This window comes from Vanrija pseudolonga, chromosome 1 (assembly GCF_020906515.1).
Source record: "Vanrija pseudolonga chromosome 1, complete sequence".
Classification (NCBI taxonomy): domain Eukaryota; kingdom Fungi; phylum Basidiomycota; class Tremellomycetes; order Trichosporonales; family Trichosporonaceae; genus Vanrija; species Vanrija pseudolonga.
Genome location: NC_085849.1, coordinates 4,235,801 through 4,442,312, shown reverse-complemented (window position 1 = coordinate 4,442,312; position 206,512 = coordinate 4,235,801). Strand labels below are relative to the sequence as shown.

Here is a 206,512-nt window from a genome sequence, read left to right as displayed (position 1 = left end):
AGCGTCGCCATCGCCGCGTGCTTGCTTGTCATGGCGGCGTGAGTGGGCGACGAACACTTGGTCGTGATTATGCGTACCTGTCGTACGTGCGGCTACTTCCGTGCGTGAGCACGTTTGATCATTGCCGGTGGTGCTGCTCGCCGAGCCGGCTGCGTCAGCACCGACATGGTGTCTGGTCTGATCTCTCGCAACTCTCGACACTGTTCTCATCCTCTCCAACACCCGTGTCAGCTTGGACTTGGCTTTCTCCCCCGCTCACTCTGGGCAAAGGGCAGGAATGGGCACCCTGTTGGTATGACCCTAGTCAGGCAAGCCGACGTCTCAATCCTCTTCCCGGCAAGCCGATACCCCTGGGTCACCCCAGCTGCATCATCGCACAACACGGCATCACTAAGCCATCTTGGCATCATAAGGGTACAACGCTCGCGACCGCACAGCGGTCCAGTCTAGTCTATACTATCCACTACCACCCGCCAAGGCCGGACAGGCCAGAGCGCGCGGCGAGGCCGGTCCGGCGGAAGCTCCCGACGCCCAAGCCGAGCGCGGCGCGCGGCAGCGCAGGCGGAGGTGCGGGGTACTCTGCACCGGCGAGTGTCGCGCGCGCGCGCTTCGGGTCGGCAGCGGGGCGCGGTGGCCAGATGGACGTCGTCGGCTCGAAGAGTGCGCGCGCGTGCGCCGCCTCGTCCGGCTGTCCGCCTGCCAGGGTGGCAATGTCGCTCGCCTCCTCGGCCGACACGGCGTCGGCGCCAACCTTCGCAATGAGGCGCGAGAGGAAGACGCTCTGCGCGGCCGGGAGATGGTCAGGCGTCATGGCCGCGCGGGCGAGCACGTCGCTTGCGCGCCTAGCAAGCGCGAGCACGGCCGCCTTGTTCTCGCTGTCCCGTCCCCCCAAGGCGACGCTGTGCACGAGCGACACGGCGGCATAAGTCAGCACCGTGAACACCGTGTCTGGCGCGCCGCGGAGGTGCGAGCTGCTGAGGTCGATGTCGAACAGCTCGATCAGGCGAATCGCCGACGCCTGGAACTCGGCAAGGCCCTCGCCCCTGCGGCGGAGGAAGAGCGCCCTCTCGAGCACGTACGCGTCGAGCACGAGAGAAGCGTAGCCCTCGTACAGGCGCGCGAGGGCGATGACCAGCCCCGCGTGCTCCGCCGAATCGGGGTACTGCTCGTGTAGTGCCTCGACTCTGCGCTCCGCGCGCTCGCGCCACGCCACAAAGCGCACGCGGTGCGTGGCGACAATATCGGGCATCGCGGCGGCGTACACGCCCGCCGCGGGCGAGGTGTTGGTCGACCAGGTGGCTGCCTGCGCGCGCAGGCTGTCGACGGCGCGCGTGAGCGCGTGCGCCCACTCGGAGAAGATGGACACGAGGAGGTCGTCGACGCCGCCGCCGTCGAGCTGCGCGGCCCAGGACGACACGTCGCGCACGAGCACGGGCTTGCCGAGCTCCAGCGCGAGCGTCGCGTCGGCAGCGTACAGCAGGAGCGACGTGCGCGCGATGCTCCGCTTCGCCCAGGACGGCAGCGGGCTGGCAATCGCGGCAGGCAGGTCAATGTCCTCTGCGAGCCGCTTGGCGAGCCCGAAGCGCACGTACGCCGCGTCGGCGCCGTCTTCCGTCGGCAGGTTCCACGTAGCGTACACCATCTGCGCCTGCACGGCCTCGAACGACCGGTCGAGCACGAGGCGCGACGCCTCGCCCGCGGCGAAAGCCTTCAGCCGGTCCCAAAGGACCACGTTGAACGCTCTCGCGGACACGCAGCACACGGCGTTGAAGAGCGCGATAGACCGCCGCGCGACGTGGATCGCGACACCGCCTTGTGGGGTACTCGTGTCGAGCACGGGCAGGTGCGGGTTCAAGTAGCGCACGTAGAGGTTGAAGAGGTTTTCGGCCCTGCGTCGGGGGTTAGCTGCGTGCCCGAAGAAAGAAATGTGGTTGGACTCACTCATGGGCGTTGACGAAGCCGAGGAGGTGCTTGGCCTCACACGCGTCGGAGACCGGCGCGACCTCGGGCCGGGGGGACCACTCGCGCCGGCGCTCGCCGCGCTCCCGCTCGCGGAGGTCGCCGCTGCGCACGTCGCGCACCCGCTCGACGGGGCTGATGGCGCTCGCCTCGGCGAGGATGCTGAGCGCGTCGCCCCCGCTGGTGGGTGGCAGGGGTGTGAGGCGCTGAACCGGCGTCAGGGTCGGCGGCTGGCGGGAACGCGGAGAGTGCGCCGAGTGCGCCGAGTGGACCGAGTGGGCCGAGTTTGCGCGCGAGCGCTGCCGGCGCTCGTGCTCGCGGTCGTGTTCGGCTGCGCGGTCGCGCGCGTCACGTTCCCGCTCAGCGACGTAGTATGCCTGCTCGCGCTCGCGCTGCTCGCGGTCCCGGTCGCGGTGGTCGCGTTCGGCGCGCTCCCGCTCGCTGTTGCTGCCGCTGGCGCCATTGCTGCCCCACGCGCCGACGCCGTTGCGCGCCAAAGCATGCCAGCGCGCATACTCGTACTCGTACTCGCGGGCAAAGCCCTCGAGCGAGCGCCGGCGCTTGCTGCCCGCCAGGTGCGGCTCAGAGGGGGACGTGACCCCGCTGCTGCCATTGGCGCTTGTGGCCGCCGTCGTTCCCACGGCGCCGGGCGCCGGAACTGGGACACCGCCAACCGCGCTCACCGCGCCCTTCTTTTTCCGCGTCTTGCCGCGCAGAGAGGGGAGGTACTCGCACACCTTTGCCTGCCCGAGGCCGATGCACCGCCCGCACGGGTTCTGCCCGTCGCAGCGGAGCTTTTGCCGGTTGCAGCTGCTGCAGGCGCGGGACGCGCGTAGCTTGGGCTTGACGATGGGCACGGCGGCGGTAGGGGTTGTAGTAGTAGTGCTCAGGGCTGGGGGCGAGGTGGTCGTGGGCGAAGTCGCTGTGGTACCCGGGCGGGAGGGCGAGCCGGCACTGTTTGACGCCGGGGCGGCGTTGTCGTCGAGCACCTCGTCGTGCTCCTCGTCGTGATGGGAAGAGGCAGCAGCGGACGGCGCAGAGGGCGCAGAGGGTGCTGCTGATGTTGTTGCTGGCTTCTCGTCGCCGCGCTCGCTGTCGCCGTTGCTCTGGGTGGCGCTGGTGAGCGGAGGGGTGGGATATGGCGGCTGCTGCGCTGGCGGCGGCGACCGCGCAGGCAGTGGCGACGTGCTCGTCGAGTGCGATGGCGTAGTAGTGTAGTTTGTCGTGCTGGGTTTCGTGCTTGGGCCAACACGCCACATAGCCGAAGTCGCCGCCGGGCTGTCTGCCGTAGTTGCTGTCGCTGTCGGCGTGGCCGTCGCCCACGCTGGCGAGCGCGCGGCCCGTGCTGTATCTGTTGTCGTCGTGGTGGTGCTGCTACTGCCGCTGCTGCTCATCGTGTAGTTGTGGATAGTACCATGTCAAGAGCGTGTTGCTAGGTATGGCTGCTATCGGGTGTAGAGAGGTAACACTGGTCGTCGTCGTGATCAGTCAGGATCTTGGCGTGAGCTGCTGCCATCGTGCCGGCTTTGACAATGGCCAAGGGGCCCAAGGGGGGGCTAGGCGAGGCGAGCCAGAGCATGACGGCCCGCGTCGAGGCGTGCCTGCGTGCGTGAGTGAGGTGTCAGTGGTCAGCAAGGCAGCAGCAGTGAGGCAGCCCTCGTCCTCGTCGCCACTTGCCAAAAAAAAGCGACAAAAGTGATCACGACTTCAATGCTAATCGCCGAGGGTCATGACGAGGAAGGTTGAATTTTGCTTCCGCCACCTTCCTTCATAGCCACTCATAGCCGTCAAAGGCGAGCAAAATCGTTATATTAAAGTGCACAATACGTAGTAAACGACGACGACGCATGCATGGATACTGTAGAAGGCAGGCAGTCTGCAGCGGCGACTCCGCGACACGAGCTACATGGACGACAGTGACACCGTTACGATGTATCTGTATCTAATCCTCGCGCCGGCTAGCTCAGTCAAACCCCCCACACGCGACACGTGCCGGAACCCAGGCGGACAAGCAGCCGCAGCAGAGCAGCCAGCGCACGTCATACCCGGCGCCTATACGAACGCTTCGTGCGGCCCTATTGCGACAATCCGACACCGGCCGGCTTGGCGGCGGCTGGCTCGGTTGCGGCGAGGAGTGCACCGAGGCGCGTCCACTGCTTGCACTGCCTGCCTGGCTGCTCCGAAACGAGCCTGGGTGGAATCTGGGATGCTGAGTACCCCATCTCAGGGCAGTGGATGCCCTTTGATCCTTGCCGGTAGCCGGTGCGCCGGTGCTCAGCGAGGTTGCCTTCGGAGACAGCCGCCAAGCTGGAGCCACGTGCACGCCACGCACAGGGTGGAGTGCTGCGCGCCGGCATGCCGGTGCTCGAGGTCGTGTGGTCAAAAGCTCTTGTGCATGTGGATCGCGCAGAAGGGAGTGTCAGCGCGGCTTACATATTGCGATATTGCTCGCAGCGGTGGGTGGGCAAAGTACTGTAATAGTGCCCATCCTTTGCCCTTCGCTGCACAGCCCACCAGGCAAGACTGATCCGCCCCGAGTGTACCCCGGTACCAATGCATCGGGCCGTTCGACAATCACCTTCGCCACGTCGTGTGCGTCAGGGCTGTCGCAATCATTCGAAAGGCATCACCACAACAAAGGTGCGCGCTAGTTCATTTCCATTCGGCGACTTAGTGCGCCAGTTGGGTTTGCGCCAGACCAGGCCAACGAAGAAACCGAAGTCCGGGGCGACGGCGTGAGCATGCCTACGGCACTGCGAGACACGCAAACCTAGGCATGCATACTGTCCTGCGCACCTTCACTCCCTTCTCCGCGCATAGATTTCCAACCGGACAAGCGCCCAAGCACTGTTTGACCACCCCGCGACCGTGTGGCAAATGCAGGTCACGAGTTGGACCACAGTCCCCGTAGTAACCGACACACCCGAGATCCCGAGAGCCCCACCACTCCGAATGAGCTCTGCCCACCCTGGAGGATGTTATGCCACTGACGTCTTTGTATTCCGAACCACCACTTGCCACCCACGCACCCACGTATCTCGGGATCTCTCACTACTACGAAGCGCTGCGCGCATCATTAGGAGTGGCGGGGCGGCACGCGGCGTGACTCGACTTGGTCTTGCGCATTATTTCTCCATCGTCCCGGCGCGTTATAACTCGGCTTGTCATGTCCTGCACTGCGTGATAAAAGCCCACACTGCACACCGAGACCACTCGGTCTCTAACGAACGACTATACGACACGCGCGTGCGACAACACGACGACGACGACACCATGACATCCCCCTCTCCCGCCTCGGAGCGGACCATCCCCCTGCCGACGACACCAGTCATCAGCGGCCCAGTAACTGCCGCGCTGACCTCGGACTCGACCATCGCCCCGAGCACGGCGCCGCTGCGCTCGTCGAACGGCTCGTCCACCACCCCGCCGCCCAAAGCGCCCCCAGCCTCCCCACGCCGGGGCCTCCGCCAGGCCATCCTCCACGCCGTCCTTCACACCCCGCCTAGCTTCTATGCCATCACGATGGGCACAGGTATCACGTCCATCCTGCTGCACAACTACCCGTACCAGGGCCACTGGCTGCAGTACCTCGGCGTGATCGTCTTCGTGCTCAACATCATCATCTTCTCGATCCTCACCATCTCAAATATCCTCCGGTACACCATCTACCACGGGCTGTTCTGCACCGTCGCAAAGCACAACGTCGCGAGCATGTTCTGGGGCTGCATGCCGATGGGCTTCAGCACGATTGTTGTGAGTGCGCCGCCGCCCCACGGGCGACTCCGACTCGGAGTGTCTCCAAGCCACCCCGCTGACCACCGCAGAACATGGTATGTTTCGTCTGCGTCGAAGCATGGGGCGAGCGATGGGCATACGCCGCGTTCGGCCTGTGGTGGGTCAACGTCCTGCTCGCCGTGCTCGTCAACTTTGGCATGATCTTTGTTCTGTGAGTGTCTGGTGGTGGTTGTTTTTGCTGTGGACGGCCAACTCCGAATATGGACGAGGCAGGATTTCCAAGAAGATTATGGCAGGCGGCTGTTTCGGCAACTATTGGCACATTGCAGCGGCTAACACCCGCCCTCCCCCAACAGCTTCACGCGCCAAAGCCAGACACCAGCATCCCTCGCTCCGACCTGGCTACTGCCCATCGTCGGCACAGTCGTCGTGGCTGCGTCAGGCGCAGTCGTGGCGCAGTCCCTCGCGCCGTACAACGCCGGCCTGGCGCGCTCCACCATCCTCTGCTCCTTCGTCATCTGGGGCACTGGTGTCCCGCCCGCACTCATGATCATCACGCTGTGGATCTACCGCGCGGCGATGCAGGGCCCGCCTGCACCCGCCGCTCTGGCCTCCGTGTTCCTCCCCCTCGGGCCCTGCGGCCAGGGCGCGTTCGGCATCATCTCCATGGGCGTCGGCGTCCGCACGCTCGCGTACAAGTACTCCTTCCCCATCATCCCTGGACTCACTGAGGCCGAGGGCGCGCAGAGGATTGCCGACGCCATCTACGCCGGGTGCGTGCTCACCGGCCTCGTGCTCTGGGGCCTCGCGCTCCTGTGGTACACTATCGCCGTGGCGCTCTTCCTCGACCAGTGGCGCAAGGACTGGCGCCTCCTCGGCCCTGGCAAGTTTTCCGTCGGCCTCTGGGCCCTCACTTTCCCGATCGGCGTGTTCGCTACCTCGACGATCGTGCTCGCTGCCGAGCTCCGCTCGCCTGCGTTCAAAGTCATCGCAGCGTTCCTGTCGGCCCAGGTCATCCTCCACTTCCTGTATGTCGGCGGCGCAACGCTGTGGATCACGATCACCGGCGCGATCTACAACGCGCCAGAGATCGCCGGCGCCGACGTGTACACCCGCAAGGAGTGGAGCCGGCGTGTCGCCGACGACATTGAGGCGGGGTGCGGGGACGAGCCAGCGGCGGCCGCAGTGGAGAAGGCAACAAGGTAGAAAGGCAGGACTGGAACTGTTCAACTGTAGGCATTATAGATCATGTAGAATTAGAAGCAACCATGTCATCGCATTATAAGGGATAAAACAGATTAGATTAAAGAGCTTCTTGAGAAGGTTGAAGTGGCGCAGGACATGGATTTGTCACGGCGATTAAGCAGACGCCTGCTCGTGCACCGTCGCCTCGGACAGGCGCGGCGGGTTGGGAGTCGTGGCAGTCGTGGCAGTCGTGGCCGTCGGGGCCGCGGCTACGGGCACCGGTTCAGAAATGGGCGCGTCGTGCGCGCCGCGGCGAGGGAGGACCTTCTTGAAGTGGGGCATGCGGAGTGCCTTCTCGTTGTGCTCGTGCACGGTGGAGGACGGGAACGCAGCCTCGCCGCCGTCGAGGGTGTACTTGCCGGCGTTGAGCTTGAGGACGTGGGTGTCGATGTCGGCGATCTGGTAGAGGAAGAGCAAGAGGAACACGGGGCGATAGAGGATGTCGAGGACGGCGTAGAACACCATCTCGGAGGTGACGGAGATGACGTTGCCGCCCTCCGCGAGCGCCCAGGCGATAGGGTACAGGATGCCGAGGAAGAAGGCCGCGACGCCGGCGAAAGTGGTCGCCAGGCGGGCAAAGTCGCCGCCGAGGCTCGCGGCACCGCGACGGATCGGGACGAAGAGGTACGCCAGGAGAGCCCAGCTAGAGAACAGGCTCATGGTGAAGAAGCCCCACTTGTACGTGCTGGGCGTGAGCGCGCCGACCAGGCGCAGGGTGAAGGTCAGCACCGCCCAGAAGAGGGTCGCGAGCGTGTCGGACAGGTTGAGCGGCGAGGCGAGGGTGGCGGGGAGGATCAGGAAGATGACCGAGAGGATCCAGTCGACGTACTGGGTGTGTGTGTTAGCAGATGCGGCGCGGGCGAGGTGATTGTGTGTTGGGAGAGTACTGTACATAAGGGACCGTCCATAGGACGGCTTTCGCGGCACACTTACTCGGACCCAGAACACCTGGCGCTCAAGACCCTTGCCCTGGTAGTGGCCGAACTCGGAGCGCACGATCGTCCAGCCGAGGTTTGACGCCATGGAGAAGTATGCGACGGTCATGATAGTGAGGTTGATCTGGGCAAGGGTCAGCGAGCACGACCGGTAGCGAGTGCGATCGCGCGCGGCATGAAGGGCCGGCAGCGAGGGAGAAGACGACACTCACCACAACGAGATGGTGCCACACCCTCGCGCCGCGCGCCACGCGGGTAGTCCAGAACATGATACCCAAGAGGAACACAGCCACGAGGGCAAAAATGGCCCAGAGGAAGCTGCTCCCGTTGGTCGTGAGGCGGATGTCGGCCCCCGTAGAAGGGTTGGACTGGAGCGCGTCGTTGCCGCGCGCGGCGAGGTAGCTGAAGACTGGGGACATGGCGTGTGTGCGTGTCTGGGCAGGCAGGCTTAGTTCAGTGCGTGTCGTTCGTTGCCAGGTCAGCGCTGCTGGGCGTTGTCATGGATCTATCAGTGGGACGGGGGACGTCTTATACCGGTCATCTCATGGACTGTCGCCACTCCCCATCGACACACTACCGCGACAGACAGACGTCAGTCCCCCTCCTTCCGGTTGCTCCGAACCGGTGACAAGACAAGGGCTCCAAGGCTCTAGTCGGAGCACGGGAGGTTGCCAGAGCCCAAGAGCAGCTCCAGCATCGTCACACCGTCAGAGTGGTCAGTCCTCGCCATGGACGCCATGGATCTGCTGAGTAAGAAGATACTATCCACGAGCGGACCAGAGCGCCATGCCAAGCCAAGCCAGCCAGCCAGACCACGTCTGCCTCGGAGGTACGCCGCTCGCTGCTGGGGTCGCTCGCTCGTGCGCTCGTGCTCGTGGACAGATCCACGCGCAGCTGACTGGCACATTCAGTCACCGGAGCCAGAGGCCACGGTGTGGTGGAGCGTCGAGTGAGTGGCGGATTACTCGACAAGTGACCCCCAGCAGGCAGCTGACATTGGTCCGTTTGCTCGCCGTGCCAGGGGAGGATGACTATCCTCTGCGCGATGGGCTGGATGTAAGGCTCACCGACGCAGCGGCATACCGCACGCTGGCTCGGTGGTCTCGGCACTCGCTCCATCCATTCTCCGACCATAGAGCGAGGCGACGAGTGCCCCGGTGTGCGCCGAGCTGGCTGTAGCCGCAGTTACTTTCGGCCGGAGCGGACGACCAGCCTCCTCTACGGTGCTTGAACCGCTCTTGTCGGCGGCCGACGGCGCACTTGCTCTCCTATGCTGCGCCGAGGTGGGAGCCGAACTACCGCCACCCACAAAGTCAGCTGCGCCTACAGCACCACCCGACCAGGTCGGCGGCGACGTAGCTCTGCTCCCGGAGCCCCGGTGTGACACCGCTGAGAGGGGGGAAGTGATAACGAGCGAGCGACAACGGGGGGGGAAGTGATAGACCTTGCACTGACATCTACGAGCCACTATTAAAAGCCGCACCCCGTACTACCCCGCATTCCAAACGACAACATATGTGCACGCTCGCTTAAGCTCAAGGTGTGCGGAACGCTCCAAGTGGCGCACGTCACGCCGATGCCGGAGCAGGTGTGTCCGGCACGCGGGGTGATCGCGATCAGCAAGCAGAGAGGCTCGTGGACTCGCTGTGGATCGATCACTGTGTGCTGTGCACGCGCGCGTGCGGCTCGATACCAAAAAAAAAAAACTGGGGTGGTATGGTTTGCGGCGTTCTGTAGGGTGCGTGAGGCGTCGGGCGTCGGGCAACGACGACGACGACAGCCGAGGAGCGTTACATGCGGCGTTCGTTGACACAGTCAAGAAAGGAGCAGGCAGCAGTCATGTGGTCTGTCGAGGCGCTAATACTTGCTTGCTAGCTCGCGAGCCTCCGCTTCATCCGGGGCCCAGTGGGGTTTGGCCAACCAGCGTGGCACTAGCGCGCGGGGCGGAATGCGACGTCATGAGTTTCCAGGTGTCTTAGTGAGTTCAGTTCGGCTCACTGCCCATCCCCGATCAACGTTCCATGCGAGAGAAAGCAGCCAAAGCAGGCAGGCAGGTGACTTGTGCCTGCTTGCTCGCCCAGCTTGCCCACTCGTAGACGAGCGTGCCGTTGAAAGCGACACGCTATGAATCGAATCTTGGGTCGATGCCGTACACCTTCGAGGCGTTGGTTGTGCCGCGGCGTGTGGGAACACTGCGCGGACTATTGGCCCATGGCCTATCTATTGATCGGGGAGGTGCAGTGGGGTAGCAGCGAAGGAAGGTCGGGGATGGGTCGAGGTGCGGGGTGCGGGGTGCGGAGGAGTGAGTCGGACTCGTGAGGGGGTCTCTCGACGTGTCTCACTCGTGTGTCTCTTTCCCCTCCCGTCCCTCTTCTGTTCACTCTGCTCGAACCACCCCGTAGCCACCACTCCGCGATGCACCGCATGCTCACTACTCACGCTGCACTGCCCACCAACCTTCCTATGTATAACGACGCTGACGGTGACACCCTCATGACGAACCCAGGGCCCCCACGTTGGGTGCAATCGGTCGTGTGCGGTGCCTGGCACCAATCCCGTATACATAGCCGACACTGATTATGTGGTTGCCGACAGGCACTGCGCTGCTGTTCGTACTGGGTGCGGTGTGCTCCTGGTGACCGTCCCCAAAAGGTACGCAAGATGGTTGTTCGCGAGCGTGCACACACACGCGTGCACGCGCAGCATGCCGTTGCTCCGCGCCGCGCACTGCACGCACGCGGTGGCTGGTCGTCGATGTCGACGACGACGCTGCTCGATCGGTCGGCACAAAAATTCTGGGTGATGAAAATTCGTGGCACACTCATGCCGATGTCAGCATCGGTGTCCTTCGACGTCTGCGCGGAGAGCAAGAGCAGAGCAGCGCGCTGATCGAGCAAGTACGACGGGAGGAACGAGATCGAGCAGAACAACAGACCCAGGACCTTATTCAGCGACATGCATGACCCAGTTTTCTCCTATCGCGAGCCTCCGACCTCGCCGTGATTGTGGCACTGTCGACACGACCAGGCTAGCAATCACCGACCGAGCTGATACACTCTGACCGAACGTAGTGGCGTGCTGCTACTCCATTCACGGTCCAAGATAACTATGAATGCAGCGAAGTGCACCGTAGATAACTTCGGTCGGTCGATGTGCGGTCCGCGGTCGGTGGTCGGCACGCTCAGACGGCGTGGAGCAACCCGTCGCCCCAACGCGCCGCTTGGCCATTGAGCAGCACGCGCGTCCCGTCGGCGCTCAGGCTGACCCGCATCCCCCCGCCGCGCTGGGATACCTGCCGCGCGGTGATGGTCGCGGATGGCAAGTCGCCCGCTAACAAGGTTGACGCGTGGCGCGCGCCCAGGCCAGCGAGGTAGTATGGCCCGAGGACTGTGTGCGCTGCGCCCGTCTATGTACATGCAGTCAGCTCGGCTCGGCTCAGCTCGAATAGGAGCACTACGCACCACCGGGTCCTCGGGCACACCCCAGTACGGGCAAAAGATGCGCGAGTTGATCTTGAGCCCCGCGCTGTCGGCGCCAACGAGCTGCGTGACGATAGCTTGGCCGGTCGCCGCCGAGTTGAACTGCTCGAGGTTGACGGGCAGCTTCTCCAAGTCGACCGAGGCGGCGAGCTCGTACACGACGCGATCGCCGTCTCCAAAGTCGGTGAGGCGGCCGACGCGCAGGAGATCTCCCGGCGACAAAGAAGGCGCAGCAGCGAGCATGGTCGCGCGTAGCGCCTTGTCTGTACCTTCGTCGGGCTGGGCGGCAACGTGCGCCGGCATATCGAGCACCACGCCTCCCGTGTCAGAGCGCACACAGCGCACCAGGCCGTGGTGGGTATCGAATACGATCGCCTCCGCGTCCGGGTGCACTGCGTACAAGGTAGTGTAGGCGGAAGCGAGCGTCGCGTGCCCGCACAGCGGCACCTCGACCGCCGGCGTCCAGAAGCGAATACGATACCGCGGCTCCGTTGGCTCGCCTGCAATGGGGACGAGGAAGGCAGTCTCGCTGAAGTGGAAGTCGTGCGCCGTCAGCCGGAAGAAGGTGTCGTTTATCCTCTCGTCCGTGTCGTTGGGATAGATGACTACGGCGGCTTGGTTACCGCTGTGCGGCGTGGTGGGGGAGACGAAGGCGTTGACTAGGTGGTACGGGAGGGAAGGGGCGGGCATTGTGCGTGTGTGTGCTTGCTGCGTGCGTGCGTGTCGTCGAGTATTGCGTGCATCATGATATATGTGCTGTCGTCGCTCGCGGTTGATGGATATCCAGACCACCACGCCGGCGACGTCCGACCGCCGCGATCCCGCGTCGCCGCCACGCCGTTCGCGGCCCGCCCGCCGACCGACTCGCCGACCTCGCTACGGGCGAGCACACCATCGCGCATGCTCCATACCTTGTGTGATGAATGTTCCGACAGAGTCGAGGGGAAGACGGATGTGCGGCGCCGTCGTCTCACAGACCCCTGTCAGCGAGCATTGCTTGCAACAAGGATATCATATCCCTCGCACACAGCGAAGCCGTCGACTACCGCCCCGCCCGGCATCCCGCGGACACCTCTTCGCTTCAAGCTCCGCGATCTCCGCGCGGAGCATGCAGCATGGGTGCATGGTTCCAGTTGCCCCAGAAAACTCGACTCGAGTGAGACAGCCAGAATTGAAGTGTCAGAAATTCTCGCAACGAGTGTCTTTCGAGACGCGCCACTCCCGAAATCTCACACTGCTAGCGTCATGCCGCCGCTGCCGCTCCGCTCTGCCGCGCCCACCTCCGCTTAAACTCCTCGCCCACCTCGACCTGCGTGCCCACTACGCCGACACAGGCTGTCTTCGTTGGCCACGACAAAGGGGTTGTATACTTGTTTCGGATGCATCTACGCAGCATGGCGAGTGATAAACAATGTGGGCCAGGCTGTGGCTGTGGCTGCGTGGATATGTGCCCACCAACTAACTCAACACCTGTCTGTCTGGCTCTCTGTCCAGATCAGATCTAGCTCGTCTCGTCACCGTCTCTACTAGTGGCCAGTGGCCAGGAAGGGCACTACGGCCGCAAGGGCCGTCCACCACCAACCGCGGTAGAACGTCTGCCAGCCCTCTTCGTCGTTGATCTTGTGGGCAGCGTCCACAAGCGACGTGTAGGCCTCCGTTGTCGGCCGTAAGCCGATCACATCCTCATCCGTGCCGGCAAACCGCAAACCCTCGGGAGTGGCCTCATCAATCTCTTCGGCTGATGAAACAGCCACTTCACCGCCAAGGTTTGGTTGAACCGAAAGTTTGGTGATGATGACGTCGAGCGGCGTGATCCAAAGCGTCGAGATGGCGAGGAACAAGACGTACAGAATCGTACGCCAAGCTGCCGCCTGGCCAATCTTCTGGCCGCCGAGAATGGCAGCGTGCAGCCCGCGCACCACGAGGAGGTGCAGCAGGCCGCGAATGAACACGGCAGGGAGGAGGCCGGGCGTAGCGTACAGGCTGAGCGGGCGCGCACGCTCGTGGTTGGAGAGCAGGATGTCGAGCGAGCCGCGCAGGTCGTTGGGCAGGCGGTACGGCGTGATGATGGCACGGTTCTCAAGGATGGCCATGGGGAGGGCGATTGCCGCCGTGACGAATGGCAAGAGGAACAGACCGAACGAGGCCTTGCGCTCAGCCACATTCTTGTAGCCCGCCGCGCCGATGAAGATGATTGTGAACGCCGAGATGAGCACGACGTGGGCAAAGGACGCGAATGCGCCTGGAGTGTCAGAGGTGACGTAGAACAAGCAGTTACCCACCCTTGTACAGGCCATACCAGCCCTCAAGACGTTTTGTGCGCTTCAGCGTGCCCCACAGGCCGGTAAGGCGCGGGCCGACACTGAGGTGTTAGCGGGTGTTGTTGTTGTTGTTGTTGTTGTTGTTATCGGCCTCCACCAGGCGGGCGTCGCCTCCAGATCTCCGGCTTGTCCACATGCCTCCACCCCTCCCATCCGCCCTCGAGCAGGCTCTCGCTACTCATCTCGCCCACCCACCCACCCTGCTGGCGCGAGCGATACTTTGCCCGCCCACCCACCCCTACGCGCTGCGCGCGAGAGATGTTTGCCACCACCCACCCCTCCACCGCTCCACCTCCCCCCACCGCTCACCGCGACTTACGTGTTCTCTGTACCCGCAAAGCCAACCGCCTTGGGGTTGTAATTTGCTCGCAGCCTTACTAGCGCTCCTAGGAAGGGCATAAACGCCGCAATCGAAACCGCCGCGCTCATCGACATGATGATGATGGCCAGGACCGAGATGAAGAACTTTGAGAAGAAGCCCATCTTGTCGAGGTCGCCGAGGGGATCCTTTTCTGGTGCGCGCGCAAAGAGCATCGTAATGTGGGTGATGGTGGCAAGGATGTGTGGACAATGACTTGCTGTTATGTCGCGTCGGGGCGGTGCGGTGCTGCGCGCTTGCGTCTGCGTGAGGGAAGCGGAGCCGTGCGCAGTGTGTCGTCACTGGGGCGGAAGTTGGGGAGTACGCGTCGGGGTCAAGCTACCGTCTCGTCGCTGTCGTTGTCGTCGTCGTCGTCTATGTGTATGCGCTAGATGTAGTGAGCAAGAGGAGGATGAGGATGAGGAGGGGAGTTGATTGATGCAAAGATGTCAATGTGGTGGTGGTTGTTGTCGAGCGAACACGACACGACAGCCCGCGGCACGCGCGTCATCGGGGCGGAACAATGACGGGAGTATAGTCGCGTGGGAGACACGCGAATGACACATGGCAGGGGGCACTCTCCCACGGTGGTTTTCCTAGCGCATGCCCGAACTCGGCCATGGACCAACCCCCCCCCCCCCTCTATAGTGGGTGGGTGGCATGAGCCGCGCCGCCGTGCCCCTCCATTAAGTTCATCTCATCATGGGGTTTCGCTCTCCGAGACAAGGGAGTGCTCGCCAAGCGGCACGCCAGCACGCAGCGGGGGCCGGCGGCGACCTCGTTCGGCCCGCCAGACTCCCAACGTGAACCACTGACCCGTCCAATGGCCTCGGCCTGGCCTCGGGAGTGGCCCTCTTTCTTGCTCACCACTGTCCTGGTCGCCTCGGCATCACGAATGGCAAACAGAGAGAGAGAGACACCGCCTCCCCCTGCTGTAGGAGAGGAATCCTATCCTCTTTGCACCCGAGGACCCCGAGGCCGGGGGGAGAGGGGGGGGGGGCAACGAGTGGAGACGCCGAAACCCTAGTCATCGTCACTGCTCCTTGATGTGTATATAATGCCCAACCTAACCGATAATAGGCCAGGAAAGGAAACCGACAGGTGTCTGCGCGTCTGGCGTCTGCGCGTTTGAGCGACAACAACACGTGAGCTGTCGATATCTCCTACGCGGGCACCCGCTTGTCGTCATCCCATCACCCAAGAGCCCATGCCCGAACATGGTCTGAAGTTGGGCCTCTGCGCTTCCGCCGGAACGATCACCAACAACAATCAACATTGGTTGATGAAACTAACTGTGGCGGCTGCGGCTCTTGGTACAACCTCGCCGCATGGGCCGGCGGCGTCGACGGAATATTGACCGCCGCGGCAGACGCTATGGCCACTACCGTCGGCAGGGCCCCGCAGCATTCTCCAGCACTAAGATGGCTGCTATTCTTTGCAGCGACACACCTCCCCGTGCCATCGTTTACGGGGCGAGATTGTTTGATGGCTGGGAGGGACGAGGACGAAAAGCCCGGGCGGGGGAGGCACTCCCAACGGGATGATGTTGTTGGACCTCGCGACCGCGTTCGGGTGTCTGCATTCGTTTCACATGCAAAAAAGCATGTCTGTTACAGCAGCAGTCGCAGCAGCAACAGCAAATGGGACCTGTGTAACTGGGCCGTTGGTCCCTGCTGCAGTTGCTTGTCATGGAAGTGGCGTGGATGATGGGGGCCCAAGACGAGATTAAGGCGTGGTATGTGGGGTGCCATGGGGGCTCTGCCGCAATGTGCCGCACAAGCCGCACGCTACGTCGTTGGTCCAAGATAGGACTCGTGACACTATCCCGAGAAGCAAGCGACGCGAGGTGTCCCAGTCCGAACTGGACCTGTCAGATGTCGTGACCCGTCGCCGAGTAGGACCTGTTGCGCGTTTGGGCCTTGCTGCTGCTTGCTATGCATCTTTGTGATCTCTGTGGAGGGAGGGCCCCTCATTTTGGCGTAGATCCAAGCTACTCCAAGCTGTCACCTGCTGCTTGGTCTAACCTGGGTTTAGGATACTTTCCGGTGAAGCCGTTGATCCCAATACACTACTGGCCGTCCATCTCCATCAGCATCCCCACAAATCCAGTCGCCGAATAGTGAGATGGTGGTGCGGGGCTCGAGACGGCCGAGCGCGGGGGCCAACGCTAGCGGCACCGCCAAAGATGCGGCTGCGGCATGGTGGACACCAACGTTGCCGCGACCAGCGCCTGCGCCTGCAGGCACGCACGCGACCCAACACAAGTGCCCTGCTAGCACTGTCTCGTCCCGTATCATTTGGCATTGGGTCATCTTGTTTCGAGATGGGCTTCCTTTTGCATCCTCTTCAGGAGTCGCCCTCAGGAATGCTCACTCGCTGCGTTCCCTCTGCCGCGAGAGAGAGCGAGCGAGCGCCATGAGAGCCCCTTTCCCTTTTTTCCGGGCCGCAATGTTGACTGACGCATTCTGCAGTGCTCCTCGCGCCGCGCCGTGGCTGCCGTCATCAGTTGCATATGCGAGAGAGTGGGCTGGTGCGCCACATGTATCGGACCTGCCGAGCACGCATGGATGAGGCATGGAGGTGTACGACGGTTGCGTTGCTGCGTGCGTGCGTGCGTGCACTCGCTCGACGCGAACCTTGATAATGGGGGTTGAGGACAGGCACAAGGGCGGCACGCTGCACCACACTTGGGAAGGCAATTCAATTTAGCAGCCGAGAAAGTGTCGCCGCGGGGCAGGGCAAGGGCAGCGAAACAGCAGGACAAAAGGCGGGGCGGATGCGTCCAAGCCAGCCAAGGCAGGGAGAGGCAGGGCCCCACGCGGGTCTCATGCCCACTTGACCCCACATTCTGTGACACCATCGTCACCGTCGCAACGACGATGAGGTTGATCAGTTCAATCAAAATCAATCATTGCACCGCACAAAGGTGACAATGTAGCAGCCACCACATGACGGGGAATGTGTTTGGTCAATCAGGTAGCCGCATGCCTCATCTGCGTCTCTGTCACCTCATGGAGACTGGTAGCAGCACCGACAAACTGACAGAAGAGCAGGTCGTATGTCTGCCTGCTTGCGCTCGTCGCCAGACTGATCACAGTCGTATGCATATGTGGGCCTGCTAGTGTCTCATCTGTGCCATCCCTCATGCCTCGACTAGCAATGTCCCACCTCTTCGTTCGGGATCCCGGGCGGTCGCGGCAGGGGACCCGCAAGACGGGCAAGGAAAAACGGCTTTCGGGGGACGTCTCAGGTGGGCAGCGCCGCCGCCGCCGCCGCCGCATATGTCATGGGTCCAATGTTGAATCAGCCGGGTGGGTCGTAAGAGGAGGGCCAAAACACGTCGTCGTGGTCGTGCTCCTGGCGCTGGCCGTGCACTCCTGTGGGTTGCCGTTAGCGCCATTTGGCTATTTTTCCTCTGCGGCTCGTACAGACGACCTTGTCTCTCGTGTCTCGTGTTCTCGCGTTCTGCGGGGATTTTCTGGAATACTACCAAAGTAGTACTAGTCTGCAAAAATCCCAAGGAACGAGACAGCCGAGCGACCTCGCAAAAGATGCACTACAGCGGGTCGCCGCGGCTGCCGCCGTTGGTGTGACGACGGCGGACCGGTCGCGCGCCCTCTCGCGCCGATGCACAGGCACAAGGCAAGAGCCAATCTATCTCGAGCGCAACAAAGTGAGCAAGAAGAAAAAAAAAAACACTCATCCGTGATCCTGTCGGGTCCAAGTCGTTTAACGCACGCAGCACCTGCACCAAGAGTATCGGGCTTCTAAGGGTCCTGTGCATGACACACCCTCGAGTCGTCGACGACGACGACCGACTTGGCCGAGTTTGGCTCTCGTGCTCGGATTTCCTCTCTTGTCGCTCTTGTCTCAGCTCTCAGTGGACCTTGCTGCCTGCCTTGCTGCTGCCCCGCACCTGTAGTGCTCGAGCCCCCGCCCCCCCCGCCTTGTGACACCCTACATTCCCAGATTGTCGACCACTTCGCCCTCGGCCGCATTGTGTCCTAGCGACCCTGCACGACGCCGGCAACGGCGCCGCCCCCTGATCTCTTGTTATATTATCTTGCGGCCACCATTGGTCCACACACATTTCCCGCGCCCCCTCCCACTCCTATCTCATCTTGCACCACCACCCAACTGCCTCGAGTAGTAGTAGTAGTACAGTTGCTCGCTACCCCAGTGCTTGTCCATACCGTCAACATCTTGTCGACACACACACCCTGGTCCTTTGAACCAAACAACCATCCCGCCGATCGTGCCTCCCTCCCCTGCGCACGCCACGAACCCTCACTGCCCCCGGCCCCCGCCAGGATCTGCCTCCGCCTGCCTACCTGCCTGCCTACCTGCCTGCCTACCTACCTCGACGCCGCCAACGCCGCCGTCTGCCCGTCATCCTTGGTGCATCCTTGGACCTTGATCACCTTTGGTCTTACCCAATCCCCCACATCGTCAAGCTGTTTTCTTCACCCCCCCGTGTCCACTCGACGACTCCTCCAACCATGGGCGAGGAATCTACCGACCCGCACCGCGTCCTCGCACGTAACGCAGCCTGCCACCAGTGCAGGAAGAGGAAGCTGGTGAGTGCAAGAAGAGCGCGACTTTTACCCTTCGCCATCCTCCCCGCCCAGTGGTACGCCCAGAGCACACTACTGGTGCTAGCTGGCTGTACCGACACTCCTACACGCCGCCCACTGCAGCCCAAGCCTCCCCTATACCACCCACCATCAAACGCTTAACGGCGTCCCCTACCCCTCCCCAACACATGCATGTGCCCCCTCAATACCGAGAACACCGTCGCTGACGCTTGCCACCCGTGGCTCCACAGAAATGTGACGCGCTCCGACCAACCTGCGGCAACTGCCAGAAGCCCCGCCAGCGTGGACCCATCAAGTATGAGCCCCCCGAGCCATGCACCTGGGACGAGGTCCGCGACCCCAGCGCCCGTACTCTCCGCAAGCGCGAAAACAAGGCTGCCATGCAGCGCAGGCAGCAGGCCGAGGCTGGCCTCGTTACCTCGGGACTGCCCTCTGGAGCACCCCTCACTTCGCCCACTCTGATGGAGAACGGTGTCGCCATCAAGCGAGCCCGCGTCGACAACGAGAACGGAGAGCTCCCATGTGAGTAGTCGACCTCAACAACCGCTTTGTTGGGGCAAAGTCGGCCTGGCCTTGGGCTAGGCCAGCCGCGCTCCGAGACTGAAACCGCCGTGCGACCTGACACTGATACCTCTTGCCCACTCAGTCCACATCAACCCTGAGCAGCTTAGCATGCACAGCGGGTCCAGCGCCAACGCCAACGACTTGTACCAGCCGACTGGCGACGCCGCCCTCCCCGAGGCTTGGTTCTCAACGGCCCCCAACCTCGTCAACAAGTGGGTGTCGAGCGTTCCCACCCTCCTCGCGCAGCCCCCACGAGATGCGCCGGTCCCCGAGGCGACCGCCCAGGCCGGCCATGGCCACCAGCACCGCAACAGCATCAGCAGCGTCACTGGCCTCGAGCTCGTGTGGCCCGACTGGCCCGTCGACCTCCCCTCGCAGGATGTTGTCGAGCATGTCATGCACGTCTTCTGGGACCGTGTTCCCACCCTCCCCAAGATGTTCCACCGCGCAACCCTCTTCAGCAACCTCCAGCTGCCGCCAAGCCACCCCAAGTTCCCGGCGACATCACTGCTCCATGCCATCCTCGCCGTCACGGCCTCCTACCTCTCCCCCGACGCCATTGCCTCGCGTGCCTACTTCCCTGTCGGCGCCAGCGCAACCGACATTCACCACCCCAACTTTGACTTTACGCCTGGCACATCTGGTCTCCACCCAGCCTTTTCGTTTAGCTCCAACACAAACGCCTCTGACGAGTCGCCGCTCAACCGCTTCCAGATGTGGCACCGTCGCAAGTCGTTTGAGGCCATGTGCCAGCATGTCAAGACGGGTCAGAAGGTGCTCCAGGGTATCCAAGGTAAGCCACCACAAGCAGACCCTTTGCACCACCCGGTTGTTTTGTTTGAGCCAAAAATGACTAACTCTCCGAAGCTTTCACCCTTGTCCTCTGGGTGGATGTCATGAATGCTTGGTGGACAGACCTCTGGATGGAGTCTGGCCAGGCTGTGCGCATCGCGGTTCCTATGAACCTGAACGTGTCGTCCAGTAAGTCTTACCGTGAAACAGGGTGGCCACTGGCCAGTCTGTTGGAATTGCAGGGCGGGGCTGACAAGTCGCCACCTCCTAGACATCCACTGCAACTCGTTGCTACGTAATCCCATGGACCTCGCGGGCCCGGCGCAGAGCGCGATCGAGCAGGCGGAACGGGACCGCACCTGGTGGTGAGTTCAGAGTCACGGGGACTAGTGCCTGAGAGCCACATCCGACTGACTCGCGGCGTCTTCCAGGATGATTTACATGACGGAGCGTGTCTCTATCAGTGGCACTGCATGGCCGTCCGCCATTGACGACAGCGAGATTACGGTCGAGCTGCCCACCATGCAGCACATCTTTGACGCTGGCGGCGATGGCATGGGCAGCCTGACGGGAGTGCAGAACCTCCAGTGAGTGAAACGCCCCAAAACCTGGTTCCGACAAACAACGGGGAGGATTTTGGGAATGGTGTGCCTCAACCGCCTCAACCCCCCTACCCCTCCCCCGGCGCGGCGCCCGGCAGCTCCCTCCCCCCTGCCTCTTCCCCTGCAACCCCACTCCTCCTCGCCTCCTCGCCTCCTAGCGCCCAGCCCAGGACTGACGTCAATTCTCCAGTGCCCCTGACCTCTATTCAAATCACCTGCCGCAGCACATGGAGGTAAGCATCAGCTGAGCATGCAGCTGCGCGGCGTTTGGCACTGCATGCTGCAGCCCAGTAGTGGCTGAACTGGCCCGCTAACGTGATGCACAGAGCTTCTCCTTCCTGATCAAGGCGATCAAGCTATTCACGGAGACAAACACCTTTATCCGTCGCTATTCGCGAGGCGAGCACACCTACGCGAGGTACCTCGCGGACCCGGGACTGCGCAAGTGCCTCTCGGACATCAACACGTTCAGGCTCAGCTACCCCGAGTCGATGCGCCGACCGATCCGCCAGCTTCCCGATGGCGGAGAAGTCATTGACGGCGAGCTCTTCACCTCGTTGACATTGACGCATTCCGCGGTCATCAACCTTGGCGAGCCCCTCATCACGTACCAGACCTGGTCAGATGATGCTGCCAAGATGACCCTGTCGGCGGTGCGCGCCATGCTGTCGCTCATCTACGACGTCAATGCGACCACCTACGACTGTGAGTAATACGGGAGGGTGGGATGACCATTCAAACTAATGCCCCGCAGTGACCCTGCTGCCGGCAAGCAACTCGTACCACTGGTGCCTCGCCGCACGATGCCTGTTGCGCTTTATCGCCGCTGCCCGTCTCTCGAACGATCCCGTTTCTGCTCAGGTCTTCGAGGCCGAGGTCCAGGTGTTCGTCTTTGCGCTCAAGACGTTTGGCGAGCGCCACCCTGTCGGCCTGAGGCATCTCAAGCTCCTCGACATCATCAAGGAGACGGCCATGCAGCAGATGACTGGCCTGGTCGCGAGCCTGTCGTGCACCAAGGACCAGGTGTTTGACACCGAGTTCTCCAACGAGAAGCCCCGCAAGACTGCCACGGCCAGCTCGTATGCTTCGCCATCATCGTACACGTCGGGCCTGACGCCGACTGCGACGACGGCGACCACCAACACGGGCTTGGCGACCCCTTTGATGCCGTCCAACACGACCGTGCCAGGCACGTTCTCTTCGCCGGGCAACAACAACTCGGCCGTGCCTGCTCTTCCGACCGTCGCAGGGCCTGGCCCTGGAGGACCCGTACCCGGACAACTCGGTCTGTCCGGAATGGGCCTCTCTCCAACCAACACCATGGCTCCGCAGTCCATGAACACGACAACGGGAGCGAACTCCGCCGCCGCCCCGCCGACTGCTCCTGCTCCTGCTATTCCCACCCTGCAGCAGGTCAACCAGGAGGCCCTGAGCTCGATGGCACACTTTGGTGTGGCTGCCGTAAGCGACGTCCAGGTGCAGATGCCCTCTTGGATGAAGGGCTTTGACGCCTTTGACATCCACTCGTACGCTTTCGACGTCGAGGCCATGGCCAACTATGTGTCGCTCACGGACCCCAACGCCACGTTCAACGGTGCCGACTTTGTCTTCCCGACCGCGTAGTCAAGGCAACTGCGAAACTGAACTGTAAAAAACGCAAAAAAAAACACCCAACAAACAAACACACGGACACAATTTGTATCCAACGACCTGCTTGACGAGCACTCGACACGGCAGCAACCTCGGGGCAGGCGACGCACGCTCCCCCGCAGCGTTGTGTATTTTTACTGGCCTCTACCTGGCGCAGGAGAGGATATATTTTTTGGGTTGTATCGGTAGTGGAGGAGAGGGGGAAGCAGTTATATTAGGAAGGCAGAAGGAAGTAACAAAGAAGTGTATGCAGTTCTTAAGAACAACTATGGTGCAGTGGTGTGCATAGAATGCAGAAGTGTAGTAGCGGATGGACGCTTGAGATTGGGATGGGATGGATGAGCAGAAGGAATGAGTCGAGAGGCATGCGGAGCGGACAGGGGAAAGTGTCCAAACAAGTTGCTTCACACTTGGTCCACCTCTTAAAAAATTATCAACCACACCAAGCCTCATATCTTCTATCAGCTACTAAAAAGCGCCTAGATAACACCAGGACATGGTCGCGACGCGAGCGAGCACCAGCAGTCCGGGCGATAACGTAGCGCAAGTGAGGTGACTGACTCTTTGACTCTGACTAGGCTTGGGCGCTACTCGCTGCCGACAGCGCGACTCACCTCTCGACGACGATCAGCGCCTAGTCTGAGCACCTAAAACCTGCTAACTAAAGCAGCAAGTATCGACCGAGATGGGCGAGGTGTCACGAGACGTCGGTCGGGGTGGGGGTTGTGGTGGTGGGCGACAAGTCGGGGGCCGAGGAGAGTACTCGGGTGGTGGTGGTGGTGGTGCTCCCTCGCAAGCGAGATCTGCAGCTGGATCTCATCTGGGCCATCCTTGGTACAGAATACGGGGTACGATATGCGAGGAGGTTTGTTCGCTTGCCGAAGAGCTTGACAGATACTGAGTGAAGACTGACTATCTGACCTGCTACTGACTGCGCGACTCCCACGACCGACACGCACGTTCCCCCTCCCCCTCTCACCGGCGACCGTGCCCCGGCCGACGCCCAGATCTGCTGAAACACGACACACATCGCACGCTCACCGACAACGACACCCTCTAGCGCGTCCCCGTCGCCATCGAACACGTCGGGCCTAACTCGTGTCGGCGGTGGTGCGATGGCGCGACATTGCTCGGGGCCGGACAGCGGTGCTCCACACTGACTGACGTCGGCGGTGGCGTACGTGGTTGTCTGTGTGGGAGTGTACGGGTTGTAGTACTTAATGCACTCTTGCATCTGGGTGAGAATGGCGTATTTTGATTCTGGTGGTTCGTGCAGATGGGTGTTTGGTGAGTGTGGACTGGGAGCCAGGAGGGTGTGGGTGGTGGCGAGCGGTGGCAGACGGCCGTGAGTTGGAGTGGTGTCCCTCGCCGCCCAACCTCGGAGACTCGTCCTCCCTTGCACAAAATATCATCTTCCCCTGCCCAGAGCCCTGCTCTACAATCTTCTCGTCATTTCGAGTGGCGACGTTGCTGGGGACAGCTGGACACTGCTTCGAAGTCGTCGAGGAGGATGCCACCCCGCCAACCAACCAACAACGGTCCGCGACTGACGCCACGCAGCAATGCCACCTCGTCCTCCCATAATTCGATTCACCCCCTCCCCCCTCGCAAGCATGCTGACGAAATGAGCCAACTATTCGGCACATGCAGCAGGTTCACCCATCACCACCCAGCTCGAACCAGCTCGAGAGAGCAAGCCGCCACAAACGACGATGCCTCCAATCCCGACCGCCGCAAGCGTATTCCAGCACCCCGCGCTAGGCCAGCATGCGGCATCTGCCTCATCAGGTGCGTGCTGGAACGCCGCTGCCTCTCCTCCCCATTCCACGCGTCCCGCGCGGAGGATTGCGCGCATTCACTCTGAATCAGTCGGGCCAAACCGCTAGTGCTCCGCTGGAGGGCTTGGGCTCGAGTCAATCAATTCAACTCGTCCTCGCGCTCGCGTCGCTCTGCGCCACAGATCTGCGTGCGTGACCAAGGAGCTCGTGTGCGCCGCCATGCCGCGCTGAGGCGGCTCGTAATTACTTGGGTGATGTCGCTCGAACGAACGACCTTGCACCTGCGGAAAGTGCCACGCAGCCGGCATTGTCCACCAGCAGCAGATCACACAGCTACCACGCGGCACCACCCACCCTCCACGCTGCCACCCTCCCACGCTGCCTGCCACAACCCTACGCTCGCCCACGGACGTCTACACGACGCTTCTGCAGGGTTGGGCCATTCGTAAAGTGCTGCGCAGCACTGTGCCAATCACACAGCGCTCCAATTGTGGCAGGCAATGCGGTGGCCATGTCGTCGCGGCCAATTTCCCAACATCTGCAGGGACAGACAATCCCCCCAACCTTGCTTTGCTCGCCGCCGCCGTCCCCTTCCCTCCCGAGTTTTCTTCCTGCCACCCACTGCGTCCAGGCCCAAACCTTGCCGCGGTACATGTCGATCTGCTCGCTCGGCACAGAGTTTTCATGCACGCCGTCATCAAAAATTCGAGGAACTCCAGGACCTGTACGTGTTGTCTTGTTGCCTCGACCCACCTAGGCCCGCCCCGTGAGTTGGTCGACCCATCCCCGAGCAAGACATCGTCCCGACATCTCCAGCAATATCCATCTTGCGTCACCTGTCTCTGACTCGTAAGCACCGCCCCGCCCCAAGATTCTGGACGCCAACTGTGGTCGGAGCCAAAAGCTTGCCTGCCCAAAGGAGATATCTCGGGAGGTGGGTGGGTTGCTGGGTGGGTGGGTCGGTGGGTGGGTGGGTGGAGGGGTGGGTGGAGCAGCTTGCCTCGTGACATCGACACGAGAGCTGCGTGCGCGTGCCCGAACCTGGCTGGCAGGCCCCCGAACAACAGAAGGAGGGGGCCCGTTTCGGCTTGTCTCAACGTCACTCACGGCCCCGGCTCTGATCACTCACGACGCCATGTTTGTGCACGCATGGCAACCACACCTGCATGCAGCAATGCCGACAGTGGCAGTTGTGACTTGCTGATTGCAACAACAGCAACAACAACAACGCAACCCCAGAAGCATTAGGCTCGCAGGAACAGCCGGGGCCGATTCCGTGTTCCTCGCATGCCCGTGCCCCCTCGTCAGTGTACGTACTGACAGTGTTCCCGCGCAACCGGGACCTGGGGATCTCCGTGCCGTTCGGTTCGTTCCTTTACTCGCGTCCCTGTGGGTGGTGGCCGCGGCTGGAACGTGGCTGGCTGGCGAACGACAGAGAGTGCGACTGAGACATCAATGCGATGGCTGGTGCGGGGCCACGACGGGGAGGACTAGGTTTCGCCGGCGGCAAGGCATCTCGAACAACAACAACAATAACAACAACAGCAAATGGCAACGGCAACGCCAGTGACAGCTGTGCATCCACCTCCCTCCCGCGGGCTGAAACACTACTGAATGGAGGCCGCCAAACGACCTGAAACAAGATGATAGCGAGGTCAGTTGACGTGAGGACCGCAGCAGGCGGCGACTTGTTCTGGTGTGCGGGTGGGTGTGGCCAGCTGGCAGGCATCACCATGGTCCTTGCTGCCTGCCGTGCTTGGCCTGTGGCTGCTCGTTGTGGCCTTGCCCCTTCTGTGACCCGCCCGGCCTGCCGGTGGACCCGCCCGCCCCGTGCCAACGGAGTGCAGTAACACCGCATGGTACAGTGGCTGCCTCTGATGGCGAAGCGACGTGAATCGGCGGCTGTGAGGGGAAGAGCACTCCCAAGCGAGTGTGCGTGCGCGCGCTGTGTTGCGATGCCCACGCGACGGCGGGATCCATGATCCGAGGAAGTCACCTCTTTCCGTCGGTACCTATCAGCAGCACTCACGTCACAGTCGGCGATGCCCACCTCTACCCCCTCGGCATTCACCCATCGCCGAATCTGTGGGGAGGCGAGCTTGAGGTCCGACGGGTTGATCGGAGACGGATGCGGGTCTGTTCGTTGCTGGGATCTGACGTCGTGACTTGGGGGTGAAGGTAAAGCGGTAGGGGTGGGTGGCGAGTGTCGTCTCGACTCGATGGGTGGGTGTCGACAGTTGCCTGGCTTGAGGTGGGTGTGGCATCGTTGGCAGGCCACCTGGGACGTATCCCCACCCCCTCTCTCAGAGTTGGGCACAGCCAAAGCCTCGCAGCGAGGCATCCACACCCACAGCAGCAATGAGAAAGCCCCCAAGTCCTATCTATCTCTGATACTCACCCCCTCCGACGCCGTCCACGGCACGCACGCCGAGCACCTTCACAATCTACATAGGAGCCCCAAGATGCATAAATATGCGGTGTCCTCCACGCCTCCTGAGAGCGATTAGGCACAGGCGATCTACACGGAAGACGCCGCAGGGCGATGGGAGCCCCACGCGTGGGTCGGTCGAGATAGGCTCGTCGCCGAGGTCGGGTGTTGTGTCACACGTCTGACATGAGCACTCACTGACGTTGATGCCTTGCGAATGCGCGGCATCCTCGTCCTTGTGGTAGTACACAGTCTTGTGCACTGAGATCACTGATATGAGTAAAGAGGAGGCTGATAGCGTCCATGGAGGTCGAGGTGCTGAGATGCGGCAGAGGGGTGTGTCTCAGTCCACTCCCACCGCCCACGGGTCCTCGTCAAGTCAACAACGACCACCTCGGGCGTGTCTGCCTGCGGTTCCCCGCCGTGGCGCTCATGCTAGAATACACAGGCGGGAGCCGTGGCCATCGGCGTGATGTGTCCTGCGATTTCACGCGTACGAGTCGAGTCGAGCTGCCACAGTTGCATCTTGGATATATAGGGGGCAGCCCAGTGTTGTGAGCACGTCCGACACAGGGCATGTCGAGTTTGTCTGAGGGACACGGCAGCGCTTGCCTCTGAGGACAGGAGGGCAACCCGTGGCCCCGGGACGCTACGCCCAGCAGCGTGCGCGTGCGCGTGCCGACCCCGCGGTGGCCCATGGAGCCCGCGAGTGGCCGCTCTACATGGCTGCTTCGCAGGCAGGGTGCCTCTTTGTTGCCTGGTCTGCCTGTCATCCGTCATCATCTGGTGCAGTGCCGACGCTATCACTGCTGCCACCGCCGCTACTGCTGCCGGGGTGGTGTATCCTCCCTCCAACGTATGCCTGGCGGTCTTGCTCGCTTGACCGTCTCCTCTCCTCTCCTCTCATCTCGTCTCGCCTTGGGTCATGTCGTCCCGGGCCGTCCCCGGGCAGGCGGGACACCGCTGCCCCCCCCCCCCCCCCCTCCGCAGCCTTTGAAGGGCCTTGGCCCGTGGCGCACGATATCGCAACCATGCATTGCGTTCCTTGCCTTCTCTACCTTCTAGCCTTCTTCCACCTTGTACTTCCTCCCGCCCGCCCGGCGGACGCGTCCGAGTCCGAGGCCTGGTCCGCCCGCCTACAGCTTGGCCGGACGCCACGCCTTGACATGCGTGCCGGACGCGATACGCTTGCCTGTGTCCCACTCGACGATCTGGACGGTCAGTGTCTGTTGTCTCGGCACAATTGTCCTCCCTCCTCCTCCCCCACTCACATCTGCGTGCGAGTTGCTCAGCGTGGGGCTTATCCTGTCGATCTCGCACACGATCTTGATCTTCTTCCCGCTAGGTGTGGTGTCAGCTCGAGGCCACCCAGGCTAGCAAGCCCGTCCCACTCACAGCAAGCCCGGGTGGAAGTACTGCATGTCGAGCGTGACCGACACGCCTGACAGCATCGGGATGCCCCAGAACGTCGGGGTCGAGTGCACTGCGATCGCGGCGGACGTCATGATGTCCACAATGGTGGCCGAGCAGCCGCCGTGCATGTTCTGCAGGGGGTTGCACATGCCTGGGCGCGGGGTTAGCGCTGCTTGCTCCTGCCGCTAGCTCGAGCGCGAGCACTCCGCTCCGCTCCCAAGCTCTCGCCCGCCCACATCCCGACCTACCCTCATTGATCACAGCCGAGAAAACACACCGCCAGCCCTCATAATCCACCCCGCCCTTGGCGTTGATCGGAGGCTCCGGGTCGCAGTACTCTGGCTTGATGTTGTCGCGGAAGTCTGGCCCGCCCCAGGGCGCCGAGCCGAAGAAGTAGGTCGCTCTGCCGGCCTCTTCCTCCGTGAAGGGGCGCATGCCGGCCGGAATGGGGCCTGGGGCTAGGAGGGACATGGCTGCGGGTGTTGGGGGGTGATGTGGTGAGTATGACAAGAGGTATAAGAGGTGTGATGGAGATGTCGAGGTCGAGATGTCGCCGGCAAACAAGTCCCCGCCTGGCCGGGACTGTCATTGCCGAGGCCGAGCCACGTGGCTGACATAAGTGCCCAAACGTCAGCCTCTTCACCGTCGACGTCGACCACCTCGGTCAATGCTAGTCGGCGGCGACTTGGCCGCAATGCACCGATGTACTCGTCAACGCGCGGCGTGTAGAGCTTGGTGGCCGCAGAGAAGTGCGGAGTCGGCAGGGGGGCCGGCGCGCAGAAGGGGGCCGGGGGATACACTGGATCTGATCTGATCGGGGCGGGCGGGCGGGCGACGCCTCCTCGTCTACAACTCTACGACTCCTCCCTCCCACGCAGGTCTGGCCGCTGGACAGCGAGGCCTCGCCAGACCCAGGCCAGAAGATAACACTCGCCAGACCCGACATGCAGTGCATGTCAGACATGGCATTCCGCAGTCTAGGCGCTGGAGTGTGCATGCTTGATCTCTATCTGCATCTTATCACACCGCCTTCAGGGGGAGATGTACAAGCGTGGTGAGGTGCGTGTGGCGAATGTTCGTGCCCGCCGCCATCATGTCCTCGCCGGTGACTCCCCCGCCATCACCTCGCCTCGGCCCAATGCCATCTCAACCCCGCGTGCACTGCACCCCCAGGTAATGAAACTCAAGTATGCATGATTAAATTATAAGATGTGGTTCACAAAAAGTGATAAATCGTGCTGTCCTGAAGGCGGGCCATTGCTGATCGCTCAGACTAGTTCACCTCGGCGCTGGCGGCTGCTCCACGCCAATCGCTCCTCACGCCTACCTACGCCCACACCTTACGCCTCCTCCTCGTCGTGCTTCTTGGGCTCGGGGGCGACGTACTCGATGTAGACGTGGTTGCGCTTCGAGACACACGAGTACTTGTCCTGGAGCATGAAGAAGAAGCCGAGGACGGAGAGGGCGAAGAGGGCCCACGCGAGGCCGACGGTGGCGGTCACCTTGCGGCAGTCGTGGTAGAAGGGCTGGTACTTGGGAGGGAACGACTCAACGGGGTTCTTGCACTGGAGGCCGTGGCCAAAGGGTGTCGAGGTGAGGATACCGGCCACGGTGCCGAAGAAGACGCCCGACGCGAAGAAGGTGAGCGTGAGGAGGAGGTGGCCGAGCGCCCAGTGGAAGATGGTGAACAGCAGCGTGAAGATGGTCGTGAACAGTCCGAGGCCGAGAGCGTGGTAGTACATGCCGTCGGGGTAGTTTGTCCACGTGTTGCCGTGCTTGTGCAGGTTCCACGACACGAGGCCGAGGAGCGCGACGTCGAGGATGCCGTAGAAGACGTAGTAGGAGAAGATGAAGCGCTGGCGGCCCGTCCAGAAGATGGCCTGGAGCTGCGAGGTGGGTGCCTCGACTGGGAAGAAGGGTCAGCGAGCCGAACCAAGGCGAGCTGGGGTCGAGCTCGAGGCACTCTGGCCCCTCGCCACACTCACCCTCCTGCTGTCCGTGGTTCTTGGCGACCATTGTATTAAAGATGCTTTACTCGATGCGTGAAAATGCGGTGGATGCGGGTGATGCGGGATTGATGCTTGGTGGGTGAGAACGATGCGCACAACACCAGCGAGCTTTATACGTAGGCTAGTGAGTGGTGCAGCGGGGGCCAGAGGTCAGTTTTTACTGCTGCTGGCATCGCGACGGTCTAACTCGCTGAGGTCAGCCTGCGTCATCAGTCAGCAAGCAGCAGGCAGGCAGGCTGTAGGCGGCTCAGAGGGGGGTGGTAGTGGGCTGTAGTCAGGCGGGTGCTCACCACCCGCGGCCGGCCGACGCGGTGGGCGGGGGCGTGAGGGCGAGCACCAAGCCCAGCAAGCAGCACAAAGCCAGTAGTCAGTCACCTGCACCCCCTGCACCACCTGCGCGGCCGCCCGCGCGGCACACCACCACAAGCAGCAACAAAGCACTGAATAGAATGCCGAGGGCGGGGGCTACGTCGCTGCTCAAGGAAGGCTGATAACGCTCGTCTCTGCGCTGGTGCCGTCGACTTGCTCGCCCTAAGCCCAAAGGCGACGTGGGTTAACGTCATCATTCCGTGTGCCGTCGGGCGTGCGGGCTGCGAGGTATGCTGGCTGGGGCTTTGGTGCTGCTGCTGGGGTGGTGCAGCTGCATACAAGTAAGTACTTATTGTAGTGCTTGTTTCAGCTACGCTCGACGCTCGAGTGCGTTACATGCATGAAGGAGCACCAAGCTTGCAACAAACACGACCAGGCAGCCGTTCAAGGCAAACGAGGTCAACGAGGGCCGATTCGCCACCCGCCCAACTTTTTTTCAGTGCAGTTGTTGTTGTTATTGTCAGCCGACCCCATTTGACCCGGTCCACTCTACTAACCCTTGCCTGCCGCTGCTGGCCCTACAATCCTAACCTAGGCAACCTAACCTGACAGCAGCCCTGCTCCACTCGGCAACGATGCGAGCACGGCCGCGCGAATTAACGCAACCACTTGCGAGTGGACGCTGGGGCGAGGCGACGCAGGCCAGGCGCCGGGCGGGGGATCGGAGTACCCGATGACGTCTGCCTCGGTGGTTGCTGTTGCTCGATAAAGCCTGCCCCCTGCTCTAGCTCGCCTGCAGCTCCTACTACCCTCGGCGATAGATTATCTCGACCCAACTAACACCTCCTCCGCTGCTGCGGTCGGGTTGTGCCCGGTCGTCCCTCGGTCTGGTCTGGCCGGCCGGCGCCGAGCGCGCCATGCGCACGCAACGCACCTCGCGCACCTCGTGTTGCAAGCGAAGGCTGTCGAGTGGAGCACGCACACACGCACATACGACGACGGTCCGCTGCCCCCGCTCCTCAGCAACGAGGTCCTCGCCGCGCAGGCCGTAACTCGCCGACCGACTCTCCCTCCTCCCCTATCCCACTTCCCCTCCCTCTCCCTCGTCACCCCCGACCCCCGACCCCCGACCCCTTACACTAATCTAGTATGCATGATGGGCAGCACCTGTCGGTCGGTGCGCAGTGATGTGTGTGTTTGGTTATGACTATGCAGGGTGGTGATGAGTTGCGATCGGCTCTGTGCCGCCAATACAAATGGAAAGGAGGAGTCTTTTTACAATGTAGGGGGGTTTGTTACACGCCCGGCCCGTCGTCATGGCGTTGGCTGAGGCGTGGCCGACAGCAATTGCTGTTCGGCAGGCGTGCCGATACGCGTGATGGATGCCGACGTCGCCTGAGACCCGCGTCGGACCTCGTAGACTTGAGCTAAGATCTCACCCAGACGCGGGATGTCGACAGGCTTGGTGAGCACGCCAAAAAAGCCAGCGTCGATGCAACGCGATTGGGTGGCCTACACTCGTGTCAGTGACGGCGCCGCGCACTCCGCTCCCACCCACCTTGTCAACATTCGCAGACAATGACACGCAACAGGGCTCGCCGGCCAGCGGACTTGTTTGGATTCGCTGAAGCGCCCCAAAGCCATCGAGCACGGGCATTTGCAGATCCAGCAGGATCAGGTCGTAGCGCTTCCTCTCGGCAGCCTCAACAGCCTGCAGGCCGTCGGCGGCAGAGTCGACATTGTTGTAGCCCCACAGCTCGAGGATGCGGCAGCAGACGGCAATGTTGGTCGCCGAGTCGTCCACCACCAGCACCTCGAGTGGCTTTTCCTTGCCCAGGTTCTTGTTAAACTTCTTGCGCGTCAACTTGGCGGCCTTGGTACGACCGTCAGCTGGCGCGGGCAGGATCGTCTCGTAGATCGACTTAAACTTGAGGGGTCTGGCAAGGATGTGGTCGCGCTTGAAGACGTCAACTGTGGCCTTTGGCATGGTGGGGCATGGTGTACTTACCGGAATCTGCAGCTTCTCCATGTCAGACGATATTTGAGTCGCACGGGACACATAGAAGAACTGGGGGGTGGTGGTCAGCCGCAATGGTCAAGGTCACGGAAGTCGCGACGGTCGCGACCATGCCGTCATAGATCGTCACGGCGAGGCGTACCTGGGCATTCGGCTGGAGCTTGTGCATCTGGGCCAGAATATCGCGATCGAGCACCGTCGTGTCAAGCAGCAGGAGGTCGTAAAACTGGCCGGAATTGAGTCCGTTGGCCGTGCCTTTCTGCAGCGCGAGCTGCACATCGTCGGTAAAGCGCGTTGGGTCGCAGTTGAACTCCTTCAAGTCTTCCTCGAGCAGCACGCCCCAGACCATATCTTTCGCCGAGAGGATCCAGCACCTTTGCTCTGTGGGGAATTTTCTCAGCGGCATCGGCTTCCAGGCGGGGTCCCGCATGGCGATGAAGGTGAACGTAAAGGTGGAGCCCTTGCCAAACTCGGACTCGACGGTACAGTCGCCGCCCAACAACCTGGCGAGATCGCGTGAGATGACCAGGCCCAAGCCGCTGCCGCCGTACGACCTCGTGATCGATTCGTCAACTTGCGAAAAGCTCTTGAATAGCTTGTGCAACTTGGATGGGGGGATGCCGACGCCCTGGTGGGGTTAGAGTCGTACGCTTGACACTGCACTCACAGTGTCCGTAATCGTCAGTCTGATCTTGATGCGGGCCTTGTCGAGTGGGGCCCAGGACCGCTCCACAGTGACACGGGCAGTCTTCCTGTTCTTGCCACCAGGGGGTGTAAACTTGACGGCATTGGACAGCAAGTTGAGGAGTACCTGCTTGACTCTGAAGGGGTCGCCGATGAGGCCCGGAGGATCATTCTTGAACATGCTAAGCGGGGTGAGCTCGACCGTCTTGGACTGGGCGACGGGCGCAATCGTGTCCAGCGCCGACTCGACAACGTCACGGACGTTGAACGCAATATGCTCGAGGAGAACCGAGTTGGACTCGAGCTTGGAGTGGTCGAGAATGTTGCTGATGAGCGACAAGAGGTCCTGGCCACTAGCAAGGATCGTCTGAAGGTGCTCGCGCTGGATTGTCGACAAGCCCGGGCTGGCTTCGAGCACAGACGTCAAGCCCATGATGGCCGCGAGCGGGCTGCGGAGCTCGTGACTGCACTGCGACAAGAAGTGCGTCTTGGCTTGCAGTGCAGCTGTCAGCTCTCTCGTTCGCTGCGTCACTTCAGCCTTGAGTCTGCGGGCGAACGCGTGGTGCAGGTGGATGATGTACGCAAAGGTCGCCAGGGTGCTGACAACCTCGCGTGCCTGCTCCGACTGGAGTGCAGCACTAGCCGACGTCATAGACAGCAAGAGAATGACACCGGATTGCACGCCCTGGTTGATGATGGGCAGGCATAACAGCGCGCGTGGCTGGCGTTCATTGTAGAACGGATCGCTTCTAAGACGTGACACCTTTGCGGGTTTGGTGATTGGCTGCGGGGGTGAGCAACAAGCACCACTGACGCGCTACTCACAATACCCGTGCGTGCAACGTGCAGCATAATGGTAGCCGGACACACAGCCTGTGAGGCGTCGTCGCTGATGTCGAGGTCGTACGCCACGATTCGCTGGAACGGACCAGCAGCCTTGAGTCGGAGGATGGACCTGTCCTCCTCGTCGCAGAGGCCAATCGCAGCATAGTCGCAGCGCGCAAACTGGCACAGGATTCGGAGCAGCGTACCGAGCAGCACCAGACTGTCCTTCTCCTGCGCAAGGGCGAGGGACGAGCGCATAAGACTACCTGTCAGTAATGTCACAAATCAGAGAGTACTCACGTAAGCGTGTCCAGGTTGTCGTTGGACATGACCGTCTCCGAGGCTCTCGTATCCTCTGTCGGCTTGGACGACTGGTGTGCCTCGCTCACCCCGGAGAGCGACGGTCTATGGAGCGGAGGCATGATGTTGTCGGTGGAGAACGCCTCGGCCGGCCCGCGGCGCGGCAGGGTCATGTCGGGAGTGTTGCTGGGCCACCTGTCCTGGATCATCTGGCACAGACCCCACGCCTCGTGCTTGTGGTATGCTTCAAAGGAAGCACGGATAAACCCTTCGGCGAGCTTGGGCGATTGGAATCGACGTACAATCTCGTCCGACATCCAATAGTTGAGCCACCCGGAGAGCATGTTGTTACCGCGGGCGTCGAACGCCTGCACAGTCGCCTCGAAGGGCTCCAGCACTTGGTGCATCGTCTCGGCCTTGAGTAGCGGCAAGGCCTTGAGGAACGAGATGCGATCTTGAACATCCTCGGTGTATTGCGCGTAGCGGTTGAAGAACTCTGTCACCTTGGAGACCCAGTGATCGGGGAGATCGAGGCGGATCTCGGCGACCGCGAGGAGGAACAGACCTTCGTGGCCAAAGATGAGTCCCTCCATCGACTCGACCGTCTGTTCGAGCAACTTGAAGCTGGCTCTGATTTCAGCCTCGGGTGCGTTGTACATGAGCTTGAGGCGCAACGTAAAGGTGTGGAACACGCCCTGGTGAAGTGCGAGGCCGCTGATGGCCTCGAGCTCGCTGACACCAAAGAAGGACCCCTCGAGGTCCCATGGCTGGCCAAACTTGTTGATGCGCGACAAGCATTCGCCGTACTGCAGCGGGATGTTGACGAGGCCACGGTGCGACAGGGTCGAGTAGGCCTTGACGAGTTCGTATCGTCTCGACACAATGTCCCAGGCGACAGGAGTGACGTCAAACAGCCTCGCGGCGAGGTCGAGTGCTCCAACATAGCAGGCAATCTCGTAGTCGCCGAGCGTGAATGACGACTCGAACGCCTGCTCCATCGCTTCACCGACCTGGGCCAGGGGCATGAAGCGATGCGACTGAGACGCGTTCGCGATGAGCGCGGCGCTGGTGAGGAATCTGTTGGGGCGAAGGCGAGCGACACGCTTGCTCAAGATCATGAGCGCATACTGGACCGGGGCGTCGTGGTTGGTGATCGAGTGCACCGACAGAATGTAGCCTGAGCCCTCGTGGATCTTTCCATGTGCCTTGATGACCGACAGGCCGAGGATGAACAGGTTGTGCCTGCGCTCGGGCAAGGTTATGTAGATTGTGGGACCGGCGTACGCAATCAGCGACATGATGAGCGTGAGCTCAGTCTCCTCGCCGTCAGGTTCGTCGACAAGCTCGTCGCTGAGCTGTTCAACATCTGCTGCCGTCATCGGCCTCCACAGCTTGACAGAAGTAGGGTTCTCGGGATTGTAGCCGAACTCGTCGAGAGTTTCAAGCAGGCGTTCCACCGCAACATGATGCTTGTTCGCAGCGATGAGTTGCCTCACCAGCAGCGTCGCAGTGCTGATCTTCTCCAACGACGTCTCGCAATAGGGCTTGATTTGTTCCAGCTAGCTTTGTCAGCACCTGTCATTCCCCATAGTACCCACCAGGTCGAACGCAACAGCGTGCTCGTGAAAGACGCTGGAAATCTCGGTTTCCAGGCGCACGTAGCGAAAGTACATTGTGCGGTGCGAGTTGATCCACCCGTCGATACCGCCAGTCTCCTCGACGATGCGTGTGGCATGGTCGACGTAGTGCTTTGCCGACGTGAAGCTGGCCGACGAAGCGGCTCTCTGCGCGGCGTCGAGGAGCAAGCGCAGGATGACGTGCGTTTCGGCGACGGCCGTCCCGAGATCTCTGGCGGTCAAGGCGTGCTCGACAGCGTCAAAGACATAGTCGCCGAGCAGGTCGGGCAGCGACAGGAACTTGAACAAGCGCTGGTGCATCGTACCAGCCTCGGCCAGGGGGATGAGGCGGTACGCGGCCATCTGGTCGTGTCAGCACGGATGTCAAAAGCTCACAACCCACCTTCTGTCTATCGTGCGTGAATCTTACAGTGCCGTTGCGCACTGTGAGTGCACCGGCGGACACGGCGAGCTGGGCAATGTTGTCGGTCTCTGCTGGTGTCTTGTCCAGAGCCATAGCAAGCAGGCGGAGTGGGAAGCCAGCAGAGGGGAGGCGAGAGAGCAACTGGTTGTCAGCGGACGCACACCTTTGAGTGACTTACAATGAGGAGCTGCTGTACATCGGCTGGCAGTCGCCGCATTACACCCTCGAGGTAGGCGTCGAAGCCAGTATCCGAGAGGTGTGACTGCAGGGAGACAAGGTCAAAACGCCACTGCAGGCTGTCATAGTCGAACGCCACCACGCCCTCCTTTACGAGCGTAGTCATGAGGGTGCGGAGGAAGAGCGGGCTGCCACCCGTTTCGCCGTACAGGAAGCTGACAATGGCCTCGCTTGAGGTCGAGACGCGGCCGTTGAGACATGTGCCGATGAACTGGGCCACGCCGTCTTCGGATAGTCTCTTGACCTCGATGGTGGTTGAGCTGATGGAGAGGAGGTTTGAGGGGGCGGGGGGTTCATTCGTGCGCAATAGTGAGATTACGAGGACGTGGTTGAGAGGCTGGGATCCGTCGATGATGTGGCGCCAGCTTGGTTGTCAGCGCCAGGCTCTGGCACGGCCACCACTCACATCTCCACCTCGTCCGCCGCGAGCCACTGTGAGTCGTCGATGACGAGGATGAGGGGCCGCTCTCGGGTGGCGAAGAGCTGGAGCAGTCTCCGGGACCAAGACCGAAACGCGACGAGGAAGTTTTCCCACTTTGCCATCGTCAGCGCTGCCCAAATTGCTGCTCACTCACGTCTATGCTCCGTGCCCTTGCTTGGGTATCGTCGCCAATCAGCCGGCGCGCATCCTGCGACAAGAGCCCGGCAAAGAACATCCACTGGGACCCAAGCGCCGCCTTCATCTTGCGCAGCCACTCCTTTGCGTCCTCGCGCGGGTCTGTGAGCACTCTGTCGAGGAGGGACTGGAAGATCTGGACAAAGCTCGCGAGCGGCTTCTTCACGTGCTCGTCTGGTCTCGCGCGGCCGACGAGACACTTGCGGCCGCGGTTGGCCTCCTCGAGCACGCTGGCCCAGTCCTCGACGAGGCGCGTCTTGCCGGTACCGCTTTGTCCCCATACGCACACAATGCTGCTCTGCGACGAGTCTTGCTGGAGGACGTCGAATGCCGCGTCCAGCGCGTCGCGGTGCGGCTGACGCTCAATCGTGGTCCGGGGCAGGCTGAAGCGCGACATTCTGTCTACCTCGCCGACGGTAAACTTTGACAGGTCGCCGTTCGCGCGGACGATTTGGGACAACTTGCGCAGATCGTACGCGAGCCCGTCGAGGCGGTGATACCGGTCCTCTGGGTCCTTTGCCAATGCGCGCATAATGATGTCGGACAGCTGCTTTGGCGGCATATCAAGCGCCGTGTCGCGGCCGCCCATGCCGACCATGCGCTCGAGGTACTCTGCGGGCGGGGTGACCTCGTTCGTGACGTGTCTGTGCACGTCGGCGAGCAGATCGACCTCATGGAGATCAGGCGTATCAGGCCCGCCGTCAATCGTATCTCCCGTCAGCAGCTCGTAGGCCAGCACGCCCCAGCCGTAAATGTCGTTGCTGTGGGACACGCGCCTGGAGATGGCGGCCTCGGGGGCGAGGTAGCGGAGGTGGCGGAAGACAAACTCTTCGGTCAGGTTGGACGAGCTGTGGTCGAGCGGCTCGCGCGTGAACAGCGTCGACGCTGCCAGCGCCGGCGAAAGATAGTGCGGCAGCGAGAAGCCCGGCATGGCTGTAATGTGCCAGAAGCGGTTGACGACCACGCGGCCGTTGATGACGGCGAAACACTTTGGATGGCACCAGTTGAGCGAGATGTGCCGGTCGTGCAGCGCCTGGAGGCACGCAACACATTGATAAAGGAGGTCACAGGCGTCTGCCCAGCAGATTGGCCCAAGTTTGGGCGACTCGAACGGTGCTCCTCCTCCATTCGTCACAGAGCCGCCGACGCTGCCCCCATAGCCGACGGGGTGGTCGAGAGGCACGAACGCCAATGGGTTTGTCGTGACTGTCGCGCGCGGCGTGTCGATATCCGGCGCCGAAGAGCCGCTGCCGCCGCCGACGCTGCCGCCGTTCACCCTTGTCTCGTAAGGCTGCGGCCAAGAGTGACCAACGACGTCGCCCCACGCGCCGCTCAGCATCTCGAGGGTGTGCACTTCCTCCGCTTGGAGAATGACCCAGAGGCCCAGGTCGTCCTCCCACCAGGCGAGGAAGCGCAGGTGGACCTGGTAGCGGCGGTATGTCGTCGTCGTCGCCGTCTCGGAGAGGGGCGGCGACGACTCTGGTATTGGCACGTCGTCGTCGGCCTGGCTGTTGTCGACGCTCATGGCCGCCCATGGCCGCTCGCCAATATCGCTGACGGTATCGAGCGCCTTGACCTGGCATGTGCGGCGAAAGTATGCTGCGGCTAAGGAAGAGTTAGTAAGCGACCGATGCGAGGTGGTGACTGCCTGCCTGCCGGCTTGTGCTGCTTACATTGCGAGTCTCCATGGGGGCAAAAGCTGAAGCAATGTTAGCACTGACCAGCAACAGACTTGGCTCTGTACGCACTGGAAGCGGACACGCGACCCCGCCTGGGCCGAGATTGATGTCCTCCGAAACGCCGACTTCTTACTTGGACCAGCCGAGCTCGAGTCGTCAATCGACGACATGGACGCAGAGTGGACCGTGGCCATTTCTGCCGAGCAGGGCGGGTACGGGCTGACGGCGACGGCGAGCGAGCCGACGCTCGAGTGCTTGTCGCCTGCTGTCGTCGAGTGCTTGTCGTGGTCCTTGTCCTTGTCTTCGATGAGCGGGTAAGCCGGGGTGGGGACGAGGCGTGCAAAGCCCGACAGCCAGGCGCCCGTCGGCGGGTCGCACAGCCCCGTGTCTGGGTCCAGCTCGACGTTGTACAGGCCGTGGGCCTTGTAGTCGTCTGCTGAGGGCAGCATGGTGGTGAGTGTGTGGTGGCAAAGATGTAATGTTGCAAGTCTGTTGACGGGTCGGAGGAGTGTCGGGGTCGCCGCGGCGGGGGGGGGCGGGAGGGGAGGGAGGGAGGTGGTGGGTGGTGGGTGGGTGCTGCTGCCGCGGGGAGGAGGAGCAGTTGAAAATGACGTCGTACTCGTAAGACTTGTCACAAGAAATCTCCAGTGGCGCGTCAAGCACGCAGCATGGTGCACAAAGCGGACGAGGAGGAGGAGGACGAGGAGGAGGAGGAGGAGATGGCCACTTGGGATGCAAAGATGATGATGATGATGATGATGGTGTGTGTGTTGTTGTTTAAAGTGGGGCCGAAGGATGGATGACCAGCACCACGCAACCCCAGCCACCACCTACCTCCCTCGTGATCCTCTCTTGCTGCTGCTCCCTGTCGATCTCTTGTCGCATCTCAAACTCTGTTTTTTTTTGTCTCCTTCCTTCTCTCTCGGCGGCGACTGACAAGCGAGCCAAGCTAATGAATGCTTCGACCCAGCCACTAACCAACTAACAACTGACACACTTCAGCCCCGCTCCACGGACGGTCAATCACCGCTCTCCTGCCCTGTCTCCTTCTGCCCTACTGCCCTCGTCCCCCCGCCCCCCCCCAGGCCTGCCCGCCTCGATACTCACCAGCATCGGCATCGGCGGCATGACGTCCGTCCCTCGTCCCTGACACACCTCATGATCACAACACCCACAGCGGAGATGCAGCGGACATGGTCGTACTGTACACTGTTATTGTTCCTCGTTGCCGTCGACACTCACTCACATGCTCTCACTCTCAGCGTTCCCAACGACAACGACAGCCATATCCCCGTCCCAACGCCGCCGCGCTCCGCTGCGCATTTTCCGCCCCCCTCGGCCTCAGCCAATGGGGAGCACAACAAACCACACTTTGAATTGAGCCCCGCGCCATGCCGCCGCCTCGGACGCGCCACGAGTCGCACGAGGCATGTGATTGAGCGAGCGCGAGCGTGAGCCATTGATTGTGCATGCATCGGCGAGCCCCGAGCATGGCGTGGCATGCAATACAATCCGGAATGTCGCGACAGCTTGGGGTCCCCACACAGACGACCTCGACAAGTCACCTCCCCACCACACTCCGCGGCGCACGCTACGCCTTGAACTCGTCTGGCGTGTCGGGCTGGTGTCGCCAGTCGGCGCTCACAAACTCCGGCAGTGCAGAGACGCGAGTGAACACGCCATGTGCGACGGGGTAGTCTTCCAAGCGGACGCCGAAGCTGCGCCGTGGGTGAGCTCGTGTCCTTCCCGCCGGTACGCCCCACCCACCGGATACACGAGTTCATCTGCGGCGCGAGCGCGACGTCGGCAAGCGTCAAGCTGTCGCCGTACGCGTACGTCCCTGCCGTCTTGCTCAGAATCGCCTCGAGGGCTGCGCGCGTCAGCTCCCCCCTCCCCCTCCCTCCCCCGACAACCCACCCTTCATCCCCGCCTCGCACCACTCCTTGGCCCACGGCATCGCCGCCTCGTCGCCCGCGAGCGCCTTGACCCTCGTCAACACCTTGAGGTTGGCAAGCGGCTGCATGTCGCACACGAGGATATCGACTATGCTGCGGACGAGCGCGCGCCCGCGGGCGTCCTTCGGCATGAGGCTTCCGCGTGGAGACGCCGCGCCGAACACCTCGTCGACGTACTCCATGATCGCGGCGGATTGCGTCAGGTCCCATCCTCCGCTGCCGTCGGTGACATGCAGCGCGGGCACCGCGGCGCTCGGGTTGTGTTGCAGGTACGCTGGCGTGCGTTGCTCGCCCTTGAGCAGGTGGATGAAGACTTGCTCGTGCGGCACGCCGTGCAGTGCCAGCACGGTGCGCACGCGCGTCGCGGCGCTGCTGCGGAAGTAGGTGTAGAGCGTGAGCTTGGGCTGTGGGGTGGTCATGGTGAGTGAGGAGCAACTGCAACAACTGCAACAGCATGCATGAGTGAGCTCGCTCGACGATGAATGACAGACCGACAGACACCCGACGTGAGTGGGGGAGGAGGCACAACCGGGTAAAGCACCTTTATCCGCCCGCGGGACACACCCGTGTCGCGTGGCTCCCTCGGCGTCACCGGCGTTGGCGCTGTCGCTTCGCCGCGCCTCGACGCCTCAGACGGCGGATAGGCGGTAGGCGAGTGGGGACGACGACATGTCCGCGGACGGGCGCGGCGGGCGGCGGGTTGACGGTGAATGGTGGCAGGGGCGGGGGGGCGGCGACGACCCGACGGCCACTAGCCACAACGAGGCCACCGGAGCTTGCTAGCGCTGTTCTGAGCATCCTCCTCGGCTCCTCCTGATCAATGCCCCGGCCGCCTCTGCCTCGGCACTGCGCGTCCTCTTCCACTTGTGCATCGATGGAATCATGTACAACGCTGGTGATGTTGCTGCTACTGGTCTGTCTGTCTTGATGGCTCGTCTCCAACGCCCGCCCGCCCACCGCCGCCCACCGCCGCCACCCCCTCCTCCCCAGCCTACAAATCACTCTGCTTCTCCAAGCCCTGCCACACCTTCCAGTAATCCTGCTGGAGCTTATCGCTCTCCTCGATGGCCCACTTTGTCGTGGCGAGCTGGTACGCCGACTCGAACATGAACGCCATGGAGCCGTCCCCGACCTTCTGGGGGCGCAGCTCCGCGGCACTCGCCTTGTTGAACGTGTCCGCGTCGGGTCCGTGCGCCGAGTTCATATTGTGCAGGCTCGCGCCGCCGGGCAGGAAGCCGGTCGCTTTGGCATCGTACGTGCCGGCAATGTTGCCCATGAACTCGGCCATGCAGTTGCGGTGGAAGTACGGCGGGCGGAACGTGTCCTCGGCCACGAGCCAGCGCGGCGCAAAGATGACAAAGTCGCACACTGCTGTGCCCGGGCTGTCGGTGGGGCAGGTGAGAACCGTGAAGATGGAGGGATCCGGGTGGTCGTACGAGATCGACCCGATCACGTTGAACTTGAGCAGGTCGTACCGGTACGGCACGTAGTTGCCAGAGTACGCGACGACGTCGTACGGGCTGTGGCGCTGCTCGTACGCAAACAGCTCGCCCATAAACTTGTTGACCACGACCCAGTCGTCGCTCGTGTCCTCGTAGCTCGCGACGGGCGACTCGAAATCCTTGGCGTTCGCCAACCCGTTCGCGCCGATCGGGCCAAGGTCAGGCAGCTCAAAGTGGCCCTTGTACGTCTCGCAGATGAACCCGCGCGCGATGCCGCCCGGCGCGCGCTCGCGGTTCACAATGTCCACGGAGAACTTGAGCCCACGCTGGATGACCGCGATGTGCTGCGGCGGCACGTGCAGCTTGCCGAACTCGGTCGTGATGAGGAGCTCGCCGGTGACGGGGACTAAGGGAGGGGTCAGCACGCAGAGCGAAGCGACGCGGGCGAGCAGTACCCGCCGAACCGGCCATCCTGCCACGCCGCACTCACCGATCAGGAAGTCGCCGTCAGAGTTGTAGAAGCTCTTGCGCCCCATATCCCTCCCAAACCCATAAAAGTGGATCGCGAGCCCGTCCTTCGTCTGGCTATCGCCCGCGCCGGCGAGCGTAGCGAGGCCGTCGACGAAATCCGCCTCGCGCTCGTCCTTCTCCCCGAGCGAGAGGGGGTCCCACCGGAGCTGCTGTGGCGTGGCCTTGATGCCTGGGCTGAAGGCGTGGAAAGAGGATACGAGGCGGGGTGTCGTGCTCGCTGCACTCGCGTACGGGCGGAAAGGCGAGTGCTGCACGCTCGGACGAAGCCTGTACACCCACGACCGCTGGTTCTTGGCCCGCGGCACCGTGAACGCCGTGCCGCTGATCTGCTCCGCATACAGCCCGTGTGCTACGCGCTGCGGCGCATTCCCGAGCTTTGGCAGGGTGCCGGGGACCGCTTCCGACTCGAAGTGGTTGCCGAAGCCGTCTGCGTGTGTGAGCCGCTGAGCGGCGCGAGGCGGTGGGAAGTGCCATGGGCGGCCTACTCACTCAGGTAGGCTAGGTCTGTCGCGTCTGTCGCCTTTGCTGCTGGCATTGTCGTAGTGGTGGTGGTGAACTTGTCAAAGTCACGATGTCGAGGTTATATCTACGTCAGTGAGATGGATGTGCCGAGTGGCGTGGCTTGGCGAGTCGCCGACTTCACGAAGGTTGCTCATCACGCCCGTTTCGGGCCACGGATCTCGAAGCCGTCGGGTCGAGCGGGGGAGGTATGCATGCGCTACAACCTGTCAAGGTGTGCACCATGCATGCATGCACACGACAACGACGCAGCGACATATCCGCCCGACGCGTCGACCTCGTCGCCTCGCTTTACCCGCACCCACGGGGCCTTGGAGGTTTACCCGGTATCTGTGGGGCGGCGGGTGGACGGGTGGCGGTATACCCACAACCTTGTTGCTCGTCTTGTCAACAGTATCACGCGACAGCAGCGAGAGAGAGTGTGTATCCGAGAGAGGGCACGGGTGGAGCAGAGCAGCGGCGACTCACTCACTTCTCACGACGGCCGGAGCCAACCACGACCAGGATATAACAAGGCGCAGGTGACTGACGAGGTCTCTCAACACCCATCCCCCCACACAATGTCCGAATCAGTCATCCTCGACCGCCTGCACGAGCTCAGCCTCGGCCTGAACGCGCACACGGTGGCCATTATCGCCGTCGCGCTCGTCGCCGTTGCCGTGGTCCACTACGCGCGCTATGCCAAGGGCAAGATCCACCTGCCCGGCCCGACGCCGCTGCCGATTGTGGGCAACCTGCTGCACTTGGGCAAGGTGAGTTTGTCATCCTCGGACACGGAAGTGGGCTCCGGCGGTGTCGTCGATGACCGTTTGGCCACCCGCCCATCCCCACCTGCCCGCCCTACCACCCCACGCCGCTGACGCTCGGCGCAGGACCCAGCGATGACATACCACGAATGGTCCAAGACCTACGGCGACGTCTTCAAGATCACGCTCGGCGAGCGCGAGGTGGTCGTCGTCAACTCGGCCAAGGCGGCCAAGGACCTCTTCCTCGACCAAGGCAGCGTGTACATCTCCCGCCCCATGTTCCACAACTTCCACAAGGTCATCTCGTCCTCGGCCGGCTTCACGATCGGCACGTCGCCGTGGGACGAGAGCTGCAAGCGCAAGCGCCGTGCCGCGGCGACCGCACTCAACAAGGTCGCAGTCCAGACCTACGTCCCCATCATCGACCGCGAAACCCTCGCGCTCATCGAGGACCTGTACACCGGCTCCGAGGCGGGCAAGGTCCAGATCAACCCCTTCGCGTACGTCCAGCGCCTTGCGCTCAACGTGTCCCTTGTGGCCAACTACGGCTGTCGCCTCGACGGCGTCGGCGACGACATGCTCCGCGAGATTGTCGACGTCGAGACCAACGTGGCCAACTTCCGCTCGGTCAACAACTCGTGGCGCGACTACATCCCCCTCCTGCGTCTGGTGCCGTCGTCCGCCGGCGCCGCCGAGGCAAAGCTCATGGCCGAGACCCGTGTGCGCCGCGACAAGTACATGAACTTCCTGCTCGACGACCTCAAGGACCGCGTCAAGGCCGGCAAGGACATCCCCTGCATCACGGGCAACATCCTCAAGGACCCCGAGGCGAAGCTCACCGACGAGGAGCTGTCGTCCATCTGCCTGTCCATGGTCTCCGCCGGCCTCGACACCCTCGCCAACACGCTCTTCTGGTCGATCGGGTACCTCGCCAAGCACCCCGAGATCCAGGAGCGCGCCTACCAGGCCATCTACGACGTGTACCAGGGCGCGATTCCCGACTCGAACGAGGAGACGGTCGAGTACATCACCGCGCTGGGCAAGGAGTGCTCGCGCTACTTTTCTGTTCTCAAGCTCGCGCTCCCGCGCGCGACCCTCGGCGACAGCGAGTACCGCGGCGTGCACATCCCGGACGGCACGACCGTCTTCCTCAACGCGTGGGGCATCCACCACGACGAGGAGCGGTACGGCGACGTCGAGAACTTCCGCGTCGAGCGTTTCCTCGACGAGAGCGAGGCCAGTCGCCAGGCGCACTACAGCTACGGTGCCGGCCGCCGCATGTGCGCTGGCGTGCACCTCGCCAACCGCGAGATGTACATTGCCTTCTGCAAGCTCATCTACTTCTTCAAGATCGAGATGGGCGACAAGGACTACGACATCGACCCCGCGACGGCGTGCGCCAACCCGCTCGGCCTGGCGTCCACGCCACACCCGTTCAAGGTCCGCTTCGTGCCCCGCGACGCGTCGACCATCGAGGGCTGGATCGAGGACGAGAAGAGCAGGGCCGAGCTCAAGCTCGCCAAGAGCATTGGTATGAAGGCGTAGGCGGGCGAGCGAGCGAGCACGAGCACGAGCGCAGCGAGTGTGAGTGCGAGTGGTGGGGAGCGGCAAGGCGGAGCAGCGGCCAGCCGACGGAGTGGACGAGAGCAAGTAGTCATGTCATAGCAGAGAGAGAGCCAGAAGCACAATGTACAACCTTCATCTCAACGGGGACAAGGCGCGTGGGCTCGACTCGACTAACACGACTAACTGGTCAGCTTACCAGCTTACTTTCCAGGTTAGGCAGCTACAGTATGCAATAGGCAGCAGCAGCGCGGCTCGGCACACCGGCAGCCGTGCCGCCGCAGGCGAGCGGACGTCCTAGCCCGGAGAGGAGGCGTCGTCCCCAGACATGCTGTACGTGTTGGATGGATGGTGAACGGGCCGTCCACCAATCCGCCGACTCGCCGCGGGCGGACACTCCCCCGCTCGCTGGGGACACACCACTGCGGCAGGCAACTGACAACTGGCAACTGGCATCGTCCCTCCTGCCCCTCGTCCTCGCAACGCATTATGAGCTCAGCCCAGCCCAGCCGCTCCCCAGCTCCGTTCCGTGATAGCCGTGCTCCGTCCGACCCAGCGGCGACTACCGTCCGCTAGCGCCTCAGATCCGGCCCACAGCAGCCACATATTGCAAATGCTCGTCGTGGACAGTGACGCGTGGGAGCTGACACCCACCGGCGCAGCGCAGATGCATGCCAATGGCGCGATGCAGCCCCGCGTCCGCTGTTTCGAATCGCGCTGCATAGCCTGGCCTGGCCAAGCCAAATGCCGGAGCTGAGGCTTATCTACGGGGCTGGGGTGGCATGATGGCACGGGTCTCCGCCGGCGGAACTCCGCGGGTCGGTCGCTGGTGCTGCGTCAGTGGCACACCAGTGGCAGTAGTGTGGGAGACTTGTGGCTTTGGCTTTGGTTTGCGGCGTGCAGGCTGCAGGCGTGCGTTGACTCGTGTCAGTCGCTCTGTATAAGGCCGGGGCTACTGCCCTCGTTCCCATGCATACCCCACCGCATACCCCCTCCCAGAAGCAACATGGTCGAAACCTCCTTCAAGTCCTCCATCGCATTCAAGCGCACCGAGCCGGCGCCAGCCATCGCGCGGCCCATCTCCCCGCCGCTCTCAAAGGCCGAGACGGCGTCCAACGCCTCGGATGCTGTTGAGGCCAAGTATGCCAGCCGTACCCCCACGGAGGACTGGGACGGCGCCTACACCTTCGCGCCGATCAAGGAGTGGCAGGTGTCTCGCGCCATGACGAAGCGCTACGGCGACGACCTGTACCGTACCGCGGTCAGTGACGTGGTCATCGTCGGCGCCGGCTCGGCAGGCTTGACCTGCGCATGGGCGCTCGCGACTGCGCGCCCAGAGCTCAGCATCACGATCATCGAGGCGGGCGTCGCGCCCGGCGGCGGCGCGTGGCTCGGCGGGCAGCTCATGAGCGCCATGGTTGTGCGCAAGCCTGCCGATCGCATTCTCGAGGAGATTGGCGTGCCGTTCGAGGACGAGGGGGACTTTGTGGTCGTCAAGCATGCTGCGCTGTTCACTAGCACCGTGTTGAGCAAGGTGCTCCAGTTCCCCAATGTCAAGCGTGCGTGCGGTGCAGGATCCAACGAGTGGTGGTTCGCTCACACCCCACCCCAGTCTACAACGCCACCGCCGTCGAGGACCTCATCACCCGCCCCGACCCGCTCGGCAGCGGTGGCCTGCGCGTCGCGGGCGTCGTGTCCAACTGGTAGGGCCAGCCTTGACTCGCACCCCGCCTTGTGGCTACTGACCCCACCCAGGACCCTCGTCACCCTCGCCCACGGCCTCCAGAGCTGTAAGTCCCTGTTCGGGTTGGTGGAACGTCACGCGCTAACGCGCGCTCGCAGGCATGGACCCGCAGACCATCACCGCCCCCCTCGTCTGCTCGTTCGCGGGCCACGATGGACCCTTCGGCGCGTTCAGCGTCAAGCGCCTCGTTGCTACGGGCATGGTTGAGCAGCTGAAGAACATGCGTGCGGTGAGTAATATGCAGGCGCAGCCCGCCGGTCGTGGCTGCTAGGACCTCTCGCCGACCTCTGCGGCTCCCTCCTCTGCCCCGCACTCGCTGACGATCACGCTCCCCCAGCTCAACATGACCTCGGCCGAAGACTACATCATCAACAACACGCGCGAGGTCGTGCCGGGCCTCATCACGGGCGGCATGGAGCTGTCCGAGCTCGACGGCGCGAACCGCATGGGCGCGACGTTTGGCGGTATGCTCGCGAGTGGAGTCAAGGTGAGTGACGGGGAGCGGCGGAGCCGCGACCTTTCTGTCTCTTCCATGGGGGGTCAGCATATGGCGCGCGGCCCAGCAGGTAAGAAGTCAGCTCACGCCCCCTCGTAGGCCGCCAAGGAGGCCATCAAGATCCTCGACGCGCAGAAGATTGTCGACGGCGAGGTTGTGGGCCGTAAGGTGTCGGCGTAGGTGTGAGCAGGGAGAAGAAAAGCCAGAAGCGAGGCAGGGCAGAAGCACAAAGCAGAAAGCAGAAAGAATGATCAGAATGAATCAGTTGCTTGCCCATCGTCTTCGTCAAGTGCCACACCCCGTCGTCCCCCACTCACTCCCCCACGGACCGTCGTCTCCCTCGCCAGCAGCAACATCTCCCCCGCGCATCCCCGCGGGCGGACCGAGATATCCCCTTTGCGTGGTGACAAAGAGCAGGGCTGGGGACGGATCATATCCCCGCCGCGCCGGCACAACCGCCCAGCCGGGCCGTCATCACAGCGAGTGGTTTACCCGGCCGCGACCTCCCCTCCCCCACCCACCTCCTCATTAACCATCTTACTCGTCGTCACGTTGCCCATCACCTCACCACACCCACTGCCATGGCCTCCTTCGTCCAGTACCCCGCCGACCACCCGTTCCCGATCCAGAACTTGCCCTACGGCGTCTTTTCGACCGACGGCGTGGCGTCCACCCGGCCGGGCGTGGCGATTGGCGACTTTATCCTTGATCTCGACGCCGTCAGCCGGAGCGAGTGGTTCGTCGATGCCGGCGTCGAGGCTGAGGTGTTCCAGAAGGTAAGCACGCCGGAGCGGAGCGACGGCGGCGGTGACGTCGCGAGGCCGACACCGCTGTGGTGGTGATGGCGACGAGCCGAGCTGACCTCACGCCTAGGGCACTCTCGACCCCCTCGTCGCGTCCTCGCCCGAGTCTTGGCCCCTCGTGCGCGCCTTCATCACCCGCCTCCTCTCCCCCACCTCCCCGCTCAAGGCCAACGCCCGCGCGTACCTCGTCCCGCGCGAGACGGCGACCATGCACCTGCCCATCACGATCGGCGACTACACAGACTACTATGCGTCGTACGAGCACGCGTACAACTGCGGCGTGCTGATCCGGGGGCCGGAGAACGCGATTCAGCCGAACTGGAAGCATCTGCCTGTTGCGTACCATGGACGCGCTAGCTCCGTCGTCGTGTCCGGCACGCCGTTCCACCGCCCAACGGGGCAGATCCTCGACAAGGTCGGCGACAAGCAGCCTATCTTTGCGCCGTGCCGTCGTTTGGACTACGAGCTCGAGCTGGCCTTCGTGAGTGGGGCGTGTGCAGACGTGGGGTGGGTCGCTCGCTGACGCTCGCTCGTGCAGATCTACGGCGGTGCCCCCACCAAGCTTGGCTCGCGCCTCTCCCCCTCCGAAGCCCGCAAGCACATCTTCGGGTACACGCTCATGAACGACTGGTCGGCGCGCGACATCCAGACGTGGGAGTATGTGCCCCTCGGCCCGTTCTTGTCCAAGAACTTCTGCACAACCATCTCGCCGTGGATTGTTTCCCCCGAGGCACTGGAGCCGTTCAAGACCAAGCAGTACGATCATGACCCCAAGCTGCTGCCGTACCTCGACGATCCGGAGGGGTTCGGGTTCGACGTGCCGCTGACTATTGAGATTAAGAGTGAGTAGCGAGCAGCGGCGTAGCCGCTTCGAGGGGACCTCTACGGCCGGCCTTCTCGTTCTCTTCGGCTCGCTAACGCTCGCCGCAGCCCCCGAGTCCGGAGCCTACGCCCACGTCTCGACCAGCAACACCCAGCACACATACTACACCTTTGCGCAGATGCTCGCGCACCACTCGGCGACGGGCTGCCCGCTCCGCCCGTCCGACATGCTGGGCAGCGGCACGCTCTCTGCGCCCAGGCCTGACGGGCTCGGCTCGCTGCTGGAGCGCAGCAAGATGGGCCGGGAGCCGTTCGAGCTTGATGCGAGCCGCAAGGACATGACTTTCCTCCGGGACGGGGACAGCGTCAAGTTCTCGGCGGTCGTCAAGGCGCCTGGTGGGTGGAGTGTCGGCTTTGGCGAGTGTGAGGGGACTGTGCTGCCTGCTGTTCCTTTTGAGGGTTAGAAGTTTGTTGAAGCATGGATGATATGATAGAGTGGCGAGGGGGGCTCCATGGTGGGGCGGTGGGCAGGGCGGGGCTGGCCGATGCTGGACTCTGGGCGCGGCGCTGTGCCGTTGCGGCAGCTAGATCCCGCAGGACGCTGTTATCTACCTGGGCTATGCACACATGCACAGTCGCTCTGCGTTGTGCACGTCCGACGGACATGAACAAGTGGGCAAACGAGAGAGAGAGATCAGGCATCGCCGCGTGTCGCGGTTGCTGTCGGCGTTGGCTGCCTGACTTTGGCTTCGGCTATTCCTCCCGGCGTGACTCCGCGCAATCGCCGTGGGGTGCCGCGGGGCAACTCGACCGACGACGACTTGACATCCACTCAAAGTCATCAAGTTACTCATCTCTCTTATCGTGTGCACTGTTGTCGCTGCTTGTTGCTGCTGCAGCTGCTGCTCCTCTTCGCATCAACACGCAAGCAAGCCTCGTAAAAGCGACACATCGCATCGCATCGCAGAACGAAGGAGCACCCAGCCCCACCTTCCCCTCCCCACCGCCCCAACAACCCCGACACCCCCACCACCCCTCACCCCATCCATGCCCTCCGCCCCGCGCGAGCGGGTCCGCACGCTGCGCGCGTGCACGGCCTGCTCGTCCCGCAAAGTCAAGTGTGACGGCAACGACACGTGCGCGAGCTGCGTCAAGCTCGGCGTTGCGTGCGTGTATGTGTCTTCGGGGAAGAAGCGGGGCCCGCCAAAGGGTGCGCCGGCGCGTGGGGGAAGGAAGAAGCAGGTAAGTGGGGTTGTTGGCGCCTGGCGATGGAGGAGGTGGTGGTGGGGATGAGGCTGGGGCAGCGGGGACGGAGCATTGAGCGGCGGCGACGGCGGCGGCGGCGGTGAGGCCGGCTAGCTAGGCCGACGGCCTCGGTGGTCGGCTGCGCCGATTCAGTGCACACCCATCTCCCACTCCACATTTGAGGAAGACGTGTTTGCCTCTCGCCTCCACTGCACGCTGCCCCACACTCTTGGTGTCGCCGTGGCCACCACGTCCGGCGGCACTTGGCCGTTTCACGCGACGCCCCACGCCGCTAGTAGCCGCGGCTAAGGCGTTTTACCACGGCGCCAGAAGGCGAAGACCTAGTTCAAACCGCTGACAACACAGGTTCCCGACAGCTCCCCGCCGACGGCGGCAGAGAGCGAGGACCGTAAAGTCGACACTGGCAGCAGCGACTTCTCCTCGGCGTGGTCAGCGTCGGCAGCTGCTGCGGACCCGGCCCCGCCGTCGGCCATCACGCCGTCCTACTCGTCGCTTTTGGCCAACATGCCCCCGAGTATGGAGTTTGACACGGGCGACATGATGTCTGATCTGCTACTGCGCTCCGAGGCGTCGCTCGCCGTGTCGCCTGCGACCTCCAAGCCGGCCAACTCGCCCCACACGGCACGCACGCCGCGGATACCCACGCTGAGCAACCACAACAGCTACCGCGCTGCCGCGTCGCCCTCGATGCGGAGCGTATCGTGCGACACTGGCCTGTCGGAGGAGGCGATCGACGGGCTGCTGCTCATCTACGAGACATTCATCCACCCGCACTGGCCGGTCATCTACCTTCCTGCGCTGCGCTCCCTACGCGCACTGGAGACACAGGCGCCGATTCTGTTTGACGCCATCCTCGCCATCTCCTCGGCCAACAGCGACTTAACCCAGAGCCCCGCACCCGTGGCGCTCGGGGAACGCATCACGCGCGGGCCGCTGTCGTCATTGTCCGAGACGATTCTCGAGTCCGTGCGCCACCGTATCCTGGCGAGTCTCTATTCCAATCGCAGCGACCTTGCGACCGTGCAGGCGTTGGTGATCGTGTCCCTGCAAGACTTGGGGTACGGCCGCACGTCGCTCGCGTACCAGATGGGCGGGATTGCGAGCCGCATGGCGATCGATTTGGGATTACACAACGTCGGTCCGACGACTGCCGGCGGAGGCGGAGGTGGCGGGGAGCGCGATGGCCGACGGAAGCAGGAGCAGTGCCGAACGCTGTGGGCGTGTTTCCTGCTCGACAAGATCCTGGCCGCTGCGCTCCAGCGCCCGTCGATGCTCCGCCTCGCCGACCTCGACACGTTGCGGCCGAGCGTGATGGAGCGGGATGAGCTCGACCTCTGGCTTTCGGGCGGCGGGCAACACTTTCTCCAGCCGCAGGCGGCGCAGGCGATGGAGTGTGTCAAGTCACATGCGCTGTCTAGCTTCAACTCGTGGTGCGATATCGGGATCATTGTCGAGACGGTCCTTGACCAGGTTTACCGGCCCGCAGCGCGGCGTGCGCGTGCTGAGGGCGTCTACTCGCAGCAGGCCGATGAAGCGACCATGCAGATTGACGCCGAGCTGCGGCGGTGGCGGTCTAACCTCCCCGAGCACCTGCAATGGCGCGACGAGGACGGCGTGTCGGCGCACGTCAATGTCGGCCCGCACATCCTCACCCTGCGTGGATGGTACTATACTTGCCTGCTGCTACTGCATCGGCCCCGCGTGCCCTACCTCCAGGAGACGTACGAGAACGACCACGACCTGGATGCGATCCACGCATTGCAGAGATTACAGCAGCCCGACCCCAGCTCGTCGCTATCCGACCCGTTCCACCGGTTACCCAAGGGTGTCGATGCGAGCAGAGCAGCAGCCAACGGCATCTGCAGCATCATGGAGGCGTACGAGACGACGTTTAGGATCCGCAAGTTTCCAAGTTCGTGGGTCTACCTCGTGTTCCAGGCGGCCACGGTGCACGCCGGTCTGGCATCACACGCTGGCCGGACCCGCGGTAACGATCTCAACGTGCACTCGCTGTCGCCACTGCGCGTCGAGTCGATCCAGCGGCTGGAGCAGTGTATCCGCTGGCTCGACGACATGTCAGTGACGTGGGCGAGTGCGTCGTCGCACGTCAACATTCTGCGCAACCTCAGCGCGGTGGGAGCAAAGACACGGCCGCCAAGTCCGCAGCCAGAAACCGGCTCATTCGACACGGGACAACACCTGCTCAACACTGGTCGTATGCTGCCCCCGCCCCCACCAGACATGTCAGGTACGGCGGCCGAGATCATCGACGACTGGACGTTGTTTTGGGCACTCATGCCCGCGAGCGACGACGCGGGGCTGTGGCACTCGTTTAACGACATGTTCACGAGTTAGGGCACTAGTTTATGTTGTAATCTTGTACATTGTACTATGCAGTTGCACCGGGCACGAGCACGTGCTGGAGGGTATACCGCGCGATGCCGCGTCCAGCGCCAGTAGTGAACGGGACCGTGACGTACCCTGCGTCGATCCAGCCGTCGCGCATCATGTAGCCGGCGGCGAGGAAGAAGCCGACGGCCCAGACGCGGCCAGGCCAGCCGCGGACCTTGCGGCCGGTGATGGCGCGGAACGCGGCCTCGAGCCCGGCGCTGACGCCAGAGAGCGTGAAGAAGGCCGCGACGGACAGGAGCGCGCGAGGGCCGATAGCAGCGGGCTGGAAGGCGGCATGGTACGCCGCGCTGAAGACAAACACGAGCGGCAGCGCCGCCCGCTGCGGGAGGCGCAAGAGCCGCACCGTGCCAGTTGACAAGAGCGTGAAGTCGCGCCGGAAGTTCTGGTGCCACCTGCGTCCCCAAAAGTCGAGCAACGAGGTCGACGCGAACGGGTTGGAGAACAGATCCGGGTCGAACGCGTCGGGCTCGTAGATGCCAGTCGCGATCGATACCGTGGCAAGCGCGTGATAAGGCCACGAGAGGACGAGCGACGTCCCCGCGCCAATGGCCGCCGCGATCGCTGCTTGTAAGACCACGTGGGGGAGGGCCACGGGCGGGAGGACGGCGGGGAGGAGGTACAGCTGTGTGCCCAGCAAGTCGTCGATGCGTCCGCGTGGCGTGGGGAAGGGAGAGCCGATCGTGCCCGGCGCCAGGGCGAGGAAGAGGGCCTGGATCGTGTCCATTATCACGAACTGGGTGGCGGCGATGCGCGCGTGGTGTGCCACGGCGGCGATGCGTGACCTCGCAGCCTTCGGAGGGGTGTGGGACTTGGCGGTGCGCGGCTTGAGATAGCCTGTGGCTGGTGCGCCTGCGATGCGTATGTTGCGCCAGCGCAAGTTGATCACTGTGTCGAGGGCGGAGAATGCGCGGGCTCGGGGATAGCTGTCGGACAGGGAGGGGAGGAGGGCGAGCTGGACGTGCTTGAGGGCCATGTGCGGGTACTGGGTGCTCATTGCCGCTGTGAGCATGTTTCGGCGGAGGTCTGTCGCGCGAGCGAGCGTCAGCGAGCGCCCGAGTGGGCGAGCCGGCTCTCGTAGAACGAAGGGGACGTACTCTGGCTGGACCACCATCGGAACGCGGACGTGAACACCACCCCGCCGAGCACGCCGAGCACGCACCGCGCGACTCGGTTCGGCGTGGTCCTTGAGTTGGGGGAGAAGGCGAGGTACGACTGCAGGACTAGTGGGGCCAACGAGGCGAAGAGGACGACGATGATTAGGTCCGGCGCGGGGTCGGGGTCGGGTGGGGGCATGGTATTAACGAGTGTGGGAGGTCGGGAGGAGGCCATGCGGGGTGAGGTGAGTAGTGAGGGAGGTGTAAGTGGAGGAGTGAGAGCGAGTGAGCGAGTAAAGTATCACGGTGCTCCGCTTGGCCCCGGGACGAGATACCCGGCCGGCCCCAGTGAAGAGCTTGATTGATGGACGTGCATCCAAGCGAGAGCAAGTGGCACGGTCAGTCAGAGTCTGTGTACGCGACCCGGTGGTGGGTCGGGATGCCGCGGGGTAAGCGTGCGAATGGTGGCGCCGTGGCGCTGGATCGGCGGCGCGGCGGGGTCCGCTGCGAGTGTTGCCAAGAGGCGTGGCGTGGAGGAGCAGTGGGGTCAAGCAAGTTGCGAGTGGGATACATGTGATCAGGTTGGTGGTCGAGTGACTGGCGTGTGTGATCACAGTGCTCGTTCGCATCGTCGTCGAGTGGGAAATCGCCACACTCACCTCACCTCGCGGCCGGGGTTCTCGTAGCTTGTGGCCGGGGTCCAGGCCGCACCCGTCCACCGTCAACGCCAATCCCGCGCCACGCCCTCGGCCTGACGGCCGAGTGCGCGAGTGCGCGCGTCTTTTGCACCGAATGCATCTCCACACTCAGCACACCATTGTCCCAATTGATAAAACGACGACACTACTCGTGACACAACTCGGGTATCTTGGCCACGGCGCGTCGTCCTCGCCCGGCCCTCGCCTATGCTAATGCAACCATCTTGGTAGATCCTGCTCTCGTTTTTTAGATGCGCGTGTGCGTCGTGGTCGTGGATGACACGACGGTCGCGCCGACGCCGACTCATCGTCCCTACGCTTGCGCTTACGCCCGCAGCGCCTTGGGCAGGCTCTGCACCCGCTTGGCGGCCTGCTCGGGGCTGACCATGCCAAACTGGCTCGAGCAGTCGAGGAGGATGCGCAGACCGTTGCGCGCGCGGATGCGCGAGATGTCGGTGTGCGACGCGCGCGTGGGGCGAGTGGCGCCAGCAACGACGTGAGCCTCGGGGGCCCAGGGGTAAGGGAACTGCTTGTGGAGCACCTCGTAGACGGCAAGGGTGACACCGAACTGGGGCGACGAACGGATGACACGGGCAATACCACCCTTGTAGAGCGCCTTGACACCCTCCTCCTGGAGAATCTTGCGGAAGCCGTCAAAGAAGCCCTTGTAGACAGTCTGGCCAGCACGAGCCTGCGACTGGAGACGCGTCTTGATGACGTCGGCGGGGGTGGTGAGGTAGGCGGCTGGCAAAGTCAGTGGGTGGTCATTACACCGGGGGGTTGCTACTCACCGGGCATACCGGCGATACCGGCAGCGAGGAGGAGCTCGCCGAACGAGAGCTGCTTGCCGCGGTGGCCCTCGGCAAAGATGTCCTTCTTCAGGTGGGCGTAGGCAGTGAAGTAGATCATCGAGAAGGGAACGTCACGCCAGAGACACGCGACGGCACCCTTGTAGAGACCAAAGATACCGAGCTGCTTGATGACATGGAGCGCACCACGGGGAGCAGCGTTTCCGGGGTCGGCGCGAGCCATCTCACCGGCCATCTGCAGACGAATCTTGACAATCTCAAGAGGGTTGGTGACGGACTGGGTGTTGGGTGAGCGGGAAGCCTCTTGCTGCGAGCCAAATCAACCTACCACCTGACATCCACCAGCGGCACCACCAGCAATCAGCTCCCAGCCGAGAGAGATGCGACCAGTCTCGGGGTCGGTGGCCTTTTTCCTGACGAGCTCGTTGACGGTAATCTTGATGGCCTTCTCGGGGGCGACACCAACAAGCTGGGGAAGGACACCACGGTAGAAGGCACGGATACCACCCTCGTTCGCGTAGACCTTCTTGACGCAGTCAAGCCAGTTGCGGTAGAGAACCTCGCCGACAACGTTGGAACGCTGGTTCTGGAGACGAGTCTTGACCAGGTCAATGGGGTAGACGGTAAAGGCACCGATACCACCGGCAATACCACCCTGGATGAAGCTCCAAGTCGACTGACCGAGCTGCGCGACAAAGCCGGCCTTCTCGGCCGCCTCGATGGGCGACGTAGAAGGCGGCTGCCACTTGGCGTCGAGGAGCGACTGGAAGTCGTTGAGGGTGAGACGCTGGCCAGCACCGTGGCCAGCCTCGCCGCGCGAGGCAAAGTGCCAAATGATGTTGGCCTCCATGGGGGTGAACTGCGAGTAGCGCATGCTCGACGCGGCCTCGTTGAGGAAGTCTGAGACGTCGATACGGCCGTCCTTGGACTTGCGCACGGCGCGGGTGATGAGGGCCTCGACAGTGTCCATGTCACGAATAATGTTGTGGAAGGCAATGACCTCGGAGTACGAGATCTTGCGACCGGGGTTCATGGTCGTGAGCGTGGGGAGACGCTGGAGGACCGAGTCGGAGAGCTTGTGGCCCGCGAGCTCGATGATGATGCGCTGGAACTCATCGGGGTTGATGTATCCGTCGCCGTCCTTGTCAAAGTAGTGGAACGACTGGCGGAGACGCTCGCCCTGGAAGCCCTTGATGAGCTGCGTGAACTCGGAGTCTAGAGCAGGTTAGTGATGCCAACAAAGATGTTGTAGCCCACTCACAGCCAAGAACATGCTTGGTGCCACGCTTGCCGAGGTAGAGCTTGATCCAGTCGCAGTCAAAGTTGAAGGCTGTTGTCGGCTGATGTCAGCAGAAGCACGTCGACAACAATATTTTGGGGCAGCACGCACGGATACCACTGCTGGCAATGTTCTCCTGCAGCACCGACTTGAACTCCTCAAAGTCGATCGCTCCGGAGTCATCGCTGGGGGGTCAGCCTGCGCCGCACGCGCCGCCGCATGGCCGACGCCACACGTACACGTCAAAGACGGAGAAGGCGAGCTGGTAGTCTGCGTCGGGCTGTAAGGGTTCGCGTCAGACCGATTCACTCCGGCGTGTCAACATCGGGTCAAGCTTACCCGTTTCAGGACTGTCGGGCGTTAGTTACAAATACGGGTCGCGTGCATGCAGCAAATAACTCACGGGTCTCAAAAACGACAAAGTCTTCGAACGACACGAGGTTGGTCTGACGCGAGGCGGCGACGCGGAAGACTGTAGAGGGTAGAGATCAGCCTGCTGTTGGCAGGTAGTTTTTCCGAGCCGAGTGACGGCCGGGGCGATGGGACCTGAGCGCGGCTCGCGCGGTACGCGGCGGCAGTGCAACCAACCGACCACCAACCCCAGTGTGCCATGCCGTCGCGCGCTGTGCCATCCATGTCCCTCCCCGGCGCACCACACACCGCATACACTCACGGACACCGTACTGCTCGCGGTTGATGCGGTTGAAGCCCTCGTCGGTGGGGGCGATGGCGTCGATGAACTCGCTCTCGTTGAGGTACCTGTCGGGGGAGATCGGATCAGCCACGATATCTCGGGTGCAGTGTGGATGGGTTCCCGCAAATCACGCCAAGCGCGATCAAATCCCGCCGACGTCTTCAGCCCTCCCCCACCGAAAATCGCGCGCGCGCCATTGAACGCGGCGAGCTCACCGGCGAGCGGTTTGTGCTCGCCGGCGTGTGTGCATTGGTTGTCGGGCGGGATCGCTCGTCCGACAAGCGCGGTTGGGTCTGGCGCGTCGGAAAGCGCGCACTCAGGGAAGTCACCAGCGCCGAACCCCGGTTTGTAACCAGCCGGCTGCAGTTGCAAGAGTCGCGGCCGACGCCGACGGCGGGGAAGGGATGTGCTCTCTCGGCAGGACCGAGCTGGAGCTGGAGCTGGTTCGGCGCGGCGGCCCAGGCCGCTCGCCCCCCGCTCCAGCCTCCTTCCCCACACCTCCCCGCCCGCTCTAGCTCCTCGTGCTGGGGAGGGTGCGCGCGGGGGGTGTGCTGGAGGGGTGTGCGGCAGGGAGGTAGCAGTGGGTGGTAGCGCGACGACGTCGGCGGTGACGGGGGCGAACGTGGCCTCGTGGGGAAGGCGGCCCGAGGAAGGCGGCGCAAGCAAAGTGACGTGTCGCGTCGCCGTCGCCGAGGTCGCCGAGGATACCCGCTGGGTCTTCCTCGCCTTCCCTGCCTTCCTCGCCTTCCTCATCTTCCTCTAGCCAGCAGACGGTGGCCCATGGCCCACACCCTGCCCTCGAGTAAGGTCACCCACCCACCCACTCCCGGGCAGGCTCACGCGAGGGAGGTCACCCCCGCCCGCCCTCGAGCTCCGCTCGCTACTCGTGTCCCCACCCACCCACCCTGCTGGCGCGAGCGATACTTTGCCCGCCCGCCCACCCCTACGCGCGAAGCGCGAGAAGATGGCCCACCCACCCACCCCTATGATCGCAAAGCGATCAAGAAGTATGCCACCACCCACCCCTCCACCGCTCCTCCTCCCCGAGGTTTGCACCCACCCCTCCACCCGCTCCGCTGCCCCTTCGTTCCACTCACTTTTTACCGCCGTCCTCGGTCGTCGCAAACTTGTCAAAGGTCCTCCTCCAGCGCTGGAGCTCGGTCTCTCCTGGCTTGACGAGCGCATCGGCCGTCGACTTGATTGACGAAAGGGTCGTCGCGGGGGTCGAGTCGGCAGGCATCGTGAAGAGTGGGGGGTGGGGGGTGTAAGAGTGGTGAGGGGGGAGAGAGGGAGAGAAGAGAAGGAGAGAGGAATGTGACTGCGAGAGAGAGACGACTTTGCTTCGACTAGGAGAAAGAGGAACAACAAGAGGATGATGGAGCCCCCGGGTTTTGTTGATTCGTCTGGCGTGCTGGATTGGACGGTGCAAGTGCAAGTGAGGGGTCGGAGCGGCGTGTCGAGTCGGAGTGAGCAGTGACTGCAGTGACTGCAAGCACAACACGTCTCGCTCGGGGTGAAATATCAGGGCAACGCGCTCCAGTCCCAACCGGCGCTTCGGGCCTGCGCTCCGGAAGGCTTTACACGCTTTCCAGTTTCCGACACGGCGGCGGCGTCGGCGGGCGGCGTGTGCGGCAGTCACCCTGGCTGGGCTCTGGCTGGGGCAAGGCCGCCGGCCGCCTCCCTTTGCCTGCCGGTACTCGTCGGCTGCATACAGCACAGCCATTTTACATGCATATGGCTTCCACCTCCTCTAGTCATTTGGTATAGACATCTTTCCTGAACATCTTTCCGACCACCCGGCTCCCGCTAAGCGATGCCAAAAAGGAATCTTATCACATTTGATAACACCGGGGAGATGAATGACACGTGTAAAGTCAAGCCGGGTTGATGGATGATGAGCACAATGTTGACAGTGATGGCGTTGACTTCATCCACACCACACACGATGGACGACCTCGGCCTCCCAATAGCATTCGGCAAGCAAAAGCAAGAACGCGAAACCCACGCGCTGCCTGATCGCCCGGCGCAGGCGGAGCGCGGCGAGGGCTCGTCCCGCGGGCCGCGCGGCAGTGTGGGCCGCGGGAAACGATCGCGCCGAGGAGGAAGGGGTGGTGGGGGGAGGGAAGGTGGCAGGGAAGGGGTGGACGATGGTGGCGAGGGCGGCGAGACTCGCAGTGGCGTCAAGGTGAGTCGTGTGGTGACTCTTGATCGCGCGATCGCGACGCGATCAGGGGGTTGGTGGGTGGGTGGGCGACTTGCTCGGGTGACGGGCGGGCACATCGAGCGAGCATGTGCCCGCCCACGTAGTAGCGGTAGGTGGGTCACCTTCCTTCCTTGCGTAGGTGGGTGGGTCACCTTCCTCGCGAGGGGTGGGGTGTTGTTGTTGTCGTTGGGGATCAACAAGAGGCCCACGCGGCGCGATCGGTGCGCGCCGCCAACGCCGCCGCCGGCAGCGTAACGCATACACCCTCCCGCGCCGCTCGCTCGAGCGTATCGTGCGACCAGCGACCAGCGCCATTGGCCCGGGTGACACGTTGGCGGTGGCTTGTGCTCGAGCTCGCCGGCGGCACGTCGCGGCCAGAGCACGGCGCCGGGGGCCGAGCTCGAGCTCGAGCGACCCAACCGCCAGCCAGCCGGCTGCCAAGCGCGCTCGCTCACCGAGGGATCGAGCGCAGAGGTTACTCGAGACCGAGCGAGCGTGCAACGTACCTGTGCCCGCCTCGTGCACCGCCGAGACGACCCGATTCGCCGTCGGCGCAGAGTGAACCAAACAACCCGAACCAAACAGACGAGAGCTGAGCTGACGACCAGCGGCCCCACTCGCCCCAGCCGACCGAGCAGCGCCCGCCCCCGTCGTTCGTCTCGGGCGCGAACCGCGCAAACTTTGGCGCGCGCGGCGGCAGTGCGCGCGGAGGAGGAGGCGGTGGTGGTGGACATCGCGGCCGTGGAGAGCGCGGTGGCCATGGTGGTGGTGGGCACGGCGGCGGCGGTAGCGGCGGCGGACTGTGGAAGGAGAGCTATGTCGAGGATCCTTGGCGCGGGCTCACGCCCCGGCTTGCGCACACTGCTGGGGTGTAGCGTGTCCAACAAGTGCGCCCTCTGGCCTTATCGCCCGACTTGCTCGACGCGCTCGGCTGCTTCGATAAGCCCTCCACCACCTCGTGACCTCGACGCGCGCGTCGTCATCGCACGTCGCGTCGTAGCCCTCCTCCCGACTGTTATTTCGAGACGCAATCCCCACGGGCCCCATCTCGGCGGCCGCGCCTCGGCGACCTCGCATCCACCTCGGCATCGCCCACAGCGGCACAACCCTCAACAGCCACCTCGACACGCTCCGCTCCGCATTGCTTCGGCATGCAATTATACATGTGCAATATGTAGTCTATTAAAATGCAAGTGGTGTATGTGGTGGGATGCGATGGAGACGGCCTCTCGCCGGGTCCTCGTGTCGCTTAGGGCGAACGAGGCGACATGCTGCGGGCGAGCTGCGTCGTGTTGCTCGTGGCGTGGTAGAGCTCGGTGGGGCGAGTCTGGGGGCTGCCGAGCTCCTCCTCCATCGACATGGTGCGCTCGAGGTCGAACATCTCGGGGTTGGCGTAGCCCTCCTCCTCGGTCTCGGAGGCGGCGATGCCGGCGGTCTTCTCGGGGTCGGTAGCGCCGCCAGCGAGCGCGGCCGCACGGGCGGCCATGATCTGGGCAAAGACGGCGGCGGCCTCGGAGGCGTACTTGCACCTGGCGCGGATGGTCTTGCCGTACTTGTAGAACAGGAAGGGAGCGGGGAGACACGCGAAAGCGAGGAAGCCGGGGAGAGCAGCAGCCCAGTGGATGCCGAGCTTGTCGTACATGTCGTGGGTGAACATGGGGAAGGCGGCACCGAAGAGCGAACGGAGGACCGAGTTGGCAGCAAGGACCGAGGCGGCGTAGATGGTGTACGTGTCGACGAGGTAGCCCATGACAGCGAGGAAGAGGATGACCATGCCCATGCCGAAGGGGACACCAAAGATGATGGGCGCGATCCAGTGGACCTTGGGGCCATCAGTGGCGGCGAAGCCGGCGAGACCGATCACGATGGCGATACCACCCCACATGGCTGGGGGGAGACGGTCCTCAGGCTCGGGGTGGCCGCGCTCCTTGACGCGGCGGAGGTACTGAGGGTTGGAGACAAAGATGGTGATGATGACGGAAAGGATCGCGCCGACCATGATACCGAGGAAGGCGAGGCCCTCGATGCCGGTGCTCCAGCCACGGCCGCCGACCGCCTTGGGGGTCGAGAAGACGATGGGGTAGGCGGCAAAGTTGAGGTAGAGGATACCGTAGATGATGGCAATGTAGATGGAGAAGATGAGGACGATGGGCTCGAGGAAGAGGAACTTCCAGGGACGGGCGAGCGAGGCGATGAAGAGGGCCTTGACGTCGAGCGGCTTGGCGGCGTCGGCGCGGAAGCGGTAGACCTTGCCGGTGGCCTTGGAGAGGGTGGTCGCGCGCTGACGGAGTAGCAGGGGCGTGTAAGTCTCGGCGGCGGTGAACGTGATGGCGAGGAGGACGACGAAGCAGAAGATGGTGAGGAGGCCAAAGACCCACTTCCATCCCGCGGCCTGGCCGAGGAAGCCGCCAGCGATGGGGCCGAGCGCGGGGCCGAGGAAGGGCGCGACGGAGAAGAGGGCCATGCCGAGGCCCATCTGCTTGGAACTCAGAATGTCCGAGATGGTGCCGCCGGCGTTGGCGAGGGGCGACGAGCCGAAGAAGCCCGCGAGGCCGCGGAAGACGAGGATCGAGCCGCGGTTAGGCGACGCAATGGCCACACCCTGCCAGAGCGTGAGGAAGATGTAGGAGATGATGTAGATGATGCGGCGGCCCCAGACCTCGGAGGTGGGTGCCCAGATGAGCGGGCCGAAGGCAAAGCCGAGAACGAAGAGCGAGACGCCGCCAGTCCAGAAACGCAGCGAGCCGCCAAAGTCGTGCAGGAGGGACGGGATACCGCCGGTGTATGCTGACGAGGAGAGCGCGACGGCGAGCGTCGCGAACGACGCAAGCACGATCTGGCTCCACTTGTAGACGTCAGGCCAGCGCTGAGGGTCCTCGGGGTCGACGGGGAGCCAGTCGATGATGTAGGGGTCCTCCTCGGTGCCGCTGCCCTTGTAGGGGTGGTTGAGGATGGTCTCGAACGGCGTCACGTAGGGGCGCCACGGGAGCTTCTTGAGCGTGTACTTTGATGCTGGCTCGCCGTTGGGGAGCACGACGGCGCCTTGGGCCGTCTCGGAGGACGCGGTCGACATCTGCGCGGTGTCAGTGGGTGCGCAGTGGGGAGTGGCCAGTCGGGTGCCACGAGGAGGGTGGATGCCACGAGGCCCGTGTCCACTCACTTGGGCGGTGACGGGCGACACTTTGGCTGATGTGTATGGGGGGTCGAGCGAGGGTGAGTGACTGCTACTGCTAGCCTTTGGTGTAGGCGCTGCTTGTTGATAATGAATGGGGAGAAAGTCTGCCTGCCCAGCCATCGCATCGTTATATACCTACCCCTCCTCCCCGACCGCCCGAGACGACGGGCGCCGCTGAGATTTTGTTTGCGCATTGCGGCAGGCGGGGGCGGCGGGGGCGGCGGCTGCAGCAGCGGCGAGAGCAGGCATCGCGCCACTTGAGTAAACTGACCCGCTGCAGCCTGGGTGCCTCAGGGGGCCCGGCGGCAAGGCAAGGCAGGCGACCAGCAGTGGAATGGAGGGCGATTCAACTCGCCGCATGCCCGAACCCTGGGCGAGCTGACTTTGGGTGCCGAGGCGCTGCCCCCGCGGTCAGCCCTGGCGGCGGCAGCCAGCAATTTTTGTCTGCCTGCAGTGCCTTCGCACATGTCCGCGTTGACGTCACACCATTTTGCTCGCTCGCTTGAGCGTCCGCCTCGGTGGAGGACCTCGGCAGCGAGGGTTTGAGTCAGCAGGAGGCGAGGCGAGCTGGCGATTGAGCTCGCGAGCTGTCAGCGGCGTTTCGAGGGCTATTGTAGGCTGGCGGTGGGCCGCCGCCGTCCGTTGAGCGGCTGCCCCAGTGGTGCCGAAGCTGCTGCCAGGGTTTTGGCGAGGGGTGCGCGAGGGGAGTCGTGCAACACGTGCAATGAGGCACGCTGTCGGGCGGAGAGGGGGATAAGAGAGTCCGATGAGGTCGTGAGTGGTGAGTGAGTGCTGTCTGCGGCATCGATCGATCAGTCGGTCGGTGGGTGGATGCATGCATGCATTTGCAGCAAGCGCACGGGCGGAGCTGGCACGACCCACGTAGCAGCAACGGGCGGCAAGCAGGCGGGCAGCAGCGCAGCCGACTGACTCATACCATTCCTCGGTGGGACGACATTCCTCGCCAGCAACAGCAACGAGCACACCACGGCGCAGAACCCCCGTCCCCGATGCCCCCGATGATGAACTGGAAATGACCGACGACAGAGGTGACTGCTGCGGCGCGGTGCTGGAATAGCACCTGGCCGAGGTTGTCTCAGGACGTCGCCGAGGGTGCGGGTCGTGGGCAGTTCTGTGGCTTGGCGTCCACCCTAGCCTTGGGGGGGGGGGGGGTTGTGATGACGATTTTTTGTTGACACTCGGCGTCTTTGCTCCGACGGCCGCCCTGACGCTGGGTGGGTCGGTGGGTCGGCCAACACTCCGCATAACTTGATCTATAAGCAGGCGATTTGTGCGATAGCGGAGCTTGCGGGGGTTGCGATATCGATATGCTTGCTAGACGCGTGAGCGACGTCACTCAGTAATGCAGGTCAGTTTCTCGATGGTCAGTACCAAGTCGTCGCGCTCGATGCGTGGCCCTCGCCACTGGCAGTGAGTACAACACCAGTATGGTCATGCCGGTGTCTCGCACGACGACAACGTCGACGACAACTCGAGTTGGATGACCTACTAGCTAGTGAGCACTACGCCACCACCACCTGGCCAGAATCCCATGCACAACTCACCCCACTCACACCTCGTACATACGCCCCACGCCTCGTGCCGCGCCGCGCCGCCTCGCCTCGCCTGACGAGTGTTTCAGCCCGTGGCTTGGAGTAGCTGCAGCGTGGTGGCGCCGAGGCGTCGCGTGCAGCTGCAGCGTGTCATGTGGGGCGATGCGCGAGGCGAGGAGTGAACAAGTGAGCAAAGCAGCACGGCGGTATGCTTGCCCCGCGAACAGGCTGATCTCTGCACTGACCTGTACGTGTCTGTCTGACGTCGACGTCGAGGGTTGAGAGAAGATCCGAGGTGGACAAGGTTGGGCGATGCGAGAGTTTGGACGTCGCGACGATGTGCATTGTTGCACCGCGAGCTGCACTGTGCTGATCCTGTATTGACGCGTCCGACGTGTTCTTTGCTCTTCCTGCCCTTGTTGTATGCACCCTTGTCACTGTTGTTGCAGTCGTCGTCGCCATCGCCGTCGCGCGTCTCGTCGCCCGCTCGCCTCGCTCGCTCGGTCGGCACTGTGCAAGTTGACGCACACACACGCGACACACACACACTCGAGCACACTCGAGCCCCCCTCGTCGGCGCCCTTGTCATCCTCCTTCTTCTTCTTCTTCTTCCTTCAACATTGTCTCTCTTCACTCGTCGTCGTCGCTCCTCCTCAACTCAACTCACACATTCACTCAACTCCCTCTCGCTCCCCTCTCTTCCTCTTAAACCACCCCTCTTCCTCTCTCCCAACAACTCACACTCCCTCTCCTCTCTTTCTCTCAACGCACAGCCCTCTCTCCAACCCCCACCCTGCCGCCGCACCGCACGGATATCATGAACGGCGACAGTGACGCTCGAAAACGACCAGACGGTGACTCCTCCTCTACTACTACAAGCACAAAGACCGCACTGCGCCATGGTGCACAGAGACTGATTCTAGGTACGTCTTGCTCTGTCGCTACGCTGCACCTCTGGCCTGGCGTCTAGTCACTCGCCACCGAGCCCCCCACCGCGCACCGCCGCCGCCCACCTCACCCCACACGACCCACACCGCACAGACGTCGTCGGGCTTCTGCACCGCTGTGTCGGCCTTTTGCTCACCCCTATCCTCACAGACGCTCTCCCACTCGTGTTCAACGCGCAGCCAGACACCGCACGCCAGTTTCTCCGAGTCCCCAACCATGCCGTGTTCGCCATCGCCGCGCCCGCGGCGTACAAGGAACTCGCAGTGGAGATCAGCATCCCCGGAACAGTCGGGCACGGCGAGTTTGTGTCCAAGGCGCTCAAGGGCGACAAGCCGCGTGACTGCTGCAAAGCCGACGGCATGAAGAGCAAGCTCGTCGCCATCTGCAGGTGGGCTTTCGGCCTCTCGCGACGCTGACCCCAAGATACCCAAAGTATGCGCGGCACGTCCGCGTCGTCCACTTCCGCCACCCGTGCCACGCGCACACCCGGACCGAGATCAACGCCGGAACGCGCTCAGCCGACCGCTTCGAGGCATGGGAGTTTGCCAGCTCGGTCATTGACTCTGTGGCGGGCGTCGAGGAGCTCGTGTGGCAGACGGGTCTGGGCATCGGCGGCCGGCTGTGGAAGGTGCGTCGAGTGGAGAACTCGCTGACGCCTAGTCGATTGCCTCACTTCACAGCCTCAGGAGGCTGTACATCCACACCCCAGAAGACCACCCTTCACACACGACCGAGGCGCCGACGTACCCGCGCCTCACGCCCGACCTCCAGCAGGCGGCACCACCGGGCATTGCGTTCCCCCAGATCGGCGACGCGCCCGAGACTACCAAGCTGCGCGCCAAGGCCATCGGTTTCAATGGGCTGGCGCTAGGTGTCGGGTGGGAGAACTTGGAGGTGCTTCAGATCGAGGGACTCAGCTCACAGGGGGTGAGTTAGGATGGTCAGTTCCACAAAACTCACACTCCAGGCCCGGACCATCGCGAGCCACCTCCAGATCCTCTCGAACCTGCCACCGAGCTACCATCCCAAGCTCCACAGTCTTTCCATCTCGACGCACTTTACCGACCTCCGGCTCTGCGAGGCGATCGGGCAGTTCGGCGCGCTTCGAACCATCAAGCATCTCGCACTCGGTACCACAGGCACCAAGCTCAACGCCGAGTGCCTCAAAACTATCATTGAAAACTCGCCGGCTCTCGAGAGCTTGAAGCTCGACGATGTTGAGGGTGAGTTGTGGCGTGGAAGGGGTTGGCTGACGCCAGGCCGGCTTGACAAGAACACCTGGGCCCAGATTGAATCATGGCCTGCTGGCTTCAAGAACCTGGAAATTGCAATTGCAGAGTCTGGCGCGCATCATTCGTGAGTTAGCAAGAAGAGCATGATGCTAACTCCCCAGTTGGGTCTTGAAGCACCTTGCATCGCTGCACCACGTCCCGATGGCGCAGCTCACGCGCTTTGCTGTCGTGCGCGTCATCCACCCCGTTGCAGAACTGCCCTGGCCACCACTTACCATTGTGGTGCCCCCGACGCAGCCAGGCCACCAGTCCGAGGCTATCCCTCGAGAGCTCCTACAGGTGGTTACGACCCAGGGCCGCCACCTCCAAGACCTATGCCTCGACTGGTGGGAACTTGAGCTGTCCGACCTCGAGGCGATCCTGTACGCCTGCCCCAAGATGCGTAAGCTCCAGGTGGCTGTCAAATCTAGCGTTCTCGACATTGTCTCCATGTCGGCGCCATTCGGCAATGTCCCATCGCTGGTGGAGCTCGCGGTCACGTCCAAGACACCATTCCAAAACAGCGCTGCCAAGGTCAAAGGCGCAAAGGGAAAGAAAGACGCTGATGTCGACCTCCCTCCGTTCCTGGCTGAGCGCGTGGCCGAAGGCGACACCACGCTGGTCGAGGTGCGCGACCTTCGCAAGTTTGTCCGCCGGCTTCCCAACTTCCGGCTGCTTCGCTGGATCGGTCGCCATGGCAAGGGCGAGTGGCGGTTCCCAGCTGTCCGCAAGACCACGCTCGTGCCAGTCGACTTTATCCACTCTGCTCAGCTCACCCTTGGAGTGTGGGAGGAGTGCCAGCGTGATCCGCCTTCATTCAAGTTTGAAGACGACCCAGTGACGTACCAGACGATGGCGTTGGAGCCGCCGGCTTCGCCCACGACGCCCGACGTGCCGCCTCTGACCCGCTCAACGACGTGGAGCAGCGCGGCGTCGCTGGCCTCGGCTTCGACAACTACATCCCAGGTGCCACCGCGCCAGAGGCGCCCTTCAAGTGCCAATGGATCGTCTGGCTCGACCTCGGTTCTCGGGCTCGAGTGGGAGGCTCTGCCCAGCTCTATTCCGCCTGTGCCGCCGCTGCCGCCAGTGCAGACGGTTCCGCGCCTCAGCATGCCACCGCTTCCGCTATCTCTGTCGACGCCCAAGAAGCCTGAAACGAATGGCCACTCGCGCGTTCGTAGCCAGTCGAGCGCCAAGGGGCAGCAGACGCCTCTGCCCGTGTCGGCTGGCCGAGCTCCGCGAGAGCGCAAGTCGACCAAGCCTGGCAAGGCGCTGGCATACACTCCAGGCTCGACAATGAACGACGTGACGCAGAAGCATGTTCCGGGGGCTGCAGCTCGCAAGAGTGCGGCCCCGGCATTGGTCATTGGTCGTGGGGGTGCGACACCGACCCCGCCGGGGCGTGATGAGGCGCCGACGCCGAGCGATTCGGGCAGCGATGGGTGGACGGTTGTGCGTGGGGTTGATGGACGGGGCAAGGCGCGCAAGTAGTGCGCGAGTGCGCGGGCTGCGTCAGACTGGTCTCTCGTAAACGTGTGCATCCCACCGCTCCCCACCGCTCCTGTGAAGCAAAGCAGTCGTAAGAAGTAGTCAAGTAGCAGCTCAAATGCAATTATGAAGTATGTGCCGTTGAATTGTATCGCGTTTCAGATGCCGCCAACCATGTGCGGGCAGTCGGTCAGGCACAACAACAAGGTCACAGTGTCACCTCGGACATCCGAGTTCGACTCTACACTTCACATCTCCCACACCACAATGACACTAGTCTACAGCGGCACGCCGCGGACATACCCAGAACAAGGCGGCGGGGGGTTGCTGGCAGCAGTGCGCTTCAGCACGCCAGTGAGGCTGGCGAGCGTGCGCGTGGTTCCGGCTGGTGTCGTCTACCCGGGCGGCGTGGGGTAAGTCGACCTGCCCCCCTCTCCCTCCCCTCTCACTCTCGCAAGCTGACACCCCGCGCAGCTCGACAACGCCAGACCCGTTCCCAGTAGACGTGTACCTAAACCTCTCCCCCAGCGACCCGATCAACGCGCTCGCGCGCACCTCGCTGTCGATCGAGCCAGGCGCGCACGCGCTCGACTTTGCGCTCGACATGCCAGAGGGCGTGAGTCGCCCCAGCCCTCCGCGTCCGCCTTTGAGGCTCGCTGACTCGCCGCAGACGACGACACGGCTCGTCGTTGTCAGGTTACATGCCCCAGGCCGCGAGATCACGCTCAGCCTGTACGCGCACGCTGGTGAGCCCGACGTCGTCGTCGCCGAGGACGAGGTCGCCGTGTCCGAGGCGACAGACCTCCCAATACCCCCCACCGCCTTGCTGCTCTCCGCGCTGCTGAGCCCATCAACACAAGCGCTCGCGACGGCGCAAGTCGCGGCGCGTACAGCGGCCCTATCCCTCGCCGACGTCCTCCCGCGGCCAGACGTGCTGGCCGCGCTCGTCTCCACCCCAGCCGCAGAAGGCGCAGTGACCTCGCTCCTCGGCCTCGAGTCGCACCCCGACGCGCGCGGCGCGCTGGCTGCTCTAGCGCGGCTGAGCGACCCGAATACCGCAGCGTACCCACACACTTCGGCCCCGCTGCCCGCCGTACTTGCCCTCGCTCGCGCGCAGCGCGACAGCGCGCACCCACAAGCCGGCGCTGCGCTCGCCACGGTCCTCTCGCATCTCTCTGCGCTGCTCGACACCGCGTCCAAGCCTGTCGCGAGCACGCTCGCCGCCGCCCTCCCGCAACTCGCAGCACACGCCCTCGCGCGCGGCGCCGACATCACCCTCCCGCGCAGCCTCGACCCGCGCAGCACGCTCGCTGCGCTCGTGCCCCTCCTCGCAGGCGTCACGTCCACGGGGCTCTCTACCGCCCCGGCCGCGGCACAGCTCGCGCGCCCGTTCGTCGGCCAGCTCGAACCGACCGACCCGCTGCGCCTCGCGTGGTCCAGCTCCACGCCCAGTCCGGCGCTCGCTGCCCCCAGCTCGGAAGCGGTGCGGCTCGCGCGCGCGCTGGACGCGCCGGCTGCCTCCTCATCGGTGCACTTCGCGCCGACTGCGGCCGAGCTCGTCGGCCTGCTCGCGCCAGTGTACGCTGCTACGCTCGGATACGCGCGTGAACCCCCCCTCGGTATCCCCAGTACCCTCCCCCACGTCGTCGCGTCCGGCGCCGCGGCCAGCGCGTCAGACTACGCCGGCAAGGTCTACTCTGCCCACGAGTTCCGCCGCGAGCGCGAGACGGTCAGCGGGCTCGGCGTCGGCGCTAGCGGCGTCGGGCGCAAGGCTTCCCGCCACGTCGACGAGTTTGGGCGGTGAGACAGGCAGGCAGGTAGCACAGGCAGCAGCATAACCCAGTTGTATCTTCGCATGCATACGCGGTATAATCCCAGATCCCAAAAGACACAAGTGACACAAGTGGACCACAAACTAAAACACGTCGTCGGCCATGGGGCATTCGGCCGTGTCGTGCGCAGACGACTCGCAGTCTGCACACCACTTCTTAGACTTGACGGCCAGCGGCGACGACTTGTCGCTGCCATCGAGCGTGCTGCCAGAGAACACGGGGCATGCGTCGAGGTCGTGCGGCCCTTCGCACAGCTCGCAGCGCGTGTCGGTGCTGCCGTGGCCGTTTCCGTTGGTGCCGTTGGCAGCGTGCGACTTGGCGCCGCCGAGGTCGATGGAGACGGGTCGCGAGTTGGGTGCAGACGACGCCGCGGCCGCGGTCGCTTCCAGCGCCTTGACTCTGGCCTTGTAGTTGTCACGCTCTTGGTTGGCCTTGTGAAGGTGCGTCTCGAGCTCGTCCTCGCGGTAGATCTTGGACTCGACGAGAGATTCGAGCTCGGAGACTTCGCGCTCGAGCTGGGGGTTAGCGCAGCTGAAATGAGTAACCCACCTCCTTGATCGTCTCCTGCAGGCGAGCAATCTCGGCGAGAGCGGCGGCCAGTTCCTTCTGGGCAGGGTTAGCGAAAGGCCGCGAGCTCGGTTGCGTGCGCTGTCGCGCACGCCACCTTGCACTCACACTCGACGCCGAGCTCGCCGGCGCATCCGACTCGTTGATGTCCTGCAGCAGCTTGATCTCCTCCTTGAGCATGACAATCTCCTCCTCAAGGTCCGAATGCCTGCTCTTCAACAGGGCATTCTCAGAGGTCATCTCCTGCACAATGTGGCGGTAGCCGCGGATCGACTTCTCTGCCTCCTCAATCGTGCCCGTCGACGTGCGTGGGCGGCGCGACATGGAGCGGTTGAGACTGCCTTCAGGGCTGCCAGGGCTCATCGGCGAGTCGTCGACCGTCTTGGTGTTGTGGCTCTTGAGCTGACGGGTTAGCGCTAAGCAGCCTACGGCACCCACCTTGGCAATCTCGCTGACCAGCGACGACATCTTGTTCTCGAGGTCGCGCGCTCTGACTTCGTGTCCAGACAGCTGGACAACCTTGGCCTGCAGCTCGCTAATCTTGTTCTCCTGCTGGGCAGAGATGCGCAGCGACTCCGCCTCGGTAGCCTCGCCGCGTAACGCCTCAATGTCGGCCCGCGCAGCCTCGAGAGCCGACTGGTTCTCCTTGACGGCACCCTGGAGCTCGGCGATGCGCGCAGTGGCACCCTCAGCCTCCTTGTTCAGCCTCGCGACTTCGGCCTTGGACGCAGCGAGGTCGTCGGCGCCCGAACGCTCATTGTCGCGCGTCTTGTTGTACTTTGCCTGCCAAGCGCTCGAGTCGGATTCAGCCTGGCTGCGGGCCTCGTCGATCTGTTCCTCGAGCGACACGATGCGGTTCTGGAGGTGCTTGACCTGGGCAGTGAGGGTCTCGTTGTCGATCTCGGCGGCAGTCGCAGCACGAGGAGAAGAGGGCTTGTCGGCGGAAGCCGCCGCATCGGCCTTCTTGAGCGTCTCAATCTCCTCGTCCTTCCTTGAGAGGCTCTCCTGGAGGTCACGGATCTGGCACTCGAACGTGAACTGCTTGCTCTCGTTGAGCTCGATGATTTGCTGGGCGTCAGCTCGGCCCTCCCACACACACACTTACGTTACCCGCGAGGGTCAACTCATCCACTAAACGTTTCATCTCAGCAGCCTCAAATTCGGCAGCCTCGGCACGCTCCTCGACCTTGCGCACCTCGACACGCTTAGCCTCGATACCGGCCTCGAGCTCGCCAGAGGCGCGCTCGGCAGCCAGCTGCATCTCACGCTGCACCTCGGTGAGCTCCTTGATCTTGGCCTCGAGTTCTTCCTTGAGCTTGTCGCCGCTCTGGTTGAGCTCGTCGGCACGCTGGCGGTGTTCGGTGGCAGACGAGTTGGTGGTCGCAAGCTGCACCTCGAGAGCCTCGGCCTCGCCTCGAACGCGCTCCAGGTCGAGGCGGAGCTCCTCGGCGTCCTGGCGCTGCGCCTCGGCAAGGGCATCGGCATTGCCCAGCTGCTCCTCGAGCTCGGCGTTCTTCCGACGGAGCTCGTCGAGTTCTCGCTCCAGCTCGGCCGCAGCGTGGCTCTGCTGCTTCGCCTGGGGGCTGGGAGGCGGTGGCATCATTTCCGTCGCAGAGCTCATCCTCGGAGCGCGGGGCTTCGGGGTAGTTAAACCGCCAATGCTAGGCCGTCCACGCGCAGGCGTGACACCACCGATGCCAATTTTGGACGCTCGTGGTGTCGTCGTGCTAGCCGTCAGGCTCTTGGCCGGGGTAGCTGCCGCTGGCGGAACGCCTGTTCGCGCCTCTAATTGCTTGGCCGTCATGCCCAAGTACTTGCTTGCCCTCGATCCCGCGGTGATCTTGGCCTCGGCACGCGCCGCATTCGACACGGTGCTGTTGCCCAGTGGCTGGGTTCGGCGCTCGGCCGTCGGCGTCAAGCTCGGGTCGTCGTCCGTCTTTGGCCGCCCAGACACTGAACGCGAGCCAAAACTGGGCGTGACTGCCCTCCTTCCGGCTGGTGTGACACGCCCCGATGCAGAATACGACGACGTGAGGGAACGCTGCGATGCAACAGACGCGGGTCTGGACGGAGCGGCGCGCTCCGATGTCGGCGGTGAGAGCTTGTCTGCGAGTGCAAAGATACCACACATCGGCGCGCACTCAAAGTACTTGACGCTTTTGCAATGTCAGCGATAATCAGGCCGCGCGTCACGTCACGCCCACATACCCGTCCACAGAGCCATCGTTGCGCCCCTTGCCTTGGAACCCGCCTTCCAGCTCGACACCAGCCCAGATGCCGTCTCGGATATGGGTGGGACCGAGATACCGCAGGGTCCCTTCGTAGCCGTGCGAGGGAAGCCGGACGCGATCGCCCACCTGGGGCGACCATTTGGGTTCCGCCGTGATGCTGGCGCGCGACTCGGGCCGCCTGAACGGGGTGGCTACGGCCGATGTCGTCGAGGTCGACATGGACGAGCGGCGCGATGGCGTCGATGTCGAGCCAATCAGCGAGGCGCGAGGCGCGGCAAGTGACGGGCGTGACCCTGGTCTTGACGCTGCCGTCGGTGTCGCCATGGCGGCCGAGGGTGTCCGTGGCCTAAAGGCCGGTGTCCGTGGGGCCTGCAGTGATCGTCCGGGGGTCGTGTACTCGGCGGCGGTAGAGGCGGCAGAGGAAGGCTGGGTCGGCGTGTCGGGGTCGTCTGAGCGTCCCAAGCTTGAGGGTGGACGGCGTCGGAGGACGTCTTTGAGTGCCTGGTCCATTTCTGCTGCATCTGGCTTTGCGGCGACGGGTGCCCCTGGTCCGAGGGAAGATCGCGGTCGGCGCATTGAAGGCGTGGGGATGCCAGACCCGGCTGGGGTCCCGCCTGGCGATGTCTGCAGCGGGCGTCCTGGTGTGGACAGCTGTGGGAGGCGGGACATGGCGTTGTGTGTGTGTGTGGGGGGGGGAGTGTTGTGTGATGTCTATGTATTATTATATATATTGATGAGTAGAATGATGAGATGGCGAGTTTACACGACGAGGGAAGGTGTAGTAGTGTTGTTGCGGCGGCGCGATGTGGGTTTAGCTAGGGGGAATGTCACGCTGCGGCTTGCTTGCTCCTCACAGGTCCATGCGGGGGGGGGAAGGGGGGGTTTGTTTGGGCGTGTGGTTTAACTTGGTCAGAGTGATGGGGGGGGGGGGGGGGGTGTCGTCTGTCAGCGTCGGCCCTTGTTCGTCACTGGTCGTCGTCGGTGTCGTCGGCGTTGCTGCTGCTCGTCGCCGTCGTTCCTCTGGTTCTACTCGTTGTCCAATCGAGGCTCACAAGACCAAGAGCGGAAGGCAGGTAGTGTATGGATTACTTTGTTAGGATGCGATCCGGTCCTTTGTTGACGGCAACTTTGACGACACTAACGACCCAACAAGGGGGAATGTCAGGGGCCGGGGGGGCTGGAAGGCGTGCTTGTAGGCGTGACTGGTAGGCGTGCGCAATTCATTGACCACGTGGCAGTCACCATACACCCTTCTAAAGTTAGGCGCGCTGTAGATACGCGTAGAGTCCTAGCAGTAGTGTAGTGCCTGGCTGGTGTTTCGTCGTCGTCGGCGGTCCTCGCTCGCAGCTCGCCGCCGCCGCCGCCGCCATCCATCGCCTCCGCCGTCGCCGCCGTCGCCATTCGCCGTCCCTTGTCATGTACCTCCCTCTCCCTTTCCTTGGCCACTTCCTCGACGAGACACCTCGCTCTCTCTCTCTTTGACTTTTATCACCTCACTCTCCTCTCCTCTCTCCTAGACAGCACCTGGTCCCCCCTGCATAAGCCTTTGACGACACAGACACGCTCCTCATAAGCCCCGCCCTTCCCCTCACCCCCCCTCACCCCACGGCTACGTAATTGCACAGAGCACGCACACTCCTCTTCTCGCACGTCAGCACCGACCTGCACACACCCCTTTGCAACTCTCGACTCTTCCATCACCACAACTTCTACTTCTACTACAACCTCTACACCCCCACACACAATGGACGACGACATGTACGACGACTCGTCCTCTGGCTACTCTGCCTACTCGTCCTACTATGCAGCTTACCCTCCCCGCTCCCCCCCACCAACGCCACCCAGGCCCGAGCCAGTCGTAAACTACAATGTGAGGTACATTGAGAGCGACGGACTGCGCATGCGCAAGTGCATGTAAGTGACCCGCAACGCAACGCGACGCGCGACTTGCAACGTGTCGACTGACACACCCACCCCACAGCGACCTCGTCTTTGTCCTCGACTGCACAGGCTCCATGCAGCGCTACATCAACTCCGTCCGTGACCACATTTTTGCCATTTGCGATTTAATCCGCGGCGAAGAGGGCCTCAACGGCGCCGACGACCTGCGCGTTGCTGTGAGTTTTGTGGAGCAGGAGCGCCGACCGTGACGGCGGGACAACGCCCTAGAGCGGGGCGCTGACACAGACCACGCTAGATTGTCAACTACCGCGACCACAAGCCACAGGACAACACCTACGTCTACAAGTTCCACCCGTTCACCTCGAACATTGTCGATGTCCAGGGCTACCTCCGCGGACTGACTGGTGGGTTACTCGCGGCCGACTCGAGCTGACGTGCCAAGCTGCTGGTGGTGGCGACGGCCCAGAAGCGGTCACCGCGGCCATGGCCGCGTGCCTTACCGAGCTCGAATGGCGTCGCGAAGCCGCGCGCATGGTCGTCCTCATCGCCGACGCGCCCCCCCATGGTGAGTCGAGGTGGCGAGTGGACTGGGCTGACCTACTAGGCATTGGCGAGAGCGGAGATCGTGAGTCTGGCCCCGCCGTACCCTGCAACTACTAACGCCCTTGGAAGAGATCAAGCAGGGTGACCCCGATGGTTCGTGCAAAGAGCTCGTTTAGTCCTTGCTGACATTCCAGGACACGACCCTCTCGTTATCGCTCGGACAATGGCCCAGCATGGTATCACTTTCGTGAGTTGAGATAACTCTGTACTATTCAGCTCGCCTAACCTCCCAGTTCATGGTGGCTTGCGAAGACACATTGTCCAACTACTCGGTACGTTGCGGCGCCGACACCTCTCGGTGCTTCTGAGCTGACGTCACAGCGCGCTGTCGACTTCTTCACGGCCATCTGCAACATGACGTCGGGTGTCATGATGCCCTTGACGACGGCTGACCTGCTGGCCATGACGATTGTGGGCAGTGTGCTGGAGAACATGGACATGGAGCGTCTCATTTCTGGTGAGCTAAGGCTACGAGCTGGAGTTGACACCGCAGAAATCGGTCGCGAGGTCGCCGAGCGCATCAAGGAGAAGGGTGAGAACCTGCAAAGCGTCGAGGAGGTTGCCCAGTGAGTGTAGTTATGGGGACTCCCCCTAACACCCCAGGGAGCTCCACGAGCGTCTCCTTCTCCGCAACGAGCAGACCAAGCAGGTCCAACTGCAGGACGTCTACATCCAGTCGGACAGCTCGAGAAAGAACGTCTCCATGTGGATGAATGCGCAGTACATTCACGAGGTTGCGCCACTTATCCTTCCGGTGGGTTGATCGATCATGGCCAAGCTAACCCTCAGGTCTCTGGACGGCGCCTGACAGACAAGTTCCGCAAGAACAACTACAACTCTGGGTTCAAGTACACCCCTGGAGGTCGTCTCCCTCCGCGCCGTACGTCGGCCACGGCCGGTGTTGCCCCACCAACCCCGGGCACCCCGCCAACCGATTTGGCTGTTGGCTCGCCTCCCCGGCTCGGCACCTCGCCGTCCTCGCCCCCGCGAAAGATTGTCTCCGACTTCAAGGTATTCGGAGCTGCGCCTGCGGCAGGATCAGCTCCCAGTCTCTCGGTGTTTGGCGCTCCTATGCTAGCCACTGGGCCCGGTGGTGGCATGTTTGGCGCAACGGCCCGCACGCCTGCGTCCAATACTGCCATGCGTGGCTTCAGAGGCGGCGAGGACGACGACGACGATGACGACGAGGACAGCGGTACCCAGTTCCGCCAAGCTGCCATCTCGCTCGACCAGGCGCGTCGTATCGCCACTCAGTCCGTGTTCCGCGCTGGTCGCCTCCCGATCTAACCGGGGTCTTCTCCACCTTTTCACTCTTTTCTGCATACATTCAACTAGCAACAACATCAACGCCGCCGCCCGCCTCATGTCAGACGAAAAAAGGATACCCAGAGAGGAGATAGACGATATAGTGTCTTGTATGTCAGCGAGGGGGTTTGTGTCCATTCATGCATAACATGTGAAGCAACGCGAGCAGGCGGCTGGCAGCTCAATCCAGGTGGGCGACCTCCACTTTGGCAGATGGGATAAATAACCAAAAACTCTCCTCTAAATATTCCACGTTGTGACTCTCCAACTGTTTGCTCCTCTCTTGACCGCTTCGAGTGATCGAGTTCAACAAAGCGACATCCATCACACCTACAACCACACCGCGGGCACGCACAGCATGGCCGACCTCGCCCCATCCGCAGGACCGAGCCGCGTCGCCGACGCCCCAGCCGCCACGACAGTGCCAGCAGAGAACGGCGCTTTGAACGGCACGACACATGGCAGCGCAGACGACGACGACGACGAGGACCAGCTCGGCCCGGACGGGCTGCCGAAGAACGCGAGCGAGACGCTGTACCTGCACAACCTGAACGAGAAGGTCCGGATACCTGGTAGGTAGCGAGGTGCCCGCCTGCGCAGGCGGGTGCCGAGTGGGCTGGCGCCTGAAGAGCTGCTGCGGTCGCGCCAGCACAGTCTGGCCCTGCCTTGCTCGCCCGCTAACCCACGGCAGTCCTCACCCAAACCCTCGCATCGCTGTTCAAGCCGTACCGCCCCCTCCAGCCCGTGGTGGCGCACCGTAATGCCCGGATGCGCGGGCAGGCGTTCATCAGCTTTGCGGACAAGGCGACGGCTGATCTGGCAAGGCGGGATGTGAACGAGTTTCCGCTGTATGGGAAGCCTGTGGTGAGTCGGGCGAGCGCCGAGCACCGCAGGCGCGAGGCAGAGCGGCGGGGCAGTGATGGGGGACTGGCTGTATCCAGCGCCCCACTGCCGCCCCGCTGCCGCCCCGCTGCCGCTCGCGACACGCTGCGCGTGCCCTTCTTGCCGCGTACTGACAACCCAGATCATCGCCTTCGCGCGCACACAATCCGACGTTGTCCATAAGCGGCAGGACGGGGAGGAGGGGCTCGAGGAGTGGAAGAAGGTCCGGTTGGCAGACAAGAGTGAGTAGACAAGCGAGGCCAGGCGGAGCCTGGCCGACCTCGTCGCCGAGGCTTCGGCCGCGTGCGCTGCCCCGCTCCGCTCACTGACACCTCGCAGAGCTCAAACGCAAGGACAACCCCTTCCGCCGAAAACAGATTGCCAAGCACAAGGCCGGCGCGGACGACACGGCCGGCCCCAGCGCAGCCAAGAAGCCGCGCCTGCAAATGCCAGACGAGTACCTGCCGCCCAACCCGGTGCTGTTCATCCAGAACCTGCCCGACGGCACGACGCAAGAGGACCTGCGCGAGGTGTTTGAACAGTACCCTGGCCTCGTAGAGATCCGTACCATTGCCGCCAAGAAGGACATTGCGTTCGTCGAGTTTGAGGGCGAGGACTCGGCGACGGTCGCCAAGGACGCGCTGCACAACTTCAAGATTGACGGCGAGACGAAGATGAAGGTGCGTTTTTGCGGGGAAGGTGGTGCTGACGGCTCAGGTGACGTATGCGCGCAAGTAGATGGATGCAGGCATTGTATGTTGAACACGGGTAACGCGGCGGCGCGACGGCGCGACTCGGCGCGACGAGTGACACGGACGAGGTCGTTGGGAGGAGCAGCCCATGGGCGTGTGGTGCAGGCCGCAAAAGGTATTATGCCCCGCACGAGCCTCACCTGGCCGTGCAGCCATTGTCCAGCACTGACCCGACGACGACTAACCACGACATTAACGTTGATCTGTCGTCCATCCATCCACCACCAACCAACATGACGACCACAGCACCCGACCCCCGCGCGCTCGTCCTCAACGTCCCACACATCGTCGACGAAATCCTCGCCTCCGTCGACCGCAGCACGCTCGTGCCCTGCCTGCGGATCAAGGCACTGCACGACAGCGCCGGCAAGCGGCTGTACCACACTGTCCGCGTCGACTCGGGGACCATGGCGTCCTTTTTCCGCAGCGCGCAGCTCCCGTCCAGCCTGCGCACCTTCCTCTGGCCAGGCTACGCGCTCACCACCCGCCCAACAAGCAGCGACTTCAAGACGCCGCTCCTCGCCCATGTCCGCGTCCTTTCGCTCGGCTCGCACGCTCCCTTCCCCGGCGTGTGCAGCCCGGGCCCGGCAGGCCTCCTGCCAAACCTGCACACGCTGCGTATCGTCCGCTCGCCGGACACCACTGGCCTCCGCCTGCTCCCACTCTGCGGACACTCGACGTACTGCCGCCTCGTGGGCAAGCTCGCGCCGCGCAAGCTCGTCATTCGTAACCTCGACGAACGCGAAGACTACCTCCCCTCGCGCTGGCCTGCGCGCGCACCGCACGAGATCGTGTGGGTCCTCCCGACGGACGGGCGACGTTCCCGCCGCCAACCGACGAACAACGACGGCGAGCTCGCGCTCCTGCCCACTGCCAAGGCCAAGTTCATCTACCACGAGACCTGGGAAGTGTCAGGCACACATGTGTCCTTCCTCACCTATGGCGTCCCGCGGACCGTCATTTCGCAGTACATCGACATGGTCCTCGAGTTGGCCCAGAACATGGCCGCCAACTTTCTCGCCCTACGTTCGGACCTGCCGATGGACGAAGTTGATACCCACATAAACACCGACGACTTGGCCCGCTGGCGTCGCTTCATCCCTGGCGGGCAGGCCCTCACTCCAGACAAGATAGTTGCCGTGTTCAACAACGCCTTGAGCCGCACCGAGAGAGAGCTGTTGGCGCACAACACGTTTCACATGTGGCACTATGCCGCGCTCGATGAGGCCGAGCGCGCGTACGAGCTCGACGACGGGAGCATGGGAGTGTAGGGCTGGGCGCAGCTGGGCGTGTGGAGATGCATGTGCTGAGGTCACGCTTCGATGCCGCAGTGAGTGGTGCCCGGCGGATCGGCACTGCGCCCACGCAACACTACGGCTGCCTCGTGAACGATAAACATCGCTTTGCCCACTCACTCGCTCATCACCACTCACTTCCCGACTATCACAATGGTACGTTCTCCCCCGTCGTCCCCTCTAACCAGCCAGAGCAACCCCAATCACCCGCCCAGCACGTCGCCGGCCCACCACCTCCTCGAGATCCCGCGCGTCGTCGACAGACTCCTCGCCGACGTCGACAAGCGCACCCTGGTCGCATGTCTGTATGTGAAGCCACTCCACGCCGCGGCCCGCACGGAGCTCCGCCTCACCACGAAGGCCGCTACCGCCGGGAGCATCATCGCCAACTCGCAGCACATCGTGGACGCGATCCTCGCCCACGCGGACCGCCTGACACTCGTCACCGCGCTGCGCGTCAACGCGACGTGGCTTGACGCGGCGGGCAAGGTGCTCTACCACACTGTCCGGGTGGACCGTTTCAACATCACCTCCTTCTTCCGCGGGGCGCTGGTCGGTACCGATACCAATGAGGATACGGGGTGCGCGGGGGCCAGCTGCGCGCGGTTTGGCGAGAAGGTCGGCGTGCCCGCGCAGTCTCCGGGAAAGACGCGCGGGCAGAAGAAGAACGCGCGTAAGGCCAAAATGAAGAAGAGCGCGTCCGTCACCAACTTCAAGGCGTCACTCCTCGCCCGTGTCCACGTCCTCTCCCTCGGCGCGCACCACGGCTGCGTGTGTACCCTTTACGGACCGCACATGCCTTCCCTCCTCCGTCACCTCGACACGCTGCGCATAGTGCCCGCCCCGGCATCAACGCACACCCTCCAGCCGCTGTGCGACGCGCGCGAGTGCGCGCTCTTCGCCTGCGCAACGCCGCGCCGCGTCGTGCTGCGTAACCTCGACGGCGGGTCGGGACCCAGCTGGCCCCAGTACCTCCCGTTTGACGGCGACGCGCCGTTCGCCGAGGTGGTGTGGGTGCTCCCGACCAAGGGCGAGCGGTACGGCGACGACGGCGGGCTGATCGGCGCGGGGCAATTCGGGCGCGCAGCGACAACGTACGTCTTTGCCGACTGGGAGCTATGGCGCGCCCCGGCGGGCTCGAGCCTCGCCAACTTCTTCGACGTGGTCAACAACAAGCGCTTCCCCGTCTTACCGTCGGACGTGATCTACGTCGTGGGCAGCCCGTCGTTCGGGCCGCCGCCGACGGTCGTCGGGCTCGAGAGGCTCCAGTTCACCGCCCGCGGCGCCGACGACGTCGTCGGCACGTTTAAGCACCACTTCCCGCATGTACACCTCGACAACGACCGCCTCCTCCGCATGGTGCGCGACGAGCTGCGTACCCAGGCCCTGCAGTGTGCGCTCCTCACGGGCCAGTACGACCCCGCCGACTGCCCGGAGTGGATCACGTACCACACCCTGGACGAGTACGCCGCCCTGCCGGAGAGCCACGGCGTGCTGCACGACGGCATGCGCGAGGCGCTGGAGATGGCGGAACGTGATGGCGTCGAGCTGGGCGTGGAGTTTGTGCCGCAGCACAATGGCATGTTCGACCTCAAGACGTCTTTCAGTGGGTTTTAGGATCACAGGAAGAGTCCGCCACATTGGTTTGCCATAGCGTAGGCGGGCGTGTTGTACATTCACCGTTGACACCCAGCAAGACGACACTGGTTGAAAGCAGGATGCTATGCAAGATGACACTGTGTAGACACGGTGAAGTGTTGAACCAGGCAATGTGAAAGCGATGGCGCAGGAAAGGGCGGTGCAAGTGCTTCGACTGCCACCAGTCAGCTGCCACTCGCCACCCGCCACCCTGCATCATTCTCCGAACTCAACTAACTCACTCCTAACTCTTACACACCAACAACGTCGCATCACAATGTCGCATCATCCCCCCTACTCCTCTAACACCAAGGCCACGCAGCCCCCACCCTCACTCACACCAGCGCACATCCTCCTCCAAATCCCGCACATCGTCGAAGCGATCCTCGCCCCCCTCGACCGGCGCACCCTGCTGTCCTGCCTGCGCGTACACCTCCTCCACGACAGCGCAGGCAAGCTCCTCTACCGCACTGTCCGCGTCCATCGGTCCAACCTAGCCACCTTCTTCCTCGGCGCGCTAGTCGGCACGCGCACCGAGGAGACGGGGTGCTCGGGGGCGGGATGTACCCGGTTCACGCACGAGACGGTCATGTACCTCTCGCGCGGGAAGCTCCAGCGTCAACTGGAGCAGGAGGAGGAGGAAGCCAAGACGGTCGACAGCGGCGCGAACACGACAAACTTCAAGGCCCCCCTCCTCGCCTACGTCCGCGTCCTCTCGCTGTCGTCGCACCACGTGTGCGCTTGCCGTCTCTACGCGCCGCACCTCGCCACCATCTTGCCCAACCTCCGCACGCTGCGTATTGTGCCTGCCCCAGCGTCCGACCACACTCTCGAGCGACTATGCGACGCGCGCGAGTGTGCGGTCTTCGCCAGCGCGGTGGCACGGCGGCTTGTCCTATGCAACCTCGATGCCCACGCCGGCGCGCTCTCCGGCTGGCCCCTGCGCGCGCGGTACGACGAGCGGCCGCCGTTCAAGCACGTCGTGTGGGTCCTCCCTACCTCTGGGGCGGGGTACGCCGGCCGGGGGATCAAGTTTTCCCGGGGCTTCTTCGGACCTACGCCCCACACCTACGTCTTCGCCGACTGGGAGGTATGGGTGCCGCCCGCAGGGTGGGATCTTCGCCGCCGTAGGCTCCCGCCGGTCAACCCTTCGGACGTGGTCCATGCCATTGGCGGCGCTGGGGACACCTGTCGCTCGCCCTCGCCCACTGTTGTCGGCCTGGAGCGCGTCGCGCTCCGCGACTATGGGGACGAGATAGGCCGCATGTTCGCCCACTCCGCTCACCTGCGCTGCGATAGCGCCCACTTGCGCCAGTTGGTACACGACAAGCTCGACGCCTCCGCTCGCGACAGCAACAACGACGGCATCACCGAACCCGCGCCTGTCGTGTTCCACACCCTTGAAGAATACGCACTGGACCCCGAGAGCCGCGGCGTGCTCGACGACGGAATGCGCGACGACCCGCCCGAGCCTCCCAAGCCGACACCGACACCGACACAGGCACCCCCGACACCGACACCCGTTCCCGCCCCGCCGGCGCCCACTGGGAGGCGCGGAGAGCCATACGTGCTCCACCCCAACTGCCGCGAGCCTCTCAAGACGGCCATCCACGTCTTCTGCAACATCATGTAGTGCCGCACACGTAGCCAACAAAACGTCACCGATAACAGGATGCATTATTGTGTCGAGACTGAAGAGGAGGGAAAGCGCGCGAGCTCGAGAGAAGCGCCCACGACGCGTCGACGTCGAGTCGCCACCGACGCGTTGCACCCAGATCGATCGCCAATTTCGTTCTGCCTTTTATTCTCGACAACACTCAACACTTCTTCCTTCTTCAACATCATCCATTCAACACATTATCATGGTAAGCCCCCTACCCAGCATGCCTCAGCTGATCAACCAGGCCGATATAACCGCCGCAAGCATCATCTGCAACTCGCCGCACCTCGTCGACGCGATCATGCGGCACGCCACGGATCCAACGCTGGCTGTGTGTCTCCGCGTCAACGAGGCGTTCCACGCCGCCGCGGGGAAGGCACTGTACCATACCGTGCGAGTCGACGGGGTCAACATGTTTGACGTCTTCCGCGGAGCCCTCGTCGGGAAGGATTGGAGCGATGACACGGAGGAGCAGGACTGGGAGGTTGTTCGGGCGAGGAAGGCGATCATGGATTCGATGAAATCGCCGCCCCCACACCGCAACTTCAAGGCACCACTGCTCAACTACACGCGCGTCCTCTCACTTGGGTCGCACGAATACGCCGACTGTTGCGGATACGACCCTCACATTGCCAGCCTCCTGCCCAACGTCCACACGCTGCGCATTGTCCCCAGAATGGACTACCTCGATCGTCCCCTCTGGAAGCTGGACTGGCTATGCGATGCCGGGGGGGCGACATACGTCATCTTCTGGAACCTTGCACCGCGCAAGATTGTCCTCCGAAACATGAATGAGAGGAGCTGGCATCGACTCGGCTGGCCGGGCGCGTGCTTTGACGACTGGAACACCGAGCAACTAGAAGAGGTGGTCTGGGTCATGCACTCCAGTGGGGACCACTACAACTCTGGAGATATCCCTGAACTGCTAGACGAGGGACCGGAGGGGTATTTCAACAACGACAAGGTGGCCAGAGTCAAGGTTACCTTCCATGACGAATGGGAGACGTGGGATCCCCCGCGTGTCAACAAAAACGAGAAGAACGAGAAGCCCGCCAAGGAGCGTGGGCACCACTTTGCAGACAACATCATCTTCACTGTTGGCGACCTGTGCTGGAACTCCGACATCCACAACACGGTCTACGGCCTCGAGGATCTTCAGTTTAAGCCCGGGGCGGACTGGCTGGAGGCCCACTTCACAACCTTCTTTCCCCACGTGCGCCTCACTAGCGACCGCCTCCGTGAACTTGTGCGCGACGAACTGCGCTCCGGCGCCCTGCGCGCCACGGTCAACACCGACAGGTACGAGGACAACGGCAAGCCGGAGTGCATCGAGTACAAGACGCTCGCTGAGTACCACGCTCAACCGGAGTCGGCGCGCCTGTACGAGCTCGACGACGGACTCGAGTGGTACTCGGTGTAGAGCGTCGAGGGGCGTGGGGAGTGGGCGCGGTGGCGTGAGGTTTACAGCAGCGATCGAGTAGAAGACCGTGGCGATGTCAAAACTGCAGCGATGCACCAGATTATCGCTCATTGACTCGGATAGTGTGCGAGGTGGACGGTCCGAGCTGGGTCAACCGCCCGCCGCGACGTCACGAGCTCGACAGAGGTGCGCGAGATGGCGCTTTGCTCTCAAGACTGAAGCCGATGACGATGAATGAATGTCGTGCATGTATTCCTGACAAAGAGAAAGACAATGCGGATGGGTTCCATGTTGCCGAGTGAGCAAAGTGCATACAGCCACGCGCGTGGTCGCCACGCCGCCACTCATGCCCCACACTGTTTGCACAGACTTTCTGTCCTTTGTCCTGTCCTTCTCGACAACACACAAACATTTCTTCTTTCAACATCACCCAGTACTCGACACAACAATGGTAAGCGTCCCCTCGCGCAGTACAACGCTGACCCACCCAGGCGACAACCATCACCGCAGCGAGCATCCTGCTCAACTCGCCGCACATCGTCGACATGATCGTGTCCCACGCGACACGTCCCGACCTCGTGTCGTATATGCGCGTGAGCCAGCTCCACGCTGCAGCCGGCAGGTTGCTGTACCACACCGTGCGCGTGATCAAGGGCAACCTCGCGTCCTTCTTCCGCGGTGCGCTCGTCAGCACAGGGGTGAGCGAGGAGTCTCAGTGCAAGCGCGCCGCCGAGGCCGCGGACAATGACCAGCCGCGCGCACACCGTAATTTCAAGGCACCGCTGCTCGCGCACACACGCGTCCTGTCCCTCGGCTCGCACCACACGTGCGTGTGCGACCTGTACGGGCCGCACGCCGCGTCTCTCCTGCGCAACCTCGACACGCTGCGCATCGTCCCGACCTCCGTCTCCCGGCGCAAGCTCGAGCCGCTGTGCGACTACGAGGCGATATGCGCGCTGTTCCACCACCTCACGCCGCGCAAGCTCGTCCTCCGCAATATCGACGGCACGATGTGGCACCGGTACTCGTGGCCCCTGGGCGACTGGAACGCCGCGCGCCTGCAAGAGGTGGTCTGGGTCCTGCCCTCCAACGGGCGCGTGTACCCCGACGGAGAGCTGATGGACAGCGGGGAGCGCTTCGCCACGCCAGGCGTGACTCGCGTCAAGGTCATCTTTCATAATGGCTGGGAGGTGTGGCCGGCGGGAGAGCGCCAGCGGCGGTTGACCAAGCACGCTAGCACGCTCGTCATTCCCGAGGACGTAGTATACCCCCTGGCCGAGATTTGTAAGCGGACCGACATCCACACGACAGTCTACGGCCTCGAGACGTTCACTTTCCACGCCGGCGACAGCGAGATGGCGGAAGACTTCGAGGAGAGGTTTCCCGGCGAACCCCTCGACAACGAGTTGCTGCGCGAGCTCGTGCGCGCCGAGCTCCGGGTGGGTGCGGCACGCGATTTAATCGAGACGGATGAGTACGACGGAGACGACGAGGACGAGGAGGAGGAGGACGACGACGATGAAGACGAAGACGAGGGCAACGATAACGAAGACGAGGACAACGATAACGACGACGACGACGATGACGGCTGCAATGACGACTTCTTCTTAAAGGACATAGAAGAGCATATCGAGTACCACACGGCGGCGGAGTACGCTGCACTGCCGGAACACGAGCGCCTGTACGAGCTCCACGATGGGCTGGTGCAACACTCGGCGGCGTAGAAAGTCGACATGGCGTGGTGTGTGGCGATTGAGGACTATAGTAGATAGGCCTTGACGGTGCCCGAAAGCGGCGAAGGATGAAGCTAAGGCTCGTGGAGTCACATGTGTCGTAGGAGGCAAGATGGATGATTCGCGGTGAAACATCCGCCACTCGTGACCGTGGCGGTGACAGACGCTTGCGGCGGATTGTTGCTCACGTTTTAACGGCATCACCTCTGACGACTACTCACCCCAATTATTTGATCCTACAACGTCTTGGACGTCTCTGACTACACACAACCCAAGCGGAACGCGCCCAAGCAGACATGGTAAGTGTCTCCAGGCTGCCTGCCATTGTCCAGCCGCCCAAGTCTGACGCCGTAAGTCGCCGACACCCACCCCCTCCGCCACCGCCCTCACCCCAGAGCGTATTGTCATCAACACCCCGCACATTGTGGACAATATCCTCCGGCACGCGAGCGCGGCAACACTGGCATCATGTCTCCGTGTCAACGCCCAGCTGCACGACGCCGGTGGCAAGTTTCTCTACCACACCGTCCGGGTCGACAGCTCCAACCTCGCCAGCTTCCTCCTCGGCGCCCTGGTGGGGCTGTGTACGGAAAGTAGCTGCTTTGCTGACGGCTGCCTGCACGGGACATGGAGTACCATTGAAAAGACGCTCGCATCGAGGAGGCAGCCGCTCCCTCGCCGCAACTTCAAGCTGCGGCTGCTCGCCCACGTTCGCGTCCTGTCTCTCGGCTCGCACGAGGCGTGCCTCTGCGTCAAGTACAGCTGGCACGCGCGTTCGTTGTTTGCCCAGCTCGACACGCTTCGTATCGTCCCCGCACCCAAGGCGGCCCACCACCTCCGCCAGGTCTGCGACTACACCCACGGCTCGTGCCCCCTGTTTGAGCGCCTCGCGCCGCGCAAGCTCGTGTTCCGCAACCTCGAGGACAGCACCCGCATCCTGTGCGACTGGCCGGTCAACAGCAGGTGGCGCTTTAACCGCCTTGAGGAGCTTGTGTACGTCATGCCGACGAATGGGAAGAGGTACAGCGCTGCGTGTCACCTCGCGAACGACGGGGGCAAGTTCTTCAAGACTCCGCCTTCGGCGGCCGTCAAGGTCATCTACTACAACGAGTGGGAGGCGTGGCACCCGTACCCGAAAGAGCAAACTGCGCCGCGCCCCGACGCCGACGAGGACGAGGAAGCCCCGGAACGCCGCCGCGAATGGCTCCTCCCAGCCGAGGTCGTCGAGGTCGTCCGTATCTGGTCCGGCACATCGGCATCCGCAACACGGTGTACGGCCTCGAGAAGGTGGCGTTCCAGACTGGTCACCGCGCCCCGGAGCCCAACTACGACTACGACTTTCTCGCGATGACCTTCAGCCAGCAATTCCCGCATGTTCCCCTCGATGGCGACGGCCTCGTGCAGCTCATGAAAGACGAGCTCCATACCAATACGCTGACGGTCGCTATGTGCGGGGGCAGCTATGAAGATCCCCGCGAACACGAGGGTATCGAGTATAGGACGTTCGACGAGTACGTTGCCATCCCGGAGTCTGAGCGCCTGGGCGAGCTCGATGATGGGCTCGAGGTGTTGCTCTGAGTGAATATGTTTGAACAAGGCAAGAGAGGGAGAGGGGGTGGTGATGATGTTCGTAGACAACACATGTACTGCACGTCATTGTCAAAGCATTGGTTGGTGAGTCCACACTCAACAAGTCAGTGGGGCACCGCCACCCGCCGGTGCCTCGTAAATTGCCTCGTGCTCGTGCGCTTCACACATCAACTATACTTCAACCATTACACACCACTTCAGCGACGTATCGTCACTATCTCAAATCGCTGGCACTGAGAGACCATGGTAAGCAGAACAACAACCACGGCCGTGTCTAACCTCCAGGACCAGACCAGTAGTGCCGCTTCCCTCGTCCCAGTCCACCCCGCGCACATTGTTCTCAACCAGCCGCACCTAGTCGACTCGATCATAGGCCATTTGGACCACGCGACACTTGTGACGCTACTCCGTGTCAGCAAGCAGCTCCAACGCCCGGCCGCCAAGGTGGTGTACCACACCGTGCGTCTCGACGAGCACAACCTCGCCGCCTGATTTCGCGGGGCGCTGGTCGGCGTCGCGTCGGAGGACATGGCGTGTTCTGGCAAGGGCGACACCTGCACGCGTTTCAACGAGGCGGAGAAGCCGGCAGGCTCTCCCTCACAGGCTGCTTCAACTACGAAGTACAAGCGGAACAAGAACAACGCCCACACCATCAAAAACTTCAAAGCCCGACTGCTTGCCCATGTCCGAGTCCTCTCACTGGGCTCGCACCACAGCTGTGTGTGTCACACATACGACAGGCGCATCGGCGACCTCCTCTGCAACGTTGACACGCTGCGCATAGTACCACAACCCGCGTCGGGGTACCAGCTGAAGCCTCTGTGCGACGGCGGCGACGCTTGTCTCCTTTTCAAGCACCTCAAGCCACGCAAGCTTGTCCTGCGCAATCTGGACAGCTCGCCCTACCACATCAACTCCTGGCCCGGCAACCTCTGGAACCTGGGCTGTCTCGAAGAGGTGGTCGTGGTCATCCCCACCAACGGAGCGATGAGCAGCAGCGGCGCACCGAGCCTTACTGGCACATACTTTGCCGCAGCGGACCGCGTCAGCTTCATCTTCAGTAACAAGTGGGAGGTGTGGCACCATCCTGCCGCCGTCGGCCCTCGCCAAAAATCAACGCGCCCCACCTTCCGCCCCTCCCTCATCGTTGAGATTGTCGGCTCTTGGGCGAAGCACCCGCTCAAGACGTACACAATGTTCGGGCTGGAGCGTGTGGTCTTCGTGGCCGATATCCTCGTGAACAGCTTTCTGAAATACCACCCCCACCTGCTCCACCTCAGTCGCATCCGCCAGCTTGTCAAGAATCAGATTCGGAGCTGTTTCATCGAGACTGCCATTGCTAGGGGTGGAAAAAGGAGTGTCATCTGGAAGTCGTATATCAAGTACAAGACCGTCGACCAGTACGCCGCCCTTCCAGAAGTCGAGCGCCGCCACGAGCTCGACGACGGCCTGTCGTTACCTTCCCCTGCCGAGGGCCAGCCGTTGGCGACGGCCTCATATGGATGGCTCCCGTGAGTTTATGGCGGGCACAATGGACATGCGGTGAATGAGTTGGCTTGGAGAGAACACTTTACAAGCAGATAGACATGTTGAATGAGATATCTGGACGCACAAGACACGCTGGGCCGCTGGGGCGTGATGCGAAATGACGATTAACGCCCCGCTGATCCTCACTTTCTGTTTTGCACCTTTCACCTCGGCCACGTTCAGACAATCCTGCATTCAAGTCCACCAGTGGACCCTCATCTCATCAACACATCCAATTCACATTCAGACATCATGGTGGGTCCATTGCTCGCTCGGTGCTAACCAGCCCCCAAGAGCCACTCGGAGGCGCGCGAGCCGGCGACCAACCTCCCCGCGGCGGACGTCATCCTCAACTCACCCCACCTTGTCGACTCGATCATGAGCCACGCCACCCAAGATGCACTCGTGTCACTGCTCCGCGTCAGCAAGTACATGCACGAGGCCGCTGGTCGGGCGCTCTACCATACCGTCCGGGTTGACAAGAACAATCTTGCGGGCTTCTTCCTCGGCGCACTTGTTGGCACCAGGCCTGAGGACTCCGAGTGCAAGGGGGGGAAGTGCAAGCGCTTCGCCGACCGCATAAAGCCCGTCGCCAAGGTTCACGAGATCTCGAGCGGAGTCAAGAAGATCTCCCAGAAGAGCAAGGTCGCCAACTTCAAGGCACCACTGCTCCTGCACGTCCGTGTGCTCTCTCTGGGCTCCCACCATACCTGCGTTTGTCACCTGTACGGCGAGCACGTTTCCGCGCTCCTTACCAATGTCGACACTCTTCGTATTGTCCCTGCGCCCAAGTCGGCCTACAAGCTCAAGCCCCTCTGTGATGACTCCGACGCGTGTCTACTTTTCGAGCACCTCGCTCCCCGCAAGCTCGTCCTCCGGAACCTCGACGACACGGACAGCTACGAGTCCTGCTGGCCGTACAACGACAAGTGGAACAGCAGCCGCCTCAAGGAGGTTGTCTGGGTCATGCCGATGGAGGGGAAGGTGTACGGCGATTGTGGACTCATGGGGACGGGCGAGTACTTCACCAGCGCCGCCAACGTCAAGATCCTCTGCAACGACCATTGGGAGGTGTGGCACCCGCCGGCCAACGCCGCCGGGCTCAACCCACGCAAGACGAGCACATGCACCCCGGTCACCCCTCACCAAGTTGTCGCCCCAATCAGACTCTGGGCGACATTCACCAATGTCAACTATACCCTCTTCGGCCTCGAGGCGGTGCAATTCAAGACCGGGGTCGACGACCTCGTGCGCACGTTTAAGCGCCACTTTCCCACCGTCAAGCTCGACAGCAACAGGCTCCGCCAACTCGTGAAGGACGAACTCCGGACCAGCGCCCTTGAGGTGGCCCTTATGGAGGGTGTGTACGAGGACCCCGGTTACCCGGACAGTATTGTGTACAAGACTTTGGAGGAGTATGCTGCCCTTCCCGAGTCGGGGCGCCAGTACGAGCTCGACGACGGCCTTATGGCGCGCTTCCCATAGTGCTCCGACCAGATGTGGCAGATACAGTAGCCCTGCGGCCGTCCCTTCGCGTTCCTGTTTACAAGCCAGTTGTTACTGGTGCCGAATTGTGTAGACATGATAAAGAATGAATGCGTTAGACGTGTTGTATGCTGGGTGGGTGGACACTGCAGGACATTAAGGGCACTACTGACTCACTCAACGCCCGCCAATCGTCACCTTCTCTTTCTCACTGTCCACCTCAACCCACCGCCCGCCATTGTTATCAACCAACAACGTCGTCTCACACCATCACCTCACATCATCAGTGCAAGGACGTCATGGTAGGCCTCGCTAGAGCATTCCCACAGCTCACCACCTTGTCTCAGTCGACCTCCGCCCCCGCGGACACGGTCCCGCCAGCGCTCATCATCCTCAACTCGCCACACATAGTCGACGGGATAATGCAGTACGCCGCCACCCGCACGACCCTCGTCTCATGCCTCCGCGTGAGCAAGCAGCTCCACGACGCCGCTGGAAAGGTACTCTACCACACCGTCCGGGTCGACCGATACAACCTCGACGGTTTCTTCCTCGGCGCGCTAGTCGGCTCGGGCTTCGCTGAGGAGAGCGGCTGTCACGGCGACGCGTGTCGGCGCTTCACGGAAAGGGACAAGGACAAGGACAAGGACATCAACAAGACGACTGTCGAGAATGCCCTTCCAACGGGCCAGGGGAAGACGCGCGGCCAGAAGAAGAATGCCCAGAAGCGCAAGAGGAAGGCCGCGGGCCGCACCACCAACTTCAAGGCCCCGCTCCTCGCCCACGTTCAGGTCCTCTCCCTGGGCTCGCACCACACTTGCGTCTGTCATCTGTATGGTGAACACGTCGGCTCTCTTCTCCCCAACCTCGACACACTGCGCATCGTGCCGGCGCCCGACACGACATACAAGCTCAAGCCGCTCTGTGACGACGCCAATACCTGCCTCATCTTCCAGAACGTGGCCCCTGCCAAACTCGTGCTGCGCAACTTGGACGACGGCGACTCCCACTTCACCACCTGGCCCGAGGGCGACCATTGGAATGAAGGAGGCCTCTTGGAGGTCGTCTGGGTCGTCCCCATTGATGGGCGCCGTCACGGGAACGGTGGCCTCATCAGTACTGCAGAGTACTTTTTCGCAACGGCCGAAGTCAAGGTCATCTTTCATGACGACTGGGAGGTGTGGCGGCTGCCCCCCGGCTCGCAAGTGGACCGAATTTTCAAGGCCATGCATCTGTCCAAGGCGCCGCTTACGCCCTCCGACATTGTCTACCCTGCCAGCCACTGGTGCATGTACACCGATCCCCGGAACACGATTTGCGGCCTCGAGACTGTCGAGTTTGTCCCTGAACATGACGACCTCGTGAGCACTTTCGAACACTTCTTCCCCGACGTACACCTCGACAGTGACCGTCTCCGCCAACTGGTCCGCGACGAGCTTCGGACCGGATCCCTCCAGGCGGCCTTTGACCAGGACGAGTATGAAGACAACGACTTTCCCAAGTCCATCGAGTACAAGACTCTGGAAGAGTACGCCGCGCTGCCCGAGCTCGAGCGCCTGTATGATCTCGACGACGACCTTCCTCCGTGGCTCGAGATGACCGAGTCCAAGACCAAGGTCACGAGCTCTAGGTACATCGCCGCCGAGGACAGCAATTTCATGTACGAGACCAAGATCAATGGCCTTTGATAAGGGCTTCCAAACCACTCCAACCGCGCACAGTGCACACACCGACCGCTTCCTACACACGAGGCGGTACGGACCATCTCGACGAGAAGATGCTATGGAGACGGATACGCAGGACAATACGACAAAGGACAGTGTTTGTAGATCGGAATGCATACTGTACAGATGTTTACAGTACAGCAGTGCCTTGGGCGAATTGGCAGTTGAGAAACCCGTTCTTGAGGGCCAAATGCAGTTGAGGACCGCAGGTGGGAGCCCGAGTGGACCGCCTCGGGTGCATCAAAAGGTCAAAATCAGTCGTGTCCCGCCATCCGCCGCCACGCAACCTTGCCCCCGAACGGCGTCGTCTCACCGCCTCTGGTACGCGTCCACCACACACACACAACAATGCACGCTTTCACACTTTTCACTTCACCTCATTACTATTGTCATCACTACATATCCGCAGCTACAATGGTAAGCACTCACCCCAGCTTTTGTCTGACCTCAGGCGGGCCTAGGCCACGACACCGCGATCGAATGGTCCGCAGCGAGCATAATTTTCGGCTTGCCCCACCTCGTCGACTCGATCCTGGACCACGCCACCCGCGTGACGTTGGTCACATTCATGCGCGTCAACGAGGACTTGCACAACGAGGCAGGGAAGAGGCTCTACCACACCGTGCGCATCGATGGGCACAACATGGCCGGTTTCTTCCGCGGCGCCATCGAACCGGACGACGTCGACAGTCATTGTGTAGTCAGCGCTTCCGACGACTGCAAGCGCGCACCAGATGAGGACTACTTCGACACGCTTTACCCACCTGTCGAGCTCGCGAAGCATGGGGCAGAGAGGGGCAAGTTCAAGGCCGCTCTGCTCGCTCGCGTGCGCGTTCTGTCCATCGGGAGGCACCACACTTGCGTGTGCAACTACTACAGCACGTACGCCAAGAATCTGCTTTGCAACCTCGACACGCTTCGCTTGGTACCAGCCATCGATGCAACGCCCCAACCCTCCACTTGGTGCGACGACACTGAGTACTATGACGACCACTGTCGCCTGCTTATGTGCCTCGAACCGCGCAAGATCGTTTGGCGCAATCTCGGCGCCAACCCTATGATTTTCTTCGACGCCTGGCCTGACGATCACTTGTTTAATGCAACCAACCTCAAGGAGGTCGTTGTCGCGTGCTATGCCGACTTTGCCGATCAGTTCCTCATCGAGGACGTGGAGCTCGGTCCCGGCACGAAGGTCAAGGTCATCTTCAACTGCCAGTGGGAGGAGTGGGCGCCTCGGCCCAGCAGGTTGTATGACTCCGACTCCGACATAGGAACTGAGTTCCGCCCTCCCAACCCTCAAAACATCGTCAATTCGATGATCTACTGGTCTAGCTGTTACGAGCTCCCCTTGGCCGTCGTCGGCCTCGAAACCGTCTCTTTCATAGGCAGAGGCGGCCTTGTCACTCCACCCGCGACCATGTCGTCCGCCGAGCAGGTCAAAAATGCCGGTCATCAACAGTTCGTCAAGAATGCGCTCATCGCGGGGTATCGCAACAAAGCCCAGGTTCAGAGGGAGGAGGGGAACAAAGCGCCTGACTTCGAGGGCAGCGTGCTGTTCCAGACTCTCGACGAGTACGCCGCCCTCCCCGAGTCGGAGCGCTGCTACGAGCTGCACGACGGCCTGCCGCCACGCCTCGAGTGATCACCTTGTTCTCAACCCCAAGTGATACCCCAGCCCGTGAGCCTTCTGAGACGAACATGCAGTTGTGTGTGAGTACAAGACTGAAGTGAGGCTGGGCGACGAGCTTACCGCAGCTTGCAGACATGATACGGACATGAAAACCTGAGTAGGAATGGACATGGCGGCAACTCGGCATGCGTAAGATGGTGCATGCATGTGATGTCACGATACAGAGTGGCTGTGAAAGCTACAGTGGCTTGCTGAATTGTCTGTGGTTGAGTCGCGTGCAGCAAAGTCAAAATCAGGCGCGTCCCGCCACCAACACTTTTGCCTCCCCCTGCGCCCGACGCGCCCTCTTCTCACCACCTTGCACTCACCCACTCACAACCAACAACACCAACCTTCCTTTGCACTTCACATCATCACTCTTCTTCACTCCTTCCACCTTTATCCACAATGGCAAGTACACATCATCCGGCACTACTGACCCGCAGCCGCCGCCACCTGGCACACATGCGCAGTATCTGGCCGCGAGCATCATCGTCAACTCGCCCCACCTCATGGCCACCATCCTCCACTACGCCGCCCGTTCCTCCCTTGCCACCTGTCTCCGGGTCAGCAAGCAGTTCCACGAGGAGGCCGGCAAGGTGCTCCACCATACAGTGCGGATCGACGGGTCCAACATTGCTGGATTCTTTTGCGGCGCGCTAGCTGGAACGAGCGTGAGCGAGGATAGCCCGTGTCCCGCCAGCACCCTGGACAATTGCGAATGCTATCCCTTGTACGACAGCGATGACAACTTGATTCGTGAGGCAACGGCCACTGCGAGCCCGAATGCGACCAGGCAGCGGGTTCCGGATTTCACCGCGCCAAACTTCAAGGGAAGCCTCCTGGCCCACGTTCAAGTACTGTCCGTCGGGACACACCACACCTGCGCCTGCTACCACTACGGCGAGCACGTCGCGCCCCTCCTCTACAACCTTCACACACTTTGTGCTGTTCCCTGCCTCAATTCTGACGGCGAGCTTGGCACTCTGTGCGACGAATCGTGTATCGACATCGAATGTCGCCTTTTCACGAACCTTGCTCCCCGCAAACTGGTGCTGCGCAACCTCGATGACAACAGGCAGTTCCTGTTCACCTGGCCCTACGACCACTTCAATCAATGCAAATACCGCGACGTCGGGGAGATAACAGTGGTTCTACCCCCGGCTGCATACTTTTACTTGAGGAGCCGCGTATCCATCACGGAAGAGATGTACAGCTGGGGTCAATTGATCCGGTGTCTCATCTTCAGCGACTGGGAAGAGTGGCGGAAAACACCCCCCTCCCATGCCAACGCACTCACTAGGCCTCTGGGTCACCCCTCTCCAGAAGATGTCATCACAACCCTGCGCGGCGCCCGCGAAGCATGCACGGTCGTCGGGCTCGAAACCGTTCGGTTCCCGTCCGTCAACCTCGACAGTGGCCGCCTTCGACAGCTCGTCAAGGATGAGCTTCTCACCGGTGCTCTCCAGGGGGAACAGTCAGAAGACAGCGGCGACGACTTCAGCCACGACATGATGTTTCAGACCCTCGACGAGTATTACGCCCTCCCCGAGTCAGAGCGCCTCTACGAGCTCCACGACCGGCTTCCGTCATGGCGTGAATGACCAGCTCGGATGCTCTAAACCTCAATTGATACGCCCAAACCTGCCGGACCTGTAAGCGTGCGTGAATACAAGGCTAGAGGGCGGTGCCCGAGCTTAACTACATAACAGCAACGATGCCTCACCGACACGAGGTGTAGAGACGTGGCGGCCACTCGCCAAGCGAGATGATACATGTGGGGGGAGACAAGACGCATACTATGCAGCAAGGTGAATTGTGTGGCTGTCTAACATGCGCCGCTCAAGCCGAGGCAGTGTTTTGGATCGGATCTGGTTGAATCGATGCGCCTCATCTCGCACTGATCGCACTGATCCCACCCTTTATATTCATGCCTTCTCGTGCCCACCCATCCTTCCATCAACTCTTCCACATACCACTGTCAACTCCAACCCTCTATATCACTACATACTGCACTCCTCCAGGAGTCCACCCACTGTGTAATGGTGAGCCGGCTGAGCACCTTCAGCAATGGAACCAACTCTGACCCCACCAGGTAACAGGCGCCTCCCCTGACGTGGGGCCCTCCGCCGCCGACCTCATCCTCCAACCGCACATCCTTCATGCCATCCTCCAGTCGTCCGACCGTGCGACACTCGCGACATGTCTGCGCGTCAACCAGCTCTTCCTCGCGCAGGCCGGCCCGCTGCTCTACCACACTGTCCGCGTCGACCAGAGCAACATCCAGGCCTTCTTCCGCGGCGTGTACGTCGGCACCGAAGGCACCGAGGAGATCAGGATGTGCAACTTGCTCGATGGGCGGAGCAGCTGCGACCGGTTCTCGGACCGCCCCGAATCAGCAGCATGGGAAGGACCGTCGTTGTATGCCCACGCCCGTCGGACGGAGCCTCTGGAGCAGATCCCTGGAGCTCCGACGAACTTCAAGGCGGAGCTTCTTGCTCATGTCCGCGTGCTGTCGCTTGGCTCACACCACGCCTGCATGTGCCACGTCTTTGGCCAGTGCATTGGTCCTCTCCTTAAGCGCCTAGACACTCTTCGCATCGTCCATACCCCTGCAACGCCAATAACCGTCAACGTCATCTGCGACAATGGGTACTATTGCCCCCTGTTCGATAGCATGCGGCCCAGGAAGCTGGTCTTCCGCAACGTCGGGCAGGAACCCCTCTTCTGCTGCCAAGGATGGAACCACGAGTGGAAGCAAGACACTCTGGAAGAACTAGTGCATGTCCTCCCCACCGACGGAGCCGTGTACAGGAACCACATTGGACGTAGCCTGGTTGCTATGGCAAAGTTCAATCATCACGCCAAGGTCATCTTCGACAGTCAGTGGGAGGTGTGGACCGACCCAGTCCGCCCCGACACGATCACCTCGGGCATTGGTCGCCCTGCGCATCCTATCGATGTGATTGATTGCCTGGTCGACCTCGAATCGAGCTCCATCTACGGTCTGGATGGTGTCCACTTCACCAAGGGCATTTCATCCGACATTGATCAGTGTGAATTGGTCACCGAGTTCCAGCTTGCGTATCCCCACGAGTCGACCACCTCGGAGCGGCTTCGCCAGCTCGTTAAGGACGAGATAAAGCGGCCCGTGTACTGGGCCGGCCTCATCGGCGAAGAGGTGCTAGACCAGTTAAAGCCCTTCGAGTTCCACACTCTAGCCGAGTACGCTCTTCTGCCCGTCGAGGAGCGCAGGTTCGAGCTGGACGACGGCCTCGACGACACACTCCGAGTCGCGTCGTTGGAGAGCCAGGCAATGTTCAAGCCGGTCTCGCCAAGGTCGCTTTTGGAGGTCGCTAACGAGAAATGGGCCGAACGTGGTTGTGAAGACTTTGATGCGTCGCTCCTTGCTGGACACGATGGGCTCGTTTCATTCACGACTGCCACGGCGCGTCATTTGTGGAGGAACGCCGAGGTGGACGAGTAGCGCAGCATGTATCGTCGACGAGAGTGTAGTATGAATCGTTGAACCTGTGCAGTGTGTGTGCGGTGGGGGCGAGGGCGAGGGCGTGTGTGTGCTGAGTGTGTGTTGAGTGTCGGTGTCGCCCCTCGTCACTTCAACTTCTCTCTTCTTCAATTTCTCTCATCCCACTCATCCTTTGACTTTACTCTCTACCTCTTCACTCACCACAAACCAACCCACCCAACTCAAGACTTCAAGCACCGTCTATCAGTCTTTGCCCCTCCAGCAATGGTGCGTCCGCTCACATAGCCCGTGTGTTGCACAAGAGCTGACGCGACAGGACGAGCCCCACCCCAGCGACACTGGGATACCACCCGCCCACCTCGTCCTCCAACCCCACATCCTCGATGCTATCCTGCTCACCTCCGACCGCGACACCCTAGCCATGTGTCTCCGTGTCAACAAGACCTTCCACAAGATCGCCGGTCCCATCCTGTACCACACCGTTCGGGTCGACCGTCACAACATGAAGAAGTTCTTCCTCGGGGCCTTTGTCGGCACCAACATCGACGAGGAGGAGCTTGAATGCGGCCTGATGCAGGGGAAGGAGTGCACGCCACCCACCAACGAGCGATGGGATGCCGAAGTCGGACCCAAGCTCCTTCCCACGCCTCCTCAGGAGAAGCAAGTCGAGGGCGCAGCCTCCGACCGCCCCAACGTCACAAACTTCAAGGCAGCTCTTCTCGGTCACGTTCGAGTCCTCTCCCTCGGCTCGCACCATTGCTGCGTCTGTCACTTCTATGGCACGAATATCGGCCCCCTCCTCAAGAACCTCGATACGCTTCGTGTCGTGCCCGCTCCCCTAACGCCCTTCACTGTCGACACTGTCTGTGATAATCGAATCTACTGTCCCTTCTTTGACAGTCTCAGGCCACGCAAACTTGTCTTCCGCAACGTTGGAGGACGGCCGGTGTTCCTCACCCGGGAGCATCATAACATCTGGAACCCGTCAAGGCTGGAGGAGGTAGTCTACATTCTCCCCACCGATGGAAGGGTGTACCGAAACGAGACAGTCAAGGCACTTGACGAATTGATCCGTTTTGATGTCCCCTGCAAGGTCGTCTTCTGCCGCGGGTGGGAGGTGTGGGGCGCTTTAGGGGACCATGCCCTCAGCCTTGTCACTGTCAACTCCGCCGTTCAACATGTTCCTGTTCGCCCCGTCGACTTTATCGCCGCGTTCCTCAATACCGTGGAGGGAACGGCCTTCGGTCTCGAATCTGTCGATTTCCACATTGGCGGTCCACTCACGGGAGGCGAGTGTCAGATCACGAGAGCGTTTCAACTTGAAAACCCGGACGAGCCGATCACGTCCGAACGACTGCGACAACTCGTCAAAGACGAACTTTCCAGTCGTGCAATGGAAGCACTGTGCGAGGACGAACCCCTTGATTACAAGAGTCTTTCCCAATATCACCAGCTTTCTGCTGAAGTGCGGCGGTTTGAGTTGGACGACAGTCTTGACTCGCATCTGATGGTGGCAAGCCTCCAGAGCCAGGAATTTTTCAACGTCTCTGCCCTCCCAAACGAGGGGTACAAGGAAATGAAGAACCTTGTGAAGACTCTGGGTGACACTGGCCTTCTTGATCCCTCCGTCATCGAGGAGTTCCATTCTCGCATCCCCTTCACCGCCAGCACCTGCCGTTGGGTTATATGTCGGCTGGCCCACCACCTGGAGGCCCGTTTGCAACCCCCCTCGGACTCAGAATCCGACTGATTGAGCGTCGTCTCCCGCAGATTGAATAACATAGTATTATTAAAGAGTGTTTTACTGGCGTCTACGCGCTGGGGGAGAGAACGGTCCGACTAGCCACTGACGTCAAATCCGCCACACTCGACAACGAGACACTCAACATGCGCCACCCAACCTGATCGTCGTCTTTCGTTTTCATTCTTCCCACTCACTCTCAACAAACATCAACTCAACAACAACCCTCGTCTCACCCCAGTATCCCACAACAATGGTGCGCATGCTACTCTGCGCCGTGCATACGAGCTGACACGCACATCAGGCCGCGTCGCCCACCACCCGCCCGGGGCTCACACCCGCCGACCTAGTCCTCCAACCGCACATTCTCCGCACCATCCTACAATCCGCCCACCGAGAAACGCTTGCAACGTGTCTCCGCGTCAACAGCACCTTCTTCCATGAGGCTGGGGCGATCCTCTACCATACCGTGCGGGTCGACAATGCCAACTGGCAAGCCTTCTTCCTCGGCGCGTTTGTCAACGACTGGCATAGCGAGATTATCTACTGCCAGTGCTTTGACGACGAAATGGACGACGACGACGACACCATCACCACGACGCTTTACCCGGAACTGGAGGACTACTGGCCCACCGAACGCAATTTCAAGGTTCCGCTGCTGGGATACGTGCGCGTCCTATCACTTGGCTCTCACCACGACTGCCTGTGTGATTTCTACGGCAAAGACATTGGCCCGCTTCTCCACCAACTCGACACACTTCGTCTCGTGGCTACTCCCAAGAATCCCTTCGGTTGCCACGACTTGTGCGACTTGGCCTCCAAGGTAGAAACGTGGGAGGCTGCCATATGCCCCCTCGTTGAAAGCACCACACCGAACAAACTGGTTCTTCGCAACCAAGGATTCGACATGGGGTACTATGCCATCAGCGACTCATGGAATACTGTGAAGCTGAAAGAGGCAGTTTACATCGTCCCAGTGAATCAGGATGCCCTCAATAGCAACGGCTCCATCGAGCATGTCCCGTATCTCCTCCGAGCTCCGTTCGAGACCATCGTCTTCCGTGACCCTTTGGAGGAATGGCACCCACGCAACTGGGGTGCGCACCCCGCTCCGAAGTCCGATCCACTCGACGTAGGCCTTATCACCGAGACTCTCGACGACTACACTACCGAAGGCACCCAAGCCACACTGGTTGGACTCGAATCCGTGGAGTTTTGGATTCCGCCCCGACTTCTCGGGCGCGTCTCGGCCGAGCAAGCATCCTCTCCTGCGATCCTGACTCCACAATGGACGCGCGACGTGGCCATGGACATGATTCGTCGCGGTTGTCGTGAGGCCGAAGAATTGGCTACCCCCAACACCTTTACGTTCAAGACCTTCAATGAGCACTACGCCCAGGAGTACCACAAGCGCAGGTTTGAGATCGACGACGACATGGACCCGGTGCTTCAGGTTGCGAGCCTCGAGAGTCAGCTGCTCAAGCTCGATGTGTAGCGTCATCCCGCGCGCGCGTGTCTGGTTAACTTTGGCGCCAGCCCAGTGAGTCGCTCATCTGGCGGCCCAGTCGCTTCAGGACGACGTCGCTGACGGCCCAGCCTGTGTACCAGTCCGCATCGCTCCGTCTTCAAGGTCTACGCCGCCATCCACTCATCTGTCCAAGACCGCCACATCATCCGCACCCGTCGACGGTGTGCATAGTTCCACCCGAGCCTCCCTGTTCCCCCCACACATCAGTGTCAGTCGCATGCATCAGTGTGAACAAAGTTAAGCTCTGAAACGGACAATGCCGGCGGCGAGCGCCACGGGGCTCGGCGACCGACAGGTGAGCTCGGTCCGCGCCGTCGCGAAGAGAACAACAGCAGCGGCGCGCGAATCCTTTCGTCATTGTCCTTCTTCTTCGCAGTCGCCGCGCAGCTCGCAGCTCGCAGTTCGCAGCCATGAAGTTCAGCCTATCGCAGCTGTTCCGGTGTGCCAAGCCGCTCAAGGTGAGCTGACCGAGGATCACCGCGTGGAGGCTGATCACCTGGGCAGGACGCGATCGCCGAGGGGCTCCTCGGGTGCCCGCACACCATCGCCATGGTGCTATCCTACGCCGACACGGCGACGCTCGTCACCTGCCTGCGCGTGAGCCGCGAGTTCCACCACATGGCCGGCAAGAGCCTGTACCACACCATCACGGTACGCGCGGGGCAAGAGCACCGGCTGCTGTGCGGCGTCGAGAGAGCCGTGACGACAAACTTCAAGACCCGCCTGCTCGCCAATGTGCGGGTGCTGACCCTTGTCGGGTTCCCGTCGATGTGCGAGCCGCACTGTATGCGGAGACACACGCCCTTTTTCCCCAACCTCGACACCCTGCGCATCGTCCACCTCCCGTCATGGCACCCTCCGAACCATCGCTGCAGCCTGCTGCAAGGGGTCGCGCCGCGCAAGGCAGTCATACGCAACATGGACGGGCTGCACATGAACCTCCGGGTACACGAGACGCGGTGGAGCACAGCGAGGCTCGACACGCTCGTCATCATGCTCCCGACGCATGGCTGGCTCCTGCAGAGCCCCGGGAGACTGCTCACCGGCTTTGAGAAGGTGCCGCGGGTCAAGGTCGTCTTCTGGCCGCTGTGGGAAGGGGCTCGACGGCGCCAGCGTGCGCCCGGCCGAGGTCATGCCGACGACGGTCAACCCTGCGCTGAGTAGGTCGCGATGCGAGATGGGCAAGCTGACGCAAGTGATACCGAGCCTGCGCGACCTGGTTATCGGACGCCCGGATATGCAAGTGACGCTGTACGGCCTCGAGACGCTGCTCCTTGGCGAAGGCAGCCGCTTTGCAGCCGCCGTGCGGCAGGCGTACCCGCCCAACACGGTGCTCACGCAGGCGCTGCTCCAAGAACATGTGCAAGCTGAGATATCCGCCGCGTGCGACGGGGACGGAGTCGCCGCCGTCCGCTTTCGCACCAGGGACGAGTATGTTGCTGATGTGGACGCGCGCGGGGGCGAGCTCAAGGCGGAGGACTGGGCGAGGCGTTAGAGGGAGAGAGATGATGTGCAGATCGAGATCGCTTGGATGCTTGGATGGATGATCAAGATTGACATGAAGCGAGGTGGACGGCGGAGTGGACGTGGAGAGCCAAGCAAACCTTGTTGTGATGTGTGACGTAGGCGGTTTACCCGGCGACCGTGCTACCATGTCTCTCGGCTACAAGAAGCCCACACCACGATGCGGGTAGCCGACTCACCCACTCACTGACTCCCACGACTACCATGAGCACCAGCCCCCGCAAAGGCTCCTGCCTGTGCCGTGCGTGCTTGCTTGCTCGAGCACGGCGCCGCTGACCGCGACGCAGGCGCGATCGAGTTCGAGCTCCACGACGCGAGCACGGCAGGCGTGCTGTGCTACTGCACAAACTGCCGCAAGACGACGTCTGACCGGTGCGTGGGTCTGGCCCTATGTTCCTGCTGACCAGCTTAAGGTCATACAACATCGCGACCAAGCCCGACGCGGTAGTGGTGACGAAGGGCTCGCCGTCCGTGTACCACGACACGACAACCAAGTCTGGTGAGGGCGCTGGGCGGATGGATGGAAAGCAGGCGCGTCGCTGAACCCCGCGCAGCCCTGCCCATGGCGCGGTACTTCTGCGGGAGCTGCGGCTCGCCGCTGTGGTCGGACCCGCAATCGGCCCCAGGCGCGAGATACGTCAAGGTCGGCGCGCTCGACGACGCGCCCGAGGTCAAGCTCGCGGCCGAGGTGTTTGTCGATTACGCGCTGGCGCATGAGCCGATGTGGGTGTGATGCGGGCGGTGCACGGTGTGGTGTGCTGACGATAACTTAGTCCGAAGGAACAGTTTGGGCAGAGGCACTTTGATAGTGAGTCCCGATGACTGCGTGTGCTGGCTTGCTTGGCGCGGCGCGGCGTTTGCGGCGAGCATGGCGGCGTCGGCGCCGCCGCTGCGGCGTCCCATTCTGACGCCTCCGCAGGTAACAAGAACGCCGTGTGAGCCAGCCAGTCACTTATCAGCGCTTTAGGGTTTAGTGCGGCGAACTCGTAGTCGATGGAGTGGACGCGATGGACGCGACTGATGCAGACTATCAGCTTGGGGGTAGTCACCGCTTGCGCGCGTTGGCCTGCTTACAACAGCTGCATGAGTTCACAAAAGTCTATGTCTAAATGGATGTCGAATACCACGACAATGTTTTGGGTTGGTTTGATTTATAGGAGCACCCCGGCGTGATCCCCTTCGGCCGGCCCGGCCGGCGGTCTCGGCACAGCCCGTGTATGCTGTGCTCGCTCGCCACCCACCCGGCGGAGGCCGCTAGCGCCGGGGATTGTTGATTGTTGCTTGATAATGCTGATAAACGTGGCTGCGAGGCCAGTGCGCCGTACCAGACGAGCCTGAATAGATAGAGTTGCTGTCTTTGATGGATGATTCGCTGCCCAGCCGCCGTGCTATGCGAACGAGAAGCGTGTCCCCCGTGTCCCGTTGGAGCTATTTGTGCGCGAGCTCGCGTTGCTGCTGCTCGTGGATCCGCGCGACGGCGTGAGCGACAGGCGGGCGCCGAGCGCGCCCATGGGATGCGAACGGGCAAAGTCCTCGGAGCTAAAGTCCCGTGCGTCAAGCAGGGCGACGGCGAGCGCGTCGCCAAGCGCAAGCTGCGCGGTGGTGCTGGTCGTCGGCGCGAGGTTGAGGGGGCAAGCCTCGCGGTGTACGCTCGAGTTGAGGACGACGTCGGCGTGCTTCGCGAGCGTGGAGTGCAGGCCGCCAGTCACGGCGATAAGGGGCACGTCGAGGTGCTTGATAAGCGGGAGGAGGATGGTGAGCTCGGAGCTCTCGCCCGAGTTGGAGATGGCGAGGATGAGGTCGCCATAGGTCACCATGCCCATGTCGCCGTGGCCCGCCTCGGCGGGGTGCACGAAGAACGCCGGCGTGCCCGTCGACGCGAACGTCGCTGCGATCTTGCGCCCGATATGCCCGCTCTTGCCCATGCCCATGACGATAACGCGGCCCGTCGTGGCGAGGATGAGCGCGACGGCCTCGGCAAACGACTCGTCTACGCGCTCGGCGAGGGCCAGCAGCGCCTCGGCCTCCGTCTTGAACGTGTCGCGCGCGAGCTGCTGCGCACGCTTGGCGTCAAAGGATGCTGACGCTGATGCAAGCGTTGTTGTCATGGCGGCGAGGCGGGGGCGAGGGCGAGTCTCGGCTATGTTGATCAGTGTGTGATGGGGAGAGCTGTGTACGAGGTACTCACCACTTGTCTGTGTCCAAGTTTTGGGCGGCGAGGCGAAGCAATTGATGAGGAGGAGCGATGTGTAAAATGAATGTGGATGCTATCGCTCGCTCTCGCTACCTGCTTGTGCTTGGTCTTGGCTGTGCTGTGGCAGCAACTTCGAGGGGTGGACGCGCGATTGTACACAAACGTTTCTGACTATGACAGCACGCAATGTGTGCGCAAGTCCAAGTGGTCATTTTTGCTCCCGTCGACACGGAACTGGCCGAAAGTTGCCTAAAAAGTGGGTGCAAAAAGGTGACTGGACTGAGACGAGCATCCCGAGTCGGGGGGAAGGCAGGGAAGGCGGCGTGGAAATGCCTGAATCGTGTCACTGAGGTGTAGTAAGACGATGGTGGGTCGAGACGTCGTTCAACATGATGGCGAGGAGGAGAGTTGAAGTGAAAGAGACAACAGCAACGACAACGATGGTAGCAGTCACATGCACAGTCTGTCTGGCTCGACGACCGGCTGTGCCTGCCGATGCCGACACGGCTGTGGGCTGTGGGCGCGGGGGCGAGGAGGCGAGGAGGCGTAGCGAAGGGGGCCATAGGGCGGATGCTGCCGATATATCGGGACACTGCTGCACTTCCGAGCGGGGCAGGCAGGCAGGCAGCCAGTCGGCAGTCCAAGCTCGCTGGCCGAGTCGGAGAGGGTGGAGGAGGTGCCGATGCTGTCGCGTGGTCAGAGGTGAGGTGAATGGTGGAGGAGCTTCGTTGACTGTCGAGAGAGACACCGGCGATGGGCTGGCTGGCTGGGCGGTGCGCTGCGCCCGTGCCCGTTGTCGTTGAGCCCAGTCATCCGTGCTGCCCTCTTTGCTCTTCGCTTTGCTTCGTCTGCCTTGCTCAACACCGTTTTGCTCTCCACCTCGGAGCTCCATGCTGCCCAACGCTTTCTTCCACTGGGACGATGGACGCGACCGGGAGCAGAGCTCGGCGGGTGAGATGCCGCCGCGGCCACGACTTGGGAAGAAGCGTTGACACAACGGCCACATCGGCCGTCTGCACTGTGCTCGCTCCGCTCCCTCTGCTGCCCAGCTTCTGCCAAGGACACAAGGCAACAGTCTGGCGAGCAAGCACAGCGAGCACACATGTGTGTTGTTTATCCACGGCCAAGATGTCCTCGCCGCCAGCCGACTTCGGCCGGCCAGTGTCCGTCTCGTCCACTTGGCGCGTGCAAACAAACACCACGGCCCAGCCTCCACAGCCTCAACCCACCTGCTCACCAAGCACAGCCGGTTCCTTATCAACTCTCCGAGACGATCACACACTCCCAACTGACGCGTGCTGGTGCCACACGCGCAGCTGCGGTGTCTTGCAGGCGTCTTCCCCACACCACCGCTGGCGCTAGCCCCCGGATCCCGGACCCAACAGCTTAACCTTCGGGAGGAGCTGTGGGATGGAGCGAGCCGCGAGAATAAGCTTTGGCGGTGACAGCGCGTCGTAGTCTCCCTCCCCGTTCTCCGTGCGTGCATGCGCACGCGCACGGCGAGGTCACGGCATGGCGGGCACGCTCCAACATCTACCCCCGGCCGGCTCCAGAGTTGGACAGACCGACGCGCCTGCCTGTGCCTGCATCTACTGACGCGTTGAGCCGAGATCGAGACTCACTCACTGAACAGCACGGCACGGCGCCAGAGGAACGGCATGTTGCCGAGGCACGAGACGGAGAAGTGACGGCCATTTTGGCGGTCATCGCGGCCACCCGAAACGAGGCCCCTCGCAGACAGGCGGAGGTGGCTCTTGGCGGCATGCTGTGGCAGCAAACACTTAAAGGTTGCGTGCATGCACACAGCATACACGCCCCAACACTGCATCTCCGTTCACGCATCCTACCCACCCACACTCGTTTACCAGCATGCTCGTCAAGGTTCTCTTCGCTATCGCCGCGCTCGCCGCCACGGCCTCGGCCACCCCCCGCCCTCTCAGCGTCCCTCGCGTCAAGCGCCAGAACGGGTGCGAGCTCGTCTGTACTGGCACCAGAATTTGCGTTGATCCCGGATGGACGTGCTGCTTGAGTATGTGGTTCACCCGAGCCCGCTGACCGAAAGACAAAGCTGGGACCATAGCCGACGGGACCTGCCCCCCCGGTACGAGGTGCTGGTTCGTGGGTAACACCCCCGGCTGCTGCCCCGATGGCATCGACTGCAGTACGTCGCTCTTATGGAACTGGATTGCACTGACAGGCAGACGCCGGCGGCGGTATCAGCCACAGCTGGATCCCCGGCGGCACGATCACCGACGTCTCGACCATCATCGAGTCGACTTCGTCGACGACGACGACCACCACCACTCAGTCGACGACGACGACGTCGTCGGCCGAGTCGACCACCACCACCACGACTTCGTCCGCCGAGTCGACCACCACCACGACCACGCCCGCCCCCGAGTCGACCTCCACCACGACCACGACGCAGTCGCCCACCGCCGCCCCCGTCGAGCCGTCCTCGTCTACCACCACCGCCGCGCCGAGCAGCAAGACGTGCAAGCCCAAGCACAAGAAGAACTACCGCAAGCGCGACTTCTAAGCGCCGCCTCGAAGCGCCGCCTGGATCCCAATGACAGCCACTTCCGCTGGCCGGACGTTTACCTTCGACTTTCGTAGATCTCCTTCTGATCATCAGTTCCAGACCATCTGGACCAATGTACCCTTGTCCTTTTTGTTTGCGGTGTGCGCGTGTTTGGAAGAATAGTGGGACGAGTGGGACGACGGACAAGTGCTTGTCTTTGAGCGGGCACAGCGGCCAGGGGATCAGGGACGTTGTGACAGCGCGGGGCTCCGCCTCCACCGGGCCAAAACCTCCACTTTTTGTGTCCACCGAGGTTAGGCTGGGTAGTGTCACTTGGACTGCTGACTTCATGCGATGCATCTACGCCATGGGACAACACTTATCTCACTACAGATGAGGCTTACATTACGGATGAACTTGAACTCTGCACTGCTGCATAGGCGCTGTCTTCTCGGTCACCCTAACGGCGGTATTCGTCATCGAGGTCGAACCTCGCGTCGTCGGCATCGAGTGCGGCGTACTCGGCAAGCGTCTTGAACGCGTACGGGCTGTTGGACGAATCTGCACCAATGACATTGGTCACTGGCTTCATGAACTCGTCCACAGCCAGTTTGCGCAGATCATCGGACTCGAGGGGTCCGTAAGGGAAAGAACTGCGATAGTGTTGCACCAGTGGGTCGGAAGGATGCGCGACAAACTTGACCCTCTCGAGGCCATAGACCGGCACGTCGTGTGGCTCGACCAAGCGCTTGATCGCGTTTAACAGGCGGTTGATGTGGACCGGCGATACGAAGAAGCGCACAGCTTGAGAACCCTTGCTTGATGACCTGGTCTTCGGACCCTTCTTGTGATGCCACGTCTCGAAGCCCCTGTGAAAGAGCATGCGGACGTTGGGAGCTTGCGTCCCACAGTCCCCGAGGTCTGTGACGTATCCTTGGCTCGTGTCCTCGCTCTCTCGGTTGGTGGGAAGCACCCAAACGACGTTGGCGAGGGACGCCCGGGGCCAGTAACCGCTGAAGTCGCAGACGGCCGAGGCGGAGACGTTGCGGATGACGACCTTTGAAGGGGAGAGCTCGGGCAGTATCTCGCAGCGGTCGTTTCGTCCACAGCAGAGGAAGCCTAGGCCGCTGCCCTTGGGGGTGAGGACCACTCGGACCGTATGGACACCCCGCAAGAGAGCCTTGAGGAGTTCGCCGAGGTTCTCAATTGGACTGACTTGTTCCTCGCACAGATGGTACGAGTGCGACCCGATCGGGAGGACGCGGACGTGCTCCAGCAGTCGATTCTTGAACATGTTTTCGCGTGGGGTGGGGTTGAACAGCGCACCTTCGTCGCCACCCTCGTCTTCCCCGTCTTCCTCCGAGCCCTCCATGAGGTGGTCCTCCCACTCCACGCCATCGAATAAGCCGTGCGCGTTCCGCCCGTGGATCCGAACGGTATGGTATAGCTCCTTGCCTGCTGCATTGTGGAGAAGACGGTTAACGCGCAGGCAGGAAACGAGGGTAGAGCGAGCGGCGTGCTGCATGATGATATCGACGAGGTGGGGCGAGTACATTATGATCGTTGCGGAAGCGAGGAGTGCGTTGGCCGGGGAGCGCTTGGGCGTTTGGCGCTTGCGAGGCTGGGAGATGTCAGGCTTGATGACTGATGTGGGCGCTTACCATTGTGTGTGAGGATGTTGTTTGAGGTGAAGTGAGTTGTTGAAAGGAAGATAGATGTGGTTTCGGTGAGAAGAGGGAAATATCGCCGGCAATTCGAGTGGTGGCATTTTTTTACCTCGGTCCTTGCCACCAACAGGGGCGTGCTCGACATGCGAACGTGATACATCTGTGCTTCATACATATGGGACATGCCCCTATCAGGGGAGACTGAGGCTGTGGAACTTTTAAGAGTATTATAACAGAGGGGACGTATGTCCAGGGTTTTCGGAGACTCTAAAAGCGGCAGTCGTCGCACAACACGTAACGCCTAACTGCGGTATCGAGCGCGGTGAAGTCGGCGAGCGTCTTGAAGGTGTAAGCGGTGCTTGGCCAGTTGCCAGACCCAGGGACTGGCACCCCATTTTGGACGAAGTGAATCACCAGCTTCTGCAAGGAAGCGGACGTGAGGTGGTTCTGGTGAAGGGGGAAGCTCTCGAGATACTTCTTGACAGCAGCATCGTCGTGGCGCTCGAGAAGGTCTACCGTTTCGAGACCGTATACGGTTGTAACGTGATCCTCTGAGAAGCTCTCGGCCTCGTGAAAGAACCTAATGAACGGCTCGGCACTGAAGGGTTTGCCGGTCGTCATGGTCGTCCTCCTCGACGTCGTTGTCACTTGAGAAGAGTTCTTGGTCCACTTCTCAAACTTGTCATGGAAGACCATACTGTTGGGTTGGACAGAAGTGTTGTACTCGGCATTGGCGAGCCGCGGGATCTCGAGGTCGCCTCTCTTGCTTCTGTGGCTTGGGAGGACCCAGAAGACGTGTGATTGAGGAGGAAGAGGCCAGTCAAACACGGGATTGGAGAGGATGAGCCCACAGACGTTTCGCACCAAGACCACTTTCGGGTGGAGGAGGTGGAGGAAGCCACATGTGGAAGTTCCCCCTTGGCAGAGGTCTCCTAAGTGGGCCTTTTTCTGGGGAAGGACAATCCTCACAGTGCGTACACCACTCAAGAGGCGTTTGATAGCGTCCCTCAATGAATGGTCCTGCGCGTTGAGCCGCTTGTTGTCGGTGGTGCACAGCCTCCATCGGTGGTTGCCCATTGAGAGGACGCGAGTGCGAGAGAGAAGGCTGTTCTTGAAGCAGGGCATGACGGGCGACTCGGGGAGAGTAGGGCCTTCCCCTTCCTTGACGCTCACGCCCATGAGCAGACCATCGAGTTTCTTGGCGTTGATGCGTATGGTGTGGTAGAGAACCTTGCCTGCCACGTCGTGCAGGTCGCGGTTGACGCGCAGACAGGCGACGAGCGTCGCCCGGGTGGCGTGGTTCATGATTTCGTCGACGATGTGGGGCGAGTTGAGGATGATGCGTGCGGCGGTAAGGTGCGGCAGGGCCGTAGCGTGTTCGAGCTGGAGATGCTTGGACTGCTGTTAGACGAGCTGAATGGGTGGCGTACGTACCATTGTCGTTGGAGGAAGGGGTGAGAGGTGAAGTGAGTTGTTGAAAGGAAGATAGTGCGTCATCAGTTAGTGGGGGAAATATCAAAGGAAATTCAGTGGCCTTGTCAAACCCCTCTAACGTGGCTCCTGCCATCCCCACCGCGGTCCACCAAGGCCATGCAGAGGCTGCATACCGTTGCATATGCAGGAGGCCCTGCAACGTCGCCCTGATGACTGATTGATATGCAGAGGAAATGGTCGATCACAGGTTGCTACCTAGGGTCCGAATGTTATACGAGGCCCACTAACCTAGTGGTGATACTCGTCGTCGAGCTCATAGCGCGTTTCGGCCGCGCTCAGTGCCTCATAGGCGTCTCGGGGCAACTTGATGATGTATGGCTTGTCAAGCGACTCCATCACCAGTTGGCGCAAGTCCTCCACGGTGGGGTTCCACGACCACGAGTCAAAGCGGTCCGGGAACCAGGTGAGTAATTCACTTTGGACGAAACTGCTGAGCTCAACCGTATGAACTCCATACAGCACAAAAATGTGCGGCTTGGTGATCTTCTCAAGATAATAGCAGAACTTGAAGAGCTCCAGGGGAGAGTGGAAGCGGTCTAAGTGGACGCCGTCCTCAGCATCGTGCGAGGAGGCAACAGGGGTGGGTGTGGAGGGAAAAACCTCCCACTCGGAGTGGAAGACGACGCGGACAAACGGGACCTGGCACGGAACATGGGTGCGGTGGCTAGATGTGGGCAGGATAGGGCGGTCGGAGGTCCCGCAGTCGGTGGGGACGATCCACACCAGCGTCGTGATTTCGGGGTCCGGCCAGTACCTTGCCAGCTCGCAGAACGTGGGACCATTGGCGTTGCGGAGGACGACCTTGCGGGGCGACAAGAGCGGCAGAAAGTCGCAGTGTGTCGTCTCCTTGTTGCAGCCGAGTCCGCTGTACGCCTGCATACCCCAGTCCCTGATGGGGAGCACAATGCGTACGGTGTGCACGTTGCGCAGGAGGATACGAAGTGTGGCCCGGAGCTTGAGGCGCTCGGCCTTGTTACCCTCGTGCTTGCACGGGCCCGGAGGGTGCCATCCGACCAATAAGACGCGAATACGAGTGAGGAGGCGGTTCTTGAAGCCACTGAGCGCTGGGGTGCGTGATGAGCGGGTGGCGTGCTGGAGGCCTTCTTCCCACTCGGCGCCGAGGAGGAGGCCGCGGAGCTTGTGTTGGCCGTAGACGCGGACAGTGCGGTAGAGTCGGTGACCGGCAGCGTCGTGAAGCTGGGGGTTGACGCGCAGACAGCTGATAAGGGTCGAGCGCGTCGCGTGCTGCATGATCGTGTCCATGATGTATGGCGTGTTGACGAGTATGCTGTGGGGCGTGACGGGCGGGGCGTCCTTCGCCGTGGTCTGGGCATTGGGTATATGCGTAGTCTGGGGTCAGACGAGCCGCTGGGTGGTGAGCTTACCATTGTGTCTGGTGATGAGTCGACAAGAGGAGAAGAGTGTTGAAAGAGAGTGTGTCTAATTGTAGTTAATATTGTCAATTCGTCCATCCGGGGCGGCCAGCGTCGGTCAGTTTGGCGCCCGTCACCGTGTCACCCGTCGACACACACCCTCCACGCCTCCCGCACGTGGATTGGATTGAAGTCTCATCACCTATCACCTCTATTCTACATCTGAAATATGTGCACTGCACAGTAAGCATTTGGGCCAAACTTGGCGGCGGTGCTCACCTCACACTGCTGCCACCTCCTCATCCGAGACCTCGTCGTGATCGTATCCGCGCACTTCACAGGCCCAGTGTCGTGTGTGGTGCTGGGTAAGACACAATGGTATTCCACTACAGGATATATACAGAAGGGTCGACTCGCAACACTTGCGCAGGGCGACCACCCCTAACCTAGCTGCGGTACTCGTCGTCGAGCTCGAACCGCGTGTCGGCTGGGTCGAGCGCCGCGTAGTCGGCGAGGGTCTTGAACACGTACGCGTGGTTCATGATCCTGGAGCTGTGATGACACTCGGATCCTGGCAGTCCCATAATCTGATCCTTGACCACCTGGCACAGCCCGCCCGGCGTGAGCGGCTGCGAGGGGAAGCGGTTCTTGAAGTGGCGGAGGACGCGGTCATTCTGGGTGGCACTGAAGTGGACAGTCTCGAGCCCGTACACCACAGTGTCGTACTCCTTCGCGGTGGGCCAGTGTCCGTGGCTCCAGGTGTAGTGACAAAATTCGGTGACATCGGTTGGAGCGTAGGGCCCAAGGGGGCGACGGGGAATCGGGCCACTCGCCATCGGCAGCGCAGTCCAGCTCTCCCACTCGTCGTGGAAGATCATCTTGGCACTAGGGGAGGCGGCAACGGTTGATCCAATGTAGTAGGACGGGTCCACACTTGCCTCCGCGTCACCGCGGCGCTCGGGAGGAAGGATCCAGGTGACCTCGGGCAGATTGACGTGGTACCAGTAGTTGCTGATCTCGCAGAAGGCGGGAATGGAGACATTGCGAATGACGAGCTTGCGGGGGGAGAGGAGCGGTAGGAATCCGCACTTGTGGGCTGAGCGCTGGCACAGGCTACCGAGGCCGGAGCCGCGGGGAGGGAGGACGATGCGCACGACTTGCACATGGCGGAACAGGAGCCAGATGAAGAATTTGAATTTGTCGAGCATGTGAGGATCAACTTCGTGTTCACACAGCTCCCACTCGTGCTCCCCGATCGACAGGACGCGGATGCGGGCGAGAAGACGATTCTTGAGGACGGTGAGCGGGGCCTGTGCCTCGCCAGGCGGGTTTGTGTAGAGGCCTTTCTCAAGGTTGGCTCCTTCCAGCAGATCGTCGAGGATGCGACCGTGGATACGAATGGTGTGGTAAAGGGCCGCACCAGCAGAGTTGTGCACGTCGCGGCTGACGCGGAGACAAGTGACCAGCGTCGCGCGGGTGGCGTGAGCCATGATGGCGTCGACGAGGTGCGGCGAGTTGCCGATGATGGTCGCGGCGCTGACCTGCGTCGGGGCGGAGACTTGGGTCGGAGAGCGTGGGGGCTGGTGTTAGGCGTGCATGGTGGGAGTGCTTACCATTGTGACTTGTTGAATGGTTGATGAGGTGAAGTGAAATCGAGTTGAGTTGACGCGTTGTGGTAAGGTGCCGCGACGATCTTGGGGCGTAGCGGCCTTGTCAACTCCACTCATGTGGCAAGACCCGAGAAAGCATCCTACCTCACTCAGCGAAATCCCCCGAGCCCCTAAGCTTCCACCTCACGACCTGAGCGTTGATGAATAGCTCATGACGGCCGCTGTCTATCCATACCGCCGCTCCTCAGCATCCAGAAGATGTTTTCGGCCAGCGTCATGAAGACCATCCCACCTGCGCTCACCTTTGCGGTTGGCCAGACATACGGTGGGCTTCAGGATGGGACAATCAGTATATCGGAGCCGTTGCCCACCTCCCAGCAGGTCGCCAGCATTGCGCAACTCGTTCTTGAGCGCGAGCTGGTCTCGACGACAATGAGTTGCGGAGGTGAACCTGTCGCGGCGGCGCCGGCGTCGTCCATCTCGCCCCTCCACAAACCGGCCTGCATTCGTATCAGTGAGACCGCGATACATGATGGTCTGATCAGTGGAGAGGACAATGATCACAGGATGACGGTGATGCATAAAACAGGTGTTGTTGTTTGGACTGGGCGGAATCAAAGGCGACGGGTGCCACAACACTCCCTTCCGAAAGTGGCGACATGGTGTTGAACGGAAGATGGGTTGGCACAATGGCACTGGAACTTGAGGGAGACGAGGCGTGCTTGATGACGGTGATGGTTGCAGTGGGTGATGCAAGAGATTGATCTTGCCACAGGCCAGATGGTCTGGCGCATACAGTATTGGCCGGCTGATCTTATCTGGTGGCCAGTCAGCTTGGCACCATCGCCGTCGCCTGCTCACCGCCACTTGTGCACAATTGGCGCCTACGTCAGAAGGGCGCTACCAGAACAGGTCGTCCCAGCCATCATCGAGCTCGTCTCTCCGTTCATCGGGATCGAGCATAAACCAGTAGTCGTCGATGGTCTCGAAAATGATTGACCCCTTCACACCAGGGGCAGGGGAGCTCGTGGCCCAAGTAGTTGTAGGCTCAGGCAAGGAGAGATTTTGGATTTCATCCATCACCTGAAGCCGGAGTGCTTCTTGTTCGTCCACGTCTGGGATCGTAAAGAATGGTTCCTCGCCGAACTGAACTGATTCGAGGCCGTAGATGGTGACTGGATACTCTGGAGCTCTGGGAGGAGAGCCGAACAGACTTTGGACTATCTCAGTGGTGCCGATGGAGTCATCTTCGTGAGAGGGCATAATCGCAGGCTGATATGGGCCGTAGCATGAATGGCCTCCGGGGAGGGAATTGGGGTCTGCGCAACAGCCCGTGGGCTCTGTCCAAGTCTCCCAGCTGTGATCGAACACAAACTTGACACTTGCGCCCTTGGCATACTTTGAATGGTGCTTGTAGAACGAGGAGGGTGTTGGAAAGCGCAGAGAGATCGACGGGAGAACAAAGACGAGCTCTTCGAGATTCGACATGTGTCGGAGGTCGAAAAACGCCAGCATGTAAGTGCCGCTATCCGTGTTGCGCACGACCACCTTCCGTGCCAGGCTGCTCTCGAGGAATCGACATCCCTCATCGCCGTGCCGTCGACATTGGCAAAATCTGTCGAGGTCGAACGTGTCCAATGGAGTAGGCACGATGCGAAGCGTCTCGATACCAGTCAGAAGGGCTGAGGAGAACTCTCCGTAGCCATCGCAGTCACGGCTGTCGTGCGATCCCAAGGACAGTACACGGACCCGAGCGAGGAGTCGGGCCTTCAGGCATCGTGTGTTGGCGCAGGTGAGCTTGCCCCCGGGCCGTCCTCCACACCAACGGCAGTTTGACGACTGGTCGTGAATCTGGATTGCACCCGAGAAGAAGGGGCCGATACGATCCTTATCGAGTCGCACGACGTCGTAAAGGATTGGAGCAGCGGCGAGGAAGAACTTTGTGCACACCCTGAGGCAAGTGACAAGACCCGCACGGTCAACAGAGGCGAAGATTGCGTCGACGAGATGCGGAGAGTTGAGGATGATGAGTGCCGGGGCTGGGCCGGCGGTCGGCGCTCGCGACTGGTGGATGGTGGTCAGTGGGGGGCGGAGGTGCGCCTGGTTGGAGACGCCGAAATTCCTACCATTGTGTGTCGCCACCCGATGTGCGAGGGGTTGGTGGCGAAGCAGTGAGTCTTGAACAATGGTGGGTGTGAGTGTTGTTGAGGCGAGAGGTGAAGAAAGGAAGGAGAAAAGTGATCTGCGGCGCGTCACCATGACTCCTCGAGGGGCGGCGTCATTGTGTTTTGCACCGTCACACGCATCAAGTCACAGGGCATCATTGCTCTGCATGCATAATCACAGTCTAAACAAAGGACGTTTATACAGGTAACTCGTCAGAATCTATAGCGGCGTTGCTTCTCCTGCATATGACGACTAGCGCGTCGCATCAAACGGGTCGAGCGTGCTATGCGAATCTTTCATCGAGGCCGTCGTCGAGCTCGTAAGCCCGCTGAGAGGAATTCATGGCGGCATAATCATCGAGAGTCTTGAAGGTGACCAGCGTCTTTGCGGACAGGACCGGGTCTGTCGGCTCCTCGCGCGCCACAGTCAGAGCAAAGACCTTGTCCTTGACCTGCTGCTGGAGCTCGTTCTGGAAAGCGTACGGGGTATACAGCTTGCCGTTGCTGAGCTTGGAGAGGGTGACGGACTCGAGGCCGTGGATGGTCGTCTTGTGTTTCACTGTGCCGCGTCGAGTAATGAAGAGCCTGTCTACAATGCCATCGGGAGTGAGGCAACGATGTTTCTTGGTGGGGACGGTTGCGTGATAGGCGCCGGAACATAGGCGTCCGCGTCGCCTGGCGATGCAGTCGGGGTCGGTACAGCATGTCGAGAACTCCTTCCACGACTCCGGGAGCTGTCGTGGAAGAGATACCTGCGGCTCGCAGTTGAGTCTTCCATGTCCCCGCGCAAGAAGAAGTTGCTGCCGTCAAACCGGCGGGCGTCGGTCGGCAGCACCAGCACGATCTCCTGGTGCGCCTGCAGGGTCTTCCACCTGAAGACGCTGTACATGGTTTGGTGCTCGTCCATGTTGCGCAGGATGATCTTCATGGCCTCGATGTGGTAGATGAATGCACATCCGTGACGCGAGAGGGAGTCGTCGCAGTAGCGCTCGAGGGAGAAGAGGCTGGCGGGGGTGGGAACGATGCGGAGAGTGCGCAGGTGGGTGAGGAGGGCGCCAGCCAGCTCTCCATACTCATGGCAGCTCTTTCTGGTGTGCGAGCCAATCGAGAGAACGCGTACATGGCTAAGGAGTTGGGCCTTGCGCGACTTGGAATTGGCACAAGCCAGAGTGCCCCCGCCCTCACCGTCGCACCAGTCGCAGTGCGAGAGCTGGTTGTGGAGCTTGAGGGCGCCCAGGAAGAACGGACCGAAGAGTGTGTGATCGAGGCGGACGGTGTGGTAGAGGTACGCGCCCGCGGTGTCGTGCAGGAACTTGTTGACGCGCATACAAGTGCGGCAGGTTGAGGAGGAGTTGGGCTGGTGTGCTGGGCTCGTCGTGCACGTTTGATGACTCGTTGGATGTGAGTTTGGCATGGTGACATGTGCGTGCAGACATACCATGTTGACTTTTGTGTGAGAAGTGGAGTGACCAAGTTGGAAAGTGGACAAAGTGAATCGTGTTGTTTTGGGTGGCCTCGCGCGGCTCGCACAGGTCTCACATTGGAAGCGACGCAGATCCACACCCAGCACAGCCACTTCTCCTGAACTTGACACATCTCTACATACATCATCGCTATCAACACGCACACATCTGTGCATACATGCCAGGCCTCACTGAGCGCTGTCGGGGACCTCGTCGAGCCCATCGTGGAGCTCATACATCCTCTCCTTCTGGTTGAGCGAGGCGTACTCGGCGAGCGTCCTGAAGAAGACGCCCTCGGCGGAGATCGGGAGCATAACGAAGTCGTCCCAGTCTCCCGTGCCCAAGGCATCCCAGACAGTGTATGACCCAGTGAGAACTTCGTCGATCACCATCTGGTGGAGGCTGATTCCCTTCCTACATGCCCATGTAAAATCCTCCTCATCGCCGAGCCGAACGCACTCAAGACCATAAAGAGTCGCGGTGTGCAACTCGGGGCCCCTAAAATCACCGAAGAGAGGGCTGATAATCTCACTGAAGGGGTAGAGGGGGCGGAAGGAACCGTTAACGACGGCTTGGTAGGAGCCGAAGCAGTAATGGTTGACATATGATGATGGATCCTTCGGGGGATGGCAGCAAGCTGGAGGAGATCTCCAAGTCTCCCAGGTGCCATGGAACACAAACTTGAGCTCCATCTCTCGGCGATAGTCCGTGGCATTGTTGGCAAAGATTTCACAGCCGATGGACCTGTGAGGGTCGGTAGGGAGCACCAGGACCAACTCCTTGACGGAGGCGAGAGCTGAGCTGGTGAGAAAGCCGAGTCCGCGATTGTGCTGGTCGATGTTGCGCATCACGACCTTGCGAACCGTCCTAAGGTTCGCTAAAAAGTGGCACTCCTCGTACGCGGGTGAAGATGCGCAGAACGGCTGAAGAACAACCGTGGTCACGGGGGCTGGCACAAGCCGAAGGGTGTCGACAGCGGTGAGGAGCTCGCCAGCGATCGGGCCCCACTCGTCGCAGAAGTATTGGTCATGCGACCCAAGGGAAAGCACGCGGACTTGCGAGAGTAGCAGCCCCTTCCTCGACAGTGGGTTGGCGCACAGCTGCGCGCCTCCACCGGGGCTGCCACACCAATCACAGTCGAGGTGCCCCCACCCGTCGTCGTGGTCGTGGAGGTCGACGGCGCCGAGGAAGAAGGGCACAATGGCGTCGCGGTCGAGACGTACAGTGTGGTACAGGCGCGCGCCGGCAATGTTGTGCACGTGCTTGTTGACCCTCATACAGAGGACGAGATAAGGCCGGTCCACGGAGTCGAATATTGCGTCGACAAGGTGTGGGCTGTTGAGGATGAGGTGCGCAGGCGGATGGGTCGCCCCGGGCGTGTACGTGGGCTGGGTTGCGTGAGTATGCGCTTGGAACTTGGGAGGGGACGTACCATTGTGAACTGGTTGGTTGTTGTTGATGTGGAATGAAGGATGTTGAAAGAGAGAAATGTTTGGATTCGCGTCGTGTCGTGTTTCCCGTCGCGCACGGACCTCCATTTCGCCACCCGCCCAGAAGTGCACCACCGGAATTTCATGACATCGCAACCTTACAAGGACTACTCTTCCTCCACACATACGCATGCAAAGCCATCTACACGTCGCCCCCCAAACCAACGCGTGCACCATAGAGCTCGTACCCCTTCTCCCCGGGAACAGGCGGAGATATGGCGTGGGCGTCGGCGTCTAGCTCTGCCAGTGTCAGCGTTTGCTCGACACTGCCGCCATTGCCCCGCCAACCTCGAGCTAGGCGCACTCACCTCCTGGTCAAACATCTCGTCGAGGCCATCATCAAGCTCATACAGACGCTCTGAGGGATGACCACTCGCGTACTCGTCGAGGGTCTTGAAGGTGACATTGTCGGCGGGTGGGAGCTCGAGGAGGACACCAGCGGCTTGTGAAACGGTTATTGAACCGGTGAGAATTTCGTCTATCGCGATCCTCCTCAGCTGCTCTTGCGTGAAGACGTCTGAATAGTCAGAGTAGGCGTCTATGTCGTAGTCGGACAGCTGCAGGAAGGTCTCGACCAGATAACAGGCCTCCTCCTTGAACTCGACGATTTCGAGACCATAAATGTTCGCCTCGCGTGCACTGGGGCCGACTTCGCTGCCGAACAGGGTCCGAACGAGATTGTGGGGAGTGAGACGGTCGTCGTAGTCCAACGCAGGGGCAGCTTCATACTCCCTGTGGCACTTATGCCATTCCATTTGACCTGGGCGACACCGGTGGCAGTTGTTCGGGACAACCCATGTCTCCCAACTGTGGTCAAAGAGGACCTTCAGTTTCTCTTCATAGCCGTCCGTTCGCTCGGCGAAACACTTCTTCTCGATGAAACGCGTGAGGTGCGGGGAAAGCACCCAGACGATCTCCTCAACGGGGGCTCGGTTGTTGAAGACACTTTCTCCCTGAGGGAGACCGTCAACGTTACGAATCACCAGTTTTCGAGGTCGCAGGAGCTCAAGAAAGCGGCAGCGACTGTCGTCGCTGGGGTAGTTGCAGAAGTGATGGAGGTCGTAGGTGTCAAGAGGTGTAGGGACTACACGCAGTATCTCAAGACCGGTGAGGAGAGCAGATGATGCCTCGGCATACAGTATGCCCAGAGTAGCGTCGTGAGAGCCGAGGGAGAGGACGCGGAGGTTGGAGAGCAGACGAGCCTTGATGGAGTCCGGGCGAGGGATGCAGTCGAAGTCGGACAAGCGCACGTCCGCAGCGCCCTCGAAGAAGTCCTCGATTTGTTCATGGCGAAGCCGAACAGTGTGGTAGAGGAGCGACCCAGCGACTTGATGCAGCTCCTTGTTGACCCTCAGGCAGGTGACCAGCGTCGCGCGGTCGGTGGAGAGAAGGATGGAGTCGATGATGTGTGGGCAGTGGAGGACGAGACGCCCGGCCGTGAAGCCTTCCAGCGCATCGGTGGCCTTGTGCCTTGGGTACGTGTTGTGCTTGGGTGGCCTCACCATGGTCGTGTTGATCTCGGTTATGTTGGTGGACTGAAAGGAGTTGAAAGTTGGAATATGTGGTGGGAGTGAAGTTGGTCGAGAGGGCGCAATTGTTTGGGTGGCGACTCGCCATCCCTGCATCCCCCCACACGCCGCGACACATACTGTAACCGCGCGCCATCGTCCCAGAGCCCGCACACACAAGCCCGCAAGCAATTATGACAGCACATGCATCCCCCAAGGCACCTCCTCAAGCTGCTGGTCCACCGATCCTATGCAAAGAACGAGTCGGGACCGTCGTCGAGCTCATACCGCCGCTCGGCGGGATCAAGCCGTGCGTACTCGTCCATCGTCCTAAACTTGACCTTGTCGGTGGGCGGAAGCTGGACCAACACCTTGGACTTGCGCGCGGCTGTCAATGACCCTGTGAGGACCTCGTCCATCACCAGCTGGGTCAGCTGGTCCTGCTTGAGGTTGTTTGGGTCGGTCACGGGGTCGTACGGGACGTAGTCGGTGTTGCCGTCCTCGTCTGGCAAGTAGGTGACTGGCGAGCCACCTTCGACCTCGACTTCGATGAAGTCGTCGCCGAAGTCTGCATACGCGGCGCCTTCTGTCTCCTCTGCCTCGTCGGCATCGTCGGACTCGTACCCTTCCTCTCCCGAGAACCGTCGGAAGGCAGCGATGAGCTCGTCGCCATAGTCGTCCCGCAGCGGAACCGTCTCGAACCCGTAGATTGTCATGGCGCGAGCCTCGGCGCCGAGCTTGTCGTCGAACAGGGGCTTGGTGACGAGCAATGGCTGCAGCGTCCTGATGAAGACATCGTCGCCCTCGGTGGGGACGGGCAACGACGCCCGGTAGTCGTTGATGCACTCATGCTCCTGCACGTTATGATCGGGGTGGATACACAGCATAGGCGGCGACCATGTCTCCCAGCTGTCGTCGAACACGATCTTGAGCCGCTCGTCGGAATACGCCCGCGCGCGTTCGGCAAACGTCCAGTCGTTGAGGTACCGGTCTCTATTGGGCGACAGCACCAGGACCATCTCCTCGACGGCGGCGCGCTCCTCGAAGCAGTGGAACATGATGGTCTCGGCGCTGACGTTGCGCACGACAAGCTTACGTGCCTGGCAGCTCTCGAGGAACTTGCAGCCGCCCTCCATGGGCCGACAGCAGAACTCCCACAGCACCTCGCTGGTATACGCCGCCGACACTGCTCGGAACGTGTCGAGCCCGGTGAGGAGGGCGCCGACTATCGGCCCGAACCTGAGGCATAGCTGGTTCCCGTGATTGCTGAGGGAGAAGACGCGCACCTTGGCCAACAGCCGCCCCTTGGTGGAGTCCGACAGCGTCGCGTGGGGCGAGTCTTGCTGCGCCGCTCCGATGGCAACCGCACCGTCGATGAAGCCGCTCAGGTCCTCCTCGGTTACCCGGACCGTGTGGTAGAGGAGCGTACCGGCGGCCTCGTGAACGGCCTTGTTGACGCGCAGGCAGGTAACCAGCGTCGTGCGGTCCGTGCTGTTCACATGGCAATGAATCATATGGACGAGCGAGAAGGTCCTGGGTACACCTATTGGGATCATGAACATACGGGAAGGGACACTGATGATGCGGGCGGCAACAAGTTGCATTGTGAGGTCTGGCGATGTTACATTGCCGCGAGATTGTCGAGAAATGCAAAAGGGTCAGTTGGAGGTCCTCCACGGCGAGGTCCCGATGGAGGTTCCTGACGGTGGGGTTCCGGGCTACCTGGGAGAACGTCAGATTGACCCGCCTGCCATCGCAACCACATCTTACTCACTCGTAACGGAACGGCGCGTCGACCCCGCGCGGTGACAGGAGACAAGCCGTGCGGCCAGGCCGTCATCGAGCTCAAACCGACGTACAGCCGGTTCCAGGGCAGAGTATACTTCCATTGTCTTGAACGACACCCAGTTTCCACCACTCGGAGGTGGGGGAACAGAGTCGAACTGGGCGACGATTGCCGCCTGTGCCTCTCGGAGAGCATCGCCCTGTGTCTCCGGGAATGTAAACGTCACAGGCAGACCGACACCAAAAGCAGTGGCAAGGGCATTCAGATCGCCTATAATGTCACCTGAGTTTGCTGCCGTCTGGAACACGACAGTCTCCATACCATAGATGGTATGTGGGTGGACAGGTGCCTGGTTGCGGCAAAGTGCCATTGGGGCAACAACGGTGTCGGTAATGAGTGGCGGCTGCTCCCCCGGCAGCCACTGAATAGGAAGGTTCTCGGTGTTGTTTGGCTGCCGCCAGTCCTCCCACTGCGCAGCAAAGATCAAGACGACTCGGCACACCGACGGGTACTTCCACTCCCCGTCCCGCAACTTGACGCGGTGAGGGAACCGGAGGTGGTCGTTCGGCACCACCCATACCAGCTCCCGGAGTGAGGTCGTCGCCGAGGGGTTGTGGAACTTTATGAACGTTGAACCATGGGACAGGAAGTCGATATTGCGCAGCACAATCTTCCTGGGGGACAGCGTCTTCAAGAACTTGCAGTTGCAGTTCTCAATGCCGTCATGGCAGAAGAGTTCAAGCGCTTGACGGTTTCTTGGCATGCGCACAATACGGAGAGTGTCCAGGCCGGTTAAGAGGGCGGCAGAACGGGCGTAAGGGGCGCATTGTGTGGAGGCGTGTGAGCCAATCGACAACACACACACCCGGGCGAGGAGTTTGCCCTTCCTTGTGTCCCTCAGGTTGAGGGCTGGCGCGATGGAACCATGGGGGTCAGGGGGAGCGGTCGCGACGCGGAAGAAGGCCTCGATGCTCCCCGCGTCAAGTCGGACCGTGTGGTAGAGCTGCGCGCCGGCTACGTCGTGGAGGCTCTTGACGCGAAGACACGTGACGAGGGTGTCACGGTCGGTGCAGCTGAGGATGCTGTCCACGATGTGTTGGCAGTTGAGGAGAATGTGGGCGGGGGACGAGTCGGGGAAGATCGCCTGGGAGGCCAGCGAGGAGGCGGCGGAGGGTGGAAGAGCCTACGCGGTGTCAGCTGCGTGCTGTGCGGGACTTGGGGGTACTGTACCATTGTGTAAGAACTTTGCTGGATAAGAGGTGTTGGTTGGGTGTTGTTGTGAGTGAGAGTGGGTGAAGGAGAGAAGGAGACAAGGAGACAAAGGAGCGAAAAGGAGCCAAAGGAGGGCGTGTCGGCGCTGCGTTGGCCAGGTGGGTGGCAAAGGGTGGATGTGGAAAGTGGAGGTGTGGGGCGGGGCCCCAAATCCGAACTCGTCCGGGACACTCGAGGCAAGGACGCGCTGGAAACGTTATTCCCATGACAATGCATGATACCAACGAGCACCTAGCTGCATCTGATGGAACTTTGCACCTTATGGAAAGGAAGGGAGAGAGTGGGAAACAGGAGACGCTCGTAGACGTGAATCGTGGCGTGGAAGTTGGTGGGCAGGATTAGTAGAGGCGGCGTTATCGTGCAGCGCCGCGACGGTGGGACTATTGACAGTGCATGGCATGGATGTTCTGTATGTCGATGTCTCGTGCTTGTCACTTGGACTGTTCCAGGTTCCTCCTCCTCACCCCGGCCTCCTCACCACTGGAGAACTACCCATCAAGACCATCGTCGAGCTCGTACTGCTTCTCGGTGGCGTCGAGGGCCGCGTACTCGGCCAAGGTCCTAAACGAGAGCCAGCTACCGCTACTCGGAAGTGGCGGGAAGGCTGAGAAACTCTCCAAGAGCGAGTCCTTGACGATCTTCTGCATGGCCTCCTGGGTCGCGGGGGTCCTAAAGTCGTCGTCTTCTCCGTCCTCGTCTTCCCCGTACTCAAGCTCGACGCTCTCCAGTCCGTATATCGTGTGTACGTGCAAGGGCGGCCCCATCGGCTCGAGCATGTCGATGATGACGCTGTGCTCCATGGGCTCCGCATCGGGGTGTTGTGGAGTGACTCGGGTGGCCTTGAAGTTGCGGGGATGAGGAAACACCTCCCACGTCTTCTGGAATAGGATCTTGACCTCCGTGACTCCCGGGAACTGGCCAGTTGCTTTGCGGAGTTGAGGGGGGTCCATCAGAGAGTCTTCGGTGGTAGGGACGACCAACACCATGGACTTGGGAGTGTTGGAGGAGAGTGACTTGAGGAGGGACTCGATGGATCCGTAGTCGCTGTTGCGCACCACAAGCTTCTCCATGGACTTCCATTGAAGGAGGGCGCAAGTGGAGCGGTTGCCCATACACAGGCCTTCCAGCTGGTAGTTGTTGCCGCGGACGGCGGGCACAATCCGAACCGTGTGGACCGCGTTGAAAAGCGCGGCCGCCACTCCGGGGAAAGCCCGGCACTGGTGGGGATGGTGGGAGCCGACGGAGACGACGCGGACATGGGCAAGAAGGTCGTTCTTGCTCCTAAGCGACGTGGAGCCAGCAACCTCGCCGGCCGCCGTGCCCGTGTTGTTCCGTTCATGAGCAACGGCACCGCGGAGGAGGCGGCTCATGTTGTCGCCGTCGACGCGGATGGTGTGGTAGAGCATTGGGCCGGCAGTGTTGAAAAACGTCTTGTTGACGCGGAGACAGGCAACGAGAGTCTGTCGATTGGAGCAGCGGAGGATACTGTCGACGACGTGTGGGCAGTTCAACATCGTTTGCGCCGCCGACAGTGGGGGGTTGGCGGCTGCGTTGCTGGCGGTATCCTGCCCCGTTAGCTCCGGATGTGAGACGCTGGAAGCTTACCATGTTGGGTGGGTTGTCGTTGGTGGGAATTGAGTAGGTGACGTTGCAATGTCAAGATTGGAAGAAAGGCGAACGACAAGTTGAGTGAGTGTGCGTGTGGTGTGCTCGAGTGGTTCGCCTGGCGGTGTGTGGGTGGCTGTGCATTTGCAATCCGAGGCGTGGACACAATCATGCAAGTTGCTCGCTCTACACACAATCGATCATACGACAACGGACTAATGCTGTCTACAAATGCTACAAACCATGCCCACGAACACAGTGCAAAGACTTCATTGATGCTCAAGGCGAACTCATAGGCACCGGACAGGGGAACGACAGTGGGTGTTGTTTGCCCGCGCAGACTGGCTGCAACCGACTAGAACTTGCGCGTCTCGGCCATCAACCGCGAGGCCCAGGCTCTCACCTGGACCACGGTCCACTCGTCGGTGACCAAATACCTTTTGAAGGTCTCACGAGTCGCTTGTATGACAGCAAGGGACAGCTGCTCTCCATGAAGCTGCGGCCACTTAATGTTGCTCTGAATGAGCGTCGGCGTGAGCAGCTCCAAGCCGATGAAGCGCACGGCGCCTTGATTGGGGACGAGGTGGAGCCGGTTGAACTTGTGAGCGAGATCACCCAGCATGCCAGGCATAAGAACTTGATATCCTTCCGTGCGAAAGGGGTTGTAGTCTCGAGAGACCGTGGAGCGCGGCGGCGGCGTCGATGCGGGCCGGAGGTAGTCGGGCACGAAGATGAAGCCAACGAAGCGGGGCCGGTCGCCGGGCCGCTCGGCCCACTTGATCGAGAGTATGTTATCGATTGCGCTGTGAAGTTCCTTTGCTTCGTCCCCCTTCACGCTGGCCGAGGAGACGGTGAAGGCAATGTAGACGACAAGTCGATGAGTCCCCGGTGGGACGACCAGCTTGATCTTCTCCGCATTAGCGGCCGGCGCCGTCGCGGGGCCGTGCACATACACCCAGCCAATAGCGGTGTACCGAGGAAGACGGGTATGCCGGTGCGTGCCGTGAACCCATGAGAGCCGTCGGTCAGGTGGCGTCCCATGGCGGGGGTCACTCTCGGCGGAGCGCTGGAGGCGCTGGTCCGCCAGGGCCTGGAGCGCGTGGCACGTGCCGCGGGAGGCGATGAGCGAGGCGACGTCGGCATGCTTCAGGATGGCCTCCACTATGTGGGGGTACATGTCGTACGAGATTGCGGAAGGGGTGATGGGCTTCCTCTTGTGACGTTTTCGGCGCGGTTCGGGGGGCGGCGCGGCGCGTCGGACGGAGTCGGCTTTGTGCTTGCCCAAGGCGGAAGACGACGCGCTCAGCGGCGACGAGGACCGAGGGGATGGCGGTGGCGAGAGCCTCTGTCGGGAGGAGGAGCCATCAGATGGTTGTGGCGGTGGGCTGCTCTCGAAGACCCGGAGAGGCCGCCGCACGACCGCAGGCAGCCGGCCAATGAGGCCCAGGACGGACGTGCGGATGCCCGCGCGCCGCAGGTCGTCGGCGCTCGGCCCGCGCGTGAGCGGGGTCGAGCGGGCCTTGTTCGACGACTCTGCTGCGCTGCCAGTCGCGTTCGCGGCCATCGTGCCGGGGCTGTTGATGGTGGTTGTCAACAAGTGAAGTGCAACATGCGGCTGCAGTGACAGATATAAATGTCCCAAATCGCCATTTTGCCACTCGGTGGCGAGTCACGTGATGGTGATGTCATTGGACGGGTCCGAAGTTGCGCGATGGGCTGGCCGCGCTCTCCTGCAACCACAGCCCCGCAGGCCACTTGGCAGCGAGCTCAGGCGGGCTCGCGAACGCTCAGTGGTGGTTCTAGCTTGCCGTCCCCTTAAACAGTACTGAGCTGCACCGCAGAGGTTCAACCACGCGTGGTCAATGTCTAAGCTAAGCTGCCGAAAGAATACGGGGTGTCAACGAATCCCGCTCCTCACGGGGTGACTTTTGGCTGGTGAACGCCGCGCCAGCTTCAAACCATCACATTTGCATTGCTACCACTCGTTCTGTCCCGCAGACAGTCGATCCAAACACTCATCAATGTCTGCAGGCCAGCGCCAGAGCCCGAGCTCAGGTCCTCTCCCTGCACAGGCCCGCACTTCGTCCTGGATGACTCGCAGGGCTGCGCGTGTGACATCGTTACCCCCACCCCTTGCGGCAAGCGACTTGCTCACGAGCCCCAACGGCAGTGTCTCGAGACCCCGAAGCCGCACCGAGCCAAGCCGCAGGTGGCCGGCTACGGCAAGGTTGTGCACGATGTGGCCGAAGAAGCCGTGCGGACGGGGGCCCCAGGCAAAGCCCACCTTCTGGGTCCAGCGGGTGTCAAGATCCGGTTGCGACTCGTGATCCGAGCTTGGATCGTTCTCCGAGTTACATTTTGCGTCCGCAAGGCGAGGAGCGAACGCGAGATCCAAAAGCTCGGGGTACACCGGCCGCCTGTTTGGGCTGGGGATGCTCGGCATTCGAAGCAAGTGTCCCCCAGACAGGATCTCGGGCCAGATGGGCATGGCGGTGAATGGCGGGGCTCGGGGGTTAAACGAGAGGACCACTACATGGCGGCGCGTCGTGAGCGGCAGCCAGAGCTGGTTCGTGACCTCTCTGGCGTCGAGGTAGATGTGGTCGACGACGGTGTAGGGGGGTATCATCGCCCTCGAGAGCCCGTCGATCCGGGGGTGCATGAAGCGGCCGCCATGGGTCCCTGGCTCTGGGTAGCGTGTGCTCTTCTCCAAGAGGCGATCGACATCCGCCTTGAGCGAGCGGCACACGAGCCGGCAGGACAGTGTCGTCTCGAGGTCGGCCTGCTCGAGCACCAGGTTGACGAGGTGCGGGTACGTGGTGTATGTAAGCGGTAGTGGCGTGACGGGAGGGCGCCGGGGTGGCTGTGGCTCGTCAGGCTGTGACTCGACCGGTGCCGGCTGCTGGAGAGAATGTCGCGGAGGCCGGAAACGGTACCCTGGGGCCGGCGGCTTCGACCGCGGGGCAGGCGGTAGCTTTCGGCACAGGTCAGCGACGGATATGCGGCCGCGGGATCGTAGATCTGCTGTCGTGGGCGCTGATGGGGGCTTGGTGGCCGTGTCGATATCCATGTTGGTGAGTGTGTGGTTGCAAAGTGTGGTAGTCGTCGTCGTGTCCGAGTCGAGATGGTCGATGGTTTGGTTGGTCACGACTCGGTACAGGCACAATGTTTGCCACCCAACGACGTCAGAGTCGGGGCCCCGCGCTATGGTTGCCATCACCAGCAAGTCGTCGTGACCCACCACCAACCTGTAAACGGCGAAGCTGTAAACGGCGCAACTAAACCGCTACATATACACAAATGGCACGACCAGTGGATGCAGTCAACCTCGACAGATCGTGCTCTGCCTCCTTGGACCCCAGGCGCTTCACCGCTTGCCCCAACTCGTCACCTTCACCCCGCCTCCTCGCCGCTGCTCAACGTGACGCCTTCGTCGTCAAGGCCGCCAGTCCACTCCCTCACCTCACGGCCGGCGTCACCACCAGCCCCTTGCCCACCGTGAGACTCTCCACAGCGGCCTCCACTTCCGCGTCCATGTCCTTCTTGCCCCACTCTTGGAGCGTGTGGTCAACCGAGAAGCCGTCGTCGGTCGGGAGCGGCCGGGTACGGCGGAACGCAAGCCAGTGACGGAACTGCTCTTTGAGGTTGGCCATCGCCGCGTCGCGTGCAGCCTCGCCACCCATATCGGGGTCGTAGCTCATGTCCACGACCCGGGCCGGGAGGAGTTCGAGCCCCGAGACGCGGACAGTCGTGCCGTAGACGAGTTGGTCCTACAGGTCGAGGGCGGCGAACACAACGCTTTGGACGCCTTCAATGCGGGTACACTTGCCCCGCTCGGGGCGGCCGCCCGCTTTTTTGTGGATCGGTTTGAAGGGATAGCTGTCCAAGCCTCGGCTGGCCTCATGGCGGTACGACTCTAGCATGCCGTCGTCTTGACCAAATAGCTCGGCCATGCGCTCCAGGTCGTCCTCCAGGCGCGGAGCGAAGACGATCTCAAGCTCTTCCAGCAATGGCCCGCAAACAGCGTACTCGCTGCCCCCAATTGATAGCGCACCCGATATAGCTGCTGCGGCGCTATCGGGGGTCGGCTTAGTGGTTATTGGGACTGTAATAACAACAATGTGACGACGCGTTCCCTCCACGGGGTTGATGGTAGAATCTGCACCCAATAGAGAGGCGTCGACTAGATCGATGACTGTGTACGGCGGGATGACGGCGCGTCCGTGAGTCGGGGTCATTTTCGTCAAGCAACAGCCAGGCGGGCGATCGTACTTTTGTCGGGCGGCATCCCAGGCATCGAAGGCGTCGTACATGACATTGTTGTTGGCTTCCGCGTCGTAATAATCGTCTTCGTCGTCATATCCGCGGTTGAAGTAGCTCCGTTTAACGTCATCGCTGGTGTCGACATGGCCCTCCTTAGGACGCCACTGGGATGACACGGCGCGTTGCAACAGGTGAGTGTCAACGCGCAACCGGAGGTCTCTACTAGCGCGTCGGAGTGTCAGCAGCGCAGGGATGTCGCACCGCTCCCAGATCAAGTCGAAGATGTGCGGGTATGCGGTGTGATCGAGTGTGATAGGGGCGGGGCGTGACCGCTTGTTGGGGGTCTCGGCTTCCACGGACCGCTGGCGGCGATTCTGGGTCATGGCGAGTCGGAGAGTTGTAGATGGGACAAGTGTAGCCGATAGAAAGGAGGAGAGAAAGAAAGTAGACGCGTCGCATGTCGCGCCCCGTCTTGCATCAAAGACGAAGTGAGATCACGTGACGTTGATCCTCCCATCGCCCAACGAGGCGGAGCATACGGCACAAGCAAGTCTTGCAAAGCGATAGCGAGTACAGTTGGAAGTGAACTAGTCTAAGAGGGCAGGCTGTCTTCTTTACACTCAACCTCCGCGAGCGCCACGCGCCAGCAGCTCTCGCCACGAAACAGCTTCGAGTCTATCCACCGCGGCGTCGATATCCTTCCGCCCCCAAAGCTTGAGCACGGCATCCACCTCGCTCCCGTCGTCCCGCACGTCCGTCAGACCGGCCCGACGCTCGACCCAGAGACGGAACTGGCGCTTGATCAGCTCCATGGCCTCGTCACCTGCGCTTCACCAGTTCTTCTACGGCCGGGCGTTGAGGTCGAGAATCTGCGGGGGGATCAACCGCAGCCTGGCGACGGTCGCCGTGCCCCCGTAGGCTAGGTGCTCGAAGATGCGCAAGAGGAAGAAGAGGTAGCTGTGGATGCCTTCCACCTTGGCCAAGTCGCCCGGAATATGGCGCCGGTTGTGCCCGTCGGCGCTCGTCGAGAGTACCGGGGCGAAGGGATAGAAGTCGTAGCGGGCCTTCCTGGCGTCACGGTGGCACCATACCACCATGTCTTCGTCCTCGTCCTCGTCGGGGAGGTCGTCAAGGTCGTCGTCCTCGAGGTCCATGCGTGGCCAGAAGACAATATCTACCCTTGACGGCCGCTGGTGCGGATCGTAGCCCTCAAATTCGATCTCTCGCGGGCCGCCTATTGTCGCGGCTGCATTTGCGAGGCTTGCGTATCGTGTAAAGGGGAAGGTGACGAGCACGACGTGGCGCTGCATGCCGTCCACACAGCGGAGGACCGTCTTTTCCTCGCCCTCGAAGGGCCGCACTGCCTGCACATGGTCGATCGACGACAGTGTAGGGAGGGAGGATTGTCCGCCAGTGGAACGTGGATAGTTGCACTGTGGAGCCGGGGGACGGGCGGTGTTTGCTGCACCGCGATGTGGTGTACTCGCCTTCAGGCAGGCAGGAAAGCGATGTCTCCTCAACAGCGATCTGAAGTGTTCGGACATCGACACGCGCTCGTATGGTTCGGCTCACTCGGCGCAGAGTGAGGAGAGCAGGCATGTCGCACAGGTCCAGGATGTGTTGGAAGATGTGCGGGAACGCCGTGTGGTCGAGTACGATTGGGCCTGGGGTGGGGTCGAGAGATAGGATGCGGCGCTTGCTGGGCGGTTCGAATGATACAGTGCGCTTTCGGATGTGCCGATCCATCTTGGTTGTAATGGTAGAGATGTGAAGTGGATTGTGAAGTGTGCAAGAGGGGTGGATGTCACTCCAGCCACTGACACGACGTCCACGACACAATGCCAAGTTGTGTTTTCGTCACATTTCCCTGTATTTTTGCTATTTGCACTAACAAAAGTGCTATGTGCACCAACAAACACGGGCTACTCACACCGTGCCTTCTGCCACTCTGCTACTGTTCAATGGCCACCGGGGTGACGTTGGATCATGCGGGACATGGATCTCTGCTACATCCACGAGGGGTACAGAGGCTCCAAATGCAGGTATATGGTGACCGCGGCGTCGAATTGGCCACCACCGCCGTTCGAGGTCTCCCCCGACCATCACATGCAGAATCCCCTAGGCCGTGGCGGGTCATTCTCCGGCGCGCGCTCCACTTCCCCCGGCACCCCCTCGCTAGGAGCGACGACCCACGTCCCCCTCTCCACCTTGAAGCGGCGCACCGCCGCGTCCTCCTCCTCCAGCCCCCAAGTCTTGAGCACCTCATCCACGTTGGCGCCCTCGTCGACGATATTTGTGCGCCCAGCGCGGCGCTCAACCCAGGCGCGGAACTGTTCCTCGATAAACCCCTCCGCGGCTGCCCGCGCACCCTCACCGCCCATGTCGGGGTCGTAAGAGTGGTCGACATACGCCGGCGGCAGAGCGTCGAGCCCGACGACGCGCACGCTCCCGCCGTGCGCGACGTGCTCGAACACCCCCAGCCGGGAAAAGAGAGGACAGTACACGCCCCCTCCGGTCCGCAGACGGCCGCGTATGACGTCGAACACGCCCGGTCGGATCTCGGTGTACACGGACGGCGCGAGGCCCGAGAGGGCGTGCGTTCGCTGTGGGTCGGGGTCGCGCCGCGCGGCGTCGTGCTCGCCGACGGCGCCCCACATGTCCTCTACGACGTGCGGTGCGAAGACGATGTCGATTTGCTCGAGGCGCGCCCAGCATGGCCGGTCTGCCGAGCGCAAGGCGTAGTCCTCCGCTGTTATCATGAGCGTGTTCCGCGCGGTGCGGCACGCGAGATTGAAGGACGGGTATGGCGGGATCGTAAGCACGACGACGACGACGTGCCGCTTGGCTCCGGCCACAGGGGTGAGGTACGCCTTGTGTTTCGTGCTCTCTTCGCGCGTGTTCCGGTTCACGCCGTTGGGCGTCATGGCCTCGACGACGTCGACGACGGTGTACGGCGGCAACAGGGCACGGTGGTGCAGCGCGTTGCGCTGCGTGAAGATTGGGCTCGTGGAGCGGCGGGACGCGAGCGCGTGCTGCACGATCCAGGTGTCAGCTTTCGCCTTGATCGCGTGTGAGACGCTGCGCAGGGTTATGAGCGTTGGCAGGTCGGCCTGCTGTAGGATCAGCTCGACGAGGTGCGGGAAGGAGGTGTACGTGAGAACCGGGGGCGGGCGGGGCTCCGCCGTGCTCCCGCGTTCGTCTGGCATCGTGGCGGGCTGTTATGAGTGGCCAGGGCACTGTAAGATGCTGAGCGGAGTGAGTGCGATGGCGACGAGTTGGTGTTGAAGATAGCGGTGCTATCTGGTGGCGGGATTGAGATGGGCGACGGGAAGTCGGGCCGAGCGAGTCACGTGTGCCCTACCATGTCGCTCGACCACCGCGCTGGCGCCCATATCGCAGGCTCCAAAGCCAAACGACAGCGAGTGGTCGACAACGGAGCTAGTCGCATGCTATCAACAGACTCAGCATCCGAGGGGCGAGCGAGCAAGCATGCGTGGTATGCGTAGATAGAAGGAATGGAATGGTCCGGAGAGATGACGACGAGCTCCCCGCCGCGCAGCGCTGTCGCCATCCATCCTCGATACCGCCGGTGCCTTGGTGCCGGCGTCGGCGGTTTATGAGCGAGTGAGCGTACGCAGCTACCCTTCCCCGCTGACACGGCTGGTGGTGCGGCGATGCTGGCCGTGTGTCGAGCGCAAAGCAGGTGGGGGCGTGGTGACGAAGTGGCGGGGTAGTCGCCTTCAGCCGAGGCGTCAAGCCCCTCCTTCCTCAATCAACAACACCACCTCCCTCCTTCGTGCCACACCTCGCCCACCTCCCCTCGCTCGCACGCTTCACTTTTGCATCTTCCTACGCGGCGTCTAGCTACAGCTTGGCTAGTCAGAGCTTGGCCTCGACGTCGGCCTGGGGTGGGTGTCAGCTCGGCCCAGCGTCCCCTCTGGAAGGGCATACTCACGACCTTGGTGGTGCGCGCGGGGAACCAGGTGAGCTTGCCGTCGGGGGTGAGGAGGAACTTGGAGAAGTTCTGGGCGGCGTGTCAGCGGCGTTGCCCTCTCACCCAGCTCGCGCCGCGCCGCGGCCCCCACTCACCCAGTCAATCTCATCGACGCCAGCATCCTTCTTGAGCGCCTTCCAGATGGGCTGCGTGTCGGGGCCGTTCACGTCGCCCTTCTTGGCGATGGGGAAAGTAACGCCATAGTTGACCTGGCAGAAGTTGAGGATCTCGTCGTCGGTGCCCGGCTCCTGCGCCTTGAACTGGTTCGAGGGGAAGCCGATGATCTGCAGCGTGTCGGCGTGCTTGTCCTGCAGCGCCTGCAGGTCCTTGTACTGGGGCGTGAGGCCGCACTTGGACGCGACGTTGACGAAGAGGATCGACTTGGACTTGTAGTCGGCGAGGGGGATGGAGCGCTTGGGCAGCTCGACCTGGCGGGGAGCGTCAGCGACCCGCGCAGAGGGGTTGGGTTAGAGGAACGACGCCGACGCACCGAGTAGGAGTAGATGTCAGACATTGCTTTGGACGCGTACGTGCGGAGCGCGAGGATGGGACGTATGATGGGCAAGAGTGGGAGGGACAGAGGGTGATTATAAAGTCGTCGTGGGGGGAGTCCACCTCGCTTTCATTCCCCTCAACCCCTCTGCCCCTCATCGCACGTCATCGGCCACTCCCCGCCGGCGACTTCGGCGAGACCCGATTAAGAAAGCGGTTGACTGGACCATTAGGAAGCATTACAAATGCCCTGCTAATAGGCCCGAAAGTGATAAGCCCCGGTTTTATTCGTGTCATTCAAGTCACCCACGACAGCCAGCCCGCCCAGTGGTATTTGCTCCCGCCCAGCTTCCAGCGCTCGCAGTGGCCTGTGCCACGCCGCCCACCTCGTCGTCTCCACCGCGTTCCATCGCGCCGCCGCACGCGGAGCAACAACGACAACTACTACTACTCGACTCCATCTCCCAACATCATCCACTCTCGTTAACCAACACAATGGTGAGTACACCGGCACGCGGAAGGCAGAGCTGACCCCCCACCCAGGCCGACACCAAGCGTCCCTCCTCGCCTCCTGCCGCGCCTGGCGCCGGCTCGTCGTCCGCCTTCACCGTCACGCGGCCCCCTGGCGCCAACGCGGTCCGGTGAGTAGAGTGGCCGCCGCAGGCGGGCACGCCGGTGCTCGTACTCCTCGTCTTGGTTATGGTCGCTGACGCTGTGTCTCTTTGCTCGCTCTGCACCGATCGGTTGACCCCATGTGCCCGACTTTTCGCCCGCTCGTACGACAACAACATCGACGTACCTTCCTCGCCCGCTCGCACAGCCGCCGCGCCCCCGCTGCCCCCCGCCCCTCGTCGGCCCGCGCGGCCGGCGCCGGAGGCTCGAGCAACACCATGCTCAAGCTGTACACGGACTCTGGGGACGCCGGTCTCAAGGTGTAAGTGAACGCGCGCGAGCGGAGCGAGCGTCGTGGAGGAGGTGGCACGCGGCGTCTGCTGCCTCCCCGCCGCGATACTACCACATGCTGCCCCTGCCACTCGCCACGCCTGCTCGCTGGCTTCGCCAGCTCTCGTACTAACCCCCACAGCGACCCCTTCGTCGTCATCGTCCTGGCCCTCTCCTTCATCGCCTCCATCTTCTTCCTCCACATCGCCGCCAAGATTGTCCGCGCCTTCACCAACTAATCCCCCGTCCCCCCCGTCTTTCCCTGGGTATAAGTCGTAGACCCACTGGCGAGGACCCGGGCCGGGCTTGTGCTCGCTGCGTACCTCGTGACAGTTGTACAACATGCATCGCGCGTTAGCATGGCCGCTGCGGGGGATGTGTGTGTGTTCTCTAATCACTACAATGTTCAGCGGTTCATGACCTGCTGCAGGATCAGCCCGGCGTCGTGGAGGAGGCGCCGGTCGCCGGGACCGTCATCCTCATCGTCGGCATCGTCGACACGCCGGTGCCAGCCCATCGCCTCGGCTTCACCGTCGTCCTCTTCGTCGTCATCGCCCTCGGCCATTGCCTCGCGCATGGTCGCCAGGTGTGACGCGCCGCCGCTGTGCGCAAACCACCTGGCACCAGGAGCCTGTCGCGATTCGTCGATGCCAGGCGAGGAGATCTGGGAGGCGGCCGCGTTCTGCTGTTGCTTGAGGTGCAGACCAAGTCCCAGGCCCCGCCCGCCGGCGTACATTGACCCAGCGAGGTGTCGGGCATGCCGGACGGGCGAGTGGCCGACTCCAGGGTTGGCGCCGACGATTCTGTCCAGTCTCACTGACGCACTGGGGTCTGACGGCACCCAGTCCGGGTGCGTAGCCTTGAAGTGCAAGATACTCTGCTCCATCTTGGAGTTGTCGTTCGGCAGGTAGGCCGGGGTCGAGGCGATGCGCTTGGCACCAGGGCGGCTACGGCGGCGCTGAGCTTGCACTGTCGACTCGGACGCCGGTCCTGCCGCTGTCGCAGCTCCCTCTGGCCCGAGGTTGCCGTTGCGGTGAAAGTCGAATACGGCAAACGAGCACACATAGCCCATGCCGTCGACATGGATCGAGAACTCGCGGAAGAAGTCCAGAATAGCCGCCGAGCAGTCGGGAAGGGAGAACCAGAGGATGAAGGGCGTGAGGATGACGGACGCGAGCTCGCGCACAAAGATCATGACCTTGAGCTGGAACAGCTTGCCAAACTCGACATGGACCTGTATGGGTTAGTCGGAACGACTTCTGTCACCCACCTTCTGACTGTGCAGGTTGCCCTTCCACTCGTTTGGCAGATAGTGTGTGAACCTCACGACGTCGAGCATGGCCTGCTCCGGGTCGAAGACAAACCTCTCCTCCGGGACCATGCTGCGGGACACGGTGAGGACGACGGTGAAGATACCGAGGTAGAAGAGCACTGTTCTGTGCGGTGTGACCTCAAAGTGGAGGAAGAGATCGGGGTCGAGCAGCGAGCAGAACAGGAGTACAGCAGCGAAAGACCCCGCGACAAAGGCAACGAACCTGTGGCGGGTCAGCTGGTACGGAGATTTCAAAGCTCACCTCATGATCAATGCCGTTCGCTCCTTGGGGAACTGGTCGATGTACTCCTTGGCAAAGACGTAGCTCTGGTCGACGCGGCGCTCAAACAGATGCGGCAGCTCGTTGAACTCCCTAAACTTCCACTCGGCATACGGGGTGTACTGCCTTCCGCCAATGCTCGACGGGTTGTTGCGGTACTCTTCAAAGTAGCGGAAGAAAGAGTAGACGACGAGATAGAGGACAATGAACGGGGCGAAGACGAGGTTGAGGAAGCCCATGAAGTAGAGGCGGACTTTGAGTCTGCAGTGTCAGTTGGTCCTACTGGAGCTGCCAGCTCACTTCTCGATGAGCTCCTGCCTGTCCTTGCCGCGGACCACCTCGGACCTCACATGGCCATTCGGGTGGAACAAGAAGCCCATGAGGCAGTATCGCAAGTTCCACTCGAGCGCCTTGGTGAGGGAGCTGCCGCCAAACGTGAGGAAGCGCTGTCCCTCTCCGGCGTTGGTCATGGGGATCCCTTCATACGCCTGGCCAATGACGAATGAGGGTGGGAGCCAGCCCAGAATCGCCTGGGGAAGGGGGATGCGGACGCGGAGGTCGAGCAGGTCTTTGTTGAAGAGAGCGATGAGGTAGTTTTCTCGTCGCAAGATACGGCTGTTTGTCAGCTCGATTCGAGGTTCTCAGCTCACTTGGCAATGTCGTGAGCGTCCAGCACCGCGTTGACGGAAGGCGGCGTGTCGACCGCCATATTTGCCAGCGCGTTGGCCTGGCCATTGGAAAGAGATTGCAGAGGGTTGTCCTTCTTGATAAGGCCGATGAGGCGCACAATCTCGGGCCAGGGCAGAGTCTGGATATCGGCCTGGGTTGTCAGCTTGTGGACCGGGTTCGAAGGCTCACGTCTGGCACGCCCAGGAGATAGGTGTAGAACCTCCACAGGTCGAACAGCCTGGGCAGGGAACGGATAAACCCGACGAGCTGGAAGGTCCAGAACGATCCCATCAGGATAATGAGGACGACGTTGGCGAAGGGGGCACTGAGCAGGTCAGCAGGCAGGTAGCAGAACTCAAGACCTACTTCCGGAGACAATGATCAACGAGAACGTCGTCGAGCCGGCCAACTTCGCCATTATGCGACGTCCATCCAAACAGCTTCTTCCACTCGATGCAAGTGAAGAGGAACGCCGCGAAGCTGATCACGAAGCCTGTCGTCCTGGAGAGCTTAGCACACGCGCGGGCGACCAAGCTCACATGAGGTTGAGCACTCGTGCCAGCAGGATGGCCCAGAACCCCTTGCCCTTGTAGTACGCATATACCTGCCATCAGCTCAGCCCAACCCCTACACCCACCTCTTGCAGAAACACGTCAAGATTGACGACATTCACCCAGCCCCACAAGGCCTTGTTGTAATCGCTCAACCCGGCCTTCTTACTCGGGCCGTCGGCGCCAGCGCCTCGCCGCCCGTCCTCGGCCGTCGACACCTCGTGGTATTTATGCTGGCCGCGTCCCTTTGTCCTACGCGCGCCCGTCGTCGGCACAGCATACCCCGCAACCTCTGCCTCGGGCGCCTTGGCCGGCGAGCGGGTAGGCGGGCTGGCACGCACGAGCGGCGGGGTTCGTGCCGATCGCAGCGGGGCCTCGTCGCCGCTCGTGCTGCTTGACACTGTCGGCGCACCGGACGGGCTAGGCGACTCAGTCGACGGCGTCGCTAGGCTGTCGTCTGCGCTCTCTGGCCGCTGGCGCGACGACTGGCGACTGCGAGTCGAGCTCGATGCCGAGCTTGGCCGCCGTCTGAACGGTCCCGGGGAATGTGAAGGGGCGGCATCCCATGGCCTCGTGGGCGGGGCGAGCACGCGCTGGCTGTCCGGCTCGCGGGACTTGGGGGTACGCCCGCCTGACCCGGACCTCCGCTTGCCCTTATCCCTTGCGGGCTCGCCGAAGACCAAGCTGCGCGGCGGGCCCTCGTCCTCCGAGCTGCTTGGTGTCGCGATCACGTGGACTGGCCGTCTGGGTGTCGGCGTCGGGCTGAGTGCTGGGCTGCGCGCGCGCTCCTCGCTGTCCGAGTTGAGCTGCAGCTCGCGCAGCAGCACGGCGCTGGGGCTATCGGGCGGCGCGTCCTCGCCGTCCCCTCTGCGGGGGTACGACGACTGCGCGACCGACGCGTACGGGTTCAGGAGGTTGAGGAGCGAGTTGGCCCCCTGTGGTGGTGGTGAGGGCATTGTGGGTGTCGAGGGGCTGGTGTGCCCTCTTGCAATGATGTACAAAGGAGATGTGATGTGGCCGTTGTTATGTAGTGGTGGCTGATGGCGCGTCGATGTGACCAGCTTGTTGGTGGCAACTCACTCGGGGCGGCGGCGACGGGCACATCCATCACTATGACGCACATCCTACCACGTGGCCCTTTTGTATTCCCCCCGCACTTAAAGGCGGGAGCTCGGCAGACAGACGCGCTGCGAGGGGTTGACTGTACGCGCTGCACGCGTCGAGGTCAATGTTCATCCTCGAAAGTCAACAGCAACACTCACCATCATCACATCACCCCACCACCCCACTCGCATCACAACAAAATGGCAGAACCAATGGACGTCGACGAGCCAGTCGCCGTCGCCGCCCCACCAAAGCCCGTCAACGCCTTTGGCGCGCTCATGGCCGGCGCCAAGGCCAACAAGGGGAAGGAGAAGGCCGCCGAGGTGGTCGACGACCGCGAGGGCCTGCCATGGTGCGTAGCTGCGCGATTTTCCTCTAAGTAGCTATGCTAACCTTACCAGGGTGGAGAAGTACCGCCCCATCACGCTTGACGAGGTCGTCTCGCACCACGACATCACAGCGACGAGTGGGTCCTTCCTTCCTTTTGTGCGCTGACGCCCAGTCGAGAAGTTCATCGAGGCGGGACGGCTGCCGCACCTCCTCTTCTACGGGCCTCCAGGTGAGCTTTGACGTTCGCATTCCTGGAAGCTCATCCGCAGGCACGGGTAAAACGTCCACTGTCATCGCGCTCGCCCGCCGCCTGTATGGCAAAGACTACAAGAAGCACATGCTCGAGCTGAACGCGTCCGACGACCGCGGCATCGACGTGGTGCGCGACCAGATCAAGTCGTTTGCCGCGACCAAGGTCTTGTTCTCGTAGGTGTCGGGCTGCCTATCCCACCTAACCCCGCAGTAAAGGCTTCAAGCTCATCGTCCTCGACGAGGCGGACATGATGACACAGGCCGCGCAAGGCGCGCTGCGCCGAGTCATCGAGCAGCACACGAAGAACGTCCGCTTCGCCATCCTGTGCAACTATGTCAACAAGATTACGCCGGCCATCCAGTCGCGGTGTACGCGTTTCCGCTTCTCGCCCTTGCCAGAGGCCGAGGTGGCGAAGAAGGTCGACGTGGTCGTGGAGAAGGAGGGGTGGGTGGAGAGCTTGACGACCCCGTAGGAATAAAGCTCACGCCCCAGCGTCAACCTCACCCCCGACGGCCGCGCAGCGCTCCTCAAGCTCTCGCGCGGCGACATGCGCCGCGCGCTCAACGTCCTCCAGGCATGTCACGCCGCATACGACATCGTCGACGAGAACGCAGTGTACAACTGCACGGGCAACCCGCACCCCGCCGACATTCAGCGCGTGGTCGAGAGCATGATGTCGGACGAGTTCGGCACGGCGTACAACCTCATCACGGCGCTCAAGACGGACAAGGGGTTGGCCCTGCAGGACCTCATTGCGGGAGCTTACGACTTTCTCGAGACGGTCGACCTGCCTACCAATGCGAGGGTGTACCTCCTCGACCACCTCGGCCAGACTGAGTGGGTGCGCCGAGCTGAGAGCTTGCTGACCCACCAGACACCGCCTGTCGCTTGGCGGCTCTGAAAAGATGCAGCTGACTGCCCTCCTTGGTGCATTCAAGATCGCCGTCGAGCTCTCGCAGAAGAAGGCATGAGAATGTGTAAACGCGACGTTACATCTGTATGCAATACTTGTACTACACGGAAATTGGCACAAATCGTCTTCCTCCTTTGCTTTGCTTTCCTTTGACAACTCTCCCATCTACTAGAACATGTCGTCGCTGTCGTCGATTGACGCGAGGACGGGCACGCTCTCGTCACGCAGCAGCTTGCCCTTTGGTGGCCCCGGCCGGCTTAAGCTGTCCTTGAACCAGTCCTGGAACTCGGACTGAAGATCGCGGTTGCTGATGCCGCTGCGGCGCATACGCGATGCGTTGAGCGTCAGCGTCGCGAGCTTCTCGGCAGTGACGTTGGGGCCAAAGTCGTTGTCCGTCGAGATTCTAGGGTTGCGCTTCGGCCCGCCGCCCAGCGCCGGCAAGTCGTCCGAGTCGTCATCGTCGTCGTCGTAGTCGTCGTCGGCGGGGTCGGTTTCTGATAACGCCGCGTTGACCCACTCGAACACGGCCAGCAGCTTGGCCTCGGCGTCCTTGCACCGCGCGTCGAGGATGCGCTTTTGCGCGGTCACATGCCGCACGTTCTCGTCGAGACGGTTGGCCCAGATCGTCTTGCTCTCGAGCTGCGACTCGAGCTTCGAGTACTTGCCCGCCCACTCGCGATCCACGTCCTCGCGCACCTTGCGTGATGGCTCACGCAGGTGACGCTCGTAGTCGGCGGCGATCATGCGCAGCTGGTTGACCTCGTCTTGGAGCTCGATGCACCTCTGGTCAGGGTTCAAGGGGCGGACCTCGAGCTCGGCCTTGAGACGGGCAATCTCCTCCTCTTGCTCGGACACTCGCAACTCGGCGGCGTGCAGCTCCTCGCGAAGTGCCACTGACGTCTTGTCAAAGTCGAGCTGAGGGTACTTGAGCCGTGACGGGCTCAATGGCCGGAGGCCAGCCTCTGCGTCGCCGTCACCGATTGTTGTCGAGGTGAGGATCAAGCTCTTCAGCTCGTTGAGGCGGTTCTCCATCTCAGCGTTCGACTTCTCGCCGCCCTTGCTTGGCGCGGACGACGGGTGCTGCTCCTTCTCCTGCAGCAATGCCCTGAGACCAGCAATCTCGTTCTGGTACTGCTGGATGAGCGCCTCGGGGTCGACAACCTCCTTGCGCTGAGCCGAAAGCAGCACGCGTTTCAAGCCCTGTGCAAACGACAGCGTCGAGATTGACTCTGCCATGTTGACAGGCGACGGCGAGATGGTGCAGATAACGGAGATCAGGGCATCGCCCGAAAGGGAAGGTTGCAGGAGACGAGTACTGAGGCGGGTTAGGTTTGATCCTCACAGGCTCTAGTCGGCCCTAGCTTCACTCACAGCTTGCTGTCGCGGTACGGAACGTGCATGACGTTACGTTTCGACGCCATGTCCGCAAGCTTGGAGATTACCAGCTTGAGGGTAAGGAGGGACTGGTTGATGTGGCGGCCTTCTGCGTTGCGCTCTTTCGAGCTAGTGTGCTTTTCGGAACCCGCCAAGTCTGCCGTTAGCACACGGGTCATGTCGCAGCAGCGACCTACCAATGATGGACAAGGTACTGATGCGAGTCGTCTTGTCACGGCCGGGCGTACGAGTTCCGTCGGCGACGGTACGCGACTCGATAACGATGCGGAACACACAGTGACTGCGTGACGAGCGCTGGTTCCAGTCGGTGCCGCCAACTTTGCGCCTCTCCTCGCCCATGCGAAGCAATCGACGGATCTCTTCCTCCGTTCGGACAGCACATTCCGTGAGCCCGTTGATGACGACCTCGCCCTTCTTCCTTCCTTCGGAAAGCGAAAGCTCCTTGCCGACCTCTGGCGACAGCAGGTCGATGATAGCCTCGTTATAAAGTTCGAGGTAAGACGCACGTAGCAGGAATTCGCGATCGGGTGTCGAACGGATCTGGCCAAAGAGGTCGGAAATGGCTAGAGGGATGATGCCAGGCGTGTCGGGCTGGCCAGTCAGGGTATGCGTCTTGCCCGAAGCCGTCTGGCCGTATGCAAAGATGACGGCGTTGAAGCCCTCCATTGCAGCTGGCGTGTCAGTGGTGACCGCGGCGACGAATGCCACTCACATCGCACATGAGCCCTTGCCGAGGTGGCGTACGCTCGAGCATTGTCGGTATCAGGAGGCAGAATCTTGTCTGTTGACAGCCGGTGTCAGCGCCGCCGCCGCCGCCTCGGCCGCCTTCCTCGCCGCCTCCACCGAACAGCGAGTGACTCACCGAAAATCCATTCTCTGTCGTCGCGGTTCCCGTCCCTTCCCTTGGCGAGCTTGATCATGCGCTGGTCATACGACGGCGTGACCCACGCCGAGGCCGTGTCGGCGCGCAGCTCGGCCGCGTTGTGCGGGCGCACACTGGTGTCGTCAGCCGCGATGCCGCGAGACACTGAGTGGGTTGACTCACCGGACAGATACCAGGACAGCCTCGGACGGCGCGAGCATGCTGCTGGCCTCCATCTGGTCCAGGACGTGCGAGTACGCCAGTCCGCCGGGGTTATTCCACGCCGCGCGCTCGTCGTCTTCCTCGGCGCCGTACGCCCCTCCGGCACCGGGCACGAGCTTGCGCATGCGGGGTGGCGGGCCCACGCCGCGCGGCTTGACGAGCAGCGGGCGCGAGCGCGCCTCCGGTGTGGTAGCGCTCTTAATCTTGATCTTTGCCGACGAGCCCTGTACTGGGCTCAAGACTGACGGTGAGTCGGGGACATTGTTGTCCTTGTGTGCTGCGAGTGGTGGTTTGGGCGTTGCGAGCTGTAAGTTTGCGCGGGGCGTGATTGCTGATCTGGGGCGCGAGGACACTTTTGGTGACGCGAGCAAGCCCGAGCGGGACGAGGTAGCTGGGGGAGATGCCGGGGGCATGACTGCGGCGTTGAGAGATGGAGGATGCTAAGGAAGGAAGTGAGATGGTTCAGGATGTGGTGGTGGTCTGCCTTGGCTGCCTGCCTGCCTGGGCGGGTTGAATGGAAGAGGCAATGTTGACACCAACTGGGCCCATGTTTGGCCCCTAACAGTCGACAGTCGCCGCCACTGTCTGCCGCCTAGACTGAGTCCTTGGCGCACCCGCAATGCCGTACAACAAGGCAGGCGCGCGGCAATTTGATCCCGAGGGTAGTTGATGGGATCGACACGTGGTAAATGGGATTAATATTGGACAAATACCGCGAAATAAAAGCACGTGGCAGGAGGCTCGATTCGAAGGCCAGCCCCAGCCAGCCCAGCCAGCCAGCCAGCATCAACGGCCGAGCCATGCCCCAGCCATGCCAGCCAGCCACACACCCAGCCTGCGTCTCCAAGACAAGCCACACGTCTCGCATGCTCACACACAGCAAGCACCCAAGCGACGCCCACGCTGGCCAGCATAGCCAACCACATGCAACGAACGCTGACAAGTCGTCGAGGTCGTCAACTCGGCCGTGCAGCAGGCTGTGCAGTTCCGCGTGGCACTTTTGTTTGGCGGCCGCGGTGGTGTATTCGCTGCATTATCGGGGCGCTAGCACCTCCGACCGAACTCGCAGTACGGCCGGCAACGTCATGGCCTGGGCCATTGTCTTACTTACTCCAGCGCCTCATGGCTCAGCCTGCATGCTGCGTGCTGCATATGCCGTCTTTCCTGCGACGGTGCCATTCTGTGCGCTTCCAAACGCCCTCGCTCTCTCGTCAAATTTGTCAACGAGCGCGCGGATACAAAAGTTTCCGCGGCCAAAAGCACCCCAGAAGCCACGTGGCGGCGCAGCGAACTTGTAATTTCTTCGTTATTATTATGCTCGTTTCAATTGCTATGCTTTGCGCTGGTTTGCAGAGCGAGCTGGAGCTGCGTAGATCGCCTCGCCTCGCCTATACTTGTCACCCTACCCGCCGCTACGTCGCCCCCGCGGTATATGATGTCGGATCGGAGTGGGGTCCGAACAGGCAGAGAGGCATTAGAGCGAGTTCCAACGGGGTAATAGCCCCGCTGGTGGCTTCCGCCTTACGTGCCGAGGTAATAGTGGAGTGGTGCGTAGAATAAGGGCCGGACAGCGGCCTCGTTAAGAGCGCCACTGGGTTCTGGGGGTGTCGGGGCTTAACCACTGGGCTTTGCGGCGTCAAGCTCCAGGCATTAGGCATTAGGTCGAGGCGGCGTCGAGGATTCCTAACTGCCATTTCGAGGTCCTTTGTATTGCCTCCGTCGCGGCCAGCGGTCAGGTCCATGGTTAGTGGACTGCTGCAGCCAAGGAGCACCGCAGGCGCGGCCCCGAGGCCAGACATGCACTGGGCCACGCCAAGGAGTCGGTACGGGGGGTACGCTCGTGTCGCTCACCTATGCATTGCCTAGGCGATCTGCATTGACATGCTAGCACGGGTCTGGTATGAGGGCAGGCCTTTTGCAAGAGGCACAAGAGGCCGCTGCTGTGCAACTAACTGGCAGCAGTGCTTCACGACGATCTGTGCTGCATGCTACATGCTGCTGCAGCCCGCAGCCCCCGCCAAGCACTCGGCGCGTCCGATCTGTCTTGCATACTTTACGCTCGACCAGATCACTCACGCACCCAGGGAAGTGGGACAGGACGCCCAGGGTGTACCGTGGCTCAGGTGGCGCTGTACGCGTTTCTGGTGTCTTTGGAGCATTCGGTGACCACCCTTATCTGAGCAGCCGAGGGGGTCGAGAGAGGGTCGACAGAGGGCCGCGGCTCGCAAGGGTTCATGCAACTAAGGCAGGTGGCCCCTCTTTGCTTGCTCGCTGCCTGCTGATTAGTCGCTGAGCGTCCTATTCTCCGGATCTACCGGCGGCATCCTACCGACAAACTGGCACTGAAAATCTGTGGGACCCTCGTTCCTCCATCCTCTGGGCGCGTACCGTGTGTTTGCTCGAGAGCTGAGCATGCAGCGCACTCGCTCACGACGCCGGCGTCATCGTCGACTCCTGCGGCGCGCCTCGGTACATCCATCCACAGCACTCTAGCGAGCTCCATTGCACGAGGAGGCCCCAGTTTCGGGCCTTGCCGCCGGCGTTGCTTCGCTGGCTGCGGCGCTGCTGGCGCTGGCGCACAGGCGCGCGCTGGCGCCGGCGCTCAAGCCACCGACGACGCGCGGCGCAGCTGAGCACCACTGCGTGACGAAGTGGTGCGTGCTGAGGAGCTTTCGCATCGACAACGAGCTGTGCTGTGCTGCTGTAAGTGAAGCAACGTGCATACACAATGCAATGCACGATTCCCGAGGTTCCTCGGGACCTGGCGGTAGTGCCCGGCCGGGTGGGTGAAGAGTCAGTCGGCGCCGGGCTGGGCTGGCTGAGTATACGGACGGCCACACGGGGACTTGCAAGGCCCCGGGAGGAGGGTGCCAGAGTTGCGTGTAAGCATGTGCTGTAGCGTAGTCGCGCAGCCGCAGTCGTCGCCCACGTCCAGGCCATTAGGCTTTTGCTGCCAGATGATGAACGAGGTCAGGTCCAGTTACCAGGGCAGCAGTCAGAATGAGGGCGAGGGAGGACCCACCGAGCGCCATGTTGGTCTCGGAACCCTCGATATGCAGGGTGCGGCGGTGGGCGTGGCGTGGCGGCAACGGCAACGACGCAACGCGCGCTGGAATGTCGTTACCACCCCGGAAAATGTGATGCGCCTGAGATGAGTTGGCCTCTGTGGCCATCAGTGTGGATCCTGCGGTTCCTGCGCGGTGCGTGCAGCGTGCTCGAGGCATGCAGTGCGACACCCTCGCACACAGGAATCAGTATAAAGAGGACCCGACCCCCCGTCTCTTGTTCCCCATCTAATCTCTCTCTCCCCCCCTCAACTCGACTCTCCAAAAAGCCGCTGTGCGACTACCCCCAAGCTCTTCAGCACCCACAACATCCACAATGCTCGCCGCCACCGCCCTCTTCGGCCTCCTCGCCGCCTCTGTTGCCTCGGCTGCCCCCGCGCAGAACAAGAACCCCAAGTGGATCGCCAAGCACGTCGCCGCCGACCCGTGGGTGTTCGCCAACGCGACGCTGCTCGTCGACTCGGCCAACGTCACTTGCCCCCTCAACATCACCGAGATCGGCAACATCACCCAGGTGCTCAACGTGACTGTTCCTCTCACCAACGTCACGGCGTCCATCGCCAACGTGACCGCCAACCTCAACGCCACCGAGCTCAACAACACCGTCATCCTCTACAACGGCTCGTACTACCTCCCCAACGGCACCGAGACGGGCAACTTCACCACCTGCCTCCTCAACATCACCGACGTCTACGAGGACTGCCCTCCCGAGGAGGCCACTTCGTCGATCGTCTCGCAGGCCCTTGCTGCCGAGACCCCCGCCGCCGCGACCCCCTCTGCCGCTGAGACCCCCGCTGCCGCTGAGACCCCCGCTGCCTCGTCGTCGGCTGCCCCCTCGGCCGCCGCCACTGAGGCCCCCGTCTCGTCGCAGGCCCCTGCCCCCTCGTCGTCGGCCCCCGCCGCCGAGACCCCCGCCGCCGAGCCCTCGCCCTCGGCCGCCCCCACCCAGGCCGCCAACCTCAACGCCGCGCCTAAGGAGCAGCCCGCCCCCTCGTCGTCGTCGTCCGCCGCTCCCCAGGAGCAGCCTACCCCTGCCGCCCAGCAGCCCGACGCCGCCGCTGCCCAGAACGACACCCCTGCCCCCTCCCCCAAGCCCGCCCAGTCGCAGGCCCCCGCCCCCGCCCCCGCTTCCGACAACGGTAACTGGGGCCACACCAACGGCCGCGGCACCTACTACGCTGTCGGCCTCGGCGCCTGCGGCGGCACCAACTCGGACTCTGAGGCCGTCGTCGCCCTCAACGCCGCCGAGTACAACGGCGGCTCGCACTGCGGCAAGACTGTCACCATCAAGGACGAGACCACCGGCAACGTCGCGACTGCCACCATTGTCGACCTCTGCCCCGGCTGCCCCTACGGCGGCCTCGACCTCTCGCCCTCGCTCTTCTCGACCCTGAGCAACGGCAACATGGGCAAGGGTGTCCTCTCGCTCTCGTGGAGCTACAACTAAGCGGCTCGTCTGCTGCTGCTAGTTGCGCCACGACATAGATGACGACCCCTTACGCTACACCTCACACACAATCCCCGCACATGTGCACAACAAGAAGACCCAAAAAACATAGACTTCTCTCATCCCCCTTCCTCTTGACGAGGACCGCGCCTCTGGAGGCCTCCTTCGGCCGCTCTGTGAGCGGCCATCTCATCGATCGCTCTGGCTCAGCGAGCCTGGGTGTTCATCATCTCGGGTCGGCGACTGTGTCGCCTGCCATATCACGTTGTAGCACATGCATGCGTAATATCTTGGGCTGCGAAAGGGCAATGCTGCGGAGGGGCACTGGTCGTGACAAGGTTCAGTTGGGGACTAACGCGCTATCCGCCGCGACTAACTTGCATCGGCGACGCCGCCGCGACTAACCGCCAGCGACGAGCCCGCGACAGCCTTGCACTCGTTGCATTCAACAGCTACAATTCTACGCCGCCTCGCCTCACTGCTGCCACGAAGCGCCGAAGGTCGGGACGGACGAGTACTCCTTCTCCAGCAGCCCCGTGATCTGCTTCTCGAGGTTACCGACGCTAACCTTGCTCGCCTCGCCGAACTCGGCGCGCGCCTTGGCGCCGTACACCGAGTCCTTGTGGTAGATGGTCTCGCGGGCAAAGTGGGTCACGCCGCCCTCCTCGCGCAGCGTGTATCGGAGGCCGACCTTTTGCTCCTGCGCAATGAGCACGGACAGAGTGTATCCCTCGAGGTCCTGCGCAGCGACGACCCAGAACATGTCGTGGCTCGTCCCGTCGTCGTACTCGCCGTGCTCGTACACCAGGTCCCCGACGCCATACGCGCGCTCAGTGACCCCGCCGACCGCCTTGCTGGCCGTGTGCCACTGCGTCCAGTACTTTGCGTGATCGTGATCAGCTCGAAGACGGGCTTGATGGGATACTTGAACGTCGCCTCGTTGCGGTCGCCGGCGGTCCACTCGGACGGGATGTAGGAAGGGACGGGGTTGCCGTAGGGCTTGTACGAGGGGGGCATGGTGGGGGCTTGGAGGGGTGGTCGGGGGTTGGGTGTCTGGCCGGGGGAAGAGGTGTCTGGTGTGGTCGTGGGGAGCTCGTTGGCGATGCTACTCCTCCTCCGACCTCTTCCAAGCCTACATATATACCCACTACCACCACCCACCCCCCCGCCACGGCTAGCCACGGCGCACAAAGCCATGGCGCACGCACAATAGCCACCCAAGCCCAAGTAGCCAACCATGACGACGACGTCGCTCTCTGCGGCAAGTCGCGGAATGTGACTGGCCGGTGTGACTAGTGCCATCCAGTGGTGTACGCTGGTTGATAATTCATGGAAAGTGGCTAGCCCAGCGGGTCGTGAAACAGCTGTGATTAGACAGGCAGACGGCACGAGGAGACGTAGCCGCGGCGGACGTGATGGGCGGGGTATACGAAGGTGGGCATGGTCGCCGCAGATACCACCGTCGGCGGACGCCTCGGCGCCGAAGCTGCGGCCGCCGTACGCCTCGGGGATGTAGGCGGCGCTCGCCGCTTGCAGCACGTCGCTAGGCCGGCAGGCACTGTGGACGCTCACGTTCTAGCTGGGCAGGCTGGGCATGCCCACACGCCCTTCCCGGCCCGTACTGACAGCCGCCACAGCGGGATGAAATACGTACGTAGCACTGGAGCGTGCCCAGTGCCGGCGTTATCTAATCTCCTTCGACATCCGGCGATTGACTGATCGTCAGACCAGCGGCGCCGTCTGTCGTGCGAGGTGGGCAGCAGCAGAGTTCGTCCGCCCGCGTAAACGCTCCGACGCGACGCGTTTGCTGCGAAAGACATGTGAGGCACCTTACGGCGCATTACGGCGCGTCCTCGCACGGCGCGTAGATTACGGCCTTTGTGCGCGCGTCGTTCTCACGATGCCCTGGTGCCGTTTGCTGGCGCATTCCTTGTGCTGCGCGGAGGTGGTCTCACGGCGTGGTGGGCTGCATGACGTCGAGGTGCTTGTCAAGAAAGAGCGCGTGGTGGCGCGCATGCATTGTCGTGTAGGGCTACAATGAGTGTTGTGTGGTTGGGCCTTGCATTGGGTGGCCTCGGCGACGGTTGGGGCGGCGCGATTGCCGGCTCGGTGGACAACATCGACACCTCACCTCGCCTCGGCTCGACGCCGCCCCCGCCGCCAGTGACGGCACCTACACCGTCCGCTCGAGCTCGGCGACCTTGGACTCTGAGCACAGCCACAAGGCCTTCATGGCCTCTGCGCACCGCTCGCGGACGACGTCGTCGGGCTGGGCGCCGTTGGCTTCCAAGCAGCCGCGGTAGGTCGAGATCTGCTTGGCGCACGCGCGCTTGAGCTCGGCGAGGTGTGGGACGCTGCGGGGGCGTCAGCGTGGTCGAGCCGGGTAAGCGCCAAGGGGAGGGAAGGCGAGTCATGGAGTGTCAAGCTGAACACCCTTCCCCCACCCACATCCGCCCACCGCACCCACCTCGCATCAGCACACTCGGTCAGCGCCTTGCCCTCCGGCCTGCAAATGTTTGCCCAGTCGGCATTCTGGTTCCCGAGGACACACTGGTGGGTCAGCGAACAGCAAAGAGAGGTCCCACCCACGTTCTGGTACTTTGCCATTTGTTCGGCGCATTCTGCGGGGGGGGGGGCGATGGATGTCAGGGCTGTGGCTGTGGCTTGTGCATGTGCGTACTTGATGCCACGAGGTCGAAGGAGAGGTCCATTGTGGGGGTGGGTGTGTGATGGGGGTCGAGGTGTGGAGGACAAGGCAGAGAGGAGAAGGGTCGACTTTCGTTGTCGTGGAGAAGTGGAGGGAGGGCCAAGTCGACGTCAGTCGAGTCACGTGGTCCATAGGCGCGCCCCAAGCAAGCCTGTTAACCAGTTAGGCCCGCGTATTCGCCACCGGTATCTCGCGTCCGCCCTTCCGCCCCTGGCTGGCTGAGCCCAGTCATCATCATTGTGCAGTCACCCCCCACTGCCATCCACCACACCACACGCACCACCCACCACCAACAATCCAGCCAGCGATATCCCACACCCCCCTCCGTCTCATTCCTCATCAGCGCCACCGCAATCCATCTAGATCATCAACAAATCCCCCCCTGGCCCCTCTCTCACACCCACCCCCACGCGCAGTAACGACATCCACCACGGGCGGAGGGCAACTCTAGGGACAGACGACAGGACCGCCGGACCGACCGACCGCCCGGCCGCGCGCGCGCGCAAGCACGCACTCGGTGCTCGCTCGCTCGACCGTTTGATCGATCGACACACCGCTCCTGGCCTCGCGCTCACGCCCCGCCCCGCTCAAACGCAACGCACGCACGCACACACGCACGCCGGGGTACGACTGTGACGCACGGCGCGCCCGCACCACTGCACGGCACGGCACGCAGGCACTCACCATGACCGCGCCCACCGCCGGTATCACCATCGACACGGTGCTGCTGTGGCAGCAGCAGCACGCGCCGCGCCCGCCCGTCTCGGCGTGGGAGCGCCGGCCGGGCGCCATGGCCGTCTTCAAGAGCTCGCGCGCGCGCCCAAACAAGCACCAGTACGGGTGGGGCAACCTGCCCGATCAGCTGATTCAGTAAGCCAGACTGCAGCGGCGGACGCGTCGCCACCGCCCGCGCACAACACACACGCTGATGGTACTTTCTTTAGCCGGATCGTCTCCCATGTCAACGACGCCACGCAGCTCGAGCTCATCCGCCCCGTGCCGCCGACGCAGGCCGCCGTCGCGCTCGCACTCACGCAGCGCAAGTGGCTCTCGGCGGCACGGCTCGTTTCGGCGGGCTGGTGTGCTGCAAGTGAGTGTTATCCGCAGAGTGGAGGTTGACCACCAATCCATTCAGTCGACTCGCACCCGTTTTGGATACAGTACGAAGCAACACTCAGCCCCGCGACCACCGACGATGATCAAAACATCAACAAGACGGGCCCGTCGCTCACTCCGTACCAGTCGGCGCGCCGCGCCACCATGGCAGTGTGCATACCCTGCCGTCTGTCGCTGCGCAACCCCTACCCGCCCGGCCGTGGTTTGCCCGGCCTGGCTCAGCGCGTGCCGACATTGCTCTTTGGCCCTGTCGCCTCGTGCCAGTTCCACGCCGAGGGAGGATTCTGTCACGACTGTCTCCGCGAAAACGTCCTGTCTGCGGCTGGCCGCGACTCTACCGACCCCATCTCGTTGCGCATCACCGACCCAAAGGACTGCGACGTCACCGGCGAGGTCCGCGGTCGCCGCTACACGTGTCACAACTGTCGCCAGGCGATCATCTCCGCTGCCATTGAGCGCGAGCTCATCATGTGTGCACGCGGCACCTATGTGCGTGGCCTCGACGCCCCCTGGCACTACACTGCCCCGTTCCAGGACTACGTGTGGGAGGCCGAAGGATCCTCGGAAAGACAAGCCAAGCGCGCTGTCGAGGAGCACTTCCTTGGTCAACACACACGCTGGAACGACTGGGAACGCAAGATGCTCGAAGTCCAGCGCGACCTCACACTCCTGAAGTTGTTCCACTACGAGTGCAGGCCGGCGAACATGATTCGCAACCAGATCGACAAGGTCCGCCAGTTCTGCGCCCTCGTCTGGGGCGAGGAGAACGAGGAGCTGGTCGACTTTATGCGACTTCAGCGCGGGTGGCGCAACGACATTGACAGCGGCCGGTACACCGAACGCGATTATCGACTCGACTTGGCTCGCTTCCGTGCCGGGCAACGCGACCAGAAGCTCTGGGACTACCTGCGGCTCTTGCTGCACGGCGTTTGCATCAACGCGTGGGCCAACGACCGCGTCGAGTATGGTCTCTGGGTCCTTCCCAGCGACGACATCGACCAACGCCTCATGCCCGACAAGTCGCTGTTCACTCCATTGCGCGAGTATGCCCTGCTCACGTTCAACCCTCTCAAGCACGAAGAGGCGAGGTTTGGTGCTACCAACCAGAACGCGCTTGCCATGGGCGAGGGCCAGTTCAAGTTCACCAACCCCACTGCCATCCTCCCACCCGAGCGCATCCTCAACCTCATGAACGAAAAGTTCACCTCGCTGCTGGTCAGACGACTCGAGATGCCCCTCTCGACGATTGTCGAGTACAAGAGCATGTCTTGTCGCGACGGCGAGGCCGAAAAGGTGTGCGAGGCGATGCAGCTGCCCGACATTCTGGGTCTGCTGCGCGACCAGGCGGGCTGGCTGGAGGGATGGCCGTTTGAGCCCGAGGACCCAAATCCCGGCTGGAGACCAACGACACGGGGTGAGGATTCTGTGACCGAGCCGGCGTCGCCCCGCATCGAACTTGTCAAGATGGAGACGGACGACGACGATGTCCAAGTTGAGCGCTACGGCATTCTTCGCGACGGCTGGAGCGACGTTGAGGAGGACGACGAGATGATGAGTGAAGACGGCGCGTCTCTCCGAGCCATAACTCCAGAGGACGACGACGAGTGGGAGGACGCCTCGAGTGAAACCGACGGTCCAGAGGAGGAGGAGGAAGAAACGAACGACGAGCCAACAGGCCACCCCGTACGCCCTCGCCTAGGTGAACGCAACGCGACGTACAACTCGAGCGAGGGCGAGTCGACACGCACGGCGCTTGTGACGCCAGACGACAGCCCCGACCTCCTCGTCGGCAGCATCCAGCTCGCGCCGATCGACGTCGACGATGTGGCCGTGACCTTTGCCCACCAAGTCCCCTCCACGCCGCGCAATGTCGAGCCGGTTGGCGCCATGTCGCCGACATTAGGCAAGCGCAAGTCGCCTGGCGACGACGACAGAGAAGAGCCGCCTGCACGCCGCCGGTCGCCGCAGACCTCGCACGGCAGTGACGCTGGCTCGACAATCGTGTCGCTGGAATCCGAGGACAAGTCGCCGTCTCTTGTGAGCATGAGGTCGTCGCCGAGTGAACCTGCCGTCTCCGCCACCGCTGTCCCGGCCTTCAACAAACCAACGCTTCCGACCCCCCCGGCGTCGGAGCCTACCAACATCCAAAAGGCGACTACCCCGGCACCTGCCGAGCCCGCAGCTCCTGCCATCATCGCCATTCAGCAACCTGTAAAACAAAACCCAACCCCTACGCAGCAAGTGGTCCAGCGCGCCTTGACGCCCGAGTCGGACGACTTTTCGTCTGCGACGTCGACGGCGTCGTGGGACGGCCCGAACGAAGCCGCATACGTCCCGCCGCGCAACGTCCAGCTCGGGCCCGGCACGACGGGCATCCTGAGCGCGGCGTGGTGGAACGCATGCGAGTCGGTACGCACCTGCCGCTGCCTAATCTGCCAGCGCGCGCGGCCGATCGACCTATTCCTTGCGGCGACGGGCTACTCGCTCGAGCCGCGCGGGATCCACATTGCGTAGAGCGAGTTGTTGCGCATCCATCCAGAAGACTGCATTTGACACCCATACACCAGCACCACCACCACTACCACCACCACCACCACCACCACCACCACTTTGGGCAGACAAGCCCTGTGTAGACTAGCACCTAGCCGAGAAGGCGTATCGCAAAGAGTTGTGAATAGCAACGATGTATCGTGTGCATTGAGCGGCGAGAGGCGAGCGAGTCGCCTCCGCAGGAGGCACCGAGCGCGGCGAGCTGAGGTGAGGCACGAGGAGGTGTTCATAACAATCCGCACTAGCGACCTCGCGACAACATCTCTCTTCCCACTGCCCACTGACCTACTGCCCATGTCAAAGCCAAGCAAGCCCCAAAGCCCGATAGTGACAGCGGCGCAGATCGCGTCGGCGCAGCGTGACAAGATCCACCCGATGAACCCCGCGTCGGTACGGCACACGGCGTGCATCTCAGACATGGGTGGGTGCGGTGCGCCGTGCTGGCCACAGCGCTAACCTGACGTAGCGGGGATGCAAGACGTCGGAGTCGGCATCCACAAGGTCGACCTGGCGCCGGGGGTGGAGAGCACGATGCTGCACTCGCACGCCGCCGAGGCGGAATGGATCTACGTGCTGGCCGGGAGCGCGGTGTGCGTGCTGGGTTGGGGCGGGGAGGTAGAGGAGCACGAAGTGAAGGCGGGCGACTTCATCGGTGGGCTTGCCTCGCCTCGAGCGGTAGCGAGCTGACCGCGCCGCAGGCCTGCCCCCCGGCCCACCGGCGACGACATACGCGCACCTGCTCCGCGCCGGTCCCAGCGGCACAAGTTACCTCCTCGGCGGGGACCGGCGCCCGCTCGACGTGATCAGCTACCCGCCCTACGCCGGGGGCGGGGCGCGCACGCTCGTGGTGGTCGGCGATGACGAGGCCATGTTTGACGGCGTGGGGGTGCGTGGCTAGGCTAGCGGTGCGTGTCCGCGGTATGCGTTGTGGGTGTGTGGGACGACTTTGTCGTCGGTCGTCGGAGGCGAAGCGCTGCCGGTTGACTCATCTCGAGTCATCTCCATAGCCATGACGGATGTAGCACGTGCCTGGCGATAAGAAGCCACCTGCCTGTCGCGATCGTCCAACCCTCTTCGAGCGTTTACATCTCACCCACACCAACAGCCATGTCCCCGCCCCCACCCCCGCTCCCCGTCGTCCGCGCGGGGGATATCGCCTCGGGGCTGTTCAACAAATCCCACTTCCTCAACCCCGGCGCGGCGCGCAGCACCGTGTCGATATCCGACCTGGCGCCGGGGGGCGATATGGGGGGTTGTCCGCTGTATATGAATGTGTTGGAGGCTGGGGGGGAGTCGACTGTGAGTGCGAGCGAGCGCGGTCGCGAGGCCGCAGGCCGAGTGGCCGCGAGCGGCGCTGGGTGGACACGGCGTCATCAGTCTGTTCGCCTCGGCATGCCGCCAGGAAGGAGCCAGAGCAAGCTCGCTGACGCTCGCTCGCTTGCCCTTAGGAAATGCACCACCACCTCGTCGACTCTGAATGGCTGTACATCCTCTCCGGGTCGGCCGAGCTACGCCTCACGCCTGCCGACGCACGTCCGGGCACCTCGGGCCTGATCACCGCGAACGCGGAGGACACTGCGGCGGTGACGAGCGTGACGGTCAACGAGGGCGACTATGTTGCGTTCCCTGCGGGGCCGGTCGGCGGCGGGTACTGGGCCCACACGTTGGTTGGGGGGGCTGGGGGGGTCAAGTACCTCATTGGGGGGATGCGGAGCCAGAGTGATGTGTGTGTTTATCCTCTGTGAGTTGCGAGCTTGCGAGGGGAGGGGGGGAGAAGGGGAGGGGGCTGGGAGGGGAAGACCTGACGACCCCAGCAAAGGCAAGACACTGTTCATCCACCGCCCGACTGCGCGCGCTCTCGTCGACACCGCCGTGCTCGAGGACACTGTCGTCGTTCCGCCCAAGCATTTGGCCAAGTCGTAAACATATGCATCGTCGTGGCCGTTGTTCTCGTCATTGTAGCAGTTCGCGTTGTCGCCAGCACCGGCGCATATGACGTCGTCTGTGCTACTCTTCGGAATAGTCGTTGTTCCCGGGTAGGAATACCCCCGCCTAGCCGAGTTGCCGACCGAGTGACTCCTCTCCCCCACGCATCCACGTCTTGCATCTTGTCCATCATCCACAACAACAACCACCAAGACACACCACAATGGGCCACGTCGACCCCCACAGTATCAAGATCATCCCCGCTGCCGCGCGCGCATTCTTCAATGCGAACCGGTACGCCGTTGTCGGGCGTGTCATTTCCGACCCGTCGCGCTTTGACAACAAGGCAAGTCCACCCTTCCCCTCCCTCCCCCGCCCCCGCTCACACGCGCAGGTCCTCAAGTGGTACCAGGACCGCAACCTCCCCGTGACGCCCGTGCGCAACAACCCCAAGTTCCCCAACACGGAGCCGATCGAGGGCCTGACTGCCGTCAAGTCCCCGCTCGAGCTCAAGGAGCTCGACAAGACGAGCCTTAGCTGGATCCTGCACCCCGCCCTCGGCTTTCCCCTCCTCAAGGAGCTGTACGGCCCCGAGGCGAAGGGCAAGTCGCCTGTCGGCGTGTGGATCCAGCCCGGCGCCGAGAGCGACGAGATCGAGGCGTTTATCAAGGAGCACGGGCTCGAGGACAAAATTGTCGTCGGCGGCGCTTGTATCCTCGTCCACGGCGACGCTGCGCGCGCTGGCGAGGCGAAGCTCTAAGGACGCCTATGGGCGCTGCAGATGCGATGCCGCGAGTGTGTGAGAATGCAGAAGTCAATGCGATGGTGGTGATGACTCAGCGCGGCGGCGAGGAATGGACGAGGGCAGAACACACTCACGGCTGACCACTGACTCGGGGCATGGATGTGCTGAATCAATGTACCAGGCCAGCACAGTGGTCGCAGTCTATAAGCACCCCAGCAGCGACCCCACAAGGCCGCGTAGCACGACAGTCACGCGATCCGCAACCCGGCCGGGCGCCAACAAGTTGTTGGTGCCCGTCCGGGTGGCCATATCCTTGGACCAGTGTTCGATTTGGGGCCTGGGACGCGCGGTCATATCTCTTTTGCCTGCGTACTGTTGTGCTGGGGCGTGAGCTAGCGTGAGACGATGAGAGTGATAAGCGGGGCACTTCCGCACCGTTGGGCCTGGGCGAGGAGACGAGATTGCGCCGTTGTATGGGCCCGACAACCAACCTCCCTTCTGGCGCCGTCGATGCCGCTGTCCAGCAAAGTCAAGTACCTGCTCCGTGCAAGTGGCCCTAGGACGATTAAGCTCATTGCGCACCAATGTTGTCAGCGTCCAGTGGTCGTCGGGTTCATAGAGGACTGCGCCTCGACTCCCCGATCTACGGGGCCCCACACCGTTCACCTGCCTGCCCCTTGAGTGGCAAAGTGTCTGTGCCTGTGCCGTCCGTTGTTTGCTGACACCAACCACCACGACAACCTTGTTCTTGCACAATCCACCACGGCCAATGGACATTGACGAACCGCATGTCCTCCCGGCCTCAACTTCCCACTTCCTCTCGCTCGCCGAGCTGAGCGTGTCCCTGCCGGCGGTGCAGACGCCCGCGGCGACAAGCCACGGCGCGGCGCTGTCCGACCTCGGGCTGCAGCACCTCCCAGCGGCACGCCGTCAAGCTTTCCCAACCACCACGACCACGACTGTCCCCACCGCGCAAGCCCCTACACCCGCCCTCCTTCCGCTCAACTACGACTCGTACCCGCACCTCGTCGAGCTCGTCGCAGCACATGCCGACCTGCCCGTCCTCCTCGCCTTCCGGGCCACCTCGCGCGGCGTGCGCGCCAAGGTCGACGCCATGCTAGCGCAGTGCATCAGCCCCACTGAGGACGGAGCACGCGGTGCCCGCTTCATGCGTCCCGTGCCCAAGCTCGACGGCCACACCCGCGCGCTGCTACCGCCGTACACTGTCGTCGACCGGCTGAGCGTGCACTCGACCGACGCGGCGTTCCGCATCGCTGTCCCGCCCAAGACGGAGCGGCACGTCGTCGTGCTAGAGTGCGACGCGCACAGCCCGCCCATCCCGCGCTCGATGAGCGTGTCCCCCGAGATCCGGCACTTCGACCTCGTCCGCCCGCTCGCCTCGGCACGGCAAGCCGAGGGCCCGTACCCGCCCGTCCTGGACCTCGTGTTCGCCGCCGACTCGCTCGCGCTCCTGGGCCACTTGACCCGCCAACACTGTACCACCGGCCCCACGAGGGCCCCGGACACCGGCGGGCTCGACGAAGATGTGTTCGAATTCGAGGCCGACCTTGCATACCGATACCTGCACCTCTTCGACCCCGCCCTCCCCGGCTTCTTCGGGCACGTCGTCCGCTACCTGAGTGTCGCGCAGCGCCTGCTGGCCGGCTGCGAGACGGTGCGGATCTGGGGGTTGAAGAGCCTCTCGCCGCCACTCGTCAAAAGGTCCCTTTCGCCGTCGGCGTCGAGCGAGGAGGTCACCGCTGCCGCCGTGGAGATCGTGCGCAACAGGATACTGTTCCACCGGGCGTTCTTCACGCCTGGCACCGACGTCGACGTGTGCCTCAGCAGGCTGGAGGTGCACGAGGATGACTTGTAGAGCACTGATGCAAGGTGCGAGATGTATGTAGTGTGCACGGGCATGCTATGGCCCGCTGATTATCCTGGGTGGAGACGGATGTGCAGGCGTTATGTAGTTGGCACTGATGCTTCTCCTTCTGCGACGCCACACTCTGCGTGTGGCGTTTCGCGTGGTTGGTCTCTCTCTCCTCGGAGAGCAAGAAGGGTCGATGAGTGAGCTACCGCGATGCTCTATGGATGCAAGTGCCTGCATGTGTACGAGACGCCTAGACGTGAGCCAAGCAAGACGAGCAAGACGAGCATCGCCTGGCGGCGCACACACCACGTGATTTGTGACTTGTTGGGTGGCAAACAATGCGTGTCTGCCTGTAACGACCGAGTCGACAACCAACACGACACCACGACACCTCGACTCGGCTGCAACAACACTTGTAGGCCATAACTCTTGCTTATGCATCCACAACAACAGCCATGGACATCATGACCCCGCCAGCGCCGACAATCGATATCCGCTCACACGGGCGCATGTCACTCGCGGACCTGTGCCAGCTCCTCCCAGCGCGAGCGCCAGCTCCAGCCCGCCGGCCTGACCCCGAGCCAGCGCGCCGCCCCCGCTCCGAAGTCGCCCCGCCCGCCCAATCCCGAGCCCCAACACCGCTACCACTGAGCTACAGCACGTACCCGCACCTCGTCGTCCTAGTAGTCGAGTACACCGCCGACGTCCGCACGCTGCTCGCCTTCCGGAGCATGTGCCGCGCGCTCAACGTGCTCGTTGACCGGGTACTCGCGCAGCGGCTGGCGACGGACCCCGCGCAGCTCGTGGCCTCGGGTAAGCGCGCCCTCCTCCCGCCTTACACTGTCGTCGACGTGGTGCCCCCGCGACCCTTGCGCGCGGAGCACGCGCCGCTCCCGCACCGGACCTACCGCCACGTCGTGGTCCTCGAGCTTGGCGCGCACCAGGCCGCGCCGTGGACGCTCGCAGTCGGCACTGCCGCCGGGCAAAGGGACAAGGGCACCATGCCGCCGATTGGCACATGGATTCTTAGCCGGCGAGGGCATGCGCGAGGGAAGCAGCAAGTGTAAAAAAATAAACGTCGTCTTCGTGCCCACCCCGCGCGGCGGCGACACCTCCTCCCCGGCCCCGGCGGCAGAGGGCACCAGCACCCCCGGCCCGAGGGAGGTGGTCAGCGGCTTCTGGCGCCAACGCGACAGCACCTTCTTCGGCGACGTCATCAACTCCCTGCACATCGTCGACAGGCTGCCGTACGCCTCCGTCCGACTGCGCGGCGTCAAGCACCTGCCCCCGGGCCTCGTGTCCGCGTCGCTCGGCCCGACGGCAACGCCAGACGAGGTCAAGGCTGTTGCGGGCAGGATGATACGCGACAGGCTGGGACAGGACTCGAACATCATCCGCCGTCGCGCGAACATCCTGGACGGGGTGGACGTCGTCGAGGTGTGCTGGGCGAGCGTGTCCTTCTTGGACGACGAGTAGACTAGGTTGATAGATACTGTATGACCTTGGCCTTGGCTCACGCGGTTCGTTCCAGTGAGCAATCCGAGAAGATGGCACGCCGTGACGGGTGACGAGTGACGAGTGGCGCTGCGTGGGGAGTGTGGCGCCGCGTGAGAGTGAGGTGGAGCAGCCGGCGCCGACGGCTACACGAGCGGCGGCATCAGCCGTCCTACCGCTCTACGAGCAGCGCAACGTGCGCCGCGAGGTGGGTAGCCACCGCGTCCGGGAAGGTATCGAGGCCCAGCGAGTGGGCGTGGGTGACGGCCATCGTGGGGTGCAACGAGACGAGTATCAGCAGCCTCCTCATCGCTGCTGCTGACAAGACCTTCGAGCTCGCCTCGCCTCGGTCGTCTGCGCCGGCTCGCCGCCCCCGCCGCTCCACCCGTCGTCGCTCGATCAGCGCAGACGATGTTCTCACGCGTGACCTCGGCGACTGCTGCGCACATCAATTCATTAACAGCGAGGAACAGCTAGATAGCGTCCGGCGACTGGTGCTGGCGTCTTAGTCGCTGTCGCTGTTGCCGATGCCGACATGCCGGCGGGGGGCCAAGATGGCGCGAGGAGGGTAATTAGTCACCAGGCCAGGACGAGTGGCAACAGCCGCCACCTGCTTCGTGGCCGTGGAATGGCGCGCAGCGCGCAGCGTTGCCGCACCACTGCCGCCAGTGTGCCGCCGGCACCCCACAAGTCCACTAGTCCACCAAGGGCATATCGACCTACCGAGCTCAACTCAAACCATAAGTTCCCGAGAACGTGGTCACGCGCCTGCGTTCTTTGGCCTGCTAGATAAACCACGCGCGATCCATGAGGACATTATATCCCCAGGGAAGGGGGCGTGTGCTGCGCGTCGTCGGTGAGTCGCGGTGTCTGGTGGTCGTGGTTGTGGATGACTGACACTTGGCACTGGCTGTTCAGTGACCCTTCGACTTCCTTGGTGAGACACATGGGCCGTAGCTTGCAAGCTCGCTCGCCGTAGGAGCGAGCTTGGCCCGAATGTGCTCCGTAGGCCGTAGGAGGGCGCTTGTCAAGTGGTCCGCCCGCCGTGTCTCGCACACGCCCAGATGTCTGTCATCAAACCCATCTATCAAACAGGCTGTCTGTAACCTTACACATGTCGCAGCGAGGCATGCCCCCAATCGCTCACCCCATTCCAACTCAACTCCCCCACAGACAGCGCCCTCCTCCATGCCGTGGGGCACTGGGGCATCCTGACGCGCCGTCCGTCGCCGACATGATATCCGCAGGAACATATTCCTCCCGAACACTCCCCGGCACCACTCACGCACTCCCCGGCGCGTTTGGCTAGCGCCATCGGCGCCGACTATACGAGGGAGGCACGCCGCGATGGCCTCGGAGGCGTCCGACATCCATCCCCCCCTCCCCCGCCATGTTCTGCGCACCTCGTACGATGCATCCACATTACGTCCGACATTGAATTCACAGGAGCGAGCCTAGAGCACAAGCCGCTGCAAGCTGCTGCAGGCTGCGTTACAAGATCTGCCCCAATATTCACCCGCTTACGAACACTTGCACCCTAGTGCCGAACATTGCGAGCCTAGTGCGCGGGCCAGGTCTTTCCGCGCCGGCAGAGCCAGGCATGTCCCTGTGCTCGTCATGTCCATATGTGTGGCCGCTTTCCGTGCTGGGCGTCGGCTTGGCCATGGCTGCAGCTAGACGACGCTTTGCCTGCACTAGATACCTGGACGCCGGGCCCACCGTAGCGAGCCCCGCCGCCGGACAGCGTCCAAGTACGCCCAGGCGCACCCTTGCATTCCGCCTACTCCGCCTCCCGGTTTCACCATGCCCCCGGAGGGCGTGACGAGAGGTTTGTCATGGCGAGGCTTGGTATGTAGAGGTGGATGGGTGCTGCCATGGCCATGGCTGTGAGCAAGCAAGCAAGCCCCATCATCTTGTCTTGTCAAGCTCGCTCGCTCGCCAGCGAGCCAGCACACCCCGTCGTCCAGCAGATCCATCCCCGTCGCCAACGACCCGCTTCGCACACTTAGCGCCAGCGTCGTGCTCCATTCGCACGGCGGAAACGCCCACAGAGGTGGTAGCATCCGATTCTGGGCGCTGGCGTGTCGTAACCACGAGCTGGGCGGGGCAGCTCACCGGCCGGGCGAGGCACGCCGTTGCGTGTTTCGAAGTAAAGTCAGGCGCGTGGGCGTGGTCTTGATGCGAGGTGATGCAGGACCCCCTGCCAGACTGTGTGGCTGTGTACGCTCTTCCATCGGATCATGGCCCGCTTTGGGTTCGGGGGGGTTCGTTTGGGGGCAGTTGTGTCGGAGCATGACGACGTACATTGCCAGGCCAGGCCCGGGCGACTGATTTCTTTTTCGCCGGCAATGCCTTGTTCCTGCCGTCGTCGTCGTCGTGGGCCGCTTTACGACCTGCTGACGTTTGGCCCCTGCTGCGGTGTGCAGGGCTGGGGCAAGGTACATTGATGTGCGTGCAGGCTCGTCGAGGGCAAGGCAGGCTAAATTACGCCAGCGGCCAATGGATGGGGCATGTCGGGTAGTTTCATGCTGGCTTGGTCAAGCACTGCAGCCGAGGTTGCTGGTGCTGCTGGCTGCGTGCTGCGTGCGTGCCCACCTGCCTGCCTGCGCCTGGCACTGCACATGCCCCGGCATCCCCAACATCCTTGTTGCCCATTCCCTGACCAGCCCCACTAGTGTTTACACTATTTTGACGGCCTTGCCGCAGGCGCCATGCCGCTGGGCAGCCAAGTCATGTCGATTCCAGGGTGCAACGCTGGCTGCATATGCACTTGTGATGATGCACCTGACATTGGTCGTCATTGAGCGCCGTCTGCCCGTCGCCGCCGCCGCTGTAGAGGGTGTAACGGTCTGCTGACGGCAAAGGCGAGGGCGAAGGAGCGAGGGAGGGCAGCAAGTCCTACCTCCTTTGCCCGGGCACACTATCCTCGTCGTCGCTACTCGACGACTTGTGCTGCTGACTATATCCCTCGTCGCCATTTTCGTCTCTGCACTTTCCTTGCCCCCATCCCCTCTTTGATCGACCTCCTGTTCGCCATCGTCGCCGACTTTCTTGCAGGTTTGTACAATTACCTTTCGCCTGTCACATCTCTCTCTCTGGTCGAGAGGAACAGGTCCACATCTCCCCGTCCCAGGGCATTCAAGGTTTCTGGGCGTTTTTGTAATTCACTCGACATTACAAGCCACCTCAATCCAAAAGGCAGAACAAGAACAACAACAACAACAAACGACAGCCAGCGGCAACGACGACAACCGCATCTCACAGTGCTGCAACCAACCATCCACTCTGCGCATCGCATCGCATCGCAACGCTTCACTCTTCTCGCTCCAACGACAACGACGACGACGACGATTGTGACGATTTGCCACGCCGCCGCCCTTCTCCCTTCCTCCACGCCCACACACACACAGCTACACTGCCCATCCCTCCCTCCCTTTGACGGCACATCTCCCATCATCTCCCTTCCCTCGTCGCCCCCTCCTTCCTTCCGTCCACATCGTCATCATTGTTGGGAGGGAGTCGACAACCACCACTCACTGCTTGCATCTTTCTGCTGCTCTTGCCATTGCATCATCTCCCATCTCACATCTCAACATCACCCTCGACTACCACGGTTGTTGTGCTCTCGGCGTGACTTTGGACTCTCCCGTTACCGTGTGACGCCTCAAGGTGAGTCTCATGCTGTCAACACAACACACTCGATGCTGAATATTTTAGACAGCCTGAACGCGCACAGGTAACGAGTGCATCGCCCACCCCTTGTCACTGGTGGTCACTGTCACCACCTCTTCCCTCTTCACCGCCGGCAGCGACAACCGTTTTGGCTTCCTTCGCCTGGACCACCACGTTTGCCGCCCAAAGCTCTCCATCAATCAATCTCGCAACAACAACACGGCACTCCCATCGCTCAACAAGACTCGCTCAAACACCACCCACTCACCAGATGCAACATGGCGCCGTCGTTTGCATTCCCCTCGCTTCCATCCCTGCAGAGCGTCCGCGACCTCTTGCCCGACACTTCGCCACCCGTCCTCTACCCTGAAACCTCGCGCTCTCGGAGGAGCAGCAGCACGGTAGCAGCGACAGCAGCGGCGGCGGCTCGTCAGTCGTTCTCATGTCCTTCCAGCCCACGGCGAGGACACCGACAGCCGCTCCCATCACCAGATGCACGGCTCGTCATCGATCAGCCATGCTTCTCGAGCTACGCGATCGCGCTCCCAGTCCCACAGATGAGCGGCCTCGCGCATCCCCACATTGAGTCGCCGCTTGACCAAACCGGCCCCGTTTCTGCTTCCTCGGCGACTTTCCCAGCCACCACCAGCACGCAACGAGGAGTTCTCGCACCACACAGCGACAGCGTCGTCGCAGCCCCAGTGTCCCCGCTGTCGCTCTCACCACTGCCACCACGAGCATCCGCCTTTGACGGCACAGGGGCATGGAGGCCCATCGGAAGCCGCACGCCGAGGTCGGTTGATCCGAACGCCACTGCATCGTCCTCGCCCGCTCGATCAGGACACAGACGCAGCCAGAGCGTTATTGCTACCACGAGCCCCGTTAAACTACAGCGCTCACGGACGCTGGAGTACCGCAATTCGATTGGGTCGGCTTCGGCTCTCAACCTCCCAACCCTAGCCGAGGATGACGGCTTTGCACGTCCCGAGCCTGTCGGCGGCGACCGTCACTTGCCTCATACCGCATCACCACTTGCATCGCCGAGATCGGACCGCGTGTCATGGCTGGAACCGACACCCACCCCCCAGCAGACACGTTCGCGAGCCGGGTCCACTGTGTCTGTCACGCTTGCCGACGTGCCTCCACCGGCCCCGCTCTCGTCCTCGCCTCTGCTCACACGGCGCTCATCCATCACGATCTCGACTCCCATCGCTGGCCGCAGCAGACGCGGAAGCATGGCCAGCATCGCCTCCTTCTCCGTGAACTCGGCAGCCCCTGGCGCCGCCGCACCAGCGCCCGCCCCTGCCACGCTCGTTGTCTCAGGCATCTCGGCTGTCGCAGAGTGGTCAGAGCCGGCGTTGCCGGACTTTGCTCCACCATCCCCAACCCCCCGGCGCAACCGCTCGTCGATCAAGTCGATTTCCATCTCGTCGCCGGGCGACCAGCTCCGCGCCAGATTACGCAGTCTCAGCGAAATTGATACACCTGGCGATGGCACGCCCGCGGCCGCCCTCGCTGCTCTGACGTCGCGCCCTCCCTCGACGATCAGTGCGTCCCCTCAGCCGCCAAGCACACCCAGGCGCGGCGGCACACCTGCGCGCGACAGCGTCACTCCAACGGGCGCGGTTGGGGTCACCCCAACAGCAACCTTCCCCCTCTCGCCCACACCTACGCGCCGCCACCGCCCCAGCAGCATGTTGGGCCACAACTTCCGACACTCAATGCCTGACCCCCTCCTCCTCATCCCTGACGCAATTGAGCGCCCAGCCTACCGCCCCACCACAAGCCGCCTCCGCCAGCCCGCCCAGCTGAGCATGGGTGAGACTGCGGCTGCCCGAGACTCTTTCATCCAGCCCAGAAGCCGGCGCCCCAGCACCATGACGCTCCACCTCGAGCCGGCCTCGCCTCCTCGCCGTGGATCGGCGACTGCTCTCGAGCTGCCCCTTTCTCCCATCATGACATCGAGCCCTGGCAGCCTCGTGAGCGACAATGGAACGTCGAGCCCCACCACATCTGTTGAGAGCCTCACGCTCGGCATCCCCTCGCTCTCGCTCGACACGACCGTCCGCGTCGCGGACAAGTGGCGCCGCGACATTCCGGACCCCAGCACGTCGTTCCGCATCTTCGGCGAGGAGTCGATCGACTCGGAGCGGTTCTTGGACTTTGATGACATTTAAGCGCGAGACGAACCACAACACGATGAGAAGACGACCCAGAACACGACGCGACGCGCCCAGCCCGTCGCACGACTAACCACACACACGATTCCATTCCACTCCTCCCTCCCTAACCTGTTTGATTGCAACCGCACACCCACCCCCTTGTTTAATGCCCACAGTACCATCTGCCACCATTATAAAATGTTGTATAGCCTCGGCGTCAGATGATTTAACAGTATATGCATTTCGACTACGCATTGTCCATTGAATTGTTCGTGTAAAGTTGAGGAGGGAGGAGCCGGGGATGCAAGTATGTACAGGGGGGGGGGGAAACATAATTAGCGAAGAGTCCACGGCTGTTTAGGCGGCGGTGTTTGTGCGACATTGTCCGTCAGACAGAGGAGGAGAGTAGGAGAGCTGAGGGGAGGGAGGGTGGCAGGGATGCGATTGCCGTCAAACTGATCGATGGCGGCGATTCAAATGGGAGCGGAACCAACTTGAACGGCGCCAAAAATCAGTCGCGACGCCCTTGCCTGCCAAGTGCGCGTCGAGTGCGCGTTTAGCACTTCCACGAGCCGTCGGGGGTGCCGGGGGGGCCAATGTACTGGTAAGGCCACTCGCCGTTGGAGCCGAGGCAGGTGTCGACGGCGCGGAGAGAGTAGCCCTGGCACTGGAGCTTGGGGACGGCGAAGGGGAGCACCTGGGTAGAGGCTGAGGTGCAAGTGTCAGCCAATTTGGTTCCGCGTCCGATCCGATCCTCCCATTCGATTCAGGGTCCAGTCCCGGGGGTTCAGGCACCGACCCCGAAACGACCCAAACACGCTTTTTACTCACTCGTCTGGATAGTCGAGTGCGAGAGGACCATGTGGGGGGCGGGGAACTTGATGCTGTTGTACGTGTTCTTGGACGACTGCACAGAGGCGCCGTTGGCATCTCCAGTGTCGTCGGACCAGAGGAAGAGCTCTGCATGAATGTCAGTGGCTGCTGCGGGACGTGGCGCCAGCCGCGGGGGGGCTTGGGCGGGCCCCCCCGTTCGTTCGCGACGGCCCTGTCCTTTTTCCCCGGCTCCCACTCACTCTTGTAACCACGGTCACGGAGCACCTGGAGCACGAGGTTGTTGTACGAGCCGAAAGGCGGGCGGAACTGGGTTGGGTTAGCGGTGCATGTAGGACGCGACCCACGTAGAGGGGCTTGACGCCGAGAATGCGGATGAAGGCCGTCTCGAGCTTCTCGAGCTCCTGGTTGATGCCGTTGTAGTCGAGCTTGGTGAGGTCGGGGTGCGACCAGGTGTGCGAGGCGAGCGTGTGGCCCTGCGCGTAGAGGGTGCGGACGGTGTCGACGTGGTCTGCAAAGCAAGTGTCAGTGATGGGTTGCTCGGAGGGGTCCCACACGGGGCAGATCGGACCCTCAGGGCAGTTGCCCGCACGCACTGTAGATGCAGTCGTAGTTGTTACCCTGGGCGGATGGTCAGCTCGGCGTCGGCGTCGTCGGGGGCGGGGCGGCGATCGTGCCAAGCCACGCCGCGGCACCAAGCCTAGGTGCTGCTGCTACTCACGTTGAAGAAGAAGGTGGCCTTGCCGCCGTTGAGCTGCTTGACAACGTCCATCTCGTAGAGGTAGGGTCCGTCTGTGCGCGCGTGTCAGTCCGGGTGGTGCTCGGGGCGGCTTGGCATTTCGCCAGCAGCAAGCTTGCTCACCGTCAAAGGTGAGCGCGACCTGGCCCTGGACCGAGCAGTTCTCAATGACCTGCACGGCGGCGTTCTGGCGCTTGTCGGCGGGCTGGGGGTGGGCGACGGCGAGGGCCGCGAGGGCAGCGAAGAGGGCGAGGGGCTTGAAGAGCATCGTAGTCGAAGGGGTAAAGAGGTGTCGAGAAGGGGAGGTGGTGGTGGCAAGCGGCGCTGGAGATACGGGCTATGGTAGAGAGCGTGGGGGTATTATATACGGACTGGTGTTGCTGTTGTTAGCGGGCAGCGAGCGGCGAGAAGAGGTGTAGTGGGAAGGATGGAATGAAGAAGAGAGATGGAGGCGATGTTGGTGTGTGTGGTGGTGTGGTGGGGGGAGGGGGCAGGGGGCTCGGAGGGAACTGGCAGAGTCGCAGGCACGCAGCAGAGGGTAGACGCGCGGGGCGTGCGCGTGTATACCTCTAGTTCTCTAGGCCTCAGCCAGAGTTGCCAGCTAGCTGCCCGCTCTCGTCGCCCGCTCCGCTCGACCCACCCATCCACCATAGTGTGGCTACAATCAGCCAGCCAAAAGGTGGCCGCTCCGTCTAAGGGTTACGACACGATGAGTCAAGGGACGGGTCAACCCACGCGCCGAGGTGGAAATAGCTCGGCGGGGCAAGGCAAGGCAAGGCAAGGCGGCCTTGGCTCTCGTGCCGAGAGAAAGACAAACACACGGGCGGATGAAACGGCCCTACATGCCCTGGCTAGAGCACAAACACACGCCTGCCTGCTTAAGAACAGAGTTGCGGGAGGATTAGAGCAGGGTAGTAATTGCCTTTAGAGCAGGGATGCGTCGGTGTGTCTGGAGCATGCAGCGAATGCATCATACTGCATAGTCGCCGCTGGGGTGGTGCACGCAGCCAGGCCAAGACACGGAGACGACACAGTGGCGCTGGCTCTGGCTGGTGCAGTGGCTTACCTGGATCTCAGCGGCGCAGATCCCAACTGGCCCCGTAGTGCCCAAGGCACACTGTTTACTGTGTATTAGGTTTAGGCGTGGTCGTGGTGCGTTGGCGGCGGCGGAGGCGGCGGCGAGTGCGGCGAGCCAAGCAACCAAGCTACACCACCTGACTACGCTCCACCTCGGACGACCCACTGCGTCGGCCGTCGTCATCATCACAAGACAAACAAAGGCGAGGCGGTGCATTCATGCATTCCACTCACCTCACCACCTCACGACATGCTCAGCTTCGACCGAGATGAGTTCTGCAGGGTCGGCTACGTCGCTTCTGGTCTATTTGTGCTGCTGCGTGGGCTATGGGCTCGTGATCAGATGTCGTCGTCGAGGTCACTCGACCTTGTTCTCTCCTTGGCGTCTGCGCTCGCCCCGTTTGCTGTGCCTCTTGCTGCCGTCAATCCAGACGGGAATTCTACCGACCGGTGTGCTGGAACGCAATGATGCTGCCAGCTGCGGGCATGCTCACCTCGCCCGCCGCTGTCCGTGTCCTCGTGTCCTCATGTCTCGGCAGCTTCGGCCGTCCGCTTCCTTTAGCTGTGTAGCCGCTCCCTCGTTCACTGGTCGCCTGCGCCCGCCGCCCTCTCTCACCAAGACAGAGTAACATACAGGTGGGACATGAACACTACCAGGCTGCCGCACTACCAGGCTGCCGCATCGCCACTCCGCCCACGCCTAGCTGTCCAGCTCACCACGGGCGAGCGCGCCCGCGTCAATCTCGCCGTCCTCGTCGTCGCTCTCATACTCGGCCTTGGTGGCCTTGGCGCCCTCGGCCCCCTCGGCAGGCTGGGCACGAGGGTCGGCATACTTCTTGCTCGTGAGCGTCACCACCGCCTCGGGCGGGATGACACCGTTGGTGCTGTGCAGCGTCAGCCAAGAACAAGCAAGGATGCGCCCCGGGCGCCACCACCGGCCACCCTGGTGCCGGTAAAACGCCCGGTAATACCCACTTGAAGTACGAGAACTGCTCGGAGCCAGTGCAGTCGACCTGACGGTTCCACTTGTGGAAGCTGCGCACGCCGTTAGCATCTGCGTTGCGGGCAACTTTGAGACGGAGTCTGAGCTTGAGCTTGGCGTGGGCGAAGTGGAATCTCGGAGTAAAGCAGCGCCGCCCAGATCGCCACCAGCACGGGGTCCTTCGGCTACTGTGCCTTTGGTTGTCGCCGAGCGAAGCCGCAACCAGCAGGAGCTTCATTTGGCGCCGCCACCCACACCCAGCCGCTACCCCTCGAACCCCCACCCCACCCCACTCACACATTATGCTCGAGCTCGACCTCGCGCAGTCTCTCATAAATCCACTTGACCTTGAAGTCGTGCATGAGGCCCTCGAACGGCGAGAAGTCGACAATCTCGCGCTCCATGCCGTCCTCCTTCGGGAAGCGGAGCGTGCGCTCGTTGAACGTCTTGAACTGGGGCTGCTCGAGCAGCAGGCCGAGCGGCGGCGCCTTGGGGATGTGGATGCGCTTGGGGCCAAACGTCTCGGGCAGGAGCTTGGGCGGCGTGCCCGTCCTGCAGGCGAGCATGGCCATGGCGATCATCTTGCGCTGCGGTGTGTCAGCCAACCCTTTCACTCCTCACTCCCCCCCTCCGCCCAACTCACGATCTGGTGCAGCATGAAGCTCTGGCCGTGGATGCGCACCGAGAGCCACTCAATGTCGCCGTACACTGCCGGCTCGCGCACCTCGAGCGAGATCATGAAGCGCTTGACACTGCGGTCGTTGAACGGCCGTCCGACGGTATAGTTGTGGAAGTTGTGCGTGCCCTTGTACTCGGCAATGAGCGCGCGGAAGCGCTCCACCGTGTCCTTGTCGACGCGGTATCCGCGGCGGCGCTCAAACTCGCCGCGCTGGCGGGGGTCGAGCTCGCCGTTGTCGTCGGTCACTTCGAACGTGGGCGCGGCGTCGACGAACTCAGCGCCGGCGGCGACCACCTCCCGCCAGCCAGGCGACACATTGTCGAGCACGCCCGCAAGCGCGTCCGTCTTCGCCGGCGGCAGGAGGCAGTACGTCGGCAAGAGATACTCGTACACGCGCGAGTCGCACGATCTGGCGCCGTCAGCACCTTCCTCCCAAGCTCACGACCACGACCACGACTCACGTCCTTGCCTGGAACGACTTCATCGTGCGCACGTGCCCCCACATGCGGATCTGCGGCGGGAGGAACGAGTTGACGTAGTCTGCGAGCGTGGCAAAGCCCTCGGGAAGCGGCGGGTTGAGGATCATCTTGAGCGAAATGACGTTACCGGCAGCGTGCACGCCGGCGTCGGTACGCGCGGCGCGCTGCAGCTCGACCTTCTTGTGGTCCTTGAAGTTTTCGTCCGAGACCGCGCCGGCCTTGTGCAGCGCGTCGAAGATGTCGCCCTCGATCGTCTTGGAGCCGTGGGTTTGGCTGGGGATCGTCAGCGAGTCCTTCCTTTCCCCTACTCCCGCCTCCCACTCACATCTGCATGCCAGAGTACCCCGTGCCGCAGTACCCCACCATCACCGCCGCGCGCTTCTTCGGCAGGCGCTTCTCCTTTGCCTCTCCGTCCTCGCCCTCGGCGGGAGCTGCCGGCACAAGCTGGCCGTTCTGCGCGGCCTCCTCGTCGCGCAGTCTCTTGGCCTCGAGTCTCGCCTCGGCATTCCGCTTGTCGTCCCACTTGCCTTGCCGGCCCGCGTGCTTGTCTCGTCCGCCGCCGTGCTTCTGGCCCTTGCCGCGCTGCACGCGCTTGTCGCTCCACCGCGCGCGCTTCTCGCCCTGGTTGCCGCCGCCGGTCGACGACGAGGCGTTCATCGCTGCCTCTTCGTCGTCGGCCGCTGGGCGCTTCGCCGGGCGGTCGCTGCCGCCGGCATTTTCGCTGCTTGCTTGCTGCTCTACTGGTGGGACTGTCGGCTTCGTGTCCTCTGCCATTGTTGTGAGGGTGGGTGGGAGGTTGATTGACCTCGCGATCCAGCCAACAGCCAAAATGCAACCGACAGCCAAAAGTTCAACTTTCGGCTTCTGTCATCTCGCGTGGTCGACGCGTGTAAATCACGTGATGTGCTCAAACATAATACAAGCTGCAAAGAATGCTACAATCCCACAGTATCATACAGTCCTACTTGCGCGGCGACTTGAAGAAGCTCGTGATGGACGGTTGCTGGAGTCAGCTCGGCGCGGTGATGTGTACCTACCCCCTTCTTCTCCTCTTTTGGTGTCTGCCGGATGATCTTGGTCTGGTGCCCGCCTCGTTCGTCTCCGCGCTTGCGCTTGCCAGGTGTAGCTGGCTCAGGCTTCGAGTCCTGAGACGAACGCTGAGATGATGCGGGCTTGGATGACTCGGATTTGACCGACTGACTAGGGGCAGTGTCGAGGAGGACGATGTCGTCGTCGTCCACGGGTTCGGCTTTGGGCTCGGTTCCGGCCTTGACGTCTGCAGCCGCAGGCTTGGTCTCTGTGACATCTGGCTTGGTCTCCTCCTTGACCGCTGGCACAGCCTCCTCTTTTATCACAGGCTTCTTGTCCTCCTTGAACGCCTGGGTGAACCCCCCAGAGCCGGCTCCCTTTGGTTTGGCTGGTGATGGCTGCTGCTTCGCAAAGAACGACTTTATGCCGTCTTTCCGCTCAGCGACAGGAAGGATGTACGACTGCTCGCTCCGACCGATCTTTCCGACCTCGGGAACGACAGGGTAGCTGAGGCGTGAGTTCGCTGCGTTCCGCTGGCACATGTAACTCACCAGTCCAAGCCCGACACACTGTGCAGAACATCCGCCGTACCGCCCTTGCCCTCCTTCCACCCTTCCTTCACCTCGCCGAGGTCCAGCCAGCGCGCAATGTCCTCGTAGCTCGTAAGGATGCACGGCATCCGGTCGTGCAGCCACGCAATGTCCTTGGACGGCGTCGTCGTCAGGATCGTGAACGTCGACAGAGGCACGGGGTTGCCTGTAGGGTACGGCTCGCGGTCGTCGCCTTCCTTGGGCACGAACTTGGACGCGACAGGCTCAACGTACTTGACTGTGTCCCAGAGCCCCGCGAAGAACATAATTGGCGGGTCAGCCTGCGTCGTGCCCTTCGACACTGGCAGACGGGCAAAGTGCGCGACCTTGGTCGCGCCCTTCTTCTGCCACTCGTAGTACCCCTGTGCGGGGATGATGCACCGCTTGTGCTGCTTAAGCGCGTGCCACATGCCTCCAGATGACGGGTCACTGGGTGGATGGGTTAGTGTCGAAGGGGACCACGGAACCCACGCACATGAGGGCTTCGGACCGCGCGTTGATCGTGTTGAGCGGGCCGGTGGGGGGATACTTTGTCCAGTGGGGGATCAGGCCCCATTGCCTGCCGTCAGCTTGCACTTGGAGGAGATCGAAGCTCACATTGTCTCGATCATAACCTCGCCCGTCTCCTGGTCACGCCTGACAACCGGCGCGCGCTGCCTCGGCGCAATGTTGTAGCTGGCGTCAGCCATGCCCACCACCGCCAAACCCACCTCGGCCAGAAGTCCTGCTCGCGCTCCCACTTGGGGAAACCCTTCTCCGGGTCATCGGCGGCGTGGAAGTCGAGCTTGACGTCCTCGTGCTCGTCCGGCGCGCCGCCGCGCAACCGCATCGGACCTCCACCTTCGTCGTCCTCATCGGCAGGGTGCCGGCGGTTGGGGAATAGGCGCCCGTACTGGGCTTGGAGGCCCTCGAGGAAGGCAATGTGCGCCGCTCCGAGTGCGTATCGCCCGCACATTGCAGAGTATGCAAGTTGTCAAGAGATGTGCGATGTGAAAGGAATGTCAACAAAGATAGCTCGACCAGATCAATACAGTCAACCGACCATCCCCCCCCCCACGCGTCATAAGCGGACAGAAGCCCAATCTCCGTCATTCACTTCCCTCCCGCCCGCTCAATTCAAGTCCGGCGTCTGAGTAGAGAGACATCACCCTCTGGATGGGGTGGGTAAGACGCACAACGCAGCCCATCCCGAGCTTCAATCAATAACAATCCACGACGAGCGGTGCGCAGCAACGTCCCAGAGGTCCCTCTGGCCCAATTGTCCCACCATGCCCGCCCCAAAAGCCCCCCCGCTCACCCCGGGAAGGGCCGACGCTCGGGAACAACAACAACGCGACTTTGCAGTCGGGCGGCTGTACCTCGTCGCGCGAGCGGACGGCAAGCTGCGTAAGTCGCCCACAGTATGCACGGTGGCCCCGCTGACATCTAAGGCCCGGCGATCGTGCTCAATTCGCGCCCGTCCAAGCTCGCCGGCGCGCAGGACGCGTACATCTCCTTTGTGGGGGAAGACAAGCGCCTCGACTCGTGGGTGCCGGCCTCGGCGCTCGGCGAGGAGGTTGCGGCGCCCGGGCCGAGCAGGCTACCATCTAATGGTGACGCAGTGAGCTTCCTTGTGGACCGCATAAGCTGACAATCCAGCCCCACGGCGCGTCGGCGCCCGCGAACGGACGCGATTTGCGAGAGGACATCTCCGAGGCGTCCACCCCGGAGCGCGAGCATGCGGCCGTGACGCGAGTGCGCAACTTTGAAGACGTGAGGTTTGGCGAGTACCTCATCAAGACCTGGTAGGCTTCCCCTTGTGTTGAGCGGAAGCTTGCGCTGACAGGACAGGTACTACTCGCCGTACCCGCTTCCATTGGCCGAGACAGGCGGCGTCGCCTCGGCGTCGTTGTTGACCGCCGATGGCCCGAAGCGTGGGAGGAAGCGCAAGGATCCGCCAGGCCCCACGCCGGGAGCATCAAAGCTCCGACCTTCGGCGCCGAGCACGAGCGACTTGCTCGCGGCAGGCGTCGGCAAGGGCGGGGAAGGCGCGCGAGGGCGGCTGTGGGCGTGCGATGTGAGTGCCAGCTCATGATCGCGGAGCGACTGAGCTGACGCCTCCAGCTGTGTTTCAAGTACATGCGCACGCGGGCAGGATGGGAGATGCACACTGTGGGTGACATATTGACGATAGTGCTTACCCACCAGACGTCGTGCACGCAGCTCCAGCCGCCAGGACGGAAGGTGTACCAGCGAGGAAGCTACACCATTTGGGAAGTGGACGGCGCGCACGCTACAGTGAGGTTCATGGCCTTTTCGTCTCCTGACCTCGCAGCTGTACTGCCAGAACCTCAGCTTGTTTGGCAAGCTGTTTATAGATCATAAAGTGAGTTGGAGCTGTCCGGAGGTTGTGCGTGAGCTAACAACTCCCAGTCAGTCTTCTTTCACGTGGGTTATGACGGCGGCCAGACCTAACCCCCAGGTGGAGAACTTCCTCTTCTACGTGCTATGTGACGCGGCGACGTCAAAACGCGACCAGGTCATGGCTTTCTTCTCCAAGGTGGGTTTCAGGCTTCCCACCTTCGCTGACCCGCACAGGAGAAGCTCTCATACGACGACTATAATCTCGCCTGCATTGTTACATTCCCTCCTCATCAAAACAGGGGCTTCGGCAAGCTTCTCATGGAATTCAGTGCGTGCAGACGTGCTGATGATATCAAGTTAGATATCTGACCACCCAGGTTACTACCTCACCCGGCATCCGTCAACACGACCTCCTTCACTATCGCCAGGAACGCCAGAACGGCCACTGTCAGATCTCGGGCTCAAGGGATACATGGCGTACTGGACGTCTGTCGTGCTCCGTGTATGCCGCCAGCTGCTGTCTGAGCCAGCTCCACCCCCGCCGCCAACGCCAACGAAGCCAAAGTCCACGGAGGGCCGCTCGTTGCGGGAACGGAAACCGCCAGTCAAGGAGGAGGTGCACGAGACGGTGTTGGTAAATGGATACCGTGGGTCATTGGGGCGTGTGCAGCTACTGACTCACTCAGACTTCACCAAGCGGCTCGACCCCGTACACAAGGGGCAGTACGCCGTCACGACAACCATGTCGACCCTCGCTCGTGCGGCCCACCTCCGAACGGACGACGTTGCGCTCACACTCGAGGAGCTGGGGTTCTTGAAGAAGCGGCACCACATTACGCGCAAGCAACCCAGGCGACGTGACGACGATGATGAGGAGCACCATGACGACGACGAAGAAGAAGAGGCCCTCGGGGAGTGGAAGGACGTCGAGGTGGTCATCACACGAGAGGCCGTCGACGAGCAGTGGGCCAAGTGGAGAGTACGGGACGCGGGGGTCCTGGACGAGAAGTACTCACTCCTGTAGCACGGCTAGCCATGCCACCACATGTAGCCTGTCAACACTCAACATTATTCATTCGACTAACATTATAGGGCACCGTGGCCAGTTGCTCGCGTCTAGGCACGGAACTAGACCGCGAGCCAGCGAAGGGAGCTACGGATTAACTTCTGACTTCAACTCTTGACGCCAAAGCTTGCTAACGCTGCCAGAAACGGCGGTCGTTGTTCACAGTCGTGGCGGGGGCAGCCGCGCCGTCGACGTGGCGGTGGTGCTTGTTACCGAACAGGCCGCGCTTCTCGGTAGTCACATGGCCCGACTCGACATGCCCGCGAGCATTGTCGCGCCGGCCGACGCAACACGAGAAGAAGGTGAAGAAGAGGGCGAAGAAGAGGCACAGCGTCGCGACGAGGGTGAGCCACGTCGCGCTGCCGTACTGTGCACTGATACCGGGGTTCTTGTTGAGGTTGCGCTTCGCCCTACCAAACAGCGCAAAGTCGATCACCATGACGATGAAGGAGAAGATGAACGCGAGCGACGTGAAGAGCGTGGCGCCGAGGAAGCCGAACCTGTCCGCCGTGGCGCAGATGACGAACGCGATGAACGACAGCACACACGCGATGGGGTGCATGACGAGCGCGCGCGTCGTGGAGCTCACTGAATGCGCGATCTGCTGCCCGGAAAACGCGCCAGCCTGCTCCGCGAGCGGGTAGCCCACGCTCCGGCCCGTGCAGACGTTCGTGCCCAGCGTGTCGCACCATCCCCAGGCGCCGTACCGGAACGTGTGTTGCGCCGACTTGGCCGTCAGGAAGGCGACGTGCTTCACCACTGGGGCGGAGATGGACGCCACTAGGAGGAGGACGAAGGCGACCAGGAGGAGGAAGGTCCCGATGTGGATTATGAACTGGCGTTAGCTGCGCCCTGGGGGACGACGTACGTTCATGGCTGTGATAGCTGTTGCTCGGCGATTCGCTTGCTGTGGTACTTGCTGTGTCGTTCGGGGGCTTGAGGTCGTTGCCACTCGGAGAGGGCTTTAAGTATGCTGTTCAGCACCACCAGACAGCCAACGGGCATGATGTAACCCCATCATGTGATCCCATGACTGCTCGTCGCGAGCATGACCTCATTGTTGCACCCTCGGGGTCGAGGAGGAGATAGAGCGCGACACGGGGTGAGGCTGGCGTGCGGTGTGGAGATGGCCCACGACGTGTGGTGTAGTCGGCGGCAAGGAGGCCAGCCTGCACGACAACACTCAAAGGGAGCGAGGCAGGGGAGCTCATGTCGCCATCCAGCTCAAATGTGACGTCCCGGTGACCTGCCCCATTCCCTTCAACGTCCCCGTGACCTGCTCCATACCCTTCGCCGCCCGATAGAGTGTAGTGTGGATGTTATGCGAGCGCAGTGCGGGCCTGATGGCGGGAACAACGACCCCTCGGCGGACTGACACACGTGTTGTGCCTTGCGGTCTTCTGCCGCCGGTGGAGCAGCGCGCGACGGTGGCGAGGACGTCTATATGGGGACCATGACAGCGTCAGCGGCTGCAGCGAGCGGCTCGCTGCGGTCTCGGAGCATCGCATCCAGGTGACATGACGCAGTGTCCGGTGCCTACCGTGACCTGCCACCCGGAGACGGTCCAAGGCGGAGGGGAGGCCCTCGTCGGCCTCGGCGCATCAGAGGGGAGCTTGAGCGGTTAGAACGAATGACCAGAGCACACCGCGTGACATGACCTCGGCCGCCATGTTGTGGAGGAGCGAGCACGAAGGCCCAAAGTTGCCGTCTCGGCGATTATTGACCCACAGACATAGTGCCTTCGCCCAGGAGCCCGACGTGACCTGCCGCCGAACGTGCGGGGCACCTCTTCTCGGGTTCAAGCTCGATCCGTGACCCACGAAACTGGTACGCATAGAGGCGTGACGTGTGTGTGGAGCGCGCGGCGTCAGCTGCTGCGCGCCGAGGAATGCGGTGACCAGGTAGAGCGAGACGGCCAGAAATCCAAGTCGAGCGAGCGAGTGGAGCCCCTGCTATCTCGACGAGTCGGGTGACCCGACAACCCCCGCCTTATCGCCCCAAGGAACCGCGGCCGCGTCATCCGTGGACGCCGGCCTCCTCTGAACATGGTCAGATCTCGCTGCAAGCGACGTCACCTCACCCCTTGCGACCACGCAGTGTGCCCGGCAACTTGTCAGCAGGGTTAGTGGGCATGTTTCACGCTTCATCTGCGTCGCAGAGACTGTGCCGGGCGTCGCAGAGTGCTGGAGACGTACCCAAGCATTGGGAGGGGTAGTCACTCATGTCGTCATCATGCCTATCAGATCAGTGGTTCTGCCGATCGAGCGGGCGGGCTCGCTGCTCAGCTGGGCCAGTTGACCGGCGCTTCCTCCACAACCATCCTTGATGCCCACATCCTCATTGTCTTCGCTGTCGTCCTCGTTGTCGCCCGCGTTGCCGCCCTCGATGTTGCTCTCTCTGCCGCCGTCATGGCCACCACCGTCCCCTTCCACCATGCCCTCGATGCCTGCCGACCTGTCGCGTTGCGGCCGGCCTACTCCAAGTTCCACTGGTCCACGTCCTCAACCTCAAGCGGTCGGTATTGGGTGCCATTGACGTATGTCTCCAGTGAGTAGTACCCGATGTCGACTTTGCCGCCGGCCGTGAGCCGCTTGTCGTCCATGGTGTTCTCAAGATAACTAATGTCGGTCTTGGCGCTGCTCTCCTCGGCCCCCTCGCCCGGCTTAGGGTCGGATCCCCAGGGCGCGAGTTGGATCCTCCCTAGACCGTACACCGTGAGCGACTTCTTGGCCGAGAACGTCGCAATCCGGGCCAGCATGACGGTTAGGTCGAAATCGTGGCCGTCGCCGTGCATGACCGGCGTGGACCACTTCTTCGTCTCCAGTGTTGGCGCCATGACAACCTTGATGTGGTCGCCCGCCTTGATGTGATGACGAAGGTCATCCGCGGCGTCACTCTCGGCATCGACGAAGAACTGGGGCTCCGTCGGCAACACGAGCACGATCTCGTTGGCCGTCACTTTGGCGGAGACTCCCGGCGGGTACGGAAGGGTTGTCGACAGCAGGTTGCGGAATACCACCTTGCGGACTCTGGGAAGCGATGTGAACTTGCAGTGGTCTGGACGGTACGATGGGGCGCGGTGGTCGGACTCGGGGGTGACAGGCGGGCGGATGGTTGCCTCCGGCTCATCGTGCGAGCGTGAGTCCCAGGGCGCGGTCGACGTGTCGCTCGCCGAGCTGAACGGGCGGCTGAAAGCCTGTCTGGCCAGCGGGCTGGAGATCAGGGGGTGACGGCCCTTGTCCACGACGAGACGCTTTGCCGTGCACGCATAGTCCGTCCCAGTGGCTTCCAGACGTGTACGATGTCCGTTGGGCGCGGTTCTGCTGCGGCGCGACGCGTACCACCTTGACGTTGGGGAACAATTGCCGCATGACGTGCCATGGTAGGTCACACCACTCGCTGTGCGGCCCTTCGATCGTCACCACTTGTGTGCAGGACAACAGGAGCAGCCTGTAGTTTGCAAAGTTGCGCCGGAGAAATTGCTCGCGCAACGATGTCTTGGCGCGGAGAACGCTACGGAGGCCAACTAGGCTGGGTTGCTTGTCCCCACCGACCTGGATGGAGTGGTACAGCCTCACCCCCGCGGGAATGAAGAAGCGCTGAGCGGTACGCATGACCCTCGAGAGCGTCTGCTTGTCCGCTTGGTCTAAGATCATGTCGACAAGGTGCGGCGAATCGAAGAGCTTGTACCCGGCCGTAGGGGAGGCATGGTGGACGGGGGGCTGGGCGGCTGCCGCGGACGGGGTGACCATGCTTGACGGGCTGGGGAGCACTGGGGGATAGAACAAGCAAGCGTAAGTAGTGAGAGCTTCAGTCAACAGTCGCAATTGTCAGTTTTGCCAGACTCGCCCTCAGGACAGTCGGCACGACTAGGCACGCGACGATCCACACAGGCAAGTCGAGCGTGCTGGGCCCCGATAAGACTGCGACGCCGTGTGTGCCGCACTGACGCTCGATCCCAGCATGGTGTTGACTCTCACTACACTGTGAAACGAGCGTGTTCATCGCCTACCTTGTCGTGAAACGAGTGTGTTCATCGCCTGCTTGCCTCTCGGCCATGCCGAGCCTTCACCACGGCATCACCTCGCCCTGCCTGGCTTCCGGGTCCTTGATGTACTTGTCCAGCGTGAAGAACTTGACATGGCGCGACTCGGCACCACCACCGCGAGCGCCGCGGATCGTCGACTTGGCATTCTTGAGCGCCGTCTTCTCGAGCCTCTCCAGGCGGTCCTCATCCTCCAGGTCGCCATCATCGGGGTGAACAAGGTCCGCATGCTCGAGGCCGTAGATGTGAAGGCGACCGTGCGTGACGCCAGCGAACTCCTCCAGCTCGTACGGAAGGTTCTCGTCTGAACCGCCCTCCTGCGGCTTGGACCACGAGCGGACGTCAAGCTCGGGCCAAATCACAATCTTGATGTAGTCGGCTTCGCGCAGGTTGAAGCCCGGTGAGATGTTTCCAACCAGCTGGCGCGGTGGGAAGAAGTCCTCGTCCTCGGCATGGAACTGGTCCTTGAGGGGCATGATGAAGACCACCTCCTCGACATGGTTGAAGTCGGGAACAAAGGCGGGAGGGAACGGCAGACTCGGATAGGCGAGGTTGCGGAAGACAACCTTGCTGACGCACGGGAGTTGGGCGAAACGGCACTTGCGGTCACACGCGTAGTCGGTACCGTGGGGGTGAGGGCTAGTACGGTTGCCGAGGGGGTCGCACCACTGGGGCGCGAACCTCACGATGCCGACCTCGAGGAAGAGCGTGTGGAAGAGGTACTCGTCCATGTCACACCACTGAGGGTGGACACCTTGGATTGTGATGATACGGGTCTGGATGAGAAGGGCGGCCTTGAAGTTGAAGCTGCTCTTCGGGTTGGTGGGAAGGCCAGAGGTCTTGCTGGGCTTGGCATCGTGCTCGTTGTCGGCATCGATCATCTCCTGGATACCTTCAAACAGGCTCGGCCCCTCGCTTCCGCCGATGGAGATCGAGAAGTAAAGGTGCGGGGCGACGGCGTCGAAGAAGAGACGCGAGGTGCGCAAGAGCACGACCTTGGTATTGCGGTCCGTGTTCTCCACGATGCTCTTGACAAGGTGATCACAGTTGAGGATGGTGTTGCCCGCCGGAGGGGAGGTCGACCCGTCAACAGGGGGGTTGAGCGGCTTGATGGTCGGCGGGCAATGAAGGAGGTCGCTCGGAAGCTGGGAGGTGAGCGTGCTGATGGCGTACCCTGGGCTCGGACACACCATGATGGACGTCCACTAGTGGTCTTGAGTCTTGAGAGATTAAAATAGAGGAGGAGAAGAGTTGGGGACGGGAGGTTGGGTGAAAGGAAGAAGGCAATCGACCTTCCTTGTCGACGGTGTGAAAACTGAGGACAGGGGGCGCTACGCCCGTCGCTTCGTCCAACTCGGGCACGTTGACGCCCTCCGCTGATCGCAATGCTTCAAGCACGGGGCGCGGAGTACCATTGCAGGTCGAGGAGGCAAGTGGGGCAATTGGCGGCGTTTTCTTGAAGATCATGTCATGTCTGGGTGTCGAGCCATAAGCAACCATGAGGCGGCGAGGCTGGTGATGGCGACGGGACGCATCGAGGTGGACTAGGTGGCTGCAGGTGAAGTGTTCGTGGAGACAGACAAGAGCAAGGTAAGCAACGATGTCAGGAGGTGAAAGGTGACGTGAGTTCAAGTTGTGTGCGTTATGTTCAGCCCAGGGATTGGTAGGGAACATGAGCGGGGTACACACTGGACGAACCCGCCGGAAGCCTGCGAAGGCTGGCAGCAACGGCGGTGACTTCGCTTGATGAGGGAGGCTAAGAATGCACACGTCAGTGAGGTCAAGGAGGGTGAGTAACAGCAAGGCACACAGTATCCAGTGATATGGGTGCCGAGTGCTCCGGAAATGGGCCGGAGGTTGGTTGTGCCGGGACTCGGAGAGGTCAGCAGCCCCTCTCTGGATGCGTAGGCCCGGATGGGGGCGCCATGCGGTGCGGAGGGCGGGGAGGTGAGGAAGGGGGTCCTGTCGAGTAGAGCAGCTGTATGCACAATGGAGCTGTGTGCTGCAGTGTCGGTCTAGCAACAGGAGCTGAGGTGTTGGTGACGTTGAGAGGTGCGGCCCGGTACTAGTCGCGTGCTGCGGTGACTTGATGACGTGGCTCGGGCCGACCCACAGTACGCGAGGTGGAACACGGCACCAGTTGTGGTGTGAGGTGGTGTAAGAGACGAGCAATGGCAAGGTGACGAAGAGGAGCGACTGAAATTGAATTATGGCGCATGGTGTAGGTGATGGATGCTGGTTGAATGAGGTTGAAGACAAGTGAGAGCGAGGGAGAAGGTTTGCGCATCGTGGGAAGGCGGAGCCGTCGCGCCGCAACGTGGATGGGTAGCGTGCTCCGCCGACACCCCCCACCATTCCACCGCACCCCAGCCATCTCCGACGCTCCAAACACCCATTTGCTAGGGCGGAAGCGTGCAGCGCGAGGAATGCGAGCGGGAAGTGGTGGGCGGTATGAGCGAGCAGGCGAGGGCCGGCTGTCGGGTGGGCGGAGTGCGTTGTCGACCTGCAAGCTGCTGGGCTTGATCAGCTCTCTCTCCAGTCAAGTTACTCACCTGTTTGCTCTCGCTTATTATGGCGTACACCATTTTTGCCCTCGCGCCATTTCGACGGTGCGTGCGCCGTACCAGGTTCGGACGTCGCGTTGTCGGCGCGGGTGAGGGGCGAGTGTGTGCTCACCGGCGCGTGGCTGTCTGCGTCCCCCGCCCATCGGACAGCAAACCACTCAGAAAACTCGTCGGGCCTCCCTAAACGTCGAGATCGACCTAATCCGCGGGGGAGCGTCGAGGGGGGCCGCTTTCGCGTCGAGCAAGACAAGACGACACCATTGGGCACCACGCCTCCCGCCATCAATCCATTTACGACGCGTTTGACAGTACCATGCCCATCAATCCTGCATGGTTGAACTTGGGCGATAGGTCCGGCGAGGTGCGGTGCTAGGTGTTTGGGTGACGGCGCCGTCAACGACGGGGACGACCGGGCGAGTGTGGCGCGTGCGTTGTGTCGCCCGCCCTGGATCTGCGTTTCTCGACACGCCGCAGACATGTGTGCAGCCCACTCGACTGAGAACTTGGCCTTCGTGGCACAAGCGCTGATGGGCAAGCAATGCTCAACATGAAGTCAGCTCCATTTCGCTCGCCCCCATCGCCACTCATACGCCCCCACTCACCGTGCCGCCGGGCACCAGACCGCACTCGTCCCTCGTTGCCCGCCAACTCGCCAGCCATGGCGCGTCCCACCCCTCTCAGCGAGCCCAACACTTCAGACATCTCTGGTACACGAAATTGTACAACATCATACAGCTTTCGCCTCGTTGGCGAGCCGATTGGGTCAGTTTCCCGTCGGGGCCAACTAACTGACCACCACTCCGAGGAACGGTTGATGACACTCTGGCCACCATCCATCGCATCCTGCGAAACTTGGCCGCCTGCGAAGACAACCGGTCGAAAGTCACCCTCCTCTGCGTAAACTGCGCGTTTTCTGGGGATCTGGCAAGTTGCGGTACGTTCACCTCGCACTCGAAGAGAGGCTTGACGAGGTGAAAGTCGGCCGGGCTTGCCTTGGCACTTCAAGTGCCCTCCGCAGCTCTGAACGCCTTCTCAGCATCTACGATCTCAACAGACCATCCTGAGGAGGTCCTGAAGCCGCCAAATTCTTCGATGTCGATATTGTGAGTTTGAGGAGTGGCCACAGTTTGGCTGATGTACGCCATCAGCACCTGTTGTCAGCTGGTCGCGGCGCTTCATCAATCTGAGTATGACAAAAATCAGGGGCCACGAATGTGGTCTTAGTTGGTGTTCCTTGCAGAGGACAGCTCGAGAGACAGCAGAAAGCACGGGCCGAGGCCGACCGCTCGCCTTCGCCTCCGCGCCGTCGCGAGTCTTGCTGCAAACGATATGACTGACTGTAGGGGCCTGTGCGTGTATCACTGGATGGCAAGGATGAGTCAAGGGCATTGGGCGTCGAACAAAGGACCAACACTCACAACGGGCGCCGGTCGCACAACCACGACATACACGCACACACACAACTGAGTGTGTTTTCTCCTTTCACACCATTCCACGTCTACCGCCCGTCCCTCACCCCCTTTCTACACCGTCTCTTGACGTACTGCAGTCAGATAAAAGGTGAGTGCACGTCGTATGCACTTGTTTGTCTTCTTCATTGATCAACATCCTCAGCCAGGCGGTTGGGACGGTGTCACTGCTCTTGCCGTCGTCACGACCAGTCGACCATTGGAGGATTGGCCGACACACGTAACCACCACCCCACCACCCTCCACCTCTCCTCTCCACTTCGGCCACCTTATGCCCACCATACCGGCCATCACACATTCCAATATGACTGAGTCGGTTTCCGGGGGTCGCAAGGTGGGTTAGAACATCAACATGCGTTAGATTATCAGCGCACGCTGACCCGTTCCTCCCAGTCGGCCCGTAGCCTCGTCCTTCAGACACCCGAGCTGCTGGAGAACATTGTCAGCCACCTCCAGCGCTCTGATCAGGTTGCTCTTCTTCGGGTCAACACCCACTTCCTCTACCCAGCAGGCCAAGCACTCTACCGACACCTCGAAATCGACGACAACAACATCCGGAACATCTTCCGGGGTGTTGACCGCCCGTCGGTGCTCGGCCTCGGCAAGTCACTCAAGGCGCACTTCCTCTCTGGAACCCAGGTCGTGACGGTTCGCGACCACGACTGCAGCAACCAGTTCGACAACAGCTCCGTTCCCAAGTTTCGCCCGTCGATGCTCCCAAACGTCAAGGTGCTCCGCCTGGACCCGGAGAACTGGCACAACCAGAGGCCCTGTATGGGGATGACCTGTGGCTTGTGGGCAATCAACCGTCAGAAGACGGTCATCCGCAACACTTGTCTCTATTCCGGGATGGGAAGTCTGGGATTCCTCCCCCGCGGCGACCTCGGCGATGCGACACTGTTCCTCCCGACTCGAGTGAGGATATCCACCGACCTGGGCCGCGCTTTCGTCTCTGCCACGACCCATGGGTATTGGCGACAGGATGGGTCCAGAGTAGGCCACCTCAAGCTTGTGTTCCACCCTCAGGCGGAGAGCACATTCATCCGTCACTTGGGCTTCCAGGTGAGTAGGGTGCTTGGGTAGACCGCAGAGCTGATGGAATGCAGGTTCGATACACTGCGATCCCCTATCCCTGGGTTTGCAAGGCATACGAGCTTGCCACAAAGGACACCACCAGTGTCACTGTGGTTGGGCTGGAGACAATCCGCTTTGACGATCGTCTCTCCGACGTTGCGCTCATTGTCAACCGAGCAAGTACGGCGTTCAGGGTCTTCGCCAACGATGCCAACATGTGGGACGACGATAGCGAGTCCGAAGGCAGTGACAGCGATCTGGAAGGAGACGATCCCGAGCGCACACCCCCGGGTAGCGCCTATGCTGCGGCGGCATGGGCGCTTCGGAAGTGGAAGAGGCGTAGAATGACACAGGACACAACCGCTGCCACGAGGCTCACCACTCGGAACGCAGCGAAAGGCTCATCCTCACCCAGAGCTTCCCTCTCGCGCCGCCGTAGCACCACAAATTCGTCTTCAGCTACCGTGCCAGTGCTCACGCCAAAGCACCACTATCTCCAACGCTTCATGGAGAATATCTTTGCCTCAAACAGTTCCGGGCGCCGGGGTCAACTTACCTTCCAGTCATACGCTGAGTATGAGGCGATGGCGTCGAGTGCGTTTGAAGTCTACCATGATCGGTAGACTAGGTCTCGGAAAGGAGCAAGGAAGAGTGATGTTCGAGCAGAGATAGACACATTGTTCACGGACAATCAAGAGGATTGATAGCAACGAACAATGAACATAATTGTGACAATGAGCCACACGCGGCGATACTCCACAGCCACACGCGGGCAGATCGAATGCCAAGTCCAGTTCTAGGCGGCCACGCTGTTTCCGGGCTGCGTAGAGCATCATGGATGAAGCGAGACTCGGCGAGAGTTTCTGCTGCCACCCCAGAGGTGCATGCCACTCCCGACCCGTGCTACAGGCACGAGCCGTGTCACCTGGTGCAGCGCAAGCACCATGCGGCCATGGAGCGCGAGGACACTTGTTGCCAAGTGTAGCGGAATGTCGTAGCACGTGGTGGAAAACTCTCCTCGGCCGCACAGATGCGCCCTGTCCCGTTGTTACGAAGTGTCTGAAGAGATGCAAACAAAATCTTTCATGCGCCTCAAATGTGCATGTCAGATAGTTGTACGTGTATGCATCGGCCGCCACTGGGCCGTCCCTGTCTCGCCCGGCCAACCTAAAATCTGATGTAGCAGCATGCATGCATACGAGTGCGACTAGGTGCGTGGGTGCGCGGCCGCGTGGGTTAACCATGCGAGCACGCGGGGAAACTTGCCCAATGTGGCAATTTTATCGAGGCACGTCGCCAACCCCACGCCCGCATGCCCGGGCCGCGGCCGCCACCGACATGTGGGCATAAACAACAACAATCACCACCCCCGTGGCCTAGTGGTGAAGGCGTCGAGCTTTTACGCATGCTCCGCGATAGAGCTGCAAACGACTCGAGGATCGCGGGTTCGAATCCCGCCGGGGGTTTCCTTTGGCACAGAACGAAGCATGCGCAGACGGATCTGCTGGAGCCGTGGTTTTTTTGTTGGGCGGCAGTTCATTGTCCGTGTGGAATGTGGCCCGCGTGTCATCAAAAGGTCTCGACGAGGCGGAGGCGCACAATGTCGAAACGCGCACTCGACGCGAACCGAGCGGCCACGCAGGAATGTGATGCCGCACGGGCGACGCCTTTTGACGTCACCACGTCCGTCGGCTCGGGTTCCTGCAATCACACGAGGCTCATGTCTGACATTCATTAACACAACACTCACGGCGGTACGCCATCCCTGCTGCCCTCCGTCGCGCCGACCCGAGTCCGTCAGCGATTGCGAGCCTGGACCTGTCACTGGGGCAGGTCAGAAACAGAGTCCGAGGTATGTAGACCAGCGGAACTGACGTACACTGTGATTGATTGAATTCAAGGTCCCTTGGATAACCAAATACTCGGCGACCCGATCCGTCTTCCTACGGAGGACGGACAGTGATGATGGTCTCACTTCAGCCACCGCCAATTGGAAACAGGAAAGGGACAACGGAGGACCTGACGACAGCGTTCCGACATTCCAGGTTCGAGGGTAGCGCACATGCATACCGGGCCGCCGTTGCGGAACCTGTACGTGTGTATGTGATGAGGATGAGGTGACTGTAAACGAGGGCGCCATTGGCCTTGTGACGTCGGCGGACACCGGCCGGCCGTCCGTGGGAGGAGCGGTGAGTCCGGCCCGCTCAGTCCGTGTCAGAGGTGGAGTTCTGTGTACATAGATGGCCTTTGACATCCCATTGAAGGCCATTAGACATTCGTGGTGGTGAAGACGAAGAGGAGACGTTTGAGGAATGCAGCACTCTCAGAGAGTGAACAAGCTGACTTGGGAGGTATGAGGCGCTGGAATGTGTTCGTATCCTTAAAACGGTTATGCATTTTTGACCCATTCCTCTAACTACAGAGGTACAACTCACTGGGACGCTAACGATCCGGTCGCCGTCGAAGTGTTCTAGATAATAATTGTTGCAACAGACATTACACCGCATCTGTGATCTCGAAAGGTCGTGATTCTTCTTCGTCTAGGTACTCTCGGATGGTGGGGAAGGTCGCTGTGCTGTGGCGGCGCTCCACCTAGCGTTCTACATCGTGAACTGCCTTCTGGCTACCATGACGGCGCTCTGATTGAGACACGATGAGTGTTGTCGATATCGTCGGAGCTGATGGCGGGGCCTATGTCGTCAAAGTCGACGGCCTCTAAACCGACAAAAGTGAGCCGCTTGGTGGACGTGACGCCGTCGAGGACGGTTGTCATGACAGAGCAGGAGCAAGCACCGATCCCGGGGAAAGATATTATTGATCCGTCGCATGTCGCACCCCTCCTAATCAGGCCAGAAGATAATCTTGAGGCGGTTGACAAACTTGATGAGCTCGAAGATGTTGCCTTGCGACTCCCATCGACTGTTCGTGTCCAGCTCCCCTCCAAGCGGAAAGCTGTAGCGGAAAAGGTTCCTTAGAACAATCTTGGGACTCGAGAGCTTCCCCAAGTGGCACTCGAGAGCCGAGAAGAGACAGCAGCGGTTGCGTTATCCTTTGTCCTTCCCATTGCCATCGGGGACAACACTAACAGCGGTCGAGTTTGGGAAGACTGCACAGATGTACAACAGGTTTCACAGGAGCCAGAGTCGACAGTCGTGATTTTGAACGGGAATGACTTTGGCGTGCGCCAGAAGCGAGGCTTTGAGAGAGTTCGCTTGAACAGACGCAAGTTCGCCGGCCTCGGCGTCCAATTGGCGTACACCACCACTCTCGCACAAGTCTTCACAGGAGATTCACCTCATGATGCCAGGGAGGTTGGCGCCAACCCTCAAGGTGTGGTAGAGCTTTCTCTCGGCGGGGTGAAAGAACGCCGAGTGCGCGTAAAGAAGTGCCACTTGAGTCGGCCGATCGCAGCTTTCGACCAGAGCCTCCGCAAGGAGCGATGATGCAAGTAAGATCACTCCCGGCGTCTGAAAATGATTAGGCAAAAGTCACCATGGAGTTGAGGAAGAAGTCGGCAACCACACTTACCACAGACGCCGTGAGGATATAGAGCGTGGAAATGGAATGTTGGTTGGAGCGTAGAAGTCTTGGCACGGAAATTGGGGGTAGTAGGTGGCGGATACAGATGATGAACCATTGTTGGAATGATAGTTGAATGATGATGAGATGAAGATAGGTGATGCAAGTATGAACATGTGTTGTTGAATGCCGGTGGTCGGTGAGGGTCGGTTGTGGTTGGAGTGCGGGAAGTGTTACACCCGCCCTCCGGTCCGCCACACCCAGTCGTCTTCTGGCCCAGGTAGCGTCTCGTGCTACTCCGGTGCACACAGCGTCTGGAGAACCTCTTATCACTCTGTATCGGAGAGCTCAAAGCTCCTCGATTCAGAATCTTCGAGATACTCTTTTAGCGTGGTGAATCGGAGAGTTCCTTCGTCATCCTCGTTCCGGTAGTTGAAAATGTCGACGATTTCCTCCGAGAGCATCCGCACTTGAGCACGGCGATAGGTCTCGTACCCGGCGTGGTGAAGATAGCATGGTGTGCAGAAGGTGATGGTCTCGAGGCCGACGATCGTGACGTTGATGGCATGTCTGGTGATGTAGTCGATGGCAGCTGCCACCCAGCAGAGTGGCATGCCGTTGCACGGCGAATCTTGACCCATGTCCTGAGGTGGAGCGAGCCTACGCAGCCACCAGTTGCCGAGCCGACCATAGGGCGACAGAGTGTGTCTCTGCCAATCATGATAGAAGACTACCTTGACATGCCTCTTGGTAGAGGAGCCCTCCAGTGCCTCGTAAGCCGAGGCACACACGTGGTGGGCAAACTCGTCCTTGGAATAGTTTGGGATGAAGTATACGACTTCCTCCAAGTGCCGGCCCCACCCGTAGTGGCCCACACACTTCATTGCTGCGTCTAGTGGGTTGCGCAGGACAATCTTCGATCGCTTGATTGCTGCGAAAGCACACTTGTGCGGGTTCGGGTAGAGATGCCAGTTGACGGGCTGGATTGCTGTGTCCGATCCCTCTACGCGCGTGACCTCTACGTTTGGGAACAGAGACTTGGGATTGACGTCAGGTGTCCAGTCGGGGCATTCGTGCTTCTGAATCGTGAGAACTTGGGTGTGGGCGAGGATTGGAGCCTTGAAATTTCGGACAGTGGCAGTTGGCGCAACGTCCCACCCGCGCAACACGGCTTCTATGTCGTCACTGATGCGCAGCGTGTGGTATATGCGCTTTGCAGCAAGGTGATGGAAGACCTTTGCTGTACGGATGAGTACGATCTGGGTTGGCTTGTCTGCATAGTCGACAATCATGTCGACAATGTGAAGGCAATGCAGAATAATGTCACCGGTGGACTGTGTCGCGTAAGCAATGGTCGGGTACGCATTCGCATTGGTCCCGGTGATTGGACGTGTGGCTGATGATTACTAGAGGTGGTGACTGTCCTTGTGCACATGTAACACATGTCGGTGTTGGCATAACTTTGGGGTGGTGGGAGTTGAAAGTGTGAGATACAGAATGCGTGTGCGCGATGCGTTGCCGTGTGTTGGTTGGAAGGGAGGCAGCAACAGCAACAGCAGTGACGTTTGATGCAAAGGGTTTCAGAGTAATTGAACAAAGGAGAGAAAGGGATGGACAACTTTGACGGAAGATGGCAATTGGCCAAGGCGGAAGGAATCACCACAAATAAAGGTTGGCGAGCGTTTCAGCCTCAACAGCCATCATCACGCCACCACAGGGGATACAAGTTCGCAGCACAGAAGATGGAAGAAGGACTGAATGACTGTTTCGGCTCGGCGTTGGTGCTCCGTGCTCCGGAGTCCGCGCACGGCGTGAGCGGAATGCTTGGCCCCATTGTTGCATGGTTCGTTGGATACGGCGGTGGGTTGTGACAAGGCGGAGGGAAAGCGGAGGACAAGCGGCGGACAAGTTTGCGCTCTACATCTGCGGCTGTCGGGTGCGCCGTGTCAATCGGACCAAAAAAAAAAAAGAGGACCAAGATGCTGGCGTACGCTGGTCGGCCGGCTGACTGCGAGCGGGAACTGGCCACGGACCGAGAGGGTCGTCGTATTCACACCTCACCTGCTACGTTACGCTGCTGGTCCTGTCCCAATGGCCAATGTCCGCTGCTGCCAATAACCCAACGCCGCTCTCCAACGGAACACGCATTGTTATTGGATGCCTCCGTGTAGGGGCGGCGGCCGGCTCAATTAGTAGCTGGCTTGGCCAGGCACCCTAATCCGCCATCCTTGGACCCACCCTACGTACCCCTCCCATCCTGCTCACTTTCTTGATTTTCTCTGGCTGCATCCAATTACTCGCCCATTCTACAGTCTTCCACGTCTAACTTGGATTTTGTATGCATGTTTCTCCACTCCGCCAACTTCCCTGGTTAAAATCGTTCGCGGCTCGAGAGGTGGGCAAATGCCCACCTTCCCTCAACCCCCTTGTCACCACCGCCGCTGCACTCCGCTTCTTGTGCATGCTGTCGGGCCGTTCAGCCCACGTTTGTCCACTAAGACAACTCTCCGACTTTATGATGCATGCGCATTGCCGGTATCTCCCACGACGGGTCCTTGGTCCTTGAAACGCCTCAGGATAGCCGTTGGCTGTGCCGCACCCCGGAAAAGGTACATGGATCAGGCGGCGACGGGGGCCGGACCTCGACTCACCACCCCGTCCCTCATTGGACCGAGCTCGTTAAGCTATTCCCAGCTAGCGGACACCACAGCGTCCTCCTGGTTCATGTCCTGTAACCGATCCGCTCCACTGGTCGCCCTACCGACGCCTCGGGGCGTGGGACGGAGGAGGGCCGCGTCGCTTATCGACGCCGCGCCCGGCCGACAAGGGTCCATGCTCCTGAGCGGCGCAGTATTCGCGCCGTAGTCGGTCCAGGATCGGCGGCGCGTTTGTGGAGCGCCGGCGGTATGTGATCTCGGCGCTGCGGTCATGAAAGTGCGTGCATGCTGTACGACCCGTGGGTTGTCGCCATGCATACACCACCGTGGCAGGAAACCTAACGCTGATCAAGCGCACCACGCCGTGAAACCACGCCTGAGCTCTGAAGCCACCCCCTTCCCGCCGTGTCCTCATGGTTTGGTCATTGGGCAGAAAGCACCAACGACACTGGGCCACTGGGCCACAGGCCACAATAGTCACGCTGCGCCTCTTGAACCACCTCCGCCCTTGTACCCCTGGCTCGAGCGCCCGCCGTTGAGCCAAGTACATGTACGTATGTACGGCAGGTCCGAGTCACAGCTCGTGGCCCTTGGCGACGGCGGCCTAGTGACGCCAGATCCAACGGGGCTGGTGAACCGGGGCGGCAGAAGTCTACTACATCTCCTCCTTGCGAGCGCCATCGGCAGCTTCGGCGGGCTGCTGCAGATGGCCACGAGCGGGCGGCAGGAAATCGGCAGTTGCAGGGTCAGTCGTGCCGGGTTCTCGTCATCCGACGACTCCACATCCAGGGAGACGACGACAACGAGACGTCGATCCCTCGACCACTTGAGCCAAGAATGCACACTTCGACAACTGTGGCCATCCACCAAAGGTGGCCAGGCTTCTCCGCCATGCGCTCAAGGCAGGGCCATGAGGCAGTCTCATCGATGCCACCCAACAGCACTGCCCACAATCGAAAGAATTCGCCGCAAAGCTGCCACAGGGAAGCTCAGGACACCTACCGTACCTGCAAGGGGTGATCTCTCTTCCCATACTGCGCGCGTTCAATGGGCCGCGGGCAAACCACAGGGTCTAGGTTTGCTCATGCATCGTGCCTGCTCGACACAGTGGCGACAATGTGACGTGGCAGTGTTGTGCAAGGCCATGCGCCTCGCTAGTGCTCGCTACCGGCCGTGTTGGTTGCACTGTGCATCAATGCATCGATGCGAGTATGGCGTGCATGTATCTGGCAGAGGTGGCCAGGTGACTTGCAGAACGGAGGTTTTGGACCGGTTGTGGCCACGGTGCAACACGGCTATTAGCCGGTATGGTGCGCTACGGTGACGACCGTCCGCGGGGTACGACGCTGGCAGTGCAACAGGCCACCAACCAACCCACCCTAGCCACCACTCAGCCTAGCCGATCGAGATCCGACTACACGTCCCGTACCGCAGCCGCCGGCGCCGTTCAATGTCGGCCGTGGGCCAAGCAGTCAGTCGGGCACGTCGCTCGACGTGGCGCGCAGGACATGCTCGATGGTATGGACGGACATGGATTCTCTATGCATTTGCGGACAAACGACTTGACGAGAATGGGCTTCCCGATGACCTAACGGCCGCAATGAGCCCCGGTGATTTGTTCTTACGACTCCACTAGCGTGCGGTGTGTGCGTGAGCATCGGTGGTGTTCATTTGGAGTACCACCGACGGCCGTCCCAGCGGTTGCGGGTGTCGACAACGAAGAAAATAATCACTCATCTCGCACGCTGCATCTGAATAATGGATGTACGAGTACCGCTACGTGCCGGGACGCCGTTCACAGTCGGCCGTTGTGTTGAGGGCGCCGTCGGGGCGGCTCGGTCGTTGACCGAGCGCCATCTCCGACAGTTGGCCTGGGTCTCATGCCACTCTCACTTCGGAAGTCCTCCCCCCTACTCGGCCCAGGTGATCATCTAGCGGGATGTGCTGCGCGCTCGGCATGTTAAGCGGAGAGAGAATCGGTGTTGAGTTGGACGGCGTTCTTTCGTCCCCCCCAGCACTCCGAACCACGGTCACCTCGAGGAATGTCTCGGTCTTCGCGGTATATGTCGGTGCGTTGTGCACAATCTACGCGACGAAGGCCCTCCATTGTGATCATGATCGCTCCAGCCTTGCATAAGTTAGTTCTCGGACGGCTTGGTCAGAAACGATGCGCCCGCTTGAGAAAGTGCCTCGCTTCTCCAAGCTCGGCCGTGCTCCACCACCGCTCCGTCGACGACGACATACATCTCTTCCACTGTACGAAATCACCGCACTGCTGTCCTCGGCAGAGTGTCTGACTACGGAGGTGGGTGTGGCCGAGGTCCGTGGTACGATGGAGCAAGGCGGCGGACCAAGACGCCGAGCCGTGGACCCGCGTCCGGCGGCGCAACGCGGTCTCGACCCATGCCGGCCGCTTGGGTTCGTCCATCAGAGCACACACCTTGACGGCGGGATGGCGAATGGGGGCGACGAAGGTTTATGCACTGACAGTTCCAGTGTGCATCGGCGAAGAAGACTCGCATGATGAACCAGTTGCCAAGCTGCGGACGCACGGCGCACTCCCTCACTCGACGGTCTCGGCCGGTGAGACCCCGCGTGGTGCGGCGCCCATCCAAGTCACGTCCTTCAGCCACAAAACTTCTTCTGCCTCTTGGCACAGTTGAACAACGTCTGAGAGGACATGCATGGATACGAAGAAGAGCACACATGCACGACGCAAGAACGTAATGCACGGATGTGCCCGAGGACACCGACACGCTGGCACTATCACGCACGCCCGAATTGACCCGCATGGTGACGACTACGCCGTTTTGAGCTGCGGCCACACTGCCAACACAGGGAAAACCAACTGTCAAGGCTGAAACGACGTCTACATGCTAGGCAAAGACATGTGGATAGATATCGAGGAGGGAGACATGCCCAAGGCGACGTGTAGGAACCCACTCCCCCCAGGACTGGATGGCCAAACGCCGGGCGGGGCAACAACCCCTGCTCCATGGTTCCCAAGGTGGCCATCATCAGCTTTCATCGCCAACGACCCACCACCGTTCACTTGGTCTTGGCCTCACAAAATAGTCTTTGTCAAGGCTAGAACATGTGTGCCGAGATAAGTGAAGGATGGTGCAAGCTGCATTCCTCACCGAGCGGGACTGTAGCTCAATCTGGGTTGAGGGCTCCCCTTCAGCTTGGATCCCTCCAACAGTCCTCATTAGTCGCTGCCTTTGGCCTCAACACCCATCCTTATTGTGCTCCTTGTCATCTGGCGAGACTACTGTCAGTTGTCAGAAACCCAGAAGTGGACGGGGTAATCGTTGCCCATCAACTCCCTCGCACCTCCCTCCAACGACAGCGACTGTGGCGACGGCGGTAACACTACCCACCACACTTGAGCTCTAACTCATTCTTCGGTGAGAAGCAGGAGCTTATATTGTCACGGAGACGGTTACTGACAGAACATCAGGCGATCCTCTGCCCCCGGATGCTCGCGACCACAAACAAAGAAGGGACAGTGATGCGCCCTACTGATCGACGTCCTTGCGCCTTCGATAGTTCGATCATCTTCACATCTCTTAGGCGAAAACTACCACCAGCATTCGAATTATACTGCCATGAACGGAAAACAGTTCGTTCTGCTGCAGCAAAACTCAGGCCCCGAATCGAGGCAGGAAATGAATGGAGATTTACCTCGCAAGCTCGAGTCGCGGCTCTTTCGAAGGCGCCCAAGCTCACTCCATTGGTGAGCAGACGTGACAATTCAGACTGCTTACATTGCTGACGATCCCGGTTTGGGATTGCAGAATCCCTTGCTGCCGAGGCGACCAAGACGCCCTTCGCCACATCGACGGCCACCGTTCTGCCGGTCAAAGAACCGTAGCAAGTCCTTTTTTCCGCCCTTCCTCCGGAAACTCTCTGATGGTGAAAACTTTCACAGTCCGGTTGTTCGATAGCGTGTGTGTCTGACGTGGCAGGTGGGCGGCTGTCACCTTGTGCTGGAACACACACGCCATCGTGACGAAAGCCCGCCAGTCCCAACTGCCGACCGCTAACTCAGCCTCGACGACTCCGATGGGAGGCTCAGCCGGGAATGGCGTCGATAATCCCCGAGCCGCTGTATTGTGAGTCAACGAGCAGGTCGTTCAAGTCGATTGCAGCCCCTTTGGGATCGAATGCATCCGCCACCTGCACACTCCCATGCCACTTGGGCGTTCGAGGCCCTCGGTAGGGATTCCTGGGCCTTACGAAGGCGTCTTCGAGCTCCTTAGAGACCTTCTCACCCCGACATTCATGACCGTCAATCCATCATCGTGCACGGATAAGACGTTGTAATCCGACGATCCATCTATCGATCGCCGCTTCTGTTGATCTTCGGAGTGTTGGCGCCGAGGGAGCCGCCATTCGGCCGCGGATGCGTACTCCGACTCGGCCACCGACCCCGATGTCTCGGGTTATCGGTTGACGAGAATTACTAGGAGCTTTAGGTCTAGCGGCTCAGATCTCTCCGTGGACGGCTAAGCGCCGTAGTGGATTTAGTGGCTGGCCATCGGCAGGCTACGGAGAGTGAGTTGGGTATCAATCGGACACTTGGCGCCACCCGCCACGTACGCACAGGCGACAGCCGTATATCTCAGGACGCCGGCGTACGTGTTTTAAGATTAGGAGCGCGTGCGCGGCGCCGTGAATTCCTTCGGACGCGACTGACGAGGTCGCATCGCAGTGAATCGGTTACCGTGCTCCAGGAGGCGTCCAGGTCATGGTCCGTTTTCTCGCCGGTGCCACGGAGACAGCCCCATTCAGTCCGGGCCCATCGCGCCCTGCCAGGTGAGACATAGCCGTGCGCCATTTCCGTGGCGGCGAGGGAGTACAGACTTGCGACGGGAAGATTGAGGGTGGATGTGGCTGCTTCGGGGCCCGAAGTGAGGTTGTCCACACGACCCACGAACGCCTCGGATTGAGGGAGGTATCTAGCACGATCTGCGAGTGACGCGACCATTATCAATGCGGTTAATGGTCGAACAAGGCTAACGGCGTGGCACAGATCTATTGCACAGCTGCGCTCCTCACCTGCACCACAGGGTCGACGCTATTACGACCGCTTGCGCCAGCGTCAACAATGCAAGCTCCACTACGAACCATCTGGAACATGCTGCGTGACGCGCCATCCACCACTCTCTTTGCATTGTGGCAGCTCTCGTTGTATTCTCGCCAAGCCTCCGTAGCTCTTGAGACATGCAGTCATGTGGCTAGCCTCGCGACCAAATCCTCTCGCCTAACCCGGCAGCCACCCAACTCCCGAACAAGGCCGACTTGAAAGGACCCGTGCCAAGTGGTAGCATGCGAGTCGCACATGTTCCGCGCATTGGCAACGTGTAGCCATGCCGGAGACCATCCTGCGGGATGTGCTTGCGGCTCTCTCCCAAGTGGCGGCTAAGAAGAGCCGGGTTGGCACATTCGCTTTGGGGCATTGGTTTACGGGTGCCAACTCACCCCCGTGCCCCAACGCCCAATGGGAAGTCGCCTGCGCGTTGGTGCGTTGAACCCATGACTTTGGCGGAGATTTTCTAACTGTCGACGGGCCTAGGGCAACCTGACTGGGAGTGCCTCATGCAGGGCCAAGACGTGCTCATGCAACATTGTAGCGTGTGGCTGCAACCCAAACTCTAGGGGACATGGTTGAGGGGGGATCGCATGGTTGGCGCTGCGGCTGCGGCTGCTGGTGAACTGCCGCGTGCCGGCGACAGAGCTCGGTCAGTGCCAGTGCCAGTTCATTTTTCAGACTTCGGACCTGACCAAAGCGGACGGGGGTGGTTGTGTTTGTGACCTGACGACCACTTCGGTACCCGAAAGCAAGAATTTCAGGATGTCGATTGTCGATCCTATCCGCGTACGCAAGTGTCTCAGAATCGAGGGGGAGGACTTGGTCGAGCATGCGTCCCAGAGTCTGGATGTACATACGCTTGCACTTTCTTGGATGGCCTCCGGCAACGCATTAGATCTGTGCGCACAGTCTGCGTGCTGTGGCGGAGGTCGGCTGCTGAGGCACAAATGATAGGGTTACGAGACCCGCCCGGGGCTAATGGCTGTCCTGAAGGCTCCCAGAAGACGGCAGAAGGGCCGGAAGTGAAAACGAAACCAAAAAAGTCCAGACCAGCCACGATGATGCAATACGACCCAGTGATGGGCTTGTCCTACACGTTTTGGATGTTCGCACTTGGACAGAAACACGATGCAGGACAGTTGGCGAGGCCGCAAAGGTACAGTGCATGGGCGAAGTGCCGTCAACAACGGCAAACGCAGTTGTCAAGACCCTGGAAACCGGACCGGCGGGTCTTCCGGTTCGCTTGCCCACTGTTGGGCAAGGCGAGGCAAGGTGGAGGCGAGGGCGGAGAGGAGGCTTGGACCTTGCTGGGTTGGAGGATGAGCGTCGACACCCCTCAATCTCCCTCCCCCCGACTCGACGACCGACCACGGCCCGAATGAACGGGAAGTGTGGTCCCACCCTTGGGACCTCAATCAGTCATAATGTCCAGCTCGCATGCATCGTGTGAACACGAGGATCATAATCTACAATCTTTGTCAGCATCCTGTCAACAATCTTGCATCTTCACACTCTGCATGGGGTTTTTGCATCCTACCCCGTCGCAACAGGACGTGAAGGAGCACCCCGCTCGAGCCGCCATGGTGGGTTCATTGCCTCCCCCACAGCCCGACCATACTCATTCGACCCAACAGGACGCACGGACGCACCCACCCGCCTCTCACACTTTCCTCCAATGTCTTCACCTGGTCGATATGGTCGTCGAGCTGTGCGACCCTTCTACACAGTTGACCCTGCTTCGTTCAGGCTGGGTCTTCTTTGGAGCTGTCGGGAAGAGGCTGTACCACACTCTCAGGGTTAGCCACGAGTTTGGCGGCGTACTCGCAGGGGCAGACATTGCGTACGGTTACGTATCACCCCGTGACGATCCCCGCACATCAGTGCTTCGGATGAGTAATTTCAAGGTCTTACTGTTGGCCTATACTCGCGTTCTGTCGGTTCATCAGCACCAATGCACTGGCCTGCCCGACATATCCAGCCTCTTCCCCAACCTCAACACCTTGCGCGTCGGCTACAATAGCGTCAACGAGCGGACCAAGCTGCGTGACCGATGTGAGAAGTGTCAATTTCGCCAGCTCGAATGTAGCAAGGTCGTCTTCCGTAACCTCGTCGACATGGCGATCACAAAGGACGAGTCGGGCTGGGACCACCACCGAGGAGAAGTCGTCTACCTAGTGCCAAACAGCTCGGGGACTCACTTTCCTTGGCACATCGATCCTGTCTACGCCGGCCATCGCGACTTTGACAGTGCGAGCCACGTCAAGATTGTCTTCTACCCTGACGAGTACGAAGGGCGAGCCTGTGGGTACAGCTGTCGCCATCCGCCGGCTCATTTCGGCATCTGGTCAGACAACGACGAGACGGACACGGACGCGTTCCCATACGACAACGACGAACTGAAACCACCACGAAAGAAGAAGCGGCCCACACGACAGAACGGCTTTCCCGTGTACTGGTTGATGGAGACGGTCAAGGAGGTCATCGGGGTCACCAGCCGCGTGACCATCGTAGGGCTCGAGTCGATCCGGTACAACGTCCCCTCTGACGGCTTTTACTTTTACGAACCCGGGGCGTTCGCCTCTCGCCCCGCCGGAAGACGACTGGAAGAAGAAATGGCCCGCGAAGCCGCGCTGCTCCGACGACAAATCCTCCACGACTTTAACGAGACCCACGGGCCAGAGGGAAGGGTAGACTTTGTGACTCTTGGCGAGTATATCAAAGACGATGAGTCCAGGGCGTTCGAGGTGACAGACCTGAGGCCGAAGGCGGCGGCGGCAGCAGCAGCAGCAGCAGCGGAGTTAAAGTAACCGCGGGGCGGCGGCGGCAGTAGAGTACCGTCACGTCGTCTTTAACCAGCCTCTGCCGGCGGAGTAGACGGGCAACCGTTGGCAAGTAGGATAACGAGCCCTGTTGTAGACTACATATGGATGTTGTGGGTTACACCATAGTTGGGGGGATGAAGAGGGGTGCGGTCTGTGTGCGGGACAATGACATCAGCACAGTAACCTGGGGTTGGGTCCCTTGCCCACTTCGTTTGATTGCCCACCTCGTCTCCAACGTCGTTTACGGGCGCTGCCAACAATCCGCCCCGCTGACTCGTGCATCCACCTCCGTCGGCGACAGTGAGCAGGTTGGCATTTTTTTGTCTGAGCGGTTGAAGCATGTGCGGCGACGGCGGGTCTAAGTATGCGACGCCGGGAGGGGCCGCGAGGGGTCGGTTGTCGTGGCTCCGTCTTGGGTCCGGCTTTCCGCACCCCATTGTGGTCTTGTGAGCAAGCTCACATTCCTCAATGGAAGAGAGGGGGGCAACGTGCGCGCTTCTAACGCATGGAGCAATGTTAAGACTTGGCGAACTCAAGAATTCCGTTGCCATCGAGAACAATATGGGTTGTTGTCTGGGCTCTGCACGGACGGCTAGTAGGCTCGGCCACTGTCGGTGATCCGGCATCATGCGGCAAACCACGCGCCCACACGCGGCCGTGTGCCGCACTTGCGCCGCACTCTGCCGCATGCTTTCACGCGCATGGTCTTGGCCTGCGAAGCCATGTAGTATGCATGTTCGGCAATGCATCGACAAAGTGAATTAATCTCGGTCGATGGGACACGGTTCCATTGAAAAACAGCGCGTTGTATCTTGTCGATTTCGGCAACAAACACCGAACGCCGCAGTAAATGAACGCCACCAACGCCGCAAGACGTCATCATCGGTTTCCAGTACTGTGGTCAAGCCTGCCCCGCCGCCATGCAATCGAACCCTCCAGAGTCTTGGGACACACTTGGTGCGGGGAGGTGCATGCTTGCGCGTTGGTATAGCGTGCCGGGCCTCGGCATCGTGGAAGCACATGCCTGCTGGGGACACGTTGGCGTGTTGTCGACGCCAAGCGATAGTACCTGATGGTGTGGTGGTGGTGTGTGGTGGTCGGGTGAGCCAAGACGTCTCCGCGTTGGCCACGGCCGCATGTTTCTCGATCGCAACGCTGGATCTGGGTCCAAGTCTCGGGCCGCAGCTGCGGGGATGTGCCGCCCGACTCCCACAATCCTCAATCCCGGTGAGACATGCATCGTGTGTCCCTTGGAACAATGAATTCCGTGCTGGATGTGTTTGGTTGCACGCTGGGCGGCGAGCGACTTTGCTTCGCGCGCCGCGTTTCACGCGTCAAGCTCCGCGGTGCACCGGCTCACGCGGCAAATGGTCGGCATGGATGGAGGGTTACGTGCGTGAGGGAGATATGCCCGTGCCTGGTGGGTTTGTATTGTATGGGCTCGCGGGCTGGCTTGTATGTAATGGTGGTGGTGCTAGGTGGAATGGGCGAGAATGGCCTGGCTCTGGGACCCGTGTGCTCCGTGCAGTGTGGGCTGCTGCCTGGAGGAGGCCGGGGGCCAGGTGACACCCATCCAGTTACATGACCCTGGCTGACATCCCCCTTCCAGCCTTGGGTCTCCTGCCTCGAGGCATCCCCTCCTGACCCTTACCCGGCCCTACCCATCCCCTTGCCCACCTACCGAAAGCCATTCCAACCACTCACAACACCACCCAATCTGCTCCCGTGTCCGCGGCCGTCCCCAATCCTGCGTCTCCGCGCTGCTCCGCGACCCGCTCTGTCCGCCCTCCGCCGGCACGTCGGCCCCGCTTGGCCCAGATGGAACACACCAACGCACCACATCCATCCACCACATGCTACGACGTGCTCTCCAACATCAATAGCGAGCGCCTTCATTCTGCGGACGTGGAAAAATTGGATTGCTTGGCAGCAACCATCTGACTCTCTACTGACTGCCTAAAGCCTTGGTCCGGGCTGTTGGGGACATTGACGCCGAGAGCACGCCCCCCCTCCCCTCTCCGAGGCCGTCACCTCCGCGACCACACCCTCCGAGCCACCTAGGCATCTCCATCCACAATGCCAAAATCGTCTGGTATATCTTCTAGCATGGGGCAGAACATGGGCGGAACCCCTCTGCTGCTTGCGCGGCCTGTTGCAGTGCTTGACCTCAGAGCCCTACTGGGCATCTTTGCGCTTGCGCCAGTGACCCCTCATGACACCTCGTGGCCACGTTGAACATTGGCTCTCTTGTCACTTGACACTTGACACTTGACACTTGTCCAAGCCTTCGACGGTCATCACCCATCTCCCACTGGGGCTCATTCATGCTTCAGAGTCAGTCATACGGCCCCCAACACTGCCTCAAGACGCCTCCCAACGGCTGGCGTCGGTGGCGTGAATGGCGCTACGAGGCGTTTCGATCCCTGCCTCTCCTCGGCCCTTCATTATGCCTTGCCACCAGCCAACGAGGGCACATCGATGACCTCCTGCATCTCATCGGTTTCAATCTAGAGCATAGGCCATGATTGTCACCAGGTCACTGCGCGGTCACCTCGTGTAGGGCTGTGGCCTCCCCCGGTCAGGTGGATGGCACCCAGCCCCAGGGCAACGTCCCCCAAACACTCCTTCGTTTGGTTTCAACACTTGCAACGCCGATGCCATCCAACCGCGTCCTTCCCGCTCTATTCTAGAATCCTACCGAGGTCATCACTAGATCCACGCAGATCCCCACCGGTGACTGCGTACGATCAGGTCTCAGCCACACGATAGGTGAAACACCTCGCCCACCTAGCCTAGCCCACCACACTTGCGATAAGCGCCACCGAGGGGCATCCCACCACTGCCCACCTGATAAGCATCCACATCGTTGTGATGTGCTTTCGTGACCGCTTGGTCGCCGAGCCTGGGCCTAGCCTGACGCCACCGAGATAGGTCCAAGGTGAGCACAGCGGCAGAGGGGGGGCCGAAGCCCCCCAGTCATCGCTTTGTCCCTTACTGACCCCCAACAGACAACTCGGCTATTGAAGGAGCACATCGCTGTCTCTTCTTCATCGCGAGACAGTACGGTACTCCGGTGAAACCATTGCGCAGTCGCCTCACGGCTCGAGGTGCCGCTACCGAGTCCCCAACCCCGCCCCGCCGTGCATACCATGTTCCATCGGAGTCTGCAAGACATCTCGGAGCACAAGACTTCGGCCGGCGTCGGCGCCCGTCGCTGGTAGCCTGCACAAGTCCGCCACAGCCGCTTCCATGCAGCGGTTGGTGCTGCGGCGTTAAGGCGGACTATACGCCGCGGCTAGCCGGCGGGACCGATCGACGCGGCATACCTCGCACCGCTTGTCGCGTTGGCGCGTCGACTACTCCCTCGCGCGACTATGGATCAAACATTCAAGTCGGTATATGCCGAGGTGTGTGATCGTGCTTGCATTGTGCAGTGTGCCGGAGCTGTCTCGGTCCGCCGAGCGCCGGGCAGGCGAGATGCAAGGTCCGAGACCTGCTCCGCTCCCCAGGACACACGGGCTTCTCCGACCATTCCTGGCACACCGGTTAAGAATCCACCCCCATCCAAGTATAGAAGCTCCACAGTCTTCTTGTGGTGCTCCGACATTATACCTGGGGCAGTTGAGCTCCGTGTCCGAGCTCGGTGCGGTGCTCGGCGTTGCCCCCCACGCCGTCTCCTCCACCGCGCCTTCGGGCTTCAGGCTCGGCCATAAACCGGAGGCAGGACCTTCTTCTTGAGCTCCGCCGAACCTCATCGGTGCCCTGTCACCACTACTACTCGTCATATGCCTTGCATACGCTCGTCCTCACCTCTCGGCTCATGCGGAGGAAGGGCCGACAGCTGGTGACACCAACGAGCCCAGACACCCACCAACAACCAGCAAAGAGCGCAGCTCATAGGGCAAATCTTCATCAGAACGGCCTCACACAGCCAATCCCTCGTGAAGACAATGATTCCTAGCTGGTCAAGATTCTGCAGACAAGCGTGAGAGCGCTCGTCGGCAATAGACCTTGCGGTGTACGCTCCACTGGAGCTAGTTACCCGAGTAAGCTTACGCCCAAGCTGTTTCGGGGGCCCCAAACCACCATCGAACAGCCACTCGGTCCTCCAGCACCCTTCTTCATGATTGACATCGTGGATGAAGCTGGGAATGGCGAGCAATGGGAGGTATGCGAGGTGTCGGAATGCCCGAAGCTACCGGGCACAGTGCCGTCGGCATTGGAGTGCGCCAACTCGCTTCTCAATCCCTTGCAGGCACATCATGTCGTGTTCGTGGGCTTTGTGTTGGCCGTCCCGTCCTCCCCACGATTTACCTCGCATTCTATGTGCTTGGGAGGAGGGCGAGCTCGTCAGCTATGGAGGGCTCGTGGCCCCAACCCAGCGAACGGCGAGACCATGGGTCGCACTGCCGCCAACTGTTTCGAACTCTTGGCCTGCACCATTTCTACCGATGAGGCTTCCTCGAGACCGCGTTCACCACCGCACCCCTAATTCTCTGGAGTCTGGGTCTGTGCTGCACGCGAGTGGTACCCCTCGGCGTGATCACCGCACGCGAAGTCGTCTTGACGACACTCGAGCGGCCAAATGCAGCTTCTGATGGGGGTTCAAGCTCGTCTAGCACCCAGCACGATCTCCTCGACTCGCTACGTCGAATCTAGCGTCCTTGAGCCGTCTGCACCCAATTTGCAGAGTGGCCAAGTGCCCAGCAGTGTAGCATCCTCAGCATTCCGCAGACCCGCTCCTCGGAGAGGTCTCGGCATCTGTCGAGCGGACCCATCCCAGCCAACATGTGTCGGCTACGGTCGTCCTGCCGCCTTCGGCGCACTTCGACCACTGCGAGTGATTTCCTCGACGAACAACCCATCTGGGACCGAATTTTACGCCTTGACCAAGCTGCAAGGCTCAGCTGCTGTCTTCAGCGGCGATTTCAGGGGCCAAACCGTCTTCGAGCCCGATCGGCGCCACCCAACAACCCATCCACCTCCTCTCCTTGTCGTTTGCTGTGCATTCAGCAAGACGTATGAAGATGATCAACTTACCACGCACTCATCGTGACCATGCAGGCCTGCATAGTGGCCATCGTAACTCAACTTCTTGCAGATATCGGTCCGGGGACCCGGACTCCGCCGACAACCCCGATCTTCCGCCAGCATGTCAACCACGCGTCCCCTTGCACGTTCAACTCCAAGATCGATCTCTGAGCATGCTCCTACACTTGATGGCATCCTCAGAGTTCATGGAGGTTGTGGTCGACTGGCCAACTTGTTGGTATCGTGCTGGGGTGACGATGACGTTGCGCCAAACACCCGAGTCCACAACAACCAGACCGACCCACTCCACCAAAAGTTGGTCGGTCCACCCTCGAAAGCTCTCGACCTCTTCGCGAATGCAACACAGCAGCCACTTCGTCCCAGTGCCACACTGCAGCCTCCGAGGGTCTGCGGAGCGGCAAAATCACCGCCCACCCGGACTCCGCGGACCTCGACACCCTCAGCTCCGGCTGACATGGGCGCTTTGTTTCCTACACGTGGAGGCGAACACTCAGCGCCTCAGGCGGGTTAAGCGTACTCTCCGTTCCCAGGTCGACACGCACGGCTGGGGGCGGTGAATGAAGATCCCCTAGGTGCCCTGGCGATCTGGAGGGCAATCGTCAACGCAGGGACTTGCTGGCTGTCGACGCCGTCGATCGAGCAAGGTTCTCGCCCCCTTCGAGCAAGGTGGCTTGTGCTTCCCACAGGGTTGAGGGTGCGGCTCGCGACGTCTGAGGATGAAGGCACCCGAGTTTTCTGGCGCACAGGCTTGGTGGCCAGCCGGAGCGGGCACGATGAGCGCCCCCGGAAGCTGACCGAGCTTGGACGGCCGATCGAGCTGACCCGCCGGACTCGCGCGACGCAGGCCGCTGGCTGGGGGCAGACAGGACGCCACCCCAGCGCCAGCGAGGCCACCGAGCACCGGTAGGGCAGGTATGGCCGCCAGCGGTGGCGAGCGTCGAGGTAGAGTGATGGCGGCGGCGTGCTCGGCGTCGTTGGCTGAGCCGAACGGCGGAGCACGAAGATGGGGGGACCTGAGAAAACGCCCACGCTGCGAGCCCACTGCCCACCGGGCGATGCTCTGCGCGTACCAACGCCCTCCGACCCGACGTGCTACTACTGGGTTGCGGCGCTCGAATGGAGCCAATCTTCGAGAACAGGACACTCACGGCTCGTCCGAGGGCTTGGGTGGCATGCGGGGTGCGCTGAGGGGATGGTATGCTGTCCCCCGTTGGCGCGGTAGCGTGACATTCCCCCGTTGACACGGGCGTCGTCTGATGCGTGTCAGCTTGCTCTGGCGATCGCTACACGCATTCCTCGACCTTGTGGTCACTCTCACTGTTTCGCCATCCACATCACATTGTCGGGGTGGCCTGCTCTTTGTTGAGCGGCGTGGCTCAGAGAAGATGGGGACGACCAGAAGATTTTCCACGACGACCGACCAAGCGACAGCAGTCAGACTGCAGCCAGCGGCGCCGACCTCCCGGCTGGTCTGGCATCAGATGCTCTCCTCCGTGCTGTTCTGGTATTGGCAGGCCCTTCCCAGCACCGTTGGCCAGTTGTCGTCCTGCGAAGGGGCGTAGAGAAGCTCGGCATGGCGATACAGCTGCGTGGAGTGTCGATCTGGGTGAGCCGGCGGCTTGGACGACTCGCCGACGGATCGACCAGCAACGCTCCCTCCAACGGCGGAGTGCGAATTCGGCTCCACCGAGGCCGTGCTCCACACCGAGACCGGCGTGGGGCCGATTTAGCGAGCCCCAAAGCTGCACGGACGCGTAGAGGATCGACCCGGCGATCTCTGGGCCAGATGGGATCGGCTTCCCAGGGACGATTGGAGACCGTAGCCCTCCAGCTCGACAAGACCGCCAAATCGCACAACCGACTCAACAAGACGAACAGACGTAAAATGATGGAATGGTGCAGATTCTCGTCCCAAGCATCTGGGAGCATTCCCAGTGCGCATGCGATTCTGCGTGGACCATGAACGACGAGTTGCGCCGGACGCGTTGGAGCAGGCGTTGAACTCGTCGAACGAGGCGGAACGACGCTTCTCGACCCCTCACCTCAGGTGCTCCAATCTCCATCTTTCGCACTGTGCCGTCCAGGTCGATCTATACGACCCAGAACGGCTGCTTCACGCCGCTTAGAGGGAGATTTGCGATCTCGGTGCTGTCACCAACCGCCAATGCGAGCGGGGGAAGGTCGTCACCGCCGGCGGACCCACAAACTCAGAACTACAGTCTACAGCCCCAAACCAAGCGTATCACGATAATGGCATTATCAAGTTCATCACGAACAGCGGTGGAAACTGTGCCAAAGACGACTTTTCGTGCGGGTTTGAGCATATTGGCGGTGGTGTCGACGCGAGCTCGACGGCGGAATCTCGATCAAGACGACTCCGGCCACAGAATCCGCAAACTGCTGCGATCTCGGTCCTGGGCCACTGGTTGAGTCTTGACAGCACACAAACAGCGCGTTCTGGACCAAAAGAGCCCCGATACCGCAAGCAGGGCGGAAATCCGAGTGGCGATAGCCGCCGATGGCGATGATCGGCGATCTGGTGGCGTTGACGCCACCAACCAAACGGATCTACGCCCGCGACGACTTCAAACTCACTTTCGGCGTCTTCAGAGACGCCATGGTGGTGGATTGGACAATTCTGGAGCAAGATCGAATGCGGTCGGCTGCCGTGGGCTGCGTTCGACGGCGAGGTTCGGCTGTCGGCCTGTCGTCTCCGGCGACAACCGCCCCAAACTGGGTTCATCGCGGTCCCAGACCCCAGTAAATGGGTGATGGGGTACTCTGCGTCTAGCACAAGCGAACAGTCGTCTCGAATCGGCAGAATGGGGGCGGTTTCCCAGTGGCGATGGCGACTCTGGGTGGCACCAGCGAGCGCGCCGTGAGTCGCGACATCCAGATCGCTCCAACCGGCACAGAACTCGCTGTTTTGCAAGAAATGAGCCTTCCGAGGGCTTCCACCGGTTCTCGGAGCGACAAGATCGTTTTTATTGGCGTTCTAGGTCGAGTGGGTGGCGAGGATTGGACGGATCGCTTCGCCGACCCCAAGAATACACACCGCCGAAGCGAACGGCGTCGGCGTTCCACTCAAAAGACATGCGATGGGCCCGAAATATGTCCTGTCAGGCCATGAGGGTCTCCTCAGTTGGTTTTCTCGTCGAGACTTCCTCGAGGCGTTGGAAAAGACGGCGCTGGGAAGGATTGATCAGCGTGCCTGCGCAGCAGTCAACCTCTGTGCTAGGCCCGGCGCCGGTAGCAGCAGGTCTGAGGCCTTCATCTGCGCTCTCAAGACTTACCCCGATGCTTTCGTGTCGCTCGAGGTCAGATTCGGCGCCGGTATCGACCAGGCTTTACGATTCAGTGGTCGAAACGATGGCCTGGGGTGCTGGGGAGGAGCAGCAGCACCCAGCGCGCGGGTTCCGGCGCCCGCGTCTGGTTCCCATGGCGCATCCGGCCTATTCGCATGATCATAAATGGTACAGAGACATGCATGCCTCCCTGTGAGCGGAATCTGCGCTGACAATGCATCAACAGTCGACGGTAATCCACTGCTTTCTCCAGTGGAAGCTTAGCTCACACTGTAGAGAGCCCAGTGCGAATGGGCCAGAGTGACTTGGCGTCGCTGCTGCTCCACGTCGAGGAGCCGTGCCTGAGATCCGTCCATCCCATGCTTCCGCTCCTTCCTACTCGGGCAATAAATTCACCCCCCACTATGCTCAAAAGTCTAAACACCGGATGATGCT

At 61.8% G+C, this 206,512-nt stretch overlaps 74 protein-coding genes and 1 non-coding gene across 75 annotated transcripts; 35 read left to right on the top strand and 40 right to left on the bottom strand.

The window, feature by feature from the left end:
• Positions 1–388: 388 nt before the first annotated feature.
• Positions 389–3,625, bottom strand: xlnR (Xylanolytic transcriptional activator xlnR). The gene is made up of 2 exons (XM_062768152.1): positions 1,942–3,625; positions 389–1,889 (listed from the first exon to the last, which is right to left on the bottom strand). Exons 1-2 carry the CDS (start codon positions 3,351–3,353, stop codon positions 464–466), a joined length of 2,838 nt encoding a protein of 945 aa, XP_062624136.1. The 5' UTR covers positions 3,354–3,625; the 3' UTR covers positions 389–463.
• A 1,510-nt stretch (positions 3,626–5,135) lies between these two features.
• Positions 5,136–6,969, top strand: SSU1 (Sulfite efflux pump SSU1). The gene is made up of 3 exons (XM_062768151.1): positions 5,136–5,712; positions 5,784–5,905; positions 6,051–6,969. Exons 1-3 carry the CDS (start codon positions 5,233–5,235, stop codon positions 6,898–6,900), a joined length of 1,452 nt encoding a protein of 483 aa, XP_062624135.1. The 5' UTR covers positions 5,136–5,232; the 3' UTR covers positions 6,901–6,969.
• On the bottom strand, positions 6,944–8,475 carry FDD123 (uncharacterized protein). Its single transcript, XM_062768150.1, has 3 exons — positions 8,087–8,475; positions 7,873–7,998; positions 6,944–7,767 (listed from the first exon to the last, which is right to left on the bottom strand). Exons 1-3 carry the CDS (start codon positions 8,291–8,293, stop codon positions 7,054–7,056), a joined length of 1,047 nt encoding a protein of 348 aa, XP_062624134.1. The 5' UTR covers positions 8,294–8,475; the 3' UTR covers positions 6,944–7,053.
• Positions 8,476–11,055: 2,580 nt separating this feature from the next.
• On the bottom strand, positions 11,056–12,043 carry PBLD (Phenazine biosynthesis-like domain-containing protein; the record flags this gene model as incomplete). The annotated part of the gene is made up of 2 exons (XM_062768149.1): positions 11,056–11,280; positions 11,336–12,043. 2 exons carry the CDS (start codon positions 12,041–12,043, stop codon positions 11,056–11,058), a joined length of 933 nt encoding a protein of 310 aa, XP_062624133.1.
• A 544-nt stretch (positions 12,044–12,587) lies between these two features.
• LOC62_01G001653 (uncharacterized protein) lies at positions 12,588–14,469 on the bottom strand. The gene is made up of 3 exons (XM_062768148.1): positions 13,994–14,469; positions 13,636–13,715; positions 12,588–13,595 (listed from the first exon to the last, which is right to left on the bottom strand). The coding sequence occupies exons 1-3, from the start codon at positions 14,206–14,208 to the stop codon at positions 12,880–12,882; spliced, it is 1,011 nt and encodes a 336-aa protein (XP_062624132.1). The 5' UTR covers positions 14,209–14,469; the 3' UTR covers positions 12,588–12,879.
• A 4,003-nt stretch (positions 14,470–18,472) lies between these two features.
• LOC62_01G001652 (uncharacterized protein) lies at positions 18,473–22,501 on the top strand. The gene is made up of 9 exons (XM_062768147.1): positions 18,473–18,609; positions 18,858–19,149; positions 19,274–19,984; positions 20,059–20,172; positions 20,255–20,348; positions 20,415–20,570; positions 20,776–20,818; positions 20,912–21,290; positions 21,340–22,501. Exons 1-9 carry the CDS (start codon positions 18,532–18,534, stop codon positions 22,206–22,208), a joined length of 2,736 nt encoding a protein of 911 aa, XP_062624131.1. The 5' UTR covers positions 18,473–18,531; the 3' UTR covers positions 22,209–22,501.
• Positions 22,502–27,474: 4,973 nt separating this feature from the next.
• On the bottom strand, positions 27,475–28,371 carry Acot13_1 (Acyl-coenzyme A thioesterase 13). Its single transcript, XM_062768146.1, has 4 exons — positions 28,103–28,371; positions 27,837–28,005; positions 27,713–27,782; positions 27,475–27,652 (listed from the first exon to the last, which is right to left on the bottom strand). Exons 1-4 carry the CDS (start codon positions 28,323–28,325, stop codon positions 27,578–27,580), a joined length of 537 nt encoding a protein of 178 aa, XP_062624130.1. The 5' UTR covers positions 28,326–28,371; the 3' UTR covers positions 27,475–27,577.
• A 660-nt stretch (positions 28,372–29,031) lies between these two features.
• Positions 29,032–30,000, bottom strand: LOC62_01G001650 (uncharacterized protein). The gene is made up of 2 exons (XM_062768145.1): positions 29,840–30,000; positions 29,032–29,760 (listed from the first exon to the last, which is right to left on the bottom strand). The coding sequence occupies exons 1-2, from the start codon at positions 29,868–29,870 to the stop codon at positions 29,195–29,197; spliced, it is 597 nt and encodes a 198-aa protein (XP_062624129.1). The 5' UTR covers positions 29,871–30,000; the 3' UTR covers positions 29,032–29,194.
• Positions 30,001–30,981: 981 nt separating this feature from the next.
• Positions 30,982–39,062, bottom strand: CHK1_1 (Histidine protein kinase 1). The gene is made up of 14 exons (XM_062768144.1): positions 38,640–39,062; positions 38,565–38,590; positions 36,851–38,496; positions 36,682–36,809; positions 36,217–36,640; positions 36,018–36,179; positions 35,597–35,977; positions 33,999–35,557; positions 33,699–33,960; positions 32,857–33,657; positions 32,278–32,817; positions 32,181–32,240; positions 31,731–32,129; positions 30,982–31,684 (listed from the first exon to the last, which is right to left on the bottom strand). The coding sequence occupies exons 1-14, from the start codon at positions 39,017–39,019 to the stop codon at positions 31,487–31,489; spliced, it is 6,966 nt and encodes a 2,321-aa protein (XP_062624128.1). The 5' UTR covers positions 39,020–39,062; the 3' UTR covers positions 30,982–31,486.
• Positions 39,063–40,161: 1,099 nt separating this feature from the next.
• Positions 40,162–40,944, bottom strand: maiA_1 (Maleylacetoacetate isomerase; the record flags this gene model as incomplete). The annotated part of the gene is made up of 3 exons (XM_062768143.1): positions 40,162–40,288; positions 40,338–40,440; positions 40,488–40,944. 3 exons carry the CDS (start codon positions 40,942–40,944, stop codon positions 40,162–40,164), a joined length of 687 nt encoding a protein of 228 aa, XP_062624127.1.
• Positions 40,945–41,508: 564 nt separating this feature from the next.
• hgd (Homogentisate 1,2-dioxygenase) lies at positions 41,509–43,040 on the bottom strand. The gene is made up of 3 exons (XM_062768142.1): positions 42,988–43,040; positions 42,458–42,925; positions 41,509–42,373 (listed from the first exon to the last, which is right to left on the bottom strand). The coding sequence occupies exons 1-3, from the start codon at positions 43,031–43,033 to the stop codon at positions 41,517–41,519; spliced, it is 1,371 nt and encodes a 456-aa protein (XP_062624126.1). The 5' UTR covers positions 43,034–43,040; the 3' UTR covers positions 41,509–41,516.
• Positions 43,041–43,569: 529 nt separating this feature from the next.
• phacA_1 (Phenylacetate 2-hydroxylase) lies at positions 43,570–45,457 on the top strand. The gene is made up of 2 exons (XM_062768141.1): positions 43,570–43,769; positions 43,890–45,457. The coding sequence occupies exons 1-2, from the start codon at positions 43,578–43,580 to the stop codon at positions 45,306–45,308; spliced, it is 1,611 nt and encodes a 536-aa protein (XP_062624125.1). The 5' UTR covers positions 43,570–43,577; the 3' UTR covers positions 45,309–45,457.
• An 851-nt stretch (positions 45,458–46,308) lies between these two features.
• On the top strand, positions 46,309–47,842 carry CC1G_04976 (Thiamine thiazole synthase). Its single transcript, XM_062768140.1, has 6 exons — positions 46,309–46,885; positions 46,939–47,029; positions 47,082–47,116; positions 47,169–47,299; positions 47,342–47,557; positions 47,666–47,842. The coding sequence occupies exons 1-6, from the start codon at positions 46,333–46,335 to the stop codon at positions 47,744–47,746; spliced, it is 1,107 nt and encodes a 368-aa protein (XP_062624124.1). The 5' UTR covers positions 46,309–46,332; the 3' UTR covers positions 47,747–47,842.
• Positions 47,843–48,136: 294 nt separating this feature from the next.
• fah_1 (Fumarylacetoacetase) lies at positions 48,137–49,687 on the top strand. The gene is made up of 4 exons (XM_062768139.1): positions 48,137–48,342; positions 48,440–48,850; positions 48,908–49,211; positions 49,300–49,687. The coding sequence occupies exons 1-4, from the start codon at positions 48,148–48,150 to the stop codon at positions 49,653–49,655; spliced, it is 1,266 nt and encodes a 421-aa protein (XP_062624123.1). The 5' UTR covers positions 48,137–48,147; the 3' UTR covers positions 49,656–49,687.
• A 551-nt stretch (positions 49,688–50,238) lies between these two features.
• Positions 50,239–53,986, top strand: SPCC757.04_1 (putative transcriptional regulatory protein; the record flags this gene model as incomplete). Its single annotated transcript, XM_062768138.1, has 2 exons — positions 50,239–50,433; positions 50,803–53,986. 2 exons carry the CDS (start codon positions 50,239–50,241, stop codon positions 52,810–52,812), a joined length of 2,205 nt encoding a protein of 734 aa, XP_062624122.1. The 3' UTR covers positions 52,813–53,986.
• LOC62_01G001642 (uncharacterized protein) lies at positions 52,847–54,162 on the bottom strand (the record flags this gene model as incomplete). Its single annotated transcript, XM_062768137.1, has 2 exons — positions 52,847–53,892; positions 53,964–54,162. 2 exons carry the CDS (start codon positions 54,160–54,162, stop codon positions 52,847–52,849), a joined length of 1,245 nt encoding a protein of 414 aa, XP_062624121.1.
• A 599-nt stretch (positions 54,163–54,761) lies between these two features.
• Positions 54,762–58,917, bottom strand: SLC25A12 (Calcium-binding mitochondrial carrier protein Aralar1). Its single transcript, XM_062768136.1, has 9 exons — positions 58,541–58,917; positions 57,423–57,508; positions 57,153–57,221; positions 56,989–57,019; positions 56,861–56,934; positions 56,732–56,800; positions 55,799–56,685; positions 55,453–55,747; positions 54,762–55,405 (listed from the first exon to the last, which is right to left on the bottom strand). Exons 1-9 carry the CDS (start codon positions 58,681–58,683, stop codon positions 54,987–54,989), a joined length of 2,073 nt encoding a protein of 690 aa, XP_062624120.1. The 5' UTR covers positions 58,684–58,917; the 3' UTR covers positions 54,762–54,986.
• Positions 58,918–59,388: 471 nt separating this feature from the next.
• On the top strand, positions 59,389–60,521 carry LOC62_01G001640 (uncharacterized protein; the record flags this gene model as incomplete). The annotated part of the gene is made up of 3 exons (XM_062768135.1): positions 59,389–59,514; positions 59,897–59,983; positions 60,273–60,521. 3 exons carry the CDS (start codon positions 59,389–59,391, stop codon positions 60,519–60,521), a joined length of 462 nt encoding a protein of 153 aa, XP_062624119.1.
• Positions 60,390–63,029, bottom strand: FUBT (Efflux pump FUBT). Its single transcript, XM_062768134.1, has 2 exons — positions 62,807–63,029; positions 60,390–62,719 (listed from the first exon to the last, which is right to left on the bottom strand). Exons 1-2 carry the CDS (start codon positions 62,939–62,941, stop codon positions 60,896–60,898), a joined length of 1,959 nt encoding a protein of 652 aa, XP_062624118.1. The 5' UTR covers positions 62,942–63,029; the 3' UTR covers positions 60,390–60,895.
• Positions 63,030–65,191: 2,162 nt separating this feature from the next.
• LOC62_01G001638 (uncharacterized protein) lies at positions 65,192–68,084 on the top strand (the record flags this gene model as incomplete). Its single annotated transcript, XM_062768133.1, has 7 exons — positions 65,192–65,228; positions 65,416–65,710; positions 65,746–65,950; positions 65,983–66,249; positions 66,290–66,545; positions 66,582–66,678; positions 66,716–68,084. 7 exons carry the CDS (start codon positions 65,192–65,194, stop codon positions 68,082–68,084), a joined length of 2,526 nt encoding a protein of 841 aa, XP_062624117.1.
• A 264-nt stretch (positions 68,085–68,348) lies between these two features.
• LOC62_01G001637 (uncharacterized protein) lies at positions 68,349–69,885 on the top strand (the record flags this gene model as incomplete). Its single annotated transcript, XM_062768132.1, has 3 exons — positions 68,349–68,494; positions 68,556–68,697; positions 68,752–69,885. The coding sequence occupies 3 exons, from the start codon at positions 68,349–68,351 to the stop codon at positions 69,883–69,885; spliced, it is 1,422 nt and encodes a 473-aa protein (XP_062624116.1).
• A 34-nt stretch (positions 69,886–69,919) lies between these two features.
• On the bottom strand, positions 69,920–73,786 carry CLIP-190 (Restin). The gene is made up of 6 exons (XM_062768131.1): positions 72,689–73,786; positions 71,586–72,636; positions 70,919–71,548; positions 70,589–70,882; positions 70,463–70,519; positions 69,920–70,428 (listed from the first exon to the last, which is right to left on the bottom strand). Exons 1-6 carry the CDS (start codon positions 73,378–73,380, stop codon positions 69,997–69,999), a joined length of 3,156 nt encoding a protein of 1,051 aa, XP_062624115.1. The 5' UTR covers positions 73,381–73,786; the 3' UTR covers positions 69,920–69,996.
• Positions 73,787–74,165: 379 nt separating this feature from the next.
• Positions 74,166–76,681, top strand: vwkA (Alpha-protein kinase vwkA). The gene is made up of 12 exons (XM_062768130.1): positions 74,166–74,625; positions 74,693–74,828; positions 74,909–75,017; positions 75,056–75,178; positions 75,218–75,238; positions 75,286–75,309; positions 75,351–75,403; positions 75,450–75,488; positions 75,538–75,673; positions 75,710–75,782; positions 75,820–75,970; positions 76,006–76,681. Exons 1-12 carry the CDS (start codon positions 74,456–74,458, stop codon positions 76,501–76,503), a joined length of 1,533 nt encoding a protein of 510 aa, XP_062624114.1. The 5' UTR covers positions 74,166–74,455; the 3' UTR covers positions 76,504–76,681.
• A 162-nt stretch (positions 76,682–76,843) lies between these two features.
• On the top strand, positions 76,844–78,172 carry usp102 (U1 small nuclear ribonucleoprotein). The gene is made up of 5 exons (XM_062768129.1): positions 76,844–77,093; positions 77,213–77,385; positions 77,546–77,645; positions 77,743–78,083; positions 78,121–78,172. The coding sequence occupies exons 1-5, from the start codon at positions 76,880–76,882 to the stop codon at positions 78,139–78,141; spliced, it is 849 nt and encodes a 282-aa protein (XP_062624113.1). The 5' UTR covers positions 76,844–76,879; the 3' UTR covers positions 78,142–78,172.
• Positions 78,173–78,388: 216 nt separating this feature from the next.
• On the top strand, positions 78,389–82,721 carry LOC62_01G001633 (uncharacterized protein; the record flags this gene model as incomplete). Its single annotated transcript, XM_062768128.1, has 3 exons — positions 78,389–79,422; positions 79,666–81,056; positions 81,433–82,721. The coding sequence occupies 3 exons, from the start codon at positions 78,389–78,391 to the stop codon at positions 82,719–82,721; spliced, it is 3,714 nt and encodes a 1,237-aa protein (XP_062624112.1).
• A 250-nt stretch (positions 82,722–82,971) lies between these two features.
• On the top strand, positions 82,972–84,168 carry LOC62_01G001632 (uncharacterized protein; the record flags this gene model as incomplete). Its single annotated transcript, XM_062768127.1, has 1 exon — positions 82,972–84,168. One exon carries the CDS (start codon positions 82,972–82,974, stop codon positions 84,166–84,168), a length of 1,197 nt encoding a protein of 398 aa, XP_062624111.1.
• A 346-nt stretch (positions 84,169–84,514) lies between these two features.
• LOC62_01G001631 (uncharacterized protein) lies at positions 84,515–85,892 on the top strand (the record flags this gene model as incomplete). The annotated part of the gene is made up of 2 exons (XM_062768126.1): positions 84,515–84,619; positions 84,660–85,892. 2 exons carry the CDS (start codon positions 84,515–84,517, stop codon positions 85,890–85,892), a joined length of 1,338 nt encoding a protein of 445 aa, XP_062624110.1.
• A 2,127-nt stretch (positions 85,893–88,019) lies between these two features.
• Positions 88,020–90,503, top strand: LOC62_01G001630 (uncharacterized protein; the record flags this gene model as incomplete). The annotated part of the gene is made up of 2 exons (XM_062768125.1): positions 88,020–89,002; positions 89,444–90,503. The coding sequence occupies 2 exons, from the start codon at positions 88,020–88,022 to the stop codon at positions 90,501–90,503; spliced, it is 2,043 nt and encodes a 680-aa protein (XP_062624109.1).
• Positions 90,504–90,802: 299 nt separating this feature from the next.
• Positions 90,803–92,191, top strand: LOC62_01G001629 (uncharacterized protein; the record flags this gene model as incomplete). The annotated part of the gene is made up of 1 exon (XM_062768124.1): positions 90,803–92,191. The coding sequence occupies one exon, from the start codon at positions 90,803–90,805 to the stop codon at positions 92,189–92,191; it is 1,389 nt and encodes a 462-aa protein (XP_062624108.1).
• A 450-nt stretch (positions 92,192–92,641) lies between these two features.
• Positions 92,642–93,869, top strand: LOC62_01G001628 (uncharacterized protein; the record flags this gene model as incomplete). Its single annotated transcript, XM_062768123.1, has 2 exons — positions 92,642–92,644; positions 92,679–93,869. The coding sequence occupies 2 exons, from the start codon at positions 92,642–92,644 to the stop codon at positions 93,867–93,869; spliced, it is 1,194 nt and encodes a 397-aa protein (XP_062624107.1).
• A 539-nt stretch (positions 93,870–94,408) lies between these two features.
• LOC62_01G001627 (uncharacterized protein) lies at positions 94,409–97,383 on the top strand (the record flags this gene model as incomplete). The annotated part of the gene is made up of 3 exons (XM_062768122.1): positions 94,409–94,884; positions 95,200–95,492; positions 95,999–97,383. 3 exons carry the CDS (start codon positions 94,409–94,411, stop codon positions 97,381–97,383), a joined length of 2,154 nt encoding a protein of 717 aa, XP_062624106.1.
• Positions 97,384–97,804: 421 nt separating this feature from the next.
• Positions 97,805–99,133, top strand: LOC62_01G001626 (uncharacterized protein; the record flags this gene model as incomplete). The annotated part of the gene is made up of 1 exon (XM_062768121.1): positions 97,805–99,133. One exon carries the CDS (start codon positions 97,805–97,807, stop codon positions 99,131–99,133), a length of 1,329 nt encoding a protein of 442 aa, XP_062624105.1.
• Positions 99,134–99,321: 188 nt separating this feature from the next.
• LOC62_01G001625 (uncharacterized protein) lies at positions 99,322–100,619 on the top strand (the record flags this gene model as incomplete). Its single annotated transcript, XM_062768120.1, has 2 exons — positions 99,322–99,380; positions 99,429–100,619. Exons 1-2 carry the CDS (start codon positions 99,378–99,380, stop codon positions 100,617–100,619), a joined length of 1,194 nt encoding a protein of 397 aa, XP_062624104.1. The 5' UTR covers positions 99,322–99,377.
• Positions 100,620–100,908: 289 nt separating this feature from the next.
• On the top strand, positions 100,909–102,147 carry LOC62_01G001624 (uncharacterized protein; the record flags this gene model as incomplete). The annotated part of the gene is made up of 4 exons (XM_062768119.1): positions 100,909–100,947; positions 101,054–101,110; positions 101,157–101,740; positions 101,766–102,147. 4 exons carry the CDS (start codon positions 100,909–100,911, stop codon positions 102,145–102,147), a joined length of 1,062 nt encoding a protein of 353 aa, XP_062624103.1.
• Positions 102,148–102,380: 233 nt separating this feature from the next.
• LOC62_01G001623 (uncharacterized protein) lies at positions 102,381–103,115 on the top strand (the record flags this gene model as incomplete). The annotated part of the gene is made up of 6 exons (XM_062768118.1): positions 102,381–102,417; positions 102,464–102,548; positions 102,584–102,675; positions 102,731–102,899; positions 102,950–102,984; positions 103,096–103,115. The coding sequence occupies 6 exons, from the start codon at positions 102,381–102,383 to the stop codon at positions 103,113–103,115; spliced, it is 438 nt and encodes a 145-aa protein (XP_062624102.1).
• A 449-nt stretch (positions 103,116–103,564) lies between these two features.
• Positions 103,565–104,284, bottom strand: kdsD (Arabinose 5-phosphate isomerase KdsD; the record flags this gene model as incomplete). Its single annotated transcript, XM_062768117.1, has 1 exon — positions 103,565–104,284. One exon carries the CDS (start codon positions 104,282–104,284, stop codon positions 103,565–103,567), a length of 720 nt encoding a protein of 239 aa, XP_062624101.1.
• A 1,955-nt stretch (positions 104,285–106,239) lies between these two features.
• LOC62_01G001621 (uncharacterized protein) lies at positions 106,240–106,909 on the top strand (the record flags this gene model as incomplete). The annotated part of the gene is made up of 2 exons (XM_062768116.1): positions 106,240–106,399; positions 106,572–106,909. The coding sequence occupies 2 exons, from the start codon at positions 106,240–106,242 to the stop codon at positions 106,907–106,909; spliced, it is 498 nt and encodes a 165-aa protein (XP_062624100.1).
• A 336-nt stretch (positions 106,910–107,245) lies between these two features.
• On the bottom strand, positions 107,246–108,579 carry LOC62_01G001620 (uncharacterized protein). The gene is made up of 2 exons (XM_062768115.1): positions 108,553–108,579; positions 107,246–108,512 (listed from the first exon to the last, which is right to left on the bottom strand). The coding sequence occupies exons 1-2, from the start codon at positions 108,553–108,555 to the stop codon at positions 107,352–107,354; spliced, it is 1,164 nt and encodes a 387-aa protein (XP_062624099.1). The 5' UTR covers positions 108,556–108,579; the 3' UTR covers positions 107,246–107,351.
• Positions 108,580–108,825: 246 nt separating this feature from the next.
• LOC62_01G001619 (uncharacterized protein) lies at positions 108,826–110,020 on the bottom strand (the record flags this gene model as incomplete). The annotated part of the gene is made up of 2 exons (XM_062768114.1): positions 109,993–110,020; positions 108,826–109,956 (listed from the first exon to the last, which is right to left on the bottom strand). Exons 1-2 carry the CDS (start codon positions 109,993–109,995, stop codon positions 108,826–108,828), a joined length of 1,134 nt encoding a protein of 377 aa, XP_062624098.1. The 5' UTR covers positions 109,996–110,020.
• Positions 110,021–110,280: 260 nt separating this feature from the next.
• On the bottom strand, positions 110,281–111,440 carry LOC62_01G001618 (uncharacterized protein; the record flags this gene model as incomplete). The annotated part of the gene is made up of 2 exons (XM_062768113.1): positions 110,281–111,402; positions 111,438–111,440. The coding sequence occupies 2 exons, from the start codon at positions 111,438–111,440 to the stop codon at positions 110,281–110,283; spliced, it is 1,125 nt and encodes a 374-aa protein (XP_062624097.1).
• Positions 111,441–111,871: 431 nt separating this feature from the next.
• Positions 111,872–113,041, bottom strand: LOC62_01G001617 (uncharacterized protein; the record flags this gene model as incomplete). Its single annotated transcript, XM_062768112.1, has 2 exons — positions 111,872–112,966; positions 113,039–113,041. 2 exons carry the CDS (start codon positions 113,039–113,041, stop codon positions 111,872–111,874), a joined length of 1,098 nt encoding a protein of 365 aa, XP_062624096.1.
• Positions 113,042–113,935: 894 nt separating this feature from the next.
• On the bottom strand, positions 113,936–115,341 carry LOC62_01G001616 (uncharacterized protein; the record flags this gene model as incomplete). The annotated part of the gene is made up of 2 exons (XM_062768111.1): positions 113,936–115,074; positions 115,338–115,341. 2 exons carry the CDS (start codon positions 115,339–115,341, stop codon positions 113,936–113,938), a joined length of 1,143 nt encoding a protein of 380 aa, XP_062624095.1.
• A 448-nt stretch (positions 115,342–115,789) lies between these two features.
• LOC62_01G001615 (uncharacterized protein) lies at positions 115,790–116,614 on the bottom strand (the record flags this gene model as incomplete). The annotated part of the gene is made up of 1 exon (XM_062768110.1): positions 115,790–116,614. One exon carries the CDS (start codon positions 116,612–116,614, stop codon positions 115,790–115,792), a length of 825 nt encoding a protein of 274 aa, XP_062624094.1.
• A 237-nt stretch (positions 116,615–116,851) lies between these two features.
• LOC62_01G001614 (uncharacterized protein) lies at positions 116,852–118,121 on the bottom strand (the record flags this gene model as incomplete). Its single annotated transcript, XM_062768109.1, has 2 exons — positions 118,096–118,121; positions 116,852–118,051 (listed from the first exon to the last, which is right to left on the bottom strand). Exons 1-2 carry the CDS (start codon positions 118,096–118,098, stop codon positions 116,852–116,854), a joined length of 1,203 nt encoding a protein of 400 aa, XP_062624093.1. The 5' UTR covers positions 118,099–118,121.
• A 94-nt stretch (positions 118,122–118,215) lies between these two features.
• Positions 118,216–119,710, bottom strand: LOC62_01G001613 (uncharacterized protein). The gene is made up of 2 exons (XM_062768108.1): positions 118,462–119,710; positions 118,216–118,393 (listed from the first exon to the last, which is right to left on the bottom strand). The coding sequence occupies exons 1-2, from the start codon at positions 119,656–119,658 to the stop codon at positions 118,388–118,390; spliced, it is 1,203 nt and encodes a 400-aa protein (XP_062624092.1). The 5' UTR covers positions 119,659–119,710; the 3' UTR covers positions 118,216–118,387.
• A 199-nt stretch (positions 119,711–119,909) lies between these two features.
• Positions 119,910–122,780, bottom strand: LOC62_01G001612 (uncharacterized protein; the record flags this gene model as incomplete). Its single annotated transcript, XM_062768107.1, has 3 exons — positions 122,678–122,780; positions 121,513–122,630; positions 119,910–121,152 (listed from the first exon to the last, which is right to left on the bottom strand). The coding sequence occupies exons 1-3, from the start codon at positions 122,678–122,680 to the stop codon at positions 119,910–119,912; spliced, it is 2,364 nt and encodes a 787-aa protein (XP_062624091.1). The 5' UTR covers positions 122,681–122,780.
• Positions 122,781–123,093: 313 nt separating this feature from the next.
• On the bottom strand, positions 123,094–124,327 carry LOC62_01G001611 (uncharacterized protein; the record flags this gene model as incomplete). The annotated part of the gene is made up of 2 exons (XM_062768106.1): positions 123,094–124,284; positions 124,325–124,327. 2 exons carry the CDS (start codon positions 124,325–124,327, stop codon positions 123,208–123,210), a joined length of 1,080 nt encoding a protein of 359 aa, XP_062624090.1. The 3' UTR covers positions 123,094–123,207.
• Positions 124,328–124,679: 352 nt separating this feature from the next.
• Positions 124,680–125,888, bottom strand: LOC62_01G001610 (uncharacterized protein; the record flags this gene model as incomplete). The annotated part of the gene is made up of 1 exon (XM_062768105.1): positions 124,680–125,888. One exon carries the CDS (start codon positions 125,886–125,888, stop codon positions 124,680–124,682), a length of 1,209 nt encoding a protein of 402 aa, XP_062624089.1.
• Positions 125,889–126,174: 286 nt separating this feature from the next.
• Positions 126,175–127,783, bottom strand: LOC62_01G001609 (uncharacterized protein). The gene is made up of 2 exons (XM_062768104.1): positions 126,480–127,783; positions 126,175–126,427 (listed from the first exon to the last, which is right to left on the bottom strand). The coding sequence occupies exons 1-2, from the start codon at positions 127,536–127,538 to the stop codon at positions 126,278–126,280; spliced, it is 1,209 nt and encodes a 402-aa protein (XP_062624088.1). The 5' UTR covers positions 127,539–127,783; the 3' UTR covers positions 126,175–126,277.
• A 1,643-nt stretch (positions 127,784–129,426) lies between these two features.
• Positions 129,427–130,128, bottom strand: LOC62_01G001608 (uncharacterized protein; the record flags this gene model as incomplete). Its single annotated transcript, XM_062768103.1, has 1 exon — positions 129,427–130,128. The coding sequence occupies one exon, from the start codon at positions 130,126–130,128 to the stop codon at positions 129,427–129,429; it is 702 nt and encodes a 233-aa protein (XP_062624087.1).
• Positions 130,129–130,686: 558 nt separating this feature from the next.
• On the bottom strand, positions 130,687–131,790 carry LOC62_01G001607 (uncharacterized protein; the record flags this gene model as incomplete). Its single annotated transcript, XM_062768102.1, has 1 exon — positions 130,687–131,790. The coding sequence occupies one exon, from the start codon at positions 131,788–131,790 to the stop codon at positions 130,687–130,689; it is 1,104 nt and encodes a 367-aa protein (XP_062624086.1).
• Positions 131,791–132,411: 621 nt separating this feature from the next.
• HYR1 (Glutathione peroxidase-like peroxiredoxin HYR1) lies at positions 132,412–133,165 on the bottom strand. The gene is made up of 4 exons (XM_062768101.1): positions 133,069–133,165; positions 132,674–133,006; positions 132,540–132,608; positions 132,412–132,487 (listed from the first exon to the last, which is right to left on the bottom strand). The coding sequence occupies exons 1-4, from the start codon at positions 133,090–133,092 to the stop codon at positions 132,464–132,466; spliced, it is 450 nt and encodes a 149-aa protein (XP_062624085.1). The 5' UTR covers positions 133,093–133,165; the 3' UTR covers positions 132,412–132,463.
• Positions 133,166–133,565: 400 nt separating this feature from the next.
• On the top strand, positions 133,566–134,251 carry SBH1 (Protein transport protein Sec61 subunit beta; the record flags this gene model as incomplete). The annotated part of the gene is made up of 4 exons (XM_062768100.1): positions 133,566–133,568; positions 133,614–133,711; positions 133,891–134,004; positions 134,155–134,251. The coding sequence occupies 4 exons, from the start codon at positions 133,566–133,568 to the stop codon at positions 134,249–134,251; spliced, it is 312 nt and encodes a 103-aa protein (XP_062624084.1).
• Positions 134,252–134,363: 112 nt separating this feature from the next.
• ATG9 (Autophagy-related protein 9) lies at positions 134,364–137,838 on the bottom strand. Its single transcript, XM_062768099.1, has 9 exons — positions 136,911–137,838; positions 136,813–136,877; positions 136,640–136,774; positions 136,463–136,598; positions 136,255–136,424; positions 135,905–136,219; positions 135,587–135,865; positions 135,283–135,547; positions 134,364–135,246 (listed from the first exon to the last, which is right to left on the bottom strand). The coding sequence occupies exons 1-9, from the start codon at positions 137,778–137,780 to the stop codon at positions 134,419–134,421; spliced, it is 3,063 nt and encodes a 1,020-aa protein (XP_062624083.1). The 5' UTR covers positions 137,781–137,838; the 3' UTR covers positions 134,364–134,418.
• A 223-nt stretch (positions 137,839–138,061) lies between these two features.
• rfc3 (Replication factor C subunit 3) lies at positions 138,062–139,482 on the top strand (the record flags this gene model as incomplete). Its single annotated transcript, XM_062768098.1, has 7 exons — positions 138,062–138,280; positions 138,330–138,394; positions 138,431–138,487; positions 138,528–138,684; positions 138,722–138,955; positions 139,004–139,348; positions 139,386–139,482. Exons 1-7 carry the CDS (start codon positions 138,129–138,131, stop codon positions 139,480–139,482), a joined length of 1,107 nt encoding a protein of 368 aa, XP_062624082.1. The 5' UTR covers positions 138,062–138,128.
• A 110-nt stretch (positions 139,483–139,592) lies between these two features.
• Positions 139,593–142,316, bottom strand: kif11 (Kinesin-related protein 11; the record flags this gene model as incomplete). The annotated part of the gene is made up of 6 exons (XM_062768097.1): positions 139,593–140,739; positions 140,796–140,955; positions 140,996–141,490; positions 141,532–141,600; positions 141,682–141,815; positions 141,865–142,316. 6 exons carry the CDS (start codon positions 142,314–142,316, stop codon positions 139,593–139,595), a joined length of 2,457 nt encoding a protein of 818 aa, XP_062624081.1.
• Positions 142,317–145,284: 2,968 nt separating this feature from the next.
• LOC62_01G001601 (uncharacterized protein) lies at positions 145,285–146,415 on the top strand (the record flags this gene model as incomplete). The annotated part of the gene is made up of 1 exon (XM_062768096.1): positions 145,285–146,415. The coding sequence occupies one exon, from the start codon at positions 145,285–145,287 to the stop codon at positions 146,413–146,415; it is 1,131 nt and encodes a 376-aa protein (XP_062624080.1).
• A 475-nt stretch (positions 146,416–146,890) lies between these two features.
• LOC62_01G001600 (uncharacterized protein) lies at positions 146,891–147,432 on the bottom strand (the record flags this gene model as incomplete). The annotated part of the gene is made up of 2 exons (XM_062768095.1): positions 146,891–147,295; positions 147,325–147,432. 2 exons carry the CDS (start codon positions 147,430–147,432, stop codon positions 146,891–146,893), a joined length of 513 nt encoding a protein of 170 aa, XP_062624079.1.
• A 1,004-nt stretch (positions 147,433–148,436) lies between these two features.
• Positions 148,437–149,149, bottom strand: LOC62_01G001599 (uncharacterized protein). Its single transcript, XM_062768094.1, has 4 exons — positions 149,096–149,149; positions 149,005–149,036; positions 148,883–148,965; positions 148,437–148,769 (listed from the first exon to the last, which is right to left on the bottom strand). Exons 1-4 carry the CDS (start codon positions 149,124–149,126, stop codon positions 148,589–148,591), a joined length of 327 nt encoding a protein of 108 aa, XP_062624078.1. The 5' UTR covers positions 149,127–149,149; the 3' UTR covers positions 148,437–148,588.
• Positions 149,150–149,386: 237 nt separating this feature from the next.
• LOC62_01G001598 (uncharacterized protein) lies at positions 149,387–154,533 on the top strand (the record flags this gene model as incomplete). The annotated part of the gene is made up of 7 exons (XM_062768093.1): positions 149,387–149,992; positions 150,067–150,212; positions 150,258–152,647; positions 153,131–153,209; positions 153,255–153,440; positions 153,487–153,674; positions 154,237–154,533. Exons 1-7 carry the CDS (start codon positions 149,808–149,810, stop codon positions 154,531–154,533), a joined length of 3,471 nt encoding a protein of 1,156 aa, XP_062624077.1. The 5' UTR covers positions 149,387–149,807.
• A 404-nt stretch (positions 154,534–154,937) lies between these two features.
• On the top strand, positions 154,938–155,474 carry LOC62_01G001597 (uncharacterized protein; the record flags this gene model as incomplete). Its single annotated transcript, XM_062768092.1, has 1 exon — positions 154,938–155,474. The coding sequence occupies one exon, from the start codon at positions 154,938–154,940 to the stop codon at positions 155,472–155,474; it is 537 nt and encodes a 178-aa protein (XP_062624076.1).
• Positions 155,475–156,228: 754 nt separating this feature from the next.
• On the top strand, positions 156,229–157,335 carry LOC62_01G001596 (uncharacterized protein; the record flags this gene model as incomplete). Its single annotated transcript, XM_062768091.1, has 1 exon — positions 156,229–157,335. The coding sequence occupies one exon, from the start codon at positions 156,229–156,231 to the stop codon at positions 157,333–157,335; it is 1,107 nt and encodes a 368-aa protein (XP_062624075.1).
• A 452-nt stretch (positions 157,336–157,787) lies between these two features.
• Positions 157,788–158,808, top strand: LOC62_01G001595 (uncharacterized protein; the record flags this gene model as incomplete). The annotated part of the gene is made up of 2 exons (XM_062768090.1): positions 157,788–158,249; positions 158,299–158,808. The coding sequence occupies 2 exons, from the start codon at positions 157,788–157,790 to the stop codon at positions 158,806–158,808; spliced, it is 972 nt and encodes a 323-aa protein (XP_062624074.1).
• A 4,925-nt stretch (positions 158,809–163,733) lies between these two features.
• Positions 163,734–164,675, top strand: LOC62_01G001594 (uncharacterized protein; the record flags this gene model as incomplete). The annotated part of the gene is made up of 1 exon (XM_062768089.1): positions 163,734–164,675. The coding sequence occupies one exon, from the start codon at positions 163,734–163,736 to the stop codon at positions 164,673–164,675; it is 942 nt and encodes a 313-aa protein (XP_062624073.1).
• Positions 164,676–164,877: 202 nt separating this feature from the next.
• Positions 164,878–166,687, bottom strand: ARB_04768 (Chitin deacetylase). The gene is made up of 7 exons (XM_062768088.1): positions 166,354–166,687; positions 166,213–166,283; positions 166,088–166,112; positions 165,839–166,002; positions 165,734–165,800; positions 165,492–165,620; positions 164,878–165,368 (listed from the first exon to the last, which is right to left on the bottom strand). Exons 1-7 carry the CDS (start codon positions 166,496–166,498, stop codon positions 165,217–165,219), a joined length of 753 nt encoding a protein of 250 aa, XP_062624072.1. The 5' UTR covers positions 166,499–166,687; the 3' UTR covers positions 164,878–165,216.
• A 1,231-nt stretch (positions 166,688–167,918) lies between these two features.
• On the bottom strand, positions 167,919–170,232 carry PUS1 (tRNA pseudouridine synthase 1). The gene is made up of 6 exons (XM_062768087.1): positions 169,773–170,232; positions 169,430–169,720; positions 168,933–169,377; positions 168,587–168,876; positions 168,283–168,342; positions 167,919–168,191 (listed from the first exon to the last, which is right to left on the bottom strand). Exons 1-6 carry the CDS (start codon positions 170,219–170,221, stop codon positions 168,008–168,010), a joined length of 1,719 nt encoding a protein of 572 aa, XP_062624071.1. The 5' UTR covers positions 170,222–170,232; the 3' UTR covers positions 167,919–168,007.
• Positions 170,233–170,408: 176 nt separating this feature from the next.
• HMCES (Embryonic stem cell-specific 5-hydroxymethylcytosine-binding protein) lies at positions 170,409–172,051 on the bottom strand (the record flags this gene model as incomplete). The annotated part of the gene is made up of 6 exons (XM_062768086.1): positions 171,777–172,051; positions 171,664–171,741; positions 171,542–171,625; positions 171,028–171,495; positions 170,485–170,983; positions 170,409–170,450 (listed from the first exon to the last, which is right to left on the bottom strand). The coding sequence occupies exons 1-6, from the start codon at positions 172,019–172,021 to the stop codon at positions 170,409–170,411; spliced, it is 1,416 nt and encodes a 471-aa protein (XP_062624070.1). The 5' UTR covers positions 172,022–172,051.
• A 229-nt stretch (positions 172,052–172,280) lies between these two features.
• Positions 172,281–174,467, top strand: HAM1 (Histone acetyltransferase of the MYST family 1). Its single transcript, XM_062768085.1, has 12 exons — positions 172,281–172,452; positions 172,497–172,666; positions 172,705–172,850; positions 172,897–173,122; positions 173,170–173,217; positions 173,254–173,343; positions 173,381–173,431; positions 173,479–173,493; positions 173,528–173,605; positions 173,644–173,737; positions 173,787–174,056; positions 174,096–174,467. The coding sequence occupies exons 1-12, from the start codon at positions 172,335–172,337 to the stop codon at positions 174,431–174,433; spliced, it is 1,644 nt and encodes a 547-aa protein (XP_062624069.1). The 5' UTR covers positions 172,281–172,334; the 3' UTR covers positions 174,434–174,467.
• Positions 174,468–174,605: 138 nt separating this feature from the next.
• RIM9_3 (pH-response regulator protein palI/RIM9) lies at positions 174,606–175,349 on the bottom strand (the record flags this gene model as incomplete). Its single annotated transcript, XM_062768084.1, has 2 exons — positions 174,606–175,310; positions 175,344–175,349. 2 exons carry the CDS (start codon positions 175,347–175,349, stop codon positions 174,606–174,608), a joined length of 711 nt encoding a protein of 236 aa, XP_062624068.1.
• Positions 175,350–176,948: 1,599 nt separating this feature from the next.
• Positions 176,949–178,227, bottom strand: LOC62_01G001588 (uncharacterized protein; the record flags this gene model as incomplete). The annotated part of the gene is given in 3 exon segments (XM_062768083.1): positions 176,949–177,728; positions 177,742–178,029; positions 178,054–178,227. The coding sequence occupies 3 exon segments, from the start codon at positions 178,225–178,227 to the stop codon at positions 176,949–176,951; spliced, it is 1,242 nt and encodes a 413-aa protein (XP_062624067.1).
• Positions 178,228–178,543: 316 nt separating this feature from the next.
• On the bottom strand, positions 178,544–179,713 carry LOC62_01G001587 (uncharacterized protein; the record flags this gene model as incomplete). Its single annotated transcript, XM_062768082.1, has 1 exon — positions 178,544–179,713. One exon carries the CDS (start codon positions 179,711–179,713, stop codon positions 178,544–178,546), a length of 1,170 nt encoding a protein of 389 aa, XP_062624066.1.
• Positions 179,714–182,857: 3,144 nt separating this feature from the next.
• On the top strand, positions 182,858–184,250 carry LOC62_01G001586 (uncharacterized protein; the record flags this gene model as incomplete). The annotated part of the gene is made up of 3 exons (XM_062768081.1): positions 182,858–182,887; positions 182,947–183,615; positions 183,660–184,250. 3 exons carry the CDS (start codon positions 182,858–182,860, stop codon positions 184,248–184,250), a joined length of 1,290 nt encoding a protein of 429 aa, XP_062624065.1.
• A 742-nt stretch (positions 184,251–184,992) lies between these two features.
• On the top strand, positions 184,993–185,093 carry LOC62_01G001585. The gene is made up of 2 exons: positions 184,993–185,029; positions 185,058–185,093. It is a non-coding gene; the product is annotated as a tRNA-Lys (tRNA).
• A 2,382-nt stretch (positions 185,094–187,475) lies between these two features.
• Positions 187,476–188,438, bottom strand: LOC62_01G001584 (uncharacterized protein; the record flags this gene model as incomplete). Its single annotated transcript, XM_062768080.1, has 1 exon — positions 187,476–188,438. The coding sequence occupies one exon, from the start codon at positions 188,436–188,438 to the stop codon at positions 187,476–187,478; it is 963 nt and encodes a 320-aa protein (XP_062624064.1).
• An 8,154-nt stretch (positions 188,439–196,592) lies between these two features.
• LOC62_01G001583 (uncharacterized protein) lies at positions 196,593–197,705 on the top strand (the record flags this gene model as incomplete). Its single annotated transcript, XM_062768079.1, has 2 exons — positions 196,593–196,738; positions 196,877–197,705. The coding sequence occupies 2 exons, from the start codon at positions 196,593–196,595 to the stop codon at positions 197,703–197,705; spliced, it is 975 nt and encodes a 324-aa protein (XP_062624063.1).
• Between the last annotated feature and the right edge of the window lie 8,807 nt (positions 197,706–206,512).

Coding starts and splice junctions, on each gene's coding strand:
- xlnR (XM_062768152.1), bottom strand. CDS start 3,353: ATGAGCAGCAGCGGCAGTAGCAGCACCACCACGACGACAACAGATACA. Junction 1,890..1,941: donor GGCTTCGTCAACGCCCATGA/GTGAGTCCAACC, acceptor CCCCCGACGCAG/GGCCGAAAACCTCTTCAACC.
- SSU1 (XM_062768151.1), top strand. CDS start 5,233: ATGACATCCCCCTCTCCCGCCTCGGAGCGGACCATCCCCCTGCCGACG. Junction 5,713..5,783: donor TGGGCTTCAGCACGATTGTT/GTGAGTGCGCCG, acceptor TGACCACCGCAG/AACATGGTATGTTTCGTCTG. Junction 5,906..6,050: donor TTTGGCATGATCTTTGTTCT/GTGAGTGTCTGG, acceptor CTCCCCCAACAG/CTTCACGCGCCAAAGCCAGA.
- FDD123 (XM_062768150.1), bottom strand. CDS start 8,293: ATGTCCCCAGTCTTCAGCTACCTCGCCGCGCGCGGCAACGACGCGCTC. Junction 7,999..8,086: donor TGTGGCACCATCTCGTTGTG/GTGAGTGTCGTC, acceptor ACCCTTGCCCAG/ATCAACCTCACTATCATGAC. Junction 7,768..7,872: donor GCCAGGTGTTCTGGGTCCGA/GTAAGTGTGCCG, acceptor ACACACACCCAG/TACGTCGACTGGATCCTCTC.
- LOC62_01G001653 (XM_062768148.1), bottom strand. CDS start 14,208: ATGCTCTTTGCGCGCGCACCAGAAAAGGATCCCCTCGGCGACCTCGAC. Junction 13,716..13,993: donor TTTGCGGGTACAGAGAACAC/GTAAGTCGCGGT, acceptor CTAACACCTCAG/TGTCGGCCCGCGCCTTACCG. Junction 13,596..13,635: donor CTGGTATGGCCTGTACAAGG/GTGGGTAACTGC, acceptor CTGACACTCCAG/GCGCATTCGCGTCCTTTGCC.
- LOC62_01G001652 (XM_062768147.1), top strand. CDS start 18,532: ATGGGCGAGGAATCTACCGACCCGCACCGCGTCCTCGCACGTAACGCA. Junction 20,173..20,254: donor GAACCTGAACGTGTCGTCCA/GTAAGTCTTACC, acceptor GCCACCTCCTAG/ACATCCACTGCAACTCGTTG. Junction 20,571..20,775: donor ACGGGAGTGCAGAACCTCCA/GTGAGTGAAACG, acceptor TCAATTCTCCAG/TGCCCCTGACCTCTATTCAA.
- Acot13_1 (XM_062768146.1), bottom strand. CDS start 28,325: ATGTCCCTCCTAGCCCCAGGCCCCATTCCGGCCGGCATGCGCCCCTTC. Junction 28,006..28,102: donor CTCGGCTGTGATCAATGAGG/GTAGGTCGGGAT, acceptor CCCCGCGCCCAG/GCATGTGCAACCCCCTGCAG. Junction 27,783..27,836: donor TACTTCCACCCGGGCTTGCT/GTGAGTGGGACG, acceptor CACCACACCTAG/CGGGAAGAAGATCAAGATCG.
- LOC62_01G001650 (XM_062768145.1), bottom strand. CDS start 29,870: ATGGTCGCCAAGAACCACGGACAGCAGGAGG. Junction 29,761..29,839: donor GAACCACGGACAGCAGGAGG/GTGAGTGTGGCG, acceptor CCTTCTTCCCAG/TCGAGGCACCCACCTCGCAG.
- CHK1_1 (XM_062768144.1), bottom strand. CDS start 39,019: ATGCTGCCCTCAGCAGACGACTACAAGGCCCACGGCCTGTACAACGTC. Junction 38,497..38,564: donor CCCCCATGGAGACTCGCAAT/GTAAGCAGCACA, acceptor ACTCTTCCTTAG/CCGCAGCATACTTTCGCCGC. Junction 36,641..36,681: donor GCGGCGGACGAGGTGGAGAT/GTGAGTGGTGGC, acceptor CTGACAACCAAG/CTGGCGCCACATCATCGACG.
- hgd (XM_062768142.1), bottom strand. CDS start 43,033: ATGCCAGCAGCAAAGGCGACAGACGCGACAGACCTAGCCTACCTGA. Junction 42,926..42,987: donor GACAGACCTAGCCTACCTGA/GTGAGTAGGCCG, acceptor TCACACACGCAG/ACGGCTTCGGCAACCACTTC. Junction 42,374..42,457: donor TGACGGCGACTTCCTGATCG/GTGAGTGCGGCG, acceptor CCCCTCCCTTAG/TCCCCGTCACCGGCGAGCTC.
- phacA_1 (XM_062768141.1), top strand. CDS start 43,578: ATGTCCGAATCAGTCATCCTCGACCGCCTGCACGAGCTCAGCCTCGGC. Junction 43,770..43,889: donor ACCTGCTGCACTTGGGCAAG/GTGAGTTTGTCA, acceptor CGCTCGGCGCAG/GACCCAGCGATGACATACCA.
- CC1G_04976 (XM_062768140.1), top strand. CDS start 46,333: ATGGTCGAAACCTCCTTCAAGTCCTCCATCGCATTCAAGCGCACCGAG. Junction 46,886..46,938: donor CCAGTTCCCCAATGTCAAGC/GTGCGTGCGGTG, acceptor ACCCCACCCCAG/TCTACAACGCCACCGCCGTC. Junction 47,558..47,665: donor TGCTCGCGAGTGGAGTCAAG/GTGAGTGACGGG, acceptor GCCCCCTCGTAG/GCCGCCAAGGAGGCCATCAA.
- fah_1 (XM_062768139.1), top strand. CDS start 48,148: ATGGCCTCCTTCGTCCAGTACCCCGCCGACCACCCGTTCCCGATCCAG. Junction 48,343..48,439: donor AGGCTGAGGTGTTCCAGAAG/GTAAGCACGCCG, acceptor CCTCACGCCTAG/GGCACTCTCGACCCCCTCGT. Junction 48,851..48,907: donor ACGAGCTCGAGCTGGCCTTC/GTGAGTGGGGCG, acceptor TCGCTCGTGCAG/ATCTACGGCGGTGCCCCCAC.
- SLC25A12 (XM_062768136.1), bottom strand. CDS start 58,683: ATGCCTGCCGACTCGACCCCCGCGACGACCCTTTCGTCAATCAAGTCG. Junction 57,509..58,540: donor ACCGAGGACGGCGGTAAAAA/GTGAGTGGAACG, acceptor CTCCCCCGACAG/GTACCTCAACGAGAGCGAGT. Junction 55,406..55,452: donor CGGTATCGCCGGTATGCCCG/GTGAGTAGCAAC, acceptor TGACTTTGCCAG/CCGCCTACCTCACCACCCCC.
- FUBT (XM_062768134.1), bottom strand. CDS start 62,941: ATGGCTGGGCAGGCAGACTTTCTCCCCATTCATTATCAACAAGCAGCG. Junction 62,720..62,806: donor TGTCGCCCGTCACCGCCCAA/GTGAGTGGACAC, acceptor GACACCGCGCAG/ATGTCGACCGCGTCCTCCGA.
- CLIP-190 (XM_062768131.1), bottom strand. CDS start 73,380: ATGTCCCGCCTCCCACAGCTGTCCACACCAGGACGCCCGCTGCAGACA. Junction 71,549..71,585: donor AGTTGACCCTCGCGGGTAAC/GTAAGTGTGTGT, acceptor GCTGACGCCCAG/CAAATCATCGAGCTCAACGA. Junction 70,520..70,588: donor CGGCGAGCTCGGCGTCGAGT/GTGAGTGCAAGG, acceptor AACCCTGCCCAG/AAGGAACTGGCCGCCGCTCT.
- vwkA (XM_062768130.1), top strand. CDS start 74,456: ATGGACGACGACATGTACGACGACTCGTCCTCTGGCTACTCTGCCTAC. Junction 74,626..74,692: donor CTGCGCATGCGCAAGTGCAT/GTAAGTGACCCG, acceptor CCCACCCCACAG/CGACCTCGTCTTTGTCCTCG. Junction 75,018..75,055: donor CTACCTCCGCGGACTGACTG/GTGGGTTACTCG, acceptor TGACGTGCCAAG/CTGCTGGTGGTGGCGACGGC.
- usp102 (XM_062768129.1), top strand. CDS start 76,880: ATGGCCGACCTCGCCCCATCCGCAGGACCGAGCCGCGTCGCCGACGCC. Junction 77,094..77,212: donor CGAGAAGGTCCGGATACCTG/GTAGGTAGCGAG, acceptor AACCCACGGCAG/TCCTCACCCAAACCCTCGCA. Junction 78,084..78,120: donor ACGGCGAGACGAAGATGAAG/GTGCGTTTTTGC, acceptor CTGACGGCTCAG/GTGACGTATGCGCGCAAGTA.
- LOC62_01G001613 (XM_062768108.1), bottom strand. CDS start 119,658: ATGGTGAGGCCACCCAAGCACAACACGTACCCAAGGCACAAGGCCACC.
- LOC62_01G001609 (XM_062768104.1), bottom strand. CDS start 127,538: ATGGCAACCATAGCGCGGGGCCCCGACTCTGACGTCGTTGGGTGGCAA. Junction 126,428..126,479: donor AGACACTGCCGTTGGGGCTC/GTGAGCAAGTCG, acceptor TCACACGCGCAG/CCCTGCGAGTCATCCAGGAC.
- HYR1 (XM_062768101.1), bottom strand. CDS start 133,092: ATGTCTGACATCTACTCCTACTCG. Junction 132,609..132,673: donor GCGTCGATGAGATTGACTGG/GTGAGTGGGGGC, acceptor CACGCCGCCCAG/AACTTCTCCAAGTTCCTCCT. Junction 132,488..132,539: donor CCGCGCGCACCACCAAGGTC/GTGAGTATGCCC, acceptor CACCCACCCCAG/GCCGACGTCGAGGCCAAGCT.
- ATG9 (XM_062768099.1), bottom strand. CDS start 137,780: ATGCCCTCACCACCACCACAGGGGGCCAACTCGCTCCTCAACCTCCTG. Junction 136,599..136,639: donor GTTGATCATTGTCTCCGGAA/GTAGGTCTTGAG, acceptor TGACCTGCTCAG/TGCCCCCTTCGCCAACGTCG. Junction 135,548..135,586: donor CGAACGGCATTGATCATGAG/GTGAGCTTTGAA, acceptor GACCCGCCACAG/GTTCGTTGCCTTTGTCGCGG.
- LOC62_01G001599 (XM_062768094.1), bottom strand. CDS start 149,126: ATGGACCTCTCCTTCGACCTCGTGGCATCAA. Junction 149,037..149,095: donor CTTCGACCTCGTGGCATCAA/GTACGCACATGC, acceptor CCCCCCCCGCAG/AATGCGCCGAACAAATGGCA. Junction 148,770..148,882: donor ACCGAGTGTGCTGATGCGAG/GTGGGTGCGGTG, acceptor ACGCCCCCGCAG/CGTCCCACACCTCGCCGAGC.
- ARB_04768 (XM_062768088.1), bottom strand. CDS start 166,498: ATGCTCTTCAAGCCCCTCGCCCTCTTCGCTGCCCTCGCGGCCCTCGCC. Junction 166,113..166,212: donor AGGCCACCTTCTTCTTCAAC/GTGAGTAGCAGC, acceptor CCATCCGCCCAG/GGTAACAACTACGACTGCAT. Junction 166,003..166,087: donor CAACTACGACTGCATCTACA/GTGCGTGCGGGC, acceptor CTTGCTTTGCAG/ACCACGTCGACACCGTCCGC.
- PUS1 (XM_062768087.1), bottom strand. CDS start 170,221: ATGGCAGAGGACACGAAGCCGACAGTCCCACCAGTAGAGCAGCAAGCA. Junction 169,721..169,772: donor GGGTACTCTGGCATGCAGAT/GTGAGTGGGAGG, acceptor GACGATCCCCAG/CCAAACCCACGGCTCCAAGA. Junction 168,343..168,586: donor GTCGAGCTCGAGCATAATGT/GTGAGTGGGGTG, acceptor CGGCGTGCGCAG/CTTCCACAAGTGGAACCGTC.
- HAM1 (XM_062768085.1), top strand. CDS start 172,335: ATGCCCGCCCCAAAAGCCCCCCCGCTCACCCCGGGAAGGGCCGACGCT. Junction 172,667..172,704: donor TACCATCTAATGGTGACGCA/GTGAGCTTCCTT, acceptor CTGACAATCCAG/CCCCACGGCGCGTCGGCGCC. Junction 173,738..173,786: donor CAAGCTTCTCATGGAATTCA/GTGCGTGCAGAC, acceptor CTGACCACCCAG/GTTACTACCTCACCCGGCAT.